Source organism: Agelaius phoeniceus, chromosome 6, assembly GCF_051311805.1.
Source record: "Agelaius phoeniceus isolate bAgePho1 chromosome 6, bAgePho1.hap1, whole genome shotgun sequence".
Taxonomy (NCBI): Eukaryota; Metazoa; Chordata; class Aves; order Passeriformes; family Icteridae; genus Agelaius; species Agelaius phoeniceus.
Genome location: NC_135270.1, coordinates 11,696,755 through 11,985,112, shown reverse-complemented (window position 1 = coordinate 11,985,112; position 288,358 = coordinate 11,696,755). Strand labels below are relative to the sequence as shown.

At 40.0% G+C, this 288,358-nt stretch overlaps 9 protein-coding genes, 3 long non-coding RNA genes and 1 other non-coding gene across 37 annotated transcripts in view; 5 read left to right on the top strand and 8 right to left on the bottom strand.

Moving 5' to 3' along the window:
* Window positions 1–20,818, bottom strand: part of SBF2 (SET binding factor 2) — a 231,713-nt gene extending 210,895 nt beyond the window's left edge. For all 6 annotated transcript variants that reach the window (XM_077179816.1, XM_077179818.1, XM_077179820.1 and 3 more), the window contains exon 1: window positions 20,612–20,818. In XM_077179816.1, coding sequence (XP_077035931.1) covers window positions 20,612–20,666 — 55 coding nt within the window. In that variant the 5' untranslated portion in view covers window positions 20,667–20,818. The remainder of the gene's footprint in view (window positions 1–20,611) is intronic.
* Window positions 20,819–22,006: 1,188 nt separating this feature from the next.
* Window positions 22,007–26,424, bottom strand: LOC143694330 (uncharacterized). Its single transcript, XM_077179823.1, has 2 exons — window positions 25,314–26,424; window positions 22,007–22,126 (listed from the first exon to the last, which is right to left on the bottom strand). The coding sequence occupies exon 1, from the start codon at window positions 25,902–25,904 to the stop codon at window positions 25,368–25,370; it is 537 nt and encodes a 178-aa protein (XP_077035938.1). The 5' UTR covers window positions 25,905–26,424; the 3' UTR covers window positions 22,007–22,126; window positions 25,314–25,367.
* On the top strand, window positions 26,352–29,400 carry ADM (adrenomedullin). Of its 2 annotated transcripts, none has more exons than XM_054635838.2 (4): window positions 26,352–26,625; window positions 27,211–27,321; window positions 27,627–27,767; window positions 28,263–29,400. In XM_054635838.2, exons 2-4 carry the CDS (start codon window positions 27,224–27,226, stop codon window positions 28,564–28,566), a joined length of 543 nt encoding a protein of 180 aa, XP_054491813.2. In that variant the 5' UTR covers window positions 26,352–26,625; window positions 27,211–27,223; the 3' UTR covers window positions 28,567–29,400. The 2 variants fall into 2 exon arrangements, with proteins under 2 accessions (XP_054491813.2, XP_077035937.1); XM_077179822.1 differs by having other exon boundaries at window positions 26,357–26,625; window positions 27,208–27,321.
* Window positions 29,401–56,576: 27,176 nt separating this feature from the next.
* On the bottom strand, window positions 56,577–61,714 carry LOC143694329 (uncharacterized). Of its 2 annotated transcripts, none has more exons than XR_013182708.1 (3): window positions 61,611–61,714; window positions 60,716–60,790; window positions 56,577–56,719 (listed from the first exon to the last, which is right to left on the bottom strand). It is a non-coding gene; the product is annotated as an uncharacterized LOC143694329 (long non-coding RNA). The 2 variants fall into 2 exon arrangements; XR_013182707.1 differs by having other exon boundaries at window positions 61,632–61,712.
* A 118-nt stretch (window positions 61,715–61,832) lies between these two features.
* Window positions 61,833–94,862, top strand: AMPD3 (adenosine monophosphate deaminase 3). 4 transcript variants are annotated; one of them, XR_013182706.1, is made up of 16 exons: window positions 61,996–62,376; window positions 65,082–65,307; window positions 67,756–67,951; window positions 68,348–68,513; window positions 70,536–70,755; window positions 73,197–73,326; window positions 81,130–81,324; window positions 81,574–81,705; window positions 82,602–82,765; window positions 83,926–84,052; window positions 84,843–85,006; window positions 87,018–87,138; window positions 89,101–89,274; window positions 89,498–89,581; window positions 90,371–90,477; window positions 91,404–91,425. XR_013182706.1 is itself a non-coding variant. In XM_077179814.1 (15 exons), exons 2-15 carry the CDS (start codon window positions 65,087–65,089, stop codon window positions 91,578–91,580), a joined length of 2,298 nt encoding a protein of 765 aa, XP_077035929.1. In that variant the 5' UTR covers window positions 61,833–61,970; window positions 65,082–65,086; the 3' UTR covers window positions 91,581–94,862. The 4 variants fall into 4 exon arrangements, 3 of the variants coding, with proteins under 3 accessions (XP_077035929.1, XP_054491805.2, XP_077035930.1); XM_077179814.1 differs by lacking the exons at window positions 61,996–62,376; window positions 89,498–89,581 and adding an exon at window positions 61,833–61,970 and having other exon boundaries at window positions 90,367–90,477; window positions 91,404–94,862; XM_054635830.2 differs by lacking the exon at window positions 89,498–89,581 and having other exon boundaries at window positions 90,367–90,477; window positions 91,404–94,862.
* Window positions 94,863–97,804: 2,942 nt separating this feature from the next.
* RNF141 (ring finger protein 141) lies at window positions 97,805–110,169 on the bottom strand. 3 transcript variants are annotated; one of them, XM_077179813.1, is made up of 7 exons: window positions 110,060–110,133; window positions 108,614–108,650; window positions 107,982–108,181; window positions 106,409–106,517; window positions 105,259–105,440; window positions 102,173–102,280; window positions 97,805–100,584 (listed from the first exon to the last, which is right to left on the bottom strand). In XM_077179813.1, exons 3-7 carry the CDS (start codon window positions 108,164–108,166, stop codon window positions 100,434–100,436), a joined length of 735 nt encoding a protein of 244 aa, XP_077035928.1. In that variant the 5' UTR covers window positions 108,167–108,181; window positions 108,614–108,650; window positions 110,060–110,133; the 3' UTR covers window positions 97,805–100,433. The 3 variants fall into 3 exon arrangements, with proteins under 3 accessions (XP_077035928.1, XP_054491811.2, XP_077035927.1); XM_054635836.2 differs by lacking the exon at window positions 108,614–108,650 and having other exon boundaries at window positions 110,060–110,169; XM_077179812.1 differs by lacking the exon at window positions 108,614–108,650 and having other exon boundaries at window positions 109,990–110,132.
* Window positions 110,170–113,197: 3,028 nt separating this feature from the next.
* Window positions 113,198–125,033, bottom strand: LYVE1 (lymphatic vessel endothelial hyaluronan receptor 1). Its single transcript, XM_077179810.1, has 7 exons — window positions 123,306–125,033; window positions 122,005–122,366; window positions 118,507–118,666; window positions 118,261–118,400; window positions 115,744–116,043; window positions 114,901–114,979; window positions 113,198–114,188 (listed from the first exon to the last, which is right to left on the bottom strand). Exons 2-7 carry the CDS (start codon window positions 122,084–122,086, stop codon window positions 114,002–114,004), a joined length of 948 nt encoding a protein of 315 aa, XP_077035925.1. The 5' UTR covers window positions 122,087–122,366; window positions 123,306–125,033; the 3' UTR covers window positions 113,198–114,001.
* A 133-nt stretch (window positions 125,034–125,166) lies between these two features.
* Window positions 125,167–198,767, bottom strand: IRAG1 (inositol 1,4,5-triphosphate receptor associated 1). Of its 13 annotated transcripts, none has more exons than XM_077179803.1 (24): window positions 198,534–198,767; window positions 161,261–161,363; window positions 159,888–159,951; window positions 156,832–156,909; window positions 155,613–155,801; window positions 150,600–150,700; window positions 149,323–149,393; window positions 147,830–148,003; window positions 146,970–147,047; window positions 146,450–146,499; window positions 145,979–146,020; window positions 144,817–145,407; window positions 142,939–143,017; window positions 140,408–140,528; window positions 139,531–139,561; window positions 138,302–138,442; window positions 136,138–136,269; window positions 135,157–135,298; window positions 134,436–134,485; window positions 132,820–132,927; window positions 131,566–131,633; window positions 130,132–130,251; window positions 129,383–129,514; window positions 125,167–128,417 (listed from the first exon to the last, which is right to left on the bottom strand). In XM_077179803.1, the coding sequence occupies exons 5-24, from the start codon at window positions 155,679–155,681 to the stop codon at window positions 128,177–128,179; spliced, it is 2,541 nt and encodes an 846-aa protein (XP_077035918.1). In that variant the 5' UTR covers window positions 155,682–155,801; window positions 156,832–156,909; window positions 159,888–159,951; window positions 161,261–161,363; window positions 198,534–198,767; the 3' UTR covers window positions 125,167–128,176. The 13 variants fall into 13 exon arrangements, with proteins under 13 accessions (XP_077035918.1, XP_077035916.1, XP_077035913.1 ...); XM_077179801.1 differs by lacking the exon at window positions 198,534–198,767 and adding an exon at window positions 185,796–186,105; XM_077179798.1 differs by lacking the exon at window positions 161,261–161,363.
* A 24,621-nt stretch (window positions 198,768–223,388) lies between these two features.
* On the top strand, window positions 223,389–244,322 carry CTR9 (CTR9 component of Paf1/RNA polymerase II complex). The gene is made up of 25 exons (XM_054634815.2): window positions 223,389–223,544; window positions 225,296–225,394; window positions 226,115–226,354; window positions 226,717–226,834; window positions 227,400–227,489; window positions 228,768–228,916; window positions 231,304–231,411; window positions 231,899–232,006; window positions 232,129–232,365; window positions 233,099–233,188; window positions 233,292–233,420; window positions 233,525–233,708; window positions 234,298–234,386; window positions 234,646–234,831; window positions 235,011–235,098; window positions 235,354–235,502; window positions 237,530–237,646; window positions 237,803–237,948; window positions 239,344–239,415; window positions 240,240–240,375; window positions 240,809–240,955; window positions 241,386–241,543; window positions 241,854–241,950; window positions 242,270–242,382; window positions 243,238–244,322. The coding sequence occupies exons 1-25, from the start codon at window positions 223,500–223,502 to the stop codon at window positions 243,647–243,649; spliced, it is 3,507 nt and encodes a 1,168-aa protein (XP_054490790.2). The 5' UTR covers window positions 223,389–223,499; the 3' UTR covers window positions 243,650–244,322.
* An 8,140-nt stretch (window positions 244,323–252,462) lies between these two features.
* Window positions 252,463–259,131, top strand: LOC143694328 (uncharacterized). Its single transcript, XR_013182705.1, has 2 exons — window positions 252,463–253,184; window positions 255,501–259,131. It is a non-coding gene; the product is annotated as an uncharacterized LOC143694328 (long non-coding RNA).
* A 254-nt stretch (window positions 259,132–259,385) lies between these two features.
* Window positions 259,386–270,357, bottom strand: EIF4G2 (eukaryotic translation initiation factor 4 gamma 2). Its single transcript, XM_077179443.1, has 23 exons — window positions 270,310–270,357; window positions 270,094–270,155; window positions 268,730–268,840; window positions 268,551–268,616; window positions 267,990–268,115; window positions 267,548–267,650; window positions 266,734–266,865; window positions 266,574–266,640; window positions 266,339–266,490; window positions 265,814–265,924; window positions 265,205–265,288; window positions 265,018–265,116; window positions 264,692–264,833; window positions 264,441–264,601; window positions 263,898–264,011; window positions 262,996–263,121; window positions 262,655–262,759; window positions 262,355–262,570; window positions 261,802–262,060; window positions 261,382–261,586; window positions 260,733–260,944; window positions 260,502–260,623; window positions 259,386–260,208 (listed from the first exon to the last, which is right to left on the bottom strand). The coding sequence occupies exons 1-23, from the start codon at window positions 270,355–270,357 to the stop codon at window positions 260,143–260,145; spliced, it is 2,889 nt and encodes a 962-aa protein (XP_077035558.1). The 3' UTR covers window positions 259,386–260,142.
* LOC129122295 (small nucleolar RNA SNORD97) lies at window positions 263,689–263,856 on the bottom strand. Its single transcript, XR_008534565.1, has one exon. It is a non-coding gene; the product is annotated as a small nucleolar RNA SNORD97 (small nucleolar RNA).
* Window positions 270,358–270,809: 452 nt separating the features above from the next.
* LOC129122008 (uncharacterized) lies at window positions 270,810–274,547 on the top strand. The gene is made up of 2 exons (XR_013182704.1): window positions 270,810–270,990; window positions 271,636–274,547. It is a non-coding gene; the product is annotated as an uncharacterized LOC129122008 (long non-coding RNA).
* Window positions 274,548–288,358: the final 13,811 nt, after the last annotated feature.

Sequence of the window (288,358 nt, the reverse complement as noted above, 5' to 3'; positions counted from 1 at the left end):
TGGATGACAAGACAACGCTCTGTGTACATAACCTCTCCTAACTTCAACTCCAAAAGTCTCCATGGAGACTTGAGGGGAAAACAGAACCTCTCTGTCAGAGTGAAAGAAGAGTCTGAAGAGCATCATTACTAGCAAAACAGAAGGAGCTACCTGAAAGCACAAAATCAACTCAATTTCAGTTGTTATTAAGGTAACAGCACAGCTCCTACCCACCCAGCTCCCCCAGGCACACACTACCTGCACATCTCTATTTTCCACTTCTCTTGGCTTCCCACTTAACCACAGTGTCAACTTTACCCAAGGAAATCTTCCCCAACCCATCTCATTACTCATCCTCTTACCTTTGTGCAGTCCCCATGACAGAGTAACTATTATTGCCCTGCCACAGCAAAGTCTGAGTTACCATTTCAAACCTGGCTTTCAGTTCTGAATCTCTAACTGGTTATGGCACTGAATAAAATTAATTAGTTTTATTAACTCCCAATTAATAAATTAATCAGGAAAAAAAAAACTTGCTAGATTAGTTTCATCATTTGTTACTTTCTCATACACTGTGAAAGAATGTAAAAGAGGAAAAAAACTCCACCAATGACTTAGAATTTTTTCTTTAAATCCTAAAAGTGCTGTGGATAGCAGGTAAGGTGGCCCTTGACAGACTTACTGGGCCACACCAAGTCTATTACTATGACAAAACCACAATTAATATGGCAGCACAAATATTCAAAGGTGCAACTTACAAAGCAATCATTTTGTCTTTAAACTGAAGTAAATTTCCATGTACTCCAGCCAGGTTTTGGGCTGTGCCTTACTTACGCACAATACAATCATAAAACACATTAACTTGAAATTAACACAAGTGAGAATGATTTCAATTCAGAGGTACAATGAAATAAAACAGGAAAATATCCAAAACACTCCCTAAAAGGCAGCTCATATGCACACACACAAAAAATTATTTTTACTATATTTAGCGTATATATAAATATATATTTATATATTTGTATATAAATATATATATATAAATTTCAATTGAACTATTGAATGAACTTATTTCATAAACTATTTCAATTTACATGCAGAGTACAGATCACCAAGTGAGGCACAAACTTTTCTTATGCAGCTTGCAGAAGGGAAGTTCAACATGAGACAATGCATGTCACTGCCCAAACACTGAACAATATTTAACAAAAAAATCCTTCCTGGCCCAGAGGTAAAAACCCTCTTGTGTGGCAGCAGCAGGTGATAGCTTTTCATCCTTGTGCTTTCCACGCATTACCCCCTCCCATGGCTGAACACAAACACTATCAAACGTATTGCTACCCATTACTTCAGCAATGAAATGATGGAACCCACTTGTGGGTCTGACAGCCCCAAACTCCTATAGAAAACATGCAGGAAATGAAAGAACTTATTTCCTGGGGGTTTGGGGGTTTTGGTTTAGGGAGTTTTCTTGGTTTGTTTTGAGCAGTTTTTTCGTGGTGGTGGTGGTTTGTGGGTTGCAGTTTGATAGATTTTCTCAGGTGGTATTTGCATGCTTGTTTGCCTTCAAGGTCTCTCTTGGTTTCATGCAGCTCAGCAGGGCTGACTTTGGGGGTTGACTTTCATTCAACTGGCAGTATGGGAAAGTTACTTAAAGCTTTCTAAAGAATAAAAGTATTTTGACAATTATTGAGAACACCTGAAGATAGAGAAGATACAGACCTAGTACTGAACGTTCATAATCTGTTGCCATTTTGTTTTAGCAACACAGTCATACAGAAATAATTTATTAGCAGCTGGTAAAAAGCTGCTTTTCAGAAATCACAAATGATAATACATTGAAAACTCAGCAATCATGAAACCGTATCCCTGGCTTTACAGTACATTTTGTGCCCTATTATAGAGTAAAGGGTGTTAATTTTTAATAGAACTTCCTATATTCTTTGGCATCACCATGACTTTCAAGTGCTAAATACACATTTCACACAGAGGAGGCCTCTGAGGACTTGTATTACTTAATAACTTATTTTAACAGAAATGTGCAAAAAGGAGCTACAAGGTTTGCACATTTCATCCTGTTACCCTTATCCTGGACTTGTACCTGTGGTTATTTATTTAGCCTCAGTCTCTTGGACTTTCTTGTTCAGTTGATTGTCAATGGAAAAGCAGAGGAGAAAAGAACTTGCTGGAGACTGAGTACTCAAATTTCAGTACTTTCAAAGTTTAAAACTGACTTTCAAAACCTGAAAAAAAATTTCCATAATGTTTGCACTAAGAGAAACTTTAGACTGCTTAGCCATTGCTTTGGAACTAAAATGGCAAAATCCCAATTTTTCTGATGCAGGTACATGAAGTAAGAAAAGTACCCTCAATTTAAAAGAAGAAAAAATAAAACTTGTGCTAAATGTCTGGATCCTGATTTATTTTTAAGAGCATCTTTCACCTCCAGGGGAAAAAAAAGAAAAGTTTTCCCATTTCTGGATATATCTCTAACAAGAATTTTTCTTGTCTTACTAATCCTACCAGACCCCAACTCTATTGTGTCCATCAGAATAAATAAAAAAAGGCAACTCAGCAACTCCTTCATGACTCAAACCAGAACATAACCAAACAGAACAACTATTGAAAAAGTTTAATTATGACCTTCAGTTTAAACTGAAGGGGCCAAAGCCACTCCTCTAATGTTCCCCACTAAGGACAAAACATCAGTTCAGTGCTGCAAGACTACAAGACCTAACAAGGCAGCCCTACAGCAATAAAATAAAGGACCTAGAATGTATTCTGCATTTCAGCAGCCTGAAAGCCCAAGTTCAACCCACATTACTTGCAGGATAAGATGAGATGTAGAGCAAATCTACCAGAGCAATTCTCAACAGCCCCAGCAACCTCCCCTGTAGCAGAATATCCTCACCTACAGCAGTGCACACCTGGGATTCCTACACCCTCTCTTGGGCACTGCCCAGGAATTCCACATACATCTTTATAGGCAGAGAGGAACGGATCAGAACTTTACACCAGATTTTCCAGGTATTTCTGCAGAGCCTTCCACGTGCAAACTGCATCCCCCCATGGCAACACCCACAGTGGAGACCTTCTGCAGGCATATCCTCCAGGACCTATTCCTTCAGCTGTCCCTCTGCAACATCCCACTGACAGGCAGGATTCGCCCCGGACTGTGCTCACAAGCTCTACAGACCCCTCCATACCAGAATGGTAAGTTCTGTTGTGACAGAGTGACACAGCACAGGTCACACTTGAGAGGGCCACTACACACAGAGAATCATCAAACAATTTCAGAAAGCTCCAACCCATACACAGTAACACGTTACCACACCAGAAGGCTTCAAGCATCCACCCATACAGAGTAACATCACCTCAGAAAGCTGCAAGCCTCTGCCCTTCTTGTTCTTTAGCCCAACCTTTCATACCCCTCATGTTGATGCATTGCACCTGTGTGCCCTCTGTTCCCTTTGGGGATTGGTCAGTAACACCTCAGCACTCCATGGCTCATCACCTCCAACACTGCTCACCTGCTTCTCACAGCTGCAGCCCATTGGGGATGGGGCTCAGCCACAGCCCCACTCCCAATTCCCACAAACTGTGTGCCTACACCAGAGCAATATTCTTCCCTCAGCTTGAGGAATTGGGCTTCATGTCTGCTTAATGACTGAAAAAGCAAAGGCTTTTTTCTGGGTTTTAATCAATTTTATCCTTGACATCATTTGGATTATTTTTTGATGTTTCTTTAGAAGCTCTTTATGCCTCCTTACCAAATAATACAAAGTGTAATCATAAACACTGGAGTAAAGCAGAACATGCATCATTATGACAATGTTTACACCAAATAAAAAGTGCTTTGCATCTTCTCACACATAGTAATCACATATTTCATGTTCAAAAAGACTGTCTTTGCACAGAGCAGCTAAAAATGCAGAACATTTATTCTCAAGCTCAACTCTGACACGTTTGGAACTCAGCTCTTTCATTACAGTAATTTTTTCAGATTTCAAAGTGATGCTTTTGTACACAGTAAAGTATCCAAATGCTTTGCAAAGGAGGATCTGTTACTTCTTTGTGATCAAAGTGTACATGAAGGATTAGAGTAAAATTAAGCAAAACACACATCTGTGTAAAAGATACAGCAGCAAAAAAGCAGCTCCTCCTTGAAGCCAAGAAACCAGAAAGCAAAGTAAGCGTGCATTACAGCACGCATCTTGCTCTCAAATACGTGGAAAAATCCTTTGTAAATAACATTCTTTATACAGAAGGCAATGAACTTTCTGAAATTTTCAAGGTGAAGGTTTCCAAAGCTCTGAGTCTACTGTGAGATTAGACATGGTGTGGGTTGATGTTTTCAATACCAGAAAGACGCTCCACATAAACAGCTGAGTGTAACTCGTTAAAGCTGGTCTGACACACTTTGAAGCAAAACAATCATCACTTCTGAAAGCATCTCAAGGTTGGGTAGTTGATCAATACAAATAATATTTCCACATTATCAAAAAAAACTTCATTCATTTTTAGTAAAAAGCACTTGCTTGGAATCAAAGGAAAGATCTTACGTGAGAGATGCACGTTTCCTGCTAAATTGCAACATAAATGTAACTTAATGCTGTTTTACACTGGACACACAGTCACTCTAGAGCTAGGGAATTATCATGACCTCCAAAAATTTAAAATTACTTTTGGATACTATTTGCCAACTGTGTTAAAAGTTAACATCTCCATAAGGTCAAGATATTCTTGCAATATATGACTAAGCCAGTTCATCTGAAATTTTCAACTCATCGCCTGTGAACAACACAATTCAGGCAGCAGAGACAGATAAATCCCCTCTGTCTTCACTTCTTTCTTTCAAAAGCTGTATATTCACACACATCTCTCTTTCATCTGCCTCAGATCAAAACAATCCTCCTCAAATCTGAAATGTGTAAAGAAGAATCCTCCTCATAAGAGCCCTTCTGACATCCCACGCAGTGACAGCGCTGCAGAGATAACGTGCAACCCATTTCTCCAACTCCCTCACTTTAGCCTTAAATGCAGTCTTTATTTGTAGTCCCATACCTCACATCACTGCAAATTCCTGTTCTGGAGCTTGCACAAACTACCCACATCTCAACCCAACCTGTAAATATTACTTAGCAGATCCCAACATGCAAGATGTTAGCTCTCCAACTCACTTCCTCCTGATCTACTTTCCAATCCTCTGCAGTAAGAATCTGCCTCAGCTTCCAAATCCCTCTTCTCTCTCCACCACCTTCACAGGATTGTTCCTCTGTACATTGCACTCTTGATCTCTAATACACAATGTTTGTCCTCTCACAGTTCCTCTTCCACTGCCCTTTTCCATTCCTTAGTTATTTAAAATACTGTTTTTCCATAATGCTTCCTGCCTCTAAGCACGTGCAGAGCCACAGTCCTTTAATGAGAGGAACTGGAACATGGATCCGTACATGCAGGTATCCCAGCAGGTATCATTCACTTATATCACATGTCAGCAAACTTCCTGCATCATACTTGACACAAAATCTGTTCAAACAGAATTCTGTGACTGGAAGGCCATCTCAACTGTCTACTACAACATTAGTTTGCCCTCAACTTCACAGCAGCTGCCACAGATCTTTGGGTACTGAGATGCTCGCTGGAAGTCCCCACAGAATTTTAGACAGTACCCTCCTCACATGCAGTAGTTTCTTTCAAAACCTGGCTTAGTTTAATTTAAAACAGGACTAAAAGGACAAAAAAAATCAACACAAGTTGATTTCAACCTGTTCACTCAATTCTTAACAACAGATTTGTACTGTACATATATTTTTGCATTGATTAAGTAAGTTTCAAAGCTTTTCTTCTACTCAGCACATAAATATAAGCAATTATAAAGGATGAGGAAGCAAGTTTTCTCTTTTTTCCCAGAACTAACCAGCTGCTAAGATTTGTTTATTTAAGTCTGCGTGCCACTGCTCACCTACAGATGATGGAGAGTGACAAGTCATTTGGGAGTTTCCCACCCTGTATATTTCCTGTGATTCCAATAGGCTAAAACAATTAAATAATATTTTGATCTCAACAAAGCAAGATTTTTATACAACAGCTGTAAAAACGCACGTTGACAATAAAAATTTCTGAGTGTATTCAATGTTTTCCTCATACAAAACCTTTTCAGAACACAGATGATAAATGATGCTTTACAGAGAAGAATGATTCACATATCCTGGTAGGCCAAATATTTTGTCTGGACTGACTATAGACTAAAAACAGAGCAAAAAAACAAAGAGCTTCCAGTAAGCTGAGCATATCTTATGGCCCATATGTATTTAGCACAAAGCAGCTCCTTACCCACCTGCCTGAATGGCACCAGTGCCAACATTCAGGCTGCTCAGCCCAGGTGCCAGCTCACCCCAGGCTGCCCTGTGCAAGCCAGGACTCCACAGCAGCATTCTCCCTCAAGAGAATGGGGCCCTGAGGGTTTAGGCACATTTTGCTCCACATTCTCCAGCGCTCCATAAGCTGGGGATGTGCAGGGGATGTGAGCAAGGCTCCACAGTTACTGGCCTCCTGTCATGGCTGAATTGCAAAGGGCTGGAGCGTCACCGTGCAAACAGCCTGAGCTGCCCACTGAGAGCCCTGCAGGAGCACTGACCTGGGGAACACCCTGCAACAGAGCCCCAAAACAACAGCAGCCCCCATTAACAAGGGGTCCCATAAATACCCAGAGAATGCAATTTCACCCCTGCCTGCCTGCCTGACCCCAAATGAAAGGAATGCATGGCAGTGGTCACGCTTCCACAGCAGGGGCAAAGAGCAGCACGCTGCCGCAGCAGCCACCATCATCCCCTGATGTCATCCTGCTCAGCCTCTGCATGACAAACTTTGTTCTTCACAGCTGCAGACAAGGTCCAAACAACATGTTCGGCTTCCGAAATGAGAACAAAAAGCACAGGGCTACTTCAAACGGGCAATCAAAATTAACACCATTGTCTGGAACACCCTCAGCTGTCCCCAAGTTAAACACTGTTTGTTTGTGTTCTGGCTCGCAGAGGTTAACAGTATTTCAATCCCTCCTTGCCCACAGAACCAGCTGCCAGAGTGCCTTAAATTAAGTGGGGACCGACACAAAGAATGTGAATTCTAAAAAATAATGCTGTATGCAAATTTCTTTGAAATGCACAGACACAAGCTTTGAAACATCACAAGTGTTACTGTGTATTTGTATTACTTCTAACTCCAGCAGTCTTCCCTAAAGCTGAACTGTGCATAATGTGAATTGTATTTGGCTCATGTAGCACATAATATTTCACCTGATCTCTAAACAAGCACTGCAAATGCTGGTTAATACTTGATTGGAAAAAGACCCCAAAAAAATCAAACAGGAAGACACAAAATTAATATAAATGTGTAAATTTGAATAATTATTAGGGTATTTCAGGGGTTTTGAGAGTTCTCTTAAAACCATAATGTAAGAATAAACTACGGTTCTGTGCTTGTGCTAAATCACCTATTTCCTTACTGCCATCTCCTGCCCCATAAATAAGCTACACTGCCAAGATTTTGCACATCCAAATGCACTTCCAGTGCATGCCCCATTAGCAGTAAAAATAGTATTTTTTTAACTTCTCAATGCATATTTTGCAATTGCAAGAAACCAAAGGAACTGGTTGTCTGAAATGAGAGCACAAAGAAAGAAAAGAGTCACATCCATGTCCTAGCAAACAATTAAATGCCACTTGACTATGGGCCCATAATTAATTAATAGAACATAACCTCTCCCTTCTGAGGCTGTGGCAGGCTCAGAATCTTAACTGGAGCATATTTTAATGTGTCTGCCACAAAGGCAGGCAAACATTCTCCTAAGTGACAGTAAATGGTGTTTTCACAAGTAAAACTGCTCCTTGCAGAGAGGTTTCCTACAGAAACGACGTCTGTGTGACCAATGGCCTTTAACCCAAATAAATAAACACACAGTGACCCTGATCTGAAGAAAAGTTAGTATTCAAGACACCCTGTTCCTTGTCTGTAGCAGCACTACCAGGGCCATTCCAGACAAAAGACAAAAAATGTGCAGAAATACGTCACTAGTTCTGCTGTTTAGGAAATAATTGGCCAACTTGTTTCTCAAAGTCCCTGACTTTTAAAATATCACCCTGCTTAAATGCACCCCAAACAACCCAAAATTTAGTATGCCTAGGGGCATCAACTGAATGTGCTTTCTGCAAATTTATTCACTACACACTCAATCATATTTACAGCAGCATTAATTCTATCTCTCAGACATGATATGTGAGCCATTGTGGAGTCCAAGGCTTGGTTTTTGATTTGAAGTGGGTTTTGGTTTAGTTTTGATTGAAGTTGCTGCAGACTGAAACACAGAACATAACTGCACCTGTTCTTTTAATATATAAACCTATACATATATATATATATATATACACAAAAATTTATACATATATATATATACACATAAATTATTTATTTTCTGAATGAAGATAATAAACAGAGTAGAGGACAAGATAAGAATTCAAAGTGATCCTGAAAGACTGGGAAAAAAGTTATGAAAAAATGTTAAGAGTGTGACTAAGGAAAATTGCAAAGCTGCAAAGTTAGGCCAGAACACCTGACTGCACATATAAGGGATGGCCCAAATGTGGTTTAGGTAAAAGGGATGTAGAAGTTAAAGCAGACCACAAAGTGACCCTCAAGTGACCCTCAGTGTTGTGATGCTGAGAGCTAAAAAAAAACCCAAAAAAACAACCAAACCAAATAAAAAGCTCAGAGTGATGTCACAGAACTGCCCTGCCCAAAAAACCAGCAAGTACCAGTCTCACTGTGTATTTTGGTAAGATTTCATGTAAATGACCACATGCCCACATTTCAAGGAGAAGAGCAGCAACAGGCTGACAACTGTACCCAAAGCCACATGACTCAAACACTGAAAAGTCTCCTGAAAGGCAGCCAGAGGAGCACTGGAGGAGGTTTGAAGGGCTGTTGTGGAGGTCTCTGAGGGTGAGTCAGGATCTGCCCAGGCAGATCAGCAAAGGCTGCAGCCATTTGTGCCTTGGGAGAGGAGAAGGGATCAGGCAATGCCCACTGGTCCTGTCCAGTCTTTAGGGGTCTGGATCACAGAGACCAGGGCTGAGCAGAACCTCTGGAGTTCCCCTAACCCATTCCTGGCCCCTAAGCTGCAAGTCCCAACACCACAGGGGTTTTGGGTGGGTTTTTTTCACAATTCCACACTGTTTATTTCTGAGTTTACTGATGCCATACCAGATTTTAGGCTGAAGTTTCACAGAGAACTGTCCCAGCAAATTCCAAGAACTTTTCAACTAAGTGACAATAGCTAAATTAGAGACCAATGCTATGAATTCTTTCTCACCACTAAATGTACTTTGGCTTGTATTTATAAAAATGCATTTCATCCAAAATTTGGACATTCTAGTCACTCATATCATGAGCTCTGTCTGGAGCCCTTCACCACAAGCTTTATATAATAAAATAATTTTATTATAAATTGATTCATTTATATATTTATATAATTTATAATATAATATATTTAATATAATTATACTATATTTATCTATATTTATATAATTTTATTTATAATATATTTATTTATAATAATTATTTTATTACTTTCTTTTAATCATCTAAAAGTCTCAAGCATTAAGTATTCCACTTCCTTTTTTTACTTGATATTTACAAGTTGAACAAAAAAAAAAGGTCTGCAAAATTAATTTTGTGAGTCCATGCTACCAATTTTGCCCAAGAACAGTGACCACCTGCAGCCATCCTTTACCAGCAGGTCAAGAGAGGTGATTCTCTCCTCCTACTCTGCTCTCCTGAGAAATCACCTGGAGTGCTCCACCACCTCTGGGGGCCCCAACAGAGGAAGGACAACCCAATCCAGTGGAAGGTTCCCTGCCCATGGAACCAGAGGATTTTTAAGGTCCCTTCCAACCAAAACCATTCTCTGATCCTTTAATCTGTACATAACTCTTGGGACTCTTGCCATTAAATCAGGAACAGCTTAGATTGAGACATGAAAATTTGCTGCTAATTAAGTTTGGCAAGACCATGTTGACAAAACCTTGGTCCATCTGCTGTGAAAACTGTAGAAAGCATATGGTGCTTTATACAACTACATGAAGATCACTGAAGTCCAAAGCTCCTCTCAGCTCACCATCAAATGCAAAAGAATTAAAAAAATCCAGAGTTTTCATAAGACCATAAATCAAATCTAATAAAACATACAATTTATGTTTCGGTCTCTGCAAATCTATTTTCAAAGCTTTAAGAGAACAGTTAAGATTTGGTAGGGAGTACATACCAGACAGACAGTAAGTGATGAGGGTTTTCTACAGCTCATTTCTAGACTTTTTATGGGGATTTTTAAACAGAATGATATTCTGAGTCTTCTGCTTCAGAATTTTATTAGTAGCCATGACTCTTCTTGTTTTCATATAAAACCTAAAACAATTACTGATTTTTGGGGAGTCAGGGAGGAGAAGGAGAAAAGAAGTCAGGGGTAGGAAACAACTTAACCTACAGACTTTATTATAACTTTAAGAACACTGGCTGAGAATAAGCAGAACCACACATCTCAGTTACAAAGGAAGATAGGAGATCCATAGGTTTTACTTTTCAGCATGCTATCCTTAACCATCACAACTTTGGGAATTGAAACATCTCCAAGGTCTTTTCCACAAGACAAAAACAATGAGTTGCAGACCAGTTAAGGCCTTTCTTTAAAAAATTATTATTGTTATTATTACTTTTATCTGACGCTTACGTCCGGGTTTTCTAACTTCAAATAAAAGTAAGCATAATCTCAAGAAAATAACAGATTATGAAAACAACAGTCTTCTGAGTTAGGCCTCTCAAATCCTACCTCTCTGGAAAGAGCAACAATCCTCATTTTTAATCAGAATTAAGTATGGATGTAAACTGCTACCTTCTGTCTTCTACTAGGCTATCAGCAAGAAGAGCAGCTCTGGTTACCAATAACTATGTCTAGAGACTTGACCAGGGAACCCCCATGTTCTTGAACTGCAGTTTTCCAAAGAAGGCCATTTACTAAAACTGGCCACATCTTTGTAAATTAAAACCAAAAATCATAAAGAAACCCATAAACAAGCACGTAAACAATTTTGTAAGAATGCAAAAACATCTTACAAGGTCAGAAAGGCACAAAGCATGTTTTCTGAGGTCTTTTCTCTCTCACAAAAAATGAGTGACAGCCTTGCCTCTTCCAAAACGATGCCATGTGGCAAAAGAGAACAAAATGATAAAAAATAGCCTCCAGGAGATTATTTTGTTAAACATGTATGATCTCATCTCTTTTAATAATAAACACCATAAACAAAATATTTGGAAAACAGGGTGCTGAAACAACAACCTTACAGGAGTGTCACAACTTGAGCGGACGCCGTTTACTCAGGGGCAAACCCGGTATCACTATTTATGCACGTTACTCAAACAGGAAAGAGAATCTTTTGAAAGAAGAGTTTTGAATTCCAAATCACAAACATGTGGCTCTCTATGGCTTTGTTTTCTTTTCAGTTGCCCGTAGCTGAAACAACAGGGCCACTTGCCTTGGCTGCACTGCTGAAGCGCGGGGCAGTCCCAGCTGCAGGCTGGGGACACCCTGCTGAGTGAGGGGGTTTGGGATGCTCCAGCTCTCTCTGCAAAGAACCAACCCTGCTGCAAAGAACCAGCCCTCAGAGCTGGAAAAGGGAAAAGCACACAGTGCCACTACTCCAAAGCCAGGTGCCTCAGCTTCAAGCATGCTTACAGGTAGCTTGAGTCAAAACTTCAGCTGGTGAGTGGGAGTAGCACAGAACTGGCACCAGGGTCTAAAATCGCTGCCTCCAGCTAAAGGGCAAACCTGAGACCTTCACAGGTGTTCTCTGAACTCACTTCAGCAAAGTGGACCAGAATTTATCACTGAAAATTAGCATTTCAGTTTTAGTCACTATAAATTACCATGGGAAGAAACATTCCTCTGCAACACTTTGAACACTTGCATGGATTTCTGAACACAAACTGAATATTTATTATTACAGAAAACATCCTTTTATTCTGTGTGTATGCCTTGTTATCTTATTTGTTTTGGAAATGCCACTAAAAGCATCCATTCCAAACCTTGGGCTTTCTACCACAGCTAAACTTACTGATCATGAGAGACACATGCTAATTAGCTTCCTATTTTGCAAAAGCAAGCAGCTCCTGAAAGGCATAAAGTAAGAATAATTCAATAATTGCACTTCTAAGAAATGTAGGGTGAATCCCAAAGGCAGCAGCTCTTCCCTCCCTTTACAGGAAATTCCAACTTGTTCCTCAGCTGCAGCTGGGCACAACCTATGGCTCAGGCAGAGGCCCCAGGCTAAGACACTTCACAAAAAGCAAATTCTGCCTGGCAGCCCACTGAACAAAATACACTGAAGGCAAAAATTCTCACAGGCTGAGGATTCTAAGGACTTGCAGCCCAAAAGAGGAAGACTCTAAATAGATTAAATTACCCCCCAAAAATATGGGGGGGAATGTGGGTTTAAATCCGTGTTTTAGGAAGGCTTTTACAATTGGTTTTATCACAAATTTTTCTTTGAAACCTTCTTCAAAAAATTATATGTTCTTAAAAATTATCAAACCTACTAATTCTCTCTTCACAAACTATAAAACAAGAAGAAAGAAAATGGAAATCCTCTTGTAAGTTCTACTGGAATGTTTTGTATTAAACCTAGTTTAAAAATAGCACACCAACAATATAGACCAGTAACAGCCCAGTCATCACACGAGCTTCATAAAATTACTATGTGTTTTTCTGGGAAAATAGATTAATTATGAAGAAACAGCTCCACAGGAACAAAGCATGTGGCTTTCTTCTATTTTTATGCAATTGCAATTTGCATGTTTATGAAAAGCAGTCTGTGTAATAGAATTCAAAAACACAGCTTCTCTAATTTTTTAAGAAGTACAGCATGCCAATTCAACAATATTTCAAGAATTAAAATTCCATTACAGTTGAATTTATGACAAGGTCACAACTTTGTCTTTTGAGTCTTGAGTATTTTGTTAGTCACACATACAGCTTATTCTTACTGCCATTTAGGAATTAGATTTACAGCCCAGAGAACAATAGTCACAAAAAAGGACGAGCGTCTGCATTTCTTCGTCCAAAACAAAAATACACATGTTAAATGCACAAATCTAAACTGTGGAAAACTTCAACAACACAGTGGTCAAGCTAAAAGCTTTACTGGGCTTTAACTGGTGCAGTTATAACAAACTAAGAAACAAGAGTGTGATGTTTTTTAGATACACAAATAACTAACAGCTACAGGCATCTCTGATGGTGTTCTATCTTGTTCTTTAACTATTTTCAATTATTTTTTACTTAAACTTAATGCACCATATAAAGTCTCAATGGTTGGCATCTGTTTCCAGCCCAATTATTTCAGTAAAATTTCACACCAAATACTTTTTCTGCTTCCAAGAAATAAGACTGGGGAGAAAAGGATTTTTTTTTTGGCCTAAACTAAAATTCTACCAAACACTCTTTTAGGCTCAAAATTTACTGAAGGGACAAAACCTGGCCCTGGTGTTTGTGTGATGAATTGGAATTTGTTTATTTAAAGATGAAAACCATAAGAAATCAGACTGAGTGGCCAAGAAGACTTCATCTCAGAAAACCACAGAGTAGATAAAGAGAGTTAAATGGATACTGAGAGTGAGAGAAGGAAGGAGAAAGTTGGAGAGATGATAAGGCAGAGATTCTTCTGGAATAAACCTAGAAGACAGAAAGCATTCTAAAATACCAGAATGTGTCAAATAGAGTAAGCAGGAGGAGTGGCCAATGTCTTGTGAAGGGTTCCTGAGCCACAAGGAAGTGACATGCAGCCCACCACAGAGTCTGACAACACTCCTGGCATCACTGTCCACAGCAGCTGGCAAAAGGAGCCCAACAAAACCCACAGCCTTCCACAGCTGAAGTCAAGGCTCCAGAAAGAAGAGCTGTCATCCCTTTTCCCCCACAAGCATCTGAGAAATCCTCTGCCAGAATGTCTCATCTTCCTTCCAGCTGCTATTCCAGCAACCCAACCCAACACTCTAACATTTAAAAAAGACATTTTCTATCTCACTGAAGATCAATCCAAGTGTCAGATAATGGATTTTCTGGGGTTTTAAATCCTAGAAAACGACACATGAACCACAGTAAAAGGACATGATAAGGACATTTTTCCTACCTTCTATTCTCCCCCCCTTGAATTTCTTTCTGAGTGATTGATTTTATATGCCCAGTAACATTCCTTTGTCTCTTTGTATCCACCGAGGTCTCCCATGGTCCAATGGGGTTTTGCATGCAACTATCCTGAATTTGTATCCAGAATTATGATGAGTTTGTTTTTTCTGCCTCTCAGCTTTCCTCCACAACAGCTTCACACAACCCCACACCACACTGTCACCAAGTGCTGGTCCTGGCTGCAGCAGTGACAGCCCATCACCCACATCCAGCTCAGTGCAAATGTTGTGGTTACTTTGACACCTAGAACACAACACTCCCAGAAAGGAAACAAAGAATTCAAGCTCTGTTCAATGATTGCATTTTTTCATAGTATTCAATCTGCAAAAGATTGAAAACTGAGAACTGTTAGAGACATGAAATCAGGATCTATCTAGTCACTAGCAGATAAGCAATAACCAGCATGTTCTTGGCTCAGTGAGCAGGGATTTAGCTGCCAAATCCCAATCAACACTAATTGGATTGTCCTTGACTTCAGAACGTACCACTGACACCACCGGAGTGATTTATTTCAACAAACACATAGAAATGGAACACAATTCCCAAAACGCCGAGCAGAAGAAAATTAATCTCATCAATACTGATAATGCTATTGTTAGAAATCTTTTTTTTCACTATAGAAGCAAGGAGCATGAAAGTCTCATGCTACTGCAAAGAGGAGTAAGAGGAGAGATGAACCAAAGGAAAACCTCCCACTCACCAGCAGATATTTGCAGGCCACAACTTTCACTGACAGTTATCAAGGCTGGACTGTGAATCTGCTTTTACACATTTTACAAATGATTCCACAGTGACTGTGGTTTTCCTTTGTGAGCACGAGTAATTGGGGAGGTAGTTGGTACTTGAAATTGATGTAAGAGAGCTACCACAGCAGTGTAATTCTCCTCCTTGCTGTTACAAGACAGGACTGTTATGTTTGGGACATTGCAGAAGTTAAATGTCAGTCTCATTGTCCCTCCACTGAAAAATATGATTGTGGTTATAGAAGGCCAGGGCTTACACAGAATTCAGGCTTGCATAACAAACTGTTTGCTCTGAACAGGCTGCAGGAAAAGTGTCTTTTTGTCAGATAATCCACAAAGTTAATCCAGGACAGAACAGGGAAGAAAGAGTTCCTTGACTGCAGTTAAGTCACAAAGATAGGAAATGCTACTTCCCTCAACATAATCTGTGTCCTATTTCAGACCAAATGCAGATAGCTTGCAGAGAAAAAAGCCTCCAGGAATATTTTAGTTTAAAATTAAAGGCTGAAAAAGAAGTATTTTTAGTGTTGTTGTTATTATAATGGCAAGACTGAGTGAGTAAAGAGTCTGAAATCCAAGTTCTTTAGAAATATTCATTACAGACTTGTGAGGGAAAGAAGATCTATATGATCTCTGTTGATTATAACATTTCTCCAAAATGATAAATCCATAAACCAAAATCAATTTTTTAAGTCCACATTATGCACTAGAAGAAACTGCTTGGATATCTTTTAGGAATACATGCTATCAAAAAATACTGGGGGTCTTCCAAGCAGACTTTCAACAGAGCTTTATCTCACCCCCAAAAAAAAACAAAACAACAAAAACAAAACAAAAAACCACCAAACAAACAAACAAACAAACGAACATGACCACAATCGAAACAAACAAAACCACGTGCAATGGAAATTTTTTTTCCTCATTCTGTTTCAGCACAGTATTGTGGAACCTGTTGTATTTGAAAAGTAAAGCACAGGGTTTGGAGGAAGAGATCATTTCATTGACTGGAGCAACTAATTTGTATACAAGTATTTGGGGTGCCATGCCCTAGCAGCCACAGGCACCTAGAACCATCTCCCAGGCACACTCCTGCATTCTGCTCCACTTCCAGCACTGCACCTGATGCTTCATTCCACTGCAGCTGCAAGAATTCCCCTGCCACAATAAGAAGGATTTGGTTTTTGTTGCTTTTTTAATCCCTTTGAGATTTCCCTGGATTGCATTTGAATCAAATTAAGCTGCAGCACAGATAAGAAAGCCACTGAAGTAACAGCTTTATTCCCTTATTTTTCTACATTTTGTTTATACAGAGATTGCATGCCACGGTATCAAGCAATCATCCACTCCTTATACACACACTAGTTCAGTGAAATGCCCAACTGTGAATATACAGCAAATACACCAGAAAATCCTAATGATACTATATTCTTCACAGGCAAAATCTGCTCACAGGGAAAAAAAAAAAACGAATCAGACAACTCCATTTAGAAATTTCTCCCACTCCATCAACAATCACTTGTCTTGTTTCAAAATCCTCTGAGATACAAAGCTATGTTACACAATAAAGGCTTCCCTGAAGAGGAGTTGATAAAAATCAGAACAGAAACAACCACAACAGAGCCTACACATGTTATACCAGCATTTATCAGTTGTGACAACAGCCAAATAAAACTGCTATACTGTTGGAAGCCTTCTGTCCTACACATTGCAACTGCACACAGATTCAAGAACAAATCACTCCTCTGTCCTCTTAGAGCAACCAAACCTCCCAGAAAACATCCTGCTCCACCACACAGGTTTTCTCCTTTAACTTCTGGGTAAAAAACAGCATCCTACAGGAAAGCTGCCACGGGTGTATGGGAAAATTAATCAAATTCAGTCTTTAGACCCTCTCTTCTTTATCCTGTCACCTTTCAGCTGCTGAGCTAAGGAAGACACAGAATGTTCTCTCTTTTACCTTTTCCAAGGAATACCGTATGTAGATTCTAGGGATAGGTTTATGATTAGGGCTTATACCAGCAAAACCAAAAACAAACAAAACAAAAAAGACATTTTCTCATGCCCTTCTGTGATCTTTGCAAACATCTGTGTTCTTCCTAAATCCCATCCACATTCCATTATTCAGACATAATAAATGAGAATTTTTTGGTGAAGCACATCAAACACACTGCAAAATCCATGAAACAATAAAATGCATGAACAGTAAGGGCTCCTGGGATTTCTCCTAGCTGTTATCCTAGAATGCCTACATTTGGTAGCACCTTTGCTCCTTTCAGAGACTTCTGTAAGTGCCTTTTTTAGCCAGTTATGTAACAGCTTTATATTGTGCTGATATGCTGGGGGAAAATGTGGTTATCTACCTCAGCCAAGGTTCAGCTGAAGGCAAAATACACCAAGGTTGATTGCTTTACTCTGAAAAAGTATCACTGTTTGAACAAAAAAAAAAAAAAAGAAAAGGGTTTAGTAAAGCTGAGGGATTTATAAATCTGGTTTCTATAACTCTGTCAGGACACTTAACACGCACTTCTGACAGCAACTACTGCTGCTGCAGTTCTGAGCAGTGGCTCAGAATGAGTTCCTAAAATACACAGCAGCCATTAAAACTATGATCCACTGAAGCTCAGTTTTATGGTGAGACACAGACTGAGCAACCTAAGTGGGAATACAGACCAGTGTACCTGAAAGACAGAAAAAGCTGGGTGAATCAGGTCATCTTCAGCAACACAAAGACTTCTCAACTCCTAAGTGCCTGCAACTCTTCTGACACCTGTCAACAGCAAAGCTCATTCTCCACTCGGGCAGAGCCTCTGTGCAACTTGCCAAGCATGAATAAACTGCCTGTTAGGCAAATTATCCAAGGGCTCCCATCAGTTTCCTTGGAGCATGTAGGGCACAAAGGCACCTCACTAACATCTTTCTGCCCAAGGCTCTAGGAACATTTCAGCTGATAGAAATTCAGGGTGCATTGATCTGTCTTTCAGCATGCTCCTGATCCTCCTTTATGCCAGTACTGGCATTCATCTGACAACCTGATGAGCCAGCATTGTTTGAAAAATGAGCAGGCAAGTAATCCAAGACAATACAGCAACACAGGTTACACACCCAGCAAGAAAGGTCTTTTGGATGGGTCAGCATCCTAAAGTGAGCTGGATCCAAAGGAAGGTTTCACACAATAGGAATGGCAGCACCAGGACTGCTGTAACATCAATTTACACAGGCCAAGACCAGGACAGGAATGGACTTTCACATGTTGATTCCCAAAGGACACACTCTGGTTTATTTGAGGACAATAAAACCCTTCACTTTCCCTGAAGACTATGCTGGATAAAAACTTGTAGCATCAAAGTTGTTCCAAAACAACAAAAATCTACAGATCTGCTCCTAAACTGCATAAACACTGCATTTTAGATATTTACAGCTAATGTTTTTTGAGTAAAGCCAGAAAATCAGCACCTTTATCACATTTTCAGGGGTAAGATATTGGCACATCTAAATAAATCCATATAAGCAGTGAGGGGAGAGCCAGCAGACACAGTGGGGCTTTCCTGGGAGAGCAGTCACTCCTATAAACACCCTTCCCTATAAACCACAAGTGTTTATCATCCAAATGCTTCTGACACAGGTTGGGGGGAAGGGTACAGCATTTTTTTTTGCTTGTTTACACAAAGCTCTTCCACAGATTATGCCTGGGAAAAAAAGAAAAAAAAAAAAACTCTACAAAACATAATTACACTCAACATTAAAATCAAGCACATTAAAACCAGGCCAGAAGGTAGCTGCAGATGAAAAACAAATAGGAAAGGAAAAAAAGGAACATAGTTAAAAATATAAAAGCTTCAAGGGTAGCTAGTCTATAATCCTACAAATGCTTGTCCCTGCTTTTCACATAGAAGAAAGCATAATAAATGCATCGAAAAACTACAGTTTTATAAGAAAAATAAAGGTCAGTACTCCATGTATTATGGGATTGCATGTGGGGGTAAAGGAATTTGGAAAACAATGCATGCCTAGTCTTCAACAGAATGTTGTTCCTTCAAGCATTTTTCTTATGAAGCATTAAAGTAGCAACAAGCAGTTTAAATAATAAAGTCTAAACAATTACTTTCTGGGCATGACCTTTTTAAATTAAGATTCAGGAGTTATTTCTGAATCTGCTCAATTTCACCAGGCAAGCAATTCTACCAAACTTCATGAAACGATTTATGTATGGGAAGTTAAACACATACTTAAATGCTAGAGATGAGGGCATTTTACAGACATAAAGCTTTCCAATGCAATCTGTAACTTCACTTCAATGAAGTAAGCAGCCTATTTGATTTGTCTTCTTTAAAAGCACATCTGGGTTTTTCGGTTGCTTCTTTGTTTTGATTTGGGTTCTCTCTACTTTGTCAGGGAAAATGTTCCAAACAGGAGAGAGGTAAAAGGAATGGTCTTTATTTTTAAAATAAAATACTTCCCATTTCACATGGCTTGATTTTGACAGTACAATTAGGACAAACCTACTATCAAATGGGATGGGAGGGGTAACCAGGACGTAATTAATGGAATAACAATTGCAGAATAGTAAAATCCAAGAGACCCTAGCAGAACTTTGTAAGACACTGCATATTTAAACATGCAAATATAACGGTTTCTCTAAAAATTATATTTCTTTTTAAAAAATTCCATAATCCGAGTTTATTAGCTGCACTTTTTGAATGAACAGATACAGACTACACGCAATTGCTACTTCAAAGAATTACTCTGAGTAACAAACTTGAGTGTTGCTTGGTTTATGCATAGTCAAATAAATTAGGGAACATTCGACTGTTTAAAATATTGTTTATTAACAACATACATTCAAAGGAGCGCTCTGAAATACGCAGCACAAACACATTCCAGTTGACAATCACTTCGTTTTCCAAACACTGATTTGAGATCTCTGCAGCAACAAAGCTGGTACCATAACGGAGAGTTACGTAACACAAACCACTCTCTCTTTGCCCACAAAACGACAGCAGATAACACCACTTCCCTTTCCCCCAGCAGCCAGCACTCAGTATCCCGAGGCTTTAGGAAGAGCACCCATTCCATGCCCGTTCGGCGCTACGGCGCTGCCCGGGGGACACGCGGCGCCGCTCAACAGGCGATGGATGAGCGGCGAGACGGGCAAGCCCCGCCGCTGGCCGAACGCAGCCTTTGTTCTCCCGGGAGGCGCGGCTGTCGCGCCCCAGCCGGCGGGACACAGGTGGGGACCGGCGGCTCCGGCCCTGCCCCGCGGCTCCGGCCGCCGGGCCCGGCACGGCCGCGGGCCCCGTTTGAACCTGCCCGCGCTTCGGGGAAGGAGCCGCCGCCGCTCCCGGCGGGCGGGGCGGGCCGGGCTGCCCCGACCGGGCGGTGCGGGAGCCCCTCCGCTTCCCCCCTCGGGGAAGGGGGATTAACCCTTGGCTCGCCCCGCTGCCCTCACCCCCTCCTCCCCCGGCCGGACGCGCGCCCCGTGTGCGCCGCAGTCTCCTCCTCCCGCGGCCCGGCCGGAGGCGGGCGGGGGCCGGGGCCGGGCAGGAGCGCGGGGAGCGGCCAGGCACGGCGGGGCAGCGCTGCGCGCAGCCACACCTACCTGTCTTCTCGTGGTCATAGCCCACCACGATGAAGTAGTCTGCCAGCCTGGCCATGGCTGCGCGGGGCGCGCCTCGGCCTCACCACCCCAGCGGCTGCGGCGGCGGCTCGGGGCAGGCTCAGCATCCTCCGCTCCGCGCCCGCCGCAGGAGGAACGGCACCACCTCAGCCATGTTGGAGGCGCGGGCACGCCGTGCGCCTGCGCGCCGCCCGGACCGCTCGCCGTGACCCCGGGGCTGGGCGGGGGCTGGGGCTGGGGCGGCCCGGCTGTCCCGCAGTGCCGCTGCCCCGGGCCGGCCGCCGTGCCGGGACGCCGCTGCCAGCGCCGCGGCCTCCCTTCGCAGCCCCCCGCGGGCGGGGAGGGTCCGGCGGGGGAGGTCCGCGCCCCGCCCGAGCGGGGCTTTGTCTCCCGGCAGCCTACCCCAGTGCGGTGGCCGCCTGGGGGGCAGCGGGTCCGGAGCCCGTTCCCCTTACAAAAGACACTGGCGGCGGCTCGGAACACTCTGCGTGCCCGGGGAGACCCTAGTGTTTGAGCGGGGCTGCACCTCGCCGCTGCTGCCTGAAGCTGCCGGGGCCGGGCATCGCCCTCACCGAGGCTCCGCGGAAATGGAAGCCGGCAGCGAGATAACGGCGGCCCCGCCAGCCCGGCCTGGGCAATCGGGGATTGCCCGTCCCGAATGTGTCCCGGACACGTTTTGTCCGGGGTTTTCGGGACGTGCCGCCGCGGGGGGAGCCGTGCCGCGGCCCCGCTGGGCTCTGTGGCGGTGCCGAGGGTCGGCGCGGGGGTCTCGGCCCCGGCCCCCTCACAGCAGCACCCACGGCCCGGAGCGGGCTGTGCTGCCCGGCCCGGCCCGGCCCTGCTGCTCCCCGCGGCTGGCGGCGCCGGGGCCGAGCCTGGCAGGGCACTGGCCGGCGGTGCCTCGGCGTGACCCGCGTGGCCCCGGACGTGCTGGCCCGGGCGCGGGCGGTGGCCGCTGGGGCACTCAGCGAGCCGCGCCGGGAGCTGCCGTGGTGCTGTTTATAACGTGCAGATAGGTAGGCACCTTCTGGACCGCGGCCCTCGAAAGCTCGGTGGACTTTGCCAGCAGTCGCGGAGATGCTGAGGATAAAGGAGCAGACAGTACAGCGCTTGGGTAGCTGGCGGAGCCTGCAAAAACCACTCTGATAAGCTTCTATGTACGTCCCGTTTGACAGCACAGAGAGAAGAACCAGCGCGGAGGACGTGGGTGGCATTCCAGCGAGGAGCAGTCGTAGGTGCCGGGCTGGGTGTGGAAGTGCAGCAAACTGGATTTGCTCCTGACGAGGGACCCAGCAGACAGTCAGAAGTGGTCTCAGAGACATTTCTGTTTCAAACATGCTGTTCTTACACCTCTTAGCTGGAACATAGTGATGCAGTGTCTTGCTGATAAGCCAGATGCAAATTGGTCAGGAAGCTTCAAGCAGTGTTCCCGCTTGTGCCTTCTCAGTGGAGGGCAGAGGTTGACATCTCCTCGAAGTCATTAGCTTCGTGATTTAGCTGTTTTGAAGCAAATGACATGTGTAAGGATCCAATCCTAATACATTTCCTTGTTTAGGAGTAAAGAAAAATGTGTCATATATACATCAAAAAGATTGACCATACTTTTTTAGAAAGAGATGCACTCTATGGGGTCAGTCACTTCTAGGTAGGAGTTAGGTTAAGTCATGCAGGACTTTGGTAAGTTATGCATAGGCATTTTGGTTGCAGGACACAGTAACAGTTCACAGAAGCAAAGGATAATGTTCTGTACAGCTAAACCTGGAGGGAAAGTTTAAAGACACTAAGAAATTACCTAATTTGGAGCTGAAATGGGTCCTTAGAGTTATCATATCTGCACTCATAAAAAGATTCAATATGCAATAACAAATCTCAATAGGAAAATCTCACTGCTCTTTTATCACAGCACCTCTAGTAGGAGAGAATCACTCACACCTTTCCCAGAGCATTAATAAATGCTCAAGAGCAATAAATAAATGTTCAAGAGCAAGATGTTTATTTAGTGCTCACTTTACAGCCTTGCTCCTTTTGCCTTCTAGATCAGTACAGCCAAAGTTTATAAAGTTTATAAGAAGTGACACATCTTAAATAAGAAATAGGAAGTGTAGTTGAGCTTATTTATTTCACAGAAACACAGAAGGTTTTGGGTCAGGAGGGATCTTACAGATCATCCTGTTCCAACCCCCTTGCTACAGGCAGTGACACATGCCACTAGACCAGGTTGCTCAGACCCATCCAACCACACCACAAACACTTCCAGGGATGTGGCATCCACAGCTTCTCTGGGCAACTTCCCTTAAGAATAGAGCAATCTTATGTTCTTATAGGACAAATGAAGAAGTGGAGCAGACACAGTGTTTGCTCACCTAAATTCCAATGAAAAGTGAAACTGAATGCTCATCCAGACCACCCAACCTGAATTGCCTCACTTGCAGCAGGGTAACCAAGCTCCTCACAGGAGAAGCAGGGGCTCACAGAGAACACCGAGGCACAGGTCTCCACAAGCCCCTAGTCACGTACTTACCCCAGGGGAAGAATTGCAAGGCTGCAGCCTCTCCAAGAGCCTGAAAGCATTCAAGGGACCAAGTTGCCACACTCACATTGTGCCCTTGCCAACAACAAGGTGTGAATGTTCACAATACCTTCTACACTTCACGCCCCCTTCAGGAAACAGGGAATTCAGACTCTGCCAACCCATGCCAGAACAGGGCAGTAGCCATGACCCTGACCAGATTTCCCCTACTAATAGACATCCCCCACTCACTTGGGAGACTCTGTTTGGTGTACACCAAAGCACCTCCAGCAGGACTACCAAAATGTCACTGTGCTCTTGGCACAGAGAGAACTGGCTGGGTGCAGGCACTAACAGTAAGGTTTTTCTGTGTGGAGCTTGATTGAGGTTTTAGATCCTTCAGGGGGTGCCATTCTTCTATTAGTATTATCTTTCTGCTGATTTCACAGAGCCTGAAATACAATTAAGTCTATTCATGCTCATGGCATATGAATTCAGAACAATTTGTTTAAACAAAGTGAAACATGCAAAGGCACTTCCACTGGCTTCAAACAACAGTTTTCTTCCATAATCAGCACAGAATATTTGCCTCACACTGATTCCCCATTGCTACCCACAGATTTTAGACCTTTTCTTTTCAAATAAATCTCAGCCTGAATAAAATGCTCTATAAACAGTAATTCATCTTCACCACATCCCTGCCAGAGCAGATACTTGTTGTAAGGTCTTCTGTATGGGAACACCAAGAGGTTGAATGGTACACCCAGATAAGCAGTAAACAGGAGCTGGCTGCTCCTCCAGGCCAGCTTCCCACCATGGATGGAGCAGCATCCAGGAGACCCTGCACTTCACATCACACACTGCTCTTGCTGAACTGCTTGGCACTGCCTGACTCACAGCTCGTGAATGATATTGCTATGGAACATTCTGTGGAACTGTTTTTTTTTTTTTTTTTTTTAGGAAATAACTATTTGTGGCATAATTTTTTAAAAATTCGTCACTGTTACAGCACAGTACCAATTCAGTGACTATTGCTCATTTCCAAACTGCATGAGAATGCAAGTTCATAGAAAGAACAAGATGAGCCTCTGAACAAAGAACATGATGTTTTGTGGTAGATTTGAAACAGCTTTACCTGCTGACGCCCTTTCACAAATCACATAATCAACAAACTGATCATTTATGTGTCAGAGTTTGCCACCTCATGAATTTGCATGAAGTAATTTTGTATCACTGAGAGGATAGTTACAGTCAGTATGGAAGAAACGTGAGAGTTGTGTTACTACTGTTATTACTATCCCTAAATCGAGATAGAATTTTTTTCTGCATTGTTTGGCTCAGGGTATACAAAATACACTTCCCGTTTAAGCCAAAGATTTTAATGAGGGATTTTCCAGCATTTGAGGAAACGTGAGAATTTTTTTTTTTTTTTTTACTGGAATGGGAGACTCAATTTGAGTCAAAGCAATGCTTATCACATAAAATCCTGCCTTCTCATTCGGAAAAAGTTAGGTTCAGTTTCAACTTCTGCTAATCAAGGAAATGCTTGAACTCGCACGAGCTTGAGCTGCCTCATGAGGTCTCTAAAATCCAGCCAGTCGTGCAGCTCCGGGCATGATACGGTCCCGTTCTAGACCATTTTATTTTCCCATCTCTTCCTCCCTGTGTTTCCTCCCCAAGCCTCTCGCTCTGCGCTCCGGAGCACGGTCCGAGGCGCGGGCAGCGGGGCTGCGGCTCCGCGGAGCTGCGGGCGGCAGGGACGGGATGAGCCGGGGCAGCCGCGCCGGCTGCGGGCGCTCGGCCGGGCAGGTGCGGCGGGCAGGGCTCCGGCCCGGGGGAACCGCCTCGCCCCGCGGAGCCGCGCAGGGCGCTCGGGGCAGAGGGGCGGCCGGCTGATGCCATGGGGAGCAGCGACAGGCAGCGCTGGCCCTCCCCGCCGGCCGGGTGATGGTAGCTCCCCGGCCAGCCTGTCCCGCACAGGTAGGTGCCGGAGACAGGAGGCTCCAGGTATCTGGACTCTGCTGGAGAGCCGGGGGAGGGAGGGAGAGAGCACCTTAGACCGAGTGAGCCGTGCATAGGAAAGTTTCTGTCATCCCCCTGCACATACCTCTCCGGGGTGTTGTTATACGCCGCGGTTATCTAGAAAGGCAGAGTCACGAGCACACACTCACTCACCTGACTTTTGAAACACTTTGCTTGGGGCAAGATGCGAGAGAAACATCTCACTACTCATTCCTTCCTGCCGAGCGTCCCTCGCTGGCCAGGGGACCGTGTTGCCCCAGGGCGCAGATCTCCCGGGGAATTTCCCTCGGTGCCGCCGAATTTGCACTGCGACAAGTCAGCGGAGACACGCTCCATCCGCTGCTGGCTGCCAGCACCCCCTGCGAAGCCGGACCGCTGCATTTCTGAAGCGTCACGGAGCAAAGATGTTAAAGACTGTAAAAACACCAACAACAAGGTGGCCACACTGAGGTTTCGCTGCTGGCCAGCCGAGAGAGTGCTGTTAGAGATCCCGATCCTGCACCGGTTCAGCTTTCTGACCGGGAAGTAACTGCACTCACATCCGTGAGGTTTGCGGATTGGGAACGGCACAAGGCACGGCGGATCTTCCCAGCCCCGTAACCCCAGGCGTTTCAGTGACCCCGTGTTTGCCCCAAAGCTATGCCACTTGCTCTGTTCCAAGGCACAGAACTGGGCTCTGACCTTCATCTGCCAAAACCATTTGAATCGTGATCTACTTGAATCGATCCAGTAAATCAAATTCATTTTGTTAGATAAAAAATGCACCCAAGTTTAGTCATAAATATTAATGATGCCCGATTTGCCACCTCATTACTTATGTAAAGAAGGCTGTCATTCCAGTTACTCATTATAAATTCACGTTGTCCAAATATGGGTTTAGTTTTGGAACTTTGATATTTGATGGATTTTCATGGATTTTGGAATGGATTGAATCTGGTTTCCACTCCCCTGCTTTCACCCACCTGAGGCTAAGATATCTAGAATGAGAAATTATTCTACAGACAGCATAAATATATTTATATTTTGGCGGTTAAAACCTCTGTCCCCAATAAAACAGGCTGAGGGGCTCATCGGATTTTGCTAGTTGTGCCATGACTCAGAATCCTAAAAGCTGCCGTTATAATTAACAAAATACCAAGGGGGTTGTTTAAGATAATTTTCAATAATCCTCTTATTCCCCCCCCCCCTCCCCACAATGTTGCCCCCAATCCAGGTCAGAATGCTCAAGGAGTGCTTGAAATGTGGGGGTGGGGGGGTGCCAAAAGAGAGCTCGCCCAGCCACGCCAAGGTCCACCCACTTCTCAGCGCGCTCTATAAAAGCGAGCAGAGGAGCGCAGTGCTCGGCAGTGATTACTTCACACACACACACACACACAAAGGAGGAGTTCTCGCTCCTCAGGAAACCCTGCAAGCTCGGATCGCTACTACAAAAACATTTGTCTCAGTGGATTATCCTCACTGTCAGGTAAGAACTATTTTTTTTTTCCGTCCTTGGCAACAACAAAAGATTCAGGGGAGGTGGAACGCAAGTAAAACTCTACTAAATTTGGACTGTTTGGAAGAGTTTGGAGTTATGCTGTGGAGTCTTGCACTGGCTCTTGGCATCAGCTGCAGTTTACAACATAAGATCCAGACCTAGCTGGTTCTGCGTGTGAAGTGGGAAGAGGAGCTATCAGGGAATAAACTTCCCGGCAGCAAAACACTTGCTGGAGTTTGAAAACGATGCGTCCGATAGCCAGCTGTCTCTGATCTTATGGGTTTGCTAAATCCTAGTGCAAGCCGCTGGGGGTATTCTGGAAATCCTGCTGGTTTTCAGCCGCCTCTGCAACTAAACTCTCGACAAACGTAAACTTTGGAGGCTCTGTTATTTACTCTGTGATAAGTTGTTGAGCAAATATTAGCTTCTGGTTCATATCAGACACAAAGTCCCCGGTAGCCTGGGGGCTCTGCGAGGGAAGGAGCTCTCTGGAATCACTAGGAATAAAGGACAGTCCTTACTTGACTTTTATTAGCAAGCGTGCTTATACTTCTTCTCTTTTCCTTCCAGCAGGAGCCCAGCCAGAATGAAACTAGTTCACGTAGCCCTGCTCTATCTCGGCTCTGTGACCTTCTTCGGGGTGGATGCTGCAAGGGTGGACGTAGCGACAGAGTTCAAAAGAAAGTGAGTATCGGAGCGCGCCCTCCTGCCAGCGCCCCGCGCCGCGCGTGGAGCTGCCGAGCCCCCGCGCCTGGCTCCGGCAGCGGTCAGAGGCACTGCTGGATTCCCTGCAGGAATTGCTCAGCTCCTTAAAGGCCTCGTGCCCTTTCAGAAAACACTGGGGGGAGGAGAAGAAAAAAAAAAAAGAAAAAAAAAAAAGAAAAAATCTCGGAGCTGGCAAAGATTTTCGCCCCTCGAATCTATTTGGTTTGGCTCCCGCCCTGCAGACTTGCGATAACAGGCTCTCCTCTTCCCTTGTGCTCTTTCAGATGGACGAAATGGGCATTAAGCCGAGCCAAGCGGGACGTGAAGCCTGCGGGCTTGCTCCGAGGGCTGGGGGCAGCCGCCGACGTGCTGCCTCTCATACGCACCCAGGACGTGAAGGAGGATTCCCGAGTCTCGCCTTCCAGGTAAATTCCAGCCCTTCCTGGGCTCGGGCACTTGCTCGAGGCAGTGGAAAGTTTCGGGGTCCCCTGGTTTCCGGGTGTTCAGGGTTATTCTTGCTGTCGATCCTCCCCGCCCCAGAGGCAGGTCCTGCCCGGGCTGCCCATCGCGCTGAAAGCAGCCTCCCGCCTTCCTTTCCCCGCGCTCTTTAGCTGGCGGGAGATAGTAGCGCCTTTGCTGCGAAAGTCAGATATAAATAGTAACTTGAGCCCTGGATGCTTAGGAAAAAGTAACAGCCGTAAAACGGCGGGGCCTCTCCTCGTATGGGCAGCCGGCTCTGCTCGGCGCTCCCGCGGAGGGCACAGCCGGGACTGCTGGGGGGCAGCCGGGCACCGTCGGGACGAGCCCGTCTCCAGCTGGGGCTCCCTGCCCTGCAGACCCTCCCCTTCCCTCGCCCACCGGGTCCCCTCCTCCGGGCCCCCACGGCGCTCTTCTCATGCCCGCTCTCTCTCTTCCTGCAGCAACCGGGAGGATGCTCACATCCGCGTCAAGCGCTACCGCCAGAGCATTAACAGATTCCCCCACTTCCAAACAAAGGCGTGCCGCTTCGGGACGTGCACGGTGCATTGGCTGGTCGACGAGCTCCACAGGGCGGCCGTCAACGATAGGAACGATGCCGCCCCCCCAAACAAGATCAGCCCCCAGGGCTACGGCCGCCGGCGGCGTTCCCTTCCCGAGCCCCGCAGCCCAGCGCGCTCCCCCAGCTCCGGGCGGCGCCCAAGGACGCGCCGGGCGCAGCCCCTCGCCGCCTTCCTCGGCGTCTGAAGCGCCGCAGGACCCGGCCGAGGCCGCCTCGACGGATGGACTGAGACTGAGGCACGGGCTGAGATCCGCCAGGATTCGCGGAGAGCGCCTGCCCGGGCGGGACCCCGGCGCGCCCTCCGGGGGGAGCTGAGAAGGGCAGCGGACGCTGCGCCCCCCGCCCGCCACGGACTCCGGCCCTGCCCGGGCCGGGCACCGCCGGCTCCCGCAGCCGCCGCCGCCCGCGACGCGAAGGCGCCGCCGCTGCTCCCGGGGGGCCGGGCGGCCCTGGCCGCCCTCCCGCGCCCCGCCGCCCCAAGGAGGGGATGCTCAGGGGGGGACCCGCCGGTGGGCGACGGGCCCCGGCCTCGCCCTCCGCCCCCGAGGGTTGGAGGGTGCGCGTCAGCCGTGGGCAAGGACAGCCGCCCACATCTGCTCTACCCTCTGCGTTATGTGCACCCGGCAGGGAATCGGACACTCATTAGTCCCTGCGGGGACTGCGATATACTTGAACGTCACAGAGAGGAAAAGTGCAATTGTACGTGGTTTTTGTTAATTATAAGTGCGGTGTGTGTGGATCACGAGATATGCATTGGTATTTAAGATTGTTCTGTGCCATGTCTTTTTTTTTTTTTGAAAAAATATATTTTATTTTTATACGGTTTATATATATATATATATATATATTGCATAAGGGCATTTTAAAACATTGTATCCCTTCTATTTTTCATATCGTGAATGTCAAACGTTAAACTCTTTTTCCATACCTTTTTTTATCTTGCATTCCAGACTGGTGAAAGATATAGAGAATGTATCAGCTGTTCTCCATGGGTAATATGTGAAATAAAATAAACACAATTACATAAAACACTTCAGTTATGTTGTCTTTAGTGGGGGCAGTGGTCAAGATGAATCATTTCTCACTGTGTTCAGTCCTACTCATGCTAAGCTAGAATGGCAGTCCTGGGACAGACCAAAAGTCTTCCCTTGCAAACTTTGTTAGCAGCCACCTTATCTCGTCAAATGGAGTAAACTCCGAGCCAGCAATGCATCCTAAAATTCCAGGGCAGGTCTGTGGAGAAGGCTCTAAGGCTCTTTTTCTGCCCACACGTTCAAGCCAGGGCTGAAACGTGTCACAGCTTGGATTGATCGTGCAAGTTTATTTTTTGCCCTAATTAATCAGAGAAACAACTGCACACTTCAACATTGCACAACAAAGTAACAGATTTATTGAGGCAGCACGTTCCAAAAATGGTCATGGCAGCTTCCAAGGTTATTTATGTTGAAGGATTTCCTGGGCCACAGTTCAGGTTAAAGTTAAACGGTGACCGGTTCAGTGCAGGGAGAACATTTTGGATAAAAGCTTAGCATGAGGGATTTTGTTGTCTTGTTCTTTTTTGTTGTTTTGTTTTGTTCTCTCTTTTTTTTTTTTTTTAACAAATTCCAAGCACAGACCAGAAAACAAATGTGAAACTGAACCGTATTAATGCACCACCAGCACCATCTATTGGTGCCTATTCCTTGCACTCCAAGAAAACAAACCTAAAACCTAAACAAGTGTATTTGAAAAATTTCTCGAGTGAAATGAAGCATTTCCTCCATTTTACCATGTCTCTGAACATAGTTAACATATACAGGAGTGGACTAGGGAACAGCAGAACTCAATGCCTTTAGAATAAATGAAGTGGGGATTTATTTTTTTTTTAACCTAATATTGAATTCCTCAAGAACATATGTTTATGAGAAAAATTGAAAAGAACTGGCAATGACACCTTTCTAGGAAACTGCTGCAAAAACCTTGGGTAGAGATCTATTGACGAGATAGCTGGCCAGTATTCATGATTTTTCATTCCAAACTTTGAAGTTTTGCTCAGAATTGCCATTTTTTAGTTACTTTCTAAGCACTTTCAACTAAGATTTTTGAAATCCTGAGAGGTGGGTTTTCCACTTGAAACATTATTTAAAAAAGAAAGAAAATCAAAGATAATGACACTTTGCCAGTTTTAATTACCTGTTTGTTAAAACTGGAAGAGAACTTACCTGTCTCCTGCCCTTGGCCTTTCTGATCCAGATTTTGCAAGATGTAAGGGATGACACAAATCCATGGACAAGGTATAGCTGCCAGCTGAGAAACAAACAAGTGGAACCTGGAAATTAGAATTGTTGCTGTTACAAGTTCTGTGGTGCTTGCAGTGAGAAGTTACAATGTGTAAGTGAAAGCGTGATCCTACTCAACGTACACAGCACAAGAAAACAATGGCAGCAGAACCATCTCATTTAATAGCTACAATGTTTTCCTTATAAGTTCCACAGTTAATATTTTTACCATCTAAATCTGGGACAGAAGGCTGGATTGGGCTACAGTGTGGTTAAGTATGTACTTGCCAACTAGTTCCTTTTGTTTGTACTGATCTTTTCTTCATTTCCTGCCAAAACCCCACATAGAGTACCTTTTCTTCCCTCCTTTCCTCTTCACTGGTGGAAAACACTTCACTCAAAGCTGAAAGACCCTGCCCAGAACCAGACAGGGCTCAAACCAGCCAGCTGGTGCAGGATGGCACAATTCTGACCTGACTGGGGTTTAGGAAGTGCAGCTTGTGTTTGGAAGGACCAAGAGCACCACCTGCTGCGCCTGTAAGGAGAAGCAAAACTCTCTGCAATAAACAGCAACCAAAGAAAAGAAAGATTGGTTTTGGTTTTGTTTTTTTTTTTTGGTTCCTTCCATTTCCCCACCAATCTTTGAAACCATGTGTTTTAAAGCACTGCTGAAGGAGAGATGCCAGAAGGATGTGCAGCCCAAAGATGGCACACTCTTTGAGTGGAAAGAGCAGACAAGGAAACCCTGGAAACACAATGACAGTGGATTTTGGCTAACCTAGGCTAGATAAGCTGGAGGAGAAGGGCAGAGCAGGAGAATGACAGGCAGGGACTCTTTCCCATACCCCAGCCTCAGTTCTAGGTTTCAGGGAATGGGTTTATAAAGGGTAGAATACATCAAGACAACATCCTTTCTTCTCATCCATTCCTGCACCAGTCCCAGGTGTAACCTGCCCAGGTGAAAGCTCTTCCTCCTGCCCAAGCAGGGGATGATAGTGAAAAACCCTGGTGCAGCAGCTTTTCACTTCATCCCATAAAGCAAAATGTTGGGCATGAATGCTTAAATAGTGGCTGAAGTTCATCCATGATCTAGATTAAAATCTCTGACAAGTGTAAGGATTTGGGGTTTCAGGGAGAGCAAGACTGTGAAACAGCACATGAAAGGGAGCATCCCTATAATAGTAGAGGTCCAAGAAGAATTCTGTACTTAGGTCAAAGCCAGCTTATGCTGTAATGTGTCAGATGAGAAGTGGAAGATGTCATCAAATGCCTCCCAAATCAGGAGTATCTGTTTACACACCACCTTAGTTAAAATATTCGTTTCTAAGAACAGTCTGCTGTCCCACAGGACAGGATTTCAAAGGCTGCTAAAAACATGACTCGAAGTTCAAACAAGGTTCTAAATTAAAATTAAGTTTTGCAATGGTAAATATGTATTGGAGCAGGAATTCATCCTTGTCCACCAGTCTGTTCAAGAGCAGATGCCAAAGGAGTGGTCACTATTCTCAGCACAGAAGAGTTCATGGAGTATTCTTTAGGAGTGATTACCATGCTTTGTACCTACCCTAGGGACACCCTATGGCAGACAAAAAAAATCTATTCTATTTAATTCTATTCTATTTAATTAATCCATTCTATTCTATCCAAAATTCTTCACTATAGACAATTTTTCATTACCAAAATGGATTCCAAAGGCTATTTTTATTTCAGGATTTTTTTGGGGCTTCATTATTAGTTCTACATGGAATGATGGCAAAGTGCCTAAAATGCTGATATATACAAGGACTTCCCCATGAAGCCCTAGTGCAGGTCCCCTAACCTGGATGAGGAAAACAAGGAATTATTTTTCTTTCTCCAGCTGGTACCACAAAATTTTCTTTAAGCAGCCACATCACATGACCAACCGCAAAAATTGTTTGTTCTCCAGTTACATCAGAAAGTGGTCAGAGTTCTTCCACTGTTACCTAGGAACAATTTCTACTGCATCCAAAAAGTAGAGACACTGGTGTACTTTCAGATGATTATCAAAATCTGCAAAGCATCTCAGTCCATGCTAGGAAGAACTGCAGTCAGGTGCCAGATAGAAACTCTTTCTGCAAGCACAATGACAGAAGGGGGAATACTAATGAATACTTTGGCACATATGAAGCCTTTTCTGGCTCATTGAGTACCCAAAGGACAGCAAGTCATAATTAAAGCCAATAATGGCAACTCCAGACAGCCATCCAAATAGTTTCCTTGTGCCGTCAATTCACCGTTTCATATTATCTCACATCATACTTAAGTAGTGTGGAGCACACAGGCATCAGGAGAAAGAATTCCAGCATGACTGACTACAACCAATAAGTAAATCCAATTATGCCTAATTAAAATCTATTTATTGCATTCACAAGGGTTTGCTTTTATCATCCAAATATTTTTTAAAGAACAGGGCTTTTATTCACTAAATAATTTGTGTCAGCTTTGAAATTGTTTTAATCTTTAAATACTTAATTCTTTGGAGTGAGGCCATGTATCCTTCATGAGAAGAAGGAGCATAATTTCTTCATGAGGTAAAAAACTTTGCTATGTAAAAGTCTTTTTACTACAAGCTATGTACACTAGTCAAAATGCTTGGTAATGTCTCCAAATGAAAAACAAATGGTCCCATTAAGACTGGAATCAATGTTAATGATTTGATAAGACTGGAGTGTTTTGCATGCAACATTCCCAGCAAACACAACAGCAATGAGGATGCCAAATGAATTTTTAAACTTTTTTTGATTCTGTGATAACTTTTACAAAACATTCAACTAGACCTCCTCGAGTCTCTCATCCACTTACAAAATCCTGGGGTTTTCCAAAGTCAAGAAAGATCTGTTCTACCCACTGAAGGCACATATTTTGTAATAAATTATGACTCTGAGAATAGGTTTGCAAAATAAGTATTCTTCCAATACTTTCTGTAAGTTTACACGTCTTTGAAAATTACATGCAACTTTTCCATCAGTTATAAAAAGGTTTTATTTTCTTCATACTTTTCTAACAGGGTGTAAAAACCAAACAAACAGATGTCTGGGTCTTAATCTCTGATGTCCAGCAGTATGGCCAGAAATGGGAGAACAAACAAACCGGATCTTATCTGTTAGTTCAGGAGCACACTGAGCAGTTCATCAAACAAACATGCTTATTGTCCTTTTAAGAGGTGCTTACTGTGACAGGAGTTCCATGACGGCTGAATCACTCCAAGACTGAAAGGCACCGTGTAATTCATCCCCCTGCTGTTCCAGCCCAGCACAGGAGGGTGTGTGTGCTCCTCCTTTCCCCTGATGTGACCCAGCTCTGGTGTCTCTCTGCTGGAAAGCACCAAACTCTCAGAGGCCACCACACTTCCCTGCCTACTCATGAGGGCTCAGGAGCAGGTCTGAGCTGCACACTGGAAGAGGACAGCTGCACCTTGTACATATGTCTGTTCTCTTTAGAGAGAAGGAAAAATTGAGGGATTTTAAGTCCCTTTTCCTAAGTATTCTTTTTCCTGAGGCTGTGCAGCCTTGCATCTCATTCTGCATAAGGAACACATTCATAGTCTGGCCTTTATTGATAAACAACATGAAAAATATGCAACTGGCATATATCATTAGTCCCCTTACTGCCTACAGACATCAGACATGCTGGTGTGATGAACTGGTGAGCCAGATAGGAATCTTAGCAACAAATCCCAGGCCTGAGACTGATCCCATCTAATTGAAACAAAACTTCTACTGACTTCAGCAGGAAGAAAATCTAAGCCCCAGCTTTCTTTCAAAAACATGTCTATTTTTATACCAAAAAACTGTATTGTAAATTTTGCTTTATACTTCATTTATTCCCAATTTCTGGTTTTGAACACTGAAGAAACCACTAAAAGATACAAGTAAGGAATGGGATCCCTGTCAAAAAGAAGGAACAAATCCAGACTCTCCATTTAATCTGAAATGAGTTCAGCAATGAATGCTTATTGCTGCTGCTCTGAGTGGATGTGGTGCTGCTGGCAGTGACAACTTCAGCAAACATACATGTGTCAAGTGCGTCACTAAATGTGTTCGTGAGCAGAGATGGAATCCCAGAAACTGCCAGTGCTCTTGTCCAAAACCCAGACTTCATTATTTATTTAATGCAGTAGGACTTTGGAGTGTTTTAAACAGTAAGACTTTATACAGTAGCATTTCCTTCCTCCTCTTTCTTCTCTTTATGTTTGAAAAAAAAAAAATCTTGCTACCTATTTTGAAGTGTTGGAAAAGGATGTATCTGGACAGCTCAAGTGAGAGAGGAATTCCATAGCTCACAGCAGAGACTGGCAGTCAATCAAAGTGCACACACCAGCACTTTGTTATAATATTTGCACAAGACCATCAGTATCAGTTAAATAAAGGATATAAAGAGATTTGCACAAAGAAGTGAGTCCTACAGAGATGAAGATGATTTACTGAGAAATAGTTCATGTCCTCTCACCCCAACCTGATTTAATTAACTCCTGGTAATGGGGGAAAAACAACCCCTTATGTTACAAGTGCATGAGGGCCAATAAACCTGATTTATTGTCTTAACCACACTGCAAGACAGACAGAAACAAATGATACGTTTTTTCCATGGAATGTTGATAGAGTGTGTGCACGAAGATATTTTCCTTCTCCTGGTGCATCTGTACAACTTTGCTGCCATCTGCTGCCTCCTGAAGACAAACAAATCATCTGAAATGAGAGCTGGATGCCAGTGGCATGGAGCTGCTGCCAGTGAGGAGGGAGGCCTGGCTTTAAAAGTGTTTTATAGCTGCCCTGGGCTGGTTACTCAATATGCTGAGTAAGGCAGAGACTCAGATTTTTCATTCCTCCTGAGCTTTACTCAGAAAAAGCAGGAACAGCACAATACCTTTACATATTCCAAGGAGATGGAGAAAGGAACTGTCCTGATATCACTTTTGCCACCCTAGGCTACCAAGAGAACAGTAGCAGCATTGTGTGAGAAAATACTGTTTTCAAGGTGTGACATGAAGAGATAAAAGGAGAACACTGGCTCCTGTGCTGCAAGAAAGACCTATTTATTGAAGAGTAAAGAAGGCTGAAGTTAGAAAAGACCAGAAGTGCCTTTTCAGGAGAACTCACGGTCGGAGAGATGTGCACATGCTCTTCATTTCTACACACAGAGCTCTTTCAAAGGCAGGAGTCAGGACAGTGTGCTGAGTCAGACTGACCTGTTTCTCTGCCTCAGGCATAAACAACACCATCTCAGCAGTAGTCAGGTATGAGCTGTCAGCTTCCACAAAGAACTCAAGTTGTACATCTAACTGTTATAAACAGAAGGGATTAATTTCAGAAAAAAATTATGCTGGATTGAAATCACAGTTGTATTTACTCTACTTAATTATGTAACTTATACACACTTTATACAATACAAGTACTCTTATTTTAATGAATGGCATGTTGCAAAATGTTTTCATTATAACATTATAATCCAAAAACATACAAGAAGGAAGTATTATATCTGGTAAGAAAGGCTGCTTTGAATTCTACCTGAGGGAGCTAGAGACAGCAGAAATGGCTTTTAAAAGATTGTAAAGATCTCTTGGCTGATATGAGGGATTTTTAGATTTTATTTTCAATCCTGCCAAGTAACTCAACCAGGCATTGAAAAATGGACCTTCCATCAACATAATTCCTTTAATCTCTACGACTGTAGAGTTTCTTCAAAAATTATATTCTGTATGGTGCTGATATAGAAGATTCAACCCTTTATTCATAATGAGTTTACAATAAGTAGCTGAAATGGTTTGGAATCAATGCTGGTTACCTTTGCTCTCTCCTGGACACACAGGGAGTCACTAGTTAGGGCACACCATGGACCTTCAGCCAGGACATTACTTCATGGACTTCATATAGATCATGGAAACACAGACACAGACAAGTAAACACACCTGGCCAGGCTTGAGAAACAGGCCTGCTGTCACCTCCAGGGCATGGCATCAGTAATAGCCATGCAACCCACACATATGTCAGCCCTCTTCCATCAAAGCCTGGAGGTCACTGGAGGAGGCCCCCAAGTGAGAATCCAAGGCCCACTGAGAACCTAAAGAGCAGCACTCAGCAGCCAGGGCACCCTTCCTTCAGTCTTGAAACAAAGGCCTGTGCAAAGCCCAGTCTAAGCAGTCCTTCTAATGCAAAAATAGTTGCTAGGGGACTCCAAATTTCAGTCAAAATAGTATTTTGAAATAGTAGTTTTATATATAAGTATGGCCAGAAAGGGTTTCAAAATGCTATTTCAAATTCTGTTCTAGGTCTTGTTTTGTTTTCCAGTTAAGATTCCATTTTATTTTCTGACTAAAACCACAGCACTTTGAAGCCACCAGTTGCTAAACTAGACTGGATTTTAACTCTGACAGCTCTCATGTATTCAATGTAAATGGGAGTGGAGAGAAAAAAAAAATCTATAATGGAGAAAGGGACCAGAGTTGTGTGATAGGCCACATCAGAGATGCTGAGGGAGAAAAGTGACCTTCCAGCTCAGTGTCCAGCAGCAGCAAGAAGTCAGTATGTTGGACATCATCAGGACAGGCACTGAGAATCATTAAGGTGGTAGATGAGGTGAATGAATGTGAAGTGTCACTCATCAAATCCTGCAATATTACAATGGAGCTGGGCAGGTGGGGAAGGCAGCCACTGAAACTAGCAGGGGAATGGTATCACAGATAACAGTACCAAAGCAAATGCTACAGCCAATAGGCAGAGGAGTGCCTCCTAATCCAGTGATGCTGGGAGAGTATGAGAGCAGACCACAGGAAGTGGCCAGGTTCACACAATGTCCCTGAACAGTACCTCCTTCCACTGCAGGAGACTGGCCCAGCACATTGGACCAGCCAGGCTGGGGTTCTAACCCAGTCAGAAGTGTCTAACAACACTTCTGTGCTGTTGTGAATAAAGCCTCTGTGTTGAGCATCCCCTCCATGCAGGAAAAGCCACTCTGCTGTGCTGTACTGAGAATGTGAATGCTGGCTGGCTTGCAGCAGATGACTGGAAACTGGCTAATGAGGGTGTGTGGGGTTAGAAACACACACACCATAACAGATACCAACAGGGCTGCTCAATCTGTGTGCCCACACACCCTTCAGCAGCAGCCTGAAACTCTCTAGGACTGAAAGGTTAGAAGAAAGTTACCTGCTCTCAGTGAGGCCTTGCAGTGCAGATAAAAAGGGAGACTGAAAATCTCTGAAGGCAGAACAACTGGCATTGAAGAGTCAGTAATTGTTACTACTGTCACAAGTACTTGGGAGGATTATAGAAACAACTGTTTAGCTACTTCAAAAGTGCTGCAGAGTGGAATAAAACATATGAATAGGAGCTATTCTAGCCATGTTCTGCTATCTCTTAATTGCTGCTTGTTTATGAACAGTGTGTCAGTGCTTCTTGTCAACCACTGTAGCAAGAGAGAAACCACTTCTTTTGGCTTCAGTTGAGAACAGAAGAGACCCATGTCATGCTCTGTAGCTTAAATGAATGATTCAATAAAAGAAAAAAATGCACAGGTGAGAAGAGAAGCACCTTTTTTGCTTTCATGTGCATTGCATATTTTTGAAGGCACACATTTTTGTTGATTAAAGGTTTTACTTTTACCCTGCTTTCTTACCAGCCTCTCTGCTGATGAAGGATGAATAGGGAAAGTGTTGACCTTTCTCTCCATGTTCCAGTTAATAAACACAAATAACACTTTCTTGTATCTGTGCCCAGTTTGGATAAAACACTGTCTGATAGATACTGTATCCCAGATGTTACATCTGATAATTAGGCAGCTTTAAAATGTAACATAGCTGAATGTTATTAAAACCACTAAAATAAAATTAAACCTTCATCCCGGTCATATTTTTTTTCTGCAGGAAAACACAGGTTTTGCCTTGAAAAGGTCAGAGCAAGAAGCAGCATGGTGATGTAGAGGAAGGTAACTTTCAATTCTAGCTTGTCTGTATTAAATACTTTGCAATAAACTGCTCTTTAGTTGCCTATCCTAGGCAAAACAGCAAGTTGGTGAGCTCTGTTGCTTTTGTGCATTCTAGCACACTTCTAGCATGATCCAGAAAATCCAGGCAAGGGGTAATATATGTGATTACATGACTTGTTATCTTAAATGGTTTCATATGTGGTATTTGCTCCAGTTATTTGACATGACTCAAGTTGACCTCATTGTTTGTATGCTTGAAAGGGAACAATTATGCAACTGCTAAATGGTATGGAAGACAGCAGTGCCACATGAGACAGGAAAGAAAATAGGAATGCAATGTCTACTAAGCTGTCAAAATGTCTGACACTAACATAATAAGTTTATTTTCTTTGTATGGTCCTCTACAACAAAGTAATGAAAAGCTAACATTCATGCTGTAAATCTGGATTAATCATGACAACTTGTAGCTTTTATTGTCATTTGGAACCTACAATTTTTGTGGTTCTTTGTACATTTTCTGACAAGTTCTGCATTTGCCAGAATAACAAAAAATAAAATTACTAAAGGAGACAACAGTGTTACTAAAAATAGCATTTTATGACAATGCTGTCAAATGATAACATACATAAAATGATGCACATGTATCTTTAGTTACAAAATCTTTGTATATACTTAATGTGAGTTTGGCAACATCTTATGGAGGATGTTAAAGCAAGTACATCTTTAGTTTTATCAGTGATTTACAAAAAAACACTGATGAAATAACATAGCATTAGCTAAAACTGGACAAAATGCAAACACTACAATTTTCTTGTTAGTGCTGACTTACTTGCAATGCATTTGTATTAACAAGTTAGAAAAAGGATAGAAGAGTCCTGGAAAATTCACTGGTATCTATTTAATCTGGTTTTCAAGTTCTTTATTTCAGTTTTCCTGGCAGCTATTTCACATTTTTGTAAGGGAAAGCACATAACATCTTATGAAACTGCAAGGCATCCTCTGAAAACTATGCTGCTTGATTTCAAACCACCTTGAAGCCTTTACAGAGGCTAGAGAACAAGGACATGCTATTGCTGGGCACCTCTGAGTGCAGTCTCCTCTGAACCAGCGTGAGTGGCCAGTGAGTGGCCGGCTGGCCAGCACCAGCTGAACCAGCACACCCGGCCACGGGCTGGGCTCCAAGGTGAGCGCTTCCTGCTGACTCCATAACAAACCAGCTCAGCTAGGATTGCCACACACTGCTCAAGGTACCTCAAGGCAGTGCTAAACCATGCCATAATTAAAGAGTTTATTGGGCATTTGGTACTGATCCCAGTGTCCTGACTAAGGCCCACACCTGAGGAATTGCACACTGTATTCCCTAGCTCTTCCTCCTCTATCCGTGTTTTCTATTCCCTGTTCTACAGGTCTCTGGGGATGGTCAAGAAATGCTCCAGTGAAGAACTGGAGAAAGGAAACTTCAGAAAAAAAGTGAACATCTTTGGCTTTCACATGGCCATCAATATGTGCTGGTTTGCTACACAGCATAATCAGCTTTCCTGGTCCTAGTGGAAGAATCACTGATGCACATGGAGAAGACAAGAGCCTAGAGAAGATGTTGCTGCTTTGGGGCTGAGGGAATTGTCTGCACAGTGGCTGGAAGGGAGCTGTGCTTTGGATTTGTGCTGATTATCAACACAAAGTTGATAATATAGAGATGTTTTTGTTATTGTTGAGCAGGGCTTGCACAGAGCTGAGGCCTTCTCTGCTTTCTGTACACCTCTCTGGTGGGGGAGCTGCAGGTGCTCAAGAAGCTGGCAGGGGACAGAGCCCAGGACTGTGTGACATCAAGTGACCAAAGGATGTTCCATGTTGGTAAGGCATCCTGCTCAGTATATAGAGAGGGGAATAAGAAGAAGCAGGAGGACATTTGGAGTGATGGCCTTTGCCTCCCCAAGTCACTGGTACCATGAGGGGACACTGCTCCCCTGGAGATGGCTGAACACCTGCTTGCCCACAGGAAGAAGGGGATTCACTCCTTTTTTTGCTTTGCTTGTGTTTTGCATGGCTTTTTCTTTTCCATTAAACTGTCTTTATTTCAACCCCACGAGTTTTGCAGCCTTTCCCCTTCTGATTCTCTCCCTGAGCCCATGGGACAGTGAGCGAGCAGCTGCCTGGAGCTTGGTGGCTGGTCAGGGTGAAACCACAGCACCGTGACAAAGCATCCTTTGGGAACAGGAACATCACTGCTGCCAGCTCTGAGGGAGGCACACATTGGTGCCTGAGGATTTATTAACATTTTCCCCAGATGATCTTGCCTCCAGATACTGGTTTCTTTCAATATGTGAGTAGGATGATCAGTTTTAATTAGCATGACTTTAAAGATGACCGGAGCAAATACCAATTACTGTCAGTCAACAGGGTGATTACAGCTACCTCAGCCACATTGCAACAGAAGAGTGGTTGCTTTATTTATGTGTTAGAAGCGGATGGCAAAGGAAAGCAAATATCCTGATTTAGCTCACAGCCTTGGAATCAAGAGGAGGAGAAAAATATTTTTGCTTACCATGATACATTTAGTGTTTTGTTCTGGATTTCCTGGGACTTCTCTCAAATATTTAGTGCCACAGAAACAAGAGAAAAAAAGTAAATATATCAGAAACTCTCAGAGCAGAGGGCTTTTGTCTCTTTTGTAGCATTCATTAGCCCAGATGTTCCTTCCTAAGCTCACTGCTATGGCATTCCTTGCTGGAGGTTTCAGAATGATTATCCCAAGCAGAATGCCTTGGGAAGGTAATGGCTTCTCTGCATGTGTCTAGGTCATTCTGACCTAACCCCTTCCTAACATTAGCAGACAATTGGCTCACTGCCAGAGTGCTCAACAAATCTAACATGCCATTAGAAGGATTATGGTCTGTGTTCAGTACAGATTTTCTGCAACTCCAACTGTTGTGAAAATGCCTGGAATATTCAAATATTGCTTGTCCTGGACAGAGATAGAGCCGGATTTTTTGTTTTGTTGACTCCTGTCTGAAAAGCTCCTCCAATCTTTGATTTATTTTTATCCATGTCTAACTTGGAAGAGTTTTGAAACAGCATTTAGCTAAAAAGGAAAGCTGACATAAAAGTGTGTGCCAAATTCCCAAATGCTAAATCACAATAACTTTCCTGCCTCACTGCTACCTATGAAGAATGTGGCTACACAGATGACCTAAGGATTGAGGTACCAATCTTCAACACAGCTACATTTGATGAAAGTTTCACAAACTACAGAATCAGAAAGATGAGCTGGTATGGGGGCCCTCCTGTCTGTGAGCTTGTGGGGACATCTCTGCCCCTGAATTAAGTTACTTCTTTTACCAAAACCTTACTGGGCTTGGTGACATTCTTTCCTGTTTCTTGTACTCCTGTGTTGTGTACACTTCACAGAACAACAATTCAGGTTTCTTGTGCCATGAAAGTTGTCAAAAAAAAAAAAAAGTGCAAGTAACAGGGCACACTATGGACAACAATGCCTAACCCAGAAGATCTGAGTAGTTGGGAAATGACATATCTGACTAAGGACACCTTTTATTGATAACAAGAATTAAATAAATGTATCTAAGAAGTGATAAAATATATAGAATCCCAGAATACCACAATATTTAGTATCAGATATATTTAGGTATGGACTTCTTTGTAAGTTTGTGGAATGTTCAGCTAGAGGCATAGAAGTCCATCTTCATTTGTTTACTGTCTAAGAACAGAATCTGTTCCCCCAAATGGATTTCCAAAGTACACTGTTGCTCTGCATTGACCTTTGAAAATTCCAAATGAAATCTACACACACATGGCAGTGTCAAGATGTTTCTCTTTTACTTTGGAAAAAGCTGGTTGGAAATGTAAGAAAATGGGAAATGCATAAATTTTGAATCTACTGTGTAAAGTTTTCAGGACTATCTGTTTTTATTATTTTGGTTAGTTCCCCTCTATATACAATTCTTTAAAAAGTTGCATATATGCATGGTTAAATAGGTTAGATAGTGCATGTGGACATGCTCTTGCTTGGGCTGAAGACTAAAATTCAAAATGCCTTGAAAAAAGTCGTAAGAGAGTTCATAAAGATTATTTTATATTACAATAGAGAGAACTATATTTAAAAGTTATGGGCTTGTGGTTTATGTTGCTGAACTCAACACAATAACAAAATCAAGCTCAGTTTATCTCCCCCAGTCCCCAGTTTTTCTCCAGAAAAGCGTCTTCTTCTGCCCCACATTCCTCTTTCTCTCTATCATATGCCACTGGATGGATCTCTTGCCTGTCTTTTTGGTTACTACAAGGCACTGAAAAGAACACAGACAATAAAGAGAAAGGATGCAATATGAAGGCACACTTCAGCCTAGATCAGCTGTCAAGCAAGATGCAGACACTTTACCTTGAGAGCTGTAATTTCTGCTCCCCTTGTCACTGGCCACAGAACAAAGCCATGGCAGGCACTCCTTCTTCAGCAGCACCACAGCTTGTCTCAGTGCACTTTGCCAGGATGGACATTTTTACTGAAGCAGTAAAGAGAAATGTCCATTGCCTGCAAGCACCTTTCAGTGACATGTTTTGAACCACTTAGGCCCAAAAGCATCAGGGAAGATGTGGGTTTGCAGGGGCTGCCAGGCAGGACAAACCACATGCTTCCTGCGGCTCCAGTGACACGCTTATGTTCTGCTTCTGAAAGCTCTGCAGGAAACCAGGAGACAGAAACCAGCTTCTCCTGTCACAGAGCAGTTAACCTTTGGAATCCTGACTTGGACAGCACAGCAGAGGCTGTGGCTAACATGGCACTTTGAGGGAATCTGTGCACAGAGACACAGGGCTGTTGGCTACCTGTCTTTAACACCAACACTGACTGGTTTTGGCTTTGTCCTGGATGTACCCTCTGGGCTCCTGAAGCAGCAGCTGAGATCTCTCTGACCTTACTCTAGGGTTCCAGATACATAGCCTTCCCCATGTTGGTGTTTCTGGCATGGAAATTGTTACTCTTGCAACAGTGGAAATGGGAAAACCTGCATTTCTCCAAAATCTGTATACCCAGGAGTCAGGAGGATTCTTCTAAGACACTGCCAGCTGGATGAAGAATAATGAAGTTCCAAGGCTTAAACAGTGGTCTGGCTATTCTTCATGTAAAAAGATACTTTTACTCTCCTCCCCTCCAGTTCAGTCCTCCCACTCTGTAATTTTTTGGTTCCCTTTCTTGGACTTCTGCAGATTAAAGTCAGAAAACAAACAGCATCCCTTCCCCCATTTCAGAAGAACACTTTTTCCTGCTTTTCTTGGCTGATTGCTCCTTTCATACTCTGTGGGTATCCTTGGGATATCTCCCAGGGCAGGCTCTGCAGAATGGTCCAGCACCAAGCAGCCTGGCTGTCTAGTGCCTACCAACACTAACCTGGCTTAATTTTGTAATGGCTGTCTCTCAGATAGTATGGAAACTCAAACCAATCTCCAGGTCTCATCACCACATCACAACCTCCTGAAAGGAGGAGACACCACCACTGGCCTCACTCCCCTCTCTGAAGGTTCCAATGTACACAGACCCTGTTCTTTGTCTTCCATTCATGCAATTACAAGAAATCCCAGAGACCAGAACAAGAGGTTTCATTGTCTCACAAAACTGGCAACACCTTGATAGCTAATTTGGCTTAGGGCAAAAATAACTTAAGAAACCCCCAAAGAAACACCCCCTTCACCCATTTCACCACTGTGCTAGAGATCTGTGACTCCTGTTCTCAAATCCTTTCTAGGAGTCTCAAATCAGAGACCACTTGCCACAAACATCTTTCTGAGTAACATCAATGAGGGGCCTCAGTGTTCTAAGGCAGTTGATCTCCTTCTGGAACTGATTACATTCACAATTAGTTAATTTCTGGATTATACCAGAGATTTAGAGACCTTAGCACTATTTCAAATCCTGGCAACAAGATGCTTGAAATGATATTGTTCATAACTATTAGAGGAGCATGTTCTGGTAGCTCCTCCAACTTTTGACCAACAACTGAATAGCTGGGCAAATCTCATTCAGTCCTTCCAACACAGAATTTGGACAAGAATGTATTTCAATTTCTTGGTCTTATCACAATCTCCACAGGTATAAAAATGCATCCAACCAAAATAAAATCCATCATAACATTTGCAAAAAATCTATCAGATAGTGCAGGAGTTTGACCTTTCCTGGCAGCCAGGTGCCCACCAAGTTGCCCTATTACTCCTCTCCTCATCAGGACAGAGGAGGAGAAAGTAAAGACAGGACAGAATTTGTGGATCAAGGTAAAGGCAACTTAATAAAGCAAAACTAAAGGCTGTGTGCAAAGGAAAATCCAAAGATTAATTCTCTACTTCCCAACAGCAGGCCATGCCCAGCCACCTTCTGGAAAGCAGGGATTCAGTATATGTAGCAGTTGGCAGATTTAACTGATGGTGGCCTTCAGCTGCCTCTCTCTGTGATTGTCCTTTGCTCTTTCACACAACAGGGAAATGGAAATTGAATAATCCATCCATCCCTGCAAGTGTTCAAGGCCAAGCTGGGTGGAGTTCTGAGTGACCTGGTCTAGTGAACAGTGTCCCTGCCCATGGTGAGGTGTTAGAACCAGATGATCTTTAAGGTACCTTCTCAACTTAAGTCATTCTATAATTCTGTGGTTTCTAAGCTGTTCAACTCTAAAAACACTGATTCTGTGCTATAGAATGTGGTGATTTGGGACCAGTTTTTCATGCAGTTCAACTATACTTACAGCAGAGGTGTAGAATCTTTGGAAGAAGCAAGCCATAGGCATTGGGAAGGCCTTTCCTTGCTGCTGAATCCCACTGTGTCAATTAGGTGTTCACAACTGTCTTAATTTCCACGCAAAAAATTAACAACTTATTGTTCATGAATCTGAACAGAGAATTTAATTCCTCAAAGGACTCAGGACATGAATAATACCTCCCTGCAACAGACCAATGATGACAGCCTTCTTAAGCTATTTACGCCAGGCACTGGCATTTAAAAAGCAGTGGAAAAATGAACTTGTGCTGTTCAATTGCTAATTAAAAGTGAAATACATTACCAGATCATTCTTATCCAAAACATAAGAGATATACAACTGGATTATCGCCATTCAGCTTGCATCAGAAGGGCCATGATAGTAGATCATGAAGGACAGCTAATTAACTGACAGACAAACCATCAAGACATCAAATAAATGTTGGTTCTCAACAGCTTTTTCATTCTAGTTTACAACCTGATTAACAGTCAGGTTGTAATCTAGAATCCACGTCTCCCACTGCCCACCCTCAAGTCCTAAGCAAAAGAGTTATGTTACTGTTCATTTACATAATAAACAAGGTTCTGGGTCAAATCTTACTCTAAATTTTGAATCACATAACTTGTTTGGAAATATGAAGAGAACTAGGGGTCTGATTAGTGCCACATGCATACTGGGAAGAAGCTAACACATTGCAAAGTAAGAGAATTTTGAATAATTTAAATTTTAAATTTTAGTTTAAATTGCAAAGCTCATAGAATATTGAGACCAGGGTAAAGGAATGTTGGAAGGAAGACCCTCCCTTTCTCAAGGAGGATTGGGTTAGAGGACATCTAGACAAACGTGACATCCACAAATCCATGGGCCCTGATGGGATGCATCCACAAGTGCTGAGAGCTGGCAGATCTCATAGTGAGGCTGCCCATGATCATCTTTGAAAAGTGCCAGTGATCAGGACAGGTGTCTGAGAGCTGGAAGAAATGTCACCCCTGTCTTCAAGAAGGAGAACCCAGGGAACTACCAGCCAGTCATCCTCACCTCAATCCCTGGGAAGAACACAGAGCCTCATTTTGGAGGCCATCTCTGTCCACAGGCAACACAACAAGGTGGAATCAGATGGATTCACTATGGGTTAATCATGCTTGGCCAACCTGATTGCCTTTTATGATAAAATAACTGCCTGGAGAGGTGAGGGGAGAGCAGTGGATTTTGTCTACCCCCATTTCAGCAAGGCTTTGGACACTGTCTCTCACAACATCCTCATAGGCAAACTCAGGAAGTGGGGATGGATGAGTGAACAGGGAGGAGGGTTGAGAACTGGTTGAGAACTGGTGTGCTCTCCACAAGTTATGGAAGAACAGTTTTAAAGTATTTGATGAAATAAATTATTTACCCGTAAAGAAACTGGGACAATTCTAAATACTTTCATAAGATAAACAGCTAAAATATTTTATCATAGGGACCACATAACTTATATCTAATATTAGAAATTCATAATTATTTCCTCAGTAATACATGTCATTCCTAATGATTCTGTATTAAATAAATGTATTATTAATTTTCATAAAAATAAAGTACATACTTGGAAGTAAATTGTAATTACATTGTGTTCTCCAGCATTTTGTTGAAGGTGGACTATTTCACAAGCTTTCATTTTTCATAGGTTATTTTAACTCATTTTTCCTGACAACTATAAATGATAGGCACACCTATAAATTACTGTCAATGTTTGTGGCAGCAGATAAACACCAGTAAACTCAATTTAGAGCCCTATCTCAAGCCTGTTCATTTTTTTGATTCACCCACATCTCTGAATTCCTGTCAGCATGAACTTAGGAATGCCTCCCTTTAAGTGATACATTCTGGGTGATCCTTGCTGCTCTCCTGGCAGCCTTGTCATTTCCCTCTGTTCCAGAATCACTATCCAGGTCAACCCTTTTCTTGCTGAATGGAGCTTGCAAGCTCCCTGCACCACACTGTGACAACTAAATCCAGTTAGGATTTAGTCATGAGCCAGATCCATCCCACAGCACGCAGCTCCATTATTGCTTCATGCATCAGACATGTCCCTCTTGAACTGCAAGAGCAGGAGAATTAATTGAATCAATTTTAACTTGGAATTTTCTATCTAATCTAATTTCAAAAGGTTGTATTAAAAAAAGATATGGTGTTTTGTAATGCTGTAAGTTTGTTTCCCCACATAATAGCCTTTTAATTTCATTGGAATTAGTTGCATAAAGCAAACTGGATTTAGCTCATGCTCCTCATGTTGTTTCTGTGGATGTTTAGATATCTTGTGATTTTTTTTCAGTGAGTATGAATATGAAAGATGTCAAGCACATGTTATTGAAGGTACTTGAGCAATATCAGTGAGATGGCAGGGAAGTGTTAAGTTGAACAGGAAGAACTTCTTGTGAGGTGGTAGGCTGAGGAATTGCTTCCCAGAAGATGGAGCAGAGCTCTGCTCCTGGGATTTCTAAAAGTAATTTCAGTGCAGGAGCATGAGAGCGAGTGGCTCTCAGTAGTCAGGGAAACACATTACACACTGGAGCAAAGTTCTAACATATTCTATTCTTTATATCAAATGCTATTTGCTGCCTTAGTGTCACACTAATAAATTTCATTTAATGGCAAATAAAACGATCTGTGTTGCTTTATTTGTTTTGCTATAGTTCTGTAATTGATCTGTTTGCTAAAATGGTGCTGTGTTCAGGTATCAGGGAGACGTGAACTCTCTCTCTCATGATGACCCTGCTTATTCTATTTTTACAGGCCAACTCTATTTTTTGTTACTTGTTGGGGTCTTTCTGTTTGTTTTGGTCTGTTTTTTTGGTAGTTTGTTCTTTTCTACAAATGGATACATAACTGGATTTGTATCTACATTCAGTACTCATGGACCTTATTCCCTTTATATTTTCTGTTGAGATCAATATTCTGATGTGACTTGTGGAGCTACAGGGCTATGAAAGCAGTTTAAGAGAGGTGTCTCACAGGAGCTGAAAGAAGGAAAAAGCCCAGATCTCATCAAAACCCCATCAGAGCTAGCCCCAGCCTTAGGTCCTGCTGTTCTTCATTTTTTGGATTTTATTCCTTCCGAAAGGAATTTGTGGCCCCTTGGGGAATGGGAAGCAGATGGATTCAGAGATGACCTCTGCCTTAGAAAGTGGTGATTACTGGAATTTGGGAAAATATGCAGAGAAAAGGGGACTCAACACCTGCCTTTTCCTTGTTCACTTTATGTAAACACTCATTAGTTTTGCTTTAATCACTGTGACTTTATAATAACATTGTTCAATGCTTATGAGATCTGTTCACCTGTTTTTATGCTAAAACACTTTTATATTAATCTAAGTCCAGAGCATAAATCCATAAACAAAGTAAAATTCAATCACTTTCATTTGCAGAGATATTCATCAGAGAACAGAAACCAAGGCAGCACCTTGGCAAATGAAATCCTTAGGCAGCACCCTAGAAACCCTTAGGCAGCACCTTCCCAAAGAGATTTTGCAGAACAAAGGCAGAAAAAACCCCAAACCCAAGCACATAGAACAGTTAAAACCTTGCAAACACAACACACAGATCCACACAGACCTTGGGAAAATATTTTTTGTGCAGAATCTCCGTACCTTTGCACAGCATAGGCCCCGTGACCTGATTTTTGGAAGCCTGTATCTGAGGCATGTGATTTGCTCAGCAAATAATAATTGAGCTGCTATTTTAAAGGAAGATTTTCCCTATCCTGAGGATGCCTCAGGAGAATCTCAGCACTGGGCTCATCAGCATTTTTGCAGGGCTGGTGGAGGCTGCACTGCTCTCCTGCACAACTGGGGTGATTAGTGAAAGGAATCACTGCTTCTGTTGGGCAAAAGAGACACCAGATATCTAAGTCTTGTGTTCTACCCCCTCTGAGACCATCTTTTTCCTTCACCATTCCTTCCAAATCATTATTTTTCTCTTCAAGGACTGAATCATGGCGCCCTGCCTGTGTCCTTGTTAAGATCTCAGCTAGAAAAATGCTTTTGCTTAAGAAAATAACATCATGGGAAAGGCCATGGCAACACAAACACTTGTTTTGCCAGAACACATTTATACTGGATGGGTGGATAGTTCAGATGGCCATGAACACTTAATAAAGATCATTTTTCTAGTAATTCCCCAAGGCACTTCCTTCAAAAAAACTATTATAGAGAGAGAGACAGGCATTTCAGTGGAAACTGCCAGACTTAAAACAAATATGATTATCTTCTTTTAATAATTTTTCCTGTCACCTTAGCAATCTAGGGAGGGCAATTCCTAATCTACATAAATTGGATTCTATTATGCCTTTTCAAATCTTCGGTCTTTTCTAAGTTTTATTTTGCATCCAAAATCCTAATAACAGCCTGTAACACATTTACATTCCTGCATTCTTGCATTCTTGCCTCTATTTTGTTGGGTACACAGTATTCCTTTTCTTTTTTTTTCCCCTCCTCTCTCTCCCTTTGGTAATATGACCATTTTGCATTTTTCAAGATTTGGAAAAACAGGAATGTTTTCAGCCTTCAAGTTAGTGTTTAAGGAACAAGAACAAAAAAGGCACCTCTGGCCTTCAGGCACAAATTTAGAACATTAAACTACATGCAGAAAGAAGCAATATGAAATCTTGGGTGAGGAAGTCAAAACTGTCTAAGAAATTTCACAGACTGAGAGAATTTAAGGGCAGGATGAAATGACAGCTCTCTGAGTTTGACTCTTGTTTGTGAAGGCAATTCCATTTTACCCATTCATCACCATGCTGAGATCCACAGCACTGTTCAGCTGAAGCCCTGCTTCCAGAAAGGCACACTGCTGCTTTGGAGTGACAACATCAAGAGGTGAAAAATCAGCACCTTCCTTGACACCTATTAATCACACACACTGATAAATAGCACACCAGCTTCTCATACTTTGAATTTGCTGCTTTCCCCCTACTGCCCTTGGCTCTCATTTTTACCTCTTTCTACATCATTAAAGAGTCCTTGTGTTGTGATAACTTCACACCAAGGAATTCTTTGTGGAGCAATCTCCTCACCCTTGGTGCACAGATCTGTCCAAACTGCACCAAGGTGTGCCCCCCAAACTGCTGTGCTGGATTTCATGTCACTTGGAGCACTTTACTGCTCTTCATGTGGATAACCCAAGAAATTCACTGTGCAATTTCCTGACACCTCCTAAGTCACTTATTACAAGTAGATATATTTAACATTTCACATTGCCTGGAGTTGTCTAGAACCTGGCTCTAAAAGCTCCAGGCAGAGTCTCTCCTGTCCACTCCACTGGCTCTGGTCTCACTTCCTGCAGCTAATTCAGACTTCCTGTCCCATGTTTCCATTTTTTTTGAAGTTTTGTTCCCCTGAAGAAACATTTGGAGTAAAACACTCATCTAACTTCCTTGTATAACTTGGTCAAACTAAGATTTAAAACAAAGTACTCCCTTTCATTCCTAATCTCAGACAGAAAGGCTTTCCTAGCACATGTGGATACACATTCATGCACAGGTATTAAAAACACACCTGAACATTAAAAACAGGGAGAAAAATTTCCATTACATAGATAACATTCTCTCAAATATCACAAATAAAATTATATTTTTTTGATCAGGGTAACCTTTTATGTGCTCCTGAATTAAGAAAATAAAAGAAGCAACACTTCTGTAAAATCACTTTAGCTCCTGGTCCTTCAAGGATAGAAAATCCTGTCTGTGGACTGTGTGGGAGACTGACAGACTGGTGCACACCAGCTCAGACAGCCTCTCAGGGCAGGTCTGAGAGAGGAGGCTCTGCTGCCCTGTTCTGTCCTTCTTGGCTCCTGTTGCACAGCTCGGGTCCTTGCCATTTCCCCTGCTCCACAGCTCCTGCCACACATCTGGAAATAACTCACTTTTCCTTTAATCTGTCACAGTATTTAAGTCTGCTTAGAGGACAGAAGTGTCTGCCACAGGGAGGAAAACAACCAGCAGGTTGCCCTGTCCTGTTCAAACCAGATCCAAAACCCAATTCTTTTACAAGATCCTCAGAGTGAAATGTCAGAGTTGGGCTCTGACAGATTGGGAATAAGTGAAGCAAGCAGTGAAAAGGCCGGCAGAACAAACATAGGCATGATTTGGGGAAAAAATATTGCCTTGGCACTGGGGATATGAAAAGTCATTCTGCAGAGGAGGCCAGATTCCATGTTAATGACTGCTTGCCTGATTGAGGAGTCTGTGATGCACTTAAACCAGCAAGGTGCACACTGATATCAGTGGGGTACAGGCATTAAGATCTACAGGATATCCTATCCTTTTGTGCTGCTGTAGCTCACTCAGGCTTACAACCACCATCTTATCTCAGTTGAGGAAACATTCCCATCTTGACTGCTAATTCTGGCTTTGATTTTCTCCTTTACAGTTTTCCTTTTGTTGCTATTCATTCCCTGTCCTTTGGAGCTTTCCTCCCTTTGATAATTCCTCTTTCTTCTCATTCTTAATTCTAATTGCCTCCAATCAAAGTTTTGCTAAGCATTCCAAGTCATGTAATTGGATTTTAGAGTTAACTGTTCAAAGATAACTAATGTCATTCAGAATGTTATTTTAAGTTGCCTATTTGTAGAGCTCTGAAGAAAATGCTGCAAAAGTGTACAATGAGTTAATGTTTAGAATATTGAAATGGATTTTCTTCTCTCCAGGGAAGGTGATGGGTGTAACCACTGTAGCATAAGCTATTCCACAATAGTTGCTCTTAAATAACTAGTTACAGATTTTAGAAAAGCTCAGTTTATGCCACAAGAGCTCTATCAGTTGATTTCCTTGTGTAGACAGAAGCTTTGTAAACAGGACAGCTTGGCACAGGACCTGCTTTAATGTAAACTGAAAGTCTGGAGAAACTGGATATATCATGGGTTTGTGCACCACATCAGCTGGGGAAAATGGAAACACTCCACTGACTCAGACAGGTCTTTTCTGGTCTCCTTTCTCTAAACCACACTGTTGGCTCTCCTCTGTCCCTAACTGTGATATTATGAACTTTCTGGCCTCCAACTCTTTGTTCTAATGATTAAACAAGACTAACATTTTTTTGAGGTCACAGTGATAATATGATAGTCCCTTTGAAGGGATTCAGTAAATACAACACAGCAGCAGTGTACTGTGGTATTATCAGGGCCTTAATTTTGACTTTTTGGCAAAATGATCAGTGAAGAAACTCTGTTTTTAAAAACTTAAAATGTATAGTGGGCAGAAGAACCACCATTAATAACCAAAACAGGTTTATAAAGCACAAGACTCAGTTTCCTTCCCTGACCACACTGGGCAACCACTGAAAGGAATCCATCTGTTAAGTGATTCTTAGAATCATGCTCTCCTGCCTAAGATGGCCATCCAGAAGTAGCTTCCAAACGAAGTACGATAACTCTGACTCACTCTGGGATTCCTGGTAAGCAGCTGATTTGCAGTAGTTACTGCTGCCCATGTGGGATTGGCTCCAGCATTCTTAGGCATCTATGTGAAGGTCTGAATAAACCCTTTTGTTGTTTCCTCTTATGGACTATAAAGAATCTTAGAACACCAGCTTAAATTTAGCCACTATCTTTCAAACATCCAAAGCTAGGTCAGGCCAGCTCCCATGCCCAAAGTTTGCCCTACCTTTGAATTATATATTTTAGATTGCTAAGTGCACATTAGGATTTAAATTAATCACTGCATTATGTCTACCAAATCTAGGATTAGACTAGACTTAGACAGGAATAAAAAAGAAAAAAGAAAAAGAAAGAAAAAAAGAAAAAATATTATGGGACACTGACTTCTGTCATGGACCCAGGAAGAGGTGGTTTGTCTCAGAAACGTCGGTGGCTCTCCCTGGTGTGACACCTCCTGTCCTCTGTCCTACATCTGCCATGCCAGCAGAAGCTGACAGGTTGGCTCAGTCTCTGCTTTGACCCCAATTTTTTCTCCACAGGGCAGCAAAATTCTCATTTGCCTTTTTGTTGAGTAGTGAATCTGCAATCACCTTCCTAGGTTACATTAGGAGAATAAAGCCAGCCCAATTATTTAAACAGTAACTATAAAAATTGTTTCTTTGTCTCTAGAAGTTATCCACAAATGCAGAAAATGACCATGTGAATATGTAATGGGGAAAGGACTGTGGATGACAAATGCTGAGCAATTATATCTGAGCTTAGCATGAGAAATTATGAGGAAAAAAATCTATGTAAATTGTGAGCTGTGTGAATGTGTCTTGTGTGCATGCCCTGAAACAGCAGGCAAGGGAGCAGCACAGGTATTGGAAAGTACTAAATGCCAAGCAGAAATGAAAACATGTAACTGAAAATGATGATATATGAAAGTGGCTGAGCATAAATATATGGAAACCTTTTTGTCTAGACTTGGGTGTCTCTAGTGAAGTAATGGAAAACACCACATGCAATTTAACACTGTCAATTCTGGCACCCATAACTGTACATTTTGTAAGAATCAAGGGCTATCAGGGATTAATATGAAATACTGTGAGTAATTTTCCCTCTCTGACCATGAAGATTGTACCCGTTGTCTTCCACACACAAGTCTAAACACCATGGAATTGTAATTTTCAAACGCTAGATGGCTCCATTGGCTTTTTAAATGCAGCATTGCCCAAGCTTGCACAGAGTTTTGAAAAGTAAATACCATTCAGAGTCTGTTCCATTGACAGTCACAGATACCACTAGAAAAAAGAAAAGAAAAAAGAAAAAATTCTTGTCTTCATCCTTTGAGCAATGTGGAACTGATAGCCAGTACAAGGGGCAAAAAGGCTTTCAGTTTCTCCCCTGTATTATACTGAATTTTCATAGTTAATTTTGTCCACAGGATGCCTGCAGGTGCCTAAGGATGGAAAACATAGGGTTCTGGCCCCTTGCATGGAGAAAGTTGGCAAAAGTGGTTTTAAGCTGTTGATATGCTCTTCCAACCCTTTGCACCTATCTGTGTCACACTGGCACTAGGAAAAGTCATGGCAGCACCCATTCCTTCCTGCTGCACTGCAAAATGCTGACAAGTTATCTTGAGGGATGGTAAAGTTTACTCTTGGTCTTTTAGCAAATATCCAGTTTCAGTACCAGATTACTAAATGAATGTTTGCATGCAGCAAATTTACCTTTTCCCATTGTTTTGAGGTAGCACATATAACTAAAATTTATACTTCATTCATATGAGTTTTCAAAAAAAACTAAATTGATCTGAAAAAAGCAAAGTTGAAGAAATGCCAACATGATGGTTTATTTTTTAATCATGAACTCATTTAAGTTCTACATTCCTCTGATCTTACTGTTTTTTAAACAAAATGTTGTTAAAACTCAGAATTTAAATATTAGGGAAGGAAGGCATGGAGTTCAACACCTCTTCTTGTCTTCCACTTTAGTCTAGATTTGAGAAGCCTACCATCAGCTAATTGTAGAGGGGATGATAGGAATAAGCCACTCAAACACTGACTAATCCTGCAGGTCACCTTCCATTCCACACCTTCTGCCATTTGCTCCAGCCTCTGTTGCTACACTCCAAGAGATTTGTCCATGCTGGAGCTGCTCCCTGTGGAAATCCCTTCTTTTCCACTACATGATTTCAGCAAAGAGTTTATTACCTACAGAGACCCTCCCCAAAGATCCTGGGCTTTAGGAACACATGAAAAAGGAAAGGGGTATGAAAGTGTATGGTCAAAAATGTCCAAGTAGAACAAAGCCCTGAGCAGAGCACTCCTTTACAGCAATCCTTCAAGGTGTCCATGAAATTCAAGGCTTTTCCATGGAGAAACAAGGGCAAGGAAAAGGGGGAAAAACTCTGAAACCAATATAAACCCAACCAACCAAAAAACCCCTGAGCAAACCACCCACCACAACTTATCAGGGTGACTAAATCTGAAAGGGAAGTTGTGCAAAGCTGCAGGATCAGAAATCAGTATAGAGGGAGTTGAGTAAGGCATCAAGCACAGAAGCCCTGACAGCATCTACTGCTCCATGAAAGCATCCCAAGTGATGATCCCACCATGATGCTCTGCCTGTACATGAGGGGACAAACAAACAGCAACAGGTCCCAGCATCTCTGCAATCTTCCCTCATATCTGCTAAAGACAGAGTTCAGAGCTCTGGGGCTCTTTTTTCCAGCCCTGCTGGCACTGAAGTGACTTGGAAATCTGTCTTTGGACACAGGTAATGGAATCAGGTCCTTCAATTGTGGCTGCAGCTGAAACATAGATCTGGAGGTACACAGAACTTTGTAACTTCTCTTTGTCCACACCGGATTAACTTCACTCCGTGCAGTAACTGGGAATTAACAAAGTCTTTCCTAGATTCAGAATAGGGCACAAATACGACTTAGGTATGTGTGCTGTTTATTTTAATGGAAGGAAATGTCCTGCAGGTTAAAGAAGAGGCAGGACTTCCACGAAACGCGAGTGGAAAGAGCCACCGCAGCGAAGAGTCAGTGCGGATGGAGCCAGAGATGCTCCAAGCCCGCCAGCACCGCTTTCCCCTCCCTTAATGTATAGGCAGCGCCGGCATCAACAGGGAAGGCTCCGACAGGGGCGGGCGGTTACGTAAGGGAAAATCTGCATTCCTTGCGTAACTCGGCTCTTTACATAACCCCGGCCCCGGCCCCCGAGCGGGGAGAGCGGCGGCGGCACCCGCGGAGCGGAGCGGAGCGCCCGGCACTACCCGCCCCACCGCAAAGGAAATGCGCTGTTTCTGCCTAAAGGAAAAGAAATAAAAAAGATGGGAGATGTCACAGAGTGCAGATTCCCACAGCTGATAGTTTAGGTGGGCTTTATGGAAAGAGGACAGGAGGTTTTGAAGTAGTTTTTCATATAGAATCAGGGAAGCATTAAGTTTGGAAGAGACCTTCAGGATCATCCAGTCCCCCATGACGCCAGCACTGCCCTGTAACCCCTAAGCCACACAGCCACATCGCCCAGACCCAGACACAGCTGAACACCTCCAGGTGATTCCACCACCTCCCTGGGCAGCCCATTCTAACATCTGACCACCCATTCCAACATCTGACCCTCCATTCCAACATCTGACCACCCATTCCAACATCTGACCACCCATTCCAACATCTGACCATCCAAACAGTGAAAACATAAATACAACACAGGCCTGGCCACAGCGATTTTACACAGGCAGATTGGACAAAAATAATAGAACAATTCCCACTCCCAGTGAAAGTTTAAGTTTCTACAGGAGAATGAGAAAATTTTCTGTTGGACTTCTTGCCAACTCTGCTTGCTTAGCACTAGGCAAGGAACACAGGGCAAGTTTATTTGGGCTGTTAATGGCCACTAGGAATCCCCATGTACAAATGAACTCAGGTTGGAGGTTGCAGACTTTCACTGACACTTGTGAGAGGAGAGACTTGGAAAATACACCTGTAAAACAAAGAGAAGATGGGGGATAATTTGGGGACAGGGAAAGCTACAGTTCAGCAGCACCTTGCCTGGAGTTCATGTAAGGATAAAAGTTCAACAACACTTAACCCAGGGTTTATTTAAGGATATGTGACCTTTGTGTAAAGTCATGTTTAAACCCTATCTTGCATTTTCCAGTTCCTGGACAGTTATGTGCTCCATCTGCATCCCACAGATACCTGTTCTTTGGAAAGGCAACTTCCAATGTGAGGGCCAAAGAACCCAGATGCAAACCCTTATCACAAATGATTACAGAAAACTTAATGGCCAATAATACAAATACAGAACTGAGTAGCACTTAACTATTTGCATTTCCCTACAAACATAATATGTAAACTAATTCTAAACATACAGGTTAGATTTCTGTACTGATTTTTGCAGAAATCACCTAATTCAGAATATTTTTATTTTAGGGGTCCCCAAAATAGACCACAGAGTTCTCCTCTGTGAGCTGTAATTACACTTTTTTATTATTTATCATGCACTGGCACTGTCTAATTTATTAGAGTGTTGCTTGCTGAATATTTTATTTTATGTGCATTCCGAGCAAATAAAATTCTTCTTAAAACAAAGTTGAGTAAAAGGGCATTGTACACCAGAGTTGTGCTTAAAAACTATTTCTACTACATTGAAATGTAGTAGAGATAGATTTGAAATGTAACTTTCAGAAAATTCTGTTTTATAAATCCGATTTAAGGTCACTCAGCTACACGTACAGCTTTATCTGCTGCATTCAGATCTCTCCTTCTTTGAACAGCTCCAGAATTTCAATAAATTATGTATAAAGTCAGAGAAAGGCAGACTTCCATCTGGGGTAACTACTTGCAAAGTCCAAGCTAAGCAGGTTTGAGACAAACTGGTCTTAAACCAGCATTTTACACAGCTGTTGTGCCAAAGGCAATTAGCAGATGCCAGCAAAGAATTTGCCAAGTGGCTGGAAAGAAATCTTTCCAAACATCCACATGATGACTTACAATTCCAAACATATCAGAGTCCCATCTTGCTTGTAAACCTTTCTTGTGCAACAAAGTATTACAGTGTATTCTATTTATAAACTGACAGAAAACTTCTTTTATGTTGCTTCAGACTCTAATTATTAGGACTGTACTAATTTTTAGGTACTTTCCCAGTTTATTTTTAAAGCAATGGCTGAACAGTCACATCCCTTTGCAATTTCTGTGGTTCTCACTTCCATTTCTGGTTTTAAACAAACTGGTTTATGTTTGCATACTCCATGTGTTTTACCTTATAATAATTATACTACAGGACAATTATACTCACAGGTATCCTTTCAGAAGGGAGAATGTCACTTGGCTGAAAACCCCCCAGGAAGTGGATTCCACACCTAGAAATCTCAGTTCCAATGTCAGTACAAATCATTTAAAAAACATTTTGCATTTTATATAAGCCTAGTAGTATCTTGTATGCACATATTCCAACTACTGAAGATGGAGTTTATGGAAAAGCTTGGTCTAATCAAAATTTCTCCTCTTAGTTCTCATCTCACATCCCACTTTCTGGGATGGCCTTGAACAATCTCCAAAACACAAGAAATTTGTTGTTTTTATTTAGAGTAGGAGACAAACTTCTAGATTTACAAATTCTTCCTTAACTCAATACTGAGAAAGACCAAAACATCTGTACCAAGTGTTCTTAGCTGCTCTAATTCAATTACAGGACTGAATACTCGTATGCCCAATTCATTTCTGCAGGCTTTTTGAAAAGCAGTGCATAAGACATATGATGCTTTTTGATTTATTGACTTCATGAAACTGACAGATATGATTGGCTTTGTATCATTCAATCATTCAGTGGAGCAATTTTCTCAGCTTATGAATTACTACAATTTTTATATATTATTTGGTTTAAAAAAGGAATCATTCTTCCTTTACAGTGAAGAGTATTTGATAGCAGGATTCAACTGCATTTCACATTTGGCAAAAACCTCCCCTGTAGCTTTTGGAGATAACTTCATTTAACTGTGAGGGTTTTTTTCTGTTGGAATATCAGTAAGTCTTCAGTAAGTAAATACATGTGTGCCAAGCATATCATTAACTGAACTGATTGAAGATCAGAAAAGCAAGTACTAGATCTAATATCACTTGGGTGCCACTAATGGGTACTTTATAGAGTGAAATATTTCATTTGATCCATTAGTGTTTTGTTGTTATCAATGCCACATGTATGAATCTATTTACAAAATGAATTCAAACTCCTTTAGCTTTTAAGGCACTGCTCAAATGAAAGCAGTCCCTTACAACAGCTGAAACAATTACAAGTGAAAATGAGAGACCATTTTGATGAATATGCATTCCAGCAGTAATCATCTCCCAGACAAGACTTGTCTGTTTCTAAAAATAAATGTTAATAATACAGATGTAAATTTAGGGGAAGTTTATTATTTTGTTCCATTCCTCTGTAAATGTTGACATTTAAAACTTTTACTGCATTTCCTCTTGTTAAAATAGACAGACTGCAGAAGAGAAAATACCATGAGCACTGGAATAATCATGAGTGTATTACTGTCACCAAAATAGTTTCTAAAGTAAGACTAAAAGTAAGTTGAAGACAAAATAGAAATACATATTTTAAAAAATAATAAAAATAAATGTGATCAGCTGTAACTTGGTAAAAAGAAGTGGATAACTTTTTCTTGTATAGCAAGATTTAAAAGACTAAAATAAACACATTTTTACAAAGTGCAAAATTTACCTGAGAGAACCAGTGCTTGCTGCACAACAGAAGTGAAACAACACCCAGGTGGCTTCAGAAAGTACTGACATTTTACAGTGGGAATCCCAACATTTAAAATAACTCTGGAGACACTTGCACTACTTTCAGCATGTGGTGTGTTAAAGTACAGCCTACCTACAAACAGGGCTGGCAGACAGGCTCCTCATGGGGCAGACAAGGTGCTGAGTGGCATCACTGAGGTGTTCTAGCGTTTAGTGGTTGAGGTTTTGTAGGTGCCAATGAAGAGTACAAACAGCAACATCTGTGTCTATTTCACTGTCAGCTCAGTGTTACTGCCATTCCCCAAGCATGCATGCGAACTGTTCATTAGGAGAGCAGAGACTCAACAGGAAACTGGACCCACCAGTCAAATGTATGCTCTTAGGTAACCAACCATAGTAATTGCTTCTGCAAAATGTGAGAGGACTTGAAGTACTTTCTTGTTAATTTGTTGCCATTACCCTACCCTTACAATCCACCCTACTCCTATTACAGATTTTGCAATAGTATTTTCTTAATGCCTCAATTATTGTAGATGCATTTACTCAGCTATGATCTCAGTTTTGCTTTTGAAGTTTTCCAATTTGTTAGAAAAGGAAAGCTCATTTAAACACTCATGGTCATCTACAGCAAAGTACCCCATGTCCTATAAAGTTAGGGATTTGTACTTCAGTGCTCAGAGAAGCTTTTTCTTTGCTAATGCATTTTAAGTTCTCCTTTCTGGCTTTGCTAACATGTGAGCTCACACTGCAACGTTCTCTCTCTTCACTGGGGGCACGTGGAGCTGCCCGTTTGTGTGTAAGAAAGCTGAGAAACAGTTATCTCCCAAACCGTTATTTTTTCACTGCGGTTGGCACGAAGTCAGCACGAGAGGGAACTCTGCCAAGCTCTTGCATCCCACAGAAGAGATTAAATCAAGTGCAGAGGCAAGACTGATGTGCCAAGCTGAGGACAGAAAACCAAAAGGCTGTGGGACACTTGAATCCAGCAGGGAGGGCACAATAATGATATGATGGACACCAAGCTTAACCTTCCAGACAAACTGCCCTGATAGCAGTTTGAGCAAGTTTGAGCAAGTTCAGACAGCTGGCTGGGAGAAAGGAAGGAAGCAGAACTAACAGATCAGGAATTGAGGGGTGTATTGAATGGCCAGCAGCAACAGGTGTGCTTTACTCACATCTCAAATGGGCAGGGCAGCCGTGAGTCACAGGTACAGACACTTACAGTATGTGGTTTCCTGGGTGGCAGATATTTTGTCAGGGTGTTGCCAGAAGCAGCTGATGAAGACATCCAGAGTTACTGTGGGAAAAGCACATACACGCAGCATAAGTCGTTTTTCCATGCTGAGAAACAATGCCTATTTTTGTAGTATTAATATGGTTTTAAAATATTTCTTTTATTATTATAGCTGACTCATTTTTGAATGCTTTGGATTGCTACATGTCTCATACAACAGCTGTGGCTATAATTCTTGGCCTTTTTTATGACCAGACCAGGGTGAAGGTGCTGCCACTTGTCTAAGAATCAAAATATCCGCTTTTCTTTGCAACTCATATTTTTTGGATGGAAAACTCCTTTCTTTTCACTTCATTTCTTCACTAGCTGTGTGAAGTAAAGGAATTTCCAAAGCCAAAATCCCCTGAGGTTTACGCATGGAGCATTTCTATGCCTACCAAGCTGGGGGGACACAGAACTAGCTGATCCTTAGTTTTGGGACATCTACCTTTAACTCTGCTCGTCTTTTTACACCAACTACTTCACTCACTGCATTCCCAGTGCTTTCCTGCATCGTAAAGATACTTTTATATCTAAATGTTTTCAGGTTAGTCTCCAAGTATTGTATCCCAAAGTCACAAAAAACGTCCCTAGAACTTTCAGCTTCAGGGCCCAGAATCTCAAAATAAGGTCAAATTATTTTACATTTTAATATCCTCATTCCTGCTGAGTCACGCTGGGTTTGAGCTTCAGTTATTTACTTTGGCCTATGTACCCGGAAAATTTCTTGGGGTTTTGTTTGTTTATTTTTTAATATAGACGAGCACCTGCACCGCGTTGCGACATTGAAGGGCAGACGCTGTTGAAAACATTTCTGATTGGGATACATCGCCAGCACACTCACCGGCTGTCATCCTGCACTGACCTCACGACTTTCTGATCTCGAACCCAAGTTTTCTACATTAAAGCGCTTTTGGAGGAGTTTTCAAACAGGCGCTCGGGAAGGCGACACCGCTGAGGCGAATCCAGGTGGGGCTGAGCTCCTGCCCCTCCTTCCCTGCCTGCCTGCCTGTCGCGCCGGCCGAGGGCCATGTGACAGCGCGACTTCTGCCTTCAAGCCGCCGAAGGGGAAGGGGAAGGGGCCACACTTTCCCCACTGCTCCGGCTGCCGCTGAGGCCGCCGCGGCCCCGCGGAAGAGGCACCGCCCGTGCCCCGCCACAGGTGCAGCCGGCGCCCGGAGCGACAGCGCCGGCGCTCCCTGAGGTACGGACAGGGCGCCCCGCCCGCCGCTCGCCCCCCGCGCCGGGGCGGGGCCGGCCCGGGCAGGACAGGCCGGCGCAGCCCCCCCGCCCCGTGGGCTGCGCCCCCCGCCCGCCGCGGAGCCGCCCCGGCCGCGATGCAGCCGCCCCGGGGGCAGCCGGGCGGCCCGGCGGGGCCGGGGGCGCGGCGAACGGGCTCCTCCGCCCGCGGGGCATAAAGGGCCGGGCACGGGCGGCGCGGCACTGCGGTACCGGGCGGCCCGCGGGTGGATGCGGCAGCGGGGAGCGGCGGCAGCTGGCGGGAGCGGCTCCTCCCCCGCCGCCGCCTCCTCTGCCGGTGGCTCCGGGCAGCGTCTCTCCGGCCGGCAGTGGCCCGGCCCTGCCCAGCATGGCTCTCCCCGGGGCGCTCGGTAAGTGCCGCGCCGGGCTGGCCCGGGGCGCTGGCGGTGACCTTGGGCCGGAGCCGTGCGGGGCTCCTGCGGCGGCAGCGCCCGCGGGCCCGGCCCCACCTGCTCGCGGCGCTGGGATGCGGCGCTGCCCGCGGGGCATCCGCGGAGCTCGGAGGCGGCTCTGGCATGTGCTTGGTATAGGTTCAAGGCTGTTAAATGCCTGATCGATAATTGCTTTTTAAGTAATCATTCCATCTATTAATAATTTTTTTACTGCAGCATGTTTCAAGCTTTCTTTTCTTCTGTAAAGGTGCAGACCTAAAGAGCAACCAACCTTTCTATTAGATCGAGATATTTAGGAAAAGAGCATTTACTGCATGGCATTCATACCATTCCCCATCCCATTAAATTGTCTAGTTGTTGCTCACCTTGGGCGAAGGACAGCAGTTCAATAGAAGGATACTGGATACAAAAGCCTCTTCCAATTCAGGATGGCACAGCTCGCACAAGTATTGCTTGAGGTGCCTCATGACTATTTTAGGTTTATTCGGTTCATTTCGGTGCCATGAGCTAGCAGTGATGTGGGTGAATGTACATTTCAAACTATTCTGTGTCTTAGCATCTTATGCTTGAGTGGAGAACATGAGCTTGGGTTCTGTAAGAAAGAAAAAAACTTTGTGTCAGTAGAGCATTGTACTTACATCTATACCTTCTATCTCTTCACTACCTTATTGTAAGGATTTAAAACACAGTGTGGTTTCTTAGGCAGCGTGTTTCTTACTGCATTTCTGTTTGTGATCACAATTCTCTGGGAAAAAGTTCATTTAAACTAGGAAAATGCTCAGCATTTTCTGCTCAGTTGAAAACACATTATTATTTCACATTGTACTAGTATTGTTATCTTACTGTAGTTGAGTACGCATAAAGGGAGTTTTTCCCTGGCTGAAGCAGCCCAAAAGGCTCTTGCTGCTGGCAGCTGCATGTGTGGCAGGCTCTGCTGCTGACAACTGTGTTCAGTGAGGTCAGGAGACAAATTCCCATGACTTCCTTGGTGGTTGATGTTGAGAAACCAAACCTAAGTTTGGATGCTACTAAGATATGGTAGTGCATTGTCACTGAATTATTCAGCTAAAAATATATGTATTTTTAAATTTCTCTATGTGGTTATACTTCATTTTACAAAGACTTTACAAAGACAAATACTAATTGCAAAACAAATACTCTCCTGTGCAGAAAACACAGTCAGATCCACAGCTCTTTAAAAACAGAGATGCTTTTCTTTGGAGATGTGAATGGGTTCTTATAAAATAAGAATGCAAAGTAATGTAGGGGAACACTAAATTGCTGTGTTATGGTCCAATTTAATTCTTGCCACCTTTTCATACTACATTTGTTTTTAGAATAAAAGCAAAAATGTTCTCAAAGCAACTGCAAAAACAGGTGGACATTAATTAGAGTCTTTTAGGCTGAAACCAACAGGATCACATATCAAAAGGATCACATATCAACATGTGAAACCTGCAGCATGCCTCCAGAAAAATTGTAATGGGGGCCCTGATAAGTTGTGCCTGGAGAGATAAAAAACTGCCATGCTCCATGCTTCCAGGGTATGTCATTATTTAAATGAATGCTATCTCACAAAATACATTTGCATTTTTCTAACAAAAAAATGGTTAGAAATTCTGAAATGCCAATTTTGGACCCAGACTTCACATTCTGGCAGTGCTTGGATCCATTTGCTGTGACATGTTTGCAGCTATTTTTAACTTATGTAATAAGAATTTAATCTTATTTGTTATAAACTCCATCATACTGAAGGCATTCAGAAAGCTTTATAGTACACAACAAATAATGCTGGTCTGTAGCTTATCAGCACTGTGTTTTTTCCTCTCTGGAATGCTTCCATTTGTGCTAAATGCACATTCTGGATTGTATGAAAATGGAATAAAAGTAAAGCCAGGAAACTACAGAAGAAACAATAAAGACGGCATTTTAGTAGTGATGCTAGTATAAAACAGAAATATTTTATGATGAAAGCCTAGCTACTTAAAATTTTAAAACATAAAACATATTCTTTTTGAAAAGTAGTATTTAAATGCCAAGTAGAAATGGAAGTCCATGACCTATCTGCTTCCCACATTCAAAAACGTGATCTGACCTACTACAAATGGAAAAAGGAGTCACCAAGTTAACCATACTACCTTTGTTCCTGTTGTGCAACTATTCCACTTCCCAGCAGTTCTGTGACTTTCTGATTTGTGCAAGGCCTGGGGTGAGGTGGAAATGTACAACCTTCTTTTCTACCTTGCCTGTTGGCTTGAAGTCACTGAGCAAGGAAGAAGGTAAGCAACTGAGTGAATGTGATTTCCAGGTTTGGTGCAAAACACACAGCAGAGTATCCATTGTAGCACAAAAGATTCTCTGTCTGACTCTGTAAGTAAGTGCAATCTCCTGGTAAATCTCTACATAAACTGCTTAGGAATTTTTGTGGGTATACCACAAGGTTCCTGATGCACAAATTAGCATGGCTCCAAAAGTAGAGCTGCTTTGTGGTTCTTGTGTACTGCATGCTAGTTTAAATTCTGCAGAACTGTTCTACTTTCTTCTGATTTTGCTCCAAGCTCTGAATTTTGATAGGCATACCATGGAAAAACCCCCAATCTCTTGCACATCTTCCTCATCACTCAAGCTGTAGCTCTAACTTCCTCACCTGTGTTCCTCTTCAGGCGAGATGCCCCGGCAGTTTCCCAAGCTGAACATTTCCGAGGTGGACGAGCAGGTGCGGCTCCTGGCAGAGAAGGTGTTTGCCAAAGTCCTGCGAGAAGAGGACAGCAAGGATGCCTTGTCACTCTTCACCGTGCCTGAAGACTGCCCTATTGGGCAGAAGGAGGCCAAGGAGAGGGAGCTGCAGAAGGAGCTGGCAGAACAGCAGTCTGTGGAAACAGCTAAAAGGTTTGTTCTGTAGTTGCTTTCTTAGTGGAAAATAGTTTTTGAAATGAGTTTGAGTTAGTATTGAAATACCTGGCAAACAGCATTCTGCCTCTTACTACTCCAGGAGAAAGGTCAGCAGCAGGCACCAGGACCACCCCTGGGGTGTCCTTCTGTCCTGTGAAGGAGGTATCAGATGGGCCCCAGGGAGCTTGGAGTGGTCAGGTTGTCTCAGCGCTGTTCCCAGCAATAGCACAGATATTGCTCATGCAAATTTAATAAACAGCATAGCTGGGTAGAAATGAACAAAACCCTAAGAGTCTTTAATGTAAGAAGAGTCAGAAAAAGAAACACTGCCTCCTCTTTTTCTAGTTTCATTAAGAGAAACAGCAAATTTTAACACTGATCATGATGCTTCCTTTAGTCTCTGCAAAAATAGATGAAAGCAAAGAATTTATATTTAAGATCAAGGGGTAAGGTGAAAAGTGGTATTGGCATAATGAGGTTATTTGAGGTTTTACTCACAGAGATAAAATCTAACCACTGTCAGCCACAAAAGTGCACATTAAACAAAAAAAAAATTGCATTCTACCTTTAGTTACCCATGGCTGTAATGAAGGCAAGCTTGCTTTAGTTTGTGAGTTTGGGTTTTTTTTTTTATTCTGTAAGAGAGGCAGCCTTCCCCTGATGTCAGCCTGTTCCAGTGTCTTGCTTCACAGGACTGCTGGGCTGTTTCTGGAGTCACATGAGCTCAGCAGCAGCCTGACACCAAATGGGCTGGACGTGTACAGACTCTTCAAAAAGCAGGCAGGCAAGAAAGCATTTGAAAGTGATAGCTACACACGTGTACCTGGTTAGCTGCAGAAAGACAGTTGGGCAACACTTGGAATCATGTTTCTGGAACAGAAGGGAGAAGAGTCAATTTAGTTAAATTAAGGTATGACTCACTGATGATACAAGCTGAGACTTTGGGTTTGGAATTGTGCAAGTGGATTTCCCAGTTGGCATGTTCATAGACATAAACAGGCACAGAAAGGAAAACCAGATGTTTCCAGTCAAACAAATGTTTGGTATATATTTCCTCCTGAAGTAGTGTGTTTAGTTTTTAATTTGGAAAATTTGCCTCACAGGAACAAACTCAGGTTTTGTACAGGTTTAACTGTGGGAAGGGGTATTATAGGTATTTTGTTTACATGTAGGAACAGAACAAGTGTTCATCCCTGTCCTGCAGGACTGAAGGGACAGTGACACAAGTACAGCTTGTGCTGTTTCCAGTTTCAGTTGATCAAACACTGCCTTTCAAAACTGATGCTGATTTCCAAGGTGGCTACAAGTACTTTAGAGGATGAAATTTGGATGTTAATTGTACTAGCACTGCATGTTCTTATTCTTAAGAATACCACAGAAGTAATATGAAGCTTTCAGAGAATGTTCCAGTGTTCCTTTTTCTTTGTTACTGATTCTTACTAACATTTTAAGGTTTTGGTATCTAACTTGGAAAGGTAGGGACTATTTCAGTGCAAAAGAAATTGTTATCACAGGTAGTTTATAACATACTATTTATATATTATATGACTATTTAAAATACATATGAGCACATTTAAACTGAGTAAGGAAATTGAATTCCATCCTCAGAGATATTCCAAAGCTCCACTTGAGGTATTACAATTACTTCATTGGAAAACACAGCATTTGTTTTTAGCTGGTTTATCTGAAGTGCACATCTATCACAGCTTTCATGAGAAAAGGCAGCATTTTTAAATTTATGTGAAGGGAGGAATGGGCTTGTGTATCAAAGCCATGCTGTGATATCACTCTGATAACCACATCAGCCTTCTGCTCAAGTATCATCAAAGGAATAACTAGGAATAACTAGGTGCTCCTCCTTTTCCTTACAACTTGAACTGAATGACTGTATGTGAAATTTTGTTGCCTAGTTTTGTCTGACAACTAGCTTTAGGTCTTGCAAGTTTTGGGAAGAATAGGAAGTGTGTGTAACAGCATGATAACTTAGAATGATTTCCATATGTTACATTTACTTGTTTCTGTCTGATCCTTCATGAATTCTGATGCTGTCAGTCTGTAAGAATTGGCCCTTATTAAAGTGAGCACAGTGATCACCTTTTCCTTCTGCACAGTGACTTCTGCTGAAACTGAAGTTGTGAGAAATGAAACAAAAATCTTAGGGTATCTTAGAATGATTGTAAATAAATGGTGGCATATTGGACTCATGTAGAGGGTAAGTGCATTTGTGTGTGATGTTGATCATGTGAAATGTCATTACAGAGAAGCTAAAAGCACAAGTACTTTCTGATCAGTGTTTTTTCTATGGTATGAAAGAAACAGCATTTTTGTTGTATTTTTCATTAGTAAAATTTCCTAGGGGGTGATTTCTTTGCTGTAATCAGTTTTCCAGTGTATTAAGTGTTTTATACCATGGCTTATTTTATGTTTTATACCATGAATTCTTAGGAAGAAAAGTTTCAAGATGATTAGATCCCAGTCTTTGTCATTACAAATTCCACCTCAGGAATGGAAAGCACCACCGGCCAAACCTGTCCTGTCTCCTGCAACGCCAGTTGTTCCAAGTGCTTTTGTGCCAGTCCAAGTGCCATATGATGTACCAGAATTCCAGAGAGTTTCAATTAGTGGGGACTACTGTGCAGGGGTAAGAAACTATTGTTTTCCCACTTTCTATATCTAGAGGGTGTAAAAAAGGTCCTATATATGTACATCAAGTGTAAAATGCCAATATGATGGCTCTCTGCAATAAAATCTAAATTGCTTTATGAATACAGGGATTTGTTAGACAGTTAGAAGTTAAGGTCAGGTTGTTTGATACTGTTTTTAATAATAAATTGGATCAAAACATAATCAGCTGTCCAATAAATAGGTAATATATGGTAGGATAAAAACATTTTTCTGTGTTTTGTATATTGTGTTTGGATTCTGTACTGTCACTGGCTTAGTAACTCCTTGGGCAAGATCCTTATGGTCAAGCCCCACACAGTTCTATGCTAGAACTGCTATTTTTTTCCAGTATTTATCCAGGTTTTCCTTCCAGGTTACAGTTGATGACTATGAACAAGCTGCCAAGAGCCTGGTGAAAGCTCTGCTCATCCGAGAGAAGTACTCACGCCTTGCCTACCATCGCTTCCCGAGAACAACATCTCAGTACCTGTGCAGCATGAGGGATCAAAAATGGAAGGTTGAAGATGAGGTGTACCCAGGTGAATACCCATTTTAAAATATTTAATTACATTCTAAAAAATTCAAACATTATTTTAAAATACAGAATTAAACCCATGCAATACTGTAGTAAAGGAAAGTTGTATTTTTGTGATGATCTCTTCTGACTGTCTTTGTAATTTATTGTGTTATTGAGTGGAGAATCGCTAACAGGCCTAAGTTATAAATCCTGTATCTAATTTGGAACTTTGAAGCTGTCAAAACCTAAAAGCCAAGACTAGACTCTCATTGATTACTTTATTTCCTAAGCAAATAGGATGTTAAGTAGCATACTTATGCTCCCTCAGGAAAAAGCTTGTATGGCTGTGGCTTAAAGTGAAGTCATTCCTCCTCATCTTGGCATATGGAACTAAAAGGGTTGATGAGCTCATCTACATCATAAATTGAAGCATGATACAGACATGCCAGTTAGCAAGCCCTGAGTCAGGAATGTCACAGGGCGGCTACACTTGCCAGGTGAAGACTGGAAGCTGTAGAGTCATATTTGTTTGGCATTCTGCCTGGGTAAATAAACTGATCTCTCAACGAGGCTTATTAAGTTGAACATATTCCCCCACTATGTGTGTCACAAATTATTTTTGTCTCTTAGGTGGGTTGTGTCTTGAAAGCTTTGCTTGTGCATTAAACTGTTTGCACTGCTCATTTCTGGATTAGGCTGTGAGGAGCAACCTTTGGTCTGTACAGATGGGTCACTGTAGATGTGTCCATGGTGCTGACAACTTATTTTCAGTGTTGAAGTGATATTTTAAATCAATTACTGGCTTAGTGGTTGAAAGAGGGTGACTAAATATGTTTTCAAGTGTTTGTTTTCCAGAAAGAGTGTAAAGAGGACAGTAAACTGAATATTCAAGACAGGAAAGATATTTTGGAACAGCTGCCAGGGAGATATTTCCAAGTTATTATTAGGTTAATAACTTTCTTACAGTTATGATTTTAAACTTACAACACAAAAAATGAAATCTTGTTACACAATGTCTTAATTAGCAGAAGTTTGAGCTAGATAGTTATGAATATTAGAGATAAGGATGGTATCAGTTTATAGCACACATTCAGGTGATCTAGATGAATAAAAGGACCGGTAATTACTTTTCTGTGGTGGCTTAACTGAACAGGTAAAAGAAGAAACTCCTTAAGACTGAGCCAAAGAATATAGTTCAGTTGATATAAATGTAGTCAGGACACTTTGCTTTAATAAGATGTTGTAAAAGAAGTGATGATTGTCACTCCTGTTATGAACAATGTTTGAGTGTTCACACTAGCTAAATCTCCCAGAAGTGTGTGTGAACTTTTTAAAGGCTTTACAAAACTGTACTGAACAAATCCCAACTGTGCTTCTGGTACTTTGTGATTTTATTTATGATCAGAAGGCCAAGAGATAAACTGGGTTTGTGTTGTACAATTTTTGGCTTCTATGCTTCTTGATGCTATTAAAAAATTATTAAAAAAACCTCAAACAAAACACTCACCCGAGAAAACCACGTATAAACAAACCAACCCCCACAAACTACAAAACTCCAATCAAAACACAACAAACCCAACTGATTCTATGCTTAAATACGAACTTCCAAAATTGCTACAGTGAGTCAGAATGTGAAAAGAAAATAAGAAATGTGGTCTGAAGGCAACAACTACTTTATTGTTCAAAAATCTCAACTGTACTTCAACCATCCTAATTTAAATACTTCTGCCAACTCATTTTCAAACTCATTCCAACACACATTAATAAAGAATAGTATTAAATCTGTATGCATTGGTTCAGAGAACTCTAATAACATATAACCTTTGAATTAAGGTAGGCCTCTTTAGAGAGGGGCTGCAACTAAAGCCCATCAGAAAAAAGCTTTGTTGTAACAGCAGATTTTTATAGTAACTGAATGTGATTTTAATGAAAATACTGAGATCTGTTAGAAATTAAGCTTCACAGAAGCAGGAAGTTCTTTTTGTAGTTATTTTGCCTTTTGTGTAAGTTATTTCTTCTAACTGGAATGTAAATTTGCTTTCAGATTTCCATTCACCCCCAGAAGAAAATGAAGATCCTTATAATCTGGATGATGCTCCAGACAATTTGGATTATGTTATCAAGCTGAAAGGTGGCATTCCCTTTGTTTATGACAGCAAAGAGATGATGGAGCTCAATGAGCCTCGGAGTTTGCCATATCCTGACCTGCAGACCTACACCCTTGACCTGAGCCACGTTCTTGCTCTAATTGCAGATGGCCCAACGTATGTTCCTCTTTTGTTACTCTGCCCCTTCAGGCTGCTGCTTACCTGTGGCTTAGTACTTCTCACTTCTGTGACATTTAATTCCTCAGCATACCCATTCTATAGTAATGCTTTGTTTTGCCTTTCTCAAGCATTAATGCACAATGAAAAATCTTAAAAAGGAAAAAAATACAGTGCCACCTATGGCTGCCTTTCATTTCTTTGGTTTCTTAGCATCAACCATGGCAAAAAAGGGTTTAACAGAAAAACATCAAGAAATTGGTCAAGTGTTTCCATTCAAGTCAAATCTGACCCAAACTTCTTGAAGCATGGGAACTGAAACTTGAATTATTTTTTTTTTAATTTAATTTTGTTTTGGCCTATGCTGAACCTGAGGTTTTTAAACAGTTGTCCCAAATTCCTTCATGTCTGTTCTGCTCTGGCTGCTTGAAGAGAAACCCTGCATATGTAGAGCATACACATCAGCAACATAAATATTCAGTCTGATTTGTTCCAGATGTTAATTAACTGCTCATATGCTGCAAAACTGACCTATGTATGCACAATCAAAATAAGTCCAAAATTTCCCAAAAGTGCCAAATTCCTGTGAAGTCTCTAAAAACTAGAAATGTCACTGACTACAGCTGTACTATAGTTGTTACACTCATGACAAAGCAATGTCCTTGCCTAGTGCATGATGAAAGCATGTGCATCCAGTTTTAAGTTTACTTCCTAGCTGAGGATTGGAAACAACACCATCTCTCATGGCCTCAACACCAGGAAAGGAAAAGAATCCACTCTAGGATGGAACTAAGCAGGAACCTGAACTGTTCTGAGCTATTTGCCCTGTGTGCCAGCACTGCATTGCTGATCCTTTGCCTGGGAGAGATCATCACTGACGCTGTGGCCAGTTAGCCCCTGCCTGGTGCATTCTTTCCCCTGTCTGTCAGTCTGTCTGCCTCGTGCAGTGACAGTGGCAGAACAAGCCTGGCCCATTCCCTAAGCCTTTTCTCAGGAGCCAGCTCCTGTGCTTCTGCCAGCCTTATCAGCTCCAAATCCGTGCCAGGCTTTGGTTACAGAGCAGTGGGCAAATACATGCCAGTTCCAGGGTGTTGTATTCCCAGACAGACAATGAAGATAAAAGGATGAGGAGAAAAACCAGAAACAAGAGTCATGCTGAAGGCCCTTCTGCCGTTTGCACTGAAGCCTTAGACCTCAGAGTTTTAACAGCAAGCCCTAAGTAAGAGGGGCTGCAGTAGGACAAGTTAGAACACTCAGCATTGTGGTGAATGTAGGTCAGTCACCTGCTCCTTTCACTAATTCAGAGTAAGCTTTTGCAGGCTTGTCCACACTCTCTAATAAATGTGCACACCCCAAAAGAAAAAGGTCTTTCCCGTAATCCTGTTGCAGAAGCTCTTATTTTGGTGTTGTTTAGCTGTTTGCAGCAAGTCCTTTCCTGTCATTTATGCCCATCACATGTGGGGCTGCTCAGAGATCAGGAACCACTGTTCTTTAATCTTTGCTGCTGGTAAAGTGATGAAATCTCACCCCTACTCCTCAGGCTTGTGCTCTTTTGGATAACAGTATGAAATAACAGACTTTCTGCATGGGCAAACAGGTCTTGATTAGTACTGGGTTCTGTAAGACTGGGTTTGAAACAGGCTTACAAAACCATAATGGGATTTGTGTTCTATTGAGGAGAAATTGGCAACAATAATGCAGGAAAAAGAAGGCTATTACATTAACAGTGCTACCAAAATATTGTGGAGTCAATAAGAATTGACAGATGGTAACGAGAAAACCCATGTCATTGGTTAAAAATAGAAGGAGAAACATGACAGAAGATGAAAGTGGAGATGGAGCTCTGAGTAGGCAAGTAGGAACAAAAAAGCATATTTTCTATAAAGGGCACAAGAAATTATTTTGGAAAAAAGTATTTCTACACAACATATATGTTCTCAAGGCATGAAAGATGAAAGCATATTGGATCTTATCTTGGCTTCTCACATTAAATTGAAAAAGGAAATAAATTTGGAGGATTAAAAAAAATTCATAATGAGTAAGGTTGGATGACAAGTTGTTTCTGTTATATATGAGAAGATTGTTCTGTTGGAGGTACCATTTTAGAGAATTTGCAATTGGCATCCATTTGATTATAGGTTTCATGCTTTGGTCATTATTACTAAAAGGACTGCAGTTTATGCACAGGTATAGTGATGAATACTTGGACACATTGAAGGACATAACATGGTTATGTAGAGTTCTGTTAGAGACTTCACTAATAACTTAGGTCTGAAATTTGCTTACATTTTTGTTAACCAGTAGGATAAAAAGAATGGATCTGTCTTGGACCTCATAAAACACTCCAACTTTGTTTTTACTGTGGGAACTCTGATGTTCTTTTTGAATTTGAAATACAACTGGTTTTAAGTTGCAGTTCATTTTTGTGTTTTCTTTTACAGAAAAACATATTGTCATCGGAGGCTTAACTTTTTAGAATCTAAATTTAGCTTACACGAGATGTTAAATGAGATGTCGGAATTTAAAGAACTGAAGAGTAATCCCCATCGAGACTTTTATAATGTGAGAAAGGTAAGTGTGACAAGCATTAAAGGCATGACACTGGTTTTAGTAGGAGTTCAGCAGTTTTGCTTTTCTTATGGGAGGTGTAGATGACATGCACGAAGTAGTGTGTGCACACCACTCAACTGAATTAAGTTATTTTAAGAATGTTAATGTTTCTCTACATGGGAGCTCTCCAGGAAAATGAACTTGAATGTGCGTGGGTTAATTGGATTATGCTAAATTAATTTGTTTACTTATTCAGAATCAAAGGGGCTTAATTGTGTGTAGATTGCTTTAAAAGAGTGAAACAGAGTTAAGCAAATGAAGCTCACTTGGATTATGAATAAAAATATCCTTATGGAGGTTTAATTAATTTTAATGAACTCAAAGACATTCAAGTGCATTTTTCTGCTTTCATGTAGGTACATCCTACTAGACTGTAGTAGGAACAGCTGTATAGATTTTAGATGATAATTTCATTTCATATTGAAAATAGATGTTTAAATACATGTCAAAAGACCTCCCACAGAAACTAAACTGAGGGTTTATGCTGCCATCAGTATCTGGTAAAAAAAGTCTCTGATATATTAAGTAAAAAGATTATCTGAGTTGTAGTCTTGCCTCCCTCTGAGATACACTGGGCTATAATTAGGAGACAGGTAGGGGAATCAAGGAGCTGATTTAATTTCCTGACATATTTCCTGACACCCAAGGGAGCTGCATTCCCTTCAAAGCATGGAAGCAACAGTGTTAGGCTGCTTCCCTTTCCTAAAGTGGAGAGGAAGTAACTGGAGTTACTGCTTCATTTTGATAGGTGAGATTTCTTCACAATTGTTGCTGGTGGTTTTAACCACTTTGGGTCCATTTTGCATTGTTTCTCTACACAACTGGAAGAGCTAATTCTCTATTTTGCAACTTCAGGGTTTACTAATCCTTCTTGTTATGTTTTGGTTGGCACTAAAGTCCATCAAAAAGTCCTCTTGGCTTTTCCCTATAATGCCCAGTGTGTTTGTGGTAATAAACTCTCCCAGAGTCTATCACAAGTGTGGAAGCAGATGAGTTGTCAGGTAAGTTCTAATGGATTTCACCCTTCTGACTGTTAAATGTATGGATGGGAGATCTGTCAGCTAATTCACTCAGGTGGCAGAGACTCAGCTCCCAGCCTGACAGTTTTCTTGCATAACCCTGGAAAGACATTTGCTACGTGCCACATTGAGAGAAAACACTTCAGAAGCTGACAGAGACTTTAATAATAAAATACGTGGTGATTGAGACATGCTGAGGTGTGGATTAGGTGACTACCACAATCAGTTTGATTAGTGAGAAGCTTGTAATTAACAGGATTGTACTTGCTAAGTTCAGCTTTTGATCTAGAAACAAATGTTCAATGTCTCTGGGCATATCTTAATTATTTTTTAATTACCTGCTGTTGACTAAGCCACTCTACAAAAGGATTCATATTGCTCAAAAGCCCAAAATGTGTGTTGCTTCCCCTCTGGCAATGAGCACATTGCAGAGAGCAGGAACCAGCCTGCTCTGCTGTGCCAGAGACCATGCCTACTGCCAGGTACTGCTTGAGAAATTCCTGTTGCACACAGTTCATCTTGCCTAAAGTATTTTTGTGAAGCAAGCTCACAAGTAGTACTTTTCTGGAAAGTAAACTGCATTGTAGACACAATTCTTGTAAGCCCCCAGATGATCCTTCTTTTTTCCCCTGTGTCTTGCTAACCCCAATAATGTTTGGAACTGTAACTTCCTTGGAGTGCTTCCTTGTTAATAACAGTATCAGCAGTGAAACATTTGAAAGCCACACTTCTCAGCTTATGTTTTCAAGATGTCTCTCTGTTAAGTCAATCCTAAGTGCTTACTGCTCACAAGGAAAGGAAGGAACAGGATTCACCTTCCCAAAGGCTGTTGGTGAAGTTGTGTATCACATCCCTCAGACACAAGTGTGGAGATCCTGGTACAATCTGCTTATATGAAAGAGCCAAAGTAATGGATGGAAAATGTCAGAATTAGAACAGATATGAATGGAGTGGCAAGGTCAGTCAGTGAACATGTACTGCTGCATTTAGAAAGGTGCAGTAGAAGGCTGGCCATGATCAATTGCTAGCATGACAACCAAATATTACTGGTTTTCCCCTGCCTCCTGCCCCCTTCCTCACTTTTTTCCTGATTTAATAGGAGTTTTCCTCCAGTAAGATCATCTATTCTTAAAACCCAAGATAAGGCTCATCTTAAATAAGGGACATGCATGTTTATATCTTGCATATTGAAATTAACTGGAATGCAGCCCAAGATATGTTTTGCATAGTTTTGCAAGCTGGGCCTGGAAAATTGCCCTTTACTAAGGACACAGGTATTCCTGTAGACAGACAAGAACCCACAGGTGGTGAGACAGTGTGGCTGGCTGCCCTTGGCTCTCCACAGGAGGTGAACAGCTGTCTGTGAGGAAAACACTAACTTTAGAGGGGACTCTTGAGCCTGCCATCAGCAGGATTCCTCACGTCCTCCAGCTGATGCACAGCAAAGTGCAGGCAACACACATTTCCCACATAGCACTGCCTGCATGAAGAATGAAATGAAGGAACAAGAGTTTAGCTCTATGGTACAAACTCAGAACTGGGTCTGTCTTTGTATGTGAGATTTGTTTGAGAAGGGCTTCCTGTAGACCTCTGTGCCCAACAGCCTCAGATAATTCAGAGCAGACACTTTTTTTTTTTTTTTTTTTTTTTTTTTTTTTTTTTTTTTTTTTTTGTGAAGCCAATAGATTTTTTTACCTAACATTATTTGCTACCTTTGTAATGGATATCCATGTACTGAATTGGCAGGTGTCCTTCACTGCAAATAGCTTTGATACAGTTGCTAAAGATGAAAAAATCCCAGCCTAAGCCTCTTTGGATATTCTTTCTTTCTATAGCCACTATTTCAGTGTGTCAGCAAACCAGACCTGAGGATATGTCCTAGCAGTGACTTTTACACATCACATTCCTGCCTGCAGGCTCACTAGTGCAGGTGCCCAATCTTGTGTGGGTAGCTGTGCATGGGAGAATGCAGTTTCTGCATTCACAGCCCTGCTGAATGCTCTACTGCAACAGCTGCTGTGACATCCATTGGATGAGGGCATTGCAACTGAATTTTTATTTTTTTAATTATTGGTTAGACAAAGAGGAAGTAAATTCTAGCTGCTTTTCATGACCACAGAGTTGAAATACCACTAGTTGTACTTGCAAGAAGGAAAGTTAGAGTGGGGTTAAATGCTACTGAATCCTATAGATCTCAAAAAATAATGAATTAAATTAGCAGATGTCTGCTTTTTAAGCATTTGATTACAAGCCTTGTGAGTGAACAGTGAACCTGTACCTCAACTTCTCTGAGCTTTGATTCATTCAGTTTGCTTTTTTTCATTTCTTTTGTTTCCCCCAGTAGCTACTTAACTGACTCAGGTGATGAAATAGTTTCATCATATAAACCAAAATGACAGTGAATGTAAAGACTTAGGGGTTAGCATCAGATCCAAAGGGAATGTCCCTTCAGCATGACATGGAATGGAGCCTTGCCACTGTTAGCTGGCAGCAAAGCTGGCTATTGTGCTTTCAGAGCTCTGAGTGCTGCTTCTCCCCTTCTGCCCTGCAGAGATGCTGAGACAAATTCTTGTCCCTATGCTCAGTCTTGCAAGTGAGCACAAAATATGATCAGGTGTAAAGGCATCAATGATTAGAATGCAAAAATTCTGTTGAGACCGTAGAGAAAGCTTTTCCTCTCTCCTTTCTTTTAGTAATTAAAAGAACAGAACAAGAAATTTTCTCTTCACAGCAGTGTATTTTTGTATTTGTGTGAATACAAACACTTGGGTTGGATTCTGCAGCCAGACAAGAAGCTGGATATGCAGGGATCCTCTTCTCATCTCTCCTGGTTTCTGGGTTGCTCTGCATGGCATAAATATGAATTAGACAAGCTCCCAAGGAGCTCTGCACAGCTCTAGGGACTATTTCTGCTGCCAGGAGCATTCTTGCACTACCCAAGGACAGAGTATTTTGTGCCTCTGCCTCTCATGCCCGTTAAAGAACTGCAAGGAGAAAATCAATCCCACTGTATAAAGCTTTGCATCCTGTCAGAAAAGCTGATGGAGTATGAATGTATTGACGAGCATGGAATTTAGCAGTGGGATGAGGAATGATTTCCCTTCAAATCAGCACTGAAGTAAAGCCTGCAGAGGATTCAGTGTCCAGTTCATGCAGCCCATAGCTGTTGGGTTAGAAATATTTACAAATGAAATTGTATGTGTTTAGAAAATGTGGCAGTTTACAGGCTGTGGATGCTGCTAATCCATGCCCTGGAGAAGTTCAGGGTTATTAAAAGGGCTGGCCTTGGCATTTGTTTTTGCTGTATTTATCACTTATCACTCTGAATCTAGCTCATATGCCCAATTCAGTGCAGCACTGTCTGTGATATGCACAGATAAGCATCCATAAAACAGATCTGAGATGGAGCTTTTGTGGAGATCTGAGTGACAGTGGAAGGAAAGAGAAGGAATGCAGGAAGAAAAGGGAGGAGGCAGAGTGGCTGAGGGAGGCAGGTGCTGGTTAGATGTGGAGGGCAAGGAGAACTCCTTCAAGCTGTAAGTTGTACACAGTAGGAATCTGCAGAGAAAGAAAGCCTGGCTTCATTACATGGAGAATTGCTGAGTGAAGGGAATTCTACCATCCTTTAAGTGCAAGGAAACTGATGTCCACCATCACTTGAATGATGGAATTACAAGAATTTAACCTTCATGTAAACAACTGTTTCCATTTGTTACAAGGGTGAATTCACTGAAGGTGTAATACTGTGTTCCAAGACAGGCTTCTGTCAGTCATTCTCTTTTTCTTTCCATTGAAGATTAATGTGACCTTGAGAGAAAGGTTTTCTGCTGGGGGAGGGGACAATAAGCAGTGCAACAGGAAATCTGGTTAAGAGAATGCAGCCGGGTTTTTTCCACTAAGGAGAAACTGGGCTGGAATGGCACTAAAATGAATTTGAAAATGGAAGGAGAATGTTTGCAAATAGAAACAAATAAACCTTGTAGTGGGGCTGTGTTACTCATGGTCCAGAAAAGCATCAGCTTATTTTATGTATTGTATGAGGAACAAAGTAGTAACGTCTCAAACTGGGAGTGGCTTTGTCTTTTTTGGGGGGGAGGAAGGAGGCAAAGGGGGTATTTGTCAGCCTTGTATGAATTCAGTCTGTTCAAATTGTTTTAGTAGAAGCCTTTCATAATAAATAGCAATAAAATTAGTAACAATATTTTAGCATTATAACATTTCACATAATAATAACAACGATAATGACAATAACCTACCTAACCAAATCAGCCCACTTAAGCTCTGCCTAAGGATTCTGTATTCAGATACTTCACTTAGGTAGGATTGCACCCTGCATGGTAAAAATGTCCAAGAGCATACACATACACTAACTATGTGCTAGGGTAGTTCAAAGCTCAAGTCCTTAAAACCTTCCAAAAAGTTGCATTTATGCTAAAAATACAATAGAGAAGAAAAGCTTATGACTTTAGACTTGAGTCTTCTATGACTTTTTATTACTGAAGTTGCTGCTTTCTTAAAGGTCAAATTATACTGGGTAGTAAAAGAAGGTAGCTAAAGTAGTGAGTATTCTCTGGAAAAAGCATGAAGGAGATTCCAGAAAGGTCTCAACTTTTGGCAGATATGTATGTTTAGGTTGAAGGAGGAGGAAGAGGTAAAAAAAAAAAAAAAGTATACATATAAAGGCAGATCTTTGTTCTCAGAATAAACCTACTGTGGTTAGCTCAGCTCTAGGGCTGTGTGTGATGTGTTTGTGGGGACTGGAGAAGATGTCACAGGAGCTCACTGAACAGCAAAGGCACACTCCAGAGAATTATTTCTCAACAGGAAGCAGGATTTTAAAAGCAATGTGATCTTTGCACACAAGCAAACAAAAGAAACAAAAAGCCTCCTTGCTTTCCATCCTTGTCCTCCTAACAGCAGTGAATTCATGCTGATTTACATAAGGAGGAAGTGCTGTGTCTTGTTTGTTCTGACTTTTTTCAAGACTCATTAATTCCAGTAGCTGAGCCACTACTGGAACCAATGCATTCTGAAATTCAGTAAACTACACTTTTTCAGGGTCCCTGCACCTGTATTCTCTGTTTATGATTTGCTTTTCATTAGCATTTAAAGCCTGGTAACTGCTGTTCACTGTATAAGTTGACCAAGCCTAGTAGTATTTCACTGCTCCAGGAAGAGTTTACAGTAAACAACATTAGTGCCTAACCCAGAGAAGGTTTATTAACCTGAGTAAGCACATGTATAAAATGCACTTGGACTCAAATATCTATACAGGTACTCTGAGGAGAGTGAGAATACATTGTGTGGAGGTGTGTTTACTGTTTATACACATCAATGTTTCCTGTGCATTAATAATGTACTTTTTTTTCTGTACTTTGAGACAGCAATATGTTTCTTGCTTTTTCATTTAGCTTTAATGTGTCTGGTATATTTGAATTAGACAGTGATTAACAATTAAATGTTTAGGATTCAGTTTTATGGCCTGATCTTTATTTATGCTACTGACATTCATAGGGTGAAGCTGCAACAACTTGTGTATATATAACATGCAAATAAAATGACTCCAGGTGGCAAGTGAAGCAGTGGCATTCCTGTGGCCTGGATGTCGTGGCATAAACCCAGGTTTACACTGCAGGAGGGTGGCTTATTCATGTGCTCTGTGGTGTGTTTCCTGCTGATCCTTAAAAGCAGATAAGGATGTTGATTAGTTCTGTTGGCAGAATGTGAAACTGCAGAGTCACTGCACAAAGGGGAATGTTTTTGGCTCACTTTTTTACTGTCCATGTTTGCAGTTTCCTGGACAGAGGAATCCTGCATGAGAGTCCTTTCAGACGTTTAGGTATAGTGGCTCCTTATCGATGGCTTATCAGAGTATTTGGTTTATTTGAGAAGTTCTTTTAGTGTTACTAAGGACTTACACAGGGAAAACTTACATGACAACCAACCCCCAGATCTTGTGAGTTGTTTCTTTGGTTTGTGTTCCAATAGAGGCTGCTCAGGGAGCAGTGCAAGCTTCTGAGCAAAAGTAAAGAAGACCTGTGGAAATCATTTGTTTCTTGTCAATACCTTATTTTTCAACAAAACCTGAAGGAGTACTCTCAGCCCTTCTGTGAATTTGCACTTCCCTTAGTGTGTGAAGAGATGTCTAAGAAAAAAAGATCTGAACAGTCTGTCAGCATTATGAGTTGCTCTATTATAATTAAACTTGGAAAAAATGGTGACGAAAATGTCAGATTAATATTCTTCAGTACTAGTGACCTAAGATGTTTTATATGGTTGAAATATCATTGAAAAAAATGAATTCTGCTTTTGGAAACAGCTGAGAATTCCAAGTCCTTTCAGTCAGTGAGGATAGTTATAACCACAGTGTACAACTAGAGAGGCATTGTTGATTCATTAATGAAGTAAAAGGATACTAAGGGGTCAGAGTGTCCTTTAAGGAAGTATCAAGTTTAATCTGAACCCAGGGTCAGTGATCAGCACTTAGAATGTATCTTGTTGAAAATGTTCCTATTTAAATAGGAAACTACTAATTGAGGGCTACTTTACTTACAGTTCTCCTTACTGACTAATTCAACCAAAATCAAAATCTCAGGGTTCTGAAACATTTTGATTTGCTTAGGCACTAAACCATTTGTTGCTTAAGGAATATTTTAGAAGGCTTTACTGTTGTCAGTGACATAGATACTTTGCTAATTAAGTCTATGTAGATGGATGATAAGCATAAATAACCTTTTGATTTCAGGTTGACACTCATATCCATGCTGCTGCCTGCATGAACCAGAAGCACTTACTGAGGTTTATTAAGCACACCTATCAAACGGAGCCCGACAGGATTGTTGCAGAGAAAAAAGGCAAGAAGATGACTTTAAAGCAAGTCTTCGAAAGCCTTCACATGGACCCCTATGACCTCACTGTAGACTCTTTAGATGTCCATGCAGTAAGTCTAGTGAAATGACAAAACAAATGGGAAAAAGCTAAGTTTTCCAAGTGTAAAATTCTAGTTACTAGAATGTTTGCATGATAACTTACTAAATCAGAATTTGACTTCACGCATTACAGTGCATGTTAGAAAGAAGTTATCACAGAATTTTTCTTTTCTGTGCCTTTTCTAATGCTGGGCAATTTGATTTATGAACTATTGTGTGTTCTTAAAACTGTGGTTATTTAGGTTCTTTTCCTCCTCCAGGGACGTCAAACATTCCATCGATTTGACAAATTCAATTCCAAGTACAATCCAGTTGGTGCCAGTGAGCTGAGGGACTTGTATCTGAAGACTGAGAACTATATTGGTGGTGAATATTTTGCTCGTATGGTCAAGGTAAATAAGTTTCAAGCTTTTCCAGCTGTAGAGAAATGAAGGTTTGTAATAGATTTGTCATAATTGCATACAGACCTAACACTATGGTTAAGTGATTCCAAGTATTGGGCTTGCTCCAGCAATTCCTCAGAGGAAGACCTCTGCTAAGCCAGCTCCTGTTGCTTTCTGAACAGTTTTATGAGGTAGAAACGTACACATAAGCTGTGTATGAGTTCAAAGCTGAGTTGTGGGTAGTTTTAAACTAATGGAGAGAAGCTGAGGGTCAATTCACTGGTTAGGTATTTTGTTAGGATTTAGTTGGCTACTGTAGTTGCTAGGGAAGGAGGAGCTAGGAAAGTGCCTCTGCATAAATCTGCATCTGCACATGCATGCAAGAGGCTTCAAATTAATTTATTAGAAAAAAAAAATTAGTAATTTTTGTGATGTAGCAGGTTGTCAGCTCTTCTTGAATATACAGAAGTATTGTCTAAAAATTGCTGTAAAACTGCTTGCTACCATAGATTGTGGGTCAGATTCTCCATTGTTCTGTGTATTTTATGTAGATGATTGCTCTAGTTTAAATAGTCTAATTCTGATTTATCTCTCTTAAAAGTAGGTTTGACAGAGGTGTTAGTAAGGACTGCAGAAGAACATTGTCCTTTAAAAGAAGGTGTTAGAGTTATTCCCAGTTATATGTACAGTTAAGTTATATTCACATCATATTTGAGCTAGCTTGCCAGTAGAGTATTTAGATGCCTAAAATAAAACAATAGATTGAAAGACAAGAGATTCCCTTTATCTTTAAAGGATGCCAATACAGTTATGTCTGCTCTGAGGAAAATGCAGTGATACATATATTTCTAACTGTAAATGATCTCAGTGTCCATATTAAAGCAAATATATTTATTACTTACTAGGAAGTAGCCCGTGAACTAGAAGAAAGTAAGTACCAGTACACAGAACCCCGCTTATCCATTTATGGACGGTCTCCAGATGAATGGCTGAACTTGGCAAAATGGTTCATTAAGCATAAAGTTTATTCCCCTAATATGCGCTGGATAATTCAGGTTCCCAGAATCTAGTAAGTAATCAGGAGCTCTTGGTAATCTTAATAGTTTGAAATCATACCACTGACTTAATTTCTGATAATATTTAGATGGCTTATTAGCTGTCCTGTAGTTCTATTTATAAGCAATAGCTTGGGAGATTTATTTTTGACCATTGGTGCAGTTTTCCTGACAGTCTGGGGGTGGAAGACAGGAGATGGGGATTGAATCTACTCTTTATGAAGCATTTCAAAACTACTGTGAATTATTTGTAGGTCTGAAGACATTGAAACCAAAAATTACAACTGGGTGAAATCAAGCTGCATTCAAAGGCCAATTAAAATACAATTTAGTAATAAGAATAAATCAACTCTTGAATTCCATGAAGGAGTAGAAAATGCCCTGTCAAATTGTTATCATCAAGTTTAGTGACTAAATGACAGTGAACTTGGAAACAACCCAGACTGATGATTTCCAAACTTAAATCCTTGTCAGATCTTTTCAGTTTTTAAGCTTCCTTTGGGACTTTATTTCTTTGTTTCCAATAATGTGTGTTGTAATACAGTCTCCCCTGATAATTTTGTCAGACTTAATAGCTGAGCTTCTTGTTTTGAAATGTCACAGTTGGGGTATGAGTAGAGAAGGAGCTGTCACAGTCACATATATCCCCCAGAGCATGCTTTTCACTGGGGAGAAAGTTTTTCTCCTTCAATTTTTCTTACATAGCAATTTCTGGCATGCATGGCACAGTCGGCACTTGGAATAAGTCACGCACCTAGTGGCACATGGAAGTACTATCCCTTTTATCTGAAAGGCTCACTAGAGCACAGCATTCTGCTTTCATTTGGAGTAGTTACAGCTTTAGGAAACAGAATCCTCCACGAGAGGTAGCTCGTTATCTCCCCTGGTAGTAACTGGATGTCTGTGAAGGACAGGGTCACTGCTCTAAGGCAGCATCTGCCCCTGCATGCTGTCTCTATTTTTGGAGCACTTGAGAGCTTCAGTAGAGCCTGGATGAAGCAGAGTGCCAGGCAGTGCAGGAAACAGAGCACAGAGACAATCTGCCCTAACATAAACTTTGAATTTCTGAATCCTGGTGGAACTGAAGCTCTGGAATGTACACAAATAACAGAAAATACAAAAGTGAAGGACAATACAAGCTTATTAAAGAATGTGTCTATTTTTTCTCCTTCAGTGACATATTTAGGTCCAAAAATATTCTGCCTAGTTTTGGGAAGATGTTGGAGAACATCTTTGTACCTTTATTTGAAGCAACAATCAATCCCAAAGATCACAAAGAATTGCACCTATTCCTCAAATATGTAAGTACGTTTGGGTTTTCTTCTCATATGAAATGGATCCTCTACTGCTCTTTTTCTGTTCCCATACACTAAAAGTTTCCTTCTCCACAGATTGCTTGTGTTATTATTGATGCAAAGCCCTGACACATAATTTAGTACAAGTCTGTGTGAGGTCCTATTGTCAGATAACCTGTTTATTTCCTCAGAAACAGCTCAGCAGCTATTTATTTGTTCTTTCATTCATGACCAAAGATGTTTACATGCTCTTGTGCATCATCATCCAGGATGGGCACTTTGAGCTGTTTCTGAACTGGTCTCCAAGAAGGAGGCAGCTGGAAGGAAGCTTTGTGTAGACTGTGATGGATCTCAGGAGAGAAGTGGGATGCAGCTGCTGGGACAAGGTTAACACAGACATTTCTGAGTGTGCTTCAGATCACAGCTCTGAGCTTTGCTGGGAACCTCTTGCTTTCAGCTGCTTATCAAAGACAGCAGATGAGTTCAAAGGATTCTAGTCTGGATCTTAGGGAGTTTTGCAGCTCTGTAAACCCCCACAGAAGCCTGAAGGCTTTTGTGCACCCGGGCTTCCTGTTTGTCTCAGGAGAAAAAAAATGGGTAAAACTTTGACAAAACATGTTATTCCTGCTGTCTGCATGGTATGGTAGGATGCAGAGCAGCAGGACTGCTAGGATAAGGATGGAAATGAAGGAGGAGGAACCGGATGCTTGTTCAAACAAGTCCTGAAGCAAGAGTAAGTGGCACTGAAGTTTGCTTCTTGAAGCCCCTTATTTCTGTGAATTCCTTCTCCCACCAGGTAACTGGCTTTGACAGTGTTGATGATGAATCCAAACACAGTGGCCATATGTTCTCTGACAAGAGCCTTAACCCTGACCTCTGGACCAGTGAGAAGAATCCCCCATATAGCTATTATTTGTATTATATGTATGTCAACATCATGTTGCTAAACAACCTTAGAAGGTAAGTAGACATTTTTGTATTTTACAAGCTCCCAGAAAATCAGTATCTTTCTCTCAGAATTTCAGTGTCTGGATTACAGATCTTCTGAAGCAAGGGTTATTTTGAATCACTTAGAGTTGAGTACTTGAGATATTTTGAAAATACTAATGATAGAATTAATTCAAACAAAGAATTCAGAAGGTGTAGAGGCATCAGATAAATATCTTGGTTTGATATTTGTGTGTTTTGGGGTTTTTAACTCCCTAAAGCTGCATATACCAAACGAAACAAAAGAAACCCCACAAAACCCACTCACTGTCCTTTGCTTGGCTTTGCAGCAGATTCCCAAATACAATGCACCTGCCTCTTGGTGCCTGGCTATCTCCTGGTAATTTAAGAGACACAAAGTAATATTGTGGCACACTGGCTTAGGGGCTGCTGCATTCAGAGACAGACCAAGTAGGACACAATTACAAACTGCACATCCAGCTAACTTCCTTTAGCAGGCTTCTTGACTCAACTCAGTTTAATACTTTTGAGACCAATGTCTGGGCAAGTAATGCAGGGAGTTACGTGACATCAGCCTGTCAGAGCAGATTTTGGCATCAGGCTCAGGAAAGCCTGAAATTCAATGTGAGGTTATATTGCTATATTTGCAGCTGACTCATTGACCTGCACAGCTCCAGCCAAGGCAGTGAGGTTATCCACTAGTGTGAGAGTGTCATCACTTACCCTGAAAGGATTTGGTTGACCTAATTTTGTTATTTAGATTATTTTAGTTATTTAGAAAACATTTTGGATTTTCTTATAGAAGGTGCACAGATTTGTCATTTTACAGTTTTATCCAAGTTAGCATTCAAAATGTTATTTCTTCTCTCCCACTGCTACTTCAAGCATTTTTTAATCATCCTATTTGATCAAAACTCATAATGCAAACACCCACCTCAAATTACCTCATATGTGCAACAATCAGGTGTAGCTGTTTTAATTCTATAATGGAAAGGACACACATCAGGTAGCTGCAGGAAAGTCATCCCTTTCTCCTGACTTCCTTTCCATTCTCTGTTGTCTACATGCTTTTTCTGTTCCAAAGAGAGATTCTGCCAGAACTAATGCATTTCTTTTTTACCTCAAGATTATTTTGACTTACTGTATTAAAATGCCCCCAGATAATCATTAAATACTCCTTACAGCTGAGATACTGACAGAACTCACCAATGAGCCACTAACTGTTCATCCTGTTAATCTAAGTGCTTGAGTCAACACAGCCTGACAAGACTGTTCTATATCTTTGGTAATATCAGCAAGGATGGATTACATCCTCACATCAGGAGCAATGTTACTAACTTCCACCCTAGAATTGCCTTATATTCTAACACTCCTTGTTGAAATTGTGTTTTGAACATCTCCAAATACTTGTGGGACATTTGTCTGCACTGAGTAACAGGGTCCATTATAACCTCAAACCCAGCATCACTTTCAATGCAGGTGATAATTCAGTAATTCTAGAAATTACAGTGGATGTCTGGTGTAATAACTAACACTCCTAGATCACCTCTGTTTCTGAAAGCTACACTAAACCTGGTGAGATGGCAGGCTCTGATCACACTATATACTGTTAGCTATCTCTTAGCAATGTGCTTCCCCTTCTTCCCTCATTTTGAACCAGGAATTCTGCAGCCACAGGTTGCATGGGTTTACTGAATTTTCCATCTGTCAGTTCACTCCACTGAAATCCATTCAGTAGCTGTTCAGCTACTGTGTACAGTGGGTAGACAGTTGCTAAATGAGATGTAATTGGGGAAGGCAAGAAGACACAAATATGTCTGGTAGTAGAAGGAGCTTGGGTAGAGGGACCTGCCCTTTTGAGCAGCCCACCACAGGTAGGCCTGGGTAGATGTCACATCAAACTGTACGAGAATATGTAACCTAATTTTCTTCTTTTTAAATCTACATATTACTGGTAGTTATATACCAAATAGATAAAGAACAGTGCTTCCTTTTAAGTGAAACTTGCTTTTAATCTCTTCAGGGAAAGAGGCATGTGCACCTTCCTGTTTCGACCTCACTGTGGAGAAGCTGGGTCTATCACACACCTTGTTTCTGCCTTTCTGACAGCAGACAACATCTCTCATGGATTGCTCCTGAAGAAGGTATTGCTCCTAAACTAATCACTGTGTGCTCAGACATCCATCACTGGTTCAAACAGAGGGCACCAAATGGACATTTTTCATTAGTTCACTTTCTTAGCAAGGCACAAGTAACTCTTCAGTTTGGTCAGAAACTCCACCCAGACCCCCCCCCCCAACACCAGAACACGTGGACCTGCTGGAGGGAGTCCAGAGGAGGCCATGAAGATGTTCAGAGGGCTGGAGCACCTTTCCTGTGAGGAAAGGCTGAGAGCATTGGGGTTGTGCAGCCTGGAAAAGTGAAGGCTCCAGGGAGACCTTCCAGTAGCTAAATGGGGGTTACAAGAGAGCTGGAGAGGGATTTTTTGCAAGGGCAGGTAGTGACAGGACAAGGGGGAGTTGAAAGAGAGTAGGTTTAGATGAGATATTAGGAAGAAATTCTTTACTGTGAGGATGATGAGGCCCTGGCACAGGTTGCCCAGAAGCTGTGGATGCCCCATCCCTGGAAGTGTTCAAAACCAGGTTGGGTGAGGCTTTGAGCCACCTGGTCTAGTGGGAGGTGTCTCTTCCCATTGCTGAGGGTTGGAACCAGGTGATCTCTAAGGTCCTTTACAAACCAAACAATTTCAAGATTCAGTGAAATAAATAAGCTCATCTGGACTTCCTTACAAACCAAACTATTTCATGATTTAATGAAATAAATAAGCTCAACTGAACTTCCTGTTCTTAAGCTACAAAAAGACAGCTTTGTCTTCACAGGGAAGGATCAACTGTTCAGATATGTCAAAGACTTGGCAGCACCCATTTTTAGTTACTCCAAGCAGAGTTAAAATTAAATGAACAAAATTTAAAACTTTAGACTTGCTACTGCTCCCTGGTTTAGTCCCAGAAGAAGTTAAGGAAAGCTCTCATTTTTTCTCTAAGGCGACAAAGGTCATTTTCTCTGATTGGCATTTCTGTACTTCAGGGTTCTTTCAGAAGTTCTTTCAGGATTTGATTATTTTGATCAAGAAATTCATCATAGCTGTTTGACACAACAATACTCTAGATAGAACAAATGTTTTCTGACAGAACAAATGCTGTAATTCCTGGCACATTAGTTAATGAAAACCATCACTCAACCCATCCTCAGGGCACTGTTTCATAATTAAAATAATTGGTCAGTGGGTGGCAGACTTGTACTGAGTTTACTGTAATTTTTCAGGAGTTCCCTTGTAAGTGAGTTTTTTTTCTGGTTAATGCTGGAAAATTCTCTGTATTCTTCAACATAACCAAGAACAAAGAAAAAATATACCTAAAATCATGTCTGATACTATGCTCAAGAATAATAATTCATAAAATTAGACCCAGACAGAATAGCACTAAAGCAGTGTGTGACCAAAGCATTCTCCTCTTCCCTCTGTCTTGCATGCCCTGGTGTGATAAGATGGCATAGCAGGTACTAATAATAGTAACATTAATAAAGGCACTTGTGAGGTTCACAGGTTGGCTAAGGCAAAACAGTTATAAAGATGACGTGATCACAGATTATTTATATTATGTACAACAGCAACACATGACTTCTCGTAACTTAAAACTTCTTTTGCTCCTAAAATTTATCTATTGGACTGGAGCTTTGGAAGTAAAAAATTGCTTAGCAGTTCTTCCCCATTTATCTTCTGTGACTTTCAGGTTTTGGGGGAAGGTATGCAACTGATATCAAATGCAATGTCCATAATGGTCATATATATACTTACTAATCTACAGTAATATTAGTAATTGTATTTATAAACAGACTATATTTAAGAACATAAATTATTTTTATAAAGATCAGTAAGATATAAAATTCAGACTTTTAAATATTTCCTGGAGAAATCATGGTCAACCTAATTTTTTTGATCTTAAGTCTTCCCCCTGTATTGCTGTTTGCATTTTATCCAAGGGAAATCCTTCTCTTTTTCATTATCCCATAGTACTATTAAATGCTGACTGTGTTTTGTTTTTCAGAGTCCTGTCCTCCAGTATCTGTATTATCTTGCACAAATACCCATTGCTATGTCCCCACTTAGTAACAACAGCCTATTCCTGGAGTACTCCAAAAATCCGCTACGGGAATTTCTCCATAAGGGCCTGCACGTCTCCCTCTCCACAGATGATCCTATGCAGTTTCATTACACAAAGGTAGGAATTGTGAAAAGCACCAGCTTTGAATTTGGCAACAGCACCACAAGGGTCCAGAACGACCTGAAAGCTGTTTTATTTCATTGCTTAGGACATAGTGTCATGTCTTTCAGTCACTTCATTCATTCTCCCTCCTCATTCTCTGTCTACTACTCACTGTTAGGCTTCAGAAGGAAATGTCTGATTTCCTAATTATGTTTCTTTTGTACTCTTGCCTCTCCAGTGTTGGCTGTTGAAGTATAAAATGAAGGATGAGGCTGAAGGGAGGTTTGAGCCTTCATAAACAATCCTCTAGAGTGCCAGGAAAGTCCAGTTTCCTTACTCTAATAAGTCTGGGGAAGTACATTACAAAAACACGATGTGGAATCTCAAGATGACCTAAGAGCTGCTTGCTCAGTGAGCTGGAACAGATTCCTGCCCGTGGGTGGCCTGGCAGGACAGGAGTGCCTGGTCACTGGCTGCGATGCCCTGGTTTGTGGCTGGCACCGATTTGAGCCATGCTGTGCCCAGAGGGGCCCGGCCGTGTCCGTCGCTCAGCTCCGTGTCCCAGGACAAGCCGAGCCCCGCTAGCCTTGGCCGGGGCTGGCTGCCGGCCCGGGACACGGAGCTGCTGCTGGCCGGGACACGGCTGCAGTCACACGGAGCCTGCACGGCCCTGGGCAGGGCCAGCCCGCCGGGGCCACACCCGCCCGCCCCGAGGGGCAGGGCCGGAGCGAGAAATTGCCCTGCTACCTGTCCATGTGCAAAATCACTCAGGCTTTACCACTGGGTGCTCCAGGGGGTTTGTGTACCCTGGGGGCTCCTTTGGAATTGCCTAAGAAATGCCTCCAAGGATCTGGACTGCAGGCTGCAATTTCTTAGACTAAGCTAACTAGATACCCAGTGGCTGTTAATTATTAACCAGTAGTCCTTGGGAAATTTGAAATGAACAATTCTTTTCATAGTAGTTGTGATTTTAAAGTTTCAAACTTGTAACTTTTCAGAGCTGTCTAAAGAGCATGTATAAAATCCTTACTACTAGTAATGAGTACGTATCCCCATTTATATCTTATTTACATATAATTTAATCTCAAATGTATTTTGGTGCTGCAGGAAGCTCTCATGGAAGAATATGCTATTGCAGCTCAGGTGTGGAAACTAAGCACGTGTGACTTGTGTGAAATAGCAAGAAACAGCGTTCTACAGAGTGGATTGTCAGATAAGGTAAGTATGGCTGGAAAACCTCTCCTGTGAATATTAAGGCAAGCAGGAGCCCAGAAGTCAATAGTCTGAGCACTGAATAGCAGGTGCTGAGTGATGTATTTGGGCTCATTTCTGTCCTCTTTTCCATAAATAGTCACAAACTATCTGCTATGCAGTCTTACATTACAAGTAAAGTATTAATATTACTTTTCCCCATTAGCTTTGTTTTGGAATTCTTAAAATACGTAGAGACCAGATGTCTGTTTATCCTCAGTTCTCCTTCCAGTTACAAACTTTTAATTATTTGGGTGATATCCTTCTGCCAGTGATTTTCTGCATAATGTCTTAGCATTAAGTAAAAACAAACTGCCTGTCATAAGTAAGACATGGTTTTTTACTTAAAAGGGAGTACTACAGAAAATATTCTGGTTTAGATAGGCAGTCAGATTAGATTAAATTCCCTTTTGGCTTTAAAATTCCATACAGCCAAGGCTTTCTCTAGGACTTTAGAGCATTTTTTCTTCTGTGTCACTTTTGAACATTTCTCTGAAGGAACTGGTATTTGAAGGGGCTTCATGAGTATATTCTGTTGCTTCCAATATTTCCTGCTGACAACTACTCATTTTCCTCTTGTGTGACATTTAACCAACAGAAGAGACCTAAGCCTCTTTTCAACCTCTCACATGCAAGATGTGGCAGTGAAGGCTGAACACTAACACAGAGGGTTTTAGCAAGCCAGACTGAGTGTACTTCTCAGTGATTATATGGATAAACTTTGGCCTTAAAATCTCCTAAACTGGTTAAGACTCTGAGGAAGAGTTCAACGGCCAGCTGGTTGAAACTGCTCTTTTCACTTGTGCTGGACTCATTCAGCTAACACTTATTTCTGCAATAAGTCAAAGCAGTTGAACTGACTTCTTCCTTTTGACTTTTAATCCCGTTCACAGGAAAAGCAGAAATTCTTAGGGGTGAATTATTGCAAGGAAGGGCCTGAGGGAAATGACATTCGAAAGACAAATGTCGCCCAGATCCGGATGGCCTTCAGGTACGAGACTCTGTGCAATGAACTCAGCTTCCTGGCTGATGCCATGAGAACAGAAGATATCTCTAGTCTGTCCAAGTAGTTACAAACCCAGAGAAAGCAGAATATGTTCCTCTTAAGCAGGATAAGATGCTAATTAACCTCAAATCACCTGTCTTTGATGCTACAGAGACATAACTGAACAGTACAGAGACAAAGGGAGTATCTGTGGAAGGTAAACAGCGTTTGCCACCACCTGTTACCGCGTTATTCTTGTTGCAAAGATTTCGGTTTCTACGAACATTAGGCTTTTTAAGATTGCTGTAAATATTAAATGCAAACTCAGAATCATGTACTATTTGTTTCATACTGTCTTAACTGTGCCCTGCTGTGTAGCCTGGGAAACCAGAAAGAAATATCTGTAGAGCAGCTGTGCTGTGCACCTGAGGATCCCACAGATGCTGACAGCACGCACCCACCTGAGTTGGTTCTGCAAGTCTCAATACCAGTCATGGCTTTTAACACTTTTAAGTTTAACCTTTTTTTTAATTAGCAGTTTTTATGGGGTGCAGAATTTTGAGGCTGCCCTTTCATTCTGGAAGGTGTTCTGATACAGTTTTTAATTCAATGTTTCAGCAGTTACATTGTAAAACAAGAAAAAGCAACATCAGGTAATCTTGTTCAATGACTAATTAATTGCTGTTATGTATAATGTCAGTGAAGAACAGCAGATGAATGCTTTTTAATCTAGCAAATGGAAAACATCGTGTCAAATCACTATTATAGATTGTAATGAATCCAATTACATCAAGAAAATTTTGCCTTGAAAGTTGAGAAGACTTTTTTATTGCTTTGTAATGGGAATATGTGGATATGCCCATTCAAATTACTTAGAAATTTATGCAGATAATTCTGGTTGCATGTAAAGAGAAATTTTTTACTTGAAAAAGGGAAGTGTTCTTATGAATCAGTGGTAGAAATGCCAGACCTGGTTCTGGTCCTACTTCTGACATATTTTTACACATTTGTTTTAGTCTGTATTTTAGTCAACTACAGCTGAATGGGAAGTCAAGCTGTCTATTTATACAGAAGCCAGCCCACTTGAAATCTGTCATTTCAAATCATGGTATGTTATGTTAAACTATCTGTTTATGAGGAAGTGGTTAGTAAAATACAGCTACTGGAGTATTTATCACTTTCAGTCTTTTTTTGGTTTCATCATCTTTATGACACAGTACTTCAGAAAGGATTAAAGGTGATAACATGATGGCAGCTATGTATTGTAGAAGCTGCACACAGTTTCACACCAAAAAAGACTCGAGGCTGGGGAAGCAGAGGGTGTGCATGCCTGTGGGTCCAGTGGAGCAACTCAGTTCAAAGGCCTGCAGTCCCTGAGGCAGGATCTGAGCCCAGGGTTAGACCCCTGGCTGTCTAATATCCTGCACAGGGACACTGGGCTTCTTCAAACAGGCATTCAGCATTAATGCATAAAATCCAGTAACTGATACTGGCCCATCAAGGTTCACCTGCCTTTGAACCCTGCATGTTGTGCTCAGCCAGATGTCTTGTGCCACTTGTATTTCCTAGGCCAGGCCCCTCTCCTGTGCAAGGAAATGGCACTAAAGTAGGGGAAGGATGAATTCCTTATCACCTCCTATAGCTGTGCAGCCTTGCATGAACACCCCAAGAGAGAGATAAACCTAAAGATGTCAGGAAGCAGCCTGGAATTAAGGCTGCTCTGAGGGAGTCCAAGGCACAAGAGGGAGACCTCTGGCCATCCACTTACCATCACAGCCAATGTCATGCAGAGGGAGCTGCAGTGATTGCAGAGGCTTTTCATCCAAAACCAGGGCTGCAGACAGGTGGTGGGAATTTGACTTCTGCTCTTCAGTGCCCCAGCCTCATGTCTGCAATGTGCCACATTTTGTATTCCTTGTACCCCTAAAAATCATGTGAAACCACACTATGCTGTCCAGCTGTATGAGAGTAAAATTGTCCCAAGTTCTGTCAGCAGCCCCTGTCAGCCTCACTGTTGGGAACTTTAGCAGCTCATAGAATGCAGTCTCAGGATTGGTGTCATATGTTTAGGATGAAGTCTGAGAAAATGGTTTAAGCTGTTCAGCTGCATCAAATGCAAATGTCTTGTTTTTTAAACAGTACAACTTCCTAATAAACTGTTATCAACATAACATTATTTGGAAAAAATATCTGCATCCAGGCTAAATAAGCAACATGCTTGGTATGAAGAATTTCAATTTTAAGTATTTCCATCAGATAAACATTGCTTTACTTGGGTAGTTTCACCTATTAGTGCTGCTTTTGTTGTCACTATATGTTTTTTTAGTTTCCTTAAAATTACACCAAATTTGTGTATATATTTAATACCTTTTCAGCTTTCCTTACCTCAGGTTCTAATAGGTCTGTAGCTGTTATTGAAAAAAAAAACAACTGGATTTGCATATTCAGTGAATGGACAGTAACTGTGATTCTGACAATAACCACAGTAACACATAAGTGATCATGACCACAAATTTTGCTTTCTGTGCTTTCTTGTGTGCTGCTTTTAAGGGGAAATCGGGCTTATAGCATTATATTTGGGAAATATAAACAGACATCCTTTCAAGCTTCCACTACTACATTTCTCCTGGTCATCCTTTAATTGGGCAAATACTACTGATTGCCAAGTTCAGTTCGTAAGCTTTGCCTTGGTTTGTTCTTTTAAGGTTGCACTTTTGTACTAATGTAAGGCTGTTCAGAATAACCTTGAGGGCTCAGGCTGTGGCTGGAATGAAAAGACAGATGTAAGCACAAGTCACTGCTGTACACACAGACACCAGTGCAGGACAGGGCAGTGACTGATCCCCCCAGCTGTGCTGAGGTCAAACCCAGTTAGAACACAGTTGGTTTGACTCGGGGGCTGGAAGAACATCACTGCAGGTGGCAACTGAGTAAGTAGTGCTGCAGGATGGAAGAACATCCTACTTACTTGCTTCATTAGGAGAGAGGCTCAAACATTATTCAAGGCTTCCTTAAATCTGTTGGTTCAAAAGCATTTTATACTTTCAACCTGAAATGGTTAATTGTGGTTATTTGATGTTTACAACCTGAACAATTCTTTCTGTTCTGTTACTTTAGCAAACTTAAAGCATTTGCTCTGCTACTGGAGAATACTTTTTTTTCACAGCCCAGAGCCACCTTATTGTCTCATATCATTGTTCTTTATGTGTGGCTAAACATTTCTGTTCTCTTTGCCTAGTTAAAATCCAAATCTGAAAAGGTGTCTGTAAAAACTGCTTTTTCTTTCTGTGCCTGAGTTACATGATGTTTGTCTTTTGCCTCTTGTGGAAGCATTAAACATTACACTAATGAATTAATTGTAAAAGAATATGGTTATGGATTTTGTGTGTATATCTCTCAAAAAAAATGTAGCTCCTCCCAGTCTCCACAGTTAAGGAGAACTAAAACCATTGCAATTAAATTGACTAAACCTAAATAAAGCAGGAAAACTGAAACCAAAAATCCAAACAGTGGAGATAGGGAAGACAGTGAGCACTATTTAGGAGAAGAGGCTAAAGGTTTATCTGGCTTAAAACAATTCAGTATTAATGCAAAACAACCACTGAGACCTGGCATAAAGTTCTGAAAGTGAAATTGCATTGGTGCCCCCCCTGCTTCCGTGCCCATCCAAGCTGGGCCCCAGGGCAGGGCAGCTCTTGCTGATCCTCGAGCCTCATGTGGATATTGAGCTGAGAGTCAAGGCACCCAGCCTGGGAGCAGGAAAGCAGCCCTGACCCTCAGGGCAGAGCAGTTCAAGGTTTTGTGATTCTGTGAGCACACACAACAGATTTATCTGACAAAACCCAACTAAGAAGCCAACAAGTGACAGATTTAAATAAATAGTATCAAGACAGATATCCTGCTACAGTCACCATGACTTTTGAGGAAAAGCATAACACAAACCACTTCAGTAAGAAAGGGAGTCAAAATTTTTAGATTAAGATTAGAACATCATCCCTTTCTGTACACAAACTTTAGTTCTTTACACGAGCAGCACGGTGAAGCACAGGAGTACAGGTTCATCTGTAACTGAGAAACGTGCATGTAGGGGGATACAACATAAGTAAATAAAGGTAGTATAGAAAGTAATCTTATCCCCTAAAGTGTTGCAGCTGACCAATTATTAAGGATTAGGAGCAGGCCTGATTTTAACAGGCCACACCTGTAGCCAATCAGAAGAGTGTTATAAAAGAGTGGATTGGTTGGTTGAGGGGACTGGAGTCAGTTGGCTGCTGTGAGGACAAGGAAGAGTCAGTGCCTGGAGGAGCTGCCTACAAGAAACATCAAGGAGGTGTGAAACTCTAGCAATATGGAACCCTTGCAATGTAATGACTGTAGAACTCTTGCACTACATGACAACATGTGCATTTCTCCCCCACACCTCTCAAAGCACTGAACACCACTGTTAAACAGCACAGTCTGTACAATACTGAGACACCAACACCACTGCTTCATTAGTCTGTTAAAATGGGTCAGAACCGCATCAGCATGGAAGCACAGATTGTTGTATCAAACTCCTACCTTCTTCCACATACAAATTTCAGAGGTGCAGGTATCCAAATACTTTAGGTTTACTTTGTGAAAACACCTAGCATTTTTAAATAGCACTTTGAACTAAAGAAGAATGCTCATTTAATCACCTATTGGATTGTATTCTTCATTCCAGCAGACACACAGTGCAAGGTTCTATCCCAGGTCACAAAACTGGTAATTCCTTCTAATATTAAACCTACAAATCCCATTCCCAGTGTTTACTATTTGGATTTTGATGGGTTAGTGAGGTAAGTACAGATCTGCTAATGAACATCTTAGCAGCTCAGACACAAAAGCAGAATGTGCTGTCCTATCCCTCATGGCTGGCACAGAGCGAAACATCACCTGGTGATCACACATTGCGGTCACTGGAAAGCACACAGCCCCATCCAGGCTAATTCCAGTGACACATCCCAGCAGGAAAAGTTTTCAGTCCTTAAAGAATATTGCTATATGATAAATTCTATGCCTTGGAATCAAGCATTGGAAGAAATGACAGTGAACAAAAATTGAAATGACTGATGTTTAAGACATACTCATAAAGCAAAATTCTGTTCACCCATTTAAAACAGGTGGGAATAAAACCTCTGGCAAGTTATCATCATGGATGATTCAACAACAGAAGCCCAAAGAAAATAATTACTGTCATATTACTTCCATTCCAGAGTGTGTGTGAACACAAAATCAAAGCATTGTCTATATGCAGTGTAAGGATTAAGGCCAGGTAGGTTAACATACAGCTCCTACTTTCATCAAACATCCTTAGGGCTCCCTGAGGGGGCTGTTCTTCCAGGATCTAGCTGGATGCAAAGCACAAAGAACCATGGCCAGTATGTTCTTTCCAAAAATAAAGTATTTGGCACATACAGCTCTACAGGGGTGGGACTGAATGGCTCAGTTCAAACCTGTAACACAGAGATCTCAGTGGTTGGCCTGGTTTCCAGAACTGGAAAGAGTATGGATTAAAAACCTTTCTAATTATGTATAGAATTTTCTTTAAAGGAAAGATAAGGAAGGTAAATACACCATTTCCCATGAAAAAAAAGAACCATGCCCATCACACTGATATGGTGCCTAAACTTGAAACCTAGTAAATATAAAGCTTTGCTAATTGCTCTGGTAAACCTACCTCCTTGCTGTGCCTGTCAACTGGTCATTTTATCCATTCTAATTTCCTGATCTGTTAATGAATTCTGCTCCCATTTCTGCCTTGGCTTCGAAAGATCCAAACAGATAAGCCAAGTAACTAGACAGAGGAAAGAGTTATATTAATTACATATTTTAATTCTTACATAAAACAAGGAAAAATTAAGAAAAAACTACTCCAAACTTTAGCATTCTTAAACTTCAAAATACCATCAGAAACATGATGAAATTACTTGGGGTAAAAGTGTATCACACTTCTCTGAAAATAAAAATTCTTTCCCCAAACAAACATGCTCCTCAATATTGTCCTGTAAGAATTAAGAGTTGTTTAATTTTTCCCATAATCTCAGAATGTTCCAATTCATTTGTGTCCCTAGAAGAGGTCAAATCAGAGCCAGTTTCTTTTTTTGCAGAGCTGCATTGAGGTACCTTGTTGATACAACCCTTCAAAGTTTGAGAGCTCTGACTCACAGTGCCACACTTTTAACCACACCACCCGTACAATGCAATTGTATTTGGATCAAAACTCATTTTTCACAATTCTCTTGTACTAAAGCCAAGAGATTCCTTAAGCTTAAAAGAACTCTAACATTTCTTCCAAAGTAACTTTATTGCACAATTCATACACAAAGTTTAATATTGTGGAATGTTCTTAGCTGTTAATACCATCTCTAGTGTTTAAGTTACAATTTCACATTAAACCTGTAAGAAATGTTCACTTAACACAGGAAAGTTAATTTATTCTAATGCCCCCCACCAACAGCTCTTTGTAGTAATTCACATTTTCAAGGTCTAGCTTCTGGAACTCATTGCCATGTCCATACCAATGGATTGATTCCTTTTCCAAAACTGTTTGCTAAGTGTTGCACTTCAGACTAAGTAATGCCAACCAGTACCAAATTATTAGGTTTTCAGTGTTAAAGTATCTATTTCTCCATATAACATACAGTACATATATTTTACAAGGCACACATTACAGTATCTACATCACAGCAGTGTGAATTACAGCAACTTAATTTAAAAAAGCTGTACAGAATACAAAGTTTACTTTTTCACTATTTAAATTATTTTTGCATTAGTTTATATTGTAATTGTCATTATGCTGCAATTAACAACTTGTTTGCATCATTATAAAATTACATTTTAAGAAGTTCATGTAAGTTCTCAGCAGAAAGTCAACTTATAAAATCTCAGTTCAGAAGTATAATTCTTGAAGTGCTTGAAAAATAAAGTTAGCTTGAGTCTTTCATTTAGATGCTCTTTCTGTTCCAGTGATATAAAAAGTTTAAAAAATTCAAAGATTATCTGAAAGTTCTGAACATGGACTAATGCAACCTCAAAAAGCAAAAAGAAACCAAACTGGTGCATTATTAGGAATATCTGCACATGTTTTAGTGGGAAATCCTGGGCCAGTAACGATTTCCAGCCCAAACAACAACCGCCTTTATGCAACCAAACACTCCATACATTTACTGAAGAATATCTCATTGCTATCAATGGCTTAAGAAAGGGGGGAAAAAAAGAGTTCTCAGCTATATACACTCCTAAAAGGATTTTTCCATAGCTAAATACAGATTTACACACTAAGCCATACTGGATCTCAGGTGACAGAAACATGAAGGGTACCTTGCTTCTCTGTCTTAAAACCTATGATAAATCTGACAATGGTGTCACAAACCAAGCTCAAACAGGTGCCATACTCTGTGCACATTCTTTAACAAATTGATGTAATTAAGTTACTTTGTAGCCAATTAAGAAAAATAACCTAAATGTGCATATCTACATGTGCACATGCCTTTTAGTTCAGAACCTGTGACAAAAGGACTTAAGCCTTATGGCATCATGGAATTTTAACAGGTATGGTAAGGAAAAATGCAGTCTCACAGTAAGCAAGATTTATGCTGTTATTCCTTCAAATGCTACACTTGAATATTTTAACTTGAGGTTACTGAGTGAGAAAAAGTAGTATTTGTTAATATACATATATATATATAAAATTAATTCTCTACAGTAGCCATTTATTTCCATAATACTATTTATGCACAAGAGGCTTAAGATGGGTTTCCTGAATACGAATAATTTTAGACTGTCTAAACTCAGCTCTTAAAGATTTTATTCTGCTAAACACAAAATACTGTTGCACTCCAGTTGAGATACCCCTTTTCCAAGCTGTCATATGTGCATCTTCCTCCAAGACACATTATTGTTGAAGAAGTTTCCCTCTGCTACATAAAAGCATATTGCACTTGTAGATATTAAGTAGAGCACCCTTACTTAGATTATCACTTGTAACTCTTCATATACCTTTTAACTCTGATCTCATCACTTCAAAAACTCAAGAGGAGCAGATAAAGCCACAGCATCAGACTAAACTACACCTTAAGTGCTAATTCAAATAAAGGCATTCTCTTCAGATATGCCCAATGTTTAGAAATAATTTTAGCTGTTCTTTATCAAAAACTACTGAAGCTGATTTACTGCTTTTAGGATTGTGTACGAAACTGTTTAATGTTTCCAAGCTAATAAGACTATGCTAAACATGTATTTAAAAAAATATTCTGAGATAAGTCTTGTTAGAAGAATAAGGGGAATTGCACAAGTACATTTACAGACCTGCCTACACTCTCAAAAACAGATTTAAAATAATTAATACTAAAAGTCATAACAGATCAGATTAAGTATCTGTAAACACTAAGAGCAGCAATAACTTCCTACTGAAGAACAGGCAGTGGGACTCCTTCAAGTTTCAACAGTAAAATTTCAAATTAATAACCACTAGTGCTAACTCATCATCTTTATTCACATTAGTTGTGAATAAGGGACTGCTTTGAAGGGTAGGAACTGTGAGGTCAAGCCATCTGCCACGGTTCATCTCTGTAGCAGTACACTGTGATGCTCAAACAGCAGTTTGCAGTTGTAGTTGTGCTGTTACAAGTTGCTTCATTGAGTAGTTGAACTGCTAATTAATATCAAACGTTGTTGTTAAAGTAAACTGTGTTAATGATCCAAGAGTTTGCTGAAAGAACAGTTCGATAACGAGGACTGCACACACAGAGACTTGCTCAGATCCCCTGTGCTTGAGGAGAGCAGCGCAGACTCACAGCAGCCAAGAGGAGAAGGGAAGGACAGACTGTGCAAGAACGGCAAGGAGGGGTGAAACCAGACGCTGGGGAAAACAAAAGCTTCAAGTGGTTCTGCCACGATCAGCCTGTGGGCAGGGTCAGGGTCTGTGGGGCTGCCCAGCCTCATCCACCATGTTAAGGATGTAAGTGGCAATGTCATCTTCTGTAGGGGCCTCTGACACCACCCAGGAGTCTCCTGCCCCAGTCACCTGCCGGCGGCACACGGGACAGTTTCTGTGGCGGTCACTCCTGTTAGGAAGGCACAGAAATGAGTGCTTTTCACTGATGGTCTTTTGCTGGCCAGAAAAAGCCACAAGAGCCCCCAAAAGGACAAACAAAACCCAAACAAAAACCAGCCCAGTGAGAACTTCAAGAATGATCACATCAACTGGATTAAGCCACCTATTAAGCCACCTTTTTTTGTTTAAAAACTTCTTTCTTTGTGAGGAAGATTTCTGAATGCAGCTCCATTCTTTGAGTGAAAATTTGGAATCATGTTCCTCCTATTCCTTTGCTCAGGTCAGACAGGATCATCCAGCTACCTGGCCAGAAAGCCTAAATGGAAATTCACTGTCTAAATTAATTCTTCCTATCTTCAGGAATTCAGCTGAGGTCCTTAGAAACCAATCTCCATAGGCTTCCAAGATAAAGAGAAGAAGGAGCCTTTTCTGGGGTCATGCAGCCCACAGATGTTTAGAACTGGTCCCCTGGAGTCCCAACTCCCTCCACCATCTCAGGAGTCTCCAACACTTATGTTTGAGCTGGGAGCCTCCATTATGCCTTAATTAAGAGGAGATCAACCTTAACAATTGCAGACCAAGAAAAAAAAGCATGGTGCAGCTGGAACTTAGTGAGGAGTTCAGCTGATTCATCAGCCAAAGCAGTGTATAATCCACTCTCCAGCACAGTCACTAAACTAAGCCCTGTCCTGCTGATAGATGTTAGACATTTTCCCAGAAGAGAGAAATGACTTGCTGTATTCTGAGATCCAGTGATTTTTACTATGTTTTTTTCCTTGTGGAAGCCTGGTGTTTGTTACAAGAGTAACTTTCCTGGTAAGTCTTTCAAAAAGCCACAAAACAAATTCTTATGCACAAATTACGTGTAAACCCATTTGCATTAACTAGCCAAAAGACCCTTTTTGAACAGAGCAGGTCTGTGTCCCCTAATGCCAGACTGCCTGGACACTTCCCTAATCCCTGAAGGCCTGTATGGTCAGACAAGAGCTGTATTCCTCCACAAAGAAATTCTTCTCTCCCACTTTTCCAAGAACTGGTGTATCAGAGATGCAGAAGCTGAAAAGGTGTTCAATTTACTGTGAAGCTGAACACTGTAAGCTACACATGATATACATTGTTATAAATTTGAAGGTGCTGCCATGGAGAAGAACTATCTTCCTGGAAGAGTCTGATATAGTTAAATGAGTAAATTGTATGCCATTTATCTGAAGTGAAAGCATAACATATGGAAAAAAACCTCCCTGATAGTTATTTCCCAAGTAAGTGACAGACAGTCCAAATTGCCTTCATATTTGCACAGTCTTAACAAGCCTTAAATGAGATTTGTGAAGCATAACATGCCAGCATTGCATATACCATCTTCTCAAATTTCTGAGCAAGACTGTAACAATTCAATTTTAGAAGAATAAAGATGTAAGAAATTACAAAAACAAATGCTGAACAGCATTTTCACATCTCTTTTTTACAAAATTTCCTGCCTTCTTTCTGCTTCAGTCTGCTTTTACTCAATTTTAAATTATTTGGCAACCACAGAATCTGTCAAATCAAACTGAAACATGCATACTATAAAATAATTAATATCCTTTCATCTATATTACCATTTATCAATGCATTTCTGGCAGAAGCTGTGAGCACATGGCAGGATTAGATCAGCACGCCCATCCATGCAGATGCAACATTCCTCTTCATCTGTCAGCTGTTTAACCCTGCAGAAGAGAAGACACAGTTTTCTTCCAGATGTTTGATATTTATGCCCCAGTAACTACACCAGTTATTACATTTTTCATAATAATTAGTGATGGCCAGAAAGAAACACCCGTGCTTTTAATTTGTGAATGGGCTACTTATGTCACCCCAGCCTATGTCAGCAGTGAACTAAACTAAGCCAGAATGTGCATTTATTTTTTGTGTCAGGTTTTTGTGTTAGTATTTGTGTCAGGTGCTTTTGGTGTTGTCAAGGGTTCTGTAAATTCCTTTTCATATCAACAAGGAAGTGTGAGAGTTGTAACTGTTTCATATCACATGACTGGGCAGAAGAACAGAAACACTGTTTACATTAAAGGCAGGAGAAGAACCTGCCTTCCTGTCACTGCACCTTAGGCTGAACTAATTCATAACGAACTTTCCCAAATTTCTGTGTGCTGGTTTATATCCTAGACAAAAACATGCATGTCAAGAGGATGACTACCAGAATGCAGCTTCACTCATTTCAGATGGCACCAAAATGCCAGGAGCTAAACTACTCACTAGATTGAAAAGGCTGATTTTAGCTTGCAATATGCTCCATATGAGTGCTCCTCAATATAGGACTCTCAAGATGACTGTTACCACAGCTTTTCCAGTTAAACTCCCAGGTGTTTCTGTTGGTGGGGAAGCTTAAAAATTATCTCACTACCCAAGATAGATGTTGACATTTTATATCTTTTCCCCAAATATGAGATATCTTTATCTAATGTTCTTATCAGGAGTATCTCAAATACTGGCACCATCAAGACTTCTCAAGGGCAAAAAGGTGCAGAGCATCCTCAGCTTTCACTGGCCTAACCAGACATGTAAAGTTTGCAATTTTATAGTCACAGCTCACTTCCAAAACAACCAAGGAAGTGTTCTAAAATGCCTGGGTTTTCCAAAAAACCTAATTTGGGAATCCCTGTTCTGACCTGAGGGACAGAGATAGTATTCTAGAAAAAAATGTCATTTCAGGAGTTAGTCTGCCTTAATGACTATTGACCAGACAATTTTTGCTTAGGTATCTAAGGGAGCTTGTCAAATACAGATTCATTTTTGACCTGTACAGAATAGCCAGCTACTAAACAGCAGTCAGCATGCCTTTGTTTTCTCTTCCAGTAAGTCCTTGGGGTTTCCTTTTCAATTTGCTTTTGGAGAAATACTTTAAAATTACAGATTTTTTTTTTACAGATGGCAGTTTGCATACAATGAGTACAACAATTTCCACGAAGCCTGCTTAACTCTGTTCTTTAGACCTGTTCCCTTCTCGTTTTTCTCCCCCATGCAATTCTCAGTACTAACCTTTAATAGCACTTGAATTTTTGAGATTTGCTGGTGTCTATACAAGCAATTATACAAGGCCTATTTATAAAGCTTCTGCAAAGTCAGCTTTAGTCACAGTACTAAGTTCCTGAAGAAACAGTAAAATAAAGGAGTGACAGACAAAGGAAATGCTTATCTCTTTGTTATCAGAATGTATAAACCACTTAGGCATATTTTGAATGCTCTGAATAGGAAGTGGATGTTGTAGAGATATGGGGCATTATTCTAGGGGAAAAAGTTAAGAAGAATTGAACAGATAACACTTGCTATTTTTAGATAGTGAGGGCTAACTTTGCAGAGCTGAAAAATATCTGAAGATGAGAAGAACTTAGGCAAATGGGTGGTTATCACAGAAAAATATACAGAAGATTTCATTGGTGTAGAATACTTGAAGGTGCTTCAGCTTATATTTTCCTTAGTAACTTGAAAAACTTGGCTGAGAAACAAGCTCACCAAACTTCATCATATTAGCAAAGTATACTCTGTTTTCATTTGTGACTGATACTGTCTCCAGTAATGAAGTTTACAAACAAGAAGGATGCTCATCTCCTGTCTCCAAGTCTGAAAAACTGAAAAAAACTCACATAGGAAATTTTTTATTTTCGTCATTGACTTTAGCAATTTATAAAGTTGTTTTGCCAAAGTACCTGGGGTCTATGTTGTTTGTCTGTTTGAAGCAAAAGACCATCTCCAGAAAAATGTGTGTTCTGGTATAACCTTGAGAAAGCAATTTTCCTGTTCTTTCTCAAACATGTTCACAATTTACAGGAAACTAAATGAAATTAAAATAATACCTTCTGCAATCCAATGACAGAAAAACCAGAGGGCTCTGTGGAGTGACAACACAGGTGACCCCTTTTTCCTTTCAACAGCTGAAGAGTGACACTCAAGCTGTTTCATGAAAATACCTGGCTGCCAGCTCTTCACTGGTGAACACAGAGAACTCTACCATTTACTACCTTTTCCTGTAAAACCTAGCTCTACCTCACTTTAAACTGAGTTAGGACCATGAACTTATTCAGGAAAAGTAAGGAATTACTGGTAGCAGCAACACTTCCACACAGGGAAAAGGTGACAACCTTCTTGCTTTTACATTCAGTTTGAACTCAAGTTATTGCAGGTGTTGACCTCAGTCTTTTGTTTTTCCTCTGGTTAACAAAGCAGAAGGTCAGCATGAGTGAGACAATTCACATTTTTTCAGTCTTGCAAGTTAAATTATTACCATAATGGATGGGTTTCTAGTGGCAACAGATGGGAACTTCCACATGCCAAAAGCAAGAGGAAGAGAAAGTTTAAGTGGAACAATAACAAAATCTGTTTAAACAAACACTGTCAAACCCCCTGGATTTGTAGCTGCAGCTGATTCCGTTTCCTCCTGTTCCCTTATTCAGGACATTCAGCATGTACTATGTTTCTGCTGGAACTGATCTCTAAACTGAAGCTAAGGTATGGTAGCACCATATTTCAGGATTTAACCCAAGTGCACTGCAGCTTCCTTGGTGCAAGGGAAGGTGTCTGTTCCTGTTTGTGATGGCACAAAGCTCTGCAGCTATCAAGAACAAGCAGGTGTTTGCAGTTCAGGTTTGAAGCACAACTCCCAAAATGCTTATGCTGTAACTGTGTATCAAAATACCTTCCCATCCACAAGCTGGCCTGACACGAAGACAGAGACCTCCAACTCTCAGCAGCTTCTTCAGAAGTATCACTCTGTGCAAGAACTCCTGCTGCTTGATTGGTGATGTCTTTATAAAGTTGAGTGAACTGATATAAGTTCAAGATTCTGGAAGCTTCCACGATGCCACTTGTTTTATTTATCTTAAGATATGAGAATTGTTTACAATTACTTATCAGGTTTTAACTTGGCATTGCTCAGAATGTTTGTACAGCACTGCAGTTCTCATGTAAGGCAGCAGTCTCCTTCCTAAGTGTCCTTCACCACATTAACAAGCTGCAATCTGCCTCAGCAAGAGTCAGGACTGCCCACAGCTGCAGCATGAGGAACACCACAGGCAGCACCACAATTTTAGGGCGAGGCAATTGCCAACACTACTCAAATGGATTCAGGTGTGAGTAGGGACCTAACACCCAAAGAAATGGGCTGAACTTAGATCCAAGCACAGGAAAATCAGTCATTTAATATCTGAACTTAAAATTGCCTACAGTGATGGCTGCCTTAACAAAAACTAGGAGTAAACAGAAAAGTAACAACTGTTGGTTTCAAACAGAGTTTGAGGGTTGCCTTGTTTAACCACATATTAAGATTGCTCAGGGGACTCAGGATCATTAAAGGACTTTACCTTTAAGGATAGGATAGAGAGGGGAAAATCTCCTCATTAGACAGAGCAAATTTCATAAGTTTTTGTCATAAATTAAAACATTTAATCTTTAGATTGGTTTTCTAAGGGATCAGACTATGTACAGGCACACTAGCTCAACTGATAATGCCTGAAAACCTGATTAATTTCTACTACTAATTTCAAAATCTACAGTTGGCAGTTTGTTGTACCATTTGATTACTTGACCTCACAAATCACCTGCATTTGTAACTAAAGGGCTGTAAATGCTCCACTGCAAGGCATCACTCCTTTAAACTTAGTTATGTTTTTGTTGCCATGCTTTTTGCAGAAACTTAGCATTTAGACTTACTTTATCTCCAACAGCATCTTTGAATGCATCATCTATATCAAAACACATGTAGCAGGTGTTGGATTTTACAAGTAAAACTGACAGTCCTCAAATCTGTGCACACAACCTGCCCATCAAATTAAAATGTTCACACTTACTTTGGTACATATTATCCTAACGATCACCTTCCAGAAAGCAGAAGAATCAGACCCAGGCTGCACTTCAAATAACAGATGTTTGTCTTGTCCAGAAGCCAATTTTGCAGTACTGAAACAAAGCAACATCAGTTTAAAGCCATGTGCTGGACCTGCAAAGATCAGCAGCCTCAGCCAAGTGCAATTATTTATGGTTCACCTGTCTCCTCTCTATCCCTAAAAGAGATTTCAGCAATACTGCCCAGGGACAGCAAATTATAGAATATGACTTTCTTAGGATGTCATTGAATACACAATCCATTTCACTTTAAACTGCACAGCAAACTTCAGAAAATGTTGTGCAAGTCTTCTGATCCAGCACCAGCAAGCAGGTGTACTTTACAGACATTTAAATTCACATATACTCTCACTGTTTATTACACTAATCACACCATCTCTTCTCCAATCTGAAACGTTATTTCCTCAACAGGTATGTAAAAAAAAAAAGCCTGTGAGTAGCAGCATATGCTGATGAGGTGACTTTTTGTTAGTATACATTAATAATGAGGTAGTCAGTGAACGTGTCAGGTGACCTAAGACTTGTTTCTTTAATGGAGCACAGACACAACATTCTATTCCACAAGAATCAGAGTATATTCAGGCTTAAGTAAACACTGGAAAGAAAGAAACTACTTGAAAAACAGTAATTTAGAGTGAATTATACTAATATATGCTTGGAGTCTCAGGCAAAACATCAGGTTATGTTCTTCAAAATCTATTTATGTGTCTACCCAGAAGACAGCTGTGTGTTTTTCAAGGTCATTCAGGAAAGTATGACCCTCTCCCAGATAATTTCTAAACTGAATACAAATTCACATTTTAGTTAAACAGCCAGCATTACAAAGCCCTTATTCAGTGTGTGTGTGTTTCCACTTCATTTTTATCAGTCTCACAGTATACCATAAATACAGGCTAAAAATGACAATGCTGCTTTTTTGCTCATTTCCTTTTACTGTCATTGTACTGGTCTAGCCAAAGGCAGGCAATGAAAAATCGGACAAAAAAGCAGCCTTTTGTTTGGGATTATCTAGGTCACTGGTTTGGGACAGTAAGATACATCTCATCCTTAATGAGGAGCAGCCTGGCATGTCTGCAGAGGTGGCAGGGATGGCCACCAACAGTTCTGTCTCAGGTGCCACCCTCCTCATGTAGATCTGCTGTCCCTAGCAGGCTCCTGCTTCTCCTTCCTAGCCAAACTGACAAGCAGAGAGGAAGCAGCATTGCCTCTTCAGCTAGAAGGGAGAACAGTAAGGGACACAGGTGAAACTAACAAAAAGATGACCCTAAACCACCTTTTGTGAACTTTTAAGAGAGAGCAACACTTGCTGGAAGAAGAGTACTGTGAATTAAGGAGGAGAAAAGGCTTTGGTTTCGAAGTGTAATTACAACCATTATAAAAACAGAAAGAAATGAAAGATAATTTGAGAAAACCATTGGGCCAATTCTGGCTTACCAGCACACAATAATATATTGAACACAAGGTCTTTGTAAAACACAAAAAAAAAAAAAAAAGAAAAAGAAGCAAAGTAAGGCTTACATATCATTGAGTTCAGCTACTCTTCCCAGAAACTCTTCATAGGTTAGGAAACCACTTTCTTGAACCAAAGAGGCATGCTTTGCTACTTTTTCTGGCAACTTGTTAATTACAGTTTGTGTGTGGTTTGAAATCTGTTGACCCATGGTGAAGTTCTTCACCTCAGTTTTGCAGAGAGAAGTTCTCATTCACTTGTAGAGTCTCTGCCAAAAATATTTGAGAGTTACATTTGTGTGTTTGTGAATGGCTACTCCCTCACTTTCTTTTAGCCTACAGTAATTATTCCACAAGTAACACAAGTAACTGAATAGTTAGATCAGAAACAGCGCAGAACACTTCAAAGAGTCTGGAATGTGACATTATAATCTCACTAAAAATGTACTATTTTGCTTACAGCAATACTTATATTAAATTGAGATAACTTTCCACACAGATTCGGCTCCAACACACACATATATAAATACATTCAATGGAATGGGAAAAAAACCTTAAGATGACAATGGTAAATTATGACAATCTTTGTTTATTCTAAATACTTGTGCGTGTGAATATCAGAATGCTTGCAAATAAGCACATAAATGTCTCTTTATACATAGACATCACATTAGGAATCAGCTTTCTTACATCAAACTTACATTGGCAGATCAAAAGAACTCCCACAGCATTCTGAAACTGGTAAGCCAGGGAATCTATGTCAGTATAAACCAATTTAGAGACCTCCCTATCCACACAAAACACCCAACTTTAGCCTGTATTACAGAACTGACTTGCTCAAATGTCTTCAACTCCAACTTACTTCATCTTTCCTTCACACCCAAATCTTTTTCCCCAAAAGTCTGCTGAAGGATTAATGCCATGCCCTCTGAGTATTTATCTACTTACTCCCCTTGATCCCCCTGCATTTGACTTCCCCCAAAATGCCTCTTTGCAGAGTTCATTGTTCGTCAAGCAAACCAGTTGTGTCAGGCCCTTTTAAGACTTCTACAGATGAAGGTGTGTGAGGGCAAGGAACTGCAGGACATCCACCTAAACTCACACACGGAGCAGTCTGACATGAGCTGCGTTACCAACTCCTGAAGGGAGACACCACAGAGAAAGCAGCACTTTGTCCTGCGGGCAGCTGCAGCAGCACTTGCGCTTAACCCCGCCCAGAACAAAATTTACAGCTGTTGAGATCTCACCACGGTACGAGGAAAACACAGCACATCAAGCGAGCATACTGAAGTACCATGCAATTTCACCACAGTAAGCTACCAATTTATGGCCGGAATTGTGACTAAATTCTGTTCCCACACATGCTCCCCCTCCAGCCACTTTTCTCCTTGCCGGTAAGGCTCCAGCCGCCTCCTGCCCCGCTCTCCGGGGAGTGTTTGGTGAGCACACGCCCAGGCCCACACGTCAGCAGCACAGCCGGTCACCCTGCGGACACCTCCTGCCGGACCTGCCGCCCTTGTGCTCCCTCCCCCGAGCTTCTCAGGGAGCACCGTGCCTCCTGCGGCCTGCCGAGCTCAGCACCTAAATCCCAGCACTGAAAAGTTTGGGGACAAACACCTGCGAGGGCGTTTGCACATCTGGATATCGGGAAAAGTTTCACCCCGAGGGTGGTCGAGCACTGAACAGGCTCTCCAGGCAAGTGGTCACAGCAGCAACTCTGAGAGAGTTCAAGAAGCGTTTGAAGAACACTCTCAGGCACATGCGAGTGACTCTTGGGGTGTCCTGTGCAGGGCCAGGAGTTGGACTTTGACCCCTGTGAGTCCCTTCCAACAAAGCACTCCATGAAATGTTCCCTATTGTCACCCTTCCAAGACCTCACACACTCCGCGTCACCCGCAGCCCCCCGAGGCGCCCCCAGCGGCGCGGACGGGCCTGGGCACGGCCCCTCACGGCTCAGGCGCGCCCCGCCCGCCCTCCCCCGGTGCCGGCCCTCAGCGCCGGGCGCGGGACGGGCCGCGCTCAGCCCGGCTGCGTCACGGCCGCCCCGCCCGCTCCCCCCGCCCGGCCCTGCCCGCACCCGCCGGCTTCCCCCAGGCCGGGCCTTGCGCTCGGCGCCGAGGGGCGGCGGGGGGCGGGTCCCCGCTCACCGCATCCCCGGCACATCCCGCGGAGGAGCCGCCACCGCCCCACGGGCACCGCAGCGCCGCGGCCGCTCCCCCGCGCCGCGCAGGCGCGCGCTCGGCGGCGGCGCGCGGGGGTGACGCAAGCGCGCGGCTCGCGCCGTTGTTGCCGGGACACGGTGGACGCGAGGCCGGGAGCGGGGCCCGGGCGGCTCTGCCCTCGCCGCCCCTCTCACGGCGGAGCCCGGGCGGCTCTGCCCTCGCCGCCGCTCTCACGGCGGCCCCCGCGCCGCTCACAGCCCTCGGCCTCCTTCCCTCTGTCTCGGTCCCGGCTGTAAGGCCACTGCACCCAGGGCAGCCGGCGGTGGCGTTGTCGCCTAGGGGAGCGGGCCCCGCCAGAACATCCATAGATAGGGTCGATTAGGTTGGAAAAGGTCTGAGATCTTCGAGTCCAACCGAACAGCACCCTGCCACTTAGACCATGGCACTGAGTACCACGGCCAGTCGTTCCTTAAACACCTCCAGGGACGGTGACTCCAGCACGGCCCTGGGCAGCCCATTTCAATGTGTAATCAACCCTTCTGTGAAGAAATTCCTGCTACTGTCGAACCTGAACCTCCCCTGGCACAGCCTACGTCCTCTCATCCTGTCGCTGCTTTCCCGGGAGAAGAGACCAAGCCTCTCCTGGTCACAGCCTCCTTTCAGGCAGTTGTAGGGAGTGATAAGGGCAGCCCTGAGCCTCCCGTTCCCCAGGCTAAACACACCCAGCTCCCTCATAATAATTTTGCTCCCGACCCTTCTCCAGCTCCATTGCCCTTCTCTGGGCTCGTTCCAGTCCCTCACTGTCCTTCCTAATGTGTCCAGAACAGGTCACAGCACTCAATGTGTGGCCTCACCAGTGCGCAGTGAAGGGGAACAATCCCTGCCCTGCTGGCAACACTATTATCCATTCTGACACACAGCAGAAGTGCTGTATAGAGCTGGTTTGTGTAAGAAAAACTCTGTAATAGCTGGGCTGACAAAAACAGGATCACTTTTCACCTTGCTGCACCCTCAGCAGATGCACACTCAGTGCTGCACTGTCCTGGATTCACAGTGCCTTCACTCTTAACTGTGAGCTCTATTAAATAGTGATTTCAATGATGCTTAATGGAGTCTGAGTGCCTGGCTCAGTGGGATCATCCCAGGCCACAGCTGCTGGTGCAAATCCCGGGCTGCAGGGAGGATGTGGGCGGTGGATGTGAGTGGCAAAGGTCAATGCTCGCTGACCTTTTCACAAAAAAACCCAACACCCATAAACGACAACAAGCCATTGAGAAACAGACATCCTAGAACATCCTATGGGTCATGCACATCCTGATGCTGTAATATTTAATTCTACTTTTTTTTTTTCTTAATTTTAAGAGGAGAAAAGGAGTAGTACTTCCCTTTCCTGCCTGCTTCTGTTCACACATGGACACATGTACTTCCCACGCCAAAGGCATCCCTGTATTCCAGGCAGGGATTGGGCTGGACTGGAAACCTTGCTGTGTTTCCTGTGGGCCAAGCACCCCTTTTGCCTAAGGTCAGCAAACATCTGTAGCCTCAGTGTGGGAATCTGAGTGGTGTTACCATCAAGTGACAAGAACAGACTGTGCTCTCCTGCTCAGTGGGATGAGTTCTTAGTCCAAGGTGCTTGAGCAGCTCTGGCACATCAAGGAGCTTCAGAACTGTTGAGAAGGTCTCATTCAAAAAAAAAAAGCACAACACTTGAGAAAAATCAGAAACATAACGAAGAATTTCTCTTAAGTTTCTGCTACCTCTAGTTAAGGGTTTGGTGTTTGACACTCTTGGTCTAGATACTTGAATAAATGTTTCCTGTTTGCCTTGTAGTGGGTGCATCCCCTGCAATTCCATTGAACAATGAGCAGGAATGTTTTGTACTTTCCAATGGCAATGTGACTGAGTTGTGCTAACTACATAGAGACAATATCAAATAGAGAACTTGTTGATTAGTACTTAGAGCTGCCTTAATTCCATACAGAGCAGTGTAATAGGTCCTTTAGCCCTTGTGGTGTTGGCATAAATTGTGTAGTGAAATGGAAAGGCAGATCAAACCATCTGCATTGGTCAGGTAGCAGTAGCAAGGTCAGGATGAATGCTGAATTTTTAAGGTACATGATAAAATAAGACACTTAAAGATTAAGACAATGTCTTATTAAAACAGGGTACATTTTTTTAGCAAGTAAACACTTCAGGGAAAAAGTGCCCTTATTTAGCTCTAAAACAGAAGCAACATTGTAATTATCTCTTGGCTGTAGGGAAAAAAATAGAGAAACAGGAAATTTCTAATCTCTAAAACATGGAAAAGAGAGGCAGAAGGAAGATTTTAAAAATTTCCCAAACTACCTGGAATCCACTACGTTTGCCTGTGTCCTCAGGCCCATTTGCTACTCTGGCACCTTCATGACTGGTGGCTGTGGCTCCTCCTGATGGCCTGACTTGTGCTGGCTACTCCTCACAGAGCACGTCCATTCAGGACACAGGGTGTTACTGTGATGTTTGGCAAGTAATTCCTCTGAATTACTGAACTGGCTGGGAAAGCTGTGTCTAGTGCTGTCCTCTGTTGCACATTTTTCTGCTAAAATTCTGCTTATGGACATCTGAAATGAGCAGTTTTTAGAGCTGCACTGAATCACTTGGAGCCATAAAATATTTCTGAACTATCGAAAAAAAAAAAAAGGCAAAAAGACAAAACAAAAAACAACCCAGGGAATCTCTTAAGTATAATGCTAGAAATACACTATAAGTCATTACTAGTGGAATGTAAACAACTGGAAATTTTAAAATTTATGTAAATGAAAAATATCCAAGTTCATAACCCAGTATCCTACACTGTTGAAAACACAATATATGTGACCAGTTCTATTGCTAGTTTGCTATTTTAAAAATTATTATTATTATTATCTAAGACTATGTTTCTCAAGCTGCCTGATGAAGGAAAAAAACTTCCTTTGGCATAACAACTTCCTTCAAACATAAAGATAAGTTATCTAAATTCTTTATCCAGGAAAACATTTGATAAACTGCTAGCATTGTTACAACAACTAATTACTTCTGTAACATTATGGTTATATAAATTCTTTTTACCATGAGACACTTTTCATGAGAATAGATTGTCCAGACAAACATGTCCACCATAGTTTATTTTTTAGGGGGTACTGTAGACATCCCATATCACCTGGGACCTTTATTATGAAAGCCACACATAAATACACAAAAAAGATCTCCAGTATAAGTCTTGTTCAATGATTTTTTGTCTCCCTCTGTCAAATGTCTCATGTAGAAGAATGATAATGGTTTCAATAAATAAAACAGTAACTTATGATACAATGAAGGTATCCAAGTTATTCATTGCTGTGTGTATATACACATACACACATCAGCATCTTTGTACCCTTCTTTGGGCATTTGAATGACAGTGGGTTAATCCTTTGAGGTTTTACTCCCTTGTAAACAGAACTGTTTCTTCTGCTTGTAAACAGACATTTTTTAAAGCAGCATGCAACTACTGAATGAAAATAAGCTAATCTACATGAGGAAGAACTACAGTGCCAGTTTTTATTTTAGGCATTAAGCTAGCAGACATCCTCCAGCCAGACATAAAAACCTTTTTGTTATATATTGATCTAAATTCCATGCAAATAGTTAATGTAGTGCATGTTGTTAATAGCATATTCCTAATTGCCTCTTTATTAAAGATGAAAAATGAGCTATAATATGAATTTATAGAATTTATTTCAAGTAAATAGGATACCATGTTCTTCTGCAAGAATATTTGTTGCCAAAGATGTAATCATTAAAAAAACAAGGTTTCATATGTTAAAGATGGAGAAAATATGAGTATTTACAATCACTTATGTTTAAAAGCACTCCTAAGTTCTGTGTGCTTTATTTTATATTTCCATCAAGAACTGTACATTCTTTCCTTTAAACTTCTGCTTCTAGACATTTTACTGTGGCCTCAGGCTTAGTTTTACACTCTTCTACCTTATTTCCATTATTCTGTGTTTCCTTCTCAGGTGTTTGGTCATTTGATTTTGTCTCTTTGAGAGCAGTAGTTACAACTGTTTCTTTTTGCTGCTTCTTGTTTAAAAATGGTAAGGTTTTCTTGTACCTTTAAAGAGAAAAAAGATAGTAAAGCAGAAATACTGGCATAGTTTGGTAGTATCACTCAAACAGCTAGAATTAAATTACCATACTCAAGCAGAAGTCTCTCAGAGGATCGTGGCATGCTAGATCATTGTACTTTTTCCAGCAGTGTGCTTTCTAAAGAAATATTTTGGTATTTTTTTAAAAAACAGACAGGGCATATCCAGGATTTGTGGTACACAATGATAAAGCTATCTGGGCCAGGGTGTGAGAACTGCACACTTTTTAGTAGCATTTAATAATGCACTGTGTTGAAGGTCTTTAAGTTTGACAAATGAGTTCAACATTTTTTTTTTTCTGAGCAAAATCATAGTGCAATAATAAAAACTTTGACCTTGAGTGTGACATAGAAAAAAAAAGAATTATAAAACTGGTTTATGTATGAACTGATGCACATTTCAGTGTTTTTATTTTGACACACTTGGAAATGTTTCACACTAGGCATGATTGACCAATTAAAAGCAGGCAATATTTTTTTGTGTTCCTTTTCCAGAGCAGGGAATGGCAACAACAAACTTATCTGCATAAAAACAGGGTTTAAGATTTTTTAAATTTGTGCAACACTATTATGTCATCATCACAACTTCTCTGTTCCTTAGTATATATTTTAAATATTCAGTGATTGCACTCTAGGAGTTAATTCACTCCAAGAGAAGAAAAAAAAAAAGGCAACTTACTTTTTGATATAACAGACTGCTAGAACAACAGAAATAATGAAGAAGATGATTGCCAGTACAAGAAGTGCAGTGGGGATACCTGGAGATAAAAGTGATACAAGCACAGGGTTTTTATTTATGTACTTAAAGCTGATGTCCTGAAGGCTTAAGAACAAAAATCTGGATTCTTCTAAAACCAGCCTCTTATAAGAGTACATACACATGAACTGAATAATAGAATATTAGGAAGATCAAAAGGTGAGTTACTCCTGCTCATTTCTTTCAGGATAGCCTAAAACTGGTGTTTAGGCCACCCCTGACAGATATTTGTCTAATCTGCTCATTGGAGGGTTTTTACAACCTGCTTGGAGAAGACATTCTTGTTATTAACTATCCTTACAGTTAGCATGCCTTTCCTCAGGTTTGGTCTGTTTCTCCACTGCGGTGTATTAGGATTGCTTACTCACACCTCGTATCTTGAGAGCAATTCTCCTTCAAACTTTCTTGGCTTCTTTTGGTTTTAAGAGCCTGGTGAGTTTTCCATTACACTGAGAGTGTTTGCCAAGATTTTTTCTGAATTTTTTTTACCTCAAATCATATTAACCAGAAAGAACTTACACAATTTCACATTAAATTTATCATAAAGTATAAAATCAGATATTAGTTGTTCTTAAAAACTATTTTAAAATCCTCTGCTGTATAAGCCTTGCTCTGCAAAACCAAAACACTCCTATTCTGCCTCCAGGTTCAGCTATATCAAAATGGATGGTGGAGCAGCAAACAAAAATAGCAGTGAACAGTTTGACTACTGACTTCTACATAAATAGCTGTTTTCATCAAATAACTACCACATAAGGCCTTTACCTCCAAAAACAACAGCATCATTCTTAAAGGCCAGGTGGGGAGTGAGCTTGGGAGAGTAGGTGAGGGAGTGCTCCTCTGGCACTGCTGTGGTGGTGGGCCCCTCTGTTGGTGAGAGCGTTTCAGTTACGCACACCACACGAAATCTCTTTCTCAGCAATTGTCCTGCCTCAGTCACTGTCTCAGCAGACACTGCTGTGATGTTCTCAGTCAAATCAGAGGCTGAATATGCAGTTAAATCTCTTGATGCAGTTGATAAAGGAGGTGTAGTTGGGTCTGGTTGACAGGAATTAATCTGGACATCTGCAGCAGGGAAAAATACATAAAAGTTGTGTTGGATGCCAGTTTTGTACTTACTGCGCACACATTTATTGAAATTGTTCCTCAGTCTTTCCCTTCTGGAAATTTTTATTTTTTTGTTCATAAAAGCTTTACCCAAACCAGGCAAATATATCCTATTTCAAGTATGTGGTTACAACCTAGATTTTACAGCTTTTATCATTATTCACATAGTTACACACTCCTTTGAGCAACCATGGTACTCATTTTATGATTCCAAACCAATGACTCTATCCCTCATGAAAACTACTCAGAGTACTATTGCACTTAAAACCCAACAGTATAACTTCCCACAGAGCAGGGAGCAGCTTAACTGCAGATCCAATATGCAAAAATATTTCAATTATATTATATATATGTTCAAAATATATGCATGTACAGTTGATACTTGGAAAATTAATTTGATTTCCTGTAAAAAAATGTAGCCCTTAAAAGTTTCAAATAAATCAGGCACCAATGTGAGATAATAAAAAAAATTGATTGTAAGTGGGGAGGAGAAGATGAGAAGTTAAAAACCAGGTTTGAAGAAAAATAAGTAATTTCTAGAAATTAAATAAATTAATAGAAGTGGATGTTGTCTATATAAAAATGTAGGTGCAAGTGAAGTTTTATATGGAAGAGCTGAGCTCTGAATCAGGCTCCTGTCAAAATGTGAAAATTCTACTTTGCTAGTGAAATTCTATATTATGTAAAGCTATAAAAATTTCACTAAAGTAATAACCAGGTTAACATAAATAACAGGGGAAAGAGGTATGTGCTGTTTGCCAAGTGGATCCCCATGGGGAGCCTGATGACGCAGTCACCTTTACAGAATGAAATGCCAAAGGGCAGGGGCTTGACACTTTTTCCACTATGGTTTTTCAAGAGCTTTTGGCAAGTTTTTTGGCACAAGAAAATTGACAAAATGAGCTTCTGACAAATATTTTGGAATGGAAAGAAATGCCTAGAACAGGCAAAAGTTTGGAAATTAAGATAAAGGACTGCAGCATTATCCCAATGTGAAATATACATTAAATGGTTTTCTAACCATTGAGGAAGCTTAACTTTCTTCACACACTCTTACAGTATATATGTATTTATTTTCTTTTAAATAAAGCAAAACAAAGCAAATAATTTGGAGTTACTTGCTTCCTCTATAACATTACCCAATCTACCCAACACTTTCAATGCAGGATAACACATTTCATGCTGTGAATCACCATGTGCCTTAGGCCTTCTCTCTACACCTTTATCTTCAGTCTCTTTGGAGCCTCCACTTTTCACAGGATCTCAGGTCCTTACATCTTTGCATTTCCATCTTTCTCCTGCTTTCCAACCCTTGTTCACACAGTGTTCCTGAAAACTTTCAGGATTTTTACACATCTTCTTGCTCTTGTTATCTAAAACTCACTGGCAAAGTCTAGGAATGGATTATAAATAATGAAATGATCCTTTATTTGGGTACTTATTGGGATATTTGTTATGTAATAACCACAGATACAAGACACAAGTAGGAACACAACATCTTTAGTTACTTATTTTTAATTAATACCACAGAAGCCATTAGGAAACAATATTGATCTCTTGTGCTGAGATCTAACTTAGACCAAGGTCTACTGTTGGACTTCAGTCTGTAAATAGCCAGTGAGGGGAAGGGCAGGTCTTTTCACACCTAGGGTGATGCAAATGAAAAAGAGATGTTGGATTTTATTGATTAGGAATCTAATTAATTTTATGGTCTCTTGGCAGCTCTGGCTTATAATTTAATTTGACTTAATGGACAGACCTCCCTTTATAAAAAAAAATTTCCAATTTTCCTGAAGTACCCCACTCAGTGTTTTTGCAAGAGTAGACACACCACACACGGATACCCTGGTTAAAGATTCAATCACTGTCTTTTAAATTATCATGCCCAAATAATCAAAACATATTAAAAGCATTGTGTCAACATTAAGTAATGGTAAAAACAACTCTTCCTCAAGAGCTTTAATGGCAGCACCACATTATTAATTTGGATTAACTGTATTTACCTTTTGCATTTCTTGGAAGTTTCTGAGCTAAGGACAGCTTGACCATGTTTAAGACTGGGGGAAAGGGTCAACAAATTATAGGAATTACTCACTTTTATGATTTTTTTCATGCAGATTTAAAAAATCTAATATAATCCAAAACACAGACAATGCAGTTGTTATGCTTATATACCTGAGGAATTGAAGCAGTAGAGATGAAATTTTTGTTCCTTGCCAGCATTCCATTGTGCTATTCCAGTTTTTCCCTGACCACATTTCTGGTTGGATGTTATCCGAGGAATAACAGCAAATCCTTCTTTCACCCATCCAAAGCTACAACAAAAAGGATCAGTGCTTTTAGTATGAGATTTGTCACCAGCCTCAGCTGTGTGTGAAGGTGCTCACTAAAGGTAGTGGGCCACTAACTGATGGCACCTACTTGCATGTTTCAAAGCCATGTTTCAAAGCCTCTTCCACTTGTATTTTACTTGCCAACTCTAGGTTGAATTGATTACATCCATGACTTGCTTCTGAGAAATTCACTTTCTGATCAAGATAAAGTCCTATACCCTTGATCCTGCAAGGAGAATTAATGGAACCTGTAATTAAGCCATAAAATAGTCAAGGTTAGTATTTGAATATAAACATTTATTCCTCATAAAGAATTTAAGATCAACTGAATTGAACATTTTTTAAAGTTTCTAGCTTGAGGATAGCAGAAAACTAATCTCTAGCATAAAAGACATTTTAAAAATAGAATATATTTTTAAACACAGTAGTCTGAGATTTCAAGTGGTTTGACAGTCATTAGACTAGATATAGCCCTTTTTCTTTCTTTTCTTTTTAAAAATAAATTAAAGCTAGCTGTTACACCAAGGCATTCATACTGTTATTACACCCTTGTTATTGAGATAGTAAGGTATATAACAGAAAAGGAGATACACATAATTTCTCATGGAATTAATATACCAATAAGAAAATAAAAAATATTTTATCATCTCTGATATTCCTTATTCCTCTTAAACTCTTTTTTCTTTTTTTCCTAGCTTTGCATGATGCTTCCATCCCCCAGCCACTGTCAAGTGTTCTATTTACTGTTTGGTAGGGAGCAGGAAAAGAGGAGACAGGCCAGGTGAATTTAACACTTTTCCAGGCAGTTCATCCAGCTTTTTAATTAGCCACAGCTGGCACGCTTTTCGTGACACCTGCACCAGCAAGTGCCAAGCTCAGGTTACACCTGCTCTTCTTTCTCATCTGTGTTAAGGGCATAGGACAAAGTTCAGGATTTGGCACAAATAAAAAAAGGGTATTGCTATTTTGCTTTCTTATTTTAGTGGGAGCATTTACTGGGAAAAAAAAGGTTCTTTTGGAGTCACATGAAACATGAAAGCCCTGTCAAATGAAACATTTCAGCATTTCATTACAGACATGCCAGATAACCACCAGCCACAGGTGTTACTTCCTTGCTCAATGTTTGTCAGACTGTACTCACTAGGTGTGTACACTAATGTGTGCTTCATAAAATCTGTGCTTCTGAGTACAGGCACTCCATGAACTCTCAAGGCAGGATGAAGTGATGCTTGCAAATCCACCCCACGACTTCTTAACAAGACAAATTAAACTGAATTTTATGAATGAAAACATAGAACTGGCAGCTAAGCTACTCTTGTGATGAGAAGGGGATAAAGGTCACTAAGCTTGTGTGGAGTGCTAAGAAACCAGTCAGTCTTTTAGCTCCTGTTCCCTCTGGATGTGGTGGGGCTGGAAACGGCTTTTGGAAAATGATGCCTCTCTGCTGTCCTTACATTTTGTTTAAATATTTAGAAGAGCAATCTTTGAATCAGGTGGCTTTATCTCAGCAGAGAGGGAAAGCCACTGAAGCCTTGAGGAGTCCCCTCAGACAAACTGTGGCTGCATCCAGCCCTGAGCTGAACATAAGTCAAGCCCAGACACATTGCAGGGGGATGCAGAGAAGCCCTGGTGCTCAATGAAGGTGTGAGTGCTGTTAGCAAGGACTTCAAGTCTACCTTCTTCAGTCTATTATTTTTCTACTACTTCAGATTTGAGCCAACCCAACTTTTAAAAACGTAATGTTGAGAAAGGAAGCTTCTAAATGACCAACTTCACAAATTTCAAATAAAGCTGAGCAGTTAACTGAAAGGAATTTAATGAAATCTTAGAAAATTACATAGATACTTGTGAACTGCTACACTCATTAGTCATTCAATTACAGGACAAATATTGTCACATGTGTATTGCAGGATAGGTACACAGCATAATACAGAAATTCATTGCCAGAAACTTAGGTTGCAAATTATAAGAAAAGTGACTCTAGGTTATGGACCAAAGTTGTGTCTTAAAATTTGCTAGGCCTTTTACAACAAAACAGTGATTTATTGATACATTTTGTAAAAGTTATGAATTTCACACTGTGAAGAAGGAATCCAAAAAGAGAACAGTAGCCTCCTCAAGTCTCTTCATAGCTCATTAAATAACCTCTGTACTCTGTTCTAAAGATGACTGAGTTTGTACAGAAGGCAGACTAATCCTTTAGAAGTACATTATCCTTTTTGGTCCATGAGCTGAACATAGCTGTACTTTAAGCTCTGCTCTATTTAGGTAACCTAGTACTGGCACATTCTGCTCAGTATTTTGGTCTTGGGATAAAAATTTAGTTTACTGAAATAAGTGAGAAGACCTAGACAGAAGAATCTCACAGCAAGACAAAGTTGCCATGGAACGGGAAGAAAATTGTTCAATTTTTCTAACTGTGGATGTTGGCCTTGATGTGCATTAGTTCCCTTTTTATTTTTTTTTTTTGGGGGGGGAGCTGTTAGTTTTTCTCTTTGCCTTGTCTCTAACCTTCAGCCTGATTTATTAGAGTTCCCTTTGGCTGCTGGTGTCAGGGAGCAGCAAGCATGAGGCTGCTCCACAAGGAAGGGGGCCAGGAGCAGAGGGTGACAGGCACAGCCCCACAGCAGCACCACAGTGGGGATGGTGGCAGGTTTCATTGCCACCCAGAGAACAAGACAACGAGTCAGACATCCAGAAAGTCCCTTTGAGAACAGCAGGAGATGGTTCTACACATGCCTGAAGTCTGTCCTGGAGACAAGGTTACCTACAGCCTAAATCCATAGCCCATATGTGAAACCCAGACAGCAAATCACTACAGGAGGGTATAGGACATGCCACAAAACAGCTCCAAGGCACAGCTGGAGATCAGCCCTGAGCTCAACTGGAGCTCTTGGAGCCATGAGGGTGCATGAGAAGGTGTCCCAAGGAAGGGTAGTTCTTCAAGCTTTCATTTTCCCCATTGTACAGTGTTGGTTTTGCTGGAGGACACCACTGTTGTTAGGTACTCCAGTCCTGTGGAATTTCAACAGGAGTTGAGCATCTAATTCATTCAGTCCAGAAGTCTTTCAGTAGGTGAGAAAATCAATTGACTGCAATTACTGAATATGTTTTTTAACATAAATAGAACAAGCATTAAATCCTTGAAAAAAACAGCAAAGCATCTGGAGGCTTCTGGTGTGCATTAAGCTTCTGCAGATATCCCAGCATCTACTGCAGTAAGGGTGGATTCTGTCAAGTTAATAATGGAATTTGAAAGAACTGGTGTCATGTTTTGCTCTGGTATTTAAAATGACACAAAGTAAAGTTACATTTCAATAGATCTGAGCTTAATCCTAAATACCATACCAGATCTTTAAAATAAGCAGTTTTGTGGCATTTAGATTCAAAGGGGCTTCAGCATTTTCAACAATTGAATTAGATCAACAATGCAAGTTTCCCTATATCCCAGTTTTTGTTGCACTGTATTCTCAAAACCCTGTGGCTTCCTCTGCCAGAAACACATTTACACACGCTCCTTCCCCACATTTTTGTTTGTAAATCCAGCTACTTTTTTCAAGACTTTAAAAAGTGGAACTTTACATACCTGTTACAAAGTAATTTTGAGCCAGGAATGTCATAACCCAGATGAAAGACACTGCTGAGGTAACTCCAAGATAATTTGCCATTGCCACCAGCTTGGAAAACTCAGAAAAGTAGGAAATTCAAGGTAGTTTGTCTCCTGTGCTAAGGAAAGTTAAGGTATTGGATGCTGTCAGATGATGAGATGACTTCTGGAAAGCAACTCCAGCTGTCACTGCAGTGCTTCATAGAAGGAATGGCAGAGGCAGCGTGGTGGCTGTCCCACTGCAGGGCGAGGTCACGGAGCGGAAATCCCTCATCACCCTTTCCACTGACTTTCATGTGGGACTGCTGGAAAATGTCACTGCTGCTGATTCACAAGCACGGCTGAGGAAGGGAGATAAGGCTGTTACACTGCTAAGTCAGTAAACACTTTGAAAGAAGGTTTTCTTTTGCTGTTTTTTCCTGTTTTACCGATGAACAGATCATTATTCATGTTGTCTATTCATCTGGTAAATAAAACAAATTCTTTCATATCACAATATGCACACAAGATTTTTCTTTTTTATTGGAACTGGATGGGCATCCATTCCCCATTGTCCTATTTGTCTTGATGGAGTAGTTTTACTTTTTTTTTTTCCTTAGAGTTCCAATGCAAAGTAGTTCCCATAGCACAGAGGTAATATGAAACTCATTTTTTAAGAGATTTGCAGATACTACTGTAAATGGGATTCCTTTTAAGACCATAGGTACAGAGATTGCAGCCAATGCTATCACTGCTGCCTTTTGTAACATTCCAACAAACAGTGATTCCCTTGGATTGATTCAAAACACAGATGGTCCTCACAGCTAATTTAAAAAACTTTCAAGAAGTCTTAGCAGATTTTTTTCAGAGGTTCCAATAAACACAGAGCAGGAATGGAGTTCAAGGGATGGGCTAATTCCTTTAGTGTCAGTCATGTCTCTGCTGTATCGATGTTATTCCTGACAGACGTTTGTCTAACCTGCTCTCAAAGATTTCCAGTGACACATGCCTAACATTTCTTCTAATGCTCTTGTTCAGTGCCTCACTGTTCTTTACAGTTCAAAGGTGTTCCCTACACTAACTTGACTTAGCTATTCCCTGTACAAACCTATCACTTCTTTTCCTGCTGGCAATGGACATGGAAGATAGTTGCAAAACATAAGGGAGTAAACTGTTTTATGTTTTTAAAGAGTTATGCCTCTGCTCCCAGTTTTCTTTCAGCTAAGAAACCCCTGCTGCCTCACTCCCTTGCTCCATATGATACCTTGCCAATGTCAAGACTAATTAATAAATTGCTTTACCTGCTTTACAGTTCAGAATGGTGTCAGTCTTTTTGTTTTTGCAACAGTATGATTTTCTTACATGATGTTCAACTTGTGATTCAGCAAACTTTTAGATGTCCAGTATCTCCAGGCTGTTTTCAGAGTCCTATAAACACAAGTGTAACAGTGTAAAGCTACCTCTTTAAACTGTGGTTTGCATTTAGAAAGTCCCCAGTCAATATATGGGATAACATTAACTTTTAATGGGGCATAGGCACATCTCCTGCAGCAGCATCTAACAGGGTTATTAGATGGTGCTCTGTAACACAGACAGGGCCCAAAGAGAATGCTGGGGGGCAGTGAGATGAGATCATGTCTCCATTAGCAATGATGAAATGAAAATTAGGTTGTGCTTGGGTTGTGGTTTGGAACTGAATTTGGTAAAACTCAATGAGATCTTTAGACCAAGTTCTAGCTCCAATTTCTGTTCCCTCCCTTATTGTGCTGTACTCACCTGCTTCTACAAAGCCATGGCAAAGTCAGATACTGTAATCAGACTTAGCTTTCACTTGAAGAAGGCTGTAAGAGGATTCACTGGCATTTACAAGGTAGAAGCAGAACCTAATTATTAGTTATTCTGTAGCTCTCATGGACTGTGGCTGTAAAATACTGAGAATATTAAACTAAATCTTTCCATTGAAAACACTTACCTTGAACTGCTCAGTATTTCCTACCATGAAAACTAATAAATAGCTGGGTTTCTGACATTTTAAAATTGCAGGCTACTTGTCCTGCCAGATCTTAACATTTTGTACCATATCAAAGTTGACAAAGTTCCTTTAGTCAAACTCTTGATGTTTAGTAGGATTTTTAGCTGAAAAAATGAGATAAAAACCATTGCAACACCAAACAATACGAGGTCCTTCACAAGGTCTTCCAGATTAGGAGAGCAAGAATTTTAGAATGACGAAGCAAGACTGAAATAACTTGGGTTGTTGTGTGTTTCTTCCTTTTTATAGTTCAGCTGCTCCAAACCTGCGTGGAAGATCACTTATCTGGACTGTAACAGTACAAAAGGTCTTTAACCTTTTGGTGTGTCTTCATAATCAGTGTGGTAAAAAAAAGCAGACCTATGCTGAATGATTAATTAGTCTTTGACCTAAATACTTATTGTAACCTATATGAAAATTCCCGACATTTTATGTCAGCATGTTTTAAAACACTGATGAGGATGGCTAAACAGAAAAATTTTGATAAAGCAGAACACATGTAACTGTTCTCTACAATAATTTCAAAAGGAGCCTTGAAACCTGAACAACAGTAGAGGAAACAAAAAAATTGTTCATTTAGAAAATACAAATATCAGGGTCTGTCCATGGAAACAGTAATTCTTTTCCAGGTTGTTGATGTCCCAGAGTTTGTCCCCGGGGGGACCATCAGAGATTCAGAACTTTAGGATTGACTCCTACCCACTGTCAGGCAAGTCTGCTCCCCACTAGACTTCCCAGGCCTCCCAAGTCCACGAAGGAAATAAAGACACCTGACCTTTCACCCAGAATCCTTGGGTTACAATTTCCCTTGTGGCTCCCATGTTCAGCCTCCTCTGGGACACGTGGCCTCCCTCTGAAGCAGGAGTTAAACTCTCCCCAGGATATTTCAGCTTTCTCTCTCAGCTGGTTTCTAGGGCATAGCAGGGATGATGGTCCTGCTTCCAAACACTTTCTCCATTTACACAGGACTTCGTTCTCCTCTTCTGTACCATTTTCCTGAAGAACTGGAAGACTAAGAGCAAGATCCTCGGAACATGTAACAGTGTAGACAAGGCAGGACTTATTTCATGAGGGCACAGCCATCAATATGCAGACAGAGCACCCCAAATCTTTAAGGTAAAAACACGGAGGACTTTGAAACCATAATTTTATTTCAAAACTCAAGTATGTGATACTATACAGTACAATACCAGCACACTTGTGCAAAATCTTACAATATTACAAATTTAAATATGATACACAAAAATAGTGCCCTTTTGAAATTCCTTTTGCTAGAAACATTTGTGCTGTGCAGGAGAAACCATAAATGTGTCTTGTTAAAGCATAAAAATAAATATTGCACCTCAAGAAAACTATTTCAGTGTTAATAGCATAAATAATAGGTCTGTTTCTTGTTATCTGATGTGATCTTTGAACACAGAAGAGGTTGTTCGGCTTTTTTTTCCAGATGAAGCAAACTAATATCCAACAGATAAAATTATAGTTAGAATAGTTTTGGAGCTTAATCTAAACAAAAGGTGTTTAATTAAATAACTGAAAAATATAAGCAAAGCTATTTAGTGTGCTGTTAGTCATTGTGGTTTGTTATTTTTAGTGGACAGTTTGTTCAAAGTAGTTATTAAAAGAACTTTTTTTAAAGTAAACTTTATCTTCATTTTTGCACCCCCATTAAAATCTCTTGCCTCTTTCAGTTCATTTGTGGCTAAATTATACTTACCTCAGACATGCAAGTAGTTCAGCTCAAATTAGTACAACTACTTATGGGAGTTATCCCTTTGCACTAATTCCACAAAAAGCCAGTGGGCTGAATTTTGAGAGAATGGAGACCTCATTCACCCCCTGACCAAAAAGACCTTTTCACATGCTTAACACTAAGCAACTAGAGAGTCCTGTTGATATCAACAGCTTCCCATGTGTATTTAAAATAAGTTGTTGGACTCACAACAGTGCAGATGTAAATAAAACCAAATTAATTCAATTACAGGCACTGTTAATTATTTTTCTTCAGGACAGCCCAACATTTTCACAACCACATAAATATGTGCCATAATTTTTGGCATAGAAAAATCTGAATAGTTAGGAGAATTTACTTTCAATTTTATTGCCTTATTAAGCTACCAATGTTATTTGTAAAGAATATTAAATTAAAGAAGTTGATTTTAATAAAGTATTTAAGAAACAGCTGACAAGTTTCTTCAAATACTGAAAGTACATGAAAGGTCACAGTAGTTCTTCGCAGTCAGAAATTCTAACTGAACCAGATTCCAAGTAATTTGCGAGAAACCTTCTCCTTATTCTTTACCAATTGCAATTTTAGACCAAATCACACTTCCCCGTTATCCTTTTTGAACTTCCTTAAGCACACTACTCCTCAATATATATACTTTAAATAAAAAAAAAGCTTCTAATTGTGTATAGACTCCCTTTCCCACCCTTCAAAAATGTGGTAGTGGTCTGCTTTTTTTTTTTCTTCCCCTATGTAAATATCTTCTAAGAAACACATGGCCAACAAAAATTCACCAGCAGGATATTTGTTATTAGTGCCAGGTATGTGAACTAAATTTCTGACTGAGTTAGAAACCTATTTGCTTTGACAGTTAGCTTAAAGTTCAGTGTTTCCACCAAAAGAAGACAGGACAATATTGACTGTATCAGAACTGAAATTACAGTACTTCATAACACTCTTATCCTTCTGATGGAAAACGGACCCATTTCTCAACCAGAAAATGCCAGGAGGATGCAGGACAGGAGTGCAATTGAGGGTCACACTGGATTTGCCATTGTGGCCATAGCTATGGAGAGACAAACATGGTTCACCTTCCCTCAGAAGTGGTGCTCAGCAGGTACAAATGGCACACCTCCACTGACACACATTTTGGTCTCAGCCCTAGGTGCTGGGTTTTGTACAGGTAATGCCTTCACCATTTTCAAATTGCTTGTCAAAAAAATTCAGGCTTTCATATTCTTGTGTAAGAAGTCACAACTCCCAAATAGGCAGAACTGGCAAAAAAATGAGTTCAGCTTTGGAAGTATATCAGATCAGTTTTGGTCTTGGCATCAGATTCTGAAGATTAACTACTGAAAACACGCAATGAGCTCTCCTAAGGCCTCACTGCTACCATGGCCTGATTGATGCCGGCACTGGTTGGGTTCTGGCTGCTCTCAGAGCCCTGTTCCTGCTGCAGATCTCCAAGAATGCCTATTCCAGTGTTAGCAGGAGGGCAGAGTCCACTTGGTGTGGTCACTTCCATATAGAGGTTTGAAGGGATTTGTTTTCTTCAATCAAGAATTGAAGATTGCTTCCCATGTCCAAGACTGCAGTGTTTTGGGCTTGGGTAGCACATGGACCCTTCCAGGCAGCTACCACTTTTGGCTGTAACCAGTCCTGACTCTGAGTGGCATACATTCATTTTTGGAAACTTTTATATAGCAGAAGTTTCCAGGCTTATTGGATGATATCAGCTGTGCCACCTAGACCCCATTTTAGGTTCTGTTGAGTATCCCATTTAAAAAAAAGTGGTGGTCCCATTTTTAAAACATATCATAAAACACATTTATGCATGTACTTAGCATTCCATTTAAATATTCATATAGATAATTCCTCTTATAAAATGACTTTAGCAGCAAGGCATTTGGTCTTAGAATATAATTATATTCTCCCATGGAAGTGCTTCTATTTCTACCCAATAGTCATGAATAAGGAAATTAATTAGCCCCTTAAAACCCAAAGGACTTAAATGCACTTAGTTCTTCAACAATCAACAGTAAATTCAGGAAATGCAAAGTAAAGCATTAACAGCAAATGCGGGTTTTATGATGGTCTTCAAAATGTCAATGTCCTGTGCAAATCATTCTTTTAAATGTCTTGCAGGTTGCTGATTACTGCCACAACCTTACCACGATTCAACACTACTTTATTTCTACGAGTCCTTGACAATAAGAGGACAGACAGGATTATTGATCAGATTGGCATCTTAGCAAGGAATGCTGACCATGCATCCCAAACCTGGAGGTGCAGAGTAACTCACTTGCCTAAGGGATCAGTGGAACAGCCACAGGGATGACTAAGCACTACCTTTAAACACGGTGCTCTACTACACAAACTCACTCAGGGACCACAAGGGCGTGGCTGTCCCTCTGTTATTCCGTGTGTTGCTGCTGTCGGAATCCTGAGTTCCACCAGGAATACTGCTGGGTCGCAGAGCAGCTGGCCTTCCCTTCAGGTGCCTCTGACTTTTCATCACAGGAGTTGTAGGAATGGTAGATTCCCAACACCACAGCAAAAATGACTATTGCAGCCACCACAAGCCACACTACATTCCAGTGTTTGCACAGTTTGGGGTACAGGATATATAAATAATTAACGATGACTTCAAGTCTGCTGTAAAATGAAAAGAAAACTATTATATATTAATCAAATGCAATATTTTTATCTTGAGCTTTTCAGTTTGGAAGGTGCCATAGGTGGCACCATCTTTTTTCCTTACACAAACACCTTGTCAGAGAAGAATCAAACTGTAGAGTTCTTTTATGGAGAGCTGTACACTCAGATATTTCAACTCCAGCTATTCCATATGAGTAATACTTGTGAGACAGCTGGAGATTGTAAACTTGACTCCTATTTCTCCCACCTGTCAGCTGGCAAATCTCAGAGCTTGGTATCATGCAAAATTCTGCACTGTTCATACTTTGATCAACTAAATTAAACATTGGAATATGTGGTAAACATTTCTTTCCAAGAGCATCGTGACTAATGAGGTGGTTGCTCTCTGAAGGCAGCTGAAATCCCACATCAACAGATGTTTATAGCTATAATGGTTATGGAATGGAAATGAAGTCTTCTGGATTAGGTAAGGATCCCTGCCTTAACCTGGGATTGGACATAGTACTGGCTTTGGCCAGCATTCAATGTCTCTGTAATGTACAGACAGAGAGCACAGGGTGCCGATGGATGCAGAGTCACTCCAGTGACAGGAATGACACACGGCACCAGTTCACACTCCTGAATTACAACCTTTAAAAGGCAGTACATATTCACAGAGGGATACATTTTGGCATCTAAGGAACTTTTATGGACCATTCTTTTACCTCAAATCAGAACCAAACCCCAGCAAGATGAAGCATCTTGATGTCAACATACAGCTTTAACTAAAATATCAAAATCAAAAGTTTTGTGTTTTGCACCTATCTTGTGTTAGAATATGACTTTCTGTGGAAATACTGTTATTTCAATATGCTTCCCCAGAAGGAAAACACGGCAAAAGGACAGGATAAAACATTTGCTTGGGTACCACAAGTAGAAAAAAGTGGCATCTCTTGTATGGACATATTATACCACTCTCTCACCTGCTTTTCAGATTTTTTATCTCATCTTCATTTTCACTTTCTTCATGTTCCTCATGACTTTCTTTGGGTGTCTCTTCATCTTCTTCCTTCAGTTCCTGAAGTTCCTTGGCCTTCTTCAAGGCTTCCTGATATCTTTATCAGATAAAACATTTCTTTCTTAGTGTAGGATGTATAAGCATGACCTTATTTAATGAAAAATTAGCTTTATGTTTTGTTACATGTAATAAAACACAAGTAGAAGTGTTGCAGCACCTGAATAAGAGTAAAAATTAGCTGAAGACCATGAGTAAGGCACACAGACAGCCACTCTTCCTGAACAGAGGATTATATTAGAGCTGATACCAAATTTATCACTTTGAACATAAAAAGAGGTTGTTCTCCACAGAGAACCATTTCTGTCTATTGTAAAGGAGCCAGTAAACATTTCTCTATAGCTCTCCATTACTCTGAATATCCTCTAGATACTTCTTTTTTCCTGGAGAATAAATGCAATTCAGTGCTAAAGTCAGATGGCATGCTAGATTCTGCAGGAGAGGATCAAAATTTGTCTCACTCTTCACATAATGCAAAGTTCTTTGCTTGACATTCAGAAACAGATCCCAAAGTTTTAAATTGCCCCAAAACATGCTCCAGGAAATATTTTGTGAGACCAACAACATAACTACTGTATTTAAAATTAAATTTTAAAAACACACGTCCTCATCTGGTAGCACATATTTACAGATTGAGTTCACAAAAAATATTCCCACCCCTTGTTATATGCTTCCTCTTCTATCTTGGCCTTAGTTTCAGGACTGATCTCTTCCAACCCACTCTGTGTCAGCACAGAAGTTGAGGTTTCACAGTCAGGTTCTCCATTTGACTTCCCACTGCCAAGACAAAAGAAGCAGACAGATAAAGAATAACATCAGGGAAATGTGTTGTATTTGGAGTATGCTGCAATTTTGTGAGTCATGATTTGTCTTTTTTAATGTACATCAGAGAAATGAAGTGTCTTTCAAAAGAAAAAAAATGGAACACCAAGAAAAATATTCATTTCAGGATGTTGTGATTTATGAACAGTAATATTATGTTTCTAAGGTAAGAAAACTATCATTTTTATTCTTCTTTAAAAAAGAAAAGAGCCTTTCTTACCTGGCTCATCCATGACATTTATTTGCTATTCATGAAAACATTTCCCTCAACTTTCTAAAACTCATCTTAGAAATTGTAACCTGTCACATAAGAGGAACATAACAGAAGTAATGTCAAATACTAATTCAACAAAACATTGTTTTTATTTGCCTTCTAAGTATTCTCCTGTGTTGACTTTCTAGAACTTTTCTCAAGTAAAAGTTTGGAGCATTTAGCCTGAAGATAAGCTGTTTTATGTTGCTGTCTTCCTGCAGTGCTCTCCTGTTATTTATTTTATCTGGGACAGAGTTTAAGTGATTGAGACATAGCAGATCTATCAAAGTCAAGGTTTAATAAGCTCAACAATGGATCCCATTTCACCTTCTGGAATCTCACCCTCTTCGCCTTCTATTCCTGGCACTAAAATAGTTCAACCTGATCGACACAATCTGTGGGCAATGGATTTTCTCTCAAGTCATATTAACAATAAACATTATTTTCACTTGGAGTTTAAACAAACCATGAGTATAAGCTTGAAGTGCTTAAACACACAAAACTGTGCTGGTCTGGGTAATTCTACACTACTAGACCAGCTGGCCCATGCACACACACTTAGGCTCAAACTTGAATTTCAAGTTCTGCCTCTGTAACTTGGTAACATGATTTGTTTTCCTAGGTGTGAAATATTGATAAGGGTTTTTTTGGTTGTTGCATTTTCTCACAGAATTTCTGCGCAATTTCAAAGGATGGTCTAGATCTTGCAGAGTTTTTTTGAATAGTAGCAGCCAGTGCTGTAGTTTCCCATTTTTGTTTTCTTGGTTGTTGCATACTTACATTCTTACTGAAGCACAAGGTAAAACAAGGACATAAATTTGTCCTGCCTCAGCACTAATCTAAAATACATGAAATTCAATATTTTGTAGTCATGTACACGTTGAAAGCTTTTAATTTGTCTGTTTAAAGCATTCTAACAAGTAGTAGGAATATCACAGTATTTCAAAATATGATTCTTTAAATTATCATTTAGTATTAATGATGATATATACTGAGATGACCTAGACAAAACTCACTTTTCTAGAAGTGCTGGCAGAGCAGGAGTAGATGTTAGGTTGCTCCTTCCATTACTGGGTGATTCAGACTGTAAGTAAAACACAGCAATAAAAGTTATATTCATTAATTAGTTAACATTAATGACTAAATAATTAAATACCAATTAAAATTCATTAATTAATTTCAAATGAGTGTTCAATAAAATAACAAAGGCAGTGTGCTGCTCAGTTTTCCTTCCCATATTCATAAGCAAAGTATCTTTAATGTGGTGCTTCCACATTGCTCCAATTAACCAGTGCAAACAATGGACTTGCACACTAAGAATTTTCTCTGACATTTCCTTCTACCGTGTTTATTTTTCCCCAGAAAATGTTCTCCTTCATATACTGATCACTGAACAGTAAAATTATTCTCTTGCTCCTCTCCTATTATCCTAAGAAGATGCATTTATTAGCTGAGTTTTTAATGGGAAATTTTAAACAAAAATAATTCATAATAAACCATGGCAAACAAACAGACCTGGTTCCTGAAGCAATTGACTCTGAGTACCTAATCAATAAATTGCACAAACAGGTGCTTTTCTTACAAGTAAAATAGATAAATAGATTTAGCTTCTCATCAAAACCCTCATTTAAATAACCCTATATTTTAACAGAAAACTCCATAACTTGAATGTTATTGTCCCATCTTAGCTCATCTCTGAACAGTATGTCTTGCAGGTTTTCTCCAAAGCATTTGTATGGATTTATTATGCTCAGATTAGAGTTTCATTTAATTTATTAAAGTTTAACAAAAAAAAATTCAACATAGAGGCTGATGGCCCCACTGATCCAGATCATCACAGAACCTCTGAATTGCTACCACATACATTTCTGTACATTAATTACATTTATTGCTGTTCAGTGCACTTCTGGACACAGTCCAGCTGTGTTTTGTGGTTTCTGGTTGAAATTTCTTTTCTACAGTGTACAGCTATTTTCATTATTTCTTTCCTGTGTGTTACTTCAGATTAAAAGGCAAATTTCCTCATCAATGTCCAGTGCCAGTGAATCATCAGCCTGCCCTCTTCAGTTCTTCCCAAAGGGATCATTCATGGAAGTAGATTGCAATATCCCCTTACACAGTAGGAATTACCTCTGTCCATCCCCTTCAGGATGGAGTCAAAACAAGTTAAATCAATGAAAAACCTGTCATTCTACAGTAACTGTGGCTTGCCCCTATGCAAAAATAGTTTAGACAAAAACTGGTGACTTTAAAATGTGGGTTTTACTTACCAGGGATGGCATTGAAGGTATAGGTGAAGCTGTTGGTGACTGACCAGGAATGTTCAAGGAGTTAAATTTAGGAACAACTGCAACACTGACTCTCCTTCGAGGCATATTCTGGGAGAAACAACAATTATTTTTTCTACCATACAGCAAGACAGAACGAAGAACAATTCTGTGGGTTAATTTGTGGGGCAAAGATGTAGGTCAGTGTCTCCTTTGGGAAAAGGAGAGATGGGAGCAAAAGTAAAATAAAAGGTCATGGTTTTCCCCAGAAATTCATCTTGTACTACCTGGTATGGTAAGTGCTTAATGTGAAATGAGGTGTGGCACAGAGATGCTGCTCTTTTCCCTCCATGCTGAAAGCCCAGTGTAAATCACACACCAGAAATGTTCTGAGTTTATATTGTCAGCTCTTATCATAGGCCTTCATCTTTGATAAGCAGATGCAAAATGATGCGGGGGAAAGTGCCAGTGTCACAATGACTGGAAATAATGAAGTCACACATAAAACTCTTATCTTGCTATGTCCCTATTATGATGTACTGTACCCACTACAATCTATTAATTACATGTAAACATATTATATGTTAGATAGCATCATGCAACACTGCATATATTTCCCAAAGACCATAAAAATTCTTTCTTATGACAACCACCTGCTAATTGTAACAATATATTCTAGCTCAAGTACAGATTATGTAAATTTTTGCTGTCATTTGGTAAGTAGCCAAACGCTTCATCTTGTAGCATCTATGTAAAATCTATGCTTGCAACTAAGTAAAAACATCAAAACACTTATAGCATCTAACAGCTTTGTTTTAGTGCATATCCAAACACTTCTAAGATTCTGCTCTTTAGACAACTCTACAGGTAAGGAGTGAATACAGCTTTAGTGAATATTTAGAAGTCACTCCATGATTCTGATTCTAGACAAAACCGACCATACCTATTAATTAATGACAGTTTTATTTAATGTACTCCTGAAAAACTACTCTGGGAAGTCTGCAGCCACAGTAGGCAGTCCATTCTAGTGTTTGGATTATTTTTCTCCTTGTCTTTATTATTTGGACTCATCCCCATTAAATTTAGTCTTTTTTTGAGACCTCTGCTTCAACCTATGGGGTTCTCATTCTGAAATCCCATCTTACCCTCTGCATGCTCTGTGCTATAATTCTTTATACCCAACACTCAGAGGTGGCAGGAATAAACCAAACCTAAAGAACTACAATCTAATCAAATAAAAATATGAAAATAAACAGTAGAGTGAGTATAACGCACCTGGTCACCAAATTTCATAATGGTCATACTGGGACTCATGCCTCCCAAATCAGTGGTTGTTTTAGCAAGCTTTGTGATGGAGTTGATCTCCAGCACTTGTAAGTTTTACAGAAATAAAAACCCTGAGAGTTTCACATCAGGCACTACCATTATTGCACAAAGCCATACTAAGTCATGTATCCAAAATTGCAAAGCACATGCAAGAAATTGCATAAACGATATTGAGAATTGACCAGCACTGTTTGACCACAGCCAAAAGAACCGAGTATAGACAAAGAACTGAGTATATAGAAGAAGAAATTTTACTACATAAAATGTTAGCTTTCTTTATATTGCAGAAATACCTTTCCAACAGTGAGAGACATGGATCTAGATGAACGAGGAACCCCATCTTCTGCATAGGAACAAAGATAAAGAACAGTCTTAGAATATGAGAGTATATCTAAATAATGTTAATATAACCCTTGCTAATATTTCAAACTCAGATATAGTATATTTACACAGGATCTGTAAGTGACCATGTATTTATTGTCATACAGTATTGCCATACAGCTGTCTTCTCAATCACACCTGCACAAGAAATTTTTTGAAATAATTGCAAATAACGAAATCAGTACTATTTTCACTGAATCAGGGAAAAATCCCACTATTGGCCTCCATATACAAGTTCTCACAAAGGAAAATCCTCATATTTCAGTTTCCAGCAAAGGAAAGAAGAGGTCATTAAAAAAAAAAGGGTTTTTAATAATGAAATTTTGCCTTCATCTGGACCTGAAAGGTAGTTGCATTAAAATGATGCAGAGTACATGGATTTGCAAGAGGCCATGAGGAAATATGATTGGATCTCATCAGAATTTGGCAAGTGATAGTGATTCCAAATTACTGTACTATAGCATTAAGTATGGCTCATATGAAACATCTTATTTCTGTAACTTTTGAAAATCTGCTCCTGTAGATGAGAACTTATGAACAGGTTTCACAATATTTTACTTTAAATCATTAACAGCACCAACATCTCTCTGAATTAGAGGCAAGAAAAATCCTTAATTTTTTATTTTTCTTTACCAGATGCACCATAGGTTCTGCTAGAATTCTGATTGGCAAGTTTCTTGAACTCCATTAGTTCAGCATGATCCTTTTCATATGTCCTTTTCAGATTTTCCACATACTGCATCATTACTTCTGTTGCCTTTGACATACGCTTCTCCTAAGGAAGAAAAGAAGGAAATAGCCAGGTAACCTCTACACATCTCCAACAAATCATTTGCCTCTATATGTATGCTCCACATCAGGGCTAAATCTGGAGCTGTTGTTCTTAAGGAAATATTGGTGCCTCCATGAGCAAAAATTCCTAAGATATAGGAAGTATTATATAAGTATTATAGAAGTATTATATTCTGTGAAATGCATTTGAATTGCATTGTGAAATGCAAGTCAAATGCATTTCACAGAATATAATACTTGATTTTGTCATGTATTCAGACACCCTGCTTGTGTGCCTATCTGATTACTTATGTGGTATACCACATTTGTTTTCAAACCCTCAAAGGTCTTAGTCACTGGCATCAATCTGGTTACTTTAGAGGGCAGAGGGAACATTCTTAAATCTGGGAGGGTATTGATGTGTTCTTATTTATACTCACTCTGTTCTCATACTCTTTGTAATTGACTGAGTTATTGCCAAAGGCAAGTGACTGAATTAGATGAGTTTTTCGACCCAGATAAGTTGTTTTCTTTTTTTCTTAATATTTTTATTATGTGCTGCACTGATTTGAAATTAGTTTCTTGTGATGCATCTGTAGCTCTGAATAAAATATATGCTCCTGTTGTACAGACATTAAATAGCTTAATGGACAATCTTTCTGCCGTTGGAGTTCTATTTCCAGGCTGCAGGGGTGTGTTACCTGACACTACAACAGATGTTTTTAATCTGTCAGAATGGCAAATAAAACTCAGAGGGTGAACACAAGCTCTAGCCCAGGCTGGCCAAGAGTGCACCTGTGGATCCAGGATGGAGTTAAACACTAAACACCGGGATGTCCTCACCTGGCGAACGGCTCCGACCATCTCTGCGCGGCTGGAGAGCCTGGCAGCCAAACGCCGCAGCACCGCGATGTCCTCCAGCAGCTTCTGGTAGGCTTCCCTGTGCTCATAGTGGTGCCACAGGTGAGCTGAAGACTGAAGCAAAAACACAGCAGCTTTATCAGCATGTTTTTAGTTCAAATGGAGCGGCCAGAGCCTCAAAATGGGGTATCAATGTCCAGGCAGAACTCCTCATGGAGAGATTAGCCCCAGAGGGGTGCCAACACTGCCACCACACCCAGCTCAGAGTGCTGCTGCTGCCCTGGTGCTTCACTGCAAGCTGCAGCAACACAGTTTGAGGCATTAGAGAGGTCTCAGCACATTTGTGATACTTCCATTCTGAAATCTGTAGTGAAACATGCTCTGCTACCTGTGAACTCTACAAATGCCGAGTTCATTTCAACTAGCACTTAAAAATGATTGCTGAGGGACAAAGGACATCCTAATTTTCTGGGCACAAGTATTAAGAAGGCCACACATGTTCTTTCAGTTCCATGATACTTCACTTATTTGGAAAATAAGACATAGTCTCAAGAATTGCAATGCTACCATGACAATAAATTGCAACCAAAATTTGACTGCAAGAATCAAAAAGAAATAAGGGAATATGTTTAGGAAAAATCATGCACAGAATTTCACAGTGTCCTTTTCTTTCTTGACAACTGTAACCTCCTTATTTTCTACAAAACATTGGAAATTGATGTAGATCAGCTTTTTCTTGAAATTAGGTTTCTGAATAACACATCAGTTAGCACAAGGCTGATTAAAAAAGTCAGAAAGACTGGTAAAACTGTCACTGAGCCATAAAATCTGTGCCTGTCCTACAGAAATGAAGATAACCTCTCAATGAGATTAGAACAAGTCTAGGTCTAATATGATAGAGATTTTACAGAAGCCATCACTGCTTTTAATCGCTTCTTAGTTTATTCCATTGTCCAGAGCAAAAGCTTCCATAGGGAAGGCAGTTTCCACTTTGTTATAAATCATGTAAAAAACCTTGTAAAAGCCAGACTGTAGCGTGTGAACTGCTTAAGGGAAGAAAATCCTCATCACATCCGTCCCATGCTGGCAACATGAACCTTAGTGCCTAATTAGAGACTCTTGACAGAAATACACAGCAAATCTAACAGACTTATTTCAGTCTGCAAACTCTGAGATTTTAATAGGCTGTTTCTGCTTGCTCTTTACACAGGGAACAGAGGGAAGAGCAGCAAAATAGTCTCAACTTTTTTTTTTTAACAGAAACAATAATTTGAAAATGGAGATTTGGAATTCCAGATGAAAAGATGTGATCACAATCTTTCTTTAATTCTATATTTTCTTACCTGATGATATTCTTGATAAAGTAAATGGGAGAATCATATGTTCTCTTCACTATTCTCGAAAGAATGGCAGCACCTCCCTGCAATAATGCATGCTGGGTCTAAGGCTATTTCCTTTATCAGCCTGGTGTGTAACCATCCCTCCCTTTATGCACAAAGACATGCACAGCACTTCAGTTGACACGTTGTAGCAATTTTTGTCGATTCAGTTAGAAAACCTAGAGAAAGCTGGCAGGAAGGACTCAAACTACTGCTGTAAAGGAACACCAGGGACAGCTGGAATGAAAGTGTACTCAAAACCTGAGCCTGAGATTGTACCTATTCCTTAAGTATTCCTTGCTGTTTCCTTTCACACAGCCTGCCTTCTAGTATCTGCAGTTAAGAGGCCTTTCAAGTTACAGGTCTCAGGATTCAAGTTTCAAATAATTTTGGTATCTTTCATATCTGGACACTTCAAATTTCCTGCTAAAGGTCTTGCTCAGGAGAGCATGGATTAGTGCTCCAACTGCAGTTCTAAATGCTCTTAGCTATGTCACAGGCTTATTTCAAGAACTGAACAGCAAATTCCTAGTATTTATTCCTGAAATCTGCTAGACCAGGGAAGCATGCCCTAGGCATTTCCAGCAATGCTGGCCCACTCTGGCAGAATATGCCCTCTCTCAGAGTAGTAGGCAACTCATGGCAAGAAGTCTGAGCAGCAGAAAATGAAGTTTTGGGGCTGAATTTACAAGTCAAACACATTTGTGACGTTTGTGCACTTCCAGGTACATTACAGTTCAGGAAAAGAATTCCCATAGTTTCCTTACCGTAATGGCTGCTTTAAAGTTTTCCAGTTCCTTCTCAGCATTCTCTTCAGTAAGATTTCTCTCTCTCTCTGCCTGCTGAATTCTAGATTCCAATGTATAACTATCATTTCTAAAGGCCAAGGAGAGTTGTACAAATACATTCTGTTTGGATTAAAAAAAGGCATTTTCCACTAAGTCTCACAGTAATATAATTTTCAATAACAACTTATGAATAAAGTATATGTTTAACTGACTTTTCTGGTTAAATAAGGATTGCAACAGAAAATTGAAAGTATTTTAAAATTTGTTTTCGTTGAAAAATCCACTGAATTTCCACTGAAATAGGAATAATGAATGTGTTGCTGCCTCTTTTCCTGAATGTTTTTCTGGGAGCTCTGTGGGGCAGAGACAAAATGAAGGAAGCAGCCTACCAGAAGCACCAGAATCACAATGGATCTGTTTTCTAGCTGCACTTCCTCCAAGGGTCCCCAAGGTTTTTAAACAGATAGTCTGTGCAGAGGAAGTCCAGGGATGAGCTCACCATGAGCATTGTTTTATCTAAGGGATAAACACCTACCCCTGGTAGCAAAAGATGAAGTGCTAACATTTTTATTCTCTTGAACCCTGCTTTTAAAGATTATTTCTTGCTTTACCAGAGTTTACTCATTTCTTAGGATTAATACTTTGCAAAGCACAAGGCACCAACAGCTCCAGTAGATTGCAGTGTTGTAAAAAACCATCTTTTTCTTGACTGGTATGTGATTTAAAAAATACAAGAACTAAATGCTACAAGCTAAATAGAGACCTGCAAAAAAAATTATTGGCTTGAACTGAGAAAGCAAAAATTATGTAAACTAACAGCAGGATATTATTAAAAAATGCCCCAAAGCTCATATTAGCCAATAAAAATGCAATTTAAATTGCTGAGTTTCCGGTCTTATTTAATCTTTTTTTTTTTTTTTTTTACTACTTTAGAATATTAAAACTATTTCCAAAGTGAATTACTTTTTTATTATGAACAACACAAACAAATATTTTGCTTACTCCTACTCTGTTGTTTTACAGTTTCTATTGCCCACATTTCACAAAATTGTTATCTTGATGGAGTTCAATGTGTTTTGTTATTGTTTTTTTAATGAGAAATATATTTTGGGGGAAAAAATCATCCCATTACCTCATTCTAATAACCACACTTCGACTTAAAATAATCACTTAAAATTGGAACACATCTAAAATAATAGCATACTTACCTCAACTTCTTTTTCAGTGAGTGGTGGGGAGCTAGAAATAAAAGTAAAAAATTTCACATTTTAATGAGTTATTTTCTCTTAGAACAAAGCTATTCTAATACTTAACTGAACAACAAAATTATGCTTGAGTTTCCAGAGTTTTCCACTACTTTTCTGTATTGATTACAATCAAGCAATGGTCTCTCAGAAGTTCTTCACCTCATGCATTCATTTATACATAATAATGTATATAACAATTCATTCACCATAAATGTTAAATATTTATTTCACCTGCACAGAGAATCCTTATTGACAGTTCAGAAAACTGAAGGCTCTGGTGGTTTTGGTACATAACCATAACCATGTGGCTGAATGGAGGAATCATTTTTGGCTGAATAAGTTTGGGATTGTTTATTGTTTTAATGTCTCAGAAAGTGCAAATCAGTGAGTGCTTCAACTACATTTGCAAAATAAACTCAGTTTTCCTAAAAAATTGTCACCTGCAGAAAAACTGCAGAACTTTTACATGCCCAAATTCTACCATTGGAAAGCATCATCTGGCCTGATTATTGTCATGGGGGTGAGAAATAATATTTTCAATACAAGTACATATCTGCAGCAGCAGTCCTGGAAACCAGGAGTGGGAAAATCTGTATAAAAATCTACCTGTAGCATGCAATTAAGGTTTAAGACTTTTTATGTAAAACTCAAACTAATTTTAAAAGTTGGCCAATTACTGGAAGCTGGTGCATCCCCCAGAAATTTTCAGTAAATCTGGGTTGCACATTTTAAGATGCAACAATTTGTCTCCCTATGAATGGAGGGAAGGGAAGTTGGCTGGAGACCATTAGTGTGCCTTCTCCTGGATGATGTGTTTCCACTTCTAATGAGCTTTTACCTTCCTGGAAGTGATTTGTGCACTCTCAGTTTTCGCAGCAACACATCAGGAATGCTGGGCATGACATCAGAGCTGCTCTTTGTCTCTTCCTCTTCGGTGGGGGAAGGGAGAGGTGAAGGGCCTAAAGACATTTTCAGATTAAAAAAAAATTGTGTTACTTTACAAGTCACACATTCTTTTCAGGAATATTTTAGCTGAGATTTTGTAATAGAACACTGTCATTTTCTAAGGCTTTAAATGCCACCTGCCAAGATGAAGTGTAGTGTAATGTACCATACTGCAGATTTTGTACACCATTTATTGTTATAAATTACATCAGGTACCTGTTTGCACTGTATGGCAATTGAAACAGGATATCAAGGTTATACTTACATTCTCCAATTCTGTTACTTTCATAAGGACCAAGACATAACTAATATTTTTTTATAATTCATGTTACTTAGCCTCTGTATTTTCATTTTACTTAATTTCACATATATTAGTTCCCTTATCTCCTTCTGTCTTACCAGAATTTCATGAAGGACTCTCCTGTAGGAAAGCAGATTCCCCAGCCTGAATCCCAGACTTGGGAAGGAATCTTTGAACAGTTCTCCTGTTCAGAAGTTTAACAGAAGGATTCTTAGACTTGCCATGTAATTAGTGTGTAAATCTGGAGAGCATTAACATGAAAGATGGAACAGAAGGGGAGATTCTTTCCAGCTACATTTTAATTCTGTGCATTTGCTTTATATTAAAAAATTCCAGCATTTACTTCAGAGCAGACACATGCATCCCCATAAAACCCAGCCTGACACCAGAATTAATGCATTCCACTTAGCTAGTGTAGATGCAGAGTTGTGTTTGCTCAGATGGTGACAGTAACTTGTCATTGATAAAAACCATGATGGAGACAGTACATTGGATTCATAACAGTAATAATGAAGTATCTATTTCCTATTGTTTAAGCAAAATTACCACTCCAGTTGAAAAGGTGGCTTCTCTGACAATGTAAGGAAGTAGGTCTCCCTAACAAATTAACTAAGAATTTGACCCCTTGCTTGTTTTCCCCACTGAGGACAAGGAGTTGACCCTTAAAGTTCTGGCTACCATTTAGATAACTTACTGGACTAGAAAAAGCTTGTGATACTCATGAGATCCATGTTGAGAAGCTGGATAAAATAATATTTATCTTATTCACAATGTTTTCCTCAAGACTTCCAAACCTGCCAAAATTACGTAGCAGGCTGGTAAATTGGCAACTATTTTATAGTTTCAAACAGAGCCTGCTAAATTATTTCTGGGAAATTATATATTAACAGAGTGACAGGAATAATAGCATTACATCTAAGAATTCAAAGATATAATCACTAAATATAGAGGACAAGAAGCCTTTTTCATCTTTATTCATTCACACTGAAAATGAATCCATTTCCAGACATAATGTGAAATGCAGTATCTTAACCTTCTCTCAGTGTAACAGGAACTTTAAGGCTGATGAGCTAGTCCCAGTGCAAATTCATGAATTAGTAAAATGTACAGGATTTTAAAAAATTGTAATTTTCTTTGTATTAAATCTTGAACAATCAGTTTCAGCTCCTTTCATAATAACCATCTTCATTTCAGTTAATGTCACACTGAACAAGTTCTGAATTAACTACTTCCAAACAAATATATAGTTTTGGTTTGGATATTTAGGTTGATATATTTGGTTTAAATATTTTAGCTAAGCACTACTGCTATTTAATTCTTCCACATGTTGAATTATCCTCTGGTTCATATCTTTGCTCTTTACTCTTAATCTTTTTAGATGCAGCTACAAGCATCAAATCTTTTTTGCCTGTGTGACATTGGAGAAAACATTTGGTGTCCGATTTCTTTTTCCTTATTTATGTAGAGTTTTAAGCCTTTTCCTTAAAGAAGCATTTTCCTTTATTTTTCCTTAAAAATCACAGAAATTGAAGTTAAAAAATCCTACTTACTGTAAGACATATTTTTCCAATCCTTCAAACACCTTTATGACTCTTTTCTGGCCTTACATTTTCTCATTCACATTGACATGGAAATGTGGACCAGAAGTGAAAATGCCATTTCAATACTTGTCACATACACTAAAATAATAATAATAATAATAAAGGAATAAAGTGTCCCATCTCTTATTTATACTCCCAGGGATCATATTCACCCTTATGACCATAATATCTTGCAGAAGTTACATCCATTGAATCCATCACTGCTGAAATGTTTTTTACAGAAAGTTACTGAAATTTCAGTCCTACAGCTATTAGGTACAAGCCAGACTCCATTCCACATGTGCATCTTTTCCCTTGGTTATAACAATACCTGCAGTATCTTCTTGGTTCAAATCATCAAGAAAATGAGGTACTTCCCATTATCAGTCTCTCTTATTCATCATTTACTACTGTTCTCCATGACTGCTTCAACTATTCTTGTGATTCAAGATTTTAAGCCTTTTTCTCCTCATTCCCACATAATAGTCAGTTATAAAAATCAGTATATACCAAACATTCTTTCCAGTTTTTATGATACTACACCTTTTTCCTGTTCCGCTGCTTCACTAAGTTCAGGAAGTTTAAGTCCAACTAAATTTTGATTTCTCATCAAAATATGCTCCTGTGAAGAGAAACAATAATATTTCTAACTGAACTACAAATCTCAATTTAAATATCCCTGCCACATGTAAATAAAACACTTACTTTAGTTCACAAACATAATAGAGATATTTGCATTATATTATAGTCAGATGCTCCATAACAGAATACTCATAAATTCACACACACTCTAGAATATTACATATTTCAAATTTCATACAGGCATTATTTTGAAAAATTGCTGGTCATGCAAACAAAGATTTGTGAAATGTGCCCCTTATTCAAGTAGATATGTAGAGTTTTGGTGAGAGCTTTAGTAACTGACAATAAAAAAAAGCAATTTTGATATAGCCACAGTAATAACTAAGTATCCCAGATAACAGGAGAAATGCAGAAAATCTACATATGAGACTTTGCCACTTTGACTTTATTAAGACCAGAGCTTGGGATGCTTCACTGTTACTGTGTTCTACCTCTATTCCTTGCAGGTAGGAAAAAATGCACTCTCAAGGATTAAACCTTGTTCTCTTATTTCTCCTTTTATCACCTCCTCATTTTCTTTCATATTCTCACATGTTTAAATTCACAAATACCTGTTTTTGTTTATGAGTAGACAATTCCTACTGGAGACAGAGCTCAAATCTTGCCTAACTGGAATTACAGATCATCTTGAAAATTTTTTGTTATTCCCTTATTTGTGCTTAACAGCTTCTGGGTCATTCAAAATGATAGAATTAAAGAATTATAGAATGGCTTGGGTTGAAAGGCACCTTAAGGATCATCTGGTTACAAACCCCCTGCCATGGGCAGAGACACCTTTCACTGTCCCAGGCTGCTCCAAGCCCCATCCAGCCTGGTCTTGGACACTGCCAGGGACCCAGGGGCAGCCACAGCTGCTCTGAGCACCCTGTGCCAGGGCCTCAGCACCCTCACAGGGAAGAATTGCTTCTGTAATTATATGGTCCCTATAATCAAAACTTCCAGTACGTACACACTAAGAATGTGTGTGTTATATCAACAGGAAGAGATTAATAATGAAGCTGCCATTCCCAAACAATACAATGGGAATGAATTAACCAAAGTGCAGAATTGAGGTCCTCATCTGTCAGCCTTATATTCATCTTAAAATATTAACTACTGGGGGTTAAGGAAAATATCCTTATTAGGCTGTTCAGGAAAGTCCCCGCTGCTTTTTTTTCTTTCAAAAGTCATTATTAGCAATAGAGACATGTTTACTGCTTTCTTTTGGTGGTCTATCATTTCATGAAATTTCTGCTTTTTTTCCTAGGATTTAATTACTTACTATTTAGGAATTTATTTAACAACAGATTACTCATTTAGAAGCTGACAGATTTACAGCAGGTTATAATTAGGAACTGTAAATCTGGACATGCTTTACCTGCCCTTGCTGTCAGAGATGTCCAGTTCTACAGCTCTGAACACTTTGAGACATTTTCTGAGACAGTTCAATAATCAACTTATCATTACAAACCCATTTCCTGTCCTCTGAGATCTTGCAAATGTAAACATGCAAGAGGAGCACATGCATATGTATACCTTGAAGTACTACAGTGCACTTGATGCATACCTGAGGAGAACTAAGAGATAGAGTAATTCCATGGAATTTCCTTAAAGGTCACAATTTAGTAAAGTTGCAAAAGAAAGACATGATACAATTCTGTACTGATTATGCTGAAACTGTTTCCCATTTTATCACTGTATGTTTCTTGAAGTGATAAAAATAATACTAAACAGGTTGAAAGATTAATAGGGTATGAAAAAGACTTTTTAAAACAGGATACAGCTGATGACAGGACTTACCTCTCTGAGCTTTGTCAGCTTCTGCATTCGAACTGGCTGAACTTGGATTTGAAGATCTTTGAATGCTTTTAACTGATTGCTGGATTTATTACCAAGAAAGCTTTTATCTTCCTCAGATGGTAATTTTAAAGTGGCTTTCTCTTTCTGTCCAGGCTCCAAGCTATCCCAGGACACAGCCCGTAATAGAGGAGGACGCAGTCCACACAGTTTGAATTCTGGTTTACATGGAACTTTATGATCCCTCATTTCTAGAACAGGAATTTTTAGCTTTGAGTCCATATTTCCTATTCCTGGTCCTGGTAGATGGGTTCTTAAAGGAACATCATTTTCTTTCGCTTTCTTGAGGAATGATTTTCCAAGTTCATTTTCACAAACATTCATGCAAGTATTAAGAGACATTCTGCCACCATCAGCAGCTGAAGGGGAGAATTTAGGTAAAGTATCCATATGTTTACGTGGATCAAAGTTTTCCTTTTGGTCTGAGAGCTTCTCTTTGGAGTTTTCAAAGCCAGCAGAACGAGGAACCAACCTTCCCTGAGAAATCTTTCTTTGATCATTCTGCCTTCGATCAATTAATCCTTTTGCAGCATTCTGAAAGTACAGGGACACACATGAAACAGAGAATCAAGTCCAGATTCCTCTTTTCCCCTGCCCAAGGACAGATTTTCATTGTAAAAAGCCATTTCCTTTTCAGTGACATTTGCTTTTGGATATGTGCTGTTGACAAAAGAAATAATTTTTAAAAGGCACTTAAAGAATATTGACTTTGGAATCTCCTCTCTGAACTTTTGAGTTAACCTCTCCCATTCCAGAGTCCATTACATCAATCCTCCTAAAGCCAAGCTCCTCAGCATGTTAATGTCATGGAAAGTCTAAACCACTGACATACACCACAATGGCTATAGTAGATATTTTTACTTTAAAGTTACTTAGTATATTGATTTTAATTGAGCTAGAGCAGGGGGCATGATAGGATGGAAAGATCAAGTGGTAAGCCCACTGTCCTACACTTCTTTTGCAGGTGCTTCATAATTTCTTAAAGTATTGTAATTTGCTTTTCACCAGTGAACAATCTTTCAGCATTTTCAGTCCCATCAATAAATCATATGTGTGCTAAGACAAACCAGCAGACTGTGTTCAGCTCTCAATGTGAAACACTTACCTCTGCAGTTTGCCTGTCATCCTCTTTCACAATTCTGTTATTCTAGCAAAAAAAAAAAAAAAAAAAAAAAAGAAAAAGAAAAAACTGTTTTACAAGGTTATCTTTCACACCTATTCTACAAACATCATATTAATGGCTGAACGTTGAATCTCATTTTTTACATTACTAGTTGTATTTATTTATGAAATAACTTCAGGGATTAGCTTTTTCATAGATTAGGGTTATATTGCCTCTTTTTCTATTTTCTACACTTAACAAATCTTCATGATCTTTCAGGTCTTGTTACTGCACAGATTTCTGTCTTCAGACTAAATATTTAGCCCTTGCTGTACAGAGAAAGTACCAGTAATCCAATTTTGGTCTCTAAAATGGTATTCCAAACATACAATTTTTATCAGGGACTAAAAGGGCAGCATACTAAAATAGAGTACTGTAATAACCAGATTATTGCACAGACTATTCAGCTCTTACCTGCCCAGGAGATACTGACTCAATACTAGTGGTTGTGCATGCATCAGACCCTGAAATATACACATATAATTAGGGCATATCTTGATATTTTGCTCCAAACTTTTACTATTATAGCATTAACAAATACATATGTGCACAGTTTCCCATAATACATGAAGGACAAAAATTCAAATGCCAAAAATACTATTAAAAAAGAAAAAAAAAATCAAGCATATACCAAGTGAAAGATCATCAAATCATCTCAAAACTCTGTTATTCATAAAATTTAAAAAATAGAACATGTGAACTTGTAACACCACAGGAATAAAAATATTATAAAATATCTATATGCAAAAAATACATTTTGTATGCATTAAGGAACTTAACATATTCAGGACTAGATGCTTAAATCTACTCTTCTCAAGAAATACTAAACAAATACTTTTTTGGTGAGCTTTTATAAGTTAAAGTTTGAGCCTGCAAATGATTGGATTTGATGATCTTAGAGGTCTTTTTCCCCCTTGAGTCATGATCATTTTACCTGATGGAAGTGGAGGGGTGAGAGAGCTGCTCCGAGATGCTATGGGTGAAACTTTAGGACTAAGAGTAGGGGAAACTGCTTCATTAGAACAAAGACATAAACAAAATGAAAAGGTGATTTTACTTCCTAGGCTTGTACCTTCTGTGTTTTTAGAATTCAGATGAGATTAAAACATCAATATCATAGTCATGTGTTTGTCCAGAACCTGACAAGTCATTTTAATTGCCAGGTTGTACTTGGCAATTAGGAGTTTGGAGCATGTTTCATGTCTTTTACTCATGAAAATTTGATAAATTTCTATTGATACAGGGAATACTTGCTCTCCTCAGTTTTCTGATACTGTAAGCACTGAGGGGAGACAGCACAAGAGAAGATTCATGAAGAATTTAGGATAAAAAAAAAAGAAGATATATAGTTGTGGGGGTTTTTTTCCCTCCAGAGAGTGTCAAGCCAATTGTAAGACAGAATTTTGTTTGAAATGGCATTTCAAAGCAAAATAAAAGTCCTATTTCATGGTAAAATGGCATTTTGTTCCAGTTTTAAAAAACTTCACATAAAAGGAAAAGTAATTTCAATTGACATTCTAGAACAAAACATTTTATTCTGCTGTTTTTAAAGGAGGATCTGAGCCATTAACTAAGGTAAAAGGACATGTTCAGGATATGAGGCAGTGTAACTGTGTCTGGAGGGAATGTTTTTTCAGCAGGATGAATCTAGCCACTAGAATTTCATTTAAACAACAATTTGTGACCATTTTTCACTTTTCAATAGAAATATTTCATGCCTTCTTGTTACACTGTTTGCAGTGTAGAGATGTTTGAAGGAGAATATAAAATATGGTTATCAAGATCTGCCCCTACCTGTGGATGACTCTGAGAGGCTGCTTCTTGACTTTCTGCCTCTGCGTGTTAGGAACCTCTCACTCACTTTCTTTGCTTCTTCTAACAATTCAAGGTTCTTCTTTTTGTCTTCCTCTGATATTTTGACATCTGGTAGTGGATCATTCACCAGATCAATCACATGACCACTACTGTCTGTGTAGAAAATGTTAGAATTAGAGCTGGACCTTCCATTTCCAGGTATATTGTGGCATGTAAGAGCAACAAGTTCAAAACAAGCCTGTAAATTTATACCTATAAGTTTAGCTTTGAGCTTGCATGAAACAAAAAATTGTATGCTCATTTCTTATGTTGTTACAATCTCAAGTTTAGAGCAAGTCCTCAAAACCACAGGTAATCCACTAAGATTAATTCACTGTGATCAAAAATTCTCTGAATATGTGAAACTGGCTTTTCCAGCAGTTTTTCTCATTTCTAAATAAAAGTGCCATTAGATCCATCTCAACTAACAGTAATGGCATTTCTGTCGCAGACTGAGCTTCTACATGGAGTTCTCATGTTCAGTTTTTCATGGTTAAGAACTGACAAACTCAGCTAGCAAAGATTTATGCACAATAGTTTTAACAATTAATTTAACACTTCATTAATCTGTGGCATTTAAATTGGTTGAAAACACTAAAGTTTGAGCACCAATTTTTACAATTCTCCAGCCTATGATGCAGCAAAGAAAGCAGGCAGTTGTCAGAAAGGCCCTTTCTGAGTCAGTATAAATGGCTTTTATGAACATCTAAAGAACAGCTTGGGTGAGGGGGAGCAAAGTCATCAGGCAATATGAGAAAAATATTTTAAAATTTGACAAGAGCCATTACAGAACCATCAGTTTTCAGAAAAGCTAAGGATTTAAGCAAGCAGCAAAAACTCAAGACTTGTTTATTTATGGGTGTGGAGTTGTTTCACTATTGGTTTTTGATTTATTTTTTGAGGGGGAGAGAGAAGTTCTTTGGCTTTAATTTCCTTAAATTTAGTTCAATTTCAAGGATGTCAAAAACTATACTTACAGATTGAATATTCTAAAGCAATCTATTTTCAGTGAAATATCTGGTTTGGTTTAAACTCAAATTTGTGTGTTGGAAGTTTGAGAGACAAGACCTCCCATGACACCTTCCCTGGGCCAACAAAAGAGAAGCTGAAGTGTAGCAAAACCAGTATTTTGTATTCTACAAGAAATAAAGCATGTATATGTTGAGCCTTCTAAAGATGTTAAGCTAATGCACCACTTAACAACTTTCTGAAAGTAACAATGTGTGTATTTCCCTAAATTGGTCTGGCTGCAGTCCACTTATGAACTCATGATCATAATTCAACATCCCAGCAGCATTCCCTGTGTATGCATTACACAGTGTGCACAGAGAAAAAAATCGTGGTCAATACTGTCAGACTCTCTATATAGGTTTTCATTGCATGTCGCATTTTCTGAGAATACATCCTAGCTGAAATGAATAATCACTTCTTACCAACAGAAGTCAGTGAACTTGTTGAATTCCTGGTGGCACGGTTGGAATGTCTCCTATGAGGACTCCGAGGCCTAGAGAGAAAAGTCAACACAAAAAAAATTATGGAGTATGGCACCAAAAAGAGATCCTAATTACCTAATAAAAATTAATATTAAAAAGAAAGCCCTTTGATTTAAAAATTACAAAAAGCATTTATTGCAGTTTCTCTCACCTCCAAACAACTGGAAAATGGAGGAGATTGTGGAAAGAAGGAAAATTGCAGAAATTCATCTAACAAAGAAGTTCTAAAATTTGCTATTAATCTCATTCGCTGTGAACCTAATTTCTTAGGAAAAGACCTCTACATTTCTTTAGATTATTACCATCACTTAAAAATAATGTAAGAATGGCATATAGCAAAAAAAACCACAAACCCAAAAAAAACCAAACAAAAAACCCCACTAAAAAAACCCCAAAAAACCCCACAAAAAACCAACCACCAAAAAAAACCCCCAAAATACTTAGTCTTTCTGAATTTTTACTGCTGCTTAAACTAAATTTTATGGCTAAAACAATTCCTTAGGCTCCCACATTGACACTCCCATACGATCTTTCTAAAGTGCAAACCAAGTAAAAGTCTCAAACAACTGCAGAAATGTAAATACCGATCCTGCAAATAATTCTGTTTTGAAGGGCTGCAGATAAATTCTGATCTAAACTAATCTTGAAGTCTGGAGAAGCACACTTTTAAGAATACAAGCAAATTATAGATTTACAAAATATATTTTTGATATGTTTTTTCCCCATGTTTTAAGTTTAGTGGCAGGTCAATAAAATTAAAAAGCCCAGGTCAGGAAGTATGCTTTATCAGAGTAAATATAATAACTGAAAACTGAATTGAAGCTTTCAACTTCAAACAGGATTACTATTTCTATTCAATGACTTACTTTCACATATGTTTAACCTCAAGGTGGTATTCTTGTCCCATCTATGTGAATGGGCCCAAAACTTCTTCTAACCCCATTGTATTACAGTGCTCAAACTAGATAGTTAAGTTGTCCAACTCAGTGAGTGGGGTTGTCAGGCTCAGTATTCTCTGTAACTCTACTCTTTTAGTCTCAATTATATTCTTGTTCCTCACCCCACATCCCAAACACCACCCTCAAAATGCAAAGGCAATATGACCAAATCACAGAGATGCAGCATTAATATTTTCATACAACATATATTTTGGAGCAATGTTTTAGAAACACAGCCCCTGAAATTTATGGATGGATTTGTAATGTATTATACAGTACCTGTTAACCAGATTTTTATCAATTTCTACATCTGGAGTGACAGCATTCTCTGGAAGAACAATAGAAGGTGTGCTGCATGTTGTCCCTTCAACAGTTGTGTCCTGAATGGTGTGTGACAAATATAAAAATGTAGTTAAACAGAAATTCAAACCACTGAACATTGAGTCTGTGTGGAAAACAATGTGTATTTCTCAATTTACCTAAAAAAGAAAAAGTAATTGAAATAAGAGATAATTAGCTGTAATTTGACAAAAGAAATGTGAATTAGAGGCCTATACTTAAATTACTCAAAAGACATGGAATATCTGTTTTCTTTAAAAACTTTTAATGCATGCAAGCCAAATTCAATAAGCATGGAGCTAATGAGAAAGCTTTAAAAAGGCAGACAGTCTGGTTTTGCACACAGCAAACCATTCCTCTAGTGAAGTACATGTCCAAGAGTCCAGTGAATTTATGAGCTGAATGCAAGAGTGAAAAGCAGCTCTGTATAACAGGGCTAAATTAAGCAAACAAATGCTCCAAATGATAGTAATGTATAATGAAATCTTGAATAAACACAGTATTAAGTGTACACATGGTACCCAAAACTCAAAAAAATAATTTAAAATTATCTTGTTAAGAGCTCCACATGATTTTCCCTCAAATTACTTGGAAACCTATTTTTTAAAATATAATCTAAATATTTAATAAAATATAATTTTAAGTGCTAAAAGAAACTGGCAAGCTGGTACTGAATATTAATATGTGCTTGCCTGCTTAAATGTGAGACCTTGCCTCAAGAACTTAATCTCACACCTTCTGCATAATTATACCATTCAGCTGAAGAAAAATAATCCATTTCCTGTGAGACCTCACAAGTGGAGATGCATCAAGTTGGCATAAATTAATGTGGCTGTCTCATATGTGGTAAGAAAATGATTACTTCTACCCCAAGTACTGTGTTCTGATTAAAACCAGAAAACAGCTGAAGGGAAAGCTTCCCAGCAGAGGCAGTGGACTGCTGTCAAGTGACTTCTAAAATTTAAAGAATAATTTGTAAATTCTCAAATCCTAATTGTTCTGCTAGGCACTGATATATATGAGAGTTTTGTTTTAGTTTGTTATTTGGAGTCTACAATTTCCTTGAAACTACATCCCAAAGCTTCACAAGAAATTCGTAAGGCAGGTAAGAAAAATCTGTTGCAATAGCACTAATTTAGGCATTAACAGAATTAATAAGTCACAGTTTAGTAAGTCAATTTTAGACTCTGGAAGTGTTCCAGAGGGAGGAAACTGGGTGGAGCTCTGAGCTACCTGCTCTAGCAGAAGGCCCCTGTCCATAACAGGGCAACTGGAACTGCATGACCTTAAAGGTCCCTTCCATCCTAAACCATTCTATTCTATTCCACAAGAAATATGATTGTTACTTGACTGCTAATTTCTGTCATTTGCCATAGAACTCCTTGCAACATCTCTCCCAGTGATGCATTTTATTCTTGTTGAAATAACATATTTTCTGATCAAGTAAAAGGACTCTAGAATACATGGGAAATGGTATAATATTAAAATACATAGCAAAACCCTTTTGCCTCTCAAAGGCAATGAAATATGCCTTGATTTGGACACCTGAGTTAGGATTCTTGATTCTACTGTAAATAGCATCGTTTTTTTACTAAATTTTTTTTCAAGCAGCTTCACACTTCCATACTCATAATTCTCATATGAACCACCTTGGCAAGTTCACTTTGTCAGTCACAGGAGAGCAGGATGGGGAACATGCCAAGAAAACACTGTGAAGATTTAAATTTAGGAAAAATATCATTGCGATTCTGAAAATGTTAAAATCCCAAAGCATATGTGATTGAAATGCACAAGTGACATTTTATGACAATAGCTTGAAAGCAATTTTTAGTAATATCCTTAAAAATGTTAAAAAAGTGACAATACATTTTGTAAGTCACAAAACTCAGTGACTCCCCTGCTTGTAGGGCAAAGCAGCTGAATACACATGCACACTGTTTTTACTAATCTCATGACTGCCAGAAAGCAAAAACTTCTGAATGATGTAACAACAGCCTTGAAGTCACTCAAGCCCATTTTAGGACTCTAAAAACAGCTCATTAAAAAAAAAAAAAAAAAAAGAAAAAAAAAAGAGTTTGCAGTCAAGGCTAGTTCAGGTCAGGTAGAAAACATTAATCCTGGTCAGCAGCTATAGGAGTTCAGCGTGTACACAAGTGAAACCTCATGGCCCCGTTGTTCAAACCTGCCTTGTCCAGGAGAGGGGCAGGAACAGCCAGAGCAGGAAGCTCTTTGCAGGGCCAGCTGGCTCCAATCAAAAGGAATTGTTACAGACTGAGGAGTGCTCAGGCTGCTCCACACAGGCCTTGGAAGAGAAGCTTTAACAGGAAGCTTAAGCTGCCTCACTACAGCGCAGCGTTGTACAACTGCACAGAGATGTCACTGAAGATTTCCATCACCTTCTTATTTGTGTGCCTTGAACTCTGCTCCCTTGGGAGCTTCCAGACCCATCTGCTCCTCAGCTATTCCCAACGGTTACCTCATCTCCTACTACCAGTGGTTCCCTGCTACTCAAGTCTTTGCTTCCTTTTTGTCTCAAGCCCTCCCCCCCAAAAAAATTAGGGTAAAACTGAGGCCACCTCTGTGGCTCAGGTGGGATCTGCTCCACAAGGATGACCAGGAGCCATCCAGATTTGCAGGGAGGCATGTGGAGGGCTGAGAGGGTGGCAACAGAACAGAACAGCCATGAGGATCAGGGATGGAAGTAGAACCTCCAGACATTCTGGCTGTTAAGTTCTACCAGACCCTCACTAAACATACAGAGAATGTACTTTTGAAATGTTTATAGTCCAGACAAATTTAGATGAATTTTTACATTAATGGGATGGTGAGGGGAGAAGGAATACAAAGATATTCTGCTGAAAGACCTACCATGCCAGGCAGTCAGGTGGCAGAGCTTTATTGTATAACACCTGAATTCTTTAAAGCACTGGGGAAAAAAACCAAAACAACAGAAAACCAGGAAACAGAAAACCCTCTGCAACCTGGCTATATTCTTAGATATGAATTAAAAGTCTAGACTGAACTTCAGAAAAACACAAGCTGCTGTAAGAAACACTGAAATGAAAACCCACATTTGTTTTCTCAAAATGAATTTGAGACATAGAACCCAGATCTCCCCATCATGCAAAAGCATGATCATACTTGAAGCATGCAGAAAGCTACATGTGATGTAAGGTTCATTTTCTTTTTGTCAGAACTGTTTTGCAATCTGTGTGCATTTGGGCATGCAGGGAAAAGGTGGGGAAGAATCTCCTGAAACACAACAAGGAAGTTGATAGACACCAGGCAGCACTCTAGATGAGATGAAATTCTAGACTTGGAAAATTTTGTTGAGTGGCAGAAAACAAATTCACCAGCTTTCAGCTCCTTCTGATGCCCTCTCCTTGCTTGCAAGTCCTTATGTCACAATAAGCTGTTTTACTTAGAGTGACTTATAGTCAGGCTGTAGAACTTGACCTGCAGCAAGAGCCAAGAGTGACAACAGCTATGAGCAAGATCAAATTTTCACAACATTGGCTAGTGGCAAACCTTAAGTAGGCTTATGAGCAGTGTTTTGGTTAAAATCACTCCACTGCAATTTTGTGCCTGAAAATAATCACTTAGCTAAAATGAACCATTTTGCACAGTGACCTGATTCATGAACTATCCATTACCACAGTCCTTTTAAGACCTACATCTAAAAAGCCTGGAAAATGTGTTAAAAACTTAATGCTTTGATATTAGGAGGTTGGAAATTTTCATTTCTCCCACTTGACAAGCACATTCAGGATTAGAATCACTGATGTTTGCTAGATTTTCATATTTTTCATCTCTAAATAGGTTTTATACAGCAAGTCTTTTGTACTAAAATACATTTCGCATAGGTGAGTTTAAAAAGCCCCAATAAAATCATCTTCAGCTAATAGATGTTATCAGATAGTAGTCTTGATGAACTTGTATCCAACTGGGCTGTTTCTCTTAAGGCAGGAAATTAACACTCAGCACCATGTGCAGCTTAGATGGAAGGCAGGACAAATGAGTGCAGAGCTCACTGCTGACTGCATTTTCCAACCATGTTAAAGTAGTGGATGTTTTCACCTAAAGTCTGGAATGTAGTGTCCCCAAACCCAATGACAGTGTCACATCTTTAACTGAGGATGTGCCAGACTATAAATCCTCTCTTTCTTTACACCAGTTTGCATAAAAACTAATGATTTGGATAGCCTGTGATTTCTTAATCCCAGTAAGGTCCTTTACTTCAGCTAAGCTAACAACTAAAAAAAATCCAACCCCAGTTTATTAAAGCATGAAGCTACTTTTTATCTGTGGTATAGATTACTGAAAATAGGGAAGACCCATCTGTTATTGATTTTTCATATTTACCTGGAATGAAAACATGTCAAGACATGTAGATGCCACACAAATTTGAAGCAAACTGATGAAATGCCTGAGGAACACCCACCTGCCTCTCACTAGTTTCAGTGTATGATCATCTACTGCTGTGGCAAATAAAGCACTGAGAAAGACTGAAAACCAAAAAAGCCCATTTCCATCTTTCACACACACGAGTTGCATAACATCCTCTATATCTCAAAAAGCAACACTAGCTGTTGAAATGCAAGCCTAAATTCTGTTCTCAAAGTTTAAAGTTTTCTTTAATAACATCACAAAGGTCATTTTTGGACAGCTTTGATATATGTCTGTCTGTTCTGAAGCATTTATAAGACTCCAGTTCAAAATGATAAACAACTGCTTGAGCAATTTAAGTTCTCATCCCTTAGGCTATAAAATATTTGAGGAACTCAAAGGATTTCAGCTGAAGGATCATTCATAGCTTCATCAATTAAACAAAACACCCTAATGCAGAGCAACAAATAGATTTGATTTCATAAACCCCTAAATATACACAAACACGTTTCAGCCTCAGGTTTCCAGCAAGTGTCAGAAAACACCTTTGTAAGTAAGAGAGCTTACTTTGGCTGGAGGAGAGCTGTTGTGCTGGGCCTCTTTTGCTTGTCCCTTGTCTTCAGGTAAGGTTGGCATGGTGGGCAGCGTGAAGCACGTGGAGCTGCAAGGTTGACTAAGAGGACCATGCACTGCTGGCAGTATCTGTTTCAAGTTAGCCTGAAGGCATAAGCTCTGCGAGGCCTCGTGATCTGCAGGCTGGGTTAGATGCCAAAAATACAAATCAAATCCATTTAAAACTCTATGCTCCAAAACTGAGATCACTTTACAATAACAAACAGTATTAAGGTTTAAATTAAAAATGCTATCTTGTGTTTTAGTAACTAAAGCTTTCAAGGTCAAGTATAACTTAGCAAATGCATTCAAAACAGACAACCTTCTGTTCTTGTTGGCATTTCCATCTCTTTCCTCCATTTTACAATTTTCATTTTGTCACTATGATGTGATCAAACTGCCTTCTCTAAATATCCTCTAAGAAGTAAACAGCATCCTGTTATCATATCCTGGATATCACAGAACAGCAGAATGGTTCAGGTTGGAAGGGACCACAGTGGTCATCTGGTCCAACCTCCCTGCTCAAGCTGGGCCATCCCAGAGCTCATGGAACAGAATTGCATCCAGAAAGTTCCTGAATATCTCCAGTGAGGGAGACTCCACAGCCTCTCTGGACAATCTGTTCCAGTGCAATCTGCTCAGAAGTTCTTCCTCATGTTCACGTGGAACTTCTGTGCATCAATTTCTGCCCTTGCCTCTTCTCCTATTGCTCAGCACCACCAAGCAGAGTCTGGATCCATCCTCTGACACTTCCATCCAGATACTGACAGACATTGCTAGGGTCCCCTCTCAGTCATCTCTTCCATAATATGTCTTTAGTAACTAATAGCCTTAATGCTACAGAGCATGATCTCTGATCTCAGAGGACCAAAACTGGAGCCCTAGAGGGTGGCACTTCTCCTTTGAGCAAGGTGAATTGTGAAAAGACTTGGTGTACCTCTGCACAAGACAAAAAGTGTAAGACACTTCCAAAGCAAAACAGCAGAAATGCCCAAAGAAGGAAAAAAAAAATCACTGCCTATTAGGTGAGAAAATTCTCATTATTAGTATCAAGGGGAGGCAATGCATTCACAAGGGTAACATCAGCATGAAAGCCTGTACCAAAGTCTGAGGATCAGCAGTGCAAAGCACAAATCAGTCCTTGGAGTGGCAGTGGATGGGTTGAAATACTTACTGTGACGCCTGCCCAGGAGTCAGGGAGCTGTCCTCGTCAGTGTCCTCATGAATGCATCACTGCATTCCCCGGCGGTGCCTGCAGGACACACACACAGCTGAGGCCACCTGGTGCCCACACTGTGTCTCCACCAGGAACTGCTGACTACTGCACTGGAAATGAACCTGCTACAGTTTCCCTTTCAGTTTCAGGGGGGGGCTAAGAAATGTATTCATGAACATTCTGGTTTATTGAGGTTGCCAAGTTCATTTGTCAAAATACATCTGTTGCTTTAAAATTAAGGCAAAAAGAGGCAAAACCATTCACAAGAAACACTGAAGCAGTTCTCACTAGTGACAGGTGCCTCACCTCAGCTCTCACAGAAGAAAATCTGTGTTGTAACACCTACAGAATGTGTGAAAACTTTGGACTACAGAAGCAACTAAGACCCATGCTTTTATTATGTTCATTTCACATTATGTTGGAAACTTAATTTTCTCTTTCACTAGAAGAGGAACACAAGGCCATCTCACGTGATAATGCAGAATGAATAGATAGTAAAAATGATCCTACATAAGTATTGGTGTGTTCAATTATCTATCATTGCAGTTCCTCAATAACAGCTCTGAAAGAGATACAGCACATGTAACATCGTTATGAAGACCAAGATACAGATTCTTTTTGAACAGTGGGCATAAAGATTTTTCAGAGCAGGGCATGCTGTAGGGACAGCATGTTTCATGCTTTTCTAGACATGTACCTGTTACAGGTGATTTTCTAACTCTACAAAAGTGGTAGTTCATGTTTGTATCATGATTTTACCCACCTCTGACTTCAAATAAGAGTAAACTTTCTAGGAATAAAATCTTTTAAAATGGCTATTAAGGCAAAACAATAAGGTCCCTAACAGGATGGAAAAGACATATTTATGATTATGCACAATTTAATAAATCCACAGGTTAGACAGATACTGAACAGCTGTATGTTTCAACAATTAAGGTTTTTTTTGTATCAAACCCAGTCACCAACTATCTGCAACACATGAAACTGAGATGGAAACAAGGTAACTAAAAAAAGGGACACAGATTTACTTTTCATCTCTGTAACAAAATCCTGCCCTCTTACACAACTTCTGAGTTTGCAAGAACTCAAATTCAAATTAAAAAAAAAAAGAGGGAGAGACAAAAAATATAAATCTGGCTATTTATTTAATCCCTATTAGTGTTTCCCTTATTAATTTATTACGATTCTGATACATTCAACCCAATTCTGGGCCTGAAAAATCAGGAATTTCAAGTCATGGCCAAAGCATGCTTGCAGTCCTACATGGAATTGTAGAAGCTATTGCACCAAAGTGGCTTATTAACAGTCTAAACTGAGTTCTTAGTACATACTAAACTTAAAGTAATGCAACTTATCTTGAAACAAGAAAGAGCTATTAAGCACATCAAGTTTCAGTTCGTTTTTCAGATTTAAAAAGCAAAAAAACTTTAAAAGAAAAAGAAATAAATCACCAGGCTTGTCTAAGAATAGAAAGGGACAAATCCCAAGCTGTGTTGTCCTAGAGATGCAGCACAGAAAGTACAGCCAAGGGAAAACAGAGGGTAGAAAGATGAATTTATGCCACCTTAACAACCCCCAGATTTGGAGTGGAGACTGAGTTCAGGCTGTCTCCGACACAATTAGAACCCTACTCCAATTTCCTTACAGAGATAGCTTGCAAATAGGAATAAGCTTCAAATCTCTGTGCTGATCAGTAGTAAAATTTCTTCTTCCGAGTTTCCATTTTTTCCTAGTACCCCTCCAGAAAACCCCAGTGCTGAGGATTGTATTGGAGCAGTGAAAGCTTGCACATAATTTTTCATATTCTAGGATTCCTGAATCAAACACCATCTCTGGCACCTTAACTGCATTGCTGCAGTCCACTACACTGCCAAAGTGAGGGGTACTGCATTTTGGTATTTCAGTATAAGGATGTAGTTCAATTAATAAACTATATGATTTAGAACTCCAAAATCATTAAATTCCAGCCTAAAAGCTTAATTTTAACCTGTGCAGTGTTCTTAAAGTAAGTAACCCATATTTTTTAAAGACTATGATGCTTACCCAGCACAAACATCTTATATTGTAAATGCAAGTGGATATACCATGCTCTGCAAGGAGTTCTGCCATTTTCTAGTCAATTCTGGTCATTTTTTGCCTTCTGATTCTGGTAGGCAAAGATTTAGAAATTATGGAAACTTAATATTAGTGAATAAATGTTCTTCCATCACTGCACAAGGGGACCTTATGCCCCTTTAGCTGGGCAATGAAAACAGCCACAGTAAGTGTCACATGGAGTCAAAATGCACAGAAACAGGGAGTTTTGTGATAACACTCTCCAAGAATTAGAGGAGCTTATCTGCATCTCAAAAATGTAGATAGAAGATAAAGAAATGTCCTTGGAAAATTTATGTCACTGGAAGGTAGTTTTTTTTTTTCCAGCAGAGCATTAGGGCAGAGTGCAGCCTTGGAGCTTACAGAAATTCACACCTCTATTTACAAAACCAGCTGAAAGCCTTACTGAACCCTGAGCTAGAGCGTGTAGAGCTTGACTAGCCTGCTTCTAAGCCTGGCTCACCTGCCAGCTGAACAGCCTTTGGAACCATGCTACCATGAGCTTTGCCAGCTTTGCCTCCTTTCCACAAGAACAAACATGTTCCAGTCAAGGAAGGAAATGATGTTAACAATATGTGCAATTCTGTGAGGGACCAACTGAAACACCTGTATTTATTGGCCCTGAAGACACTGAAAAGAGAGATTAAAAATGCACTGCACTTTGAAAACAGTTAAGGTGCATGAACACATACTAGCATCCTAAGCAATGAGATAATTTCAAGATCCTCTTATTGCTATTGATTTTTTTTCTTCATTGATCAAGCTCTGTCTGGCCTGCCTCTATCTCATCAAAGGATATAATTAGATTACTCTAGTGTTTTATCAAAGTAAATGATCTCCCCCAAAACTCAATTCTTTCAGAAATGACAAAAGCTTCAAAATTATCTTTTAAAATTAAATACTTGTAGAGATTAACTCACATGTCACAGGCAGAGTGGACGTGGGTGAAGATCTACAATTTCAGTATGCACGAGCCTTGTGCTCCTACAAAATGAGTTAAAAAAACACTAATTACCTATCCAGTTCACAAAATTCTGCTCATTCCCACACTAAGAGGAGACAATCTAAAGAAAAAAAGTAAGAAAAAGAAATAAGAGAGGATGGAGTGCTTTTAACATTTTGGTCTGTTATTATAAACTTACTGCTTAAAATAGTTCGGAAAAAAATTATACCCTGAGCTCAAATTTGTAGTAAGATACAGATCAGTGAATGCAGAGAACTTTCTTTTACCACTGTGTAGGCTTGAGTACAATCTCCAGGAAATGGAGATCTGGGAGCTCTATTCCATAAAAGGGAAAAGTATTTAGAGGCCCTTGGCTTTCAGTGTGTTCTCTCTGCAACTTATTTTACCATAGCAGAGAAAGTTAAGTATAATCAGTTCACTTCCCCTGGCTGAGTCATGGCTGAGTCCATGTCAGCAAGGGCTCAGAGAAAGGTGCTTTACTCCATCCCCACTGATAGCTGGGCACCTGACCCCAAATGCTCTGTCACATCTTAACTAGGGACACACAACAAAAGAGCAGAAATAACCACTTAAGAAAGCATTTTGTTAATATTTCTTGACCTCATGCTGCCTGTGGTCAAGTCTCATTTGTCAAGAGCTGCTTGCTCTTGGTGCAGCAGCTGAACTGCACAATTCTGAGTGGCTTTTTGCAACTTTTTTCTTTGTTGTCCTGTACAGTGTTTGTAAAATGTAGCAAAATTAAAAAGGTTCCTTTTTGCATAGCTGTAAAAATACATGGAATTCACGTAACATTTTGAATTGGGTTTTGCAGCTTTGAAGTACTTAAGACCAGTAAACTTCCTTCAAACAAAGTCTGAGCAAAACAGGGTGTTTTTCTTATGTTTGTACCAAAAAAGTGTTTTCAAACACAAAGCATGATTATAGCTTAAGATACAGTTTGTTAGCATACATTAATTATCCCCTACAATTTTAAAAACCCAAAACCACAACACAACAAAAGAAACAAACCCCCTAAAAACAGATGCAGATAATCTTAATAGAAACACTTTAAAATTTTGTATTAGGACTCCACAATCTTTGTATAATAGGAACATTCACTGAGAAAAGGAAAAAGAATCCCACAACTGAAGCTGACTCATGTACATTCTTGCCCTTTGTGACAAAAGGTCCTACATGGAAACTGGGAGACATTTTCTTTATTGTCTGCAACACAGGGAAAAAATTGACTAGTAGTTTCCTACTGCATCTCAGTTTTATGACAAAAGCATGGTTTTTCATGTTAAATACTCAAGTTTGCAAAATATTAAGATCCTGCTTCAGCCAACTTACCAAACCACAGAGTCATGGTTCCAGGACAAAAATAAGGCACTTCTGTGATAACCTTAATGAGTTCCAGCCACACTAACATCCATACAACTGCTCAAGGTAAAAGCTGGAAGAAAAAATGGTGTTTCTGCTTTTAGGATACAGAACAATTCCACTGAGGCATGCAGTGTACATGCAACCACTGTGTGAATCCAAAAAACTTCTTATTTTGAGATTAATTCCTGATTATTGAGATTCCTGAGTGACTTCAATAAAACTTCTTGACAATCAGAACACTTCCAGGTTGCAGCCTCAGAGACAAGGGATAAATGCAAATAATTCTGTCACAAAAATATTTTAAAGGAAGAAACTAGAGAAAGCTGAAGGAAAACACAGTTCCTAAAAAACTCCCCTCAAACTCAGTGGTTACAGACTTCCTTGGAACTACAAACTACACATGTAGGACTTGATTTACAGAGCAGCATGACAGGAAAGAATCTCCTTTTCTGCTTCCTGTTTTCCTCATAGCTCAGGAACACATAAAACTGGATGGTTTTCAATAATCTGCTTGAATGAGAGAAAGGAAAAGTTAGGTCAGTCAGAAAGTAAAACGTTTTGATGCATGTCCAGCCTGACATGAATCCTGGGAGAATATCTCCAATAATGGGTAGTTATGACACTGTTAAGACTGAAAACCAAAATGTTTGGGGGTGAAAGGTGATGCTGTTCCATTATCAACAAGATCAACCCCTACAACAAGGCATTTGGTTTGATTATGTATCCAAAATTTGCATCACAATTTAAGGAACTCTGAAAAATAATTCCAAAAGGGTTTAGTGGAAAATTTATTCTGGGAGTTCTGCACTTAACTCCTAGAGGATCCATTCTGGTCCCAGCTTTATCTTTTCCTCAATACATTAAGAAAAAAAGCAACTGGACCTATTTCACTCACAGACAAACATTTTAACATAGCTAAATGGAAATATAAGTCTTACTAAAAGATCATAACTGTGTTCAAAAATAGCACTTTTCTTTCTGTAAAATGTCAGCTTCATTTGTTTTAGCAATGTTTTTACAGTTTCTGTTTTGTTAGCAGTCAGTGTTTAGATTTATTTCTCTTGCAGCAAAGCATCTTTGGAGTGGCTTACAACGACATTTTTTGCCCTGCAAGAATTCTAGGCTGAATTTTATGCTGCAGACAATCAGCAAACAGATGAAGAATGTACATATTTTAGAAACACCAAGGAGCAGTATTTCACTAGCTTTTTATACTAGTAGACCCAGATTTTAAAAAAAGGTATTTCTTTTAAGGAAAGCCTATTTTAGACAGCCTGAAAATTTCCCAATTCCACTGGTTTTTTTAGAGGCAAGTAGAAGTCAATGTTGCATGAATCAATCTTTTATAAATTACTCTGGTTTGGATGCAATTTTTTTATTTTCAAGGGTTTTTTTATCTAGCACTAATGAGAATATAAGGAAATGAGGTCATAAGCAGCACAACTTCCCTATGAAAACAAATGGTTTTAAGAATTGCATACAAGTTCATAAAAAAATATATTCTATTTCACTTGCAGTTTTTATTCATTCTGGGGCTTTTCTTTGAACAAATATTTTTGAGACAGAATTCCAAAATGGCAATTTTATCTAGTTAAGTCTGTACCTAAGATACTGGACTCAGCTCTCTTATGAGAGGGATGTCTTACTGCCCTAAATTTTTCCCCCATCAGTGAGCTTTCAGCTGGAAAAGCAAGACAACAAAAAGCATTGTCAGGCAGGTGGCCTCTAGGAAACCAGTTGGGATGAACTTTGAGGTACTTTAAAATAAAAATTTAAAAAAAATATATATATAGTGAAAAAGGCGGTACATGTGATATTAAGGAAGAATGAATCCCTGATTTATTCAGTATTATGCATAAAAGTTAAAGAATTCAGCCAACAGTAGCAAATCTGATGATCAGAAGACTGTCAGATCTCAATGCATAGTTGCTATATTTCTCAACTTGCAGGTTATTTTTCATAGACTTTAAGAAAATGCAGCTTAAAAGAAGATTGTGAATATAGAGTGGGAGGCTATTTGGCATGGAGAATAAGGATTCCTAAGCATAAGGAACAGCACATAAGAAAGTGTGAAGGTAAGAGTGGGAGAACAGTACACTTGGTGTCATTCAGGAGGGCACTTCAAAACAAACCCAGAGCTAGGAAGTACCTGGAAAAAAGTCTATTACAACATAAAGGCAGTGAACTTAAAACAGGATATATTAAAAAAAAGTTGAAATGATATGTGAGTAAAAAATGTTGCTCTCTTCGTCCTCCTAGACAACTTCCTATTTAAAAGCAGAATTGTTTAGGAGGCAGTGCCAGTCCCGTTGTGTGGTGCTGAAGGACCCCTCTGATGCAGGACCTGTGCACTGATGAATCTCCCAACAGAAATTGCAGCATTCAGAGTACCAGGAGATAATAATACCACCCAACTTGCTTTTGCCTAAATGAGCATCACGTACTCAGTCACACAGAGTCACTTGGCTTTCTTTCTTCTACTCCTCACAGATTTGGAGAAACCTAGATATGTTTCTGCTGCCTGGACTGCATGTATTATACATCACAATCTAGTTACACATTTATTTTTGTCTATGGTGTAGGCAGAGTTGGGAAATTGAGTTGATATTTTCTCAAATTGCCACTTGTCTATATTCTTAGTTAATGTAAAAAGAGAACAAATAAGTTTATGTGGAGGGGAGACAGATAAGATTAGGGGAGAAAAAAAAAAATCAGTGTTCCTTGGTGTCAATTCATCCTTTTTAAAGAAAAACCTTAAGGTTTGTGTATGAAGTAAAATGTTTGAAAGCAATTTCTACATAAAAACATTCTGTAAATTATTCTGCTTTGCAGGGCAGCAGGATATCAACTTTGCATAATTTGGAAAAAACTACTACCAACAGCCAGACTTAGAAACATAAATAAGTTGAAGGCAATTAGGGCAGAGCACTATTGCTTAGTGACCCAGGAGTCTTGTTGCTAGTCAAGCAAAAAATTTTCCAAATGAAGAAATCAAACTAAATTCTTTCTTTCCCAATCACAAAGGGTAATCCCAGGGGGCAAACTTGGTTGAACAAACCAACAATAAATAGCTTTCTTTGGGATCTCAAATGCAATTGTGGGCTTTCAATCAGGGAGATTATACTTAGCTTTCTCTCTTACATAGATAAAGGGCAAAGCAGCAAAACAAGCATTTTATTCCCATTTTATCCTTGCTGGACACAATCAGACTGACATTTGCTTACTTTAGTGATACACGGACATCTATTTTTGCATTGCAAAAATGAACACATGCCAAAAGAGCATGAAGGTGTTTCACTTCCTTTTTATGAGAAAAGAATTATGGATCTTAGTCCACTGAATGTTTTTCAAGTACCGCTGTACACCAGGACAGGAATATCTTCACTATCAACTTATTCAAATAAACAGCCATTGTGTGGGTTTTGACTGCTTACCTTTTTTTCTACAGACCTGCTAGTTCACTCATCCAGGCTGCAATGTTCCAGCTTGGATCTGGGCATGCTGTATATTAGGGTACAAGGATTGCTGCTTTTGCTAGGAACAGTCCAATTTTATTCCTAGAGTACACATGAAACCTGCAGGCCTAGCTGCCAGTGAAAAAACAAAGCTCATCATATCACCTCTTCCTTCCTGCCAGCACACAATACAGAAGTGTGAAAAAGCAGTAATATTTTGTAATGCCACATTTTAAGCTTTTTTTCCAAAACCAGACAATTTTGAGGGTAGCAGCAACACTAATTTCTCTTATCAATATCTAGCTCTAAAAACAGGTATAACAGCAGCAGCAACAACAAAAACAATAATAGATTAATTAATGCAAAGGATGATTGTTCAGTTTTAGTATTCTCCAAAGAGGTGGGGTAAGGGAAGAAGTCCTCAGTGTCTCAGTCAGTTGTGATGTCAAGGCAAAATTGGAGCCAAAAGCTCTTTTTTTCTCAAAAGATCTATTAAAGCAATACAAGATTCTGCAAACACACTTTTTTGCTTGTACTGCTGAATCATTTACAGATTTCTGTGTGCTGTGTTATTCCTTGCTACTGACTGTGCTTCTGGGACATTATAAATACTCTGACGAGAACCCAAGATGTAGTCACACGGTGTTATTTTCACACTATGAAGTTCTTACAGTAAGCATTCCTACACTGATGCATTTTTTCATTTAAATTTAATTTTTAGAAGGTGTGATAGGAAGAGGCAGCATATTTACAGCACAATTCAACTTAAGTACTATGTAAAGGCAGGCTTTCAGTAGCTTGGATGAAGCCTGATCTTGGTTGGCTTTTTTTGGTTTAGGTTTTTTTTTTTTTTTAACTGATATTTAAAAGCTAAGGCCCACAATATTCAGAGACAAAGATCACCATTTAGCAAAGATATTCTATGTGCATTTTACTGGCCAAGTTAGCAATGAATTGGGATTGGATGACCCTCCAGTGAGGCACATGCTGAATCAGCAACAAATTCCTCAGACTCTCTCTTTTGCTAATAGGGCTAATTGAGGCAGTTATTAATTTCAAAGTGAAGGCAACAAAGCATATTTGATTTAATAATTTGAGGGCTGTGAAGGTGTTGCAATAGACAGGATGATAGTAACTAAGACAGAGGTGAAATAAATACTCCAAAATTCACACATCATACAGAAACAAGCTGTTAGCACAGAGACTGTTTCATCAGGTGTGCTCATGACATGGCTGTTCTTATATCTCCCAAAGTAAAATATTAATTTGCATGCTTTAAAAAGTTATTTTATAACACAGGCCCAGCACCAAGTTAAACTTCAGTCATAAATAACATCTGGTGAACTTTGTGAGATGAACCCTTTTTGCAAGCATCCTTTACATAGTACATAAATTGAATTGTGCTGTAAATATGCTGCCTCTTCCTATGATAACTTCTAAAAATTAAATTTAAATTAAAAAGTACATCAGTTTGGGAATGCTTGCTCTAAGAACTTCATAGTGTGAAAACAACACTGTGTCCAAATTCCCAGTGCAAACAAAGCCTTGAAATGGAAAGACTGAGGACAGCTGAGTTCTGACTGAAATTTTTAGTAAAGCAGTGCATCATATCACCATTACAACTGACTGACTACACAGATGCTTTATCTGATTACTGAAAAGTCATGCTCTGCCTCCTGTCCCTCTTTGAAAATACCAGGATCCCAAGGGGATACTTAATCTCAGGTAGCACTTGCAAGCCTCTCTCAGGTCATCTCTGGCTGCATCTCTGACTTGACAAGTGTCATGGCTCTCTCCTACTCTTAGATCCCCAAATCAGCTACTTGGCCTGAACTATATGTGGCCAGAAGGAGACTTCCCAGTGGCTGAAATCAAGAACCCACAGCCAAAATCATAGGGTAAATAATTTGCCCCTTTTTATCCTTATTTGAAATCCAGATGCAGTAGCTTCAGGAAAATTTAACCTGAGCTCTTTATTTTAATGTGGGGGGAAGGGGGAAAGCACACTGCTTCATCTCTTCAGAAAGAACAGATTTGCTGACTTGCAGAAAGGATGGTCTGAAAATGCAAGCAAGCAGTTGTTTGTGAGAAAAGAGAAGCAAGTCCCCATTTCCTGTGTTCTTCAAGTTCTGCATGCCAACAGAATCCAAAATGAGGGACAAGAGATTATTACTAGTACCAAAAAAACCCAAACAAACCACCCCAAATCTGCTCCAGAGCTGCCTTTCCACTACATCATACGAAGTCTCTACCCACAGAATCTCAAGATTAGGAGCACATGGTAATGCTAAAAAGCAAAAAATTGCTAAAAGCAATTCAACCTTTCATTTTTCAGGTATCCTTAAAAGTAAAGAAGTGAATGTTCTCTTACAGCATCCACTTCAAAAGCACCTCAACCATTCTATTTGTCTTCCAGGTATTAACACCAAGGACCTAAAGGAGACTTTAACCATCTACTTGTAGTATCCCCACTTTAAGGACACACTGGTGTATTCTGCATATGGATCAGACTGAAGTCAGCATTTCCAAAGCCAACCTTTGATGATTTAAGTGAAGGAAGTACAGAATTGCTCTTACTTTTAAACGCTTCTCAGCAGGAAGAAAATGAGGCCTATTTTGGCTGCTTGTTAAAATTCTAGATTCAGGATTGTTACAATTTGCACTAGAATTGGAAAATTATCCTTATTGGCTTGCATCTCCTAGAAAACACAGTAAGAAAAATAACTTCTCATTTTCTTTCAGAAGGCTACCAGATACCACACTCTGAGAACACATAGTTTACTAACTTTATTTCTGCCATTTTCAATTACTGTTTTTCAAAACCTAGGACTAGACAAGTTAATAATAAAAATCAAAACTGTCAGAAAAAGAAAGGATTTTTTATGCATTGACTGGCACATACTGTACCAAACCCCCACATTTTTCTGGGTAATCAGACAGTTCAGAAAAAAAGCTTTGAGGAAAACAACAGCTCTGCTCTTCTGGAAGAGCGCAAGCCAAATGTAGCAAAATGTTCCTCATGTCCTTTGTCAAAATCTTTCCCTGATAAAATTATTTAGCCAACACCATTCCATTCCTGATTATATCCAGGAGCTGATCCAAAAAATAATGTACCAGCTTTATGCACAATCTCATCTCATCAACATCTAAAAAAACCCCACACTCATTTGGAATGGTTTAATCAGTCTTGTGCACAGGGAGGCCCTAGGAAAGAGATGAGCTTAAACCAGAGAACTACTTACAAGAGAATTCTATGCTTTGGGACCTGCATTTTGTATACTAGTTTGGACATTTTTACCTCAAAACCTAAAATGAAAATAGGGGATGTGAGAAGGGCATAAAAAGGAACAGAGTTATTCATATTCTATGAGGCTTAAAAAAAAAGACTCCAGGACATGCCATGGATCAAGATTTGCCACAGAAATATCAGACCTACTGCAACTGTCTGGTTTTTCCAGGGCACTCCATATCTGCAGTAAGAGCAGTGAGTAAGGCATGGAATTGCATTTCAGTCCTCAGTTCACAAGCAGCAAATGACTGAGTTTGTACAACACCTCCTGTTCCATTGCAGCTGCTGACAGTTTGGTATCTCCTGGGAGAGAAGCAAGGAGAAAAAGTGGGAAAGGAGCAGCAATCACATCTTGATACTGAGCTAAACTGACCCAAATTCATGTTTCTTAGTCCTGTTTTAGTTTTATTGCACTTATAAGCTATGCTAGAACTCAGTGTTGCTCTTATCACTCTACTAAGAAATTGTCATGTGTATCTAATTATGCTAATTTTACAACTTTATATATGATGAGTCAAAATGGCCTTCTATATTTGCCTATTATAAACAATTGGTATACAATAAGCGTATTATACATTAAGATTTATTACTTAACTTTCTTTTCTTTCTTTATGTCAAAGTAAATAAGGTTGCATTAAAGTAATGGAACCCATTATTTTAAGTTTAAAACAGTTGTAGAGAATTATGGAGTGAAAAAGATTCAGTAATTCTAATATGTTATGGAATAAAAAAATACAAACCCAGGTAAATTATTTAGAAAACATCTTTTAAAAGATTATATAGGAACTCACTGTAATTTTAACAATACCATAAATCTACATAGATAAGACTAATCTTAACAGAAGAAATGCTGAAATACCAATGCATCCAAAGTTTTACTGTTAATGAAAGTTTTAGAGGTTTAGAGTGCCTCTGGACAACATTCTGGCAAATGCAAAGAAAAAAAAAAAGCTGTGCATTATCTACTGGAGGTAATGGAAGGGAAATAAACAGACTTAGAGACTGAGATAAAGGCACACAATGAAGGATGCTCATTCTTTCCAAACATCTCCTTCAATATTTTGATGTTGACCTTGAACTGCTTTGTTATTCTGCCCAAAAAAACCAAACTTCTGATTTGAGAACTGATTGCTTTATAACTTTATTATCACTTAAGACTTTCATCCTAGTTCCTAACTTTTAGATTATAACTGTCCTAGATAAGAAATTTATGTAATAGTTTATTACTAAATAGATCCAGATACAAGAATGATAAATTAATACAGGACTGCCCAGCAGTCTAAACTTTGCTATTTCATTAAATTCCTTTACAGAAATCAACAAACATTTTAATAGCAGCAACATGTATTTTTCAAGGAGAGGTTTTGACAAAATTTTCTATTATGCATCTTAAGAAAACTGCTCCCACAGGACAAAAGAGAAATATCTCTGGTAACTGAAGGAAGAAAAAGGACAGAAGAGTTCTGTGTGCTGCAGACATTACACTTCCATGGGTGCTAAGGTGTTCAACAAAGTCCTGAAGAATGTGGAAAAGTGGATCTGTACAGATGATTAAAGATGAGATGTGAAAATCAGAACCAAAGACAGCCAAGATAGTTTATGCAATATTGAGCACCTGAATAACAAAATGTCAGGTGAAAAAGGCAAGTAGATGCACATGACAAAATAAAATATAAAAAACACTTATTTAACTAAAAGTCTGTCATTATGTTTTACAAGTCAGGAAAGAGCTCAGAGTAATTTTGAACAGTTCTCTGAAAATAGCATTCAGCAGCAGCCAAAAAGGCAAAAATGTCAAGAATAGGAAAGAGCTGGAAACAGCAAAGAATATGAGACCAAATCCTTAAAACAGTTCTAGTCACATCTCAAAATACCCAAAAAACCAAACAAAACAAGCACACACATCCCCCAAAAGAACAACAACTAACCCCCAACAACATAAATGGTTCATAGAAGAAAAACTGGTCAGTAATTGCAAATGGTTTCCATGCAAAAAAGACACTTCTGGATAGAAACAGGTTAGAAAGTGACAAATAGACTGAAGAGGGTGGCCTATTAATTATTTGCCCCCAATTCCTCACAGTACATATGGATAGGGATGCCAGAAGCAGTTACTAAGCAATTGTTTGAGTAGAAAAGAAGTTCCTTCACAACAGTATATAAATAAATAATTGAATTTGTTACCACAGGAAGTTGAAAAATAATTGGAGCAGAGAAGCCAGTTCAAACAGAAATCAGATGCATGTAGAGATGTACAGCAGTAATTCTGTACAGCCCCTGGACCTGGAAAGGCCTGAGCTGCAGATGTTGAGAACAGTGAGTGTTAAAGAAGGGTTCAACTTTTGGAGTAGCATGAACATGATCCTTATGTAGGATCAGATGAATGGTTTGCAAGACCTGGGTGTGCAGCCCTTATGTTCAGTGGTGGAAGCAGCTTCAATTTCTGAAAGAAACTGATTGTGAGAAAGTAAACAAAGGAGAAGTGCCTTTTTGTCCATCACATGTAATTGACAATACTGAAGAAATGGATGGACGAACAACAGGCAGGAGAAAGCAATGGGAGAAAAGCCTTTTTCTTACATTTTTCTAGTTAATACAAACAGTACATGCTAAGAGCACAGCCAGGACTAAGACCCAGGATGATACTGTGCTGGATTCCTCAGCAGCTTCCATGAAGAAGTAAACATATCTCAGCCTGAAGAATGTCTGGCATCTCCCTGCTTTGTCACGTTTTAGATTCTTGCAGATGAGCAATCTTCAGATGTTTTTAAGAGGCTATTTGGGTGGCAGGTCGCTGAAAGTGTTGTCAGTTCTTTAAGATGTACCATAGAGAAAGAATTGAATTTCACATGAGACATGACAGTAAACCAGCACTTTCCAAACTTTGCAGTCTAACACACATAGACACATTTGCTTGCACACACACACACACACTAAAGGACATCCACCATTTTATGGCTCTGTGAAGAAAATCCTATATGTCTTCAATGCCTTTTAATAGAAGACATAGGTGCAAATCAATATAGAAACTTCCAGAAAATCAAGAAGCTGAGACTGGGGTGAAGGCTTACACAGCTCTCTACTACAAAGTATTGCTGTTCTCCATCTTTTTCCTACTTATTATCACTGAATCCCAGAACAGCCCAGGTTGGAAGGGACCTTGCAAGATTGACCTGCCCAACCCTCTGTGGGAAAGGGAGTCTGGATGAGATTATTGAGCATCCTCTCTGTCTTTTGAAAACCTCCAGCAATGGGGACACTACTACACCTCTGGGCTGGTTGTTCCAGTGAATGATTGTTCTCACTGCAAAAATATCTCTTTATTTTGAGATGACACCTCTCTCTGTCACATTTATTCAGCTGTACAATGCTGCCTACACACCTGGTCCAAAAGCCTCACATGTGTCTGAGTCAGAAAAAACATGAGAATAATCTCAGCTCAAATCAATGGTGCAAACTGGGGAAATGTTTTAAGATGCTCTTGCACTTCCCACTGCTTTTCTCTTAGAGAACATACAGCAGTAGGAATAAATTCATTTTCTGGGATAGAGGGTTGAAATACCTCTTCACTTCCTCTAATATTTCTTACTAGTTCAGCCAGTATAAACATCAGGTTTTAGCAGGCAAAGAAATGTAAAAAACAAAAATATAAGCTTGGTCTATGAAACAGTGGATAGCCTTCCCCCCTCAGATATTAAAAACTTGAAAAAGGCCACATGACTTGACAACTCTAGAAGTTATTTCACACTCTAACTATTACTTCCCTTGTTCACCAGTAAACTCAATCTATAACAAATTCCACAATAAGGTTGCTTTAACAAAGAGATAATATATATCATTCTAAGTTTTCATTCACTATGGCTAGATAGTCCATCATAGATGCACAAGATCAAAACAATCTACATTTAATTCTCATCTAGCAAATTTTGTGAGAAACCTACTTTTTTTTTTCCACAAAGAACAGTCAAAGCTTCCACTCTCTACTTTGAAGAGAAACTACACATTTTGTTTGCCTCTAAACCTGCAGGTTTTTCCTGTGCTGTTTTGCTGCAATACAATTATGCCTTCAATTTGGCAGGTCACACCTTGTCCTCCCTTTGTATGGCTTGCAGGACAGGACTAAGCAGGGAAAGCACCCTAATATCAAATCCTGGGAGTACAGCTAAGTAAAGGAACATGACAAACAGTTCTTCCAACACCCAAAAGCCAAGTTTTCACCTCAGCATCCCTCTTCCCCTTGAAGCTCTCAAGCTCAGTTTTGCCTTAGGTATTGTGATTTTATAAGCATTATGAAACTTGATCTAGTTTGCTTGTGTCTCTTTATCAATTCAGTTAAACTGAACACCACCTTTGCATTAACCCTATTATAGTTATTAGAGATGATATAAAGAAATGAAAACTTGATAAGCTGAGGAAGCTATTGTCATCTCACAGACAACGCACATACCTGCTTTTACTTGTCAGCTGAAATTGCTGTTTTCATTCAAAGATTCATCAGCTGGGATATGGCTGGATACAGTTGCTAAATGCTGATCTAAGATCTCTTTCCAGTGCTCCTACCAAAACCAGTAACACCAAAGTTGATGTTCCTTGTGGGGAAGGATCAAGTGAAGAAGAGCCAAGATCCATTTCATTCTGTTCATCATTTTCACTATTGTATTATTAATAATACCACTTGCCTTCAACATGCATGAGAATACGTATAAAAGGAACCATCCTGAGGATTCACTTTAGCCTAAGGCCATTTGTCTCGTGAATTTTTCTGTTAGTTTGGGTTGGGTTGGGGTTGTTTTTTCCTTGTTTTTGAAACAATTTAAGTTCCTATGCTAAAATCAGGAATTTAATTTACGCTCTCTAAATTGCATTCTGCAGGAACCTTCCACTTCTCAGACAACCACAGAGAAGCCCAGGGAGACAAACTTTGTTAGGTTAAAATAACCTTTTTTACATTATGGCCTTTCCTGCTGTGACTTACTTCAGATTACCTTCCAAAAAATTTTCTTGGGGCAGTGGAAGGAATATTAAGCTAAACAGAGACAGTTTCTATCCTTCTCTTAATTCTTAATTATATTGGCTAAGAATTTATGTTCTTAAGAACTAAAATCTTAATTCCCTTTATTAATGTTCTATCCAAATCCTAGGCTGCAGTAATTAGGAAATCATCTTCTCAATATTTTTCCTCACAGATCAAAATAAGAGAGAAATAGAAAGCCAGAACTTAGAACTAAAGTTTATAGGCTTTCTAGAAACACTTAATGTGTGTTCCACTCATCTTTTTTCACCTCTTCCCTTCATTTCTTCTTTATTCCCAACAACTGACTAGAAACAAGTAACAATTGCCAAGCCAGCTTAACAAACAAAATGTATAATGTTTTGTTTGTTAAGCTAGCTTGGCAATTGTTCCTTGTTCTATAAAATCTATAAAAAAAATTAAATCTTTCAAAATATAAATTAATACCAATGATACTGTTTGATCTCTGCAAATAAGATGATATCAAATTGTGTTGAACATGTTTCTAAGGCATGTAAATATTTTCTTCCACCACAAACTTTGTTGTTGTGTTTCTTAGTTAGAACAATGTTTATTTGCATTTCCATGGCACTTAAAGACAACCTACAAATTCATTAATTCACTTTCTAAGTGTTCCCTCCAAGTGTTATATTTTTAAGCTGGTTGAAAACAAAAAAAGTATATTTTTACAGAACAAAGAGGATAAAGTTACTAACTGAACATGCCATTTATGTAATTTTGTTAAAGGAAATATTTAAAGTCAGAGCCAGCTATGATTTTTTCTAAAATTCTCATTGTCAAGTTAAAACAGAAATAATTTTCAGAAGAAACAATGGTATTTAGAAGACTAAAAAACAGGGCAACTACAGTACTTAGCATAACGATTTGCCAACCTGTGTGAATGGCACCACACTCTTCTATCATACACAGAAAAAATCCACTTCAATTCTAAATATGTGTTAAGTGTACTTTTAAACTGAGGTGAAGCAAAAAGCAAATGTGTATCACAGAGCTTGTTTGAATTACAATCAGTTCCTTAAGTGAACATACTGCAGAGCTTCATGAATATTCAACTATAGAGTTACCAATTACACAGTGCTTTTGGCATTAAAAATTTAATTTTCTTCATTTTTTTAAGCAGGGTGGAGTAATGGAATTTTATTTAATTCACTCATTAGATTCATACTCTGTCTTCATTTTTATTTCTTCAACTACACCAACCCAAAAGTCAGGTATTTATAAGTCACACAATTTTCTAATCAGGTTACTCTGCAATGACAGGCAGCAGTTACTTGTTCAGTTTACTCCCACAAAGCTGCCCAGCTGCAGCCCTTACTGTGATGGGTTAATATTCCTGAGGAAGGTCTGAATATTGAAAACATGCTGAATAATCTTTGCACTGGTACATTATTTAATCTTATTAACTGACTAGAACATTAAATTTCACCCACTTAAATCATTATTCTGTAGCACAAATGCAGTAGAAAATAATGGAACTCTGTGCTTAAGAAAGTGAGGGATACAACAGTTGAGTTCTGACCTCTTCAAGGGATTTGCTTCTTCACTGTATAATGACACATTTTTCACTATGTCCTACAAGTACTTTGGGAAAGGTGATTTTTTTTTTTTTTTGCACATTTTAAGAACCTCAGAGCATTCAAAGACTGTGAATGTAATACTTCAGCACTTTCCAATAACACTTGCCAATAGAGCAAAGATTTACTACTGTGAAGAAGAAACCATCACTTCAATGAAGTGAAACTGGCCACTGTTCTTGCTTCTTCACCTGAATTTTTTTTATAGATGCTGGCACTGTGGAATAAATACTGCTTCAGGCTAGGTCCAAATGATTAAATTCACTGTAGTAAAACTCATTGTGTTACCTAAAAGCAGTTGTCTCATTTCTTGCACTGCTGAACTAATTCTCACTTTTGTCACATACCGAAAGCACATGGCACTTCCAGTCACCAAGAACGCACACTTACATCCTGAGTTTTATCAACAGGTGGAGCATTCACCTCAGTGGTATAATGCTTGATAGTTATGGGAAAAAAATATAGCTTTTTGGATATTAGTTAAGCAATCCAACAATGATTATTATCTTCTAGGAACTTTTTTTAGGGTTTCATATCTTCTCATCTCTATGACCCCAGCCCTAATTTTCACTGATCAGTTTAATTAAAATTGTTTATAAAGCAGCATTCAATTTTAAAAAACAGCAAATGGGTAGCATATATGTTAATCAAGGAAACAAAATTGAAATATGTTAAAAATTGTCAGAATAACAACTGACCTGTGCAATTCTCATGTGTACAGGGCTCCTTATTCACTGCACTGAATGAGACCCATAAATGAGTAATTAGCCCAACTGTTTCAAACTACAGAATAAAATCTAAAATGCAAGCAGAAAGCTTATTACCTATCAGAGGAATTTAAGGTCTGGAATTCTCATGGTCAGCATAATGCCTTGCAGCACAGGTGAAGAAAAGATAATGAATATTCAGCAGGCTGATAGCTGGAATGCTGTAAGCAGGAGCTTCCTGTTTTAAATATAGAGAAACTAATTCAATACTAGATAGAAAAGGGTGGGATTTTTAGTTTGTTCAAGCAAAATGAACAACTTCCAAGCAGATGATCAGGCAAAGAAAGAAAACAGGATGCTACCACAGGTTAATTTCTTTCAAATAATCACAGAATAACAAACCAGTGAGTAACAAAAACAAAGTCTGCAGTCAGTTTGCTTAAGAGCAAATGAGATCTCATTCTGCCATTTTTCACTGAAGTTTACTTCAAGAAGAAGGATCTCCAGAGACTTCTGAAGTGAGCTGAAGGAAGACAGAAGGGGAGTTCTTTAACAGGATCCCTATATCTCATGTTGAGAGCATTTATTTAGTGTTGCTGGTTTTCCCAATGTATTTTAAAAAAAGGAGAAGAACAAAAACACTCCTTATCCATAAACCAAATATCTTCATACTCTGAATAGTCTTCAGAAAAAGAGACCAGTATTTTTCTATATATTAAAAAACTAAATAGACCCCTAAACCTATAACAGGTGATTTAAAGGGCACCTGAAGTATTGAGTCCAAGTGAGCAGCGTTCATGATGTGGAACTCCTGGAGTTCCATAAGTCTTAGAGCTCGCCTGGTGACCTTGAACATGCACAAAAGGACATAACTGGTGGAGAAACAACTTCAAATGCAAGGAAGTTATCAGGGAACAGATTCCTGAGCCCCAGTTGCCTTCTTTAAGTGACCAGAAAGCGATAAGGGCTGCTGTCTCAGGGCATTACTTTATTCTCCCTGGCTGAGCCTCAAAACATCTGTTGCATAAGGAAAGCCTAATTAGAATGGCTGCCTCTACCCGGATGGTTGACATTTACTTGCCATGGGAAGAACCTGTCCACTAACAACATTCCCATGAACCTGACTGACATGCCTAAAGAGCAGGCTGAGCAGAGTCTTTAGCCTGTTCCCAAAGGCTGCAGAAACCTCAGACCTTTTCCTTTTAGGCCTCGATGGAAAAATCTGCAAAATAGATGAGGGTGTCTGTTACAAACTAACAGTGCTCTGCACCACTTTGGAAAGCAGACAAACATATGGACTGCCACCAACTATTAGAACTTGGTGTGAAATCACAGGAGTTATCAGCCTGCAGCTTTCACCATCTCTTTCACAGACATTTACAAAGTTTTCCAAAATAAAGATAGCAGTGCACAAACAGACAATTTAGTAACCTATGTCTCCCTACATTAAAAAATGGGTTGTTTCTAAGCAGCTGAGCTGTCAAAACCTGTTCTTCGGGTATTTTATTTTGATGATTTTGTGTCTTATCTCCCTCACAGCAAGCTTACATGTCTCCTTGTCTCCTACCAGTCTGGAGAGCCAAGAGACAGCATTTGCTGTGCCTGGTTTTAAGCTTCACACATGCCAGGTTGCCAGCTGGCAGATCAAACAGAATCAGCGATAATTTCAGCTCACAGTGGAGCCTTTCCTCTTAGCAGCACTAAGCTGGGTCTCTCCTCTCTTAACACACCACTGATTTTCACTTATAGGAGTTTAATACTTCTGGAATCCTCTCCTGCCAAATTCAACAAGTCGGACAAGTTCAAAGGGTACTGGGAGGGAATGAAGGGAGGGCAGGGAAGAAGGGGGAAAGTTAGTTGGCTGACAACCAGAATAAAAGCATAATTTTTAGTCCAAGGAAAACAATACCAAAAATAGATTTTGGAAAGAATAAATGCATAGCTAACACTTAAAGAAGGCTAGTGGACAACATACAAAGAGAAACGTGCCTCTAAACAATAGCCATGTAATACTTTTTCTCAAGAAAAAAGCTTATGTAGCTGATGATGTGTGTCAGGTCTCCCTCTTCCTCCTGCACTGCCATAAGCTGGTGATGAGTTTCAAGCTAAGCTGATGCAGGAAGTAACATATCAGGAAGTTTGTACTTCCATGGCAGATGCAAGTTTCAGAGGTACAGCATCTGAAACAGGCTATATAGAATAGCTTAGAAATACAGAATGAACTGATGTCATAACTGTGGTAAGGGTGCTATAAACACAGTTCTAAGAGAAATCAGGTTTCTTGTTTTCAAGTATTTGACAGTGTCATGAAAAATAAAGGCTATAGTTTTTAAGTTCCACATATCTCCTCTGTTGTCTTCTCCCCTTCCCCAGTTGAGTTATGTGACCAAATATTCTCAACAGTAAAAGTTCCAATATTGTAAATGCAGTGCAGATGTGCTGGTTTTACAGGCACACAACAGTGTGCATTCAGAGAAGCAACTCCCAAGCTTGACATAACAGGATAACCTTTGGAATTTTAATCACACAGCACTTAAATAAACAAATATCAATAAATATTTATGGATCTAACATTTGGACTCCCCGATTAGATTTGTAAAAAAAACCCAAAACCAAGCAACAACCAACAAACCAAATCCACAATCAGTGCTGTTGACCTTCTCATTTAAGGATAAACCCAGGTTATTGTCCAGCACTCCATGTGGAACAGCTGGAAAGTAAACAAAGAATCCCCACAGAGGTTGAGGAAGACACATGCTTCCATACTCACTGGAGTTTGTGCAGCTGTAAAGCTGCAAATTGTCACAGTTTTCAACACTTAAAACCAAAACTGAAACATTACAATTAAATCCCAAAGATGCTCAAGATTCATTACAGAAAAATACTGTACTGAGATTGCAAATACAAGCTAGAAGAAATGAGAGGCGTGCAACTATGTATGCAACATTGCAGCCCTTATTTTGAGAAAAACTGTAATCCATGTACATGGCAGTAGTTTATCCAGTCTTTTTTAGCAAAATAAAAAAGCCCAAAATGTACTTAGAGGTACTGCAGAATTTAAGTGGGCCTTCAAAGCACAGAGTATCATAGTTGCCTCTAAGAATCACTTCATCAACATGTTTATAACCGTCTTGAAAAAAGATCATTAAACAATAACAACTGAACCCAAACTTTAAAATCTGTATTTCTACCACTGATACACTCTTGATATCAAGACCTCTCAACTGGACTTCTAAAGAGTACGTTAAAGAAAATACTTGAAATAATTATCTGACTGTTGTCAATTACCATATGCAAATTAACCTGCACACTGTTCTGCAGTTTGAGCCAATCTCATTTGAACCTTGAGGATTCTTCAAGCTAATTGGAATAAAGAGAACCAGTTATCTTGCTTTCAAACATGGTTTCCATTTCTCCAAGTCTTTCCCCTAACATTCCTCAGGAGACAAGAGAATGAGGCATAGAAATGTCTGAGGAAACAATTCAATTCCATAACCAAACTTACAGTTGCCAAAATAACATGCCTTCCTCTGCTTGCTGTGTTTTATGAAGGAAGTTGAATTTCCTGCTCTCTTTGAGAAGCAACTGAATGTTCAAGGCTTTGAGCCCCACAGAGATGCTAAAGATTCCATTAGCTACTATTTAATTTCTTTTCTTTTGGATAGCAGGGTGCCCATAACTGCCTAAGAAACAAGGACATTTCACCACTGGAACGTTACATGGAGAAAACTCTACATGGGCTGATGCAGTCTGTAAGCTGATTTTCACACTTGCTGTCATGGGACTGAAGGAATTTAGAGAGAGGTCAACATGTTCAGCAGCTTATCTTGCAGAAAAATGGCAACTTGGTCCAAATATTCAACATGCAAGTCATGAAGAAGCAACTGAATTCAGTAGGGACCCAACTCTCCCATTTGACCCAGCCAGTTTGGGGGGATTCACACATTTTGGGACACATTTTGCTCTCAGATGACACCACAGGGCACCTGGAACTATGGGACAATTCTGCTCTCCAATACACTGAGCACTCTGTTACAGTCTCAGTCCCAAAACCTCCCTGTCCAGGAAAGGGCTGGTAATGCACTGTGGCAATTTGTACATCATTTTTGATATTTTTATTGCTATAGCAACTGAGTGTAGGCATTTAAACATAGCAACAGACTTTTTATAGCACTTTCTTGGATGTCAAAAAGGCACGTTGTTTTATTTTCCAAGCAGATGCTCAGAAGATAAGTACACAGGATGATTGTAGAGTACCCACTTTCAAAAGGAAGAAAAAATCTCCCAGCTTCACAACTTCTGAATCATATAAGCTGACAGATGAGTGTAAGATACATTGTGACTTTTGAGGTTTCTGCCGTGAGAGACTTTGTTCTGAGAAAACATATCACCAACTACTACCTAAGAAAAACATTAGGTGAAAAACCTGGTGGATTTGTGCTCATTTTGTAAAAAGCTGTACAAGAAATTTACCAAGTCCTGCTCTGAAGGGAAAAATGTCTATCAATTCTGATCTTTAGCTGTTAAGCAACAGAAAAAGGGAAATTGTCTTCATATTAAGTGGAGCCAGATTCTCTGGAGGGATCGAAGTCCACTGAGACAGACCCATAGGTCATGTACATGGGCAAAGCTCCACACAAACCAAACAGGAACAGCGATTTGCAAGGAGAGTCTGACTTGTTAGATGGTTTAAGGAAATGCAACTTACCATCTAGAATAATTAGGGCTGGGAGGGACCTCTGGAGATCATCCAGTCCAACCTCCCTGCCAAAGCAGAGTCACCTGGAGCAGTGACACAGGAACACATTCAGGTGTTTTGAATGTATCCAGACAGACTCCACGATCTCCCTGAACATCCTGTCCCAGTGCTCTGACACCCTCAATGTAAAGAAGTTGTTCCTCGTGAGATGGAGCCTCCTGTGTTTTAGTTATGGCCATTGCTCCTCATCCTGTCACTGGGCACCACTGAAAAGTGTCTGGCACCATCCTCTTAGCCCTCCTTTGAGATATTTATCAGCATTAATGAGATCCCTCTCAGCCTTCTCTCACCTAACCAGGCCCAGCTCCTGCAGCCTCTCCTCAGTGGAGAGATGCTCCAGATCCCTCATCCCCTTTGTGGCCTCTGCTGGACCCTCTCCTGTATCTCCTCGTCTCTCTTGTCCAGAGGAGCCCAGAACTGGACACAGCACTGCAGGTGTGGCTGAGTAGAGGGGCAGGATCACCTCTCTTGCCCTGCTGGCCACACATTTCCCAATGTAGCCCAGGCTACTTTTCTTGTGTGCAGTATTTTTCCTCTGTCCTAAATTTTAGCATCATTCTAAAGTGATCAGTAAAATTCACCACTCAGTGTTTAATGTAATTTCTGAACACATTACTAGACAGAGAAATACCAAACAGCAACAGGACAGATTTCCTTGGGGATCTTTAGGTATTATTCACCTTTCCATTACAATTATACATCAGCTTTGTAGAGAGTGAGATGGTTCATGTCTGCCATTTTACTAAGAAAAACAATCTGCTAAACAGAAAATGTCAAGGTCTTACCAAAAAAAAATTAATACAACAGGAAATATCAAGAGCTTCTTCTAAGGGTTCAAGGTTGTTAATACTCCAGAGACTCTATGCCATTAGCACATAATATATGAGGTTTGGAAGGGACATTTTAATGCTGTGTTTTATGCAGAAGACATTTCAAACAGATGCCAAAAAATCAACACGAAGATAAAAACTGAGTTTTACATGTTGAGGTTTTAGACCATATCCCACACATTCTTTCTCCCTGTCCCTTAAAGATATTTTTACTTAATACATTGAGTACTTTTCAAGCTTTCCTAACCTTGCTTCAGCTTCCTAAGATACTTGGGAATTCTGATAAATCTGCTCTGGTTTCAACAGTCTGTCCACTGACTATTGCACTTCCTAAAACCAGCTTTTGGAGCAATGCTGATAAAATTATCTAAAAAAAAGCCAGGAATAAGTTCTTAACAGCAAGAGCCCTCAGGGAAGTCTGGATGGGCACCACTATACTGGCATAAGGGAACAAGGCACAATATGTAGGGCTGCTTCCCAGACTTTTCCAGTCTGAGGTGATGTGCAGAACATCAGATTGACTTAGCACCTCCTCCTGGGACAAACTCCACCCTCCACTGCAACTAGGCCCAGTCATGTAATTCTATTTTCATGAGCCCAGAGGTCAGTGGCTTTCCTTCACTATTTATGAAGAAAAATATGGAAAATTCAGCGGCTGAAATTGGGAAGCAATTTTCATACACTGTCAAGTGATTTCCTTTCCTCTCCACAAGCTCTCCAGCTTAATTTTTCATTTCTCTGTTCAGCAGTTCCAGCACAAATTTGGAAGTTTTAACAGGAAACATTAATTGATATATGAGACCTTACTATATTCTACTACCTTCTAAAGGAGACTGGAGAAACTGGGAGAACATTTAAAAATGAAATAGAGGATTTTTCTTGTCCAAAATTTCAGAAAAAGCTATCATTGTACTGATTTTGTCATTTGTTAGTACAAATTAAGTCCAAAATAAGATGGATAAAAATAGACCTTCTCCTACTCAGATTGCCCTGAGAGAGTCTTTACCTTTGTAGCGTTCACTAAGCGCCTTCTCTGGCAACACTAAAGACAATGGAAACTTTGCTGACGATTTCAAAAGCAAAGACTCGGAGCCAAATTCCCCATGTATAACTTCAGCCTTACAAAACATTCTGCAGAATTATATAAACAGCAATAATTTTACTCAGGAGGCAAGTCTCTACCCCAAAGCAATTATTGTATTTGCCCCAGCAGCCCAGAATTTCTATCACACATTCATTTTCAGGATGCAAAACAGTACAGTGGGTAAGAAAAAGAGTGTGCAGCTGCAATATAAATAGCTTTCCCCACCACTGCTGTTTGTTAGATCAACTTTTCAATCCCTCTGCTCTTTGCAGAAATCCCAGTAATTAATCCAGTATTTTATAGCCATGAGATTGCAGCTCTCTTTGGACCATCCCCAGGCATATTTACACATAAATCAGGGGACAGCAGTGACTCTAAGTATGTGCATCAACAAAACACAACAGAATATGCTTCTGTTAGGGAAAAGACTTCCAGGTTCACATACTCACTTGACATACGTTAGCTGGCAGGTTTGCATGTTCCCCTCCCTGCTCCTCTCATCCTCTCCCAGCAATCCCTGTCAGCATAGGAAAGATCATATTCTACAGGCCTTACTTGTCCAAATCCACAGATCTCTAGAGATATCCAAAATATTACACGTCCCAGATTACTTGTGATACCTAAAGATTTTGTGGTTTGCACATTTTAAGGATAAGTGAAAGTTTTAGCACATGGTAAGGCATTCTTGATTTCAGCTATGAAATAGAAGTGTGTGGTCTTTGTTGTTGGTTTTGTTGTTTCAATCTTTTAGATATTTAATAAATTTGGCAATTCCTAAGTAAAATTTAATTCTCAAATTGTTTTTTGAGATTGTAAAATTAATGATAGACACACTGAAATTAACCTAAAGGAATGGAAATATAAAGAAAAAAAACCATTAAGTCTATCTACTTAGATGAGAGGAATAAATCCAGGGATGCTATTAGAGCTGAAGCTCTCCATCAAAACCTGAGGTTACAAGTCCACTTGCTCTAAATAACAAATCCCTCTCTCCTTTTCAGAATCCTTGGGATCTACTTTCCAGGGAGGGAAAGTGAGTTATTACTTCAAAGCACTGCCATAAGTCACAGTCTTAGCTCTCCACAACAGCTCTACACATGTACATAAGCAGAAATTCATGTCTTGAGTCACTAGTTTAGAAGCTTACAGAGATCCATCACCCACTCAGATTTCCTTTCTGTCAGTGATACTGAGATCCAAAACATCTCTTTGACCCACTTTTCAAAGGGAGCACAGGCAGAGAGCACATCACAAGGAAATTCTTCTGCTTAGTTTACAGGAAGGCTGCAAGTTAGGACAGCAAAAAGATCGATCTCTGCCCACAAATCCCTCTGATCTTTAAATAGCCCACAAACCTTGAAACAGCAAGGATTTTCTTTCCCCTTCCACTCACAAGCAATTTTATCCTTCTTTTTCCTGGACTTACACACTTGCCTAAGAACAGCAAATAGATGAGGAAGGAGAACTCCATGTGAGGAACATTCAGATATGACCCATGAAAGGAGAAGCTTTCACATCTGTCTCTCCCAGGTCCAACACCCTATAACTTGCTGTACTCTGTCCTAAATAACTTTTTAAAAAGTTATTTGACACCGAACTATCCTTAAAAGCTGTCAGGAAACAGACTGATAGAAAGGAGATTGGAAGCAGGTGAGGCTAAACATTGGAGTTATGAAACTGGCTGCTAGATAATTCTGAATTTCCAATGTTTCGGCCCCAGGTAAATAGGACTATAGTCATTAAAACTGTCCCTGACAGATAAAAAGATAGGAGGTAGGGAGGCATACAGGTTTCACAGACAATTTATAACTTAATCCAGAAGAATGTGAAGCAGATGGATTTCTAAAAGTTAAATACAATGAAAATCCTAGGTACTTATCAGTGCTGATCTTAACACAATATTCGCCATGCACAAATAAACAACTTGTACTTTATGTATTAAACTTTTGTCATCATAATACCTTTACTGAAGATAAATTTACACATAGGTACTTTATTGTATATTTTAAGTCACAAGACAAAAAAGAAATGTGTGAAATAAGAACAATAGCTGTTGAAGTGCTATATCACACATTAGAAATATATGCTTGGTTCAGATTTGGAAGAGTTAGACACTGATTAGTTATCCCAACCTTTAGACATTGTTAAAAGTAAGTCATGGAAACTTAAACACCTTCTAGAATACCATCTAAACTTGTACACCCTGGCAGAAGTTGTAGGGTTGCATAAAACATCACAAGTAACACATGCAAGATCAACAAATCAGAACAAGGTCTTTGGAGGCCCAAAATACGAGAACATTCTATAAGGGAGGACCCTCGGTATTCAGCATTTCATATACTGGACTGATTCTTAATTTCCACTGTTCTAATAAACTTAGATTTCTGTGAGTTGTATCATTAGATTATTCGGCTCCAAGTGTGGTATAATTGTTGATTTGGGGTATTACTGTTGATGTAAAACATGAAGGTCTGCTACAAGTTTAACATAAATATACTAAGCTGTTCACTAATGACAGTCCAGAGAAAAATAAAACTATTACAAGTTTTGTACTAAGATCTGAAATGCTTTAACAAGTAAGATTCATTTATCACAGCCTCCTGAAGCTGGATGAAGAAAACTTTTGTGAAAGTGTATACAACACCTACCATATGAAACATACATTGAGTAACTGTCAACACTCACAAGAACACTGTCCACACTCAGAACTCTAAATCACCTGATCTCCGTATGGCAGAAACTAAAAACTATGCTCTAATCACTCTGCAGAGATGGAAATTCACTACTGATTGCAGAGAATTTTTCACCAGGTGAAGCCATGCTATACAGATTTGAAAAATCAACTCACTAACACAAGTTGCTAGTAATGTGAGTTACTAACAGAAACCTAAGTCCTCAATTCCAGTTATCACTTCCTTGCACTGACCTCATTCTTTTATGTTGTTTACATTCTGCTGTCTAAAGCAAAAGAAGACCTTGATATACATAATAGTAAGACAAAAATATGTTTTAATTCATCAAGGAAATGAAATATGCTTTAATGCAGGATAGCTACCAAATAGCACAGATAAAACTGAAAACCCTAATACCAGGAAAAGTAAATAATGAGATTTTTCTCTACTAAAGGAAATGTTTTAACAGTTTAAAGATATTTCTTTTTCTCTTTATAGCATTCCAATTAAATACAACTTTGTGGTATTAATTTACATCTAACAGGACTAAACTCAAACAGAGACTGTATGAAGAAATGGCTCTGGAAATGCCTTTTTAAAAGATAAGTTCCAGACAAGTAGATAATCCACCAACATGAACCACTCCAGCACTGTTAAAAGCATGAGGGAAGGAAAGTCATAATTAAAAAGAAAAAGAGCAATCTGTGACTTATCTGTTTCTCTATAACATGGATTGCTCCTAAGACTCCCTCTTGGTTAGTACAATACAGATGACAATATCTGTGAATCAAGTTACCTTGAATTACTGACTACATACCTTTATTATTCAAGTCTCAGTATAATTAACACAGCTTTTCCTTTTTCATTCCTGTACAGTCCCAAACAGTTTGCAAGCAGAACGAGGTTGCATTGACTACACCCAGTTTTTAAGCAGCTAAAATCTGACAAAGAGGTAGAATTTGAAGGGGTGGGGGAGAAGAGGTAAAGAACCAGCTCCTCTGTATCACAAGAACAAGGTACTGTACCTTTAAGGAGGAAAAATGGTTCCGTTCTGTTCCAGGCTGAAAAAGAGCTTATTCCTGGTTATAGAGATTACTTACCTAAAACTTCAGTTATTCCTCTCTTTCCCCTCGGGCCAGCCTCTCTTTCACTCTTGGGAGCTTTTACCATTTAAGGTCAATGTTACATCTGGCTCTAGTAACTAAAGCTGAAGCAATTTTTAACTCAGAGTTCCAACAGGCTGCCTAACATTAGAATGAGAGTTTAAATTTAAAGTAATTCTTCAGAAAGCTTTTCTTGCCTCAGAGAATTACAGAATTAAAGGCTCTCCTATTCTGGCATAAGTACTCTGGGTACAACATGCTGCAGACATCCCATTAGCATTCTTCAAGTTCAGTGCATATAAGCTCTACTTACTCATTTCTGATTAAAATGGGCAAGTAGGAAGAACAGATGAAACAGTTTACATCATGTTATGTTAACCCTTAGAATTTTTTACTGACACAGATGCTACTATTTTTCATTCCTCTCCCCCTCCCTTTGTTTGGTCAGAAGGAGTCTAAATTAGATCGCAAATAGAAGGCATGTGAACTTTTAAAGAACACTGGCTTCAGTCCAGTCATGGGCTCTGCTCTCCACTTGCAGAGTAGAAATAATTCCCAATGAAGCCCACAGAATTTGCTTGTATCCCATGAGAGAATGTAGCTACAAATGAGGCTTGAAGAGGGGAAAGAAACCCAAAACCTTTACCACAGTACATTCAGGTACCTACAGAACAATCATGTGAATGTGATTCAGATCTCTCAGCTCTAAAACTGACAGAGATCTTACTTCAGCCCTTTAGCAACTATAGACTATTTACTTATGAATATTACAATTATATCCATGGATCCCTAACTAAGGGTTCTCTAATGCCAGGTGCTGGGAAGTTATTAAATGATTAAATGTAAGAAAGCCAAACCCTGTCCAAAAATCCTTTCACTGAACTGAAGCAAAGACAAGAGAGAAGAAGGTGGGTGATGTTAAAAAACAAACAAACAAAAAAAACCCAAACAGCAGCAGATTGCATTTAAAATTACTGGATAGTAATTTGTAAGTTTTGAAGGCGTATATTAGGGCTGTTTTAAGAGAAAGCAGTGAACAACACTAAATGACTGCCTTTTGACAGTAGCTGATAAGAGCAGTAAGGCAGAAACAAACCAGACAAAGGAAAGTAAGGATTTGATGATTTCACTCGGAGAGCACCATAGGGGACCGGTGCATGGCTTGCAGGAGAAATGGGCAAAGATGAGTTGATGGCAACAAAGCACAGAAAATTAGAAGCTGAGCACCTGCTTTGTGCCACGTCACGTTTCAGCTGGCACTAGAAAAGTCCATTCTTCTACACCTCAAATATTCTTAGTTCCAAAAATCAACACAGTGAAACAAGGCTCTGAAAAACTTGTGTAACATCAGTGCTTAAGCTTGTTCCCCACATAAAGGGAGCAGCTAGGTTTTTCCAGTACTTTTTCAGGTATAGATGTCCTTTGTCCATATACAGTACTTGACACCATTACTGCCTCTGACAAGGCATTTTAACACACCTCCTTTCATCTTTTTCAATTACTATTTCATTACCCACAAACTCACATTCTGAAATAGCCTCTTGTGACTCAGCACTGTTTCAGTCTTCCATCTAACTATTTGCAGTCACAGAATTTTTACTATCATCTGCAACTCATCATTTTTCAGTTTTATTATCTCAGAATTTCTAGGCCACAAGTGTCAAATGCTTCATTTGTCTACAACAGAAGTTGTGTTTCTGTTAAATCTGCTTTCATCCTTTTCAGAGCAATACTTTAAACCCAGTTTGGGCAAGAACAAGTTGTTTACTGTCCTACAGTATTGTCGTCCTCTGGGAAATAAAACTCTTTTGCTGAAGTTGCTTTCTCATTGGTCCAGCATCCTTCAACAACTGTTGGCCAAATTTAGCCCAAATTTCTTAAAGTAATCAGAGTCTCACAATATTTTCAAGTTCCCAGAGAGTTAGTGAAAAAACAGTGCTTATAAAGCAGATTTAAGCTACTGCCCCTACTATGGGGAAAACCTATAGCAGCAGAGTTTCAGTTTTGTTTTGTTTGGCCCCTCCACTTGCAGCCCACCAACATGACCCCTGCTGTCTAGGTAGGATTTAGGGGACACAGAAGGATTCTGGAGGTACTCACAAGAGGAGGAAAACAAAGCTTCCATCAATCTTCTGCTCCTGAAACTGTTTTGTATAGTCTACTCTATAGCTTTGACAGATCCTTTGCCCTGAGATTTGTTTAATATGAACGATTCCAGGCCAAACACAAGTGAAAGCTGCTATCTAAATTATCAAATGACAAAATATTAGCAGCTAAAATTTAATTATTTCAGGTAGATTGTTACAATTCTATAAAGAAGGTGTAGGAACAGGTACCACATAAAAAAGTCTTTTGTTTGCTTGGTTTTTTTAAGATCTGGTGAGATCTGTTGTTTTGGGTTTTTTTAAACATTCTAATACAGATGGCTTTGCAACTCCCCCATAACATATTGTTGTTGCCAGTATTCCACTACTGTATACCTCTTGGAGAGCATGAAATTATTTTTTATAAGTATCTGAAGTATTTCAGAGTAGCTAGATGCAGTTCTCTGCAGTTACATATGGCTTGGTGGTTATGGGATGTGTGTGCCCCCACCCCATCAGTAGATTCCCATTTCCCTGATTTTCACAGCTCTGTGACCTATGAGAAAGCAGCAGTGCAGGAGTAGAAAATTTTACACAGCAATGTTATGTTTCCTGGGTTGGGCTCTTCAAGTTCTAAGATTTTTATTTGTGCCTTTGAGGAGGTGAAAAGCAGCACTAAACACAAGCACTAAAATCCTTGTCATACTGAATCAATGGAGACTTCTGCCTCTCAGGCTGAAGTAGAGGTAAGATTCACACAGGGACTGCATTTTTGGAGCACAACCATTTTCAAGCACAAGCTTTGTCTAGCAACAGCAGAAAAGTGATCTTGCCACAACCTTTGTTTTTTTCTAGTTTTGGCTTTAATTGGGCAATCTGGGCAATGAGAACTTTAGCTCAAATAGCATGTTTGTGTAGAAGTAGTTGTAAGTATCTTCATTTGAGCTTTTGAGAATTCTCATTTTTTTAATATTTATTATTATTGTTACTGCTATATTTGAAGGTTTTATGCTTCAGGACTTAAAGATACCTTGCATTAAAATATTCTTTATTATCCCTCCTGAGCATATGTAATAGCCATCCATAATGGCAAGTCACGATTTGATGCTCCATTTTTTATCCAGTGACTAAAGTATAAAGCTTATTCATCAGACAGGCTAAAAATTTGCAGCAGAAGTGATAACATTTGCATTTAAAACTGGTGTTCTAGGACATGAGTTTTCATGCTCTATTTTAAAAGCATCTGAAAGGTGTTTTTATCTGTTAAAACTTCACTTGCATCACAATTAGAATGCATCTCTGTCTACCTCCCAAATAACAATGTGCACTGACAATTTTGTTCATTGAATCATTCTCATCATCTTATTTCTCAACTGTACGGAAAAACTAGTTAGCTGAGTTAAAGTTTATGCCAAATTTTTGCTCTGTCCTTTTGTTTTCTTGGAAAAAAGATTTTTCCCAATTTTAATATTTAGTCCTGCATCAGATTTGTTTTTTCAATTGCTTTTCTGGCTTGTATGTTGCTACCATCACAGTACACACAAAAAGGAAGTCACCTTCTCTTATCTGATGGCACCCATCATGCAAATCTTATTTATGTATGCAATTCTTATCTGCCAGCTTCATTCAGACAGGAGCTAAAAAACAAAAATAATAACAATTCTGCTAACTTAATATATTAAACAAAAAAATCCAAGGCAAAAACATGCAATAAAATTTTCCCATCTGGGACTCATTCTGCTGAATATTAAACCCCAAATACAACCCAGAAAAACTGAACTAAAATGTGTGCTGGTTCAAAAGGGTGGTATTACTCAATATCACTTTTCCAGTCAGCTATGCTAGATCATTTACACAAAATGTAACAAACTTTATTAACTTTTAATAATGTTTATGCAGCAACTTATCTCAATGAGACTTCTGAAAGGCAGAAAATTTGCTTCCAATTTCCTCCAGCAAAAGAGAAGCTTTTCACATGAAACAGAAATGCCAAATTAAAAGAATATGCAGTTGCACAGCCTGTAGGAGGTAAGGACAGGTTTGCTAGAGCCCAGTCATCTTAGAGAAAACATCTCTGTGGACAACAATGGAAAATCAAGTTTGCTTTGATGCCATGATTGGGGTAGAAATGATCTTGTAAACCAGCCCAAGTGAGATGGAAAGATTTGAGACTTTAGGGACAAGGACTCAAAGTGCCTGCGAAACCCCTGCTCATCAAGCCACAAGTCTTTTTATTTACAAAAAACTAACATCTTTCTCAGTCCCAAAATAGCCAGCTAATAACCTCTATATGAGAAACAGGCAGGGGCCAAGAAATAAATGTCAATCTGTTTTCCAGTTTTCATTGCCAGCTGATCAATAAAATGATCCAAAGTGACAAACACAGTTTCAATGCCCAAGTCCTTCTGGACAAATGTTAGTCAAAGTATTTACAGCAATCATTATATTTTCTTTTCCCATATTCATGTCTTTTTTTTTCTCCTCTTCCCTTTAAGAAAGTGGTTTTAAAAATGGAGTTCCAAATTAGGATGTTTATAATGACTTATGGGAAAGCAAAACAGTATCAGAAATTTAAACCTTTGTGGGCAAGGAAGTTACTGTTTCCATGCCCTTAAAACCTAGCCTGCCAAAAGCTAAATATAGCAAATATTTTTAGAACACATAGAATTTTCCAAGGTCATGGACACATTGCACTTAGTCTAATTAATTGTTTTCTGGGGTTGAGCTTTAATTTCTGTTAATAGCAGTTGAAATCTTAGCATGCCTACAAGCAATACACTAAATACGTTGTTATGTCATTGTCCTGTGTTCTAGGGAAAATCCTTTTGGGAAGATGATGCAATTAAAAGAAAAAGAAGCTGATGGGTTTTGAGGTTTTTTGGGAGGGAGGAATGAAATAAAAAGGGAAATTTTATCAATCAAAGAAAACCTTCCAGAAGATTTGACAGTCATAGCCATTGGGTAATTAATCATGTATAGACAGCTTCTCCCATCAGAGCTCATTTTCTGTTCTGATTTTGGGGGTGGTGGCGGTCAGGGGACAAAATGTGATCTACAATAGCAGGATTCCAGAAAAAGAGGAGGGATGAAGTTTTAAAATGATTTTCAGGGCATCTTTTAGGAAAGCTGAAGAGGTTAGTAATTACTATGACTAAGCTGCATCTCACCTCAGTTGTGGGAAATAAGACAGAAATTAAGAATTCCAAAGAATTACAGGCTTCTCATTCCACATGGCTGTACAGACATAATAGCATAATCGGGTAATCTGAAGTACAACTGAAGGAGAGTGGTACTGCACACCAATCTAGGCCAAACTGGTAAATGTTATATTTCTTCCTGAGTTCAGAATTCATACTGAATTTGGACTCCCTGCCATATTCTAGTCTAGTGCAAGAGAAATTAAAATATTGCAAGAAGATACTTAAGATTTGCAGGAAAAGGATGCAAGACAGACATTTCCTTGCTGAACTAATCATAAAAAATTGCTAATCTCATGTGAAACTTGATACCAGCATATCTCCTACCCATACTGATCCCGAATGTTTGCACTCAATTAACAGCTCCAGATTTTAAGAATTATCTGCAGGTTGAAGTTTATACTTACCACATGGTAATATTAAACTTCTGAGGAAGCAATGTGGGAAGCTTTTATTAAGTACACTCTAAGTGACTTTCATTCTTAGAGCAAAAAGTAAAAATAAGTATAAATCCTGATCAGAGACTCATTTTGGTTAACACCTGCTTTCAGTGCTGCAATTTTACACTGTCACTTGTTCTAAAGTTTCCCAAAATATGGACAGAAAAGTTATTCCACCTTTAGCAGCAGAATTTTAGAGAAAGGCTTTAGCATACATTTTTGTTGACTGGATTACTGCTGCTGCCAGACTGTTGCAGGGTTCATTGGATGGTTTGTGTTTTTGTACTTTTCCTTAGACAATATTAAGGTAGTGCATTTAAAAAAGGGAAAAAAATATATAATTAGTAGGAATGTCTGTTGATGAAGTTGTCTGTCATTTTCCATTGTAACACTCCACCTTTGCAGTTTAAGATATTTGAGATATGACACAAATGTGATCATTTGGGTTGAAGTGACTGGCTTCAAAATTTTGGTTTTCAGCCAGCATGTTTCAACTGTTTCCAAAATAAAAGGGCAGCAAACTTTGTTATATATACGCTATATACGTAAGAACAGTTTTAGAAAATTTTAACGAAGCTATTTTATTTTCTAGAGAAAAGGGACAGAGTTTGGGACTGCAACATAATTTTTGCTCATCTCTTTGGAAGTATCCAATTTTTAATTTTTTTAAAAGTCTCAAGTAACACATTTCTACTGAGCACATGTCTGCAGTTTCAGAAAACAACAGGAATTGATTATGCATAGTCAGTATCACCATATGCACACAGCTAAATGCTTGTCTGCCTTGAACCTTTGCAAAGCTGGGATTAATAGTCATTTGTTTTACATTTCTGCAGCTTCATATACAAGTAGCTGTTGGTGCTTCATTCTTTACCTATGTTTAACAGGATGTATTGCAGGGGGAATTTTTGCCAGATGGCCCTTAAAGCACACTGCATTTCTGCCATGCCTCCAGAACTGCCTAAAATACAGTTTTATGATTTGTTGGAAAGATATACCATTATCAATATGGGACTCTAAAGTTACATTTTCTTTACCCGCTCCTTCCACAACCCCTTTTTCATCCTTCCCTCTGAATTAGATTTTAGGCTTTAAATCAGAGGTCTTTTTTACCTCTGATCTAAAGCCTAAAACCTCCTCTCTACATTTGTTCCTGTATTTCAGTCTGATCATATTTTCCTGGTGGGTGTTTATTAACAAAAAGGCAGTGACCTATTTTTCTGTATATCCTCTTCCTAAGATCCTCCTCAAGGTGAATGTCCTAGTTCTAAAAGTCATAAGCTTTGTTCAAAAATGTCAGCAAAATTAGGGATGTTTTGTTGGCTTTAATTGTAAGCAATATTTTCTATTTTTCATCGACTTATTCACAGAATTTAAAAAGCAAATCCTTATCTGTTCTTTCAAATGAAATGTTAAGCTTAACAGCAGTCTTACACAAAGAAATTTAACACTAAAAGATCTCATAAGTAGATACCTTAACCTACATTTATTTACACATATATATTTATATAAAAATCAATGTCACCTAGTGATATACTGAACTGTCACAAAATGAGACTAACATACCATTACTAGGAAATGTATATTCCAAGATGAATGAAGTCCTACTGCAACAAGACAGTGGAACACTCATTGGTTCTGTGTTGTAATCACCAGAGCAAGTGATTCTGCTTTTTGAGATCATGTTTGCTTCATTTAAAACACAGAATCTCCACCCACAACAGCTTCAGACCTTTCATTTACCTACTACCCCATAACAGAAAAAAAACCCTAAGACCACCCAGGACAAAACCAAAGCAACTCAAATATTCTTTAGACAAAGAAGATGTGAGAATGCAGTAACTCTGATGAGATATGAGGCTCCTGGAACTGAGTGAGTTTAACTAAAGGTTGAGGATATTAATTGACCCTGAATCCAGCCACTCCATATTCTGATGCTGCCACTGTAGTGAAGTTTAGCAAGAGAAGAAATTGCCAGTATGATTTATAACTCATATAAATCATATGCACCTCAGAGTGCCATGGTATCCTGCTCTGCCTGGCTGTTGTACAGTAAGACAGCAAAGTTAACAGGTTCCCCAGTACTCCTGCAGGTCCCAGGATGGCAGAGAGTTCACATTCCCTCTTTCTCCCTCCAGTGGGGTTGGAACAGAGTGGAAACACCTATTCTACTTTTGTATGAGAGAGAAAACATGCAGGTTCAAAGTCCCTCCACTTTTTACCTTCTGTCCCCCCAGATGTCCATCAGAACTTCCATCCCCCAGATGTTCATCTGGACTTTTGTCAGAAGGATGAGAACTGCTGGCAGCAGCTCAGCTTCTAAATCTGCTTCCTTCCACCCTGAATGGGATTCACACATGTGCTCAGAACCCCTCAGCAGTGAACTATAAGGAATGTAAACAAAGCATAGATAAAAAACCATGCTCCATTCCTCTACACAGTGATGGACATAAAACAAAGGAGATTTCCCCAGACTGATGTTTTCCTTAGAACAAGCTGCATAGCTTTTACCAGGGGAAGGAAGAAAACTATTCAGTATTGCTTCATCATGCTCTCTTGACTGACAGCATTGGTTGCATTTGCAGGGAATTGCTTCAGTTAGGAAAAATGACTGTCAGCATTCCTTGTCCCTGGAAATGCTTCCACTGTTTCTGAGTTAATCACATGACTTCACAGTGGTTTAGGTGCTGTCTCTACCTTTCACCAAAGCCATGAATGTTTCCTAGCTGCCTGCATCCTGTTCAAAATCAACTTATCAATCAAATCTTATGACTTCTGCTTTCTGGTTTCCCTTCCCTCTGAAGCCTGGCTGGGGTACAATGCAATTGCATTATTCTTTGAGGGAAACCTGCTGATCTTTTGTTAAAAACAGCCACCAAGGTAACAATCCCTTTCCAGGAATTCTTAGTCCTCTTGGAAAACCATGCAGTTGCAATTTTGAGTAAAAGCAATTATACTTTTTTAAATTGTGGTCCAGAGACCCTCAAAAAAAAGCTGTTCAGCCAGCACATTGAAATCAAAGTGCTGCTTGTTCATTCTGGCATTTGACCCCTCTTTGGGGAAATGCACAGTTGGGTAATACTTTCTGATAAACTTTTTTAAAACTTGTTTTCTATCCTACCTTGATGCCTCTTAAAAAAACCCCAAACTACTATGCTGATTCTGTTTTATTTAAAGACACATTCTCTACATTTACATGTCTTACACTTACTCGTTTCTTTTCCGCTTTTAGTCTCCAAAAACTAGCAGGGCTACTCAGTCTTGTACCCTTGAATCTAGTCTAGATTGTTGTATCTTCTTAACCAACTCCTTAAAACCTGATTACATCAAAATGGTTTTTGGTATTGGTTTATACAGCTATCCCTGTTTTACTTTCTTTGCAAAAGAAATATGGAATGCTATGTCTGACAAATACGTTTTTCCCAATAGATTCAAATGTATTTCTTTTTGGCTATTTTGTAGCCCAAAACACATCTAAAAACACCCTTTAATTTAGGTTTCTCTTTTCACACATGGTTTCTTGCAGTGACTGAGTTTACATCCAACAGAAACAAAGCTCTGAAAACCCTCAGTTAAAAGTAAATAATTGGGAAATATCAGCATGAACTGGGAGCAATTCAGCCAATAGGACAACTAAAGACAGAGAAGCTACTTCAGCTGGAGTAGAGAATATGCACAACTTTGACATCAGGCAATTACAAAAAGTTAAGATGCAAAAACTTATATCAGCTTGTCATCTTAAAAATTTCGACATTCAAATCTTAAATGAGGATGTGCAGTGCCATACAACTTTACAAGCTACAGAATTCAGTAAATAGCTGTGGCAAAGCCAATGCTCAGAATAATTTCATCCTTTGCCTTTGATAAGAATGCAGATAAAGCTATATAAATTTAAGCTCTCTATCCAAAGCCTGCTGCCATTCATAGTAAAGAAGCTCACCATCAAAGAAAAAGGTAATAAACAGTTGTTTACACAAGTGGTTTGGTGATTAAACTGTTAAATGACCTGACATCCAGGAGGGGGCAAGAAAAACCATGCAAAAGTCACCGTATCAATTTGAATTTTACATGTCAAATTCTATCAGCATTCCTTTAACTTGTGGCACTAAGCCAACAGGAATCCAACTGGAGTGATGCTATATTTTTCAACATGTGCACACATGCATATTAAGTGCAAGTCAATGGAATAGGTAATAATTTTGGGTTTAATAAGAGTTTAATAACTCTTGATATATGCATATTAAGAGTTTCTACAGTAGTATCACTCTGAAAATTGCTGGATCCATAGAACGAGGGGGCTTTTTCTGCTATAGAGTAGATATATTCGCCAAGCTAGGAACAATGGAAAAGGCTGAAATTTCTCAACTGCTCTGACTATAAAAACAGAGCATTAAGAATACTGGCCAGAGTTAGCTAGAGCTGCTAATATTATCCATCTTGGGGATGGTGTTTGGGAGTCATCCTTAAACAGAGGGGGAAAAAAGGAGATGGAGTCTCTTGGGAAGAAGTCATGAGTCATGACTGAGTCCACAGAAACAAAGATGAGACTGGCAGAATCTTCACAAAGCTGGACAAAGGAAAACAATAATAGGCAAGGTGAGGAGCAAAAATCTAGTCAGGATAAACTGTACTAAGCTAGATGAACATCATGGTTTAGAAGACAAAAATGACACAGTCACGAACATCTTTCAGCCCCCAGACTGTTTTAGGCAGCTAAGACAAGATATAGACAAAGGAAGATTTTGTTTTGTTTTCTTTTTGTTGAAACTGGGTATTTTTCATGCTATTAAGTAAAGTTTCATGTTGTTTTAAGACTCCCTTCTAAAAACAACATCTTCTAGTGTATCATTTTTGGAAGACTTGAACCATAGCCTTAAGACAAAGAATCTATGGAGTAATGTGAGGAATCTCTTAGTTACATGTCCTCAAACAAGACAAGCCCCCAAACATTTAGGATGTTTCCTAACAGCTGGGATTTAGATTTCTACTAATGTGAAGCAGCAGCAGAGGAAAAATGCCAGAGCCAAAGGAGGAAAGCATGTCAGTGCATACCAAAATCCTTGGAAGCTGACTGCATGCAAACCCTGTGGGCTCAGGAGCCCAACAAAAGCCTGAGCAAGAAGAGTGTGATCACATTTATGGAACAATTTGTGAGCACAGCTATGTTTAAAGCCTTATAAGCATTAAGTTGTGAGGCACCTCAGCCAAGTATCTATTGTTTGCTAAAACATGCAGGGAATTCCAGTTGATTTCTCAGGCCAAGAAAGGAAAAAAAAAAGTAAATTTCAGCATAATTAAAACCAAATATTATAGAAAAACAAAATTATTCCCTCACCAGATCAATACCATGTGAGAAAGAGAATTCAATAAAATAGAAGTACTATTTGAAAAGTTCCAGGATTTCCTCAAACAAAGTTTAGGGTTATTTTCCTTCTAAGAGTGACTTAACAGTTACCTGACATTTTATTATCCAATTTTTGACACTTCAGTCAAACCTAATGATGCCTCTGGACAAAATACAATTCTATATTGGGGTGGTTACCACAGACCACCTTGTGCCCTTCTCAGTATGGTAAAATTGCCTTGCCTTTTGAGTACACCTTAATTTGCTTGGACACATTGGTAACATATGTTATGGGTAAATTTAGTTATATGATGGGTGACAAGGACACTACCCAGCTGCAGGGGGAAAAAAAATGGTAAGATTTTACTTATAGTTTTCATGTTCTGCCCCTCTGCTTATCTAGACCAACCTATAATCCTCAGCATTCCATATGCTGTGTTCTTCTGAGATTTGTCAGGAACGCTGTTCTTATAAGTAATTAGGATGTGGCAAAACAAGTACTTGAAAAAAATTATTTTTTTTTTGCTAAGCAACTTCTTAAAAGTAGGTGGAAAAAATCCTCAGTAAAACTTAGTTGTAATCAGGAAACTGGGAGCTGTCACCTGTGCTGTCACCAAGGCTAATGGATGTTACTTCTTAGCCAAATCACAGAAACTTTAGAGCAATTCTTCTGACTGTTAGGAGAATTTAACTCTTGCAAGCCTCAAGAACAAGGAGTGGGTAAGAAGGGTTGTTAGCAAATCCATGGTAGGATGAAGACTACAAAGGAGGAATGTTAAGCAAACATTGTTCCCAGGAAAGGACCTGAAGTTATTAGGAAGAGTGATATGCTCATACAAGTTAAAATATTTAACAAACAGGATTTCAGAATGTTTTGTTAATGAAGCATTTAAGGAAAGGGGGGAAAAAGCCAAAAAAACCCAAAATGCCTTCAGCAATGTGAGAATTAATTATAAGGCAGGAAGAAATCTAAAATCACCAAAATGAGACCCAAATGTGTAGCCCCTAAATGAGATTTTCTGCCCTGAAGATTCATTTTATGTCCTTTAATCATTTCTGAATGATCAGAAAGAAACCCACACTTGTTCTACATTCAAATAATCTATATATGCAATTGTAAGAAAGTGAAAGAATTAAACTAAAGAATTAAAATGTTTCTTTCTAAAACCTATTTGATTTTGAACCCATGTGCTGTTTTATCTGGGATAACTGCATGTTTATGCTGCAGGAGCCACTTTATTCCTTTCCCTATGAACTCAAAAGTCATTACCTAATTTATTTTTAAGTCCTCCTCTGAACCTGTGCAGTCCTGATGCTCTACAACAAACAGAGCTAAGCCATCTTTAAGTGAGATACTGAAGACAGCCCAGGCATTACAATAACTTAATTAGCTCTATGCTGCTTTTGCTGGGCTAGTGCAGCCTCAGTACTGATATGTCACACTCCGGCCTATGGTGAGCAGGGGCCTTGATTTTATGTACTCTTGCAAGGCAAGGCATCTGAGTAAGCAGCCTGAATTACCCTACTTCAAAAGTTAGTCCTTTTATAATCCTATATTAGCCTATAAAAGTGGAAGTGGTAAAGCAGTGTGTTTACTTGATCTGAACATGTTGATTTATCCAAGTATAAAACTAGAAATTAAATTATCTGTCTCAAATTCAATCTCTTACCTTGCTGAGGTCTCTCTTGTTTCTTTAATCTCCGATGGATTCTTCACATCCAGAGTAACTTCTCTGTTCAAGTTGAGGAGCAGAGGTAATGCAACACTTCAGCTATGACTATTAAACAGGATTTTGCAATTGCATGAGAAATGTTCAAATGGGAAAACTTTGAGAAATGTTTTCATCCTCTGTACAAGCAAGAATATAGCATCTGCATGTCTTCTATATAACTCAGGCAACAATATCCTGGCAACCACATTTCAATGGAACAAATCCAGATAATTAAAATTACTATCTAGCATCCATCTCTTTTTATCATCCCACATGACAGGCCAGACTTACTCATATGGGAAGTGATGGTCAAAACTCTGCTAGATGTAGTGAAGTGAGATGTTGTCTGTCTCTAAGCTACAGTCTTTAATTTTGTTTGCCATTGCCCATTTAGCTTCTCTTTCACAGCACTATCCTCCTGATAACTTCAAAAATTAACTCTTCTGTTTTGTATGCTGTACTTTGCAGACATCTGCATAGCTCGGTGGATTTCTTTAATACTTCACTAATAGCCCTGTCAAGCTTTGTCATTTCTGTAAAAAGGCTAAAAGGATTAAATTCACTGCAGCAATAAAACCATTCAGTGCATTACCATCCTCATCATGTCTACTCACTCATTTTAATAGATTCCTAATACCATAAGTCAAAACTTTGGCTTCCACTCTTCTGCAACTGCACAGCCTAATCCCCTTGCAGAAGTCACACTTCTGCTAAATCAGACTGTGAGGCATGAGTTCAGCAATGAAGAGCTGTTGGATTCCCTTTTTTTACAGTGGTGATGTGAGCAACTGCTCTGAACTCTATGTTGGTGTCTGAAGATTCCAGCAGTCACACCATTCCTCTGAAAGGGAAAATGATGCAGGATGCTACTCTGCAGCAAAGTACAAATGAATGACTTGTGATCTAGATCATATCTTGGTCAAAACAGACCTCAAACTGACTGTTGTACAAAGCCAAAAAAAAAAGCTATCTTACATTTTGGATTTTGGGTGCAAAAATTTAACGCATCTACATTCAGACTCATTCTCTCTAAGATTTCTTTCTCAGCCTTAGATACCATGCAATGACCTCAGTGCCTGGAAGAGATGCTAGGAAAGAGGCTTTAAGGTGACAGGCATAACAGAGGTGGTAGCCTACAGAAATACTTTATGTTTTTTTCCTTGCACTATCACCCCACACTTATCCTCAATTCCCATAGCCTAGCACGCTATAACTACCTCATTCTCTTCCTAAAGTGTAGCAACTTGAGTAATGGAGAGGAAATTTCTGTTCTGTTTGTATCTAAGATTGCTGGTCCTTCCACAATGATCCATTTAAGCAAAGTCAAATGCCCCTGGGAAATTCTTCAGAAAGTAAGAGGGAAAGAAAGAAACTAAATCCCTCTTTTAAGAAGGTCAGCTCCTCTTTCCCTTTCCCAATCTTACCTTCCCAGCCATAACTATCTAATTAATAGAGGTTTAAATGCACAAGGTGAAGTGGATTTTATTCCCTTAACTGTGTTTTGCCTGGTTAAGACATGGGCTTAACATGACAGGTCTTGCATAGGAATAAATTTGGCTTTCAAATATGTACAAACCAGAGCCCTGCAAATACACAAATATGCACAATGTTGATTTTTGTTATGGAATCACAAAATATAGCTTTGGAACAGTCTGTCCACACACTTATTCTCTTTTCCTTTTCAAAATTCACCTTGTATTTCACCTTGCCAAGAAAGCAAAAATATTTTCCCCTGCTTGATTACATGCTCAATCACTACCAGCTCACATTCTATTGTCCAATTACTGTGCTGAAATTTAAGATACAAGATCAGGAAAACCTGATAGCATTTTCCACACTTAGAGCAGAAGAGAAAAGCACACACACACCCCTTCTGATGCCCAAGTGGACAAAACACAACATGTGAATAGAAACAAAATACACTGCTATTAGCTTCTGCACAGAGGATGCCCTTTTAGTATTTGGAAAGGGGAAGAATATTTTCATTGTTAATTATGAAGCAGAACAGCTTTTGCTACAGATTCAGAATAGCTTACACAATTTAATCTCTGTAAATACAAGGATTACTTGAAATGGCTGGGATGTCTCATCTAAAGAGACTACAATGGCCTAGCAAAAAGAAATAGATGGAAGCTGAATGATTGCTTTTATTTACACTTTTACAAGGCAATCTTGAAATCAGCTTTTAAATTACTTCAAGATTTTTTTTGTTTTCAATTAAGCTGAATGAGGGTAGGTTTCGATTAGATATTAGGAAAGAATGTTTAACTACAAAGGCAACAAGGCACTGGAAGAGGTTGCCCAGAGACACTGGGGACTCCCCATCCCTGATACTCAAGGCCAGCCTGGATTGGGATCTGTGTTACACGGTCTAGTGGGACATGTCCCTGCCCACAGCAGGGAGCTGGGACTGGAACTTTAATGTCCCTTCCAACCCAAAGCATTCTGTGATTCTGGGAGCTCTCTTCCTAGAGGCTACTAACACTGCTAATAGAGCCTGCATTGAAATGTTTAAAAAATTAGTTAATAAATTCATACTAAATATGAGTGTGTAACACAAGGTTATGCTGAGTATGCACAAAATATTTAAATTCTTTAACAACAGAATTAACTACACAGCAGCCCCTGCAGTACAAAAATAATGAGCATGGCTTAATGAACTTTCCAACTGCTGTTGAAATACCAACAATAAAGGAACAAACTTCTAGTTTGATAATGATTAGTTTTCTTCAGCTTTCAAAAACCAGGCAAAGGCCAGTGAAAAGTATTTCAGCTGTCAGACTCAGTGATGAAAGTCACAATGATGAATGATCACATGGTAAACTTCCTGAAAGCTAACTTTTATCAAGGTTCTCTTAAACAGTTGATGTAATAGAGAGTAAGTATTTTGTTGGCCTTGTTATCCAGAAAAAAGTAATGGATAAAAAGAAGCCACTACAAGAACAATGCCCAGAGTTTCAGGCAGTATCTAGACTGCTAAGATGATTGATTTCCGGTATTAGAGTCAGTATATTCAATAAATTAAGCTTGAATAGTAAATTCAAGATGCAAAGGCTATTTTCTTTCTACTTCATGAAAAAAGAGGAGAAACACATTTATAAATCACAAGCTGCAGTTTCCAGTCCTCCACCAGCACATTCCTCTACTAAACCTCACTTGGATGAGAGCTACAACCAGCAGCAATCAGCTCTGGACTCTGTGTACACTTGAAACTGAGGCACATTTGTTTCCACAGGCAGCTCTGCCTTGAGCACCTCCAAAAACAATCCTGAGAAAGGACTGAATACACAGCTGAGTCTTTAGGAGAGCAGTTAGTGCTTCGTCACCTCCCTGCAGTACTTGCATTTCTCACAGCAAGGCTGACATTCTTTTGAGACTATAAAAGGCAGCAACAGATAAATTAATGGAATTTTTAGAACAGAGCAATAAAGTGCTTTGAAGTAGCAAGCAACTAAAAAAGGAAATCAAGCAGCCATTACATCAGCTGAACAACAAAGGCATCCAAGAATTGGTTCAAAATTTAATCTGCCATAATCTTGTATGAAACATTACTCGTGCATGTTTAGCAACAAGTTAAATTGATCCTTGGGACATTTTAAACTACTCTTAAAGCCTTGGTTCATAGAAAAAGATATTATACATGAGTCTTATTTCGAGCTTAAGGAATGATGAAATATCAGCTGTTCCTCACTGAGGTTTAAACAAATATTTTTACCTCACATGGTAGAATCTGTTCAATCAGTCTCAATTTCTGTTTAGCTGTGGGTGAGCACACACTTCATTATTTCCAGCAGCTGACTTGTGACACCTGCTGAGTGAGCCCTTGAGAGCTGCTGCCACATGCTCTTCAGCCTCCCTACTCAATATCCAAACATTTCTGAGCACAAAGGATGATTTTAGAGACTTCATGTGTAGTCTGTGTGGGTTCAGAGCCAGAAACAAGGAGCCTGAGTTCTACAACGCCTGGCTTTTTTGGCTTACACCATCCATACAGCATCATATAGTCCTTCAATAAGTGCATATCTCCAAAAAAGGAGTTAAACACATTTTTAAAAAGAAGTGTAAGAAATAAAAAATCTTATAAGGGATGGGACAGCTGCAATGTCACTGCACTAACTCAACTCCAAATGTCTTCAAAGTCTTACCTTCCTCTGCAACTATCACTCATATATTTAGCTTGAAAAACTGATGATTAAGAGCTCTTGTCCTGAATTGTTTCTCTAAAATTGCCTGCCATCCCAAAGAGCATTCAATTTCTTAATTTATATAATTCTTCATTGTTTCAGCTGTCTTTATTTCCTCTCCCTCAGCTTCTGACTATTTTGCTCAGAATAACTAACATTCCTGACATCGTGATTTTCAGCTTTTAATTAGATAACTATTTTTCCAATTCAAAGTTAGCTCTCTGTTAAATTCAGAAATGTGACTTCTATCAGAAAATAAAAGAAATTGGTTTGATGCTTAGTAAATCTTTCCTCAGGGGACTAAAATTCTGCTATACACAAAGGGAGCACTGACTAAAGCATATCTGAAAGTTGCCTGCTTCTTATACAGTACTCCTCCAATGTTCAAAGCATTTTATATGCTAATATATTGGTTTTTTCCTCAGATGCAAAGCTAGTGAAGAGATTTGGTATATTTACTGTGAACAACACCATGCACATGGAAGCTTCTGTTTAAGATAAGGGGCAACTGAATACCTGAAGATACAATGAAAAATTATTCTAGAAATCTAAAGCATTTGCTAAAATGCACCATATTACTTTGCTTCACACATTAAAACTGTATAACTATTGTTATATTGGATATTGTTACAATAACAATATTGTATATTGTTAAATTTTTCTTGCAAGGCAGAGCGAAATTAGAACACTCATTTATGATTTAAACTTGTTGCAAGCTAGTTTCACCAAAAAGATACTCAGAAAAATTAGACAATCACATGAAATTTACTTTGCACCCCATTTACACCTCTACCAGCAAAACCAATTAATGCTAGAGTTCTTCAAAAACGGGCCCAGTTTTACAGCAACAAGTGCTTTGAAAACTCTGCAGTGTGAAAAGTGTACCGTGAAATAAACAAGTGCTGATAAACATCTCCTTTGCTTACAAGATGAAAACAACAGCAGGTCCCATTTAACTGCAGACTGCTTTTAATTCAAATGAAACCAAAAGACTCAAAGAAGAAAGTGTTTTTAACAACTGCAATCACAATGTTTGAAAAGACTCCTACAGAGAACAGAAAGATGAAACCTGTCTATCAGCTGGATTGTGGTATTTGTTTTGGTTTTTGTAAACTGTTATTATATGCTTCTGCATTCTATTGATTTTACTTCCCAGGTGTACTCATGCTTCAGCAGACAATGATCCAAAAGTAATACCAGCACTCATTTATATACTTAGGGTTTATGCCAGAGCCTCAAGTAAAGATTTTCTTTTAAAAGGTGACAAGAACAGCTGTGTAAATGCTATTCAGTGAAAGCTTATGGAAGAAAAACACCAGGCTGAGATGGTTTTGGAGGACACCAATGCGATTAACAGAGCTTCTCTTTTGCCATGATGCAGGAGAAATGAAGCAAAATCAAAACCATGAAGCCACATGTGATTATTCCATTCATTCCCAACAAAACTTAAAAATTCAATTGCTTAAGAAGGTTCCCAAGGATAGACAGCACTGGGGAAGATTGAGAGAAACATGGAGACAGGCCCAGTAAGTGCCATGAGACATTAACAGAGATTTCTGAAGGCTTATAGAAGTTATTTACTCCTTCCTTTTAAATGGGGATAACAAATCTAAAAGCATTGGAAAAATGTATCTTGGGCAATGGGGGATAGCACACTGCCAGAAGAATGTCTTTTAATCATAGCTGTTTATAAAATTCAGGGCACCAATATAAACAATACAACATATAAACACAAGTTTGCAACTGCACCAGTTACCATCTGCTTAAGAGGCTTTAAGCAAAAAAAGCCTTCTAAATATCACTTTCTGAGGACCTAATCTCAGACCCCTAGTCTGCTTCAAAAGTAGGTTTTGTTTGAAGTTTGGGAGGGATACAATTATTACCAGTAGCATGCAATATCTGTGACAACTCTCTCACCTGTTTATGTTTGAAGGAACCACTGTCAAGGTAAAATTACTGCCTTTGTCACCTGAAAAAAGCAGGTTTCATAGTGACTCACATGCCATTGTATGGTTAAGAAGTTGCAATATTTTATTCCTAAGACAGGACAGAAGCATTCCTATTCAAAGAATCTTTTTCTCTACTTGTTTCACATAGAAGTCTTCACACAAGTTTAAAATTATTTAAATTCCACGAGTGCTCTATTCAAAACATTTCAGCACATCAGTAATTTCTAAATTTATTCATGAAGTTGTTTGCTTCCTTAATAAATGCTTCAATGAGGTAAACAAGACATTTGTCCATTTCCCTGGATGTATAATTCTAATTTTCTATATCTGAGGTCCTACATATTTATATATTTATCTAGTAATGTTTATGTGGAAGACTAATTTCTATCTTGCTTCTACATTCTACCTGCTGAACATCTCTCCATCACTGCTTGGAAAGGATTTTAACCTTTAGCAGGCATTGTAGCAACCTCTCTAAGTTGTTCACTATCAGAAAGCTACAACTGGGCTGCTTGAAACCTTTGCAGCCAAGTCTACAGTTTTCCTTCTACTGCTTTAAATACTTCTCCTAAATGGTTTTACCTGGTATGAAAGAGAGATGACACTTGAGTTTGGATTTGGATTTATTTTGAAAACTCAAGTTCACATGGCCTGGGAAGATGGCAGAAAAATTATTCTAGTTCATTATAGTCTCAGTAACAGTTGGATTTTCTGCTTTTCTTCTACATTGCTCTGACAAATCCTGTGTTAAATTTGATTTTTTTTCAAGACCACAGGCTGTATATTTTGAGATAATTTTTGCTGCATAAATAGAATAATATTATTTATCAATATTTCTTTTCATTAAAAGTGTTCTATTATCTTCCTTCTCTCTAAAATATAAAACTGCCTATTTTACATCTCAAATGAGACCTCTGCTAGCTTACAGGGTTTTTTCCAGTAACCTATTTGTAACACCGTAGTTTCTTAGATTTCATCCAGCACTGTTGAAGTCCTTACCTTATAGGTATTTGTGCACCAAGTCATGCATGAAGAGCTTTCTGGAGAATGAGCAAATATCTGTGTCCCTTTGACAATGCATTTCCATTCTTTTCAATATTTAAACCAGCTTTACTTGGCAAAGCTATCTGTTTGGTAATATTATTTAGGTCAATTTCTCACAAATTATTCTTACTGACTAAATAAATCAAGAGGGAGCATTTTAAAACTGCCAGCTCATCAGAACAGGAAAATCATTAATTTTACAGTGTCAGAAACAATGTTATGATCTTTGTGCACTACTGTTAATTAAATAAGGAACACTGTCACAGAACACAGATGGGTAAGTATGATCAGAAGTTAGCACTCTGCCTGTCCTTCCTTCTCTCTCCATTATTTATTGAAGTTGTTCAGATTTGTTTACAAAAACACCAATAACAACAAACTTCTATTTTTTTCCAGCAAATAACTGAAGAACAAGCTTGCATTGCTTCCCTTCACATTAAATAAAAGCAAAGCTGAGAACAAAAAGCCACTGCCATTAAAATCCAGTCCATGTCATTTATCATTTATGTACAGCTGTCCTAACAATTTTCCACCAAAACCATTGTTAGGGTTACCTTATTTGCCAAAACAAGAAAGAGCAAGTGTACCTTAATTTTTTTCCTTTTGACACTGCCCTTTGAAAGTAAATTACCAGTTTTCACTACTAAACACTAACATACAAATTCTATAAAATTAAGGGAAAAGTAATAAATTTATGTGGAGGAAAGTTCAAATTTTATATGTGCTTACACTTTATGGCAGCAATCCTACATTTAACTGAAACCAGTGTAAAGTTATGCCAGGAACAGAGAAAGACACATGGATCCTGACTGGATATAAACCTCTTGCAGGTAAGGCAGAAAAGGGAAGACAGGAAGGAAAAAAAAAAAGGGTATTCAGAAATGTCACAACTGACATTTTTGGATGCAGGTAAGACTGCTCAGACCTTATAGGAAAAAAAGTATTATCCATGTTTACAGGGAAAATGCACATACCTGAGGCCCCCTCCAGTGATGCCAGCAAGAGTTTTGCCATTCAGTTTAGAGAGAGCTGGACAGAGCCTCAAGGGACTGAGGACATGAACGTTGCTGTCCTGTTCACAGCTTTATGCACAGGCCACAGTGAGAAGAAGGCCTTTCAAGATGCTTTTTCAAAAAGGAATGCCTGCATCCCAATTAAATACTTTGACACTCATTCTGATGAATTTAGCAAGGAATGTTGCTATTAAATGCATTATTTTCAACAGCTAGATTCCCAGATCAGCACTGTACTTTTTGTAATTATTATCAGCTATTGTGAGCAGCTTTTATTTATCTTTCTCCCACTGCTTTAGTTATGACTCAGTTTCTCCTCATTAAAAACAAGTGTAGTTTAACAGTGGATCAAGTTTCTTTCTCTGCTGTTTCAGATGGTTTTTATCTATCAAACTGCTTCCTTTAGAAAAACAGAAGCACATATATGTCATGCTAATGAGTCTGTGAGAGGTTAACTAAAACATATGTGTAAAAGTGTGTTTTATCTGTAGCTTACAGATAAGCTGTCTCAAATACCATTGTCATCACTATGGATTTTTGTTACACTTGCTGTAACATGGTTGTATTGCCATAAAAAATTCATCCATGTTAATTATGACCAGGAGAAATATTAGCCTGCTAAACAGCAAGAAAACGCAGCTATAATTACCTCCTGAGGAAACAAAATGAACAAAAATACTTATGCAATAACAACAACACAAATCAAGCAAGAAAAAACAAAGCAACCAACCTTCTTTGTTATAGACTAACATTACCTGCTTTCAAAAATCCTATTTAATTCTAATTACTGTCTTTCTTTACTAGTTTGATACACAGAAAAACCCTTACATTGTTGCTTTATTATCAGTTACAAGAGCTCGAGTCTGAACTTGCTAAATATTTTGCAGTTCAAACTTAGATTTAAAAAAAAAATTAAAATATCAAACCAAGAAATCCAAGCACACAACATGCTCCACTCCACCCCTCCCAACTTGTCTGGAAAGAACTGTCACAGGAAAACTTGAGGGTAGCAGGATGCCTTACACATCTGATGCTTTGCAGCACTCTTGCCAGACTGTTGAGCTTTTGGGTTCTGTTTCCTCTCTGGATTTCATCACTGAAACCCAAATGCAGCCAACAGAAGCGTGACAAGGCAAAGCTCTTTTGGCTCACTCATTAGTACCCTGCTAAGTGGCAGGGTCAGGAAGTCTGCATGGGGTGGGAGGACACGAGGCAGCAGTGGCAGGGAAAGAGCTAAGCCACAAATCATTAAGAGGTGTTTACTTGTCCCATTATAATAGGCTCCATTTACAAATGCTTAGTTCTCTAAAACTTAGTTTTAACTCTAAACCAGTAAATTCCACATGGAAGCTTTAAAAATTGCCTTTATTTAAAAAAAGGCAAAAAATTCAACTTTAGTTTTACTACATTTCTTCAAAATTTTATCTTGTTTTTCTGCGTGTGTTGGTGGGGTTTTTTTGTTTGTTGAACTGTGAGAATTAACTCCTGAATACCAAGCAAAAGGAAAATGAGAATCACCAACAGTCAGAGGACCAGGCTTGCCTATCAATTATAAATGAAAAGGAATAACTTTTTAAATTAAGTATTCTAGTGGCCAAGTCACACAAGGTACACAAAAGATCACAGGAGCTCCTACATGAATAAACTGATCTCTTTCTTGTGCCTTGTGGCACTCAGAAATCCTCAGAACTTCTCAGCTGTTCTACTTCTCTGCATGTTTCACCTCGTTATATTGTAAGTTGCTATTGTCATAATTAGCTTCTCTGAGCATCTGTTGCTTCACCCACAGCAACTGCCTGCACACATTGTTCTATCCGTGCTGCCAGGTACTGGAGTGTTCTCATTATCTTAAAACCCTTGTCTGACAAATATCCTTGAGGATTGGAACTACATGATCTTTAAGGTCCCTTTCAACTCAAACCATTCTATGATTAATGGGAATTCTAGATGTTTTTCCCTACAGAGAACACAGTCAACTTTACCAGACCTGCTGATATTTTGGACCTGTACTCCATTTCCTATACAGGAGATATTTTGTTACAATGAGTGATAAGTTAGAGGGACACAGATGAGCTCTGAAGAATGCCAGCACTTCTCTTGGTCTTGGAATGCTTTCTTTTTTTAAATATAATTCAGTCTACTAAGTCTATAATTGCTGTAAGCTGCTTTTTGTGAAGTTTATATAAGTTGGCCTGGCCTTAACTTTCATGGAAGCATTACCTTTTTTTCTTGTGTGCTGTCAGAACTTTGTGATCTTGCAAGTCACACCTCAATATGTTTGAAAACAATTTCATTTATCTGTAAACACCTTGAAAATCCTTTTCACTGTCATCTACAACAGTGCATAACTTCCCAGAGCATAACAGCTCTGAAGCAAACCTTCAGCATACCAGCTCTTTCTGCACATTCAATAAGAGGCCAAGGAAAACAAAACCCTGCAAAACCCAAAAATCAAAGCCAGACAGCTCCCAAACATATTTCCACTGATTTTTAAGATGTAACATGGGGCAAAACAATCTGAGACAAGCATATATATATATATATAACACATGCTTTCAATTATTTTCATGCTAACACAAAGTTTACAAGAACAAAATAAGTATGGCAGATCCTATTTTAGAAGAGAGTTAATTTCTAGATCTGAGATTCTAAAACTCAAGCCTTGAGCTTCCCAGATCTGACCACTATAAAACAACATCAAAGGGAGCCAATTTCAGATCAACAACAAAATTGGCTCCAACATCTCCCTGGAGCTTTCATTCTTTGGAGGTTTTCCTCACCACCTCCACCACTCACATGTGTGAGGTAGGATTTCCTGTTTTGCCTGCCCACAGCAAACCAGACTCTCCCTCCCACCCTGTTATTGATTTGCTGTCCCTTTCTTCCAGCCCTTCTGCATCTGGGCCACAAACTCATTTTAAGAAGCTGCATTTCTTCAGCCACAGTCAGGCTCATTCCCCAGACCCAACCTAATGAGGGGCTAACCATGGTGCAGATACACCCCAAGAGATGCCACCACACTGTCTATTCCACACTGCTGGCTCCAGCTTCTCACCAGGAGTAGCAGCCACCTGTCACTTCCTAGCCTCCAGCACGGGCCTTGGCCCAAAGCCACCCTCATGTAAAAATTTGGAAATGGATTTAACAAACCACTTAGCAGTTCATAAGCATAACAAGAAGGTGCAACATCTAAACAATCAGCAGAGTTTCATCTGTTTCTAGGTCATTTCCCCCTTCATCTGCTCAGTAGTAGGTTTGTACTTTTCAAGTGAAAGTTGTCTTGCAACACTGTATATAATATTGTATGCAAGAGTTCTACAAAGTTAATGAAAGCTTGTGTATATGTAATAAAAACCTTAATATTTTGCAGTCAAAGCAGGACAATATTGACACCACTGCTTATTGGCCATCCAGCTGAACTGCTGACTGCATTTAAATTCTTAGCAGCTGCAGTAAGTTGCCATATAGTCCACAACATTTAAATCCCATGTGAGCCCTTTTTTCACTCAGACTGTAAAGCATTTTGTATTCCTAATCTTGCCTCCAGAACATGGTCCCTTTTCATTACATATGCTTTATGCAGCACAGAAGCATAGAACCATTAAGATGGGAAAAAAACCCAAGATAATCAGGGTCAACCTTTCACTGATCACCACCATGTCAACTAGACCAAAGCACTAAATGCCACATCCAGTCTTTACTTGAACACTTCCAGGGATGGTGACACCACCAGCTCTCCAAGCAGCCTACTCCAATGTTTAACAACCCCTTCTGCGAAGCAATTCTTCCAAATGTCCAACCTTAACCCTCCCTGGTGCAGTTTGTGGCCATTTCCTCTTGTCCTGTCACTGGTTGTGTGGCAGAAGAGACTGACCCTACCTGCCTACACCCCCCTTTAGGTCACTCTAGAGAGTGGTAAGGTCTCCCTTGAGCCTCCTTTTCTCCAGGCTAAACACCCCCAGCTCCCTCAGCCACACCTCACAGGACTCTCCAGACCCTTCCTGAGCTCCACTGCTCTTCTCTGGACTCTCTCCAGCCCCTCAATGTCTTTCTTGCAGTACTGAGGGGCCCAGAACTGGACACAGCACTGGAGGTGTGGCCTCACCAGTGCCAGCACAGGGGACAATCCCTGCTCTGGTCCTGCTGGCCACATCTTTCCAGGTCCAGGCCAAGATGCCACTGGCCTTCCTTTTGAAAATATAGCCAAAAGGTAATTTATTATTTCTTTAAAATGGCTGGATAATTGAAAGAATGGCAAAAGTCTTGTTTCCCTCCTTTATACAGTTGCTCTGTCCACATTTCCCTAATAAAAGAACCAACAGATAATTCACTATAACCAGTGCCAGTCTTTCCAAAAGAAATGGGCAATTCCTATCAATTTTGTTTCCAGATCAGTGGCAGAGTATCCTTGTAAAGCTCCTCTTATGAGATATACTGATCTTATCTGTTTGCTTTTAGAAAGTTTGTTGTAGATAATTAGCTGCATGGATTTGGGAAGATGCACTACACATAGTTGTTTTTAATTCCAGGAATTCAAGAATCATTGTTTGTAAGTGCCCCACAAGTATTTACAAAAAATTCCCTTCCATCACTATTTCTCTTTAGAGGTTCAGAATAAATTTGGGGAAATGAAAGACTTTAAATTCATTCTAACTTGTTCCACAATGTAGGAAGCATTTAAACAACCTTAACATAAATCCCACTGATTTTATTTTAAACAATTTTTGGAACTAAATTCAATTTAGCAAAACAAGAGCAGCACCTTGGATATCACATCCTTTGTGTAATAGTGAACTTAAGTCTTCCCTGAAAACTCCTAAGGAAACATACGGATAATTTCACAGAGAAGTGTCACAAACCAAAGCCCTACAGGGGAAAGTAAAAATAAACAATATCCTCTTCTCTTCACTCACCCCACTGGAATAGCAACAGAATATAAACTCAGCAAGAGAGTAATTGGTCATCCTGATAGTAAAAGTCAGCAAAGAATTGCAACTTCACAATATTAAGGTAACAAAAGAAAATCACAAAACTCTCCCTCTAATTTGCTGCAAAGGCAAAGTAAAACTTGTCATGTAAAACTACACAAGTAGAAATGGTGTGCCATTTCCACTTTGTTTTAGGAGTATACACAGAGAATCTCATAATGAGAGTCTAAAACTGCTTGGCAGCCATTTGAGGGCAATGTGCTAGCGTTTGTGGTGGGGGGAGGAGGAAGAGGAACACCAAAACACTGGAAGTTACATGAAGGATCTATAGTGCTATGTGCTTGATTTTAATCAGTCAGGGTAACATTGACGTCACAAAGTCATGGCTAAAGTCAGGACTTCCTGCTCTGTAGATGTAGTACCTGTCTGAAAGCTCTAGGAACCTGTGCCTTTTGCAGTCTGCCAGGTGTAACTCAGCTTATTCCCACATAAATTCATGTATCTCAACTCCTTTCAGTAACTGAATCATTCAAGGTGTGACTTTGAATTCCTTCTCCCCAAGAACACTCCAAACACTCACTGCAAGAAGCACTGCCAGCAGGAGTGCTAAACGTGCTGCTGTTTACAGTAGTGGTCACCACTGTACCCAGCGAGTCAAGAGTAAACCTCTCACACTGTTAAGGTTTGCTCACTCTCCCTTGTATCCCTTTTGAGCTACATTTTCTGCAGGAGATACAGAAGTTTATAGTAGGAGCCCTTCCCACATTGTCACTGCTGGGACAGCCCAGCTATGAGTTTTTCTGTTGTTTAAAGCTCAGCCATTCTTCAATTTGGGTCAGCATTCAGAAGAGATAGTGTTGTCATTAGCAGTTGTCCTAAACTGATCTTTAATGCTTCTGTGCCCCAAGTCCTCCACATCATTCAAAACTCACTACACAAGAACTTTGTCATCTCCACGCCACCATCTTCCAACACAGTAAAATACCACATTACCTCCACAGATGCTCATGCCTACCCTCTCTTTGACAACTCATATTGCTCAGCTGCATGTTTAATAGCATTTTTTATTTTTGAAATAAAATAGAAAAAAATAAAAGCTTTGCTAATGTCACCTAACTGAAAAATAAAGATGTCTTCAGCATTTTGAAACCAGGAATATTGCAGAGTTTTTGAAAATTTTGATTTGTTTTTTTTTAAATACCATTTTGTTGTCATCTTATTACAGAGGTTCCATACTGTTGTCTCCTTATCACAAATGTTCCATACCTTCTTGGTGTTTTCTTGTGGGCAGTTCCTCAGAGCACTGACTCTTTCCTCCTCACAAAGCAGCCAACTGACTCCAGTTCCCTTCTCACCCAGCCACCTCACTCTCTTATAGCACTCTTCTTATTGGTTATAGCTGTGGCCTGTTAAAGTCAGGCCTGCTCCTAAGCTTTGATAATTGGCCCAGCTGCAACTCCTTAGGGGTAAGATTACTTTCTACACTATCTTTATTTTCTTATATTCTATCCCCCTACACCATTTTAGCTGGGAGTACATTTTCTAAATTTATATTATTCCTACATGGCAAACACCCCCATTCATCAAAGATTATCAGGGATCAACATACCCTGCCTGCTCAACTGGACCTGCCTCCAACTGTGACACCAAGGAGACACTTGATCAGTAGCTGAAAGATGTGGCTGCTGCTGCTCCAGGAACACCACAGAGCACATAAACCCTGCCCAAGCTCTGAGCACAACCCAAACACTCAGCACACCCTGCCTCTGCTGCTAACAGAGCAGTCCCACCTCAGCTCCCTGCAGCCTTTCCCAACCTACACAGAATTCCACACCAGCTGCCATTGCATCCATACACAGCAACACTCCCAGCTGCCTGGGCCTCAGGAGGCCATTTGCCTCTTAAAGCTCATTTCTTTGCAGAGCTGCCAGCAATCTAAACTGACATTCCACCAACCCCACTGCTTGTGTTTAAGGGATAGCTCAGCATCTGAGAGGAGCTAAAATTTTAGGTGAATAGCATGCAAATATAGTTGATTAAATGAGGGGAAAAGTGCTTTTAAGAGGTCAAAAATCTCTTTAGGAGTTGTTCTAGCTCAAAATCCATAGGGATAGGCAAACATTTGTGTTACTCTAACCATACCTAAAATATTCACTTTTCTAGGAGTGAAAAGAGAACTTAAAAAAAAAACAGACATTACCTTTTCCCACAGCCCTATCTAATATGTAAAATCACAAATATGTTTTCTGAATAAATATTGTAACTAACAGTTTGTCCAAGAAAAAGAGACAAAGAGGTAACAACATTGCTTCTCAGACTGAAGACAGTAGTGAAACATTTGCTTTAAGGCCATTAACAAATTACTAGTGCATCCCAGTGGTTTCAGTAACTATCTGGAATTCTTTAATGTGACATGAGTGTCAGTAAACTCCCTAAAGTAGCACTGTGATTGGTATTTTACAACAGACATTTCTTCCTCAGCTTGGAAGTCTGCAATTTTGTCACAAATACGCTCTTGAAAAGCATTTGCAGAATTGGATAAGCTAAAGGAAAATGCTGTATCCTACAAAATTCAACAGTTTACCATTTTAGCCAATAAAATTCAAGCTAATATAAGCAACTAGATTGAAAAAAGGAACTGGAATTAATTCAAGTAACAATGACAGGCTAGGACATACTAAAACAAGAAAAAATTTCCTTAATAAAACTCACTGATTTGGAGAAGCCTCTGCTTTCTATAAATCTGTCCACACATTTAATACAACATCTTTGGAAAAAAAGGCTTTAAAACATGAGGGTGTTACTCACTTGTAAATTCTTCCTGTTGCTATCTACCTCAGCTCTCCAGTCAAGTGGTTGGGAAAAAAAATAATATCATACTATTGAGTAAGAAAACTACTTTTTAAAAGTAGTAAGTAAGACTTAGTACTTGGTCAATCTTGCCTTACAGGAGTTACAGACAAAATACTTATCATTTTAAAAATCAGTTCTATTTTTATTAAAGTTGAGGAGCAACCGTTCAAAAACCTATTTACTGACTTTGGAAGCAGAAATGGTAAAACAACTTTTTTGTGGTCTCACTCATACAAAATAACTATGCTTCATCTCCGGGCATGCTCTGCATCCAGCCTCACAAATGGCTATAAATGTGGTTTGGAGAAAAACCGAATCTGCTTGCAGCTTGTTACAGGTGACCCAGCAATGCAGAAACATTACCAAGGCCATATTCATTGCATCGAACTTCCAATTTGGCTCTGAGGCACGGACTGACCCAATGACCCCCAGAGCCCCTTTCATTGTAAACTACGCTGTGGTTCTGTGAATGGATACTGAAAACACATGGCAACACTTTTTAAAAAAATGTTAATGTATTATTCTTCTATTTATAACTCAATAGCGCCCTCTGCTGATGTTTTCCTGCTTGGTTATTTGCATGGAAAAATTGAGAGGGTATGTTACGGGAATGTGTGAACACCTTTCCTGCAAAGGAAGGAAGGAAAAATGCAGAATATTCATTCAGCACAGGGAGAATATAAGTGATTAACACCTTTACCAGGTCAGTTTGGAAATTGTTGGGGTATTTAAGGTCAAAGCGGGTGTCTTCGCCCTCTGCCATTAAAATTTAGGATATTTCACAGCAGCCTTCAGAGCTACAGAACAATCCTTCCCAGAACACATAAAAAACTCCAAAGAGAACCATCAGCCTCCCTTGCTACAACAACAGCAGGTACATGCAGGTAACTTGAAAGAGGAGATTAAAAAACAACATGGTAGAGAAACCTCTCAAACTTGGAATATCATAATTAGCAACCATTCATCTTCACCTACCTGAGCTGTAGTTTTACATACACAAAACTCTGCAGGTGTTAGAGGAAAGAAATTATAACCTCCAGTAAAGAAAGAATTCTGGTGTAATTTAGGTCTTTACCCTTGGCAGAGTCTACTTAAGAGGGCAACATCAAAACTGGTTTTAAGACAACTAAAATGGATGTGTGTTCAAAACAAATATTACAACACACAACAGAGCTTCTCCAAACACTTGTCAGGAATATGACTGGCCGTTTTAGAAGTTTCTCAGTTGTGTGAGAATTAAACTTTAATAAAACTGCTATAAAGGTTGGCAAAAGAGCATCAAAGTTCTCCCTTCCAATTTTTTTAGACTATTTAATTTCTAGGCAAAATTATAATCTTTTCCCAATTTTTACACTAATTTCCAAGCTTTTAAGTGCTTTGCAGAAGTGCTTGCTCTTATTTTAGACATATGATTTCTAAATCTGTTTTTTTCTTTTGCATTCCACCAGTCTCAATGGCCAGTAAGAGATCCCACTAAATAGGCTGTATTCCCTAGTTAATCAGCAATAGTAGCCTATAATTGAACCATTCTGAAGGCAAGTTATACAAATATTTTCATAATAGAGTTAAGATAGTAGAAAAAATATTTGCAGAAGTGACATGGCCATTCCTATATATATGAATTCAAAGGATTTCAGGTATCCTTCATAGTGTTTGAATGTCTTTTTATAAACATCTGTTTACATGCCCATGGAAAATAAAAATTACACTAAAGAAAACTAAAACCCCATCTTTTTCTGTGTATTGCTGAATGGGACAGAACAGTGAGGAACAGAACAGCAAAGTTGACAGAACAGAACAGCAAAGTTAAGTAGTTAAACTGATTACCACAAGGGTTGAAAGGTTTCCATCACTACTGTTTCAGACAGATGATTATCAGTATTGTATTCCTTAGGTAAAGCTAAATTAAGAAAGAAACCTGTTTTTTTTAAGATTAGATTAGAAAATACAACGACCCTTGGCACTGTTAAAAAAATGACTCAATATTTGAAGCACATCTGAGTAAAAACCTGAGAATGTGGTTTGTTGCTTGTGCTACATTTGATTAACACAAAGGAATTAAGCCAAAACCATAATTAGTTATTAACTAGTTAAAGGTGTTTCTCTAAGAAGTTTTGTGTTGCCAGCACATTATCAATTACCATACATGCACCCTGAGATTCTAGAACTATCTGCTAAGATGCTAATGAGAGCCCAGTCAGGTAACAAGGAGTGACTTGTGAAAGCTGCACCTTCCTTCATTTGAATGGTCTGATGTGCATTCATGTATAGTCACCTGACTGATATAAATAAACTTTTACTCATACTTGCAGAGGCAACACAGCCCTGAGAGTTTCTTTACTGGCTTCTGAATCAACAGAATTCTTGTCTGAGTGCCAGCAGTAGCTCTCCTAGTGGTAACATGCAAGCCAGAAGAAACACAACTCAACTTTCCATTGCAGGCTGAGCTTGCAGCCTGAAATGGTTTTATTTATAAACATGCTGCAGCATGGGTGGCAACTCCAGCAGCAAGGACTGCAAGGCACCGACAGGACCTGACTGCTCTGGCAAATGAAAGCAGCTCAGAACTCCAGGCACACATCCAGGTGCATCTTACTGAGAGAGAACAACTTAATTCCTTACACTGTTCCATCTTACTCATTTTGAGGATGATAGATATTGTTCTATTAAGTGCAAATCCCCAAAATTCCAGGCAGTTCATCATATAGCATTTCTAGTATAGTAGCTTGTTACTGCTGTGCCTAGATTCCATCAACAGCACAGCTTGGAAATACTAAATCCAATATCTCCCAGTATAATCACCCTGACTTATCAGGGAATACCAATTCTGCAAGATGCTATGAGAAGGAATCCCTGAAAAGTTAGAACTGTACATTTTTTTCCTCTCTAAATGTGGTTACCTGCTTCTGGGAAGTAGCATTTAACAGGTACTCAGTTAAATTACTTTTAAATGAGTACTTCTTGCTGCCCCACACCACCATTACCCCTTTGCCACGTGGCTTTAGAAGTTGAGCAAGAGCATCTAAGCAGTGCAATATGTGGAAATAGGTCCCAAATGATTTAGTGACCCATTCCTGAGAGTACCTCCTTGCATCTTAAAATAACTTTTGCTTCTGCCTGATAACATTTACTGGTTCTCTTCCAACCTCAGGCCTTAATTCAAGAAGATAGCCAGCCTTCTGCTTAGTCCAGAATAAATGGCTCTACTTGCATGGATCAAGTTAACTGTAAACTTACATGTTGATAGGGGATATGAAAACAGGCTTTGAGCGTGGCATCCATCCACATCACTTCTCAGTCAACGAACAAAATGTCCCTGGCCTTCCAAGAAGAATGTGCATATAAACACATCAAGTGCTAGGGAGGAACACAGAACAGACATTTCTTAAATTAATTAATAGCTAGATACACAACATGCAATTACACTGGAGTTTTAAAGTAATCTGATTGCTTTCCTCCCCAAGATGATAAAAAATAGCTTTGCATTATTAGCAAGATGTGTGTTAAGACATAGCATAGATTAATTGGCATAAAAGCCAAGTTTGAAAACAGCACGTTATCTTCCTGGGATGAAATAAATGACAGATAATATTCCTACTTCACAAGTAGTAATTGGATCCAGTAGAATAATAGTTTCCATCTTCAGTGAGAAAAATTAGAATTATTACTTTTCTCTCCCATATATTTATTGTCCTTTCCCTTGGAGCAAAAGTTATTAGTGTGCCCAGAAAAATTAAAGATTGCTATCTGAAAAGTAAGAGATGGTAACGAAACATTGGGGAGAAGTAAAATTGAACAGATCATTCAGATCTCATCTGGCAGGATAGGACTCTGCCCACAAAAAGCAAGGATGTTCACCTGCTTAAACCTTGTCACTTTAAGTGTTTAAACAAAAGTAGAAAGTGTTCTGTAAGAGAAAAAAATAAAAGAGACATAGAAGAAACATAAATTATCAGAGAAAGGATTTCAGATGTTAGATACATGAAAATCAGTTGTTTTCCTCTATTTAATTCCTACATATAGAAGTCAGTATAGAGTTTAAATTATAAATCACATGAATGAAAAGGATGTTAGAACAAGCAGTCACCTCCAGGAAACAGAGAAAGATTTGTTGACATATTCCCATAGGCTTTCTTCATCTTCAGGCTGATTCTCAGGCTTCATCCTTCCTGAGAATTTCAGCACAAGTGTTCATTGTTATTTTTGGAACTGATTTCTGCACTCAAGTCCTTGCTTTTCTAATGTGTTTTCCCTTCCCTAAGCTTTCTGTTAAAAACTTGGGTTTTACAGAGCATACACAGATTTCAGAATGCAAATAATGGTTTTAAAAGGGATACAACACAAAGAGGATACATTTTAAATAACATTAAGTTCTTCCACTACTTACTAACACTTTCCAAAGCACCATTATACTACCAGAAGACATACAATTCTATATTTATTCTGTAGAATTTTCTTTCCATTTTTAGTACTCAAGTAACATTCTGTTGAATAAGGAGAGTATTTTATCATAAGCATTTTATCAAAAACAAGTGTCATTATCAAATGCCAACATTTTAGGGCCAAGTACCTGTCAAAAAAACAAACATTTCACATCTCCTAATTTAATCAAAAAGACTAGAGGAGGATGGAGAGGCTAGATCTCAGTTGTTCTTGGGTTAGCTACTAATATTTGCATTGAAACATTAATATGATTTAATGTGTTAGAAAAGTACTGTTAATTTCAAAGAATATGGTATCAGAACTCACAAGTCCTCTTGGAAGAAAGCTTTGGCAAGGAATGATCAGTGTAGTCTCCACCTCAGCTTTCTGTTTCAGTTTTCCTCTGAACAAGTGGAAGCTTCTGTAAAGTATTTCTAAAAGAGAGAGGAGACAGAACAGCAAAATTCCTGAACTTTATAAGTAAACCCATAAAAAAATAATCTCTCTCTAGGTGTAACTCTATTTAAAGTCCTTAAGACACCAATTTTTCCTAGCAAACATTCTATACCACAAATCAGTGATATTCCCATTCTTTACATTTCAGCACTGCAATGTCATTTGGTACTCTACAGTCTTTTGTGTAATCCTCACTTGTCCTATTAATTGCTGACATGCATTTTAAACCTGTAATGCTGATGCATAATCCCTAAAAACAGCCTTCACCAGGAAGAGAAAAGAGCAGGGGAATAATCAGCCTTTGCCCAGTGACCCTTTGTTTATCATTCAAATAAAATTCATCATTTAACAACTCAGTGTTTATCAATCACATCCTCCTGGAAAAAGTATCATGTTTGACAAGTTGGAAAACACTAAGCCAAAAAGATGACTCCACTAGGAAAATGCAAAACTATAAGCAGAGAAAATATTAAACCCCAGAGGGTGAATCTAAATTCTCTGGATAGTGACTGTGAGTAGGAATCACCCCTGTGCTTGCCAGAAGGTGGCAACAATGACACTGTACTTGCATGGACAGCTTTAGATTTAGAAAGTTGGGGAAGATTTAAGCATTAGAAAAATTAGCTTCATAGAATTGCACTCATTCTAACTTCTTACTGCACTCTTCATTTCCCACCAACCCCACAGGAGACAGAACAAAAGCTCTGTCCTACAGCTGCCCCTCTCAAGTTTTCTAAGAGAAATGCTATGAAGCAAAGCCAAGACTGGACTGTTTCTCCAATTCACTTTTTTAAACCACACTTTTATACCTACTAAATGCACTAAAGAGGTGGCAGATGGCTAGGTGTGCAAAACCTAACAAAAACTGAACAAACAATTCTGTAGATTTAAGTGACCATCTAACTCAGTAGAACACAATTCTGTTTATTAGATAAATAAGGCAAACACAATCATCTGATGAAGCACAAACAAAAAGTAGTAATAAAAGTTACTAACCCTTTTATCCAGCATAAAATACTGCAGCTTTAGTAGCTACAAAAAATATTTCTCTGTCTGCAAAAACACAACACATTCCAGTGAAACATTAATATAAACTAGTAAGGACCATCCATCCTTACAGCTCTGGTGTGTTACATTTCATGTAGTTTTGATTGAAAAAAATACCCATAACACTGCTCAAAATCCATTTAATATGACCTACTTCAGCATTCCTTGCCAGCAGGATAGAAAACCTAACTCCTTGAAGTAACAGTTTTGATATAGCAGTTTTAATACAGCTTTCTAGTCTCTGGAATTTGCAAAATATTAAACTAATTTAAAAAATAATACCCACTTTCAATACCTTTTTAACCAGCTCACCCAGCACTTTACTAAACCTGCTTACTATCTTTTCAAGATGTACATATCATGTCAGGGCCTAAAACAGATTAATAAATTCTGATGGCCCTGGACAGCTCCCCCAGGCACATTTTGCCACTGCCCTACCTACAGCCCAGAGCTTCTGTCCTAAAAAACCAACTACATAGATATTTTGACTAATAGCCTGCTCTGACCCCCAGCTTTTGCAGCATATGCTGCAGCTGAGACAGCCACAACACACACAGCATCATAAACCAATTTCAGAAAGCTCCAACCCATACACGCTAACACCTTACCACACCAGAAAGCTTCAGGGGTCTGCCCAAACAGAGAAACAACATCTCTGCTCTAAAGGGTGTAAGCATCTGCCCTTCTTGTTCTTTAGCCCAACATCTTAATACCCCTTACTGTTCATGCACTGCACCTGTGTGCCCTCTGTTCCCTTTGGGGATTGGTCAGTAACACCTCAGCACTCCATGGCTCATCACCTCCAACACTGCTCACCTGCTTCTCACAGCTGCAGCCCATTGGGGATGGGGCTCGGCCACAGCCCCACTCCCAATTCCCACAAACTGTGTGCCTACACCCAGCTGGTTCTAATTGGGACTCATTTATTTAAGGACATGCACCTCAAGCACCAATGGTCATTTGCTGGCAAAGAGAGGTGGTTAGGTAGGTAGAGGTCTTTTTTTATAGTACTATTAAAGTAGTTTCATTAAGCTCAGTTTTCTTTCCTGAAAAAGGTTTATAGTTCCATATGGTAATGCAGTTTCCAGAGTTTTGTTTGGTTTTTTTTGTTTTTTTTTTTTACTGAATATAACATACATCACAAGTGAAACTTTAATTTGCTGTATCTTACTTTTGTTATATCAGTTTTTCTTGTTTAACAAGATTTTCTTAACAATACAAGTTTGAAAGTAGTAAATTCAATTTCCCCAGTAATAAAATCCAATGAAATAAAAACAAAAGGCAGCAGGATAAAATAAGCCTCTTTTCTTGAAATGTCCCTAAGCACTCATAAAGTGAAAAAAAGCAGCTGTTTTCACTAGAGCAATAGTTTACACACTAAAGAGATGCTATATTGCCAACAGTGACTTATTGTTATGAGTGTGTATAGAAAGAAGTCTTCCAGCTTCAAACAATATAAAAGTCAATAGCATAGTAATAAAATTTTAAACTACTTAAAATGTGTGTTGTAGGTTTGTACCAGGGAGCAAGAATTGTTTTCCCTCCTTAACTTTGGCTTAATATCTTTAAGGTCTGACCTTATAAAATCTTTCATTAAAACTAATTTTCTGTCCATGCAGAAATTAGTTTTCTATAGCCACTGGTGAACAAATGCCTCAGGAACAGGCTGTCTTTTCAATCCAAAGAGCTTCAGCATTAACTAAAATATCTAAAAAGTAGTTTATTTCTGAAAAATCAGCTTATAAATCAGAAAAGAAGGCTTTGGAACTCTATTAATTAGCATCTGGCTCTGCATAGCATTGGCTCTGGCGTGTTTTTAGTGCAAAAAATACACACTCCCATAAATTTGAACATCACTCTGCTTTCCTGCCACATTTCTCTAAAATACATATTTATGGAAGAAATCTACTCGAAGAGTAGAAGACATATTTGGTAAATGCATTGGAGCAGGCAACTCTGTTCAGAATAATTAGTGGATAAAGAAAAATCAGATCACATTCAAAATGTTAAGTAATCAAAAAATGCTGCTTACTTCAGCTTCACAAAACAGCTGACACTGCAAGTCATCTAGTCATTACCCCTATAATATATAGGATTATAGTAATTCATACTTATTTTCAAAATAAAATTAAATAATTTAGTGCCTTATAGTTGTGACTATCAATTAATTCAAAGTTTTGTATTCTGTGGACGATTAGCTGTAAGACAAAATCAAGTTAGCTCTAGGGTTTAACAGGCTGTGGAAATAACATAGGAGGTTGGGGGTTTTTTTTCATAATTTCTGTAGAAATGTGTCTGAGGATCTTTTAGTCTTACTACCTTTTCTTCCCCTTGATACAACTGTAAAAATGACCAAGATGGGTCATAGGTTACTGCGCTTGCTGTGTTTGATCTAAATATGCAATGTGTCATAATATCATAATAAAAACCCCACAATTTAGGAGCCCAATTGTGGAATTCCTTCTTTACTTCGCGCGTCCGTGAGGCTGAGTCCCTCACACTCACCTAACTACAATATAGTTGGCCAAGCTGAAGCTGAAAAATTGCAAATACGCATCAAAATATTACACCAGCTGAGCTAGTCGGATAATGTAAATTTGGATTTACACATTGGTTTCCCACGAAGATGGGGAAAACCCGCACGTTTTAACGCATTTATTTGGAGACCTTTTGACGCTTTTGAGATGCCGTGAGGAGAGGGCCGCCTGAGGGAGCCGTGTCCCACAGCCCAGGGAGCTTTACCCAGGTAAACCAGCTCCATTTACCGCTGGGTGCGTGTACGCACAGACACCGAGCATCGCCTTTCGGCGATCCATAGGTGTAAATACACCACTTCCTAGGGACAGGCGTGTGACGGGGAAAGAGCGAGCAGGGACCGCCCTAGTACCGCCCTCACACCGCCCCGGGGCCGGGCCCGGCCCGCTCCGCCCCGTTCCCGAGCACGTCCGGGTCGGGCGCTGCCGTGAGGGGAAGTGCGCGCGGCGGCCCCGGCCCGGAGAGTGGCGGCTGCGGCAGCGCTGTCGCCAAGATGTCGCGGGGCTCCATCGAGATCCCTCTCCGGGACACCGACGAGGCGAGTCGGGCGCGGGGAGGGAGGGCGATCCGTGCCGGGGCGCGGGCGGTCGCCGCTGCCGCCCGTGGTTGTGCCCCGGGTTCGGGGCGCGGGTGTCGCTCGCAGCCCCCCTGGCGGGGTCGCAGGTGCGTGTCCGGCCACGGTCGCGCCGGGCTTTGCTGTGTCAGGGTCTCTTGGTGTTCCTCAAGCAGCGCAAAGACACAGCCAGGGCACAGGACTCGTTCTGTAAAGTTCTTTCACCGTGGAGCTAAAAACTCAATTTAACTTTTCTTTATTTAAGGTACCCTGTCACAAGCCAAGGTTAGGTTCGGGAGAAGTGTGTGGAGATTTGCAGCGTATAACAAAGTTTGACGTTAAATTATGCCATGGCAGATACTAAATTAATAGTGTAGCTAAGTAAGGTGTTGTAACATAATGCTTACAGGTTGAAAAATATTCTCTGTGAATATCTGTATCCCTACTCTTCTGTATACATACACATATCATCGTCCACAGACACATTCATATATGCACAAATACATATACAGAAACAAATTTCTGTATGGCTGCCATTGAGGTTTTAAGTCTCACAAAATTACTTTATTCTGTAGTGTTTACATGTTCAAGGGCATTTTCTTGTGTGACAGAAATGTCTGTCTGAGGTGTCAACATGAATTGTGATCTTGGTGCTGCTGTTGAGGCTAGGACTACTTGGAGATCCCAAAATTCTGAGTTGATCACTAGGGAATACAATAAAATACCCCTCTACTGACCCCTGCTCTTTTTTACTTCCATGTTTATTTGCTGTGTTGGTGATATCTATTTCTCATTCATAACTATTTTAGTTGATGGATGAGGGCCATTATCTGTCAAACAGGAGGTGCTATACAAGATAAACTAAAATGAGCAAAAGTTAAGCAGAAATATTTTTGCTGATATTCCAAAGTCTTGTATAGTCAAAACTAGAAGGTTTTATAAACTGGATTGCTCTAATTCAGCCTACAGAGGAGTCCCAGCATTGGTAATCAGAGTACAACAACTTCTTTCTTGCTGTAAAATTAACCTGTAACGCAGATGACTAATTATTAAAGGCAGCATGGCTGAGTAAGGTGAACTAACAAGCAGTTAAATTGTGTTCCCAAATATCCCATCTGGGGACTACCTGTTCCTTTTTCCTCATTTTATAATATCCAAAGATTAGATCAACATAGGAGACTAATACTCACAAAACAATGCCTGAATGATGAAAAGTTCTTGATGTCATTTGCTGTTCATATCTACAGTTGTGACTATTCAGAAATTTAGCTGCTTCAGTAGTCTCTTAATTTCCTAGGGCATAAGGATGATTTTACAAAATTTCAGGAATCTGAGTCTTAGGTATTGATTTTCTGACACTAGATTACTTTGAAGGTTTTGTCTCTGAGCTAGATCTCTATATTACCTGTAGGAAAAGTTTTAGAAAGTCAGCAGTGTGCAGTCAAGTTGATTACTAGCTGATTCTGAGCATGAAATCCATAGTGAAAGAAGTTGAATTAGCATCTCTGCTTATTCTCCCTCACTTGTATTCCAAACATTAGTTTGTCTTTTCTCTGAAGAGAGGCCATCGCTTTTATCTTGTACAGATTATCTCTACTTCCTTTGTCCATAACCTTGTTTAAACACAAATAATTATTTATGTTTTGTGCTCTGACGGGTCCAGTTTCCTTTGAGCTCAGTGACAGACCATGTTTTTAATGCTTTGTGAAAAGATCATCTCTGTTGTTTGGTTCTAGGTTATTGAGCTTGACTTCGATCAGTTGCCCGAGGGTGATGAAGTTATAAGTATACTGAAACAGGAGCACACCCAGCTGCACATATGGATCGCCCTAGCGGTCAGTATAGATGCAAATTGTGCATTTAAATATTGTATTCACATAATCAAATCATGGTTTCCAGTTCCATTCTCTTATGACCAGTGATAACTGAGTTCCAAACGGGTACTTTATGGGGTCTTTCAGTCTTTGGTTCTAGGCCAGATGTTTCTGACTGACATATGCATATTAGGATTTTTATTTAATCTCTTTTTCCTGAAACAATGCCTCTTGAGTGTTGCTTTCTATGTTTTTTCCCCCCGTAATTTTCCTGGTTTGTGCCTTTGATTATGTGCTTCATAAAAAAGGAGGAGGCAGTATCTACACTGTGGAAAGTATGGTTAAATGTCAAAATGTCAAAGAGGGTTCTTCACTTATAAATAGCTCAAAAAGTTGTGTTTTAAGGTGGTGAGGCACTGGCACAGGTTGCCCTTAGAAGTTGTGGATACCCCATCCCTGGAAGTGTTCAAGGGCAGGTTGGATGGGCCTTTGAGCAACAGGAAAGTGTCCCTGCCCATGGCAGGGAGGTTGGAACAAGATTATCTTCAAGGTCTCTTCCATCCCAGGCCATTCAGTGATTCTAGCACAGAAAAATATTTGGCATTATCAGAAAACCTTTCTCTGATGATACCTACATTTATTTCTGCTTTATCCCTACATCCTAGAAAAAGTGCCAAGCATCAGGTTGGTGTGTTCTGTACTCACTGGGGTGGTGGTGTCTGTCCAAACTGTGTTTTGCAGCTGGAGTACTACAAGCAAGGCAAAACAGAAGACTTTGTGAAACTGCTGGAAGCTGCCCGCATCGATGGCAACCTGGACTACAGAGACCACGAGAAGGACCAGATGACATGCCTGGACACCCTGGCAGCCTACTATGTACAGCAGGCTCGGAAGGAGAAGAACAAAGACAACAAGAAGGAGCTCATCACCCAGGCCACCCTGCTGTACACTATGGCTGACAAAATCATCATGTACGATCAGGTAGAGCAGATACCTGATCAAAAAAACATTTTTGTCAATTAGTGATTGTAAAGAAAACAAGTATTGGTTCACTAAAGGGAAGCTAGAAACTGCTCAGGCTTTAAAGTCTCGTGTAAGCAAAACTTGTTCTGAAGTGTGCGTGGTGCCACCAGCAATAATTCTGTCTAGCTTGTCACACCTGATAAAACTACTTCAGGCAACTTTGGAGTTTGGGAAGGAAGGATTGGTATTCTCATGCTTGATAAATGTAAGAGAAATAATTTAATTGTTAAAAGCATTATTAGGCATTATTAATCTTTTACATAGTCCAAACTTCAGATTTTACAAAGATAAATGTATTGCAAATTCTTTCCCTTGTCTAGAATCACTTGTTGGGAAGAGCCTGCTTTTGCCTGCTTGAAGGTGATAAGATGGACCAAGCTGATGCACAGTTCCACTTTGTGCTCAACCAGTCTCCAAATAATATCCCTGCCCTACTCGGTATGAGTTTATGGATATTTGTAAAAACCTGGTCTTTGGTTGAGTTTTGGAATGAATTATGTGCTTAAGAGAGTGTGTGTAGAGAATGTGATCAAGACACACCTGGCAGAGACTAATTCAAATTTGGGAAGTACAAATAGGAAAAATGCAATGCTAACTGGCATCTTCTGAGACCCATGGGCATACATCCAGTCCAGCTATTTATGCTTCGCTGGTGGTGGCAGTGAAGCTGGACACTGTTAAAGGTGAAGTTACCACTTGTGAGGGGTCAACAGACTGTGCACTTGTAATTTAAGTTGTTTACTAGTCTCAGTAAGTATCTTTCCTCTGGACCAATAAGGAATTAAGTTTCTGCAGAAAAATATGAAAATGTAAATTTCATGTGTTTTCATGTTTGCTTTTTTCATACACTTGACGTCATGAAATCTAATAAAAGTTGTCATTGTCTGAATTTCCTGTTAGTTTTTAACTGTAACTTTTGAAAATGGGCGCAGCACAAGTTAACCATATAATACTTTAATTTCTGGTTTATAATCTTGGTTTTATTCCTGGTATGTTCTAACAGGTAAGGCATGCATTTCTTTCAACAAGAAGGATTATAGAGGAGCCCTTGCCTACTACAAGAAAGCACTGCGTACCAATCCAGGCTGCCCAGGTAAGACAATATTTCCTACTGGAGGTATTTGCTGTCCTTGCAAACTAACTCAGGTCTTCCTAATTCAAATTCAAAGGGCATTTTTGTGGTCTATATCTGTCAAAAGAACCCCAGCCCTCATTATAGAGGGATTTAGGCATTCATTGTCTTGAAGTATTTCTTAATATTTAGAGGAGGAAGTTGTGTTTAGGAAAATACTGTTCTTTTTGGAGTATTACTTTTTAAAGAGGTATTAGAAAATGGGATTTTGCATGTAAGAGAAATTAAAGTTGTATGGAGAGGGAGGGAGCTGGTCAAGACTCTTGCAGAATTTCTTTCTCTGTAACCTCTTGGAATAAGGCTTCAGAAATGACATAATAATAAAACAAGACATAAAAAAGAAACAAGTCATAAAAAGCAAAATTCTACTTATAGTGCATGATGTGAGTTCTCCTGGTTTTGTATTATTTTCTTTATGCAAAAATCTGGGATTGATTTTAATGGCTGTAAAAGTGATACATGGCATTTAGATACATTAATTTGAGGTATTTACGTTAAGGTCATAAATACTTGAAAGTCTCTTGAGAGATGTGATAGACTGCCATAACCTGTCTGAGAAAAGGTTTATTGCAACGATAATGTGTGTTCTGTGGTCTGCTTTACCATAAGATTGATTGCTACAAAAGTCTTAGTTTTCAACAAACATCTTTCCTTTGCTCCCCTTTTTCTAATGGACACAGGTTTGAAACTGCTGTTTATAAATTCTCTGTACTCTTAGATCACAAGCAGTATGATGTGAATTTTCTGTATTAGTCCATGTGTACTTGGTCATGGAAGTTAGAGGATGATAAACAGCATGTGAATCAGTTGATCATTTGAGGAGAAATGCCAGCTAACTTGTTTATTCATCTGTGTTTTCTGAAGACCTGCTAGTTTGGGGTGAACTTAACTTGCCTAAGAAATGTCCAGCCCTTCCATCTGGCAATTTTTTAATGCTTTTCTCTATTATTTTTTAATACATTCCCATAAAAGTAATTTTTTATTTGTTTGGCATTGGAGTCTGTGGGAGATAGATCAGTGTTCTGGGGTTTATCAAGAAATGAAGTCTTATTAATATTTTCAAGTTCATTTTGTGGGCAGCCAAGTATGGGCTGCTGCCTGAAAAAACAGCAAATAGTTAGATGGCTTCACAGCCTTTAAGGAACTATGAAAAACTCTGCTTTTGCTCCAGGTTGTGAAAAAAAGAAAGGCACAAAGTTGAAACTTTGGGATTGTGAATGGTGTCATGTTGTTCTCTAGCCGAGGTTCGGTTGGGAATGGGTCACTGCTTCGTGAAGCTGAACAAGCTGGAAAAAGCTCGCCTGGCCTTCAGCAGGGCTCTGGAGCTCAACTCCAAGTGTGTCGGGGCCTTGGTTGGACTGGCTGTTCTGGAACTCAATAATAAGGAGGTGGGTCTGACTTAGCAGGAATCCATGCTCAGTTCACTTTCTTTTAGCTAAAAAAAGCAAATTTTTTATCCTTTCAAAGATAGTCCAGTTTTGAAATGGGTAATAACTTCTGTGGTTGAATAATTTTAAGTCTGTGCTACCATTGAATGATATTATAGGCATGTGCTTGTGATGTGAGCAGAACATTGTGAATAGCTTTCTTCTGTTGTTAAAAATCTTCCATTCTTTTATTTATGCAAGAGTTAGGCACAGAAAAACAGTGCTGGATTAACTGTTTCATTTAAAATAATAAAACTCCATGGTGAGATATGTGAAGGATAGTCAAGGTAAAAGATATTCCCAGGAGGTTAGTACAAGTTTTTTAGAAGTTTAGGAGTTAAGAACAAATTTTCAAACAAGTTTCAAAGTTACATTCAGGCATGTATGCTGCATGAGTAGGCAAGAAGAAATTTTACCTGGGCTGATAAAAGTACAATTAAGTAGTGATCCACCTTTCTAGGTATTGTATCACTAGAAAAATACATGCAAATATTGCTTAGTTGGGATCGTAACTTCCTTAGCATGGATTAACCATCTCAGATATTATCACTGGAGGATGAGACCTTTAAGTGTTTTTAAAAAAATTCATATTGTTACATAATTGTATGTGGCTAAAATTTAGTGTGCTGCTTTCTGTAGTTCAATAGAACTATACTATTCTATAGAACTATACTACTTCTTTCTATAGAAAGATGTTTTGTTAGCACAGAATGTCTGAAAATTTCTTGGTTTACTACTTTGTAAGGGAAAAAAAAACCCTGTTATTACTTCCATAAAGAAACTAAAAAAAAAAGTGAGTATAAGAGGTTTTTTCATAAAACTACAGAAAGAACCAAAAATACTCTAAAGTCAAATTTTAATAAATTCCACAGAAATTTCATAAAACTACAGAAAGAACCAAAAATACTATAAAGTCAAATTTTAATAAATTCCACAGATGAGAAATTGATCATATTTGGTATCTTTGTCTTTCTTTTCCTGAAGATCTTTTGACTGAAGTTAAGGGATGAGCCCACTCACCTGAAGATACTAAAAGCTGAGCCACTCAAAGATGTTCTGTGTTCTTTCTAAGAAATATATCACCTGTGCTTTACTTCAAACTGTTCTCACAACTTTGTAGTAAAAGTTAGTGTAACATTGAAGAGTTAACACAGGAAAGGGAGAATACTCTGGGGAAAAGAGTCTCTGAATATCAAATTATTTGGTATCTTTTTTGTGCTTAGATATTTCCAATGTTTCTTCCTCCTATAAGATGTTATGATGTCAGATCAGGGTTGAGATCACACTGTGCTCTTATTGAGGTCTATCTGAACTGTTTTTCTTAAATAAAAGCACTTAGAGCTTTGGGACCTCTACCCATCTACTGGATTGGGTTGAAGTTGGACATGAGACTCAAGGTACTGGAGAACTTGGACGAATCGACAGTGTGGTTATAAACCACATTAACCTTTGAAAATGAAGGCAGGAAAGATTCAATATTTCCTTATCCAGGTGTATTGTTATGCTAGGTTTGGAAAGATTGCACCTGTTCAAACTGAAATTGATTTTTTAGTTGCCTTCATGTTACATTTTAACCTCTTAAAACCTAATCTATTCAATAAGACAGCTTTCTTCTCATCATAATTACATAGTAAAGCACAGCTGTTAGATGATTTCATGATAGCATTTTTGGTGTTTCTCTTCAGAAATAAGTACACATTAAGCTGATGTGTTTGTGATACAGATTTCATAGTTGTCCTAAATAAAGAACAATTATTTTATCAATTGTGGATTTGAACTTGTAGGTAAATTACATTTTTACCTGTGGGAAGCTTTCTTTAAAGTGTAAAGCTTCTTTAGAAAAGAGTAAGTTGATGCAATGACATTTCTATGTAAACACCTCAAACTCGCACTGATTTTAAAACGAGATCTAAAGATGTTGTTTAGAATTTGAACATGAAAATATCCTCATTCCACTGTTGAATGAATTGCATAAAACATTGAAACCTGAACCAAACAGGCGCTGGGGACACTGAACAGTAGAAGGAGCAGAAGGAAAGCTGTCTAGGCTGCGAGTGTGACATGTCAAAGGACATCACACTAAGTCTTTTGGGTTTTTTTGCTTTTTTTTTTTTCCTAGAAAGTCCTGCTGTACTCTTTTCCATTCCTGTGTGGTAGCTTCATTTCCCATTTTCCACCTGTATGCTGCAGGAAGAAAAGCCTGTAGCTGAATTTACTTTTTTTTTTTGTGAGCTCAGTATGGTGTTGTCAGAAATCCTTGAGCAGCCTAGACTGAAAAATGGTTTTGAAGATGGTAATAAGATACAGATACTGAGGTGCTGCTGATACCTGTCAATGTTTCATTTTAGGCTGATTCCATCAAGAATGGTGTTCAACTGCTCTCTAGGGCTTACACAATTGATCCCAGTAATCCAATGGTGTTGAATCACTTGGCTAATCACTTCTTTTTCAAGAAGGTAAGAGATCCCTGAAATTTTACAGTTAAATGCTTGATAACCTCTTAACAATAAGAATTTTGGTGTTAGATTCAAATACATTTCATCAGGTGCCTAATATCTGTTAATCTAGATAAAGAAGTGTGAGGTTTTTGGCCTGAATTTTGTAAGAACTTTTCTCAAGAAAACCAAGAAAGGTACACTTACTTAAATCAAAATCAACTTTGTGTCCTGAAGGGGTTTTGGGTTTTTGATGTTTGGAATTGGATTTTTGGTTGGTTGAGGTTTTTGTTGGTTTGTTTTTCCCCCTCCTCACTCTTCCATGCTTTAAAACATGAAATAGAGAAAAGATTAGTAACAGCTAAAACTAAATCTATTGTTATTTAGTCAGTGCTGTGACTAAAGCTTTGTCATATTTTCCAGCTATCCATGTTTAAATCATAAAACCACTTGACCATAAATAAAGTGAAGACTTCCAAATTTCATTTGACTTCCTTATTTTTGTCAGGACTATGGTAAAGTACAACACTTGGCTCTTCATGCTTTCCATAACACAGAAGTGGAAGCCATGCAGGCAGAGAGCTGTTACCAGCTGGCAAGGTCTTTTCATGTACAGGTAGGGCAGTTTTTAAAAGTCCCCTTTGAGTAGACATTTTAAAAAAGTCTCTGTTATAAAAGTTCATGCAAATGTTGCCTGTAAAAACACTGACTGTTCTTCATTTAATTCCTTTTCATTAGGAAGATTATGATCAAGCTTTCCAGTATTATTACCAGGCCACTCAGTTTGCCTCGTCTTCTTTTGTACTTCCGTTTTTTGGATTGGGCCAAATGTACATTTATCGAGGGGACAAAGAGAATGCTTCACAATGCTTTGAAAAAGTCTTGAAAGCCTACCCTAACAATTATGAAACTATGAAAATCCTTGGATCTCTTTATGCAGCTTCAGAAGACCAGGAGAAACGGGATATTGCAAAGGTGAGTTTTCCTTCCACCAGCATCATGTTCATTTGCAAGAGTAGAACTTGGAAATCAGACTTGAAATCAGATTGTTCCTTAAGCTGAATAAAACTCAGGGTTAGGTGGCTGTAGATATGGAATATTTCATATAGGCTGTCGTGAGGGGTTTTCCTGTCTGTGAAGAGTCACAACTTCTGGGCAGAACTGAGACTCCCCTGAGCTCTGGGTAAAGCATGTCCAGGAATTTAGAGAAGCTCCAGCCTCATGTCTCTGTTTGGTACGTGAAAAGAGCAGAATTCTTTCCATATATATATAAAATTGTCTGAAGATGGGAAGTTAGCTCATGATTTCCTGAAGAGAGCAAATCAGCTGGTGATTTCCAGAAAGCACTTGTCCTGTCTGGGCTTATCTGGAAGGACAGTGATGCTTTTTTTTTTAATGAAGGGTATTTTAAATCTAATGTTGGGTAGATAAATGCAAGAAATGTTAGACATTTCTCTAGCTTTTTATGTTGGTCTAATAGCCTTTGTTTCTCTAAGACTTGAAGCAGGTGTTCTGTTCTACAGAAGAATAGAATAATGAAGGAAGAAACCTAATGCAGATTTATTACTGGGCAGATGTTTAGGATGTCTGCTTCTGCAGTATGGTATATCTTTCTAGTGTTAAGGTGAATGCCACTCTTTCTTTTGTTTCCATTTTTTTAAACAAGCTGTGTGTCTTTGAAGTGGCATAATTATCTTCTGTTTTTCAGGGGCATTTAAAGAAAGTCACAGAACAATATCCTGATGATGTAGAGGCATGGATTGAGCTAGCCCAAATTCTGGAACAGACTGATATACAGGTATTATTAATACTCACTTGGTGAATTGTGTGTGTGCTTTTCATAAGAGCTTTTAGAGCTCATTCTCTTCTTTCTTTCATCCACTTTCTGTTTCTTTCCAAAGGGTGCTCTGTCAGCCTATGGAACAGCCACACGCATTCTGCAGGAGAAAGTACAGGCTGATGTCCCTCCAGAGATCCTGAATAACGTGGGTGCCCTGCACTTCAGGCTGGGAAACCTGGGAGAAGCAAAGGTATGCAGTTACTCACAGTTTGAAGGGTGTTTCTTGGCCACACTGAAGTTTTTGGTTGAGGACATTCTGGAGTGCTTCATTGCTCTTTTCTTTCTGTGCTTCAGAAATACTTCCTGGCGTCGCTGGATCGTGCGAAAGCAGAAGCTGAGCACGATGAGCATTACTACAACGCCATCTCTGTGACAACATCCTACAACCTTGCCAGGCTCTACGAGGCCATGTGTGAATTTCATGAAGCTGAAAAGCTCTATAAAAACATTTTGAGAGAACATCCAAATTATGTTGATTGTAAGAAACATTTGGTATTTCAGTTCTACAGCCATCCTTAAAATACCAAAAATCTTCTGGTTGACAGTGTCTTCTGCTCTCCTTATGTCTGTCTTCCCTTGTTTTCACAGTAGCATTGGGGCTGAGTAGCCAGTGCTATTTGCCACAAGCTGCAGCACTCATCATGCCCCAGCCTCATCTGTAGCCTTTTCCCTGCTTGTTTTCCATTGTCACCTGCAGATACCCTTCCAAAGCTTGTGGAGATGGGAGAGCTATTTAAAGTGGAGGGAGGAGAATTATGTAACTGATGGATCCTTATTTCTTTGCAGTTTTTCAGCTGTCTTTAACTTACAAAGCCAACTTAACACATTCACAATAGTTTAACTATTCAAAACCTGCAGTTTTCGTCTGGCCATCAGGGGTGCAAGTTCCTCTTCACATCATATTTCTTGTTGTGAATAGAACATGAAAGGTGTCTTAGTGTTTGCTGTCCTTAGCTGATCAAGAGAAAGATTGCTTTTGAAATTGATGCATGGACAATATTTTCTTTTTACAAGATGACTTTAACCTGTTCAGTGATTCTTATTTCATTTTCTATCTTTATTTCCAGGCTACTTGCGCTTGGGAGCTATGGCCAGGGATAAAGGGAATTTTTATGAGGCTTCTGATTGGTTTAAAGAAGCACTTCAGATCAATCAGGTTTGTACCCCTATCAGTGTTTAACATTAAAACACACTAAATAATAAGTTAACTTAAAATTTAATTTTCCTCTTTTTTGTGATTTTAATTTGTTTAAACTAGGGGAAAAAGAGAGAGCTACCAGATCTGCTCTCTGTGTTTTGTTTGGGGTTCTCTTGAATATGGAATTATGTTTAAGAAGAGTAACACTTTATGCTTGGAAAAGAACCCTTGCAAAGGAAGAGAGTGCTTTTGTAACTTAGAGTTAATTTTTATTTAGGATCATCCAGATGCCTGGTCTCTGATTGGCAATCTTCACTTGGCTAAACAAGAGTGGGGTCCAGGACAGAAGAAATTTGAAAGAATATTGAAGCAGCCCTCCACACAAAATGATACATATTCCATGCTGGCTCTTGGCAACGTCTGGTTGCAGACTCTCCATCAACCCACAAGAGACAGAGAAAAGGTAATGGGCATCTCTCTGCCCTGTGTGTGTGTTTGTTTGTTTATTTTTGTATGTTGTTAGCTGTTCAGAACCTCTTCTTGATGTCTGTTTGGCATCTTCTAGTTCATAAAACCTCTGGGTAGATCTTTTAATACCCCACTTTAGAAGTGAGTGATGAATTGGGGCATTTCTTTCTGCAGGAGAAGCGTCACCAAGACCGTGCATTAGCCATCTACAAGCAAGTCCTCAGAAATGACCCAAAGAATTTGTATGCTGCCAATGGCATAGGTGAATATCAGACTCTAGTTTTGCTTCAGAGGTGATAATATTCTTAAGTTTCAGGGGTGATCATATTCTTAAGTTTCATGCTTTAGTAGAGAATTGTTTTTTCAGGGCCTGAGCACTGTAGAGCGGAGCCCAGGAAATGGCAGCTATGTCAGTTTTTGAAGGGGCACTTTATTGAGGCATATTGAATTTTCTGTGCTAGGAGTGCACAGTGCATGAAGCTGGAAGCTCACACTGTCCATATTCCTCTCCCCTCAGGAGCTGTCTTGGCACACAAAGGATATTTCCGTGAAGCTCGTGATGTTTTTGCCCAAGTGAGAGAGGCCACAGCAGATATCAGCGATGTGTGGCTGAATTTGGCACACATCTACGTGGAGCAGAAGCAGTACATCAGTGCTGTGCAGATGGTAGCATCTCCACCTTGAACTACCTCCTCTCTTGGCTCACATAACTTCTAGATGTCTCTCAGTTGTCAGGGCAGCTGGGAAAGTTTCTGAGCAGTGTTTTAACAAGTTCTAGGCTTATTTCTAACAAGCTGTTGGCTGTCAAGTCTAGATTTAGTAACAGACTGCCAAATGTGGGTAGGGGGTAACAAAGCACTTAGCATATTTTATACTTTTTTTTGGTAGTAGGGTTAGAATTTTGGTTGTGGAATAAATTATTAGCCAGAGTGGTTTCAGTTAGTGTAGTTACTGTATGTGATTTACATGCAGATATTTCCAAAGTAAGTAAATACAATTTGCTGCCGGGGTTTTCTTTTAAATAGCAACAATTCCCATTTTTGTTCTTATAAATGACCCCATGAATACTTTAAGAGTTACCTTAAAAGCTGACTGGGCTGTAATTTCACTCACCACAGTTAAAATCAAAAATAATTCACGTTGAAAGAAATCTGTTGAGGTCAGCTAGTCTGACCTGACCAAGCAAGTAAATGTTCAAGTGTCGACCTGTTCTGAGTAAATTGACTCAACTAGTTGATGAAAAGCATACAAATAAGTTTAAAAGCACAGCATATGTTGAACAGGACAGAAACTAAGAACATACTTGTGTCATTTAAGATGAGTCCTTATTGAGGCTCAAAGGCACTTCGTTCAGAGCTGTTCTGAAGCTTTTTGTGATGCTTAATAAAGAAGTGTTTACTGGGCCTTTCTTACATGCTCAGGAGCTCAGTAGTCACTGTCCTCCAGTGAGCTATTGTTAGCAAGCTTTGGCAGCACAGTCACATTCACTCTGTTGTGCTTGAATGGGGTCTGTTGTTTTTTTAGCACTTTGACTATTTTTATTGACAAAAAAACCTAATTAAAATCTCATTTTAGCAATTGCTTAAGCAGTGAATTACAGTGGGGAAGTGGGTATCACTTTCATCTATCGATTTGGGAGAAAAAATATTTTACTCATTTGCTAATTTATTTAAGAAAAGGTGTTATTAGAAATGTGTTTGTTTACTGAAGTGTTTTATTGTTCCCTGGGTTTTGCTATGCAGTCACAGTGTGACATACATTATATTGGACTCAAAGGGAGACAAATTGAAATTGCTAGCCCATCTTACTGCAGCCACAATAATTATCCTACTGTGTTCTCTACCCTAAAGCATACAAATCTGAGGCAGGCTTGAGCTAAACACAGAATCTTGGATCCTGAAGGTGCTCACAACACAGTGAGATCCAAGAATAACAACCTCAGGTGTTGCAGTTCAGGGCAATTTTTCTGTACTTGAGCTGCAAATAAAATATGCTTTATATTCCTTCCTATTTTGGAGGCTTAGAGAGGGTGAAGGGTTCCTTGAGAAAAGAGTATGTCAAACAGAAGGTGCTTTTTACTGAAAATGATAACATTTGCTATCTTTTAAGCCTTTAATTCTAGACCCACAGAAGTTAGAGTAACAAGTCATCTTTTACACTTTAGAGAAACTGATATCCCTTGGCATGGGTAAGTTCCTCAGCTGAGCGGACAGAGCAAAGTTGAGATATCTGGAAAGTCTGATTTTTTTTTTTTTTTACTAATTACATCAGATATATAGAATTAGTATATTAGATATATTTCAATTTGTAAAATATCTGACATGAATAAAGAAAATTGATTGTTTTTTCCCCCCACATACTGTGGAGAATATTTGAGTGATCTTAAAATGAGTCATGTTGGTTGGACTTTGTGGCAGTAAATGCTACTTTAAAAAGTATTCTTTTGTACTTAAGACCTACAGAGCCTTCTGGGCTGCAGCCACTTTCTAGAAAAAATCAGGTACTTGCTATGGAATAGGAGAATGTTCTGATCACTGAAAGGGAGGCACCCATGTAGCATAACACACTTCTTTAAAAAACAAAAAGCATATTAGCAGTAATGCTTTTTGAGATTAGAAACATTTACTAGAGTTAGCTAACCAAAATAACAAACCACTGTTGCCTCACACTTTGATTTTTTTCTTTTATTTCAGTATGAAAACTGCCTCAGAAAGTTCTATAAGCATCAAAACACTGAAGTCTTGTTATATTTGGCCCGGGCACTGTTTAAATGTGGCAAATTACAGGAATGCAAACAAACTTTGTTAAAGGTATGGATCTAGAGCATCATGGATCACAGAATAAAATTACTGTTAGTTGTGTTTCTTTAAATTTGGTGGTCTGGGGTTGAAATGATGGTGTTTATTCTCTTTATGTCATTTCTGCATCACGTTGTAGCTTATCTTAAAAACATGTTTTTTTTCCAGGCCAGGCATGTGGCTCCAAGTGATACAGTCCTCATGTTTAATGTTGCTTTAGTGCTGCAAAGACTTGCTACCTCTGTCCTGAAAGATGAAAAAAGCAATCTGAAGGAAGTCCTTAATGCTGTGAAAGAGCTGGAGCTCGCCCACAGGTAAAAATCATTTGTTTCTAATCCTTATAATCCCTGTTGTTGTCCCCTACAGTGTACTTGCAGTACTGAGCACAAATCTGGTTAGAAGAGCAATCATCTTCTACAAGGCACTGTGTAATTCCAGAGTTTCTAATGGGAAAACAAAATATTGGGCCTGACAAAACTGTGTGTTCAGACTTTGTTCCAGAACCAGTTTTGTTTGACCAGGTGCCACTATGTGTTTCTCAAAGAGTTTTGTTATTGCTGTGACCAAGATGCTCTTCTTCCCAGAAATGTACAGTTGAAAAGATGTTGATAATTATTCTACAACTTGAATACTATTTTATGACTTCTTTCAAAGCAAACTATAAGGCTTAAAAGCAAATCTGTTTATCTTACATAAGCATAATTAATGACTAGCAGTCCCTAAAGACTAATTTCACCCTCCTTTTGGCAAGTAAAGCCCACATACTGTCACAGTTTAAGAACAGAAACAGTTTCCTAAGTGCATTTGAGATATTTTAGTTCTGTTTAAAAAACAATAATAGAAAATTTTGTGCAGACACCAGCGTGATTAATCTGATCCAATTGTCACCATCCTTGAACAGAGCTTTCAACCATTTATCCTTCTAGGTGTGGCTGGTGCATTCCTAGCTCTGCTGTTATGTTGAGGATGGAAGTTCTAACTTAAGTTCTAACTTAAATTTAATGAGAAGCTTGTTATTTACTGTCTTGAAGAAGTTGCATGAATTTTTTTTGCCTATTAACTAAAATTTTTGGAAAATACTCTCCATAGTCTAGACCTCAAGCAAGGAATTTTTATATTCCTATACCCAAGAATTTGAGTCTAGCACAAAACCACTTTATTTGGAATGTGTTCAGACACAGGGTAGGTATATGGGAAGAAACTGTGGCAATCTTGAAAGTTAGAAGTAATTTTCTTTTAAATTTGAGAAACTTTTCAAAGCACTGATCATCATATCTTACTTGGAAGTTTGTTTATTCCCGAGGGCCTGTCCACTAGGTCAAGGAGGCTGTTCTGAAAAGATTTTTGAAAAACAAATTTCCCTTCCTTCTCTTATGCTGAATTCAGGCATGTAATCTGTGACAGATAAATCAATCTTTTGGGGTCAGCAATATTCTTACTGATAGGAGCCAGCAAATGAAATTTCAGAACTCTCTTTAGAATTTTTCCTCTCCAGAGTGGTTTTAGAATGCTTTAGATTTGGAGTACTCTGAATGCACTTTTTAACTGTTAAAAGGTGCTGGCACAGAGGAAATTGCTGGGATTTCCTCATCTTTTGAGTTCTACAGGTTTGTAATTCAGGACTAAATGGTTTGTTTTAAGGCGAAATTGCAGTAAATATATAAGTAATGCTATCTTTGCTTACTTTGGTTTCTTGTGATTTCCTCCAGGTACTTCAGTTACTTGAGTAAAGTAGGTGATAAGATGAGATTTGACTTGGCACTTGCTGCTACAGAAGCCAGGTAAAAAAATAAAACAAAAACAACCCACAAAGAAATCTTTCATTCAGATTCTAAGGGGAATATTTTTTGTCCTGTTTTTTTGGGGTTTTTTTTAGTATTAAAACTAGATTCCAAAATTTCAACTGTCAGTCTGTTAGAACAGTAGAAATACAAGTGCCAGGCTCACTCCCTACTACTGTTTCATTCTTTTCCTGTGTTTCACTTCTGCACATTCTTGTAAGATCTCCACAGCCCCATACAAATATTGTGTGTTGGCCATCCTGCACTGTACATCTGAATGGGTATCATTGAAACACTTTGTGCAGAGAAGAAAATTTCAATATTAAAGAAATGTCATTTTGGCATCAGCGAAGAGGGGGTTGAAAGCACCTTGCTTTAAAGTTTGGTGTGACTTGGACACTTTATGCAACCTTAACTCTCATACTATTGGGTTTTTTCAAGTTTGAATTTTGCCCTACCTTTCTAAAAGGATTTGTTAGGTTGTTGTGATTAAATACAAGTTCTTATTAACCATACTTCTGAAGCTCTCCAAATTGGTTGGCATGATTCCTTTTATGTTCATGTGTGGGTTTTCTGTATATGAATTGGCTACGTTTGAAGTGTGAATCAATATGTTCTGAAATTATCCAATGGAAAAGAAATTAGCTTACTAAAAATGCTTTAATTTACTCAAAAATCTGCACTGCTCTTCTTTGTGCTATTTCAAGTAGCTGTTTTTTTAGTTCATTGAGGATATGAATGTAGTGTTTGATGCAGGCACTTTGTAAAAGCATTTCTTTTTGTGTTTGCCACCCTGCCTTACCTGAGAACCTTGGATTTTGCAGGCAATGCTCTGACTTACTGAGCCAGGCCCAGTATCATGTGGCTCGGGCACGCAAGCAGGATGAGGAGGAGAGGGAGCTGCGTGCCAAGCAGGAGCAGGAGAAGGAGCTGCTTCGCCAGAAACTGCTTAAAGAACAGGTTTCATCCCTCTAAATTCTGTATATTGCATTTTATAAGTGCACACACTGACAATACCTGCTCCTGCTGCTCTGGGGTGGTACCTAGTAGCTGTTTTTCTTAGTCATAGTAAGTGCCAGCTGAAAATATTGCAGCTAACAGGTGATGCTCTTTCTTCCCCATAGCCTCAGAAATATTTAGTTGTATAATGAAATAAAATAGATGTGCCAGAAGTTCTGCCATCAGCCTTTTACCTATTCTACCGTGGGCTTTTTTGTAGAAAACTTTTTGTAAAACCTTTTTTTTTTTTTTGGCATGTGCATCTTCTGCTGTGACACAGAGCATCAAAAAGCAATTTTCCAGTCTCCTGACAGCAAATCATTTCTGTGCCTGCTGTTATAATCACTGTGGGGTGCAAATACAATGGTCATGGTTGGCTTCCTTGGTGTTTCAGGAAGAGAAGCGCCTGAGAGAAAAAGAAGAGCAGAAGAAACTTCTGGAACAAAGAGCTCAATATGTGGAGAAGACCAAGAATATTCTGATGTTCACTGGTGAAGTAGAAGGATCAAAGGAGAAAAAACGTGGTGGCGGTGGAGGCAGGGTAGAAAGAATGTTTTAATCTTTTTTTGTTTTTTATTTATTTTAAACCTCCTTAATTTTCCCCTTCTGATATATAGTCTCTTGCAGGAGCACAGGTTTTTAATTTCAAACTCCTAGGTTCTACTGAGTAAAATTGCACAGGTTTAATACTAAAATGTGAGAATTGGAAGCTAATACTTAAAAGTTCTGAGCGTGGTGGCATCATTAAAATGTATTCAATTGTTAAAAAAACAGAAGATTATCTTATGTGCCAATTCTAAATCAGTTTCTAAATTACACCTCTCTGGTGCCAACTTTGCCATAGTCTCTAGAAGGTCTGTATTTTCGTTTCTTCCAGAACATGTTCAGCTAAATTTCCATTTTGAAGTGGTTTCTAGTAGCTTTGTAACTGGGATGTGAATAATAGGTTGTGTTGTCTGTGTTTCTTACAGCGTTCCAAAAAAGGAGCAGGGGAGTTTGATGAGTTTGTCAATGATGACAGTGATGAAGATCTGCCCATCTCTAGAAAGAAAAAGAAGAGGAAGGGCAGTGGCAGTGAACAGGATGGGGAAGAAGAGGAGGGTGAGAGAAAGAAGAAGAAGAGGAGGAGGTAGCTGATACTTTAATTAATTAGTAATTAATGTCAATTTAATACTAGACTTCCCTGAGCAATAGTAGGGCTTTTAAGTAAATTCTCTGCAGTCTTTTGTAACAGTTTAAAAACAAACTCTTATCAAGATGTCCCATGATTATTTTTTACTAACACATTACACTTTATAAGACTTAAGCAACCACTCTGCAGAAGAAGTAGGAGTAACACTTGAAGAACTGGGCATTTCTTGAGATTGGTATTTTTGTATTTTTTAAGGGTTTTTTGCAATATTATGCTTTATGCCATATAAAATGTGTTTCTGTTCAAGACCCCAGAAGGCAGATGAGGGGAGTGATGATGAGGAACACGAAAACGGCCCGCGGCCTAAGAAGCGACGTCCACCCAAAGCAGAGAAGAAGAAGGCTGTAAGTTAAACCCTGAATAACTGCATCACTCTCTAAATAAGTGTTTAGAGTTCAGCATTACCCTGGTCAAGAGAGATTTATTAGTGTTGAAAATTACAGCAAAACCTCCTGAAGCCAACTGCTCTTAGAGCTTATTTTTATCCTCGTCCCGTGTTGCTATTGCTGCTTCAAGGATGAAAAGGATATTTCCAGGGCCATCTAGAACTAAGTGATAGTAAATGGAAAATTTTTTAAGGGCTTGTCTGGTTTTCTGAAAGTGTTTCTACATTTGGGCCCTGTGCCACATGAACAAGCAACTCTTTGTTTTCCCCCTATACAGCCCAAACCAGAGCGTCTGCCTCCTTCAATGAAAGGAAAGATCAAATCAAAAGCCATCATTTCATCAAGTGATGATTCTTCTGATGAGGACAAACTCAAAATTGCTGATGATGGGTAAGAACCTTAATTAACTTTGTATGAACTTAGAGTTTCAATGCATGCCTTCAAGAGAAAATGCAGTGTTAATGAGATAACATGAAGATAATGAGAAGTTTTTCATTGTACTCGCAACATCTCTTCTCAGTTCAAATTAATTCCACTCATTCTTCTAAAACTAGTGTGGAAAATGCATGTATTTTATGATTGGCTTTTCGCAGATATGAAAATGAATATTCTATGTGTTGTGTTAGAAAGTAATGCTGTATTCTCTTAAGTACTGTGTTAAATATGGTTTTATGTTAGAAAAAATGTTAAAATAGAAACGATGCTATGTAGGATACTTTAAAAGAAAGGACTTGCAGCGAGATACCAGCCACAGGACACCTAAATCTTTCAGAGAAAAAGAATTTTTTGCCCTCTTATCAGAAGAAACGAACTTCTTCCCGCCTCCAAGGTGCTGTTAGGATTCAGAGGAAGAAGTTGGTGATGACCAGACAGAATCCTGTATTTGAGTGGAATTTATGCATCATATATGAAGTGTATGAATATGCAACAGGCTATTGCTTTTAAAGGTTAATCCTCTGTTAACAGGGGTCCCTTTTCGGGCTCCTGCCGCCCAGAAAAAGGTACCCAGACATCCGTAACTCTTTGTCTCTATTGTCTCATATTGTCCTAATTCAAATTGTCCAAATTATTATTCCTCTAATTGTATTACTATTTTTATAACCATTTTATTACTTTTAAAATTTTAAAAACAAGTGATTGGCGTTTTTCACAACTAGCATTACCCAAATCCTGGTGTCTTGCTTTACGTATCAGCTAAAGGGAGCACCTTTTAATACCATTTTTTCCCTCTGCTTTTCCCCACAGGCACGCTCGAAATAGCAACAGTGATTCTGAGGAGGGCGAGCAGCAGCACAGCAAACGCATTGTTTCCGACAGCGATTCCGATAACAGGAACAAGTCGGGCAGCGAGGCCGGCAGCCCCCGCAGGTCCAGCGCCCGCGCCTCTGAGGAGGAGTCTGACAGCGACCGGTCCCCGAGGAAGAGGCGGCACTCGGAGTCGGAGCAGTCGGACAATGAGTCCGTGCAGTCGGGGAGGAGCCGCGGCTCCGGCGGCTCCGAGAACGAATCGCGGCCGGCTTCGCGCAGCGCCGAGTCCGACAGGGACTCCGAGAGGGGCTCTGACCACGAGGGGTCTGCCAGAGCTTCTGGCAACGAGTCCGAGCCAGAGGCATCCAATGATGAGGGCTCTGAAGGGGGCTCGGATGACAGCGATTAGAGATGAATTACAGACCCTATTTTTAAAAAGTTCATGTAAATACATCTCAGTTACAGGGGAGACAGAATTTTTATATTTCAAAACTGTGATTTAAAGAACCTTAATGTTTTAGTAAACTGTTGTGAGACCTTCTTGTGATTCTTTCTATTAGTTACTAATGGATGTTTCTCTAAGTTGGCTTATGGTGTATTTTTAAATTTAAACCACTGTAGGTGCACAGAATCTCTGTCCTGTAGTCAGCACACCAAGGATGGAATGCATGTAAAAACTATGGAACATAAAATCTCCTTAGGTGGTTCAGTGTGGCTGAAACTTTGTTCTGTGATTAAAGATGCATAGATGGATCTTAAAATCCTACCAGATGCAACAAAGAGCTATGGATATTTATCTTTTTCCTCACTCGGAGTAAAGGTCAGTAGGGAAGTTTTTCTTACTTTCTATTAAAGAATAAATGTGCCACAATGCAGCTCTTTTATGTTTTCAAGGATTTGTTCTTTTGCTTCTGTTTTTATGTTAAATCAGTTGAAAATGTGCAGATCTTAGAGAAATTTTATAAACTAGTGATGCAGATTTAGATGAAATATTTAAATTGGCTGGTAAAGACATTTGGGAGAACTCTGTATTACTTGAGAAAGGTAAAGCTGCAAGTGTCACAATAAAATGTTCTTGCTTATTTGCTTGGAGTGATTTATTTTACTTCTTAGAAGGTATAAGCAGAATACCTGAAAAAGTTGAATTTGGCATCTCTTTGGAGGAAGTGGTCCTCCCTGTATTGTAAGTACATGGCTTTGGAACTAAGTCCTTTCACGTAATGTGTTCAGGAATAACAATGAAAAATTGCTGTGCTGTAGACTAAATTGGATTTCTCTCCGTGGTTCTGGAAAGGAAATGTTTTCCTCTTTTTCATTGGTCATTAATTCCTATGTCAAGCATTTGCTAAGAGAAGGTTCTGTAGGTCTGGATAGTGTATTGCTACCAATTCTAATAGACTGTATGGCCTAAATATGTTGCCTTGTTTTTAGGAACCTGGATTGTCACTACTGGTAGTTCACTTGAAGCACTAAGTGAAAGTGATGTTTCCCATGCTGCTATTTCTGGTTTGTTGTGAGCATGAGCTGTTCTCATTGTGGATTGGTTTGTTCATGTGTTTGTGGGCTGTTGGTAACCATAGCAGACAGCAGAATGCAGAACACTCGAGAAGTCTCTCCTTGTGGCTCAGTTTGGTATCAAGTTTGTATCTGTGTTCTTACCTAAAACTTAGCATCAGAGTAGAAGAACAACCCTCATGTTTGCTGGGTCAGAGCAAAGCTGAATCATGACCCAGAGCCACAGGGAAGCAGTGGATAGCTGAGCTGGGAGTGCTTGGTGTCACATGGCTTCATTTATGAGGCTGTGGAAAGTGTGAGGAAATTGGTGCAGCTCAGGAAAGCTGATCCGTGCAAAGTGAAACAAATGGAGCACAGACAGCAGTGGCAGGTGTGAGAGTAGCCACCTCTTAACAATAGGAAGGAAAAAGATGTACAGCACTTACTATGGGATCTTAGAAACTTTTCTCTGCTTCAAATACACCTCTGCTGTCATAGCTTTATCATGTTACTAATTCCGTCTTGTGAAAAGTCTGCAGATTTTGTTTGATGCTGTATGTACAGAAAATACATTTTGTGTTGGCTAAAGATAGCTGTAGATGATGAAGTGCTATGTGGGTCATCAGACCTAACATCCAGCTGGAGAGAAGTGCTTTCTGGAAGTGTAAAATAACAGGGATTTTCAGACATCTCTTGTGAGAGGTATTTTTTGTCTCTTCACAGAAAGGAGTTGTATAAGGAGAGGTTATGACTTAATACAGCTTGAACTGTGTGATGTACAAGAGGCCAATCAACAGGGACAGAAAGGGGACAAGGGATGCTTTTGCTTCACTATTCCTCTGCTTTTATGTAGCAAAAGAGGAATCAAAAAGCCACCAAAAACCAGAAGTCATTTTCTTTTTTCTTCCCTTTGAGAGGAAAGTTAATGGGAGGATTAAGATTATGTAAAAAGTCATGTGTTACTGTATATGGTTAGAAAGCTGTGTTTTAGCTTAATTCATATTTTCTAATGCTTGTTTTTTGAAAGTGCTGTGGTGGAATAACATTGCCGTAATTCTCTCTTGGCAGCATTCCTTGCCTTCTGAAGTAGGTGGTTGGCTTGCAGCTACTAAATTCCTTTATTTTTAGCAGTAATCTATTCCTGGATGAAACACAGCAAGTTAGAAGTGTAACACTGCCTTGCTAGAGAAGTGCTTTATTCCTAGTTTGTGTTTTGCATCCACAGTTTTGTGATGTGGATTGCATCCATTCAATCTATAGTTCCATAGACCTATAGGCTGCAGGAAGTGTTTCCTGCTGAGCTCTGTTGCTGCTCAGCATTTTGCTATCCTCATGTGTGAGCAGCACATAATCTCGAGAATACAAGAGGAAAGAGGCATGTAGAATTTGCTCTCATTCCTGAAATTTGTAGATTTGGCCTTTCACAGAACATTTCAAGTGTAACTTGACAAAAAAAAAAAAAAGGTGGTGGGTTGGGTATTTTTGGGGGCTTTTTGGAGGAGGGGCAGAAGAGGAGAGTTGGTTGGGGTGTGTGTTTGTAAAATCTTGGGGTTCTTAATCCACTTACTCAATTTTTTCTTTCAGAAGCTTTTGCAGGTCAGTACTTGGTGGGAAGGAGTAGCTGTCACTGCTGAATGACAAAGCATCTGAGTGTAAATCGATCATTCTCTTTGCAAATGTCCACTTCTGCTCATTTAACTCAGAAAACCACAGTACTCTATCCACACAGAAAAAAGGAATATATCTGGGAATGTGCTGCCAAGGAAGGGTTTGGACAAGGTAAGACCTATGGTAGGAGAACAACAGCTAAAATTTTATCAGTTCTTTATATAAGGAAATGCCACTTCCTGGGAGTAAGTTGCTTTCCACATTAAATATTTCACTGCTTACAGCAGTGTTTGTTGCAGCAAAGTTTTAAACTCACATTACTGTTGACATCTTCTTTTAAGACTTGCAGGCTTTCTGGAACAAGTTTGCTCCCTCCTTTTTTCTTCCTTACTTTGTTTTGCAGTTTTTTTAGACTCCCTTGTTAAATATTGGTAGTTACCTTACAGTCAATAAATCTGGAGCTCAGAAATTACCTGGAAAAATTCCTACAGCTGGAGCAGCTGTCAGCAGAGACAGATTCAGTATTAATGTGAGTACCAAAACAAATTGGCAATATGGATGTGAAAAAAGGTGTGTAACTGAATGCTCATTATTCTCATAGCCACAGGTACTTACTCCTAAGAATAATATTTTGTTATTTATCTAACACTAATTGCTCTGCAGAAGAGGATTTGAATTGGAGAGAGAATCTAAGGGAATACCAGGCATGGGAATACCTAGGAGAGAAATTCAAAGTCAGTATACTGAAAATGAGTATTATTTCCATCCTGTCTGTGACTTTTGGTCCACATCTGCTCAAGCTTCATACTTTTATACTAGAAATACTTAGAACTTCAGAATTTTTTGGTCTTGGCTGCATTATAGAAGGCTCAGTTCATGTGTAGTCATGCAGCTTCTAATGTCTTTTTACCTGTGGTTCATAACCATTGGTGAGATTAAGAATGCTCATCATAGCTGTGTTGTTCTTTAAGTACCTCTTGTTGTTTTTTTCCTCTTTTTAATTCTTCCTTTGCCCTGAGGCAAAAACTTCTTCACTGCAGCTTCCAAAGCTTGGGGCTGGTGAAGTAATTGGGGCTGGCAAACTTGATTGAGTTTACCTCCATTTGAAATTATAAATACTAAAGAGTCCCTATTGCTGCTTCTAAATATGTGTCCTCCTTATTTTATACATTTCCCTGTTTGGAGATGCCCCCAACATTGTTGTGGTGTTGCCTGAACTCCAGCAGTGCTGTTTGGCTCAACAGCATACAAGAATTTCATATCTTCCCACCCAGCCTTTGCTGATTAAAATACAAATGCCCACTTTTAGCTGAGGAAAACATGGGGGTTTAGCACCTGAGAGTGAGTTTGTGGCAGTGACTTCTGGGCTGTTTTCTTTTGCCTTGGAAGGCTCCAAGCAATGCTCTGGCTCTTGGAATGTTTTTGAACATTCAGAGTTCTTAGCACTTGAATCTCCTCTCTTGCCTCTCTCATATGCAAATCCCACATGCTAATTGCAACAGCTAAAACATTCTTTGACACACCGAGGAATATCTAAAACATTCTTGGACATTTTGAGGAGCACTGTGGGCCCACTCTGGTTCTTAGGGCCTCCTGTCAAAGGTGCAGTTGAGTTGGTGGCACAATCTATCTTCAGTGACAGATAGGCCTCAGCCAGAATGTTCCAGACTGAGTCTGCTAATTCAAAAGTGACTTTCTGATTTAGGGCACACAGGTAGTAGTAGAGAGATCATCTTTGCTGGCTGCTCATTCTATAGGACAGAGGAGGTTGTAATTTAAGAAGAATCTCATGTAATGCTATGTTCCCTCTGGTTCCACAACTCTGTTAGAGAAAACTGGTTTTGGAGTCTTCTCACCCTTGCACCTGAAGGTTCTGGCTGTACAGACACTGCTGAACCACAGACTCCTTTAAGCAGAGCTAATACTGATAAATACTAATAAATAACCAGTCTTGCTCTGAGCTGGTGACAATGCCTAAGAGAAGATGAAACATCTCTACTCTTTAAAGACAGATAACTGCTTTGTTCCAGCTTTCAACAGAGTTTGAACTGCTCTAAACTGTCTGTATCTGTTTTGCTGTGCTAAATTATTCCAGTGTGTGTTCCATTCTCATGGGAAGCTGTCTAACCAAAAGGTAACATTCTTTTTTCTTTTGGGAAGCTGTCCCAGACCAGCTGGAGAGGAAGAATTATTGTCAGCAGCTATTTACTAACACTAAAAAGGAAAGAGGAATTAGGTCTCATTTGGGTTTGCAGAATAAAGCACATTCATGCACAAATCCGAGGTGGTGATTTTAGTCAAAGTGTTCATACTGACAATTCCATATTCATGCAGCTGTTTTGTGGTATGGTCATTGCATCTGGGGAACTGGCATGGACTGCAGGAGATTGAACCCATAACTCTTGGAGTTTTCCTCATTTCCTTCTGCAGTCTGGGCTGCTCAAGGTTTGTCCAGGCAGTAGCCAAGATATGGCTATGAGGTAATTAGGGGTTGCCATATAAACAGAATGGTATTACTGGAAGGGGCAAGGAAGGAAAGAAAATCAATGATGTGTCAGATCAGTGCTTAGATGGATATTATTTATAGTCTTGATCCTTAATTACTTGGGTCTCTGTATTTCTATTTTGGATCTTCTGTGTTGGTTTTTTTGCTCTGCACTCACTTGTCTGTAATTAATGTCCCAAGAGACACTTGCCTTGCCATGAGTGTTTCAATTTCTATTGCTTTTAAACAGTGCAGGGAAAGGATGTTTTATTCAGTGCATGTGCAAGAACTATTGATCTATCCAACTGTAAAACCAGAGGGTGGAAGTTGTAACAGTAGAATCAAGTGAAGTATACATTAAAAATAGGAGAAATGTAACATAAAAGACACAAGGATCTAAAGGGATTTGTCCAGTCCAGACTGTGCTGTGATCCCAGAAAAACCCAAGATTCACCTCAGCTGGCAGCAGTGCAAGCTTTCCATAAGGGAGAGGTTGCTGGTATCTATGATATTTGCATAGAAATGATTCTCAGTGAAAAAGAATTGCAAGTTTTAAATTGTTCTCCATCTTGGCCTAAATTGCCCCAAAACAGCAGCAGTTAGTTCCCTTCAGCTGTACTTTTCCAGAATGTCCTGTTGCTATATCCCAGCTGAAGTGATGTTGTATTTCTTAGGCCTTTCATACATTTTTGTCTTTGATGTTGCTTTTGAGAAATGTGTAAGAAAATGTGGTGGGCAGGGGGGTGGGTGAAGCTGTGGGATCCAGACTGTACATCAAGACCCCATTTCATGTAGCACTGACATGAAGCTGCTTTGGGGCAGGGTAAGGATGATTCCTTACTGAGCTGTACTGAACTTTTGTCTGATCTGCAAGGTTTTTGGAGCATAAATTGTACCTAGATTAAAAAAATGGCAAACATTGTTGCTTGATTAGTAATAGAACCACAGCCTCTTTCTCCTTCCTCATAAGATCAAGTCCAGTGAAAAAGATCTGTCTTTGGTCTTGAATTATTTAATTTAAATAAAGAAAACAATAAACACATCATTTTGCTATTAGAAAGGTTGAAGTGCTGGCCAAGAGTGTGACTTGAAAACAAATCATGGCCAGAATTGTCTTACAGAATTAAACCTTTATTGCCTAAAAGCTGTCCATCCTTGTTGATCCCCACATTGAAGAGCTGGGGTTTGGCCAGGCATGACTTGATTCAAATCCTGTCCAAATTAGACTGCTATGAAGCTGCTTTGCTTTCACAGAGTACTTTTTGCAGGCAATTAATCAATATCTCCTGGAGAGCTTCAGCAGAGGCTGTGGTTGTAGTTGCTCAATCACTGAGGTTGCCAAATAATCACATGCATTTGTTTTGTTTGGGAAAACTTCATGTGATGATTTGTTTAAAAAAACAAACCCAAAACTACCACAAACCAATCACTGGGGGTGGCAGTGGGGGGTGAGTGTGGGATGCACAACCAAAAAGCCATGAAAAACCCTCTCAAAGTGCAGATATTATATGGATTATCTGGAAAAACTTCACTAGACAAACCTGCAGGCTCACAGATGTCCCAGGCAGAGAATGAGAGCTACTTTAGGTACAGTCCAGTGATTGTGTCTCCCTAGACTTCTGGTCCTGGCCTAATATTTAGCATCCTTCCTCCTGCCTTCCACTAGGGTTTAGTTTAATGCCCAGGTGTGATGATCTCTGCTGTGAACTCCCTGGTCATATTGCTCAACTATTCACTGCTACACATGCAGACATTGCTTCTATTAATAGTTAAGAGGATGCATTTCTGTGTTCTCTTTTTAAGAATTAGTAAATCTGACATGACTAAAGTGAGCCAGTGGTATAACTTTGGGGTACAGGAGAAAAGCTACAGCAGGGCCAGTTATTCCATATAATTTCTTTTCCCAAAGCAGAAATCCTTCTGATTTGCATCTCTCTGATGGAGATGGCCATTAGGATCAACACATGGAATATACTTCCTTGTGGATGCTCTAAGTGGTTCATGGGACCAGAAAACAAAGTCAACCTAAAAATCAACAGTGTGAGCAGAATTCAGCTGAGGCTGTGGGCAGAGAAGGGCAGGGGGAGCCATGTCCTGGCTGTGCTTCTTCCTTTCCCTGTCAACTGCAGTGCCTTGAGAGGCCACGGGTGCTGCTCCAGCCCCTGGTAACAAATGTGCTAAATCCACACCCAGTCCCGGGAATAATGTTCAGGAATTTGTTATTTAGTGATTTTTTAAATTTTCATTCTTTAACAAAAGCACTTGGTAACATTAATCTCACAACTAAAATGCTGCTCTATAATTTCAGATTGACCTGTGAAGTTGAGAGATGTAGAAGGAAATGTTCTTGTCACTTCAATTAAAGGAATTTACAGCCATGATTAGTGTCAAGTGGAAAAGGATTATTTTGAAAGCAAGCTGGGGCTGCACAGAATAATGGAGAGTTATCTTGGAGAACACTCATGTAGAACATGAAAAGAATAAGCTAAAAATCCAGCTGAGAGAATCAGGGGAGGACAAATCTAAATTTAAAGCAAAGCAAGCTTCTTAAATAAAAGGTATTGATATATTAATCTAGGGAGTTTTTTCAGATTACAGGGCTTCTTTACCTCCTGTCTGCTTCACAAGAGTTCATTTTGATTAATGCAGTTGTCCCTGAGCAGCAGAGCATCAAATTCTGTATTCAGTATTGCCACCTTGTTTGATCCTGATTCTTGTTTTACCTGCTGCTTTCTCTAAGCCTCACCTGCAAGAACAATGAGAACTAACACTCCTCAGTGTTTTAGGGATTTTTGTTTTGTTTCATTGTCTTTGGTTGGGTTTTTTTGTTTGGCTGTTTGTTGTTGTAAGTGTTCAACCTTTGTGGCTGCAATGAAAACCTGGACGTCTGAAGGGAAGTGCCCCAGAGATACAGAACTGGATAAGCAATGAAAAACAACCCAGAATTTACTATGTGTCAAGATTCCTAATTCAAACATTCTGGATTTAGGTTTTGGTGGACTCATCTCACATCCTTGAACGGTTAGGGTGGGAAATGAGGAGGGAGATAGCACAGGGTGATGTGAGGAGAAGCACGTGTGCATTTATTTTCCTTTGTGCTGCTTCTAAATTCCATAATTGTCTCCCCTGGGCTCAGAGAGAGCTGTCTCAGCAATTCAGAGCTGCAGCAGCTGAAGAGGCTGTAGGGAAATGGGGCTGACACCACCCTTCAACAGCACAAAGAAGAGAAGGGAAAGGAATGTGGGTTAGAGGTGCAGAAATCCAGTGTTTTAGAGAAACTCCTGAAGTCTCCAGAAGCAGAAAAATCAAGAAGGAAAAAAAAAGACAAAATAATTCTGTAAATAATTATTATCAATTTGATAAAATGTGCATTTAAAAGGCAGTATCAGAAAAAAAAAAGGAATTTCAGAGACCTTGAGAGACATTATGGCTAAGATTTTCATTATGTTTATTGCTGGATTTGTTTTTTCCCATGGAGCTGTACATATTTCCTGCCCCTGATCCTACAGGTTATATATCTAAATTTGCAATTCTAATTAAATGGGTTGCTGTAAGACTGTGTAGAGAAAATTACTATGTTGATTTCCAAATTGCATCAATCTCATGCTGTCGTCAGAAAAAAAGGAAAAAAATAAAAGAAAGTTAGGGCTGGATCAATCACATTCTTAAATTTTCCTCTAGCAACAATGGCACGTTTTATTACAGTGTTACAGGGCCAGGTGATTTAAGTGAATTTTATTTATCTTCAGACATCTCAAAATTAGCAGTCTAGACACCTTGTAGAGAGACACCCATGGCCTGGCATCCCCAGGGGGCAAATCATCCCATCCCAAGGTATTTGTGTAAGGTAGGAGGGATGAGTCACTCTGAGGAGCCTGTTCCTGTCTGCTGCCCCAGGAGTGTGTGGATGTCTAGACACCCAGCATTTGGATAGTTAAGGAAGAGGAATCCCACCCAGCACCCCAGGAGCTCAGATGTTTCGTTTGTTATTCACTTGAATTAGTTTCCAATTTAGATGTAATCTTCCCCTCTCTTTCCTCCCTAGACCAATCCAGTAGGATCAAGTTTACATGAACCTTTATCACACTGAGGAACTGAAAGGGAGATTTCCCAGAGCAGGCATAAATACAGCTGGCATCCATCTATCAGCTCCCTGCTTAATTGTGCTTTTAAGGAGTTTTTATTGTTACATTCAGGGGTTTTTCTCCCTACATTGTGCTTTATGTCTGCCATTTCAGCAAATGCCAACGGCAAGCTTTATTCAGATTGTCAGGCAAACTAAGGATTACTTCTTGTGGAGCTGTGAAAGAGCCTGGCAAACAGCATCTGGGAATTGGGAGCTCCTGGAGGTGCTGGGGTGAGTACACAGAGACAGCACAGTGTTTGTGGTGTTGCAGTGCAGGGAAACTCTTCCTCTGTGGTGCATGTGCTGGGATTCAGAGCTCTCAGCCTGAGCCAGGTTCTGTAGGAAGCCCATTCCCATCTTTCCAGGCTCTAGTGTCTAATTTAGCTGTTGGTTCTGTGTCTTACTGTACAGGTAACTGGTGTAGTACCAGGATTCAACTCAGTCTGTAGTGTCTTTTTATGTTCCTTATTGAAGGATGAAAAACCAAAGCTCATGTGATGTCAGAAGTAACAGGATTACCTGGATTTATATTGTTCAATCCAAGGAGCAGCCTGTTCCTAAAGCAAGAGGGGAAGGAAGAGTTTGGATTAATGACATTTCCCCTCACAAACCAGTTAAAGTGTGTAGAATCTTTGAGGAGATTATGTAAAATATGAAATGATTCCTGAATTGAGTTGCACTTCAGTCCTTCATGAAGATTATTATGGAATTTGCACTGGCAAGAATTCCACGAGGATATAATAGCACATTTTGTATTTATAACTGATGTGTTTTATCAGAGCCATTCCAGCCCTGGACTGCCACAGTCAGGTTTCACCTGTGGCAGGTATGTGCTGGGGTTTTACTGCATTATGGTCCCTACCTGCATGGTAAATCTACTGAGATATTTATCTAATTGAATTTATGAAGGGCCTTTCATCACAGCTAAATACTTCATGGTCTTGCCAATTAAATTACATCAATCCCATAGAAGGGAAACTGTGGGAAATTGGAGGTCACCATGGAAACCTTCACTGGAGCAGGAAATGAAACTGTTGTGTTGATGAAGTGAGTAATCAGTTATGTACAGCCTAAAAGCAGTGCAGTGCACCTACCCTGCCTCTCATGGCTGTGTCGTGCTGGGCCTCTTCCCCACAGCCTGGCTGGGGCTCTCTTGACTTTAAAAGTGTTCTTTGTATGGAACTGAGAGAGCCCTGCCTTTCTGAGCTCGGCTTACGGGGCTGTTTGAGGTTAACATGGCAGCTGAGGCCCAGGCCAGTTCCTGTTTTGTTGTCAATATTGGGAAGAGGGATTAGGACTAATGCTTCTACCGTTACTCAGAAATATTAACAACCTAAGCTTAAAATAATCAAGTAACTGAATGGCATTTCTCCAAGGGGAATAAAAGGAATAAAGATAAATGGGGATAAGATAAATGGGGATATCCATAATATGTATGTGTGTATATCTGTACAAATAGAAAAACACAAGGCTTAAATCCTTCCCCTGCTTTATGGGAAGGAACTGGAAAGGAACACAAAGCTGGCCTGCTGCATGTGCCTGGAGCTTTGTTTGTTACTCTGCTGTGGAGGCAGCTGTCTCTGAAATCTGAAAGGACATGCAATCATTTCTTAAAGGGTTAAACAAAATCCCTGAAGAAAGGCAGATCAAGCCTTCACCTGTCTTTCAGTTTTAACTCTGTGTACTTCCACGTCTCAAATTTCACTTTGTCCTACCAAAAAGAGAAGCATCCATTTTGTAACAGAGCAAACTATAAACTCCTCCACACTATCAAACCAGTTAAAGATCCCTTTTCCTTTCACAAAGTTGAATGGTTTTACACAGCTTCTTAGATAATAAAATTCTGGGAATACTTCACACATCAGATTCTTCAAGCACTTCTACTGCTAACATAAACAAAAACTAAATGCAAGATTGACGTTGTTCTAAACTGCAAAATATTTGAAGATAAAAATCCCCTCAGCTGGCTGCTTTCCTCACTCCAGCCATGTATCCATGCCAAGTGTAACTGTTGCCATGGCTGCTTCGTCAACTCATTAAAAATAACAGTTCACTCCTCTCCAACTCCCCTCCCTTAAAGGAAAGGGATGTGGGCTCCCTAAATCAAACCCAGACAAGCCTGTGTGCCTTTACAGCACCATTTAAAAGGCACATTATTCAAGGAATTCCTGCCTGAAGAATCTTAGTCTCTGACCGTCAGAGGGAAAGGCCTGAACCTGTTTGGGAGAATTCTTGGTCTTTTAGAAGTGAAGCTTATTCTGAAATGCCAGGATAGGGGTGGATCCAGGGAGATACTGTAACCAGCTTGTATCTTGCTGGTTAACAAATACAGCTATTTCTGAAGTACTGACAAGATTTTTGGGGTATATTTTGTGTTGTATGTAGAACCACCTGGGCATTAAAAAAAAACCTCAAAGCCATGTTGATAGAGTCTCCTTTAAATTACTGTTACATCTGATGCCTGCAACTGTAGCTGTGCAGCTTTTCCCTTTGCTGTCACAGAGCACAGCTCCCAGCTCAGCTGCTGTTTCTGTTTTGCTTTTCCAGATGCGATGTGTGGAGATAAAATCATCCCAAGCTAGAGCTGTGCCTACAGGACCTTGCCCCCTGAACTGAGCCCGTCCCTGCCTGCTGAACAAGAGGACTTGCTGTGTGCTCTGGTTCTCTGGCCAACAGCATTGGAGATAAAAGAGGAGCAGTGATCAATTTACAGGAGATTTATGTGAGGTGAGGGAGAAAGCCACTACCTTTGTGTGACACTTAGACCCATTCTGCCACTAGACTCACTCTCTTGTCCCTTTTCATATTCATTCAAATCATTTGATGTAGGAGATGCACCATGGCTATTTATCAGCTCCCAAGTGTGGACCTCATCCCAAATTTAGGGGAATCCTTGTGACATCAGTGGTGCCACATAGCCAAGCCCTTGCACACCCCCCACACCAGGACAAGGCTGGAGCTGAGCAGCATTTGAAGCAAACACTGTGGCAACCACAGCTGATATATGGGGGTTTCTCAGGTGCCTGTGAGCACAAGCCCACCACCCTTCATGCTGCTGTACCAGCTCCCTGGGAATTCACTTTTGAGAATAAGCATGAATTAGCAAGAGACTCTTTTTTAATCAGTCTTGCAGCTGCTTGCCTGGGTTGCAACATAAGCCATGATAATTCATGGTTCAGATGTGTTCTAAATTTGTACAGTTCAGGAGTGCACTGAAATGATCAAATTGTTTGGATTTACACACTGCTCTGGGGAAAAAGGGAAAAAGCACTCCAAGTCCAAACAGCATTCAGAGGAAAGCTTCCATCTGCTCAAAAAGCAGGTCAGATAAGCCATTCTAAAAATTTTGTTCTGGACCCAGCCTCTACCTTTTCCCATACACCATAAGGCTTCTTCCTGCACTGTTCCCCAAGAAACAGAACTGCATAGGAGTCATGGAGGTGTTTTGACTTTTAGTACCTGATCAGGTGATTTGGAACAGCCCTCCCAGGGGGAGAGGCTGAAGTTGGGGTTGTTGAGCTTGTGTAAGGTTCTGCTACAAGAGAGCTGGAGAGGGACTTCTGACAAGGGCAGGTATTGACAGGACAAGGGGGAATGGCTTCTAAAAGAGTTTAGGTGAGGTAAAAGGAAGAAATTCTGTACTATGAAGGTGGTGGACACTGAACAGGCTCCCAGACAACCTGTGGCTGCCCCATCCCTGTAACTGTTCAAGGCCAGGGTCAATGAAACTTTGAGCAAGCTGGTCTCTTTGGGAGGTGTCTCTGCACATCACAGAGGGGCTAGAATAGATGATTTTCCAGGATTCAGAACACATTCCTGGAATTTTCAGATTTCATACACCTAAGCACCACTGCAGCTTGGACAGATGGCAGCCTACTGCTATGACCAGTGACAAGGCAGCAGCTGTCCAACCACAGTGTGACACTCTCTAGGAGCACGTGAGAATTCACCATGACAGGTCCTTCTCAAAATCCATCCCACCCCTGACAGGGTGAGGGTTCCTGAATAGCAACTGCAACCTAATTCAGAATTTCAGAGTATCAACTGAGTTGCTATAAGTGGTAGGAAATATGTGTAAAATGCAGTTTCTCCCAATGCTCCTAGCAGTATAATTATACCCAACCCTTAACAAAAATAATATTAATAGAAGCCATTATAATTAGTTACAGTAGTTTAATTTTGACTGTGACTTTACCATGTAGAATTAAGCACTCTGTTTACATTTTAAGTACAACACCACTCATAGTTAACAGGAACACAGAAGTGAGACCAACCAACAGCCATCCCTGTTCCAGATTAGCCACAAGTTTTGCACTTGAGCACTTCAAAACTTCAGCAGCAGTAAAGATTGTGAAGATGCTACCACCTCTCCTCATCTATAGAGAGACCACTTTGATGTGCACACTGCAGTAAGCACCATTTTTACACCAGTTTGAAGAACCCAGAGCTGTTCACACTGCCTGAGGATTCTCCAAGTTACGTGACGGTAATTCCACCTTTTTGTGGCATTTTCTACTGTTTATGTTCTATTCTGCATTTTTAGTTGTTCTTTCTATAGTTTTCTCTACCAGAGTTCCTAACTCAGTGGTCAGTTAGAAACAAGCCAAGCAGCAAAGCCTCCATGCACAGGTACATAAGGCTGTAGTAAGGACATGTCAGACTGGGCAAGAATACAAGGCTTAGTTACTGTGGCAAGGAGCCCAGAGCTGCCAGCTCAGCCTTCTCCAAAATGTGGCAGAAAAGCTTAGCTGCAGATTCTGGATCTATTCCCAAGTTTTTACTTGCACATCCTTCTACCTTCTCCTCTCACCTCTGATATAACCTGAGCTGGAAACCACTCTTTCCTGCCTTGCAGTTCCTCTCCATCTTCCCTCTGCAGGGCACAGGAGCAAAGTGCATCACATGCTTCACATAGAGATAACCATGTACACAGGAAGTATTATAGCACCATACACCACTAAACCAACCAGCAGTAACAGCAGAGCTCAAGGAGAAACTGACAAACTTGAAAAAACACAACACTCTTAGTGAAACAATGGTAAATTTCACTTCACAGCACCTTGTTACACTTGAAAAAGCAATTCTAGAACAGAATTTCAAAATAGTTAGGATTAAATTAATCCTGTAACTGTACTTGCATTCGTCCATCCTGTTAAATGAGTACTGAACTGCAGAACCTTAGTGCCTATAGCACACATGCACCTGCTGAGCCTGCAGCCCTGTAGTTCTAGCAATGGCTGTGTCACTCCATAGATAGGAAAGTCATGAGTTTCAGAGGAACAACTTATCACTAAGTGTTCTGGGAAGCCCCAGGATGTCAGTGCTCACCACTGCCACCCAGGAGTTGCAGCTCCATCAAACACAACCAGCTCTCAACCTCGAGCCACTGAACTGCATTTGAAGCATTCCTGAACTGGACCCCACCCACACCAGTATCCCCTGCTCTCCCTCCAACTGCTGGATACACCCAATTTCTGAAATGCAGGGGTGGTGCCATGAATTCTGCCAGCCATTCAAGCTCAATGCCCTTTATGTCATTTGGCTTGTAGAGCAGAGTCCCTGTAGCTCCTGGGCTCCACACTGCATAGGAGCTCCCAGGGCAGTAGCAGAACTCCCTGAGAGACCATGGCTCAGAACACTCCGGAGGGTAGAGCTGTGACTGGAGCTAGGGAGCCCTTCAAAGCAAACCATGACCTTGCCAGCTGCTGTGTTACAAGGTGCTCCACTGCCCACTCCAACTCTCCCTTTGCTCAAAGCATGCCTAGTTATCAGCTCTAGTCCTTCTCTTGGGCTCCACTTCACTTCCTGTGCTGTGTAACAGTTTACAGGCTACAGCACTCACACCACTGGCAAAAACGCTCCAGTCCAGGAGCCACTACCCTTTTGCCACTAGAAATTTATCACCTTTCAAGAATGTAAGTCTTGAGTATCAATGAGGACAAAAAAAAACTCACTGGGGACAGGTTCTAGGAAGTAAGGTGTTTTGAGTATTTAATAGATGACATTTCAAGCCTGTACAATGCAACATCATTTAACTCTTTTGTAGGCATTTTTTTTGCCAATTTGATTTGAGAAACAGGCAGCTAATAGACAGTGCCACTTGATTCAGAAACATGCATGTGGCCTGGGGGGAAGCTCAAAGCATTAACCAAGTCAAAAGCACATACTCACTGATAAAGCATACATTGGACCACAAGGCAAACCCCTACCATCTCTTCAGCAGAATTCCATCATTTCTCCTCCTGTCACAACACATCTGTAGTGTCTTCCTTGTCTGTGACTTTATTTAGAATTCATCTGCATATCCAGACAAGGAGTGTAAAAATAATTTCAGGATAGTTGCAACCTAAGGCAACTCCCACTGATGTTTCATTTCTTAAATGAACAAGTCATCAGCCAAAGCTTTTCTACTGGGAGACATTCAGAAACAAGTCAAGTATCACAATGTTTATTGATAGATACAAGTATATAAAATCAGGGCATGAACATGTCTTGATAAATTAATAGACTTAATTTCAGTACTGTAAGAGGGACCAATTCAAATTTCTTACCATGTCATGTTTCACACCCACAAAAACCTCTTCCAAAGGGCATTAAACCATCTCTTCAGCCGATCAGTTTTTGTGCAAGTAAACTGTTCCTTTTATAAAAGACTTGTGCACTTGCCCAGGCTCAAGGATATTAAAACCTAGCACATAAAGCCCATTACTAGAGGTAGAAATACAGGCAAATATACTATTACGGCAACAACCATCGATTACAGTTAAGGATTCTCTGTAACAACCAAATGGATAATCAAATATTGCAACAACTCAAGTATTACACTGAGCAAAGTGCATTTCTACAGTATTCAGTGTTGCTATTCAGTTTCTAACTTAAAAACAGCCTATGATAACTGGCAGCAAAGAAGACCCTTGCAACAGACTGCTTCTGCTCGAGAACTTATGATGTAATTATTGCATGCTGCTAATACACTGTTATCTAAACATTGAAGATACTCTAAAATATTTTTATTGTAGACTATTAAGACATACTACAAAAACCTTTTGCAGAGAATATCCTACTGACATACTTCTGCTTTAAATATTGTGAAACATTACAGCGGAATGAATTTTCGCAGTGGTTAGGTCAAATGCAGTTACATCATAGCAACAGTATGTTTGCACAATTTAAGGCTTTGGCTGGTTCTTTAGTCAGCTTCTTCTTCAGATTCTTCTTCTTCAGCAGTTTCCAGCCAGGTTAACCACTGGTTTACCTGCAGTTACACAAAACTGGTTTAAGGGAGCAGGAATTGTTTCCCCATTAGGTTTTTCCACAAAACACTCATCTTCCCCTCCCCCAGTCTCAAAGAACTTTCATCCATATTTGCACTACACATAGGCCTCCAGTCAATAGGAGAGATTTAAGTAATCTTGCTCCTAGTGGAATAGTACAGGAAGATTCTAGATATTTACAAGTCTTACACGCTTCAGCAGTCTTCTCAAACACTCCAGTGCAGCAGAAATAACAAAAAAACCCAAGTCTCTATTCTAATGTTAAGAGATTTACCTGGAATAAAGCTTTGCCTTTCCCTGGAAACTCTTGAGTAATGTCTTCTTTCCATGCCAAGAAGGCTTCTTCTTCAATGATCTCCATGTCATAGAAATGAACAAAGAAGCGCAGTAACATGCCTATGAAAGTCAATTTAAACTTGGTTAGCTTTATAACCTTCTCAACCACTTGCTGAATTTTAAGAAATGTAGGGACAAGCCAATTCAAGTGAGACCTCAATGTACTTACCTTTTGGAAAATTGTTGTTGTAGCAGTGCACCTGGAGTGCATATAAAGCACTCACTTGCAGATCAACATGGTCGTGGAGGAACTTCTGCATCACTGGCTTGAAGGAAAGAAGCAGCTGCTTTTCCTGCTCGAGCTGCTCTTTGGATGGAGCAGATGAAGAATCCGATTCGTCACTGGGTGGGTTTACTTCACTAGAAATATACTGCAAGAAACTGGACAGAAGAAAAGCCAAACTAAGTTCTATAAACTAAGAGATCAAAGCACTTGACATATATAAAGTTCAGATTTCACTGCAACTATCCTGCTTCCACCTGCAGTCAGGGAGCAAGCATAGGGACTTGTACTATGGTTGAGAGTGCACCAGAAAAATCCTTGTTCTGCTTTTGTTACAGCTCTACATTTTAGAAAAGCACATGGATCTAGACTTCCTGCCCAAGAAACCACTTCACATACTGATGCAAGCCTGCAGACTTGCCTTTCTTCTCAAATACAATGGGATTTTACTAGAGAAGGTTCACTCAGAATATTGTCTCCCCATGTACTGCATCTCAGACTTCTGCAGAGCTACATTTGAGCCTTTACAGAATTAGTGCCTTACTGGTAGCTTAACCAAACAAATACCTAAAAATATGTCAGAACAGCATCCCACCTGGTCATCAATATATTCACAAATCCCTTATCTACATGAAGCTTGGGTGAAATGTTATCTTTAATCCACTTATAGATGGCTTGAGGGGATGGATCCGATTTTATTTGCTTTAGCAGTTCCTTCTCCAGTTTCAGAAGGGGGAACAAGAAGCTAAGCCCCTTCCCTTCCAAGATCTCCAGCATGCGGTCCTTGTTCTGGTCAATTTCTGACAAGGAAACAAAGACACGTGTTAAGCACTTCTCAAGAGCTCTAAGTGATGGTTCATGCTCCAGCCACCCCTTAAGAAACATCATTCCTAACAATAATGACAGCTAATTCCACCAAGAGAACCCTGCAGGTTATTTTACTCTGGCATAAACTAGAACAACATCTCACTTACTCTAGGATCAGGTAACAAAAGAGCTCTGTGGCAAATCTTACCTGGTAACATTTTCTGCATATTCACTTTGCTTTGTTGGAACAGTTCTGTTAGCCATTCACGGTCTTGTAACTTAGCTAACTGCTGAAGACAGAGCAGGAAGAGAGGGAAATGGGTGCCACTTTCCAGTGGTTGAGCCAGTTCGGAAATGCTCACCAGGTCTGAAATAATGGCACGGGCTGCAAACTGTGCTAAGTAGGATTTCACCAATGGGATGTCCACCTCCAGTTTGGGGCACTGGTCCAATACATTCAGGAATGCCTAAGAAACAATAAACACACAAGATGAAATTCCTAAGTAATTCTGTTCCTGTGCAACATAATACTCATCATGAGTATGTTTTCTGTAATCACTTGCAAAGAGGATCCCAGGTTCCAGCTGCCTAATTACTGCATGTCTTCCTTTTATTGCTTCTTGTGCCCCTCACAGGTTCACATACTATTTTTACCTCCTCAGATTAGGAGTTAAAAAAAATATTTGCACACTGCCTTTACAGCAGCTCAACACCATGAAGAGCCAAGAAACAAGAACTGCAATATTATCAGACCACAATACCTGCATGAAGTTGTCACTGGTGGCTATTCCCTCCTGCTTGAGCAAGCTGATCAAAGTACTTGCTTTCTCTTTGTCCTCATCTGATCTATCTAGGGATTGAAGGATTACTTTGCTCAGCATCTCAGGAATGAAGTGTTTCGGAGCTCTCATTTCTCTCACAGTATTGACAGCATCATTAGCATTTCCATTGTTCAGATACTCAGTCACAACAGCCTCCTGGAGAGGAAAGAAACACAGTTAAACATTCTTTTTGAAGATCACATCCAAAGCTCTAAGATTCACTACTGCACACTAACTTACAGTTTGCTTAAGTAGCTCTTCCTTAGAAGGAGGTGGTTTCTTGGTGGTCTTTGCAGGCTTCTCTTGTATAAGTGGTGGATTTGTTTTAAGACCAAGTTGAGGCGGCTGAAAAGAGACCAGAATTTGTTTCTTTGTAGCACATCTACCTTTGCTTATATAAAGTTTTACAATACAAAACATAAAAAGCAGATGGAACTCAAATTAGTTTGGTTTCATACATTCTTTTCCCAAGTTCTGCTCTGTGCAATCAAAGACTTCTCTCTCCCCACATATGAAATTAAGTTTTCCAAGCACAAACAGGAAAGTATAGCCAAAAACATGCAGGAATTTTTTGTATTTACCTGTCCCAAAGGCGGTGTCTGAGTGCGTGGTGGTTGAGCACTGGGAGGAATCATAGTTATCTGGGGCTGAAGCTTTGGCACTTGGTTTTTATTCATCAGGAAAGACTGAGCAGGTCTCAGGCTAATCTGTAAACAGTAAGTAAGTCAAAGAAAAACTCAAACTGTTTCTAGTAATATGACCAACAATACACAGCCATGGACTCGCTCCAACTTATCTCACTGAAGCATGATTTAATTTCTACAATATTAATACTCAAATACAGATAAAGCCACATGTGTTCTGAAACGCTCCCAAAAGCAAATTACTGGCATTTAGTTCAACTACTATAAAAATCTGGAAATGCTCCTTTTAGATGCAGTATGTTAGAGACCCAAGAAGATAATCAGCATGCTTGCCGATGTATTTTACAGCCAAAATGAAACTCTACCAAATTGCTCAGAAATCGGGATACAAGTCTGGTTAACACTCAAAATCACAATGCAGTTTACTCTGCATTTGAAATTTTGCCTATTAGCCAGTTCTAAACAAAAGAAAATTAAAAAAAAAAATTAACCTGGTCCAGCACTTCAGGGTTTCTAAAGTTCAGGATTTTCTGAAGTTTTAATTTAATGTTTTATCAATAGGATGCATGGGAACTGATGTCAGAGTAGTGTTCTTAGAAGTGTGTGGGAAGGAAAGGACACCCCAAAAAATTGCCCTCATATCTCAGTCTTGCTCATAGGACGCTGGATACCCTAAGGAAAGTGAGGGGGGTAAAAGGTGAAAGAGGAAGGGACAAAGAAGGAGGAGAATGAAGAGGAGGAGAAAGAGTTCCAGCATTAGTCCTCATAATAACGCGTCTTGCTATAATCATTGGGCAATATTTAGAATAGGCTGTAAATAATGTAGGCATGTCATGTACCTCATCTGCATTAAGCTGTCCTTTCTTAGAAAACCGAGGTGGCATATCCTTCGACTGTCCTTGTTGCTGGGATAAGAGTCCCTGATTCTGGGTATGGTAGAGTTGGCTTTGCCCCTATTTCAGAAAGGGAGATATAGAGAAAGAAGTGCAGATGATGGAGTGGCGTACATCATTTGGTAAGTAGTACCAGAGGGACCAGAGGAACAAAGATTCTATTTGCCAGGAAGGGAGAAAGAAGGAGCAGGGGTGGTGGGAGAATAGCATCTATCCCTAAAAACAGGGCCATCTTTTAAATAAAGCACACCGTTCTGACCCACCAAAGCCACATGCACCTTTTCTTGCAGTTAAAAAAAAAAAGTGTACTTCTTGCATCTTTTTGTACTATTTAAAAAGTGGTTTAGAATGTTTGTATCAGCTGAGCATCAGTTATCAGAATCAAATCTGAATAGGTCTTTTAACATAAGCAGATTTTAATCCATAACATACGCATCTCAGGAAGTGCTTCTAAACAAGCTGAAGTCACCATGCAAACAGCTTCCTTACCTGACTTTTCAGAAAAGATTTGCCTAGGTCTCCAAACTGGGATTGAGCAGAAGGCATGAGGTGACCCCCATGGCCATTGAAGAGTTGGTTTGAACGATGGCGTCCCATGGTGGGTGAGAATCTATCCTGAATAACCCCTGGACCAGTACCAATTCCGCTACCTGGATCAGCAAGGAGACAAATGACAGTTTTAATTCTTGTTCAGCACAGCAGAGCCACAGCCACCCCATCACTCTGTGGTGTCAGGATACCTGGCATTTGTCCAAACATATCAGCAAGCCCTCCGAGTGGGTCCCTGTCAAGTTTCATCCTGGGTGGCATGAAGGGTCCCTCCAGAAAGAAGTCGCTTCGCATCCCTTGAGACATAGGAGCAGGAATAAAAACTCCCAGATCCTTTAAAACAGGAATTACAATTTTGGTCAGTTTCAAGTAGCAGCCCCAAGAAAGCAAAGCTTTTAGCCCCCAACTACAGAAGTCCATCTGGTTTTAACCCTTAAGCCAACTGTGACACTGTGTGAGAACTACTCCCAAGTGCAGAGCGCGAAGGCAGGCTATGGACCTTACACACAACACTCACTTTTACTGCATCTTGACGGATTTGATTGATAGTCTTTGGTCCATTGTCAAGAAAAGCTTTGCGAGGAACCCAGTTGTGTTCTCTCAACTCCACAGTATCCTTGGAACAGAACAGGCTATTAGGAAAGGATTCAAGACCATTTTGCAAGGAAAACAAAAAGCAGCGGGAAGCCATTTAATCATCATACCTGCAGCAGGAAACGAATCCTTGCTGGCAATTCCTTACTTGACATCAAGGAGCGCATACGGGCAAAGTACTGATCCATTAAGGACTGGGGGAACAAACGTTACAAGTTAGAATTATCCTATCAGTGCCTTGAGTGTTTTCACTCACGACATTCAAGGCAAAATAATGCAACAAGCTGCCCTTTCCTGCTATCTCTAGCTCCTTGATGACATAGTCTAAAGAACTAATGCATCAAGACATTTGAATCAGAGATAAGCAAGACAGCCAAAATTCTGTTCGTTTCAAGCTTACATTCCAAACTCTCATGTCTCAAATCATCTAGCTGTGCTAAGAATAGTTCCTCAGCACATCTTCTCAAACAGTGTTTAGAAAAACAACACTCTCACTTAGATATTTCATGATGACCCTAACTACATCCTGGTGAAATGTTTAAAACTGTTTTTTCTATCAAGAGAATTAGTCTGGAAGCCATAGTGGGAACTCTTTTCTCTAAAAAAAAAAATCAAACCTCTGTTTTGTACCTATGAATACTGAATACAGAAGGTTCAGGCAATCAAGTTTTAGCCACATAATTTAATTAGGTTAATGACTGCACTAGATAGGCACATACCTTGGCTTTCGCATGATCTAATCTAGGTCCCACTGTCCTCATTATCTGACAGAGGCACTCCAAATCCTCCCCCATATCTTTGAGTTGAACTCTCTTCTTCTTTTCCAAAAGCTGAAAAATTAAAGGGGAAATTTAGGATTTAAAAATTTTATAAATGACAATTTATAATAAACAACAAACTTTGTACACTGACATTTAAAAAAATATTGTTTTGTTCTGAAGGGAAATGGACTTAAAAATTAAAATTAAGATCTGCCAATTTTTAAGTGTGTGTAGTTTCAAGCACCTACAGCACACTTTTGTGCTCATTTTCCTTTTGAGACAATTCCTATGGCATTGAACAAGGCTGGTTTTACTTCTTAATCATGCCATAAGATAACAGTAGGGGATGAGCAATCATCAGGAAACATTTTTGTGCCATTTTATGCTCCTGCACCGAGATTCTCAAAGCAGCATCAATATTTGCATATTTTTTCTTTTTAAGTTCTGTTTTGCTCCTAGCTTCCTCCCAATCTGAATACTCACTGTTTTGATGCACTTATGAAGGATAGATTCATGAATAAGATCAAGCTTGCCAAGTTCTCCAATGAATTTGATGTTCCCCAGCATCTTGATCTTGGCAATGGCTCTCTGTTCCTCCTCCTCAGGGAGGAGGGGACCATCATGCTTATCATAGACTGGAAAACAAAGAAGCCTGTTTTACACGGCTGTGGGAAAAGATGACAAATAGATTCTGTATTAAAGCGGTTCTAAAACTTACTATCAACATTTCTGGTTCGGTTTTCAAATTCATCTTGAAGTTTAGATATTAGGAGGCGTCTGAATGTCTACAAAGCGAGAACAAAGAAAACAATTAAGCTAATCAGGGCAGCTACAAATGCACCCAAAATTTACCATTGCAGATTAAGAGATGCACTCACTGTGCTTTGCTTCTGTCCTGGATGACTCTCTGCTGATGGGCCATCAAAGTTGGGTGCATCTTCTGCCAGTCGCAGACATAGTTGAGCGTACAGCGAGCTATACTTGGGCTCTTCAAGGGCTTTGTCTACGATCTGCAGAGAGCCAGGTTGAGTAAGGCAGCAAGCAGCAGGAGGGTGCAAATGTTATTAGGAGACTGAGTTACAAGACACAGAATGGATTATTACCACCCTCATCTAGAACATCCTGTTTCCTGCTTAATCAAGCACAGAAGCATTGTAGTCCAACACCAGTCTCCATGCTGAAGCAAAGGACAAAAGCCACTGCTTGCTACTGAAGAGGCTCTGTAATCCTTGGCTACAAAACTCAAGTTTATTATGCCAACACCGACATTAATATCACAAATCTGATCTCGTTTAAAGAAAGTGATGTAATAGTTGCATCAGTGTCCCCAGAGATCACCAGTGATTGCCTTCCCAAAATCAAGTGGCTTGCTCCTCAGGAAAGAGGAAGAAGGGGAGGCCAAGCAAGTAAGATGGCTAACTCACACCTCAGTTTATTTTAAAAAATAATCATAGAAGCCCAATCATGTTTAGTCATTGGGAAGACTTCTAAATGAGAAACTCAAACCATTAAACCTACTTCCTCCCCAGTAGATCCTTTTTTACACAGAAAGCAGGGGTGGGACATGGTGTTTGATAATCCAAGTACACAAAAGCATTATTCATGCTACTTCTGTATCCCATCAAAACAAACCAACCCCTGGCTTTCCAGCATGCAAGAAAACTGTAGATAAAAGAAATGCAACCAGCTTACCAGCAGTATGACCCCTTTTAGGATGAGCTTAGATTCTACACCCACATTGAGGAGCTCAAGGCATAGCTTGTCGAACTTTTCAGGAGTAAGCTTATTTAGTATGCTAAAGAGGAAAAAAAACCCAAAATCAGAATATAAAGACACTCTAAGCATGCTACGAGTCACTTTAGACTCAACTTATTTTTTTTGAAAAGTGCAATTTTCCATTCAACTGGTTTTTTTTAAGATCTTCAGATTCAGTGAAGTACCACTGAAAATACTAATCTGCTTACAATAATTACTTGAAGTGTTTTCTGCTGCTAGATTACCAGGCTGGTTCCTTGCTAAAGGACACACTTCCCCCAAACTCAAGGCCCACATCTTCCTTTCCTCCAGCCTATTTCTTAGGTACACATTGCTAATGAAAACAGTAAGGAAAGAAGTAATTTTGTGAGGAACTTACCCTCTTACTTTCCTGAAGATTGCATCATGTCGTTCTTTGTCGTTTGCGGAGTCGTCATCTCGTCTAGTGCTTCGTGAAGGAATCCATTTCTGAGCGTTTTGCCCTGGGGTTTTCCCCAGGAACTCGCTGCAAAATTTTGAAGAATACGGTTGTTAAAACAGAAACAAGTGATTTACAGAACTGCCCTTTTAACCCTTCAGTGATGCCTTACTCAAAGCAATTCCATTACTTGCTTTGTTAAGAGCACATAGTTACCCCTACCAACACTGCAACATCTGCTGCATAGGAAAATACTCAACAACAATGCCTGGGACCCAAAAATACCCTCCACACTTTCTAAGTTAAATACATAACAACCCCATGCCCATGCACTGCCTATCAACCATGAGGTACACTTTAAAGGGCACAGACTGGAAAACACTTAAAGCTCTTTAACTCAGTAGGTATTTCTGGTAGGTATTTCTGGTAAAACTTTAAAGCTAGCCCATTCTCAGTTCTGTATTCATTATCAAGCATGCTCTGACTTTGAAGTCATGCAAGTCAAAGAGCAAGATGACATACCTGTTGCTGGCAGTCTTGGGATAGTGCTGAGGTGCACCCCTACCACCTCCTCCGCCTGAAGAAGCACTGTTAAAAACAACCATAGAAACCTGGGTAAGTCCAAACATCTCCATTTTGGTATAAACATTACACAAGGAGATTTTCCATGGCTAACTACTCATCAAACAAACAAAGGGTACCTGAAACGAGAAGCACCCCCTTCTGCAATCGCACTCTCCACTTTGGCGGCTTGACAACGAAGAATCTTCAAAAGAATAAAATTAAATTGACGGGGTAGGGAAAAACAAAACCTAGAAAGACAAACCAAGCATTCATATTATATTTGTTTACTATCAGCCATAGCATTTAACTTTAAAAAGCACAAACGTTTGCCCGCCAACGAGAACCCTCCAACAGTGAACTTTAAAAAAATTAAGAAAACTTCCATTCATGCAATACTTTGGGACAGTCACAGAAAGGCCAATTTCATCATTCTAGCCATGTTTCCCAGCGAGGGTGAGGGCAAAGAGACAAGGGAACCATAGACTGAGCAAAAACCCTCAAGTTTATCCAAAAGGCAAGAGTACCCGCAGGAAAGAACGCAAGTATTTTTTTCTTTTAAATAGCACAGTGAGTCCTTTACTGACGTGATTTAGAAACTATGATTTATAATGGTACAAAAAAGCAGCCGAATTCTGAAAAGCATCAGACAACAACACGCAGGCTTAATGCGGTAAAAGGCGTGTATCCTGCGTCCAAATGGCGTACTAAGCCACCAAATACCGAAAGAAATGCACCGCCCACCCACTACCTCAACTTTCAGCTTGCATAAAGAACCTCACTGCATGGCTCACGTAGCGGAACGGCGAGCACGGGGACAGAAACGCCCAAGGGAGGGAAGCCGGGGAGTGTCCCGGATGCGCCCGCAGCCCTCTCGGAGCCGAGCGCGGCGAGTGCCCCCCGCCCGCCCGGCGCGGGCACGCGGAGCGGCCACAACATGGCGGCAGCCGCGGCGGCGAACAAAAGGCTCGGCCGCAGAGGGCGCCCCCCGCAGGCGCCGCGCGGCGCCACCGCCCCCCCGCCCCGCCCGGCGGGCGCCGCCCGCTGCCCGCGCCCGCCCGGCTCTTTGTTCTCCGCCAGGGCGCCGGGCGGGACCCGCTCCCCCGCACCACGGCGGCCGCCCCGGGAGACACGAGGGGGAAGCAGGCGGTATCGCCCCGCACCGCGGCGCCCGAGCCCCCAAACAGGAAACATGGGCGAGGCGGCTGACGCGGCGCTTCGGCAGCCCGCTCTCCACTCGCGCGAAGAAAAGCCAGTGAACAATAGTAAAAAAAAAAAAAAAAAAAAAATTAGAAAATCCTCTCGTCACCTCCCCACCAGCAATGTGGATCCTCAGACCGCAGCCCGCTATGTGTGCCGCGGCTTCTCCCTCCGAGGGAAATCTGGGGGGCAGTGCGGGCGCCCGCAGACCGCGGCCAGACCACCATCCCGCAATCGAGCCGAGGCCATTAAAGGCACGGCCCGTACGGACAGGCACCGCCCGGTCCCGTCTCCCCGCTCTAACCTGCAACGCTGCCGCTCAGCTTCCCCTACGCGCCCGGCGGGAGCCGCCGAGCTCCTCCCCCCCTTTGCTCAGCGGCGGCGGAGCTCGCAAAGCCGGCAGCGAGAGCGACCGCCGGCCCGTGCCGCCATTTTGTGCGGGAGAAACAGACAAGCAACTGACAAGAAAATGGCGGCCACTCTGGGCAGCCGCCATTTTAGGCTACAGCTGTAGCAGTACCCGCTCACTCCCGGCCCCAGATCCGCGGTTCTCCCGCCACTCCCGCATTTCTCACCTTCCCTAAGGCCTTGTCAGCTTCCCCGGGTCCCGGCGGCTACCAAGGGCAGGGGAAAAGGCAAGAGAAGGGGGGGGAGGGGAAGGGAGCCGGGGACCGGGGCTGGGGAGGGGAAGGGGGGAGCGCGCGGGACAGGGCGAGTCTCCGAGTCACCACAACAGCAGCAGCAGCACCGACCCGACGCCTCCCCCCGCCACCTCCATAGAGCGCCGACCGCCGCCGCCGCGTCTCGGGCGCTCCCCGGCAGCCCCACTAACTTTATCACCCTTCACGCAACCTACCCCACCTCCCGCCGGCACCCGCCAATCGCCGCCGACCGCTCCACCGGTCCTGCCAATCACAGCCGAGGAAGGGGGCGGTGCCAGGGCTGGGGTGGGCGGCGGAGGGAGGAGGTTTGGTTGCGCCGTGCCGCCGCCGCAGTGCAGCATCGGTATTCACGAATCCTGCTACGCCAGGGGCTGCTGGCGCTGCCGCGCAGGGCATTGGGGCCTGCGTAAGTGGCGCAGCCGCTGCATGGCGGCCGCTTGGCCACCGCGTCCCCGCGCCGTTTGCTGCCGAGCTGCAGCCCTCACAGAGCTCCAGTGCTAGGGGCTTGCCGTGCGAGCTTCAGGCGTTTTCACAGAAGGGTACTTTAATCTATGTATGCTAACATATATGTTCGTAAGATTTCTGTTTGGGATTTTAAAAAATTTGTTTAATATATTTATTTAAGCCCCCTCCGTCAGCCCACATTTCGGATTTGGCTGAGGTAAAAAAATTAGCCGATAGCCCACGGTAGCCCTGGGTTTGCAGTCAGACCCGGAGGAGGAGGTTTGCTATCTGAGCTGCAGGAGCCTGTCTGTACGGATCCAGTTTCAGGTTTGCTTTTGGGGTTTGGAAACTATTTCCCTGCATGTACTTTTGGCCGTGAACCGGCCTGTCCGGGGCTGCAGGCCCCCCTCAGACAACCGGGGCTCGGGGGAAACATTTGTGTTTGTCATGGTAAGCACTCAGGTAGTGGAGTGTTCCTGCTCAGTTAAACAAAACAAAGATGGCCAGGCTTCCAGATGGAGGTGGAAGTTTGAGTCATGGAGCCTTCCAGAGACTCAGCCGTGAGGGGTTTCTTCCTTTAACAGCCCGGCCTCCATCCCTGGTGGTGGCTAAGGTGGCTGCCACCCTGGCTTCCCAAAGGTCTAAGTGTAGTTGCCCTGGATGGGGCAGGGTAGAAAAGAAGGGCTCTGGAGAGGTGAGGAGAAGCCCCACAAACACCCACATCTGCTTTGTTCTCACAGCCGCCTTCCGCTTTCGGTTTGTGTGACTCACGGTTCAGATGACTGGGGGAAAGTGATCCATGTAGTAACTCCTGGAACGTGCAGATGGCAAGTCCAAACACATGATCCTGCAGAACTTCCAGCTTCTTTCCAAAGCCAACCTCATTCCTAATGCTTTCAACATATGTAAGGCTTAAAGGGGGCTGTCATGTGGGAGTTCTTATATTACGTCTTATCTGGGATGAAGCTTCTTCAAGGTAGGTTGCACCATATCATAGCTGTGAGCATTAAGCACAATTTACTCACTGGATTGTGTTATGGGAAATCTCAAACAAACTACCTGAAAGTAACTTTTGAGCTCATTTGTGTTGAATAAAGGTGACACAAATGTGACAGATACTTATCATATCAGAATTTATGTATAATGACACTTTCCCACATGGAACTATGAGCACACTACTGCAAGAGCTTGGATTTAACAAGTAAATCTGCAAGAACAGAACTGTGCAGAATGCCATTGAAATCCATGGAATCCAGCTTGAAAGGAGGCAACAATGGGCACAGAGGAAACAGCAAAGTCAACAAGATTTAAACCAATGTTAGAACCAATGAAGGTTATTGAACATTTTCAGAGTGAAAACTAATCAAAAATTACTTGCAAATCTTAGAAGAGAAAGCAGGGATTTTGTTTTTGGTTGGCTGGCAGAATATTCTCAGTTTCCAGCATAAGCATTTCAACACTGTTAAACTGTAAATGAAAACTAAGAATTTATATATATTTGGGGGGGAAGGGCAGAGGACAGATTGGGAAACCTGCAAAACATAGTAGGTACATAGTGACAAAGTGTCACATTTCATTGTTTATTTTAAAGCATACTTTAAAATACTTATTACCATAACAACAGAAAATCCCCCGACATTTGGTCAGTAAGAGAATAGCGATGTTTTCTTAAAGCTGTGGTTGTTTTTTTAGGATTGAATGCTGAAGTATTCAGCAGGATATATGGTGTTCCATAGCTCACACTGGCTTCAGCAGGTGGGAACCAAAGAAGTTTCTGTGCTTGGCTGCTCATAGCATCCCTTCACATGTGCCACACTTTGTCAGCCTCAGAGACCTGCTGCACAAGTACAATTGATGAGGGCAGTGAACCATAATGAGAGGACAAAAAAATTGTGAAATGCCTTCTATTTTCTATATCTCACACTCTCCTTAAATTCCTTTGCTTGGTATGGAAGGCACCATTATTCGTGTCTGAGAATGTAGCAGCCCAATTGTTTGTTTGGTAAAAAATTTCCCTAAGGAATCTTTTGTTCAGTCTGTCCCCTTGACTTTACCTACAAAAACCCCACAGTCCCTGTCCCCCTAACAAGAAGAAGAAGAAACAAACAAGCAAAAAACTAACAAAAAACAACCAGCCAAACAAAACAACCAAAAAACCAAAAAGTAATTTTATGGCTAGCATAAAGTAATTTTATGGCTTTGCAGTACCACCTTGCATCCATCCTTTGTGATTTGTCCAAATTCTACCTCCCCATTGTATTTTCCTCTTTTCTCTCCTCCACTTGCACTGGACATCAGTGATGCTATAATTCAAATCAGGTGGTTTCCAATTGGCATAATGGTAGTTCTGGATTTGTTCCTGCAAGTCTGAGCTTGCAGAATCGATGCATAATTCCAGCCTGAGTGCACTGCCACTGGTTATTTTGAGATGTCTGTCAAGTGTCCTGAGGAACCCTCTGCGTTGCAGGCTCTGTGGCACAGGAGCTGCTGCACAGATGCAGCATCTGGCTGAGAGGAAGAGAGCTGCCCCTTGCTGCACATATGGGAGAGCTCAGAAGCTGGGCAGCCTCCTATGAGAAGAGCCCGCAAAATGTGGGAAAGGGGAAAGAAGCTTTCCCTTGCTGTTGCTGAGCTGGAATCACCAGGACTCACCCAGTGTAATAGGTTGCCTTGCAGTGATTCCAAGGCTGGGCCCTGCTGGGTGGGGCTTCCAGACAGTGCTGGTGACAGGGTGGCTGGGGCAGTGTGGCACTGCAGCACTCCAGAGCATCCTGCATCTCATCCCCTGCTGGCCGTGGGGCTGGCTTTGTTCAGAGTGCCCCATTAATGCAGTGTGGACATGCAGATAATGTGAGCCAAAGCAGCCGTGGAGAGAATTACTGCAGAGGAGGTAATGCGCTGACAATTTGCACCCTAGTTTATTTCATGTTAATTTCTCCAACATAATAATCACCTCCTGCACCTTCTAATTTTCCCAGCATTTTTTCAGCCTGTGCTTTTTCAGGGGGGCCTTATTTTTCTCCAAAGCCATCGTGACCCACCTGCTGAATGAAGTAGCTGGCACACACATTTAACCAAATGTGAAATGTACTAATTTTGTTTTTCCTGTGATAGAAGCCTGTCTCAAGGAGAGCTGTACTGTAAAAAAAAAAGGCCTGAGGAAAAAAAAAAAAAAACAAAGCCCAAACCATAAACTGAAAAATACACCTATATTTTTAATTTAAACATTTTTATTGGCACTTCTACTGAAGCAGAATGTTCTTAACAACAAACCCATTCATACTGTGCAGATTCACTTTTATAGGAATTGTTTGCATTGTCTCTTGGAGAAATGCACTAATAATACATTGGATATGTGCCTAAATTGTACAACATAGCATGGATGGTGTCAGAGCATTGCAGAAGGCTTTGTATTTTTTTTGTACAGGATTTTAATTTGCAGAATATTGGTATTAAACTTCTGTATATCTGTAGAGGTGACTTTGAGTGGCACTGATTTAACAATATTCGCTGAGGCAAGAACATTCCAACCCTTCTAGACAGTGGTGCACTTTAAACCACCTGGGAGGTCCCTTCTTTTTTCCCTTCCTTTGGAAAATCCTTTGCAGTAGATTTCACGGAGTCCTCCATCTAATAAATTATTTTGCTTTCATTCCGTTGTCTTCTGAAATTCTGCATCCAATACCTTAACTCACCAGCTGGATTCCTGCTGCTCAGAACCAGACATACTAAAATATATATATTTAAAGATCCACCTCCTGATTCCCAATTTAAGACTCAGAAGACTTGCTGGATTTCTCAAGTGTAACAATATGTCTGGCAGTTACAATTGCAGAGGACTCTTACCGTGCTTCTCCCTCCAAAATCTGGAAAGATATTTGGGGTGTGACTTGAGAGTTAGCCAGTGAAAACTGCCTGGAAAAGTCAAGGGTCAGAGACAGTGAGATTTCACCAGGGAATGTTTGTGCAGGAAACACACAAATGTGAGGGAAGCGAGGCAGTGCCCATAGCAGCACAGCTTGCTTTGCCTTCACGGGCCTATTTAGAACAGGGAATATTTTTAGCCAATATAATTGTACTAATGCATAATCATCATAACTTGCAAAGAGGGAGATTGGATATGTATTCCCAGAATGATTTAGTGTTGCACTGTGATGCCATTTCCTGTTTCACCTATCCAACCCCCCAGGTGTGCCAACCTCTGCTTTCCCCTTTGCCCTCCTGCTCAGAACTGTCCATCAATCTTAACATTCCAGCAAGGGTGCCGTGTGGTTGGCAGAAGTTCAAAAGATGCCCCTCAGGTCCGGGTTCATTGGCCTGTCCAAGTGTCTTTATCTCTTGAGCCTTCTCCTCCTCGCACCTGGTTGGTGCCTCACCTGTCCCTTCCCCTCACCCCGTCCCCGGGGCTTAAAAGGAGATGGGACCAGGCGGTCTGTCTGTGGCCTTTGGTCCAGCAGCCCGGGTCACATGGGGCCAGGCAGGTCCCACCCGGAAATATTGGGATTAATATTCCTTATATTGGCATCCAAACGTGTGGCTGTACGAACCTGCAGCCCCAGAAGGAATCTCAGAACCTTGGAAAAGCTTTAAAGCAGCTTAGGTCCACTGTTAGAGCTCTGGATGCATAGCTCTCCAGAGAAACTTTGGGACTGATCCCACAAGAAGTTTCGTGGAATACTCGGCGCCTCTGGAAAGTGCAGCTCCTTTCTGGTGAGCGAATTTTCCAGGGGAGAATAGGGGAGCCCCTCCTGCCCGAGGGGTCCTATTCAAGTGAAGAGACCAGCCTGCCTGACTTTGCCAGCTTCGATTTCGGTGAGTATTTCTGCTCCTTAGGGAATAGAAGCTCAAATTCCGTCTCTGCCACAAGACTTGTTCTTTTTTCCTCTTGCATTTAGGTGCACAGCCTTGCGGAGCAAAGGCGATAATCCCCTGTAAAGCTTTAACTCTGCGGCGTGGTTTTGCCGTTTGTAGAATTGGCGCCGCCGTCAGTCGGAGGAGCGGGACAGCTCTGCCTGCCCCCGGCTCGGCAGCGCAGCGTGCCCGGCTCTCGGTGCGGGGGGGGAGCTCCCTCTCGGTGCCGGCGCGGGGGGGCTGCGTTCTCGGGCAGGGGAGGCTTTGTCTATCTCGACGCGGCGGGGCGGGTTCCCATTCCCTGCTGCTGCTGCTGCCGCGGCAGTTTTAAAAGCAGTATATACAGCTGCATTGTGAAAGCTTTGGTCTGATCGTTATGGCTTTTTAACCGTGGTCGTTTTAGAAATCGGTAGCTGATTTTGGCTTTGTAATCGGTCGGCGGGATTTTGTTCTGTGCCATTTACATCTGAAATGGGCTCGAAGTTAAGCACAGCACAAAAAGGGGTGTGTTATCATATTGTTGGAATTTTAGTTAGTGCAAATGTAAAGTTCTCTAAAGGAAAATTGAAACAGTTTAAAAAGTGGCTTTTTCTACACTTCCCACAAACTTCTCCTGAGGAAGTTCACAATATTCAATTTTGGGATAAAATAGGGCATGAATTCCCAGTCAACAGCCTTGGGCATTGGAGTAACCAGCACCCCCTGAAAAAGCCATTTGATGAATTTAGAAATGGCACGGGAGGAAAATTACAAGCACTCCCAGGGGGTCAACAACAACCAAAAAAACTGAAAGGGGAGCGCCGGCCTGCCAGGCGTGCAGACACAAAAAGAGCAGGCCAAGGAAATAAAGGAACCAAAACAAACCAAGCGCGCGGTAATGTTACTGTTTCTGTAAGTGAAGCAGATGCTTCAAAGACCACGTCTGCTGGTCCACGGTTGAAAGTGAAACAAAATAACCTTTGTTTTGATTTAGGTGAACCTATGTTAACTATGTCTTCTGTCAATGAGCCTTACAGGTTGCAGCTGACAGAATCACTCCACCTGAAAGACGCTGACTGGCATTTTGTCTCTGTCAACCCAGAACAGAAGGGCACTTGGCACCGAATTCGTTGTAAGTACATTGTCATTGGGGACACCAAACACACACCACATGAGATTGAAATTGCTCCAGGAATGACAACACCAGATCCTGAGCAATTCGTTCTCGGGTTGCACTGTTTCCACCCACCCCTGTTTCTTCCCAAAGGACAAATTGTCGCACAAGCTATCCCTGTGCCATTTTTGCCTGAAGGCACTGAAAAACAAGGGCCCACAGTTGCCCAGGTCCAAGTTATTGGGAAAGACAAACCTAACTTATGGGGTAATGTCAATGGGGGTGGGGAGTCAAAACGCATTGAGATGCTTGTAGACACGGGTGCAGACTGCACAGTGATCCCAGTACAAGACTGGCCAGCACATTGGCCTTTGCAAAATGTTGCTGGTCACGTTCAAGGTGTAGGAGGCCTGCAATTGGCAAGACAACCCAAAAGCATCATCCAAATCGAGGGACCAAATGGACAATTGGCAAATATCTGTCCATTTGTGTTAGATTATTGGGAACCTTTGTTAGGGAGAGATTTAATGGCTCAGTGGAGTGTCACAATCAATATTCCAGACTCTCCACAGCATTTTTGTACAGCGGCCATTGAACAACAGCGCCCCGCCCAAAAACTGAAGTGGAAGACAGACAAACCAGTTGAGGTGAAACAGTGGCCACTCAGTAAACAAAAAATAAAGGCGCTTGAGGAGCTAGTGGAAGAGCAACTGAAAAAGGGTCACATTGTGGAGACCACATGCCAAAATGCAAAGCTGTGTCCAGTGTCTAAAAGTACCTCTAAACTGAATTAGGGAAAGTTTGAGAAGAAGCATATTTATGACTAGATGGAAGACATGCTGCTTCTGAAAGATTGTTTTTTAAAAAAATAAAAACTTTATTTTTGTAAAGCACTTCATTATGGAATGTGATTATACCTTTGGATTTTACTAGGATTCTCTTTGTTCAGAGTAGTTTAACTCATATTCAGAGTGGGAAAAGCTGCTTTTCTTTTCTGTCTGATAAGAATGTTTCCACCAGAAGTGAGCCAAGGTTGCTGCTGGGCTGAGACTGAGTTTTCCTTCATGTTTACTTCTTTGTGTAGGCAAACCCCGGGCGAGTGCGTCACACAGGAAGTCTGGGGAGTTACTCCAGATTTATGCTGATGTAACAGGACACAAGAGAAATTTTTTGACTTTCTATCCCAAGCAGATGGAATACTGTTAAGTGACAGCTCCAGCAGGAACAGATTTGGGAAGTACTGTTTTAAAGGCTTGTTAAAGGAGAATGTTTTAAAGAAAGGTTGGAAATAGCAGAAATAGGAATCGTGTTCTTTCTCCAGGTTTAAATAATGCCTGACTAGTGCATTACAAGTCCATGCTGTTTCTAATGCTGGAATACTATCCAGTGGCCTCTGTTTCTCCAGTTTTATTGTTGACTTATTGATTTAAATTTAGACTATAAAGGGGAAAGACCAGTGCTAGTACTGATCCAAGATGTGAGTACTCTTGGTCTGTCTGGACTTGTGGTAGGCTGCCTATCCTTGGCTTGTGATCTTCCTGTTCTACTGCTAAAGTACTGAAAGAAAAATATTTGTATTTCTGGAGGAGCTGAGAGAGACCTTATAAATGTGCTAAAAGGCATCAGGGCAGTTTGAAAGCTCTTTGTAAAAAGTAAAACAGAAATGTGGACTTCTTTCTCTCCGCCAGTGTAGTAAATGTCATCAAACTTCCCATTAGTACCATGCTGTGTTTCCCAAGAAGAGAAATGCCATCATGTTCATCCTATTCAATTTTTAAAAATATCTCTCTCTCTGTCTCCTGCTTTAAAGCACTATTGAGAAGACTGGACAAAATTAAACACAGCAATTCAAAAGTCAGATCCATTAGCCAAGATGGAATTGGACTTTCTGCTAAAGGAAGAATGACGAAAAGTATTGACAGAATGAACAGGCTGAGGCTTTCTTTAATCTAAATATTGCAGTTTCTTTGTTTTACATATTTCCTGGATAAATTTCACTGAATAGAATTTATTTTTTTCTGGCCTAATGTTTTCATTTCCTCAATAGCCTTATGCTCCTTTTTGTATAATGCATGTGATAGATTAAATAATTCTATTCTGTTTTCTAATCAGTATTTGTTACTTTCCAGGAGTCAGATCTTATTGCTAGGCAACTAAATCAGAAATCTCCATCTCTGTATGAAGCAGTTTGCTGTATCCATGCTGCCCCTGTGCTTATCTATACATACATCTGTAAAATTACCTAAGTGCAGCTGTAAACGTCAAATGTAAACATGCTGTGTATCTTATCCATATGGAATTTATCTTGAAACTGAGTTGTTAATAATCAAAACAGCTTGGAAAAAGGCACAGATTTTCCCCTCCCCCTTTTTAGACATATTTTCCTCACATGTACCTGTCTTTAAGAGCAGCCTTAGTGCTGAAAATTATTTCTTTCTTTTGGACTAAAAGAAATAGAGATTTATTTATTAATCACTGCAATTTTTTTACATCAGGATACTTCCTTAATTTAAAGAATGCTTCTGTGAGATTTTGATTACTGAGATTATCTGTCACAAGATAGAGATAGAAGACTTAGTGTGAAAACCAACAGCAGGGCTTTAGCAGGTTGTAGTGCCAGCAGTCCTTCTCCAGTTTTTACAAAAGCTTATACATTTAATAATTTATTGAGCTCTTATTTGCTATCTTGGTGCTTGATTGCATTTTCAGTGTCATCCAGTGTATTTTGGTGATCTTCTAATAATATGTCCTCTGTAATGTCATTGTCTAATTACTAAGGATTTGTTCTTATTTTCTTCAATGTTATTTTTCTGCTACAGTATCACTGTTCTGCCACGGAGAAAAGGACTTCTGCTGTCACACATTGGCACGACCTTTTATTTTTTTTAAGCTATTTTAGAGTGTTTTATAGTGTCACAAGGTGCTTTTAACATATGTGTGGTGTGGGAGTCTCAGGAGTGTAGAATTAAGGTCAGCAGGGGCATGTGGAGGTCGCCTGGTTCACAGTCCTGCTCCAGACATAGTTAATGTCCAAGGTTCAGGGCCTTGCTGTGTTCTTTCTCTCCCCTATGCTGAGTGCCAAGACTGGACACAGAATTCCAGTCAAGAGTATTTTGGCTGTGGCCTGCCAAGTGCTGAGCAAAGAGTGACCAAGAGGTGACTCTTAGAGGCATTGCTTAGACATGCTGCTGTCACCATCCCTTAGATGGTGGCTTGGCTGGCTGAATTACAGCTGCCCAAGTAAAAGCCTTGAGAGGAACAAGCCCCTTCCACTACCCAATTCTGCAGTTTTAATTTCTCTTGAAACCAGCTTCTGATCCTTCACTGAGGATCTGCAAAAGGAGTTGATGTATGTATTTTCATCTAGGTATGCCTAAAGTTGGTTAGTATAAATAAAGGAGCTGAACTCCTGATCCATTTTTCTGTTCTAATTTTGGTTCAGCTGTGATTAAGGATGTTCCACTGTCCTTCCTGTTCAGATCAGAAATAGATTGGTAACTGACTCATGTTAGAAAATACTGTGTTTAAAAATAGAAATGATCGCATGCTGTGGGTGAGCCCATGGAGTGGGGCTTCAGGTGAAGGGAGGCTTTAAACTCTCTTTTCTGCTTTGCTGTCATAGCACTGCTATTATTTATGGTTCCCACATGGCACCGCTGCTTTTCTCACCTCCTCAGCCTCACTTGCTGTATTTAGGGACTGAGACAATCTGGCAAGTACAGCTGAGGGAGCAGAGGGAAGCTGTAACTCTGCCCCATCCTTTGTGTTTCAGTGGTGCTGAGGATGTAGGAGCTGGGAAGGCAGATGCTGAAGCCCTACTGAAGTATGGATGGACACAGGAGTTTGTGCTGTGAGAGACTTGCTTCCTGTTCTTGGGCCCAGCAGGCACTGGGCATACTGGTGGCACTGGTCACTCAGGCTGGCTCATGTGGCAGCCTCAGCTTACATCAGGTGCACAAAAAAGCACACTGTGGAGCAGAGGACACAGAACACGTGGAAACTGAAGAAGTTTCTCCCTTTCTTTCTGCCAGTTTCAAGTGAAGAGGGCACTTCTAAAGAGGAAATGGTATCTCACTCTTAGATTCAGCAATTAGCCTTTTTCTTAACTGCAAAAGTAGGTGACAAGCAGTGCTGGTTGCAGTGATGTACATCTCTGATGGAAAGCCACCAAACTGCACAGGAATATTCCCTGTAAGCCACCAAACAGCTTTCAGTTTAAAAAGAAGCTTGCACATCCTCCCATTAGGAATCCACTAAGCTGTCCAATATCCATAAAATGAAGTTATGATGTTTGGTATTGTTTGCTCAGTTATAACTTCTACATTAAGTCTCAAGTTAGAGTCACAGAATCATTATGATTGGAAAAGACTCTAAGATCCAAAAGATCCCCAAGTGCTGGGGCACCACCACAAAGTTTGCCACTAAATTACTAAACCATGTCCTCAATGCTACATCTGACCAAGCTGAATCTACTACAAATATTCTTCCTAACATAATATTGAGCTATACACTACTTGTTTTCTTTTACAGATTCTAGCCAGTCTTTTTGTTTTCTGATTAGATTTTTGTTGCAAAGTATCTAATTCTTGAAGATGTTACAGATGGAAGCATGAAAATGGTAAGTTATTAAGTAACTAGAAATAGTACCTGCAGTGTGAATATTTTTATCTTTTACGTCTTTTAAAAAATCCTACATTTTGTGAAGTTAGCTTTGTTTTGCTCAAGAAATGCTGTAGGTGTTGATTTCTTATAGGACGATTTTCTTAATGTCCATCACTAAATCTCTTGATTATAGAGACTTGTATCTGTGTGGTCAGGAAATTAGAATAGATTATCATTGTAGGTCCTTTCCAACTGAACTATTCTGTTCTACTCAGTACATTTATTTGTCATTTTTTTGGCAGAAAAATTGGGGTTATTTTTAGAAAACTACTTCAGTCTTCTGATAGAGTTGGTTCATCCACCTTCTTCAGCCTTTCTACAATAGTGCTGCAAAGACAGCAAAACCTATCTCAGTTGTTCATACCCAGACTAAATAAATGCATTTTATTAATCTATTATATTGCTAGTTCTCTCTCCCTAATTTAGCTGTGATTTCCAAATTTGCCTTTTTTTTTTTTTAAGTGCTTCAGTGGAGAGATGAAGTTGCTTGCCACAAAACAGGCAGAAATAAATACACAGGCTTTCAGCCTTCAGGGAAAATTTGGATGGATTTGCAGGATAAGCCTGATAGCAGACTCTAGACATCATAAAAGGAACCACGTAGCCCACACATTCAGTACATTGTCTTTGTGCATGCAGATAACGTGCTGGGGTTGCTACAGCTTCAACTTTCCATCCTGAACTTCCTGGCATAGGTGAATCCAACTTGCTCCATTCCTCCCAGGCAAACAAAACCATCTATTTTTAGAATGATTTAATCAAAGGAAGTTTTATAAAGAGGAAAGCTGAGATTCAAAAAGGAAATACATCCTGCCGTGCAAAGTTTGGCTCCAGCCTGCCCACCACCTTGAGCTAATATTGTCCAGGTCTACATTTGCAAGTGGTGCTGTGCAGTTGGAGCCAGTTTGGTGCCAAGAGCCTGATGTCCACGCTGCATCTGAGTGGGTGGAAAGGAGGGAATGTGCTTTGAACTTGCTCCACTTTTCTCCTGTGAGCTGAAAGTCCAGCAATAGCTGGGGCACAGGAGATGCTCTGCGAAGTCTGTAGAGTGCATCTTTCAGCTTTGTGTCTTTTGGGGGTATCTGGCTGTACTCTTTGATCTGGGCTGCATGAAACAAGGTAAGGTGAGAGGGAATGAACAGGAGATTCCCTTCAAAAGCATATTCCTGGTGTGAACTTACAAACTCATAAAGATGCCTCCACTGATTGGATGATTGGAAAAGTAAACATATTCTGCAGACTGTAGGGAATTAGTACTTTCTGCCCTTTGAAAATAAATTTTCTCTGTATTCACTGATGCTTTAAAAAATATCCTAGTATTTATTCTCTGTGCTAGGGTGAGAGAGGGAAACATGGTAGAGTATAAAGGTGTACAAGGGAATCTACTTGTCTGGTTAATAATGAAGGACTCACCTGGGAAGTGATTACATTCTGTTTCACAACTAACATAGAAGGTACATGGACTGAAAGTTTTTTCCATATCTGTGATATCACTATTTCAAAGCCTTCACCATTTACCTTTTTCTAAAGCTGCAACCAAGAGAGCTTTCCCTGATTTCAAATATTTTTATTCTTCATAAAATGGAAACTGATAAATTGAAGGCCTTGCATAATATCCAGTACACCACTTAATTGCATAGCATTAGCTGCAGACAATAGTATTGCTACCTTTATTCTTCTGAGTCAGTACTGTAAAATAATGCAGCACTGAATACAGAGAAATATGATAGTCCTGTAAGAATGGTGGAACTGAAGAATGTTCTATCATTCCAACACTTGTGAAAGTAGTAGAATGATGGATTTCTTGCCAAGGCTTGTCTCCTGAGACTGATTGTTTACAGGAGTTGTAGCACGGAAGCCCATGAGCAAAGATGAGATGAGGAGGCTGATTCTGCTGCTTCATTCAGATGAAGCAGGACTTGCTCTGAGCAATGAATGCATTCATTTTCATGAGGTAGTCTAAAAATGGACTACAAAGCAGGATGGAATCCAAGCCTACATCTTAGCATTCAAACTCTGTTGAAACAACTGTCTGCACAAGGCTGTGTTGCACTTGTCTTTGGGATGGCTCTTAGTGGAAACCAGTAACACCAGTATGGACCACTAAGGTGAGAACACAAAGCCAAAGGCCATGGCACTTTTTACACAGACTTTACTTAAAATAGGGAAGTGGGCAGGTGAGCAGAGGTAATGAGCCATGCAGAAATTTGTACCAAAGCTTTTGCAAGCCTTAGCATGAGAGCTGCAGCATTTATGTAGCTTTACACGTGAATGTTGCTGGCCTTTTGTAAAGGAAGTCAATCCATCAATGAAAAGCTGTGATTTAAAGCAATACATGTAAAATAAGCCTTCTTTTATCCCAAACTCTCTCTCCCCCTTTCTGAACCACTTTATATTGCCATTCCACATGTGATACTTCCTTCAGCACTACATCAGCCTGTGTGGTGGTCACTGGGGCTTTTGCCAGAGTCCAGTGTAAAGCAGGTTTTGGCAAACTGTGATTGCAGATTATAAAAGGCTGGCAGCAGAGTTAGCATGGGGTTAGGAGCCATAATACTGAGAAAGTTGGCTAAGAGAACCAATATGTTTCTCAGCAGAATCCCTGGAGCTGGGAAGTCCTTTCCTCATGATGATTTTAAGGTCATGTGGTGAGCAGCATTTAATTTCTTTGAGTTGGAGATATTTTTAAATTCTGCTGGGTGTATGTGAGCATCCTCAGCATCCTATTTGGGGAAAAAAACAACATATAGTGTAGTGTACCACATTCAAAAACTCTCTGATCCCTGAGCATTTGAGGTTTGATTTTACTGTGAACATCTACTTTTTAATCATATTTGGGGCCTGAGTAATTCTAACCATTGCTTGAATAGTAAATGCTACTTGGTCCCTCAGGATTTGGCCTTTATTTTTGAAAAAAGGCAATGGAAAATGTAAGAATTAATTAATTCCCTGCAGGTTTTTGTATTCTCTTCAACTCTCAATCTGATTTTCTGGATCTTTCTGCATGTTCACATGTACTCAGCAGCTGAGCAACTATGGTTTAAAAAAAAGTCACTGAAAAATACCAAAACTCTGTTTCTGTCCTCCAGCCTTTTACAAGATACCTGCAACAGAGAGGGTCAGGAATTTTAATGCCAGCTGATTTGAGTCCTAGGAGAACAAATAACTGCACAGTATTTTTGCCAGTGTAATCTTTGGTCATTATTATTGATTGAAATGAAGCTTAAAAGTGGGTTTCTTCTGAAGTCTTTTGAAAAATGGTGGCTGTCAATATGCTTTTAAGGCTGAAACATCTATCAGCAGCCCTGTAAAGATGGTGAATTAGTTCTGCTGAAGTATGTGACACCTGTGAGAACTCCTCAGTGTGTCTGATGGGGAATCAGGGGTAGCTTTCAAATTTTGGATACAAATGGAGGGGAAGAATAATAATTCTCTGTGATGTGCCAATTTATGAGCAATGAGTAAGTGCACTATGCAGGTTAAAAGCACCTCTTTTTTTGAGGAAGCAGCAAGGAAGAAAGTGTAAAATTATGTACTGAGATCTGACCCCAAAACTACTCAACTTTACAAAAACTATTCACCAAGAAGACCTGTAGAACTCAGAGAGAGTTTCCTGGGGGAAAATTCTAAGTATTTGAGTGTAACTTGTTGAGTTTCATGGGGTTGTGATCTGACTGTTTAGTTAGGTTTTTTCCTTTGAGTTGATATTTGCTGTCTGTCAAGTGGAAGGTCTTGCACAAGAATGAAAGTTATTTTACAAAAAATTAGGTGCTGCAGAAATCCTTGATTTCTAAAAGTATGGTCATGCTTATGAAGTCTTGACAAGAACATTTTAATGAATTTCTGTTCTAGAAGATAGCCGTATTTAAATAAATTTCAAACTCCCCCAAAACAACAAAAACAACCAAAAAAAAATCCAAGTGCAAAGAGTAAAGACAAGTAATTTCCAGTGATTCATGCAGATTATTCTTTCTGATTTGCTAATATTTTATGTGGAGATAATCTGTGAAGTCCCTTGAAGCAAAAAGCTTTAAAGATATTCTTAAGATCTTATTGATAATACTAATAAATCTTATCAATGAGGAAGTAGAAAGCAATTTTTCCTGAACTTTGCCTCAACAAATAATTGTTGACAAAGGGCTCTTGAGGATGAAATGTCACATCTTCTTTTTCCTGTGGCTTGTGATAAGTTGTGCAATCAAAACTCTAAGGTCACTAGTTTTTTACTAGGAAAGAGTTTATTATGTCTACATGCCCAAATGTTTTCAGTTCTCCCTAACTCTGATGGCACAATATGTGATGGAAGTAAAGGAAATCAAGGTAATATTTGTGTCTGCTCATACAAACACAGCTCTACCATCTCTTACTAGTTAGGTAAATTCTCTGTCTTCAAAGTTCAGGGCTGGAAGTAAATATCAAAGATGACCAGTGTCAAATGTGTTGTTTAGATTGCGCCTAGTGTTCAGTTTGTTTCCTACTGAAGTTTTCTGTGCTGCCATTGACAATTCCCACCTACATAAAAGCAACATCAACAGATAATTCTTTTGCCTCTACTGCTCAATAAAATAAACTCAAAGGCAATTTCCTTTCCTCCAATACATTGAAGTCTTTAAGAAATTAATTGCTGCATAAAACTGCTAAGCACGACTGTGATTTTTTTGTCATCCTTTTAGCCAACCTTTCTAGGCTGGAAAAAGATTGTAATTGTAGATCAGGCCCTATTGAAGATTTTTCAAACCTTGGATGAATTTATTATAGTACATAAAACAAATGTAATTTTGACTCACCCTGTGTATAAATAGCTCCTCTAATGTACTAGATTTTTTCTCAATTACTCAGATTACTCATATCTTTCCTAGGTTATCAACTGATTTTTTATATAAAGAAGAGGGAAGATTGATTCTGACATTTTCTCAGTTGTGTGCAATGACACTTTTAAAATCGTAACAGTCTCCTGCCAGCTACGGATATTGACTCAGGCTTGAGATTTTCAGAAGACATGCTTACTTTAGAGACTAGTTTGTCATGTTTCCATCTGTTGGATAAATATCTTTTTGACTAAGTGTAAAACCTCAAATACATGTCATCCCAGATGCTCAAGAAATTTTTCACTTGACTGCTGAAAGGATGAGATGCAAAATCCTTTCAGAACACCTGCCAAGCGAGACTGCCCAATCCCGTCCCAGGCAACTGGAACAGCCACCTGAGGTTTGCAACTTCAACAATCCCAATGTGGAAAACAGTGAGACAAATCTTACTGCTGGGGAGTGTATGATTTCCCCAGCAGGTGGGAGATGTAAATCAGGAGCCTGGAGGGAGCCAGGAGATCTGAGAATGGCAGAGGGTTGGACGATCAAGTGCGTGCCCTCTGCAGCCGGGTTCCTGGAAACCTGACCTTGGGTTATTTTGGATACTGGCTGATAAGAACCTTTTCCTCGTTGTCTGAGCACTGAGACTGAAGAAATTTGCATTCCTCCTTTTTGCATTTGATCCTACTGGCTGTACCAGACAGGGCTGATGGGGGCAGGTGAGACTGAAATCCCATTGTGCAGGCTCCCTCGCTGGCACGCAGAGATTTCTGTCCCTCACGGGGAGTATTTGTTAACACCTTGGGAGGTGTTCCTTCAGGGTTCTAAAACCAGTGTGTTCACTTGTAAATACTCTTCTTTTGCCTCTCCCCCTTCCCTGAGATAAAATAATGCTCTGGTGGCAGAGTCTCTGTAATCCCTCTGTTGCTTCCCTTCAATAGATGTGCAGGGATCTGTTTTTTAAATAGAAGTCTCCTCTGCAAGACCAATGTGCTTTCATTGATACTGGGGTTTTCCTTTCTTAAAAGTATTCTACCTATTGATGGATTTGCCTAGGAAAAGCAAAAGCAGTTAAAGCAGGAAGGAAGCAAGAATGACAGAAGAATCACTTCATTATACTGTTGACTTCTTCGCAGCAGGTTTGATGAGACCAGATAAAGACAATTTCATTTTTTTATTCAGTAATGAGTTTTACTTCATGTAGTCACCAGCAGACTTGGTGATCCTATTTCCCCTTTTATATGGTGTGATTTTAACCATGCAGTTTCCCCCTTTTCTCTGTCAGAATAACCTGAAAAGCAGGTTTCTTTTATTTTGTACTTAAGTTTGATTCTGACCAAGGCAGTGAACAGCTGTGGTCTTGCTGTAAGTTGCTACTTTGATTTTCCCTATACTTTCCCAATCTCTGCCTGCAGAACAGGAATGTGGGACTGGAAGTGACTCATTGGATCACAGAATCCACCTCTCTGCTGCAGCATTCCTCCCATCTTATAAACTCCCTTTAAAAACATCCAAACTTAGTCTTGAAACTGCTTTGTCATGCACCTCACCTGCTCTGAGATATCCTACATTGTTTAAAAAATACTGCTAATGAACTTGAAAGGCCTCAGCTCTCCTCACTGATGCTAATTAAGCTCTTTTTTCCCAAGATATACACATGGAAATATGGTATGTAGGTGTTTCTTTCCAGCTGCTCCTGCCAGCATGCTGCTCTGGGGCCCCACTGATTAGAAACACAATTATTTTGCTCAGCCTTCATGGCCAATTGATCTGTGCTTGGAAGTGTCACCCAGCTGCCCATATGGTCATGCAGTTCCTTGTGTTGTCAGAACTCTTCTGGGGAGGTTTGTTTCAAGTAAGTCTGGGATTGCTCACTGAGTTATGGGAATGCACAAACTTATTTTGTCAGTTTATATTACATGAAAAATGTGGGAATAGGGTGGAAGATCCAGGGTTTCTGAATGATACTGTAGTAAGGGAAGAAATGCCTGGATTATCTGAGAATGAACAGAATGAGACTGATTACAAAAGCTTTGTAAATAGCACTAT

Excerpts from the sequence above, each read along its gene's own strand:
- LOC143694330 (XM_077179823.1), bottom strand. The coding sequence starts at position 25,904 with ATGAATTTGATTTACTGGATCGATTCAAGTAGATCACGATTCAAATGG.
- ADM (XM_054635838.2), top strand. The coding sequence starts at position 27,224 with ATGAAACTAGTTCACGTAGCCCTGCTCTATCTCGGCTCTGTGACCTTC. Across the intron at positions 27,322-27,626 it reads GCGACAGAGTTCAAAAGAAA|ATGGACGAAATGGGCATTAA; the intron begins GTGAGTATCGGA and ends GTGCTCTTTCAG. Across the intron at positions 27,768-28,262 it reads TCCCGAGTCTCGCCTTCCAG|CAACCGGGAGGATGCTCACA; the intron begins GTAAATTCCAGC and ends CTCTTCCTGCAG.
- AMPD3 (XM_054635830.2), top strand. The coding sequence starts at position 62,355 with ATGGCTCTCCCCGGGGCGCTCG. Across the intron at positions 84,053-84,842 it reads TGCACCTATTCCTCAAATAT|GTAACTGGCTTTGACAGTGT; the intron begins GTAAGTACGTTT and ends TTCTCCCACCAG. Across the intron at positions 90,478-91,403 it reads AGAGTGGATTGTCAGATAAG|GAAAAGCAGAAATTCTTAGG; the intron begins GTAAGTATGGCT and ends TCCCGTTCACAG.
- RNF141 (XM_054635836.2), bottom strand. The coding sequence starts at position 108,166 with ATGAGAACTTCTCTCTGCAAAACTGAGGTGAAGAACTTCACCATGGGT. Across the intron at positions 106,518-107,981 it reads GTAGCTGAACTCAATGATAT|TACTGCAAAATTGGCTTCTG; the intron begins GTAAGCCTTACT and ends GCTTTGTTTCAG. Across the intron at positions 102,281-105,258 it reads GCCAGCTTGTGGATGGGAAG|GGTTAAACAGCTGACAGATG; the intron begins GTATTTTGATAC and ends TCTCTTCTGCAG.
- LYVE1 (XM_077179810.1), bottom strand. The coding sequence starts at position 122,086 with ATGGCAAATTATCTTGGAGTTACCTCAGCAGTGTCTTTCATCTGGGTT. Across the intron at positions 118,401-118,506 it reads CATGGCTTTGAAACATGCAA|CTTTGGATGGGTGAAAGAAG; the intron begins GTAGGTGCCATC and ends TTTTTGTTGTAG. Across the intron at positions 114,189-114,900 it reads GCAGTCTGTTATATCAAAAA|GTACAAGAAAACCTTACCAT; the intron begins GTAAGTTGCCTT and ends TTCTCTTTAAAG.
- IRAG1 (XM_077179803.1), bottom strand. The coding sequence starts at position 155,681 with ATGCCAACCTTACCTGAAGACAAGGGACAAGCAAAAGAGGCCCAGCAC. Across the intron at positions 147,048-147,829 it reads CCTCTCAGAGTCATCCACAG|CAGTTTCCCCTACTCTTAGT; the intron begins GTAGGGGCAGAT and ends GTTCTAATGAAG. Across the intron at positions 140,529-142,938 it reads AGCAGCGGAACAGGAAAAAG|GCCCTTCACCTCTCCCTTCC; the intron begins GTGTAGTATCAT and ends AAATGTCTTTAG.
- CTR9 (XM_054634815.2), top strand. The coding sequence starts at position 223,500 with ATGTCGCGGGGCTCCATCGAGATCCCTCTCCGGGACACCGACGAG. Across the intron at positions 226,835-227,399 it reads TAATATCCCTGCCCTACTCG|GTAAGGCATGCATTTCTTTC; the intron begins GTATGAGTTTAT and ends ATGTTCTAACAG. Across the intron at positions 232,007-232,128 it reads CAAGGTCTTTTCATGTACAG|GAAGATTATGATCAAGCTTT; the intron begins GTAGGGCAGTTT and ends CCTTTTCATTAG.
- EIF4G2 (XM_077179443.1), bottom strand. The coding sequence starts at position 270,357 with ATGCGGGAGTGGCGGGAGAACCGCGGATCTGGGGCCGGGAGTGAGCGG. Across the intron at positions 261,587-261,801 it reads TATGCAGAAAATGTTACCAG|AAATTGACCAGAACAAGGAC; the intron begins GTAAGATTTGCC and ends TTTCCTTGTCAG. Across the intron at positions 260,624-260,732 it reads CAACAACAATTTTCCAAAAG|GCATGTTACTGCGCTTCTTT; the intron begins GTAAGTACATTG and ends TGACTTTCATAG.